Source organism: Zootoca vivipara, chromosome 12 (genome assembly GCF_963506605.1).
Source record: "Zootoca vivipara chromosome 12, rZooViv1.1, whole genome shotgun sequence".
In the NCBI taxonomy this organism is placed as follows: domain Eukaryota; kingdom Metazoa; phylum Chordata; class Lepidosauria; order Squamata; family Lacertidae; genus Zootoca; species Zootoca vivipara.
The window spans coordinates 30,319,411-30,607,768 of record NC_083287.1 but is presented as its reverse complement, the minus strand read 5'-3'; the positions used below and the strand labels follow the sequence as shown (position 1 = coordinate 30,607,768).

The 288,358-nt window shown below is 42.9% G+C and overlaps 7 protein-coding genes across 16 annotated transcripts; 4 read left to right on the top strand and 3 right to left on the bottom strand.

The window, feature by feature from the left end:
- Positions 1-37,375: 37,375 nt before the first annotated feature.
- TAC1 (tachykinin precursor 1) lies at positions 37,376-59,603 on the top strand. 2 transcript variants are annotated; one of them, XM_035129552.2, is made up of 6 exons: positions 37,376-37,490; positions 37,713-37,981; positions 46,152-46,248; positions 48,951-48,974; positions 53,088-53,141; positions 58,903-59,603. In XM_035129552.2, the coding sequence occupies exons 2-6, from the start codon at positions 37,859-37,861 to the stop codon at positions 58,950-58,952; spliced, it is 348 nt and encodes a 115-aa protein (XP_034985443.1). In that variant the 5' UTR covers positions 37,376-37,490; positions 37,713-37,858; the 3' UTR covers positions 58,953-59,603. The 2 variants fall into 2 exon arrangements, with proteins under 2 accessions (XP_034985443.1, XP_034985444.1); XM_035129553.2 differs by lacking the exon at positions 53,088-53,141.
- Positions 59,604-76,566: 16,963 nt separating this feature from the next.
- ASNS (asparagine synthetase (glutamine-hydrolyzing)) lies at positions 76,567-92,732 on the bottom strand. 2 transcript variants are annotated; one of them, XM_035129987.2, is made up of 12 exons: positions 92,567-92,732; positions 90,900-91,166; positions 89,583-89,820; positions 85,616-85,801; positions 84,870-84,971; positions 83,914-84,041; positions 81,930-82,056; positions 81,480-81,586; positions 79,712-79,812; positions 79,161-79,242; positions 78,302-78,457; positions 76,567-77,035 (listed from the first exon to the last, which is right to left on the bottom strand). In XM_035129987.2, exons 2-12 carry the CDS (start codon positions 91,146-91,148, stop codon positions 76,826-76,828), a joined length of 1,686 nt encoding a protein of 561 aa, XP_034985878.1. In that variant the 5' UTR covers positions 91,149-91,166; positions 92,567-92,732; the 3' UTR covers positions 76,567-76,825. The 2 variants fall into 2 exon arrangements, with proteins under 2 accessions (XP_034985878.1, XP_034985879.1); XM_035129988.2 differs by lacking the exon at positions 92,567-92,732 and adding an exon at positions 92,457-92,479.
- A 5,462-nt stretch (positions 92,733-98,194) lies between these two features.
- C1GALT1 (core 1 synthase, glycoprotein-N-acetylgalactosamine 3-beta-galactosyltransferase 1) lies at positions 98,195-115,443 on the top strand. Of its 2 annotated transcripts, none has more exons than XM_035129685.2 (4): positions 98,195-98,519; positions 101,041-101,281; positions 102,243-102,910; positions 103,465-115,443. In XM_035129685.2, the coding sequence occupies exons 2-4, from the start codon at positions 101,056-101,058 to the stop codon at positions 103,687-103,689; spliced, it is 1,119 nt and encodes a 372-aa protein (XP_034985576.1). In that variant the 5' UTR covers positions 98,195-98,519; positions 101,041-101,055; the 3' UTR covers positions 103,690-115,443. The 2 variants fall into 2 exon arrangements, with proteins under 2 accessions (XP_034985576.1, XP_034985575.1); XM_035129684.2 differs by having other exon boundaries at positions 101,038-101,281.
- COL28A1 (collagen type XXVIII alpha 1 chain) lies at positions 112,333-193,504 on the bottom strand. 2 transcript variants are annotated; one of them, XM_060280753.1, is made up of 36 exons: positions 193,291-193,504; positions 190,389-190,558; positions 187,341-187,897; positions 184,400-184,420; positions 181,389-181,445; positions 180,798-180,851; positions 180,537-180,578; positions 178,347-178,373; positions 177,537-177,581; positions 172,066-172,110; positions 166,918-166,971; positions 158,642-158,710; positions 158,456-158,524; positions 156,107-156,175; positions 152,799-152,867; positions 151,883-151,951; positions 150,866-150,934; positions 148,213-148,281; positions 147,688-147,759; positions 146,732-146,800; positions 145,564-145,635; positions 144,366-144,434; positions 143,397-143,465; positions 140,854-140,922; positions 139,301-139,369; positions 130,978-131,046; positions 129,001-129,069; positions 126,068-126,136; positions 123,463-123,543; positions 123,330-123,365; positions 121,213-121,249; positions 118,634-119,188; positions 115,995-116,155; positions 115,209-115,443; positions 113,460-113,636; positions 112,333-113,163 (listed from the first exon to the last, which is right to left on the bottom strand). In XM_060280753.1, the coding sequence occupies exons 2-35, from the start codon at positions 190,513-190,515 to the stop codon at positions 113,464-113,466; spliced, it is 3,486 nt and encodes a 1,161-aa protein (XP_060136736.1). In that variant the 5' UTR covers positions 190,516-190,558; positions 193,291-193,504; the 3' UTR covers positions 112,333-113,163; positions 113,460-113,463. The 2 variants fall into 2 exon arrangements, with proteins under 2 accessions (XP_060136736.1, XP_060136737.1); XM_060280754.1 differs by having other exon boundaries at positions 190,389-190,555.
- An 8,611-nt stretch (positions 193,505-202,115) lies between these two features.
- Positions 202,116-217,220, top strand: MIOS (meiosis regulator for oocyte development). Its single transcript, XM_035128923.2, has 11 exons — positions 202,116-202,260; positions 202,900-204,268; positions 206,359-206,457; positions 207,177-207,434; positions 208,727-208,896; positions 209,964-210,029; positions 210,626-210,784; positions 211,363-211,515; positions 212,094-212,298; positions 212,558-212,687; positions 214,477-217,220. Exons 2-11 carry the CDS (start codon positions 202,975-202,977, stop codon positions 214,571-214,573), a joined length of 2,631 nt encoding a protein of 876 aa, XP_034984814.1. The 5' UTR covers positions 202,116-202,260; positions 202,900-202,974; the 3' UTR covers positions 214,574-217,220.
- A 295-nt stretch (positions 217,221-217,515) lies between these two features.
- Positions 217,516-222,345, bottom strand: RPA3 (replication protein A3). The gene is made up of 4 exons (XM_035128931.2): positions 221,995-222,345; positions 219,726-219,800; positions 218,783-218,891; positions 217,516-218,078 (listed from the first exon to the last, which is right to left on the bottom strand). Exons 1-4 carry the CDS (start codon positions 222,091-222,093, stop codon positions 218,002-218,004), a joined length of 360 nt encoding a protein of 119 aa, XP_034984822.1. The 5' UTR covers positions 222,094-222,345; the 3' UTR covers positions 217,516-218,001.
- UMAD1 (UBAP1-MVB12-associated (UMA) domain containing 1) lies at positions 222,335-272,814 on the top strand. 6 transcript variants are annotated; one of them, XM_035128927.2, is made up of 5 exons: positions 222,348-222,459; positions 224,233-224,326; positions 226,053-226,151; positions 244,351-244,412; positions 260,066-272,814. In XM_035128927.2, exons 3-5 carry the CDS (start codon positions 226,070-226,072, stop codon positions 260,309-260,311), a joined length of 390 nt encoding a protein of 129 aa, XP_034984818.1. In that variant the 5' UTR covers positions 222,348-222,459; positions 224,233-224,326; positions 226,053-226,069; the 3' UTR covers positions 260,312-272,814. The 6 variants fall into 6 exon arrangements, with proteins under 6 accessions (XP_034984820.1, XP_034984818.1, XP_034984817.1 ...); XM_035128926.2 differs by having other exon boundaries at positions 222,422-222,480; XM_035128928.2 differs by lacking the exon at positions 222,348-222,459 and adding an exon at positions 222,640-222,695.
- The last annotated feature ends 15,544 nt before the right edge of the window (positions 272,815-288,358 follow it).

Genomic DNA, 288,358 nt, shown 5'->3' with positions numbered 1-288,358 from the left:
TGCCTAGCACAACAAACCCACTTCCCTTTTTTTAAAAAAATGGACTTTTTGCTGTTAGGAAAGTGGTAGGGAAATCTAGTGAAAAGTGTGGGGTGAACAAATGATTAATGGAAAGACATATAACCACCGTTGTTAAGTCTCAGGGCGGAATAACCATGCAATCAAGTCAAGATTAAATCTCAACCAGTGCTCATCATGGTATAACCTTCCTGGAAACTTGAATGAATGCTCAGCAAAGGCATCACATCATTTGACTTCTGTGTAAGCTTTGCACAAGTGACTCAGGATGAATGTTCACTCACACACATGCATGTTTCCTCTCACACACCTGCACATCCACATCGTCTTTCCTGCTCCTGTCCCCTGCACACCAGGGGGATGTGCAATTTCTTCACGTTTATCTCAGTTTTTAAAAATCTTAAATTCACATTTCCACACTGGTTTGCAATTTTTAAAAAAGAGAAAGCCGTTGTAAAAATTCATTAGCATTATAGGGTGAATTTCTCCCAATATACACATTTTGTATGCAGTTTTGTCTAGCATACGTATATATGTGATTGCAAAGCAACTTCCCCTAATGTAATGCATTTTTGTATGTTATTTCCCATAATATATGTATTTTTTATATGCACTTCCCCCTAGCACATGCATTTCAGAACATATTACTGGGTTAGAGAAATGCATGCATCCAATTCTCTTTTAAAGCCATCAACGTTGGTGGCCATAAGCCTACAGCTGAATCTTGAGTCTGAGGGACTTTGAATATTCACTTGTGTCAAACTCAGTTCTTGGAACAAAAAATAAAAAAAATTCCTTCCAGTAGCACCGTAGAGACCAACTAAGTTTGCCATAGGTATGAGCTTTTGTGTGCATGCACACCTCTGCAGATACACTGAAACAGAATCAGTTCTCGGAATCAGTCCTGTATTGTTGAGCGGTTTAGAGGCTGACTTTCAATTGTATACCTGCTTGAAGTGTTCTGGTTGCTTCCTCCTATCTTTCCCCCTCTCTGTTTATTAAATATTAACTCCTGGTTTGACAGTTAAATTGACTGTTAAATTACCCACCAATTATTTGCTTTGCCTCCTGACAGGGGACATAGGACTGTCAGCACCAGACACTATTTTTGTGGCCCTAATATTCCACTCCCATCCATCCCACTACTGTTTGAACCCAGAACTCATAGGTCTCTCTGTAAAAAGGGAAGGAAAGTGGGATTGTGTGTGTGTGTGTGTGTGTGTGTGTGTGTGCGTGCGTGTGTGCGTGCGTGCACGCACACACACACACACACACACAGCTGCCTCCCCTGCTACTGTTACTTGGTGCCTTAACTGTTGGAGTCACAAGTGTGACTCACAGAATCTCTCTCCTGCACAAAATAATGTAGGAGAAGTGGTCCTAAGTGGGCCATCAATTTGGGCGATATCAGCTTTTCAACATTGCGGTATATCATCAGCCAAACATTGCGGTCTAGCGATACACTGTGATATTGAAAAAACAAGCTACATTGGCATCAGCCTGCAATGCTAGGTGAAATTGCAGCAGCTCACACCACGGGAGCTGAGGCGGTTTCACCCAAGCGCCTAGCAGGCTGGGACAACGCAGCTTGTTTGTACAGCTCAGCTGGGGCGCGGGAGAGCTCCCCATCCCAGGCAGCGCTCTCCTTGCTTGGGTGGGAGCCAGTGCCAGGCTGGGGGGGGGGGGTGTCCTTTAAACGCACACTCCCCAGCCGAGCAGTTTAAAGATGCAAAGGGAGGAACAAGCTGTATCAGCACCTTGTCTATGCAGCTTTTTTCTCCCTCTGTGCAGTATGGGACGGAGGTTTCACTCAGCGATATATCACTGGTGAAACCGCCACTGCTCCCTCTGCTAGCAACGCTCGCTGGAGGAAGTCACTAGTTGAGAGACTCAGGAGCGGTGGTGGTTTCACCAGTGACAGATTGCTGAGTGAAGCCAACATGGCAGTGGCAATATATTGATGTATCACCCAGGCCATAAAGTACATATCTGAGAATGCCTCTACAGGAATCTACAGTTCTTGGTTCCTTTAAAAAATTACTCCTGTTCAGAACATTTACTTGTGCCATAGAGTACGGTAAATGGTGGTCATGTTCCCAGTAATAGTAAAAATAGTAATAATGAGGCATTGGCACAGCTTGTACCGCAAGGAGGTTAGAAGGAGTACACTTTGCTGTGACATATTTTCGGTTAGTGGTGGATTAGATAAGAGAAGTGGGCTTGGTTCTCACTATATGTTACATCTGTGATTTATTATTGAAGCTCATTCTTCAGAACTCTCAGATAAGGTCAGGTGTCACCTGGGATCTTGTCCTTCCTTAGCCCAGCTTCAATTCCCTGTACTCTGAATAGTGGACCTTTCCTATGATCTAATAATTAGGGCCACATTTCCTCACAGGCAATCTTCCAGAGGCCTCATGTTAGTGTGGGGGGTGCAAGGGGGCAGAGGCAAAACTGGATGGAACACTGGATGTGATTATCATTATTATTGTACACCATTCTACATTCCACAAATGTCAGAGGTTGCCGTACACCCCCACAAACACACACACATCCAAGCAAGCATTGTTGGAGTAAGTAGACTTGAGAAGGGGTTAATTTCCTTCAGGAGTGTAAATCAACCCATGGCATAGCTGCCAAGTTCTCCCTTTTTAAAAGGGAAATTCCTTTATGCTGAATAGGCTTCCTCGCGAGAAAAGGGAAAACTTGGCAGCTATGACCCATGGATGAGCTATTCACAGGAGCAAAGTGATCAAAGCCAGTTTGCTATGGTAATAGCCCAGTTCCCTGACTATATCTGTGATTAATGCATACCAGCTCTGTAGTCTTGTCTATTAGTCTGCCAGTCAGTCTTACTTGTCCAGTGTTATGAAAGAATTACTGAACTTATTAAGAGCAATAGGCATACTTTGTGCTTGTATACATCTGTATATATCTGTATCTGCAAAAGCCTACAAGCTGTATATATCTACATCCAGAATGGTTTTACTGAGCCTTATCTTCTGCAACAGTAAACTAGCCGAAACCTTCTCTACTTCTGTGTGGTGACTGGTACTGGGAGCAATTTTCACTGCATGGATATCTCACATGAGATTCCGAACAAGTTTGAGGCATTATCACAATTCAGGTGTCTTTGATGGTGTTTCCTGCTTGGCAGGGGGTTGGACTGGATGGCCCTTGTGGTCTCTTCCAACTCTATGATTCTATGATTCTAGGTACATAATCTAGCCAAGCCAAACCATGCAAGGGAGAGGAGGTGCAGAGCAGGGCTAGTGATGGGGGGTGGCCAGGGGAGTGTGCATGACTTAGGAAGAGTCTCAAGCACCCAATGGGAAGGACCTGAAGGTTGTATTTGATACCGGTGGTCAGTGTTGCTACTCCCCCACCCATTCTGGGCATCCTTGCTTCTACTCCCCCATGATTCACCCATGAAAATGGCAGGAAATAACTGTATGTCAGTAGAACACCACAAATTTAATCACTTTACTCCTGTACTTTTCTGGGTTAATAGGGTTGCAAAAAACATTCTTTTTCTGAGAGCAATTAGGATGGAAATGAGTGCTAAATTGACTACTTTTGTTATGTTGTAGTCCCCCCCCCCCATATTGTAAGCTGCCTGGAACATGGTTTGAACTGTGGAAAGGCAGCATATACAGATAAAGTTATGTATGTATGTATGTATACTTGCTCTATTTCTGGAAGTGGATTTTACGTTGTGTTAAAAGCTAAAAAATAATGCAGAAATGAACAATCAGGGGAACATATGAGAGCAGAATAAACTGCTATGTGAATGTAGCTTCTCAGGAATAGCTGGTGTGCTCTGTTGCTGTTTATTTCTGAATAAGATAAGAAAATAATGCCTATTTGTTGGTACTACAAAACAAATGAATTATAAAAATGGAATGTGCTGTCTGCTTACTTTTTATGTACAGTTTCCTTTGTCAGATAACACTTCCTCAATGTCTTCTGCCTTGGGGATTGTTTTATTCTCAGCCTTTTCTTGTTGAAGGGAATAACATAAGGGCTCCCAGCGATGTGTCAGCTACTAATAAAGCAATAACTTTAATCAGTCTGCTGGGGGACACAGTTTAATATCTTGTTTTCTAGCAAGAAATAAATTATTCTTGTACAATGTAATTCTATATATACACAGGATGTAGTCCTGAGCACACCAACAAGGGAATAAGCCCCATTGAACATAATGAAAATTCCTTCCTTCCATGTAGAATTAACATAATTTATTTCACTGACTCATTTGCATGGGGCAAGACAGGGGGTGGGATTCTACTTACTTCCAGGGGAAGGAACACATTTTGAGGGAAGGGACGTAAAACACACAGTGCTCCTCCTAGAACCTTACCCTACTACTGCTGGCTGCCATCTTTAATTTCCCATCAACACAGAGAAGTTGATGAAGCCTGGAAAGGGGATATGGGAAAGGGAGTAGACCAATGAGATTGCTTCCCCTCCCCTTTTCATTGTGTGATTCTTGAACACCTCAAGTGGGCTTGCGAGATGGTGAGTCAACCCAATAACCTAATGGAGATTGCAACATGGGTCTTCAAAATCTTAGATGGAGATGATAAACACTCTGATTTCAGAAAAGCCGCTGCATAAGTGGACAAAAATCTGTAGTTAGGGGGAAGAAACCTGCCTATATGTACAGAAATTTGCGATGCACAGCATTTGAAAGAGATCCACAACCTTTTGTCAGCTTGTAAATAGGCTAAACCACAGAGCCTAGGGCTTGCTGATCAGAAGGTCGGCGGTTCGAATCCCCACAACGGGGTGAGCTCCTGTTGCTCGGTCCCAGCTCCTGCCAACCTAGCAGTTTGAAAGCGTGTCAAAGTGCAAGTAGATAAATAGGTACCGCTCCAGCGGGAAGGTAAACGGCATTTCCGTGTGCTGCTCTGGTTCGCCAGAAGTGGCTTTGTCATGCTGCCCACATGACCCGGAAGCTATACGCCGGCTCCCTCGGCCAATAACGCGAGATGAGCGCCACAACCCCAGAGTCGGTCACGACTGGACCCTAATGGTCAGGGGTCCCTTTACCATAGCTGTCAAGTTTTCCCTTTTCTCACAAGGAAGCCTATTCAGCATAAGGGAATTTCCCTTAAAAAAGGGAGAACTTGGCAGCTATGCCCTTTACCTCTATCTCCATGGAACTGCAGCCTTTTAAAATGTGAAAACTATCCCTAAGTGGAAATTAACATAACTAAGTGACCTAAGAGCAATGTTTTTAATGGGGGGGGAGGAATCAGTGTCATTTGATATTTTCATTTCTTTGGTCATTAACATCCTGCACAAGGTGTCTTCTCCTAGAATGCATTTGGACAGTCTCCTCCATTAAACGTAATTCACTATTTTAAAGCTTCCACTGCTCAGCCTTTAAATGCCATTCATTAATGGGCAATAGCAGAGACAATAACATATTTGAGTCCATAACAACACAGCTTTTGGTATGGCAAAACCTACAGTGTTCCCTTAAGAACATTCTGCCCCCTACAACATTCTTTCCTACATCTAGGATAAAGTATGATGACATAAACTTCACGACTCCACTGTTGTTCCAGAGAAGCAAGTGAAATAAAACAGTAAAAAAGTTGTAAAGTGAATCATTTTATTAATCCTCCATGGTATTTTCTCTCCTCTGTTTATGAGACCAAGCACACAAGGTACTCACAAGGCAATCTGGAAGCTTTTAGTGAAATGACAGGGCATCTCCTCCCCAAACTTCAAGCCCCATTTTAGCCAGTGGCTAAATGGTAAGGTAGGGAGGGAAAGAGAAATTGTGTGGGGTTTTTTTGTCAGGGAAACAGCAACTAACATTTGGCCAGAGTACTGCTAAACCTAATAGAAAATAATAACTTGGTGAACTAGATCATCATTTCTTGTCCGTGGGCTGTAGTGACCAATTTTGAACAACAAAGAATCCTTGTTATCAGATGATTTTCTAAAGGGTTCTGTTCCCTGACATCCCTGTATGTTCTGAAAGTCTAGCTCTAGCAGAGATGGCAGAAGTGGAGTGCTTTTGAACATCTGCTTCTTGGTTTCAGACACATAAGAAAGCCCCAAACCAGGCACTTATTTATAGTTCGGAGGTTTGTTGAATATGTGACCTAGCAACATAGAGAAGGCTTTGTTCTTTAGTTAGTTAGTTAGTTAGTTAGGAAATGAAACATAGGGAGGATGCTATTCCAAGCAATGATTCCTATGCACTGGTGTAAAGTAAATAAACATACCGGTAGTTATATGGCTTTCAGGGGAGCAAGGGAATGAAAGGAAGGGAAAATGTTAAGAACAAGCTAGATAGCGTTAAATGAGACCACATCAAAACCAGGCCATTGAAATGATGGTAAAGGATCTGGAGACCTAATTCTAATAGTTTGAAGAGGCTGATTAAGAGTCAATATGATACCCATATTCAATTATCCAATGGGCTGTGACAGGTTGCCTCAAGACTGTCACTATATTTGGGAAGAATTCAAGCACATATTGGAAACTTAACCTTCCTTGCACTATTCAAGTGGATTAAAGTGCTCTGTTGCCCTAGTGTGACAAACCCACTTATTTTCATGGACTGTTTGCTGTTAGGAAAGTGACAGTAAAATGAACTGATAAGCATGGGATTAATGAGAAGATGTATAAACACCCCACAAACAAGTCAAGGTAACTGTCCATTGCTGAATAACCTCCCCACAAACAGAATGAATGTTCAGTGGAGACAGACATTGTCTAAACTCCACATAAGCTTCACACAAGCAAATTGGGATAAATGCTCAATAAACAAGTCATCTGGAGCACACATAGTTGATGGAGCAAATGTGCCTTGTGTTGTTCCAGAGGGAGCACCCAAACCATTGGGTTGAAATTATAAGAAAGGGGATATAACCTAAACATTAATAAGAACTTCTTGGTAGTAATTTATAATTCCAATAGAGTATATTTTAACCTAAAAAAGAAGAAGAAAGAACTTCTTGGTAGTACAAGCTGTTTGAGAGTGGGACAAGCTGTCACAGAAGCTGGTAGGCTCTCCATCATTAGAGGTCTTTAAGCAGAAGCTGGATCCTCAACTCGCATAGATATTGCAGTTTCAGGTTTTCTGCAGTGGAAGTGGGGTGGAATAGATGAACTCTGAGCTCCTTCCAACTCTGTGTTGATGAGGAATGACTAAGTTCAGGATGCAGCAAGCAATGTTAGGCACAGACATAAAAGCCAAAGAATTGAGTAGGGATAGAAGGCACTGGCCTAATAGAGAAATCCAAAGGAGAATGAATCTGAAAGTTTCCAGGAATAAGAGAACGAAAGGCAAGTAGTTTGATCTGGAGTAAAGCAGCTTCATCTGATACGTGAGTTTTTGTTAATGCAAGTAAAGAAAAAGGCTATGAATAAGGAGATTTGATAATAACAGGCCAATAGTTCATTAGACATGTCCCTGCAGAATTGTAAACTGTTCAGAAGGATTTCACAGCACCCATCTTCTGTTTGAGAATTAACAAACACACACAGGAGCATCAGGCAGACAGGTTGCAGAAGAAACATCAGCTATACCCCAATAGTTGATCACTGCATAGAAATTTCACTTCCATGCTTAATTCATAGCTGCCAAGTTATCCCTTTTTTAAAGGGATTTTCCCTTATGCTGAATAGGCTTCCTCGCGAGAAAAGGGAAAACTTGGCAGCTATGGCTTAATTTGCAGCTGTTGGATCAGAGTGCCTCAGTCTGATTAACTACTTCTCCTACTTCATATTTTTAGAAGCAATGCCTTGGAAGGCAGAAGCTTTATAACCAGCAAAAGCAAAGAAAAAGGACGGTGAACAAATTCCACTATTTGATTTGGAGGAAATTCCTTTCCAGTTTCACATCTGGCAATCAGGGATGGCCTGATCAGGAAAGCAAAGTTCACCCAGCAAAGCGAGGAAATGCTGAGATCACATTACCCCCAACTTACCTCTTCTGTTAATCTATTTGCATTTGTAAGGAGGGAAAGAAAAGAATCCCAACATCTCAGAGAATGAAATCAAGGCTCTCAAAAACTTTCTCAGAGATTTATCTCGCAGAAGTTTCTTGACCTCAAATAACCCACTTTCCCACTTAGGTTCGTGGGTGGATTATGAATTTTTTATCAGTGCCAGAGTGAAATATCACTGCATCTCTCGAATCCCTAGGTCTAGTCCTTGCCTTGTTCACTTCCTTTCTACTTGTTACATTAGTGGGACATCACTGGCTTCAACATACCTCCTCTGGATTTACTCTGATCCAAGCTAGATGGAGGCCATTTCCAGCCCTACAGCTTCTTGCGATTCTCACTCAGCATAGCCAATGCACCTTAGGAACAGAGAGTGATGAAATGATTAACCGGCATCATTTGCTCTGTTTGTATGTTTAAACACATTTCTTACATCTGCGGCCTCTCCGTGCAATTTAGACGCAGCCTATGCATATACAGCAGACTCGCCCACTTCAGACTCCCTGCTAAACACCTGTCAGATGCTGCGGCAGAAATGCAGCTGACAGGGCTGGGCCAGTGAGGGCAGCCTAGGGAATGGGGAGAAATTAGATTCAGACTGCATTGAAAGTTATGCAATTCGTGTTATTCGAAAGCATACACAAGCCAAAACACAACCAAACTTCAAAATTTGCACTTCTCCAAACTGTGCAGCGCAGATCTCCAGCCAAGTAATGTGTACAAAGATGCATATACTGTGGTAAAATATGCATAAATACAGAGCTTTTTGTGAATCTTTGTACTTTTCTCCATTTATTGTATTTATTTTTCCTGATTTGAACTATAAAATGGTGATTTTCTTGAGTCAAAATGAAAGTACCCCTAAACATTTTTTTTAGAAAAAAGGGCACTGTATAAATGTACATATAATAGTGAAAATAACGTACAAAACTGCATTGTTTTAGGGGGAAAGGCTCTGTGGAAATGTGTATAATAGGAAGAGGTTTGCTGGGGAATTTTCAAGAGGATTTTTTTCTGGGGGGGGGGATCACAAACTGATGTGGAAATTTGGAGAACTGTACCAAAGAGTGTAAAGACTGAGAGAAACCAAAATTGACAGATTTGGCCACCCCTTGTGTAGCTCATCTCTTCCCCCACTACACAACTGGAATTACATGAGTATAGATGCCTGTTTCAGGGTTACAGCCACAATGAGACTCCGTGTTCTCTACCGTAGTAGCCAAGAAACAAAGGGACTGTGATGGCTAACTTAGCTAGAATTTCTGTGCCAGGAGAGATTACCGATTTACAAAACAAATACATTTTCCAAATACGGAAATTCCAGGGATCCAGTCCCTGGAGTTGATGGCATTGGCTGAAGAAGCCTACTACATACAAATACACACCTACTTTTCCCCCACAGTGGGAGCTGGCCTGCCTTTGTTCTGTGTTTATTTCTCCTCCAGGCTTCCCACCCGGTGTGCTGACTGCCTCAAGCCCAGGCGAAGGAACCTGTGTGGATCCTACCTCTGCTTTTATTGGCCTGGTACTGGGGGATCTGGTTCACTACCAATCTCAGGGGTCCATGATCGAGGCTCAAAGTCAGGAACATGGCCCAGCTCCTCAGCCAATGGCTCTGTAGCTTCTGTGTTCTGGTCATTGCTGAACTCCAGGGTTATGGTGTTTCCTCACTTCCCCATAAGGCGGGTGTTTCAGAGTGTGAGGAACTTGGCTCCTCTGAGCAGAGGCATTTGAGCAATTTATTCGTTTGCCTGTTTTTACAAGTTTAGAAAAAGAATCCCAGGATTTTTCCTCCTGTGTGTTTTCGCCTAGCTTCCTCGTGGCCCATGATGCCAGCTGAAGTTGTCAGCACAATGTACCCAAACTGACGTGAAGGTAGCAGGTCGTTCTGCCACTTTTCCAAATCCTTCAGTTGGACATCAAATCTGGGGCATCAAATCTAGAGGCATTGCTATGTACTTGAAAGATCCAAGGTCTAGAGCCAGAGACACAGATTTTTATGTGCTAACTTATATGCACACAAATTTAGTGTCGGGCTTCAGGGAATCCGATCCCTCCCCCGGTGGCAGCCAGTAAGCAGACAAACAAGAGGAGTTCTCACCAAGTAATTTATTCTATAGATCACAGAGAGAGATGAAGGAATGCAGCATTCCTAAAATAATGGCGTTGCTCTAAATAAAGTCCAACCCCCTCCATCCCTCCTATTCTACAATACCTTTACGATGACTAATCTGAGCTACGATGACTAATCTGTTCTCCTACCCTTATTGCTCACTTGGTCCTAGGAGAGGGGGGGGGTCAGGAATGCTCTCAAAAGACACTGAATCTGTTGGCAAGGGGTTGGACGGGATGGCCCTTGTAGTCTCTTCCAACTCTATGATTCTATGAGTTGTCTCTCCCCTGGTGTTTCTTCTTCCTGCTGCTCCTCTCCTAATATTTCCCAGCTTCTCGCCTCTTCAGCCTCTGAACTATGACCTTCTGCAAACCACTGTTCTAAATCTGTACTGTCCTTATGTTCTCGGGAAGGTTCAGGAGAAGGGGGGGTGACCCCCACCATTCCTCCTCAGTCCAGCCCCTGACATTTAGAAATGATGACCAGGATTTGCATTTCACAGAAGGCAAGCCAACTTTCCTCCCCAACCCCCCCCAATAAACATTTCAATTCATTTTCACTCCAGTACAGATTACCCAAATCAGTTCAATTCATTTACCTAGCCAGAAACATTTCAGCTTCAGTAACCCCATCCATCCATCCATCCATCATCGCATCATCACCCACCCTAAATTTAATTAAAGTTGATTGAAAAATAACAAGGGTGCACACTGTGCTTGAATTTAACTAGTTCTAGTCCTCATCTCCCCCATTCAGACATTTGCATCAAGATGCAGAGGTTAGCCTTGGCATCCTTTTAAAAGGTGCTAATTGCCATCATCAGAGTTGCTGAAAAACACTTGTACAAAAAGAAATCAGAGTGTTGTCAGTTTGGAGAGATTAATGGAGATATATTTTCTGTTCACCGCAGCCATTACTATGGCAGCAATGCAGGCAAAGCACTCAAGAGATGCTTAGAGGTTTTCATGTAACAGCACAGATTTCTTTGCTTCTAGCAGCCTGGACACTTATTTTTGTGGCAGTTGTTCTGTAAGCAAAGAGAAGCAGCTTTCAGAGCCTTTTACCACCTGACCTCCAAGGAGCTCCCAACAAAACAAAACAAAAACAGAGATACTGTATATGTCCTAACACTACCTGTATGGAATCTTCCCACTGCAGGGGTGAGGAACTTTTTTCAGCCTGATGGACCACAAGCCAATGGAGGACAGGGCCAGAGGCAAAAGTCAATGGCATCAATAATGTTACCTTTCAACAATAGGCTGGTCTCGACACAAACCAACACACACTTCTCCGTCCAACATTCAAGTTAGCAAAAGGCATAATCAGAGTTCAAGGCAAATTCTAGGCAGGCAAAAACACTCAAGGAAGGTGCGAAGCAGAACTGATGAAGGATTTGGCCTGTGGAGTGTGCAACAAGCCAGGCAGAGATGCTTGGAAGGCATTTCATCCATGTATTAAAGGCAGTGAGCATAGTAAACAAACAAACAAACAAGCGTCTGATGGTTAGCATTGAGATTGGTTTATTTGTTGCTTCATTGGTCTGCAACTCCATGAATGAGGAGCAAAACTAATGCAGTCATACCTCGGTTTAAGTACACCTCGGTTTGAGTACTTTCAGTTTAAATACTCCGCGGACCCATCTGGAACGGATTAATCCACTTTCCATTACTTTCAATGGGAAAGTTCGCTTCCTGTTAAGTACGCTTCAGGTTAAGTATGGACTTCCAGAACCAATTACACTCATACTTCGGGTTAAGTACGCTTCAGGTTGAGTACTCCGTGGACCCATCTGGAACGGATTAATCCACTTTCCATTACTTTCAATGGGAAAGTTCCCTTCAGGTTAAGTACGCTTCAGTTTAAGTACTCCGCGGACCATCTGGAACGGATTAATCCACTTTCCATTACTTTCAATGGGAAAGTTCGCTTCAGGTTAAGTACGCTTCAGTTTAAGTACTCCGCGGACCATCTGGAACAGATTAATCCACTTTCCATTACTTTCAATGGGAAAGTTCGCTTCGGGGAAAGTTCGCTTCAGGTTAAGTACAGACTTCTGGAACCAATTGTATACTTAAACCGAGGTACCACTGTATGAAAGTCAAGAACCCTTGGCTCACAGCTTCCTGCACCCTGACAGTGGGGGCATCCCTACATAAAAAAGGTAAAGGTAAAAGACCCCTGGACAGTTAAGTCCAGCCAAAGTCGACTATGGGGTTGCGGCGCTCATCTCACTTTTAGGGCAAGGGAGCTGGCGCTCATCCACAGGCAGCTTTTCGGGTCATGTGGCCAGCATGACTAAACCGCTTCTGGAGCAACGGAACACCGTGATGGAAACCAGAGTGCACAGAAACGCCGTTAACCTTCTCGCCGCAGCCATATTTATCTACTTACACTGGCATGCTTTCGAACTGCTAGTTTGGCAGGAGCTGGGACAGAGCAACGGGAGTTCACCCCGTTGCAAAGATTCGAACTGCCAACCTTCCGATCACCAAGCCCAAAAGGCTCAGTGGTTTAGACCACAGCACCACCCGTGTCCCTACATCCCTGCATGCATCTCAGTGATGGAGGCATGGCCATGTGAGGAGTAACAAGTAACCAAAGAGTTAACTGTGTTCTGTATAGCACCTGACCACTGAGGAAGATATCATGTTACAGAATGTACCAGAAGTGTTTCTGTATGTTGCAGTTGGTTTCGTTTCTGCCTGGGAGACGGTCGCAAGATGTCTGCGCTCTCACCAGGTTGTTTGTTATTTTCTCTCTAGAATAAACTTAAGTAGTTATTAGAACACCTTGGACTCTGTGTGTTCTTAAGAGGCTTTTTATCCAACGGCTATACAAGCTTTCGCTGTGTGAGAAGAAGAAGAACTCTGCTGTGTGTGTTTTACTGCCAGCCCGGATCTACGGAAGCAGAGAAGCTCAGAGGAAGCGCGCCGGGCGATAATCAGTGGCTCCTAATTGAGTCATAAACAACTCAACGGAGCCCTATACCCGTCACAGGTTATGGGAGATAAGAGGTCCTGAACCTAATAAATCACCAAAGCAATAAAAGGTGATTGCAGCTGTAAAAGCCTTGGAGAAAGCCGGTGTAAAGAGCTAGCTGGGAGAAACCTGTTGTTTTGCAGTCGGCAATTAACAGATGCACTCGCTAGCAGAAAGACCCTGTACCAGAAGGCTGGGATCCGCAGTCTACCCGGAGGAGCAACGTGAGCTATTCTGAGTGAGTACACAGACACGGAGCCCGGGGGTGGACAAGATGGCGGAGCAGCTACAGGAGTCATTTGTCGTGCCGTTCCAGAGGTTGAATGGCGACAACTATGCAGAGTGGAGAGAAAGGGCCAGAATGTGGTTGCTGGGAAAGGATTTGTGGACTTGTGTGTTAAATCCTCCAACCCCTGTCGCTGATAATTCAGCAGCTGAAGCACAGAGGTTTGCAGCAGAAACCAGGAAAGACAATAAGGCTCTATGTGCAATTGCCATGAGCTGCGATGCTACGCAACTGCCCTATGTGCAAAATGCTGAAAATGCCAAGGAAGCCTGGGACAGTTTGGAAAGGGTCCATCAGAGAAAAACAGCTGGAGCTAAGCTGCATGCTATGAGGCATCTCTTTGAGTTGAGACTGAGACCAGGGCAACCCATTAAGGAGCACATTGCCAACGTGATTGATGCATTCCATAAGCTGCAGCGGCATGAGCTTGTGTTCAAAGAGAAGGAAAAAGTTTATATTTTGCTGTCTAGTTTGGGAAACGCCTATGAACATTTGTGTTTAACATTTGAGTCAATGCCTGAAGCTGAACTCACGATTGCTTACGTTTCTGGGCGTTTGGCGGATGAGGAACTGAGACGCCAGAAAGAATCGGCTGAGAAGGGGGGCCATGGGCGCAGAGAAGCCAGTGGGGGTGCAGTAAAAAGCACTGAGGAATCCACTGTGAGTGCGTGCGCAACAAGGCTTTGCTATCGGTGCCAGCAGCCTGGGCACGTAGCGAGATTCTGCCCAGCTCCGGAAGCAGCCAAGTCACTCAGCCAGGTGCCAGGCAACCCAGCGGACGTGGTCGTGGGACCAGCCAGCAGCGCCGAGGCAGAGGACGTGGGAAAACTCCAGATAAGCCTGTCAGCCGTCTTTCTGCTGCCTTAGCAACGATTCGAAACAAAGGACAGGACAGTTTCACTTTTATTATCGACTCAGGCAGCAGCCATCATCTTGTACCGCCTTCAGGACAGATCCTGAACTGCAGGCCACTTGAAGATGAAAAAAGCCTGCATCTTGCTGATGGTTCTTCTGGAACAATTAAAAGCAAGGGTGTTTTTTATATGCAATGCTTAGACACTAACCTTGATGTTTATGTTGTACCAGGCATGGAGAATGGTCTTTTAAGTGTGTCTTGCTTATTGCGTGAGGGTTTTGAAATAAGTTTTGCTAATGGTGTTTGCAAAATTGCCAGAGATGGGGCTGAGCTGGTAAGTGTTACTGTTGGGTCTGATGGTCTGTTTGTCCTAGATGGGAGGGGGCAAGCAGGTGGAAGTAACACTGGTGATGCTCAGGCTAAAAGTGCCAATACCCCAAAGGGCACAGAGGGCGCTATCCATAAGGATTGTATTCATGCTTGGCACAGAAGATATTGTCACATGTCTTTTCCTTATGTGAAAAAAGCCCCTGATTTAGTCAAAGGTTGCAGGTTCAAGCCATGTCAAAAACACCTGCAATGCCGCGCATGTGCAAAAGCGAAGACGAAGAGATGCTCTTATCCTTGGTCTGAGAGGAAGAGCACAAAGCCATTTCAGTTAGTGCATTTGGATATTTCTGGGCCTATGTCAACGTTAAGTTTAGGTGGTTCAAAATATGTTTTGTGTCTTCTGGATGATTTCAGCCATTTTTCCTGGGTCATAACACTGAAAGAGAAGGGGGAGGCTGCCAGAGTGATACAGGAGTGGGTAGCCGAGGTAGAACTACAGTTCTCCGTCACTGTCCAGTGTTTCCAGAGTGACAGGGCGGGAGAGTTTTTGAGTGCAGAACTACAAGGGTTTTTCCGCAGCAAGGGAATTAGGCACAGAAAAACTGCTCCTTTTAGTCCACAGGAGAATGGTTTAGCTGAAAGGAAATTTAGAACGCTGTCTGAACTGGTAGAGGCAACGTTGTTTGATGCAGGACTACCCCAGAAGTTTTGGGGGGAATGCTATAAATTTGTGAATTATTGTTCAAATCGCGCTTTTAATTCAGTTGTGGACAACACACCCTACTACATGTTGTATGGCAAAGTTCCGAAGGTGCACTATTTCAGAACTTTTGGGTGTGAGGCTTGGGTTTTAATTCCAAAGCAGAAGCGCAGAAAGGGTGGATCAAGATCCAGAAAAATGATCTTCTGTGGTTACGAACCAAATTCAAAGGCTTGGAGGTTTGTACCAGCAGAGGGGGACCAAACCCGCGTTCACATTAGCAGGAGTGCTACTTTCTGTGAACAAGAGGGCTGGAGACGCATTCATGCTAACCCCGAAGTTCTTCTTGACTGGTCTTCAGGTTTTGACCAGGAGGAGGAAACTCAGGTAGCTGATGCTGGAGTTCCAGGTGCTGCAGGACCAGATCCAGGTCAGGCAGCTGGTCCAAGTGGTGTAGCTCCTAGGGAAGTGAAGCAAGTAGTCAGAAGCGCACCGACTTCACCCCAGGTCAAGCCTGGGAAGTACAGCAAACGTGGTAGGTCACCCACTTCACCCAAAGCAAGCCCAGAGGGGGCTGCAAAGCGTAGTAGGTCTCTTGACAGTGCTGCTAGTCCGAGAGAGCCACAGTCAGAGACAAGCAGTTCGGATTTAGAGGGGGAAGATGTGGGACCAAGGCGTTCAAAACGCACCACGAAAGGTAAACCGCCTGAAAGGTTTTCAGCTGTCAGTGTATGGGCGAACCTAGCAGTGTGTGAGCCTGAAAGCTTTGAAGAGGTGCAACAGTTGTCAGTGGAGGAAGCTAGTAAGTGGAAAGTTGCAATGGAGAAAGAGTTGAACTCCATGCAATCTCTTGGTGTGTACAGTCTAACACAGTTGCCAGAAGGCAAGAAAGCAGTCAGTTGTAGGTGGGTCTACAGGCTGAAACCCACAGTGACTGGAGAGCCTCAGTACAAGGCTAGATTAGTGGCTAGAGGTTTTACTCAGAAGAAAGGAATCCACTACACAGATGTCTTTAGTCCGACTTCGAGAGCGGAATCTTTCAGGATGCTTTTAGCGACTGCAGCGCAGAGAGGCCTAGTGGTCAACCACTTTGATGTGGACACCGCTTATTTGAACTCTGACCTCCAGGAGGAGTTGTACATGTTGCCTCCTCCAGGGTTTGAGAGTGACGTGCCAGGTCAGGTGTGGAAGCTGCACAAGTCGATCTACGGTCTGAAGCAATCAGCTAAAAATTGGAATTCATGTCTTGATTCTGTTTTGAAGAGCCTAGGTTTCAGGAAGAGTCTAGCTGACAGTTGTCTGTATCTCAGAGGTGAAGGAGAACAGCAGGAACTGTTGCTTGTCTATGTTGATGACTTGATCTGCTTAGCAAAGAGCCAGATGCAAGTGCAGAAGTTTGCAAAAGAGCTAGGCAAGAGGTTCAAACTCAAGAATCTAGGTGCAGTGAATGTTTATCTAGGTGTGCAGATAGACAGAACTGAGGATGGAAGTTTCTTGCTCAGTCAGAAAGGCAAGATTGAACATTTGCTTGAGAAGTTCAGAATGTCTGACTGTAAAGGGGTCAGAACACCCATGGAGACAAACTTTGTGAAAGAGTCACAAGTGAAGGACAAAGTAGCGTTTGAGAGTCCTGAAGTGTTTCAGTCAGCGCTAGGGAGTCTGTTGTATTTGTCACAATGGAGCAGACCAGATATTGCTTTTGCAGTCAATTTGCTCAGTAGAGAAGCATCGAAACCTAGCGTGCATGCTTGGAATGGCATTAAGAGAGTGCTTAGGTATTTGCAGGAGACCAAAGAGTATTGTTTGGAGATGTCAGCACAAGGTGAGCCACAACTCACTTGTTTTGCAGATGCTGATTGGGCCAATCAGGAGGACAGGAAGTCAGTGACTGGTTTGGTAGTCAAGTTTGGAAATGCCCTGATTGGTTGGCGGTCGCGCAGGCAAAGCCTAATAGCAATGTCTTCCACGGAAGCCGAATTCTGTGCGTTGTCTGCGACATGCACTGAATTGGAGTACTACAGATGTTTGGTCCAGGAAATCTGGGGTGATTGTAGCCAGCCCATCACTGTTTGGGGCGACAATCAACCATCTTTGAGACTGGCGGAGTCTGGACAGTTCAAGGCCAGAACCAAACACTTAGACATCCGCTTCCGAAACGTATGTCAGAGCATACAGGTAGGCTTGGTAAAGTTGAGGTATTGTCCAAGCCAGGAGAACCTAGCAGATGGGTTCACAAAACCCTTGAGTTTCCAACGGCATGGGGAATTCTGTGAAGGGTTGGTTTTGGGGTAAGTTTGGATACCCGCTATCCCCAGTGTTCAGGTGAGAGGGGGTGTGAGGAGTAACAAGTAACCAAAGAGTTAACTGTGTTCTGTATAGCACCTGACCACTGAGGAAGATATCATGTTACAGAATGTACCAGAAGTGTTTCTGTATGTTGCAGTTGGTTTCGTTTCTGCCTGGGAGACGGTCGCAAGATGTCTGCGCTCTCACCAGGTTGTTTGTTATTTTCTCTCTAGAATAAACTTAAGTAGTTATTAGAACACCTTGGACTCTGTGTGTTCTTAAGAGGCTTTTTATCCAACGGCTATACAAGCTTTCGCTGTGTGAGAAGAAGAAGAACTCTGCTGTGTGTGTTTTACTGCCAGCCCGGATCTACGGAAGCAGAGAAGCTCAGAGGAAGCGCGCCGGGCGATAATCAGTGGCTCCTAATTGAGTCATAAACAACTCAACGGAGCCCTATACCCGTCACAGGCCATTGGGTCTCAGCCTTCCACACCTGAAAGGCATTTTATCTGAGATTATAGACTTGATTGTACTATCAGCCTCCAAAAGGTGAGTTCTTCATTCACAACTCCTAATGAGAGACACTCAGGGGACGTCCTTTGGAAAATGCAGGAGTCTGCTGGATCAGGCCAATGGCTCACCTAGTTTAGCATCCTGTTCTCACAGTGGCTAACCAGATGCCTGTGGGAAACCTGCAAGCAGGATCTGAGCGCAAGAATCCTCTGTCCACCTGAGGTTACCAGCAGCTGGTATTCAGAGACCAGACACATGGAAACGCTGTTTACCTTCCCACCGCGGCAGTACCTATTTATCTACTTGCACTGGTATGCATTCAAACTGCTAGGTTGGCACACCCCATAGTTGCCTCTGACTGGGCTTAACTGTCCAGGGGTCCTTTACCTTTATCTATATTCAGAGACATGATGCCTCTGACAGTGGAGGCAGAATATAGCCATCATGACAGCCATTGACAAGTTTGTCCTCCATAGATTTGTCTACAAGTTGCTGGCCATCACTGCCCCCGGGAGAGCAAGTTTTATAGCTTAACTGTGCTCTCTGAACACAGAGAAAGAAATGCTTTATCAGAAGCATTTCTTCCTCTTAGGAGGTGAATGTTTTCATCCATCCATCCCAGGTGGAAAAGAACCAAACCTAAACTCCCTCCCTCTCCCTCTCCCTCTCCCTCTCCCTCTCCCTCTCCCCCTCCCTCCCTCCCTCCCTCCCTCCCTCCCTCTCTCTCTCTCTCTCTCTCTTCATGTTTTATTCAATGATAGCAGTACCGAGTTTACATCTATTGCTGTGTGCTCTTCTCACAGGAAGCGAAGTGTATTCAAGAATGCTTCTGAGTTTCAATTCAGAGCTATATGGAATCTTGAATTCCAGTGTTATCAACAATTGCAGCATTACACCAATGGGGAAAAACTAGGCGTAATGAGGAGAACTGGCAGGTCAGGAACAGAACAAAAACATATTGCCTCATCTTTATAATAGTGTAACTCATAACACTAAGCAGCCACATCTACGAAACAAGCTGAGGGCTCTTTTTCTGACCTGTCATACTTAGTGAAACAAGCAGCTTTTTATACTTCTTAAAAGAATGCAGGATTAACATTGCAGTGATTCTGTAAATGGCTTCTGTGGCTTTTGTCTCCTTTTGCTGGGAGCACTTATTTTGGAAAGTGAACCCCGAAGCAGTAAAATGGAGGAGGAGAAAGTAGATACTAAGAAGTGGTTGAAAGTAATAGCAAGCATATACATAAGCAACCATATTTCCAAGCATTGCGTGGCTTGGAGTGTAGGCATTGTTTGGTCAACGAAAGGCACATACTGTATTTCCGTGTATAAGACGATATATTTTCCGTAGAAATAATTGGCAGAATCGTGGGTCATCTTATACACGGATAGCAGTGGGGGAACAGGCGATTGGTGGCAGCACTGAGGAGGAATGGTGGGAGCCCCCCCCCCCGCTCCTGATCAGGATCCTGAATCTTCCCAGGAGCAGGAGGACAGTATAGATTTGGAACAGTGGTTTGCAGAGGAACATAGTTCAGAAGACAGAAGTTTGGAAGAACTGGGTGGGGAACAGCTAGGAGAATATGCACTGGGAGAGAGTGAGTTAACAGACTCCCTTTCACTGGAAAGTGTCCATCTGCTCAGCCCAAGGTCAAGGAGAGCAGATAAGGTGGTTGCACAGAAAGCACAGTGGTTGCGAGTTCAGGTTGCAAGACTCGGAAGTGACTTGGGTGACTAGAGGGGAAGTGGGTGGAAACCTTAATTGGGAGCACCTTCATTCCTAGAAATGGATTCTTTGTTCTCTTGTTGTGACCATTAAAGCTCTAACTGGTAAGAGACTCCTTTCACTTTGTTCTGCTTATCTACGGCCAAATGGGGGGAGGAAGCCGAGTCCCAGAAGCCTGACATCTCCCCTCTTGGGACTTCTAACAACTGCTATTCAGAAGTCTTCTAGCCTTTGACCATGGAGGCAGAGTAAAAGCTAACATACATCATTATATCATGTTGCCAATTTCACCCATGCATGTATCCCTCAATTTATTCTCATGCTTTCTGCATACAAAGGTCCATCCCCAAGCTTCATCTATTCCTCACATAGGAAATACATTGAGAACACATGTCAGGTGAACCCTGTAGCATCTTCCTATCACCATTCTTTGATAATGCATGAGCAATTCCATAAGCATTTGGACTCGTCACATACTGGGATCACCATGTGACTGTGGACACCATCGAGCTTATTAAATCTCCTTGCCCTTGAGCTCTGAAGAATGACAGGAGGCAACCCTGTTTGAAGGCACAGGAAATCAATGTAAGTAGTTGACAATCAAATTTGTCGCAACTTCATTCGAATAATGGAGAGAAAGCAGAAAGTTACATTCATTGGCTTTCTCCCCTGGGGGAGGGGGATTAATCATGTACAGGGAAATGTGGAGGTGGAGCTATGCTGACTGGGTGAGAACGTAGCAGCGTCATCATTACTTTAAAAGTAAATACAGGAAATTAAACTGACTGATGAAAGGTAAGGGCATGAAAAAACGAAGCATTAGGAGAAGAGCAATTAAGGCATCATAAGAAAACAAATAGGGACTAAGAGGGAGGAGGCAGAGAGTAATGCATAAAGCAGATCTCTAGTTTCATTACATTCCTCAGAAGTATTTGTGACTGAGTAATAATAATAATAATAATAATAATAATAATAATAATAATAATAAACAACTTTTATTTGTATCCCACCCTCCCCGGCCGAGACCTGGCTCAGGGCGGCTAACATCAAATATAAACATTGATATGAAATCAAACAATAATTAAATCACATCTTAAAAACAAGTCAGGAGAAAATTAAAATCTGAATTAGATGGCTTTCCGCAGGATTTGGGTTGGGCACAGTAAATGCTCATCAGGCCCAACTGTGTACGCTCATCTTATATGGGCCTGTGAAAATGCTGGGAGGCCTCTATTGTACTAGTTCTTATACAAAAAGGGAAGGGGAGTCAGGCTGAGCCCTGACCATACCCTCCATAAATTATTTATTTATTGCATTTATTTCCCCCACGTTCTTTTTCAAGGAACACAAGGTGGCCTACTAAGTTATTGCTGCTAGTGCTATTTTTCCTAGAAAAAAGAGGTGCCGGAACTCACCACGACCATCTTCTCTTAGAATGGCAATGGCACCCACCTGAGAGGTACCGGAACAGAGTTCTGGCGAGTTTCAGCCCTAAAAAAAAAAAAGAAAAAAGCCCTGGTTCTTGCCCTCCTTGTTTAATTCCCACAACAGCCCTGTGAGGTAGATTAGCCTCACAGTGTCTGGCCCAAAGTCACCCAGTGAGCTTGATGGCTGAATGGGGATTATGAACCCTGGTCTCCCAGGTCCTAGTCCAACATTCTAACTTTTGACACCACAGTGGCTCTCAGTTGACAGTAGCATGGAATAAGTAGGGAAGATGAAGATGAAGAAGAAGAAGAAGAGGAGGAGGAGGAGGAGGAGGAGGAGGAGGAGGAGGAGGAGGAGTTTGGATTTGATATCCCGCTTTATCACTACCCTATGGAGCAGGCATCCCCAAACTTGGGCCCTCCAGATGTTTTGGACTACAATTCCCATCATCCCTGACCACTGGTCCTGTAAGCTGGGGATCATGGGAGTTGTAGGCCAAAACATCTGGAGGGCCGCAGTTTGGGGATGCCTGCTATGGAGTCTCAAAGTGGCTAACAATCTCCTTTTCCCTCCCTCCCCCACAACAAACACTCTGTGAGGTGAGTGGGGCTGAGAGACTTCAGAGAAGTGTGACTAGCCCAAGGTCACCCAGCAGCTTCATGTGGAGGAGCGGGGAAGTGAACCCGGTTCACCAAATTACGAGTTCACTGCTCTTAACCACTGCACCACACTGGGTGACCCAAAAATAGGACATTCCAGGATCCAAGAAGAAGCTGGGCTTGGCTTCTGTGTTCCAGCATGCCCCACTTAAAATGGGGCACTTGTGGAGTATGATATAACAAGTTGGCTGTGGTTCTGATTTTCATCAGAAAATCAGATTTTAACAGTATTAAAAATTTGTTTTCTTGTAGGTCAGTCCTTTGGATAGTTTATAATGATATAAGAAAATGGACAGCACCATGCAGAAATCAGTCGTGAAATCAGTAAATTCTTTCTGAAATAAGGAAGAAATAATGCTAACATTAACAAAACAGACCCATGCATATCTACTCAGATGGAAATCTAACTGAATTCAATGGTATTTATTCCCAATGGAGTGAAAATAAGATTATAGCCTAAGTAAAAGAAACAGCTGGTCATTTATAGGGAAAATTACCATATAGTTGGCTGACTAATATACTGTAGATAGCGGTGAATTTTTTTTTTTTATAGCCTAACAAAATTTAAGATAGGTTCAGGTAGGGATACATGAGGTCTCAGGATATGGTCTGATGGCACAGATGAGGCCACAGCCTTGCTAATGCTAAGCAGGTGTGGGTCTGGTCAGTGCTTGGAGGCCACAGGGTTGTTGCCTTTGGTTTTCATGATGGAAGAAAAGCAGGATGTGGGTTTTCGAAAATAAATAAGAAAGATTTATATGATCTGAAGAGAAACCAGAGTAATAATTAAGGGGTTTCTCAAAGCAAGTTATGCTAACAGCAGACCCATCAAAATCAATGAACTTAACTCCATTGATTTCAATAGGTTTGCTTGGTAAAAGGTAAAGGGTAAAGGGATCCCTGACCATTAGGTCCAGTCGTGACCGACTCTGGGGTTGCGGGAATTTTCCTAAAATAGGGCATTACTGACCGAGGGAGCCGGCGTACAGCTTCCGGGTCATGTGGCTAGCATGACAAAGCCGCTTCTGGAGAACTAGATCAGTGCACGGAAACACCGTTTACCTTCCCACTGTAGTGGTACCTATTTATCTACTTGCACTTTAACGTGCTTTCGAACTACTAGGTTGGCAGGAGCTGGGACCGAGCAACGGGAGCACATTCTGTCGCGGGGATGCGAACCACTGACCTTCTGATCGGGAAGCCCTAGGCTCAGTGGTTTAACCCACAGCACCACCTGCGTCCCTAGGTTTGCTTGGAGTAGGACTAAATAAATGAGCATCCCTTGGTTTGATCTCCCATCAGCCCCATCTCCTATCAACCAACAGCTGGGGAAGATGGGAGTTGTGGTCCTTCAATGTCTGGGTGTGTGTGCACAGGTTCCCTATCTCTGGAGCAGACAATGTTGAGCCAGGTGGACAAAAGGTTTGACGGTGTGGGGTAATTTCATATGTTCAAACCATATACACCTCCCAGAGTGCTTGAGCAAGAAGGAGATAAAAATGAAATTAGTAATATATTTCTCTTCTTCTGCACACATCCATTGAATTATTTCCTCTTCTTCAGTGGTAATATTTGTTTTAAATACATTTTTATTGGGGACAGTGTACAAAAAACCACTCAGATAACATACAGCTATCAGTGAAAACAGAAAAAGAAAATAATAAAAACAGATAGATCTGTATCATGATTGCTTCATTTCCCCCTTTTTTGACATTTCCATCTTTCTTCCTTAAATATTTTGCTGCCTATCTGATCAAGTGAAATCATTATTCAACTGTTATATTTAAAGAGGCGTTACCCAGCTAAAGTCATTCCAATCCATTGGAAGTTTTGTACTTTACAATTATTTCCTTTCTTCCAACCCATCTTGCCCTCCTTCCCTTTTACTTTACTGAATATGTTTTGTTGTCTTTAACTTTATAGTGTCAGATTCCACTGATGGTGCAGAGGGAAAGTTATTTGCTGGTCTCTAAGGCGCTGTGGGTTAAACCACAGAGTCTAGGGCTTGCCGATCAGAAGGTCGGCGGTTCGAATCCCTGCAACGGGGTGAGCTCCCGTTGTTTGGTCCCAGCTCCTACCCACCTAGCAGTTCGAAAGCACATCAAAGTGCAAGTAGATAAATAGGGACTGCTCCAGCGGGAAGGTAAACAGCGTTTCCATGCGCTGCTCTGGTTCGCCAGAAGCAGCTTTGTCATGCTGGCCACATTACCCAGAAGCTGTCTGCAGACAAATGCCGGCTCCCTCGGCCTATAGAGCGAGATGAGCGTTGCAACCCCAGAGTCGGACACGACTGGACCTGATGGTCAGGGGCCCCTTTACCTTTTTAAGGTGCTACTGGAAGGAATTTTTTTATTTTGTTTTGACTATAGCAGACCAACACGGCTACCTACCTGTAACTAACTTTATTGTTATTAATACTGTACATATGGAAGCTAATTGGATGAATAAAAGCTGACTCTTCTTTGAAGAAAACATTGTTTAGTACAAAAATATGTTTCAAAAGCTTTATTACAGAACTTTACTCCAAAACGACTTGAAACAAATAAAGTTACTTACAGGTAGATGCATAATATCTTACGCTGATCCCAGCACAGGTAAAAATATCTTAGATTATTGATATCTTACACCCAGAGCTAAAATAATCAAAGCTCTGTCTCTCTTCTTTGAAACAACCTCTGGTGAGGATTTTGATTTGTCTCTTCAGCAGTGGTTGAAAAGTAAACTTTTCAAAGCTACTGATCCAAGAAGGAAATGTTCCCTGCTCTGTGTTACATAAGACAACTCACCATTAGAGTAACTATATGGCATGGCAGTCAAAATAGTAAAGAACCCTTCTTATTTTTAGATCTGTTGCTCATTCTCCGTTCAAACACAACCTTCTTCAATGAGAATATTCACTGCCTGGAGCAGTTCCTGTATGAATGAATGAATGAATGAATGATGGTATCTTAACAGCATAACGGAATGCAGGATGATTCAGAAATTGGAACTCAGTGCAGTTTGATTCGAAATGATCCAAGAGCCACTGGAGGTGGGCGGGGGGAAGAATTCATCTTTTTAGCTAACCATCGCCTTGTTTCAAACACACATTCAAGATATTTTCAAATGTCAAAAGATTAATATTTCACAAAGAACTTAGTATTTATTATACCCACTTCATATTTCTAATAAATTGAGTGTTAAATGGTTTCCTAAGGTTAGGGTTGCCCTATTTTAGGAAAATTCCTGACATGTCCTGGTTTTCGAGTGTAAAACTGTCATCAGGGGGAAATTAGCCAAAACACAAGGGAAAATGTAAGGGAAAACCCGGATGTACGGCAACGTGATGGAAAAAGCAGTGTAAACAGCTCAAAAAACTGAATATCACTATTTTGGGATACTATTTCCCCAAAGCAGTGGACTATAGGAGCAGGTTATACTCTGAATAAATATTTCTGAATAGTCCTGGGTTCTTTTGATATGCTAGTCTGGTACGATTGTTTCCAATGCAAAAGTGGCAGGCAGGTACAGATATTTTTTTGAGCAACCACTTTTCCCCTGTAATTCCCCCACCCTCAAGACATCTTTCTTCTAGTCAAGTGCATTTCAAGGTGTGGGGATTGTGAAGTAAAAAGGAAGACATGGAGAGTGAAGTTATGGGTGGAGGAAGAGTTTATCAACTCCTTCTTACTACCTCTCTAGAAATAAGACAATCTGCTGCTTTAATTTATTGCTTTTTGGAGTGAACTGAGTTAAGTCTGTTGATGTCACATAGGAGAGAAAGGTAAGAACATAATAATGTAAGATCTCTGCTGGATCACGGAGAAAGCCCATCTAGCCCAGTATTCAGTTCCCAACAGTGGCCAGCCATTTCTTTATTTTTACATTTATATATCTCTTTTCCTCTAAGGAGATCAAAGTGACACACGTTTCTTCCCCTTCCTGTTTTACAACAACCTTGTAGGGTAGGGTAGGCTGAGAGACAGTGACTGGCCTCAAATCACTTGGTGAGCTTAATGACTGAGGAGGGATTTGAATCCTGGTGTTCCAGGTTCTAGTCCCACTCTGGCTCTCCTAGAAGCCATATACTTCTCGGAAACCTTGTTTGGGTTTAAGTGCAACTAGCATTAGTTGGACTGGAGTCACTCTGTATGTGGCAAAGATGAGCACTTTGAAGTGGAAACAGTATACAGTGGTACCTCTGGATAAGAACTTAATTCGTTCCGGAGGTCCATTCTTAACCTGAAACTGTTCTTAACATGAAGCACCACTTTAGCTAATGGGGCCTCCTGCTGCCGCCATGCCGTCGGAGCACAATTTCTGTTCTCATTCTGAAGCAAAGTTCTTAACCTGAGGTACTATTTCTGGGCTAGCGAAGTTTGTAACCTGAAGCATTTGTAACCCGAGGTACCACTGTACATTGCAAAGGAATAATAAAAAAATCGAAGCCGTTTTGTGTAAATATGAAGATTTTCTACAATAAATGCAATACATGGCGTGATTGAAAATGAGCAAAACAGTGCCATCCACTTTGCACTTAAACTTTGCACGATCTGCTTGAAACTTCTACTGTGAAACTCCTTAAAATCACACTGGAGCTATGCAAAGGAGGAGGTTGTTTCCATTATAAACTGAATGCCTGATACTGCATATGATGATTTGCCACTAAAAGCATAAGACTTCTAGGCGGCGTGTGATTTTCTGCCTAATGGTTCAAGATATATGCAATGGAAAGCATCTTTTGAAACCATGATTTGCCCAACATTGCATTGTTAAAACAAGTGATACTTGATTCAGATCCCTGTTGACTGTGTGTGGAATGATTCTAGGCGATGCAAAAACAAACTTGCCAGAAATATTCCCATCAATGCCCCCATATATATATATATATATATATATATATATATATATATATACATACATACAGAGTAGCTCGGAGGCACAAGGGCACACATTGTCATTTCACGTTGAACCACAAAGAAGATCAGATAGAATATTTGCACAAAAGCCATAGCCAAAGGAATACAGGCTAAAACTCACAATCATTCCTTGCTTTGAAAGCCTGGGAAGAGTTTGTGGTCATTACCAACCTTTTGCATTTCTCAAGTTTGAAAAATTAATTGATTCACCCACATGCTCTTATGGCAAGTTGGCAAAGCTGTGAATTATTTTTTCCCATAGTCAACAGTGTCAAGCTGTGAAGTTATTCATGTTGACATTACTCTTTTCTTTTTCAAAAAAAGAAAGAAAGAAAATGCCCTGGTAGAAGCCTGGCAGGTCAAACTTGAAAAAAGGTTGTCATAGATGCTGTGGAGAAGAGCCTTTTTAAATTCCAGCCTTCATCCATTGCACAGAATGATAGACAGGAAGCTCAGAAGGAAATTGCATCTTATGAACACCATTCTCATTCATTACAGTCAATGAAACTTTTGCCCCTGACTTTCCTCCATTTGGTTGAAAGCTTCTGTGTACACTTTGTGTACAACATTGCTTGTTGTGGACTGTATCCTCCTCTCGGCAGCCTCAAACCTAACTCCAGGCAGCATATTCATTTAAGGCAAATTAGCATCTAATACTGGGCAGGTGTTGACACCCTGGGGGCAAAAAGATGGTGCGTGAACCAGTCTTGAATTTGCAGGTGATGATTTCCTTGTATCCTGGATGACAGCACAGCAGCTTAGCATTTAACCGAGGCACCTTGAGAGAACGGAAAAGTAAAAGTTGTAGTAATAGCTGTATCCTCCAGAGTCCATTCTTCCTCAGGCTATAAAGAAGGAAGCTACATCTATTAGTGGTCTATTTAAGGGATGCTGTCTCCCATATGCATGCCACCACAGGTGGTGAAGCAAGGCATCTGCATGTTTGTGTTGCTTCCCTCAGCAAAGTCTGGCAGAGGAAACAGCTTTCTTATTTTGGTTCCTCAGGGTAAAAGCACAATCTGTAGGGGTTATGCCATGTATTGGGACCAGGGGAACTATATAATAAATTTGGTGTTGCTGTGGATATAGAGAAACCACACTGTGGTGTTTAAACAAGGAGGGAAATGGACACCAGTTCTGTAAAAGAATTAGCAGTTGCCATTTGTGGTCGTGCGTTACTTGTTAAAGATGCCACACTCCTAGATTCCATCTAAGGGAACTCCATTGCACTGCCCAGGGTGCCCCTGTCTTCTGAAGTTAAGTTAGGCAACTCCAAGGAATAGGGTCGTAAAGATCAGGGGGATGAGCCAAAGCGGGACACTTTTCAAACATTTCCAAAAGCATTAAAAGGGGCCTCTTTTTAAGAATTTATTATTATTATTATTATTATTATTTGAAAAGAATGTGAAGATGTTCACCTATCAAGAGTGAAGGCTTTATTTGCCTTCAGTGACACCAGCCCATACTGAAATATGATTGGTTGCACAATAGCTTTGTCACAGCAATCCATGATCCCTGATTGGCTAGCATCATCTATCTAGTGGACCACTGGCCTCTTGTCCTTGATAGTGTGATAGTGTAGTAAACTGGCAATGCAGCATTGGATGTTATTCCCTTCACTGCCTGAACCCTACTTGGCCGGGATTACTCATGTGGCTAATCAAGGAAGAAGAAAATGCAGTGATGAGAAGATAGGAAATGATGCCAAAACAATTGCGGAGATGGGAACAATGGGAGCAAACAGGATAGGGGAGCAGGGAATGTTTTTGCAAGTACAAGTACTGTATTGGGGAAAACGCTACATCAAAATAAGAGAACTTTTGGGGCACCACCTCAGTAGTTGCTCCCTCAATATGGAACCTGCTTCTCATAAAATTCCGTGAAGATCATTTATTACTAAGCACCCATAAACCAGCCAATGTGTGGTGGTTTTGCTCCACTTTTCCTGATTATATATATAGTCTAAGATATAGAGATATGGATTTTTAATTGGGCTGTGCTATTTTATCCTTAAAATCTGTGTCATTCTAATATGTCTAATGTTAAGCATTTAGGATTCTTAAGCAAGGGAAGTGTGTGTGTGTGTGTGTGTGTGTGTGTGTGTGTGTGTGTGTGTTTCTGTAAATGAATCATCCATGTTCAGGTATAGTATACCTCTGAAGAAGAGATCCTGGGAACAAAGAACTGCAACCTTCTTGCTACCTGCTGAATTGCATGGACTTTGATCTGACCTACCAATTCAATTGTTGGGTTATTATGACCAAATGGCTATGTTGAAAGTAATCACACCATAATCATACGTTCTAAAATTGCTCATTTTTTGCGGCACAGATGATGAAAGAAGACCATCTGCCACTATAAAAACCTATAAGCACGCACAATTATTTATTATCTGAGATGCAGGAAGGACTATTCTCTTCTAAGAAAAAGGTTTGGAAGGTGAATGATAAAAATGTTCTAGTTTTAATGAAGTAGAACAAGAGAAAAACAGGCTGCAATATATATCCTTGGTTTGTAGACCTAAATTCTAGGAATACCCTTTTTCTCCTTTGATGTGGTTTGACATGAAGTGTATAGATCATTTAGTATGCTTGTTTGGTGCATAAATTCCTCCGCTCATGAAAGGAATATCTCCTTCCCTTTAGCATCTAAATTATATATGAGGACATTGATAAAGGAAGATCTAATTCCTTCATTAAACAGTCAAGGCCATCCATAGCAGGGCTGGGGAAGCTGCAGCTTTCTAGATGTTGTTGAACTCCAATTCCCATCAGTCCCTGGTAGCATGGCCAATGGTCTGGGAGTGATAGGAGTTGTAGCGCAGCAACAACTGGGGGGGTGGGGGACACACAGACTCCTCATCTCTGATCTATATATATATAGTTCATTTGTATTAGCATTGACAATATACTCCATGAACACTCCCCCAGTGGAGAGTATATTTCAAAAGCCACACTTGTACCTAAAGCAGCAGAAGACAACATGGTAATGTCATTGTCTGACCTCCCAGCAGATGAGTCATTGGTGCTTACCTGGAGGGAGAAGGGCAGGGTTGAGATGGTGAGGAGGTGCAAACACACCAGCAGAGGCAGCAGATTAACTCCACTGGTGTATTTGCACTGCACCAACCACTCTACCACCTCGTCCCTCCCCATCTCAGTAAGCAGGAGGGACTCACCTGCCAGGAGAACAGGTAAGCACCTCCAGCCCACCACATTGTTTGCTACCAGCTTGAAGTTATTAGCTCATGAAGTTACATAGCTCCAGAAACCTCTCTCATTACTTTTGCCATTTTTCTGAACATTTTATTTTTTTGTTTGCAGATAGTTGCCTTTGTGATATTCTCTTGTGTCGATTGCAGAAGTCATTGTATCACCACCCTCTTCATTGTTTTATTGCTTATAGCACAGAGCAAGTCACCTTTTTTAAAAAAAAATTCTTCTAGGATGAGATTTTAGCTATATCACTGCAAGTCACAGTTTCATCACTGCAGCCAGAACACAACCATGGGATCAGAGCAAACCTCTCTTTTTTTGCAACAGGGAGACCTAATTGCTTCCTCCTGAATCCTTCAAAAGCACCATCAAGCCTTTCATCCATAACATCAAAATGAATTCTAGAAGATGCAAATTGGGGGGGGGGAATCACATGTACATTTCGCAATATTCTCTGATGTATATCATATATAGGCATGTGGGAAAGGGAGAATATTTCATCATTCATTTCAGTGGTCCAAAGAATACGAAGTCAGTTCCTAATGCATTGTCCTTCTCTGATGTACATTTCCCAGTCTGCTTGAAACTAGCGCAGAGCAAGCAGCTGGCATCTGTCGTTTTTCAAAAGCTGCTCTGTTGTCATCAGCAGGAAAGAACCAATCATTTAAATAAGCACATCAATGCAAATCTTTTCGATGTGATTGCTATTGTTTCTTGCAGGTATCAGATATTCTGTATCAAGCATGTCCATATCACTACACATGCTTAATAAGAAGAAAGATCCACTGTGTTTAGTGGGGATTCCTTCCAAGGATCATAGCGTTGCTTCAGTTAACAGAGTGCTGTGTATGAATCCAATGCATTTTTTGCTCAGAAGTGAGTTCATTGAGGTTCATTGAGGATTACTTCCAGGTACATAGGATTAGAGCTCTAAACTGGTGCTTTTACTTCTTGGGGGTGGGGTGGGGTGGCAATGATCAAATCTGAGAATCCTTGGATTGTTTTGAATGCATAACTGGTCCATCAAAGCCATTCTTGGGGTGTGGCTGCTGTCATAGAATCATAGAGTTGGAAGAGACCACAAGGGCCATCCAGTCTAACCCCCTGCCAAGCATGCTGTCGCATGCTGACAACTTCTATGAGCCACAGGTGAGCACTGAGTTAAGGGTGGGGACCAAAGGTGGACAAACTACCCCAGAAGGAGCATGATGTGTCCCCACCCACGGCATGATGTCTCCCCACCCCTCCCCTAACACCCCACACATTCCATGATATATTCTATGAATACTCATGGCTGGAAACCACAGACAAGGAGAGTGGTTTTCTGCTTGGGTCTTGCTTGCTCCCTTAGGCACCAAGTTGGCAAAGATTTGCTTAATGTGAATACTATTTTCTCTTACATGCTGTTTCTTTTTAAAAATGGTTAGCAGCTAGTGCCAAACTTTGAATTGCGTAGACTAGAGGAGAATATTCAACATACTGACAATGTGCCCACTGGGAAAGAGCCAAGGTTAAATGAGCACAATCATGCCTAAGTAACCTTGAATTTAATAAATCAGAGCAGCTCCAAGATCTGTTAAGGGATCTTAAGTTGTTATTCAAATGGAATGCCATAACTCACGTGGGACTGTCATCCTGGGGGAGGGGATGTAGATCACAAGCAACCTTCTCTGTCAGAACAAATGTTCACTTTACATTCACACACAAAATGAGATCCACCGTGCCAAAAAAAAAACCTGTTGTCCCTGAGAGTGAATTCACACCTGGACACATTCATTACTGTGTGAGGTGGCCATCACTGATTAAAAAAGGCAGAGGGAAAGGTTTTTTGCCCAGGTGGGGAAATATAAAGTACTACACTTGGGCAAGAAAAAATAAAAAATGAAAGGCACAAATACAGGATGGGTGACACCTTGCTTGAGAGCAGTACATATGAAAAGGATCTAGGAGTCTTGGTAGACCACAAACTTGACATGAGTGTGATGCAGCAGCTAAAAAAGCCAATGCAATTCTGGGCTGTACCAATAGGAGTATAGCATCTAGATCAAGGGAAGTAATAGTACCACTGTCTTCCGCTTGGGTAAGACCTCACCTGGAATACTGTGTCCAGTTCTGGGCACCACAGTTCAAGAAGGATACTGAAAAGCTGGAACGTGTCCAGAGGAGGGCAACCAAAATGGTCAAAGGCCTGGAAACGATGCCTTATGAGGAACGGCTTAGGGAGCTGGGTATGTTTAGCCTGGAGAAGAGAAGGTTAAGGGGTGATATGATAGCCATGTTCAAATATATAAAAGGATGTCATATAGAAGAGGGTGAAAGGTTGTTTTCTGCTGCTCCAGAGAAGCGGACACGGAGCAATGGATTCAAGCTACAAGAAAGAAGATTCCACCTAAACATTAGGAAGAACTTCCTGACAGTAAGAGCTGTTTGGCAGTAGAATTTGCTGCCAAGGAGTGTGGTGGAGTCTCCTTCTTTGGAGGTCTTTAAGCAGTGGCTTGACAGCCATCTGTCAGGAATGCTTTGATAGTGTCTCCTGCTTGGCAGGTGAAACTCGGAAAATTAGAATATCGTCGAGAAGTGCATTTATTTCAGTAATGCAACTTATTATTTTTTATTTTTATTTTTATTTTTACAAATGCTTTCTTTTGGAAACTCCACAGTAATAAAACAAATAGTTACAATAATACAAAAATAAGCATCGCTATTACATTTCATTAATTACATTCCATTTAGAATTGACCCGCCTAACGACAAATAATTCAATAGCAACAAATAAGGGCTTGACATATCTTGCTTTGCATGTCATGCATCTATCTCATATATTGGTTTCACCTTTTAAGTTCCGTTACTGAAATAAATGCTCTTTTCAATGATATTCTAATTTTCCGAGTTTCACCTGTATGTGAATGTGGGCATCAGCCTTGAGCTACATTTTACTTTATATGCTTTTCTTATTTTACATTTATTTAACATCAACAGTGTGCAATTGCTCTCTCTCCTCAAAATAAAAATAAAAATTATTTATTACTATTATTATTTATTACTTGTACACAGTGCTTTTTTCTGGGGGTTCCGGCACCTTTCCCCAACAAATGTTAAAAGTGTGGCATTTTTTATCTTAAAAAAAGCACTGCTTATACCCCACCCATCTGACTGGGTTGCCCTAGCCACTCTGGGCAGCTTCCAACACAGTATACACCAGACATTTGCTTGCAAAAAGGTCAGTGAGATATAGGGGTTGCGTCAGATTACAGTGGTACCTTGGTTTACAACCATAATCTGTTCTGGAGGTCCGTTTGTAAACCAAAACAGGCTGTAACCCAAGGTGCGCTTTCACCAATGGGGCCTCCCCAAAAAATTGTTCGTAATCCAAAAAAAGGGGGGGTTACAAACTGGGGCACACACTTCTGGGTTTGACGTGTTTGTAATCCAAAACTTATGCAAACCAAGATGTATGCAAACCAAGGTACCACTGTATGCTCTGCCTGAACTTTCAAAGGTATGATGCTTCTGACTGTCAGCTGCTGGGAATCCAAAATGGGGAGAGGGCCATTGCACTCATGTCTTATGAGTTTCCCTTGGGCACCTGGTTGGCCACTGTGAGAAGAGGATGCTGGACCTTGATGAACCTCCCATCTGATCCAACAGGGCTCTTTTTAAGTTCTTCTGTTACTTAGAGAAGACCCTGGTGGGGGGGAAAGGGACCTTCATGGAAGGAGGCTGGAGATGATTCAGGCATATTGTTATGCACAAATAAATGTTCATTAGCAGACTGGTTGTAATTTTCTATGATAAATCCAGCCACTGGGAACATGGCACAGGAGTGGCTTTTGAGATGCAAACCACAGGAATATAATATGTGAGGTTTTATAGACAAACAGGGCAAAACTGTTCCCGACTGAACCACTTTAGCTGGGGTTGGGGGTTGCATGACTGAACGCATATCTATTGTTGCACGGCACTCCAATCTCCGAGTGGGGTTCCAGATGCCTGCCGAGAGTTCATGATTCCTCTGGGAAATGAGGCATAGTGGAGACTGTGGTGTCTTTATAATATATGGTTTATTTCCACCTATATACAGCCTGAGCCTACAATGGATGGGCTCACAGCATCAACACCCCAAAAGGGCCTTGTTTCTCACATAGCTGCAACCTTGGATTCAAACAGAAATCAAACATTGCTCTCAAATATTGCTCTCCCTCTCTTTCTCCAGCTTGCTGCTTTCCTTGCTAGGTCATATCACTGCTCCTGTTAACTCCAAACTCTGGTTTTATCTGTTGAGGTAGCCCCCCCCCCCACATATTTGCTGTCTCACACTGAGCCCCTTAAACCCCCTTAATGTCTCATCACCCACCCAGGCTATCATCTGACAGTGAGAGCTGTTTGACAGTGGAAGTTGGGGACTCTCCTTCCTTTGAGGTTTTAAGCAGGGGTAGCATGGCCATCTGTCATCAATGCTTTAGCCGAGATTTCTGCATTGCAGGGGGTTGGACTAGATGACCCTTGGTGTTCCTTCCAACTCTATGATTCTATGAGCTCACCAGGAGGCTAGCCTGGCTATTCCAAGAGTTAGGAATTTTGATTAAATTCTAACACCTGCTGGACCCAGCGATTAGAGGGGTCTGGCACCCAGGTTAAGACCCCAAACTCATAGCTATATTTTAAAGCTCCCTGAGAAAGGACTCTAATATATATTTCTCCTGCGCAGAGAACCAGCAAACATCTCTAAAGCATGTGCAAAACTATTCAAGGATCAGAATAGGTGCTCCTGAATAGAGAGTGAGCAGGAACTTTCTGTCCAGAATATTATTTTTTCTTCCCACATGAGAGTAAAGATTTCTCCTAATTGGACTGTTTTGTTCAAATAATCCTCTCTTGCCACTAATCACACCCTGAGCCATTAAGTGGAAATTACTGTCAAGACAACATTCTTTCTAGCTTCAAAGAGAATAAAAAGGAATGGGGGAATCTACAGGTAAAGGCAAGTAGACTAGTTCAGTTTCCATCACGCCGGTACCACCTACCAGAAAACCTTTTGGATGAGTACCTGCTATCATATCTGGCTCATACGTTGAATCAAATGAGGGTTATTTTCTGTCCATCATCAATCAGCAGGGTAAAGACACAAAAGAATAAAATACATGGGTTATTTTTTATAAAACAACAACAACAACAAAGTACACAAAGCTAAAATCTTATGATTAGTTTTGTAAACTGGCCAAGAAAGTTCATCAAACTGAGAAGGACTGATCATTTCCTCTAATAGCAAACTCCAGTGGCTCAGTGCCTATCAGTCTGGAAGCATATGGTTCCCCTTGAAAATAAGGTCATTTTTTAGAGACATGTGTATAGCTCACCTGTAATCTTCCAGATATTGTTGGATTCTCATTATCCCTGACTATTGGTCAAGCTGACTGGGGCTGATGGGAGTTAATCTAAGCAGCTGTACTTCATTTTCATTTATTTCATTTCATTTATTAAATTCCTTCCTCTGAGGATCCCCGGGGGAGTTACAATATAAAAAGGGGGGGGGGAATACGTAACATAGTCACAAACAGAAGCAATAACCCCACAGCATTTCATTAGCAGTACCTAGGAATGGCAATGGCTGTTTTGTGTGAGCCACCCTCAAATATAGGGCTGCAATCTTAGGTCTTGGATTGCACTGTTACACAAGCAGAATTTAAAAGATATTGCCCACTGAATTCACATTTCTGGGTCAGCAGAAACAGAGGAAAGCCTTTCTCCTTCAGCCAATATTGTCTCTTTGCTCCTGAGGTAGCCATTATTTATTGCAGTAGAGGAACCTAACCTTGGATCCTGCCCTAGCACCAAGATCCTAACATGAGATCTTGAAATGACACTAGATGGATACATTCGGCAGCTCCACTCCCCTGGCTTCTAACCAAGTAGGTCAAAGTTTTCTACATTCCTCATAACCAATATAACATGAGTGAGAGCCGTTCATATCCTTCAAAGTTCAAAGCGCCAAAATATATGAAATCTAAGTACCCCAATGCAATTGGGTTGTGGGTGACCAGTAACGAGACCGGAGACAAGGTAGAGTTCCAAAAGGCAACCCTGGGCGTAGCACAGGAGCCTGTATTTATTGATAGCAACTTTGACAGCTAATGATTAACTCGTAATGTAACTTCCAACCAATGACAGGAGTGTAACCTCATGTAACCTCACTTCCTGCCAACACCCAAAATTTCGGCCATGAAGGAAGTGGTGAGCCTCACGTCCCCTTCAGCATGTACCTGTCACATGCCTGCTCTTTAAACATCCCCCTCCTTTCCATCTTGTGACTCCTGGTACTTTTCCAGAACCCTTCCTGTTTCCCATTGTTCTTCTCTTGACCCAGGTTCAACCCATCCTGGTCTTCTCCTGCCAGACCTGCACCAACCAGATCTAACCCGATCTTCCCAGATCCACCATGTCCCATCCAGTACAACTGACCTGAGTCTTTACCTCCTGACCTGTCACTTTGCTGGCCTGCCAGCACTGCGTTTTCTAAACTCTAGAGGATCGGCGGGTATGTCACGCCATTTTCTAAACTAACCCCACAGGTTGTACCTTGATGGAACTGGGCAGGAGACAGAGCAGACTTCCTTCTCATTGCAGTTCAAGTTCTGAAGCAGAGGTGGTGGGTTTTTTGAAATGGGCATTAGCAATCCTACCACCTAGCAAATTAATGTCCTTGCCCATCACTGTGGCATTTAGCAACTGAGCCTGGAAACAGTACATGATGGAGAGAGCAAGGAAAAAGTTTGCAAACCAGCAACCCAAGATTGATTTCTCTGCATCTGCATTATCAATGGCATAAGCATTTTGTGCAGCCAAGTCACACAGCTTGTGCAATCATTTGCAAATTTGATGTCTCTATCTATCTATCTATCTATCTATCTATCTATCTATCATCTATCTAGATCTATCTATCATCTCCTGATCTAGAGGTTTATTTAGGGCTCTGTAAAGAAGAAGTCGTCCTTCCACTCCTTGAAGCGAGGCCTTGAGGTCCCTCTTCTTCAAACCAAGCTGGGCCTGGCATACAAAAACATCTTCACAAAGTCACCCTGGATGAGTCACTAAGATCTGCTTTGATGATTCATTGGGGTCCTCCTGGGACAATGGCACAAGAGGCATCTCGGAGAGGCCTGGAAGGAGAGGGCTCCTTCCTACGTAGATACAAATCCCAGATTGCATCATCTGGAAAAACCACACGGAAGACAGCTCTCTGCATGCGGACTCTCAAGTAGGGGGCCACCCCCGAAAGAACGAAGTGTGTGAGCCCTGAGGTGACTGGATGCTGCTCCGTCTCCATCACGCCTTGGGGCGGCCTGTGCGGGTGGGGTCTTCTCATGTGACTCATATGATAAATACCAGGGAGCAATTAGGCTAAGGCAGAGGAAGCTCTCTGGCCCTCCCCACCGCCAGGAATATAAAGTGGAGAGGGTTGGCTTGGTGTGCATTCATCGAGCCCCACACTCAGGAAAGCAGCAGTCCTCTCACAGTAAGTGCCCTCTCCCTGCTTCAGCGTTGGCTCCTTGCCTTAGGCATCACTTGCATTCAGGTTCCTGCATCTCTCCGCAGCATCCAGCGGGAGGACCAGCCGCCTTTGCCTTCTATTCATCTCGTCTAGGCTGAGATGCGCTGGCAAGGAGGGGAAAGCCTGTATTCAATACACGCCCACCCCTCACTTTTCTCTCTGTCTGTCTCTGTCTCTTTGCTACAGCTTCTCAGAACTTTTCAGCAGCCGTAGGGCGAGAGGAAGGGACGGCGGTTCGGGCTTTTCCTCGACGGCATCCTCTCCACCTCCTGCCGTCCCCACCAAGGGTTCCTCGGGCTGCTCCTCGACGTGGAGGAAAGCGGGCGGCGGCGATGAAATTCCTGGCGGTTTTGACCGTGCTGTTCCTAGTCTCGGCTCAAGCCTTTGCGGAAGAGCTGGGAGACAACGAGGAGCTGAATTACTGGTCGGACTGGTCCGATGGCGACCAAAACAAGGTGAGCGAAAGATGCTTTTCTAGCCCCGACGGCTAAGTCCGATGGTGGCTTTTTTTTTTCGACGGTGGCGCACGGGCGGTGGGGCGTTCCTGGGATCGTGCTGGTTTTTGCTGTCGAGTTTGAATTGGTTCTAAAACCAGAGATCACGTCTGGGGAAAGTCCTGGACTTCACGGGTGCTCAGCGATTTTCTCCGGAGTGTGTGTGTTCATTAGACAGTGAGAGGAAGGCAAATCCAGAGGGTTGTGTGTTTTTTTTCCAAAACCCTCGTCTGTCCATGCAACTTGCCAACATGTTCCCCCCAGCAAAGGAATTCACAGCGTCGTCGGCGAAACTGCGGACGGTTCTGTGGATGCCCCGTTAAAGATTAGAAGCAAAGGAGACGGAGAGAGAAAGATTTTTTTTTCATCGCTAGCTATACTCAGAGCAGATCCCTTAAAAGTAACGGGCATGGCTCCTGTATGTACATTAATTTCTACGGATCTACTCTGAGGAGGGTTTAGCTGGACGCCACCCAGTGCACTTGCTTTTTATTTCTTCTTTCATATTAAGGCTACCGTCCTTTTCTTGCAAAACGGCCAAGCCCCGGGGCGTTATGCATCGGATAGCGCCGCAACACTGCAATCCGATGCACGGTTAATCTGAGAGTAAATCCTAGCCAAGAGGGTGGGAGTTTACTTCGGAGTTAAGCGTGTTTTAGATCCGGCTGGCTGCGCAGCCAGAGCTGAGAAAATGGAAAACTTTTCTTCGTTTCGGACACCGAAGATGCAGCATGTCTTATAAGAACTCTTATACCATCCATGGGGAACTTAACTTCTGAGCTGATTGCACTGGGAATCGGGGCGCAGGGGTCATTGGGAGTTTGATCCTTAAAAACTCCCATTTCTTCCCCTGCCAGACCCCACCAGAGATAATAGATATCAAAGTTGAAAGGCTACTTCTAGATTTGAACTTCCTTTCCCACGCCTCCCAAGACTGGTTACATTAGCTCATGGGGCAAAAGTGTCACACAGGTTCCAGGTAGGGGCGTCAGAGGGATAGAAACAGAGAAAAGTCAGCTCTAACGTGCCCCTGTCCTGTGGGATGACATTTCTGCCAAGCTCCACAGGTGCCCAATATCTTTACCTTCTAGAAAGACACATTTGCTCCAACAGCCTTTCCCAGCCAGATAGGTGGATCTTTGCCCTTAGCGTCTATTTTGCATTGCGTTACTTTTGTACTAAATGTATTGGTTCGTTGATTGGGCATTTGTGTTTCGCTGTTTTTTGCTGCTTTGATTGTGCATCACCTTGGGGCGATTGCTTGGAAGGCAAATAATAAATTATTATTGAGAATAATAACGACAGTTCTGCTGGGTAGTGCCTGAATATAGGGATAAGAATCTGTGGGTCTCCCACGTGTTACTCAGTTTGCTTATCTGCAAGCCACCTGCATGCCAAGAGGTTAGAGTGCATTCCCCATGTTCAGGATTGCCTGCAACAGCAGGATGTGGCAAAACACAATATCTAGACCAGGGTAGGCAGAGGTTGCTGGACTCCAAATCCCATCACCCCCAATCATTGGTTTTCTGGCTGGGGCTGATGGGAGTTGGAGTCCCAACAGGATCTGTAGGGCACCACATTGACTATTCCTGATCTAGACTATGCCGGTAGCATGATGCCCATAAAATGGAAAGATGCTTCAGAGCCCATGAAACGTGTGTCCTCCTGCAACAGTTCCTGGTCTTGCTTCCAACTTTGCACCAGAAAATTTGAAGCAGGAGGCTTCTGGGCAGACATTCATCCAAATTATTTAAAGACTCCAAGGTCCTTTCCATCCTGTCAGGTCAATTCCATCCATGCCCTGCTCTGTTTCAGTTTGGAGTGGTGGCAGTGGTGGTTTTCTCTGTCATTTCCCCCTTCTGGATACAACATCAGCCTTTGGGGCATCTTTAAGGGTGATGGGAGACAATGACAAGGATTCTTCTCTATCTGCATACTGTTGTTGTCGTTTAGTCGTGTCCGACTCTTCGTAACCCTATGGACCAGAGCACACCAGGCACTCCTGTCTTCCACTGCCTCCCGCAGTTTGGTCAAACTCATGTTCGTAGCTTCGAGAACACTGTCCAACCATCTCGTCCTCTGTCATCCCCTTCTCCTTGTGCCCTCAATCTTTCCTAACATCAGGGTCTTTTCCAGGGAGTCTTCTCTTCTCATGAGGTGGCCAAAGTATTGGAGCCTCAGCTTCAGGATCTGTCCTTCCAGTGAGCACTCAGGGCTAATTTCCTTAAGAATGGATAGGTTTGATCTTCTTGAAGTCCATGGGACTCTCAAGAGTCTCCTCCAGCACCATAATTCAAAAGCATAAATTCTTCGGCGATCAGCCTTCTTTATGGTCCAGCTCTCACTTCCATACATCACTACTGGGAAAACCATAGCTTTAACTATACGGACCTTTGTCAGCAAAGTGATGTCTCTGCTTTTTAAGATGCTGTCTAGGTTTGTCATTGCTTTTCTCCCAAGAAGCAGGCGCCTTTTAATTTTGTGACTGCTGTCACCATCTGCAGTGATCATGGAACCCAAGAAAGTCAAATCTCTCACTGCCTCCATTTCTGCATACTGATGGGTAGCTATTCACTAACACACAAACAACAGCAAAGTGCTCCTGAAATGTAATGCAAATCATAATGGGATGAGAAATAGGGAATGATTGCAAGTGGGAAGTGTACTGGGCACAGGATAAAAGAGGAAAATCTCAAGGGCAAGCTATATATTTCTTAATAAATACAATATGTAGGCTGAGCTGCAGGTATCAATTTCTCTGAACTATGTTGTTCTAACTATGTTGTTCTACCTATGTTTCATAAAACCATGTTGTTCTACCTATGTTTCATAGAACCATGTTGTTCTATGAAAACTTCCATAGCAATGGAATGTTCAAATCTTTATTGGCATGTATATACAGGATTCCAGTAGGGTTCGATACCATAAAATCACTCATCAAAAACCTGCATCTACCACTTAAATTAATGTTGGATAACATCCATGAATCCTCACTGTGTGTTGCAGAAACCTGGCTACTAACTCTATCTTATCCCCATTCTGAGTAAAGATAAGGAAGGCTACCTTACATTCGTCTGCATGCCACTCTCTACTAATAACCAACTGATTAATAAACTTAGATTGAATTGTCTGATATCAGGGGCAGTGCAAAATAACATGCGCAACTGATTCTATTCGTATCTGCCCACAGTAACAATGGATATAGGCAATAGGTGAATTGCAATGGGGTCTTAGGTTTGCTCTGCAGCACTGCTCTCCAAAGGCATGTTTCTTAAGCAAATAATGTGAGATCGTGTGAGAGTTTGTGGGTCTCAAGACTTCCTCTGCAGTTTGCTCAAATAATACAGTTTTAGAATGTGAAATTGGGTGCATCCAGGGTTCCTCACCCCTGCAAAATGCAAGAGGTGGGATCTGGACTGAACGCCAGTGTTTGCTTGCTGTTTGTTCTCCAATGGTTTAATTGAATCACTTTTACCTCCCTACAATGGGGGGGGGAGGGTTAGAAACCTAGTTCAGTTGGTAGAGCATGGGTTGTGGGTTCAAGCCCCACATTGGGCAAAAGATTCCTGCAACTAGATGACTCTCGTGGTCCCTTACAACTCTATGATTCTATGTGACTTTCCAGGCATTGTTGTACTACAACTCCCATCATCTCTGACCATTGGCCATGCTGGCTGGAGTTGGAGTCCAGCAACATCTGGAGAGCCACAGCTTCCTCACCCATGGAATAAGACCATCTTCTGCCAGTTGGTTAGGTTGCTTGGGTTTGACAGGGAAGATGGCACCAACATAGAATTTAGTGATGATGAATAGAATAGAATAGAATAGAATAGAATAGATCTTTATTGTCATTGTCCCCTTGCGGGAACAACGAAATGAGGAAATGCTGGGGATTCTGCTACACCTTGAGTAAATGCCTACTAATTTCAGGGCAGCAAAAGTACATCATTATGACATAGTCATCAAAAATAAAGATGACTAAAGATAAAGATCAAAGGTTGCTGGGGGGGGGAGTAAAAGGCCGTCTCCCAAAGATTTGGAGAGATGGAGCTCCTAGAGAAGCATAGCACCCACTTTCCATTTTCACAGGATCCTTAATCCTCAATTATCTTTTTCCTAAATTAGCCAACACACATTTAAATCTTATCATATTTGAAGTGAGCTTATACACCAAGTGATTGCTGAAACAACTACCACAGACCAGACACAACAGTTTTCATATCATACCCTACAAAACCTTTGGTATGGGGCTCAATAGAATCAGCTGATAGACATCAAGTGACTGTTGACTGGGGGATGAGAAATCAAGCAATGTGCATGTATGGATCCGGCTTCATCCTGAACAAAAGCCACCTGGGTTGATTCGAAATGGTTGGGCAGCACAATTGAGCAGAAATAGATTGTTGTTCAGTCTTGCTCTGAACCACTAACAACACCTTGTGATGTCTGAAGGCTTAAAGAAGATGCTTTAAGTTAATTTGAAGTAGTTCAGTAAGCAAGAGACATTCTACCTATTCCTTCGGTTCTCTCTCTCTCTCTCAACATCCACTTTTAAAAATTGGTGGATGATCAAAACTGAGTCACACATGGAATTTGATACTAGCTGCAACATTCAACTTTCTGAGAATCTTGAATTTTAATAAATTCTCGGTCTGCTCTGGTCTGTTTGTTTGTTTATATCCCACCATTTCTCCCAAAGGACTACAGTCTACACTGACAGACATGCAGGTTTTCAATATCTTTTATAACCTCAGCAGTTAGTGGGTGCCTAAGGGTTTGACACATTTCCAGTGGCTGGAGGAAGAAAGTCTTTGTTGTTGTGCAGATTCTCTTGCCCCTCTCCATAAAAGAATTAACAAGGACTGCCCCTACCACCAGGCAGAGTGAATTGGCTGCCTGAAAAGTGGGAAGCAGTGGCAATATGTTGGAAAACAGAGCTGCGCATCCCACACAGCTTGCCCGGTTGCCCCTCACCTGTCCTGCTGCTCTCAGGTGCTGTCCCATTGTCAGTGCTGAATAAGCTTCAGTCGCCAATATGTTTGCCTTTGGTGCATGGAAAGGGAGGGGATGCTGTTGTCTCATTTGCCTCTGGTAGCAAAACACCATGTGGATGAGTCCTGTGCTCACATTTCTGGTCAGCCAGCCATGCCATTTCCCCTCACTATTCCAATCCATTCCCTCCCATCTCCAACATTTGTTTGTTTTTCTGTTTGTTTCTCTCCCAAACCAGTCACCGTACCAAGATGCTAATACCCAATCCACTCTAGACTACTTTTGGAGTTTCCCATCATCCGAAAATCCTGGGGTGCCCCAGAGCCTGCTGTTGCCTCCCTGTTGTGCATGGGTGGTACTGTTTTGGCCACATGAACAGCAGCACTCTCCTCTGAACTTTGGGAATAAAGGGAGTCGTGCTAAAATAAGCAAATTGTTTTTAGTAAATTAAAAAATAGCGACATTGGGGTCATGGTGGCACAGAATGCTGTGTTGGTGTTGGTTTTATTTCTTTCTTTTTTAAAGTAAGTGTTTAATACATGCCTAACCACTGTGAATGAGCAGTAACGCAAATATAAATGCCGCGTGTGAGTCACAACTTAGTTCCAGCACTTGCTTTGAATTGATTGATTTGGGGAACATCTGGATTAATTATGAAGAAAGCTCCTCTGTGCAAGTCTAGAGTGCCTCTCCCCAAACACTGAGCAGCAATATATTTTGGTTTCAGGCTAGAAAACACACAACGTCCAGCACACTCCTACTTTTTAAAAACCAAAGAGCCGGTAGGGATGGTGTTGTGTATATTTGGTGTGCAGTGGTGAGCCTTGTTGCATGTGAGCGCACCTACCTAAATATAAAACAGTGGTGGCTTTTAAGTGTCCCGTGTGACAATGGATTGAGTTTAAATCCACATGACATGGGAATATGAAAGCTCCATTGCTTACCACACCCATTTAATTTCCCTTCCATGTCAACTCTCGCATACATAAGCACATTTGCACCTGCCACAAACAGTGCAAGAAAAGTTCAAAGGCACATGTAAGCTTCTCATGTAAAAGTTCCTTAAGAGAACTATTAGCACATCCCATAATGAATGCATCCCCATAGGGCCAAACCACATGTGACTCAGCTGATGTTCTAAAGCAAATTTTAAATGTGCTGCAAATTTAAAACAAAGCAACCTTGTGTGACGATGATGATAAGGATAATGATGCTAATAATTGGATATTTTCATGAGATTCTAAATTTAAATGAAACACTGGAGCACCGGAGGAAATTGCATCTTACACTTCCAAACACATACATTCCTCTGATCTAAATTGTCCATCCTTAGGCTTCCTGTTTCCGGTGTTGAGAAATGGCTGACTCCCACATGATCGGACCTCAGCCGTGCCAAATTCAGGGTTGATATGGGGGTAATTAGCCCTGGCAGACTCCCCAGGGTGGAGGAGGACTGTCTTGTAGACCCGCAGATTGTCTGAGATTGTCAGCTTGCATCAAGGTGCAAGCGGCAGGACACTGGGTCCCAGAGCACAACATGGTTGGCACTCTCCAAAGTCACTCTCGTAGCCAGAAATATCTGTTTGATAAAATAATTAGATTTGGACAATAAAGAGACATAGTCTGGACCGAAGAAGAATGAGAAAAAACCTGCAGAACTGCACAGTCCCTGGTGTTTAAGCTCGGACTTCAAAGAGATTCTCATCATGGTGTTTGGATTACGGAGGTGATTAGTACATTCTTTTTTTCCTCAATACCCACAATTGTTTTTCTATGCCAAGCCTCATTAAGAAACCTTTTTTTTTAAGTACAGATGGACTTCTATTTATAATTAAGTATTCAATTGTGCAGCTTTACTTATACTTGAAAGACTTGATAAAGATAAAAGAAGAAACAAGGTGGTGCTTGTTAATATGACGCAGCAAGGGGAAAAGAGAATTCTTCCCTTTTTCAAGGGAAGTGGGAAATACTTGCTAGATGACTTTATAATGATTTGAGACAACAATTTGGGATAAGATACAGTGCATCTGTTTGCAGAATTTCTTCACTATGAGCGAGAGAAAAGGCTAAATGGATGTCTAGCAACCTCCCTTCTAGGGCCCAGGGGGGGGATTATGTGGTCTCCAGGAAAGATGATCGATCACCAAATGACTTATATCTGTGGAATACAGTTCATTTACATTGCAATGCTGCAAACAGTATGCTCAACAGACAGGCTTGGACAACAGCCCGGATTGGAATAATTTAGCAATTTGGGAGTTGCTGCGTCATTAAACTTCAAACGATGGACTTGGACAACAGCCCAAATTGGAAGATTGGAATGAAGTCAGGAAAAGCTGAGCAGGCAAATAAACAGCTGAAAAAATATATATGCAAATAAAGCTGTATTCGATGGATGAAAGGATATATGATTTCTGACATGATTGAGAATCGCATAGCCAGGGACGGAGAACTTTAAAGCGTTAGGATCGGAATGTGGAAAATATGAGAACAACAAGAAGAGGGCAGGAACAAAGATATTGCAGATATACTTCAGAGATCGAGACTATGGGAAGCCTGAAAAAATTTATAATTAATAATTTGGATTGTAATTTGGTTGTTTTTTATTTTAGTTTATTGGTTTTAGTTGGATTATGATTATGATTTGTTGGATATGTTAATTGGCTGTTTTTATTGGAAAATCAATAAAAATGATTTACAGTAAATAAATAAATTGTCCATCCTTGTTCTTATGTTTACCTCTTCACGCCTGTTTCAAAATGCTAATCATGGATCTCCAGCATCAGGTGTAGTTTGCCCCTAGTTTTGGTATTTTCTGACTTTGTATTTCCACTGCCCCCTAGTGGCCTCCTTGTGACAGAACATAGGGTAACTTGATTCCAGATTGGATTTTGATTGGAGTTCTGTCTGGAATCTGTTTAGTTCATAATCTGGCCTTAGAGGAAACGACATTTTCCTTTGCGACAGGATCATCTCTCCCTGAAGACTTTGGGAAAAGGCAGACAACAAAAGTGAGGAAACTAAGGCACCATACTTAAATACCTCCAGACTGAGGGGCTTCTTTTTGTGTTCACCTAACATTGCGCTGTCAGTATCGCATGCCGAGTGCTCCACTAACGGTACAATATCTCTGTTTCAGGAGGAGCTGCCTTTACCCTTTGAGCACTTCCTTCAGAGAATTGCCCGGCGACCCAGACCTCAACAATTCTACGGCTTAATGGGCAAACGAGATTCTGGTGAGAACCCTTTTCCGATCTCACTCTTTCATGCAGCTCGCTTGATTTATATGCAAGACAATTTCAGCTAAAACTGTCGGCTGTTTTATCAAAATTGTTTAAACTTCCCTTTCTTTGGAATCAGTTTAAAACTAAAAGCCACCGCAACTAACATTTAGCAGTTGGACACAACGCATTTAGCAAAACACCAAAACATTTACATTCCCGCCCTGAAAATCCCCATGAAAATAACCCCCCCTGCTGCATGCCATCAAAGTATTTTCTAGTGCTGGGCTGAAGAATTTCACCCAGTCATTCTTCATCGTTTGGAAATATGGGGTTAATCTTGGAGGAGGGAGGAAACTCCAAATAGCATTGGGGTCTCTGCAGTAGCAGGACCACCTCACCTCCTCTACTGGCAGAAGCTGGTGAAGCAGACAGGGATGTCCAATGAAATCTAATTGCCTCTAAACCTAACCTAACCACCGAAACCTAACCGTTGCTGCACAAGTTGAGGGTTAGGGTTGCAGCCTCACTGTGCATAATATCAGGGCAGGTCATGGTGAGGAGCCTCAAACTCAGATGCTGAATGCAGCCCTCCAACTCTCTCAGGCCACACCCCTTCCCTGGGCCACACACCCACAAGCCACACCCCTCTCCTCAGGCCACACCCCCTCACCAGGGCACACCCCCTCACCAACCCTGCTTCCCATTCTTCTTGAGAGTTTTTGCGAGTCTTCGGAGAGAAAAACAATGACAAACCTAGACAGCATCTTAAAAAGCAGAGACATAACCTTGCCGACAAAGGTCCATATAGTTAAAGCTATGGTTTATCCAGTAGTGATGTATGGAAGTGAGAGCTGGACCATAAAGAAAGCTGATCGCCGAAGAATTGATGCTTTTGAATTATGGTGCTGGAGGAGACTCTTGAGAGTCCCATGGACTGCAAGAAGATCAAACCTCTCCATTCTGAAGGAAATCAGCCCCAAGTACTCACTGGAAGGACTGATCCTGAAGCTGAGGCTCCAATACTTTGGCCACCTCATGAGAATAGAAGACTCCCTGGAAAAGACCCTGATGTTGGGAAGATGGAGGGCCACAAGGAGAAGGGGACGACAGAGGACGAGATGGTTGGACAGTGTTCTCGAAGCTACCAACATGAGTCTGACCAAACTGCAGGAGGCAGTGGAAGACAGGAGTGCCTGGCGTGCTCTGGTCCATGGGGTCGCAAAGAGTCGGACACGACTAAATAACTAAACAACAACAAAATATGTCTGAGAATGCCTTTTGCTTGCCTGGATGGACAAAGAGGCCTACATACAAAGTATCTAACTGTATAAAAGTTAAATATGCATTTCTTCTTCTTCATTTTTTAAGAAACGAATTGTTATTGGTTTTTGAACAAGTACAAGAACCGTTAAACACTTTTCCAGCAGTACATCTAATGGTCTATGTTCTATCCATTGACTCTAGACAGAAACTTACACATTCAATAGTTCTAGTTACAGGTAGGTAGCCGTGTTGGTCTGAGTCGAAGCAAAATAAAAAAATTCCTTCAATATTTCGTGCATGCACACGAAAGCTCATACCAAAATATAAACTTAGTTGGTCTTTAAGGTGCTACTGAAGGAATTTTTTTATTTTACACATTCAATATTCAAACATATTACTTAACGCGACCTCTCCCCTGAGAATATTGAGCTGTTGGTATAACAAGGTTTTGATTTTGATCATTAGCATGGTTAAAGAAAGGGGCCCTCCTGTGTCTGGTGAGAAGCTCAGACACTGCTGTATCCCAGATATTATTTTCTCATATCTTCAGGGGTATTTCAGTCTGGTTCTTCCATTGTTCAGCTATCGCTAACCAATATAAATTTCTTCTTCCACCCACACATGTCTCTGTCCCCCTCCTCCACTTGCATGCAGCCTCTGGGGAAGGAAAGTTGGCCCTCAGGTAAAAAGATCTCTTCCCCACCCACCAATATATACACACACACACTAGTTGCAACAATACCAGTGAATCTGCTAAATTACACTGCATATAAAACCAGTAGTTAACAAAATCCATTTCATTTTATTGCTATATTTTGGATCCGGAACATCCCTCGCAGAGGGATTTAGTGGGGAAGATGGGGGGATGTATAAAGGCATGTTCCTTTTTTTAAAAGGAAGCTTGTGCAGGAAGCAATCCTGGTGTATTGTGCCTGTGTCCATGAATTATTCGGAAAATAATCAGTGCATTAAAAGGTAAAGGTAAAGGGACCCCTGACCATTAGGTCCAGTCGTGACCGACTCTGGGGTTGCGCGCTCATCTCGCATTATTGGCCGAGGGAGCCGGCGTATAGCTTCCAGGTCATGTGGCCAGCATGACAAAGCCGCTTCTGGCAAAGCAGAGCAGCACATGGAAACGCCGTTTACCTTCCCGCTGTAGCGGTTCCTATTTATCTACTTGCACTTTGACGTGCTTTCGAACTGCTAGGTTGGCAGGAGCTGGGACCAGGCAACGGGAGCTCACCCCGTCACAGGGATTCGAACCGCCGACCTTCTGATCAGCAAGCCCTAGGCTCAGTGGTTTAACCACAGCGCCACCTGGGTCCCCAATCAGTGCATTAACTGCAATGTAACACTACTGAGCTGGTGCTAAATGCTTTTGTTCTTTTCATAATAAAATGCCATCTCTACTACTTCAGCTAATTGTTTCTTCTTCTTTTATTGTTTTCTAGGATACAGCCCTCTCTCCCATAAAAGTAAGTTAATGCTGGTTTTGCTGGAAATAATGCTGATTCCCTCCCCTACAATAATTTCCTAATGTGCTGTTTCTGGCTGATTTCAATGCAACTGATATCCAGGACTGCAAGTTTACACCTGTTTCTTATTGCTTCCAAACCAGAAACAGGGAAATGCTGATGTACCTTCTGGGGCTTCACATGAACAAAAGCTGCCCTGTGGTTGTCTGTACTGAGGACTTCATGTAATTGCAAACAATATAATTCACGAATGATTTTTGCCAACTGGAGGGAACCAGGTGATCACTGTGTGGCTCCAATCTGACTCTAAAGTGAGAGTCAGCCCTTCTGAACACAGTAGCTCTTACTTCTAAGTAAACACACATAGGGTTGCTCTGAATTTCCATTGTGGCAACAGCTTGCTTACTCAGAAGTAAGTCAAAATGAGCCCAGTGGGGTTTACTCCCAAGTAAGAGGGGTGAGAGTCCAGCTTTGGTTCCCCTGAAGGCAACATGAATTCATACTAACTTTTGATTTCAATGGGGCTTAGCCATGACTATCTACAGTTGATAGGGGCACAAATGTGCCCCAGTGTGTCATTGGATCATGGCCACTTTGTGAAAGTAATAACAGTATCACTTAAAGTCAGGGCTGGTTATAGTAGGGCCACCATATGTCCAGAATTTCCCAGACATAGCCAGGATTCATCTGTCAAAAATGGCTTCTGTGCGGAATTTTCGAAAAGCAGCTAAAATACCAAGGAAAACCTGGGGGAAGGCAGCCCATATTGGAAGTGTTGATTTTTTTGGTGATTTCTATAAAAAAGTAAAAACTTCATTCGGAAATTTTGCACAACAAAAACAAGTGTTCGGATATTCAATTTTTGAAATCTGGCAACACTAGTTTATAGTTATGCACAAAGGTCATGCATAGGCCCTCCAGAGGCTGTTGGACTACAATTCCCAGCATCCTTGGCCACCAGCCAGGCTGGCTGGGGCTGATGGGACTTGGAGTCCATCAACATCTGGAGGGCTACATCACCCGTTCCCCCCCCCAGCTTAGCTGTGTAGGCATAGGCAAACTCGGCAGGCATAGGCAAACTCGGCCCTCCAGATGTTTTGGGACTGCAGCTCCCACCATCCCTAGCTAACAGGACCAAAACATCTGGAGGGCTGAGTTTGCCTGAGCTAGGGTGACCAGATGCAAAGAAAAGGGACTGCGCTCTAGCACCTTTAATAGTTATGTAGAAGAGGGAATTTTCCCAGATATGGTTTGCATGACAAGGTACACCTGCTGAAGCTCAGACTTCTACACACAACTATTTAAGGTTCAGGAGCCCTGCTCACTTATATACCTGACCACCCGACATACAGCATTACTGACATTATTTCTCCAGCACTCAGAAAGTTGTGGCTTTATCTCTGGGAACAGCAGCAAAACTTTAAATGTGCAAATCTACCCAGAGGTGAGAGTAAAACCAGGTCTCCTGACCTAGGCTCCTACAGTTGCTTTTTTCTTCTTCTTCTTAAATCAATTTGGTTTAAGGTGCAATCCTAAACAGACTTACCTAGTAAAAGTCCCATTGAACTCAGTGAGACTAGCTCCTGAGTAGGCTTGCATGGGATTGCATTGTGCTGCGAACTTCATAGCTCAAGGTCTCATTTTTTAGCATTTGCAGACACGTACACAAAACAGTACATTATTACTTCTGGAGGGTGAATGTCTTGTTCTCTGAACAGCTTGCAGCCATAAATGATTGTTACAATTGTTAATACATTAATGCAAACTGCACCAATAGTGATTTCGGGTCAAACAGTACAACCTTGCACATGTCTACTCAGAAGTAAGTCCCACTGTGGTCAATGGGACTTACTCCCCAGTAAGGGTTTATAATATTACAGCACTAAATCTAATTCCAGCACTAGCTTGAACGCGTCATTCGATTTAGGTTGTTCCATGCAATACATTATATATAAGCCAAGGCAACAAAAACTGCAGATTGCATTTTGTTAGAGAAAAAGCATATCAACAGAGAGACATATTTTCCCCAAAACTGTCCAAAGCTATACAAATCCAGATGCTTTGATTTCAATAAGACCAATGCTAAGTTTTTTTTTTAGGGAGGGAAGGGGAGTTGCATTTTGCCACAGATTAATAAGACTCCTAGCCATCTGGGCTGGTGGCTATATTAAATCACTAGGATCACCCATTTGAATGACAATTAAAACTCTTCCAGCCAAAACTCATCTAGCTGTGCTTAGTGGCTGCTTTCAAAATTATAGTATGCTGAAGAACACTGTCTTAGCTTGGGAGACAAATCTTTTATATACGCAGATGTCTGGCTTCTGAAAGCTTTGCCATTTGTTGTCTCGATCAATAGCTTTAACTAGACAAAACTCTCTCCAAAGGGGAATTTATAGCTGCCACTCGGTTTTGGGGAATTAAAGAATGGGGAAGTCTTTGGTCAAGTTAACCTATAGCGGCTCTCTCCTTTCTGTACGCAGTGGAGCCCAGATGAGCCTTTACAATGTATGTTTCCTTTGGGAGGAAAAAGAAATAGAGACTTTTGGTTAGTAGATGCCAGAGCTTTGATCTAATCCAGCATCATTCTTCTAAAGCTTAGAAAGGAAGAAGGGGGCAGTGGCATGAAAGAAACACAAAGGAAAAACAGATAATTTGAAAGAAGCAGAATGGACAGGAGAGGATGCAGGTGACATCAGGGAGAGTGCATGGAGGGGACAGTGAAAGATTCTGCCAGCATCTTCTACTCTGGGCTGGGAAAGTTGTCTGTGATGCACCTTGATTGCACATTTTTAGTAACTGGTCCTTTCTATAGCACTTCTCAGTGCACAGCCAGTGTAATGTACCTGCCTCCCTCCAGAAGTTACTTCACTGTGACCCTCAATATTCTTGCAAAATTGTCTTGCAGTTCAAGATAGTTTAGTCAGTAGAGCATGAGACTCTTGATCTTAGGGTTATGGGTTCGAGCCCAACGTTGAGCAAAAAGATTCCTGCATTGCAGGAGGTTGGACTGGATGGCTCTTGTGGCCCCTTCCAACTCGATAGATTCTATTATTGATCCTTGCAACAATTCAATAAGAACAGCTACAGTGAGGGTCACAATTTGCCCAAGGCCTTGCAGTAAGCTTTGCAGTAAGCCCACCTGGTACAAAGTCAAACTCAGTGTTCCGATCAATTGGTGTGACTCTCTAAAATTCTCTTTCCCTACACACACCAAAGGATGTTAGCCTCATCCTTTAAAAAGTATTTTTCCAAGGCAATATTTTCTTACAGAACTTAGTAAACTCTAAAATGTGTCATCACCCCCTATTTGAGCTCATTGGACTGGGACTCTTGGCTACAAAAACCAAGGAACTGTAACTGAAGCTAAGCCCCAAGAAACTTCAAGCTATTTTAAAAGAAAGAATTAAGCCAGGGTCCCCAAACTACGGCCCCCGGGCCGGATGCGGCCCAATTGGCCTCCCAATCCGGCCCGCGACGACCCCCGCCGCCTGCTGCCGCCGCCCGCTCTTACGGCGCGGCGGCGCAGCGGCGATCTTCAAAATCGGCAAAAACCGCCGAAAATCCTTTGTGCGCATGCGTATGGGCCTCTCCCAACCCAGAAGAGGTCATTTCCGATGCACTTCCAGGTCGGGGGAGGCCCATACGCATGCGCACAAGCGATTTTCGGCGATTTTTTCCCAACCGTGTGCGTGTGCGCATGCGCACGGGCACGCACTCCCCCGCCCTCTGGCCCGCTGCGCGGTCGGCGCGGCGGGCACCGGCCCGAAGCCCGGTAAGTCTGGGGACCCCTGAATTAAGCCATGATGCTTCCCAGCACATGTTCCATCATCAAAGACAGCTCAAGAGCAACTGTGGATTTCAACTGAGGTTGGTAGCCCAGTGACCACTATTTAACTGCTAATCCAAAACCATATTAAATGAATAAACATTGGTAATTATTTGAGCAGGACACAGAAGTAATAGTTGAGGGGTACTTCTGTCTTTTCTTACACTAAGATCATTTGCAGTTTGTTTCTACTGTGTATTCATCATGAACACGCATTGCCATAGAGAGAGAGAGAGAGAGATGTATTTCAAATGTACTTAAACACGCCCAAATATATTTTTCAGGACATAAAACAGATTCATTTGTTGGACTCATGGGCAAAAGATCTTTAGATTCTGGTATGTATAAACTACAGCGAAGCCTGCAAGCACCTACTCTTTAAATAGTAATAATAATAAGTATGTTCATAACATATCCATCTTCACATAGGAAGTTGCCTCCTGCCATCGGCTCATCTTGCATCCTGGTCCACTATCTGATGGCCAACAGGTCTCCAAGGCTTTTGACACGAGCCTTTCCCAGCCCTGCCTAGAGAGGCTGCAGGAAATCGAACCTGGAACCTGAGACTTTGTGCATGCCAAGCCTGAGTTCTGCCGTTGAGTTTCAGTGCCTCCCTCAATCAAACAGCACTTGGCTGAAGTAACAACCAGTTGCATATTTTTGGGTGGCAAAACTGCTTAGTGGAGGGATAAAGGCACCATGCCATATCTCTCCAGTCAAACCTATCTTCACATTAAGCTGTCATTCTGTTACTGCTACTTTAACAAGGCTTCATTTACCCACTGAAAATGTGATGTCTGTCCACGAGACATGTAATTACTGAATAACAGGGGAAAAAGAGACCGTGGTTGGTTTAAATGTGTTCTATAGACTATTGAAAGATTTTAAAGGAATACCCTCTGCTATTTTCTTAAGTGGAGTAGGAAACCAAACTGCCTAACATGTTTAGCAATTATTTAAGCTTGCATTGCAAACTATTTTTCTGAAATTCCAATTTGTTGGTTGCTTTATTTCCAACCCAGCAGCGTTGATCACTGCAATATTATGTCGGTACTCTGTTTAGTTTTACAAATTGCTATGAATCATGAGGAATTGAGTGCAGGGTTTATCTCTGGGTAGTAGCCATTAGATACTAAGGGACTTGCAAATACCAATTGACAGATTCAAGCTCGAGTTGAGATTCTGTTCCTATTGTGATCTGAAAATACAAGAAGTGCGAATAACCATGTTTTATTATTTCAGAATTGCTGTAATGTATAGAATAATTTACAGCTAGTTGCCTAAAGCGAGCATGAACAATAGATATTCATCACCACACTTGGAAACTGAAATATTCTAGCCTGGAAGATTAAGTTCTGATTTCAATCATCTCTGTATTCATTGTTCTTCTCTTCTACTCTGGTGTCACCCACAAAGCCTGAGTGGCCGAAGACAATGAAATATATAGATCTGATTGCAGAAATGAAAGAAGGACAGTGTCTTTCATTGCCTAGAGATATACACCGGAATTTTATGTACAAAAATACTCTGATTGCATTTTGGTGTGCTGCAGAAAAACAAAAACAAAAATGGGAAGTGGTTTCTTTTTAAAGAGACATTTCCCACACTTTAGTTCAATCAAATGTTGACACTAAAGTAGTACTGACATACCCTGTAATTTATTCACTTCAGAGCTGTCCTTTTAAATTCAGTGAGGCTGCTTCAAAGTGTCCGAGCAAGATTGTGACCTAGCTCCAAATTCTCTGTGCAACACCAGAGCTCCGGGATTAGTCACCTACTGGAAATTATGTAACAGTAACCTGAAATTAAGAGAGGCTTTCGAAGTCTCCTTTCTGAAAGGTATCGTATAGACATTAGAGATGGCACCAGGGTTCCAGGCAGATGGACAGCAAGTCATTGCCTCCCAGTTTCCCAACTGGGAATATATGGTTTCTATAAGCTACTGAGCATGCTCAATCCTTATTAGTTTTTTTGTGTGTGGAAAGGGTAGCCTCATTTTGTTTTGCTCTTTTTTTAAAAAAAAGGTTTTCTACATCTGCCTTCCTTGGGGTTCACACAAGTATGTTGATACCTCGCTTTCGCTTCTCCAGCATCCAGTCCTGCCGAGACTCAGCCACCTGAGTCTGCTGTTATACACTGTATAAACATTAGCAATCACATAATATCATTTTCTTTAGGTGTCTCTTCCTTTGTTAAATAAGCTCTCATTGAAAGGCTTTGCCTCTAGGAGAACTGAACCAAGTCTATGGGGACTAGGCCTGTTCCAGACCCTCCAAGTGTCCATATTTTCCAGGGACAGTCCCTGATTTAGAGAAGCCATCCCGGTTTCTAATTTGATCCCGGAATGTCCCGCTTTTCCTTAGCAACCCTATTTTCATTGAAGAAATGTTGGAGGGGAGTTATCTGACCCCTGAGCCACCTGAAGGCAGCCCTGTATAGGGAAGTTTTTCAAATGTTTAATGTTTTATTATGTTTTAAATATATGCTCTGAATGCTTGTGTGGAGCTACTTTAAACTGAGTTACTGTGTGGGTCCATTTCATGCAGCAATGTCTTCCCTGACTGTAAGTATCCAGGTTCTCAAACAGAGGTCATTTCTATGTGATCCTTTATAAATGGAGATGCATAGGACTGAACCTGGCAACTTTCGATGGTATGCAAGTCAACTACTCTATCAGTGAGCTATGATCCCATGAGCCTCTGAGCAGCATTAATCTGGACTGAGGTCTTGGCCCTATTGTTCAGCAAATCTGGTGACATTCTGCTGCTTCCTTATGCATTTAGGATTTCGGAACTTCTTTTTAGAGTAGATGACTGGTAGAATCCATCAAGCAGCCAGGCTGCTACCGAGTTCGGAACATTTCTTGTACAGGAAGGGGTTGTTCACAAGTCTTTGAGACGGTCAAAGTTCTGGAAGTGATTTTTGCTACTAATATGTGGTGCCCTTCCCTTTTCACAGGTAGCTAAGATAATTTTTCAGCCTCTCTTGTCTCCTCAGTCTAGCCCCTCTGAGGCACCAGGGGAATGTAGCTGGCCTCTGTCACACCGCCTCTTATGCCACCAGTTCTCCCAAGTCTTTCAGCCAGCCAGGCCGCCTAGGCTTTGTGAGTCAGAGGCACACTCCAGGCTTCAGGCCTGCCCTGAATATTGCCAGCTGACCCAACTGCATGGAGATTGTCAGCTGATGCCACCGGCAAATGACTTAACCTGCCACACTGAAAGATCAACTTCATAATGAGTATTATGCAGTACCTGTAGCAGTGCCAGTTCCGCCGATGAGAGCGGCCATATAAAGTATACAAAGCACTTCATTTGCTACACCCCCTCTAATTCCAACCTCTTAACATAATAAGTTTAAACTAGAGTCGTCTTTTACTACAACTACTTCCAGTTCTGTATTTCTAATCCGTCACAAGTGTGGATTAGAAAAGCCCCACTTGAAAAACCACTTTATCTCCAACTGTAAGAGCAAATGGGCGATTAAACTAAATCTTGACTCTACAGGCCCTGATGGAGCCCTGGTTCTTATCTTGCAGCAAATGTCGAAGGCAGGGAAATTCATGTTTAAGGAAAAGTGTGCCAGTGTGGACCTTTCGCTGCTTCCGTGGTTCGACTGGCATTCTAAAAACCCACCCCATAACAGTGAAATGCAAAGAGAAGGGGCAGAGAGAGCAGAGCAGTTACCTTCCACATTTAGCCTGTTGCATGCTGTTTTTTTCTCATTCTCCTTACTGGATGATGTGAATTTTCACAGCGGCTGATGATATGAAAAGCAGGCGTGAAGGGGTCTTAGCTTTTTCTTCCAACACATTAGGCAGCGCCAGTCGCCTCTGAAGCAGGGTGAGGCAGTCGCCTTGGGCAGCAAACCTGGGTGGGCGGCAGATCCACCTGTTGCCACCTCTGGTGCCCTCTCCTTCTCCACCACCGCCGCCTCCTCCTCTCATCCCAATGCTTCTCTCCCCTTTCCCCTTCCATTCCAATGCTGGTCTTCACTCCTCCCTCTCATCTCAACTGGCAGCAGAGGTGTCATTTTGTGGTTCACCTCAGGCGCCAAAATACCTTGGGCTGGCCCTGATCTAAGGGTATTGCAATGCTTCAGTATTTTTTGCTGTCAGAAATGAGTGGCATCTCATTTGACATCTAAGTTAACCAGTAAATGAGCAACTGTAGTCACAGATGAACAATTAGACACCCCACTTCATCCCAGCCCCAAACCAAAGCTGGCTACTGTGCCACAGGGCATTTCTTGAATAAATCATAGAGTTGGAAGAGACCACAAGGGCCATCCAGTCCAACCCCCTGCCAAGCAGGAAACACCATCAAAGCATTCCTGACATTTGGCTGTCAGTTATTATGTGTCTAAGGATGAGGAAGAAATTTGATTCTATTTGCAATTAAAGACAAACCTACCTAATTCACAAAAGGGCATATATTAGGAGAAAATCACATTTTTATGAGGACTATTTAAAAAATCACAAACAGATATGGAAATCTGGAGAACTGAAGTTAAGATTGGGGGGGTGAAAAATTGAAATTGAGAGATTTGCCCATCCCTAGTTAACTGCTTTTCTTTCTGCTGCTTTCCCTAGTCTCTCTTATCTTTCCTCCTCGACATCCTGCACCAACAGTTCTTCGAAGGACTTCCACTTTCTTTCCTCACCATTCTGAGCCCCTCTTCTTTGCAGAAGACCAGGGGTGAGGACCTTGTAGGACCCTCGAGATGCTGTTGGAATCCAACTCCCATCAGCCTGAGTCAGCATGGCCAACAGTCAGGGATCATGGGAGTTGGAGGCCGACAGCATCTGGGGGCCACAGTTGGTATAGTAACCATGACTGGTTTATAGGGAAATTAATGCACTGGCAAAGGCACACACTTCAGTTGGGATGCACAAACGCAACTTGAGACCTACAGAGGAGAGGTGGGAAATGCAAAGCACAGTACATGTCACACATTGAAACCAAAACTATACTGGAAGGAAGGACACTCTTGGCTGCAAAACACCTCATCCCAGCAGCCATGTGTGCAGCTTTTTTCCTGGTCTTGATCAACTGCCAGTGAGATTAAAAGTTAGCAAGAATCTGCACAGAAAATAAACATTTTCTGTCCTGACAAGCTAGGGAATGCGCAGGAACATTTAACCTGTGGGAACATTCATTTGATCCTCCCACAGCTGTAATCTGAAGTGGCTTAGCCCAGCAACGAGGCTACCTACTGGGCGTTTTATTTAGCAGCTTAGCAAGAGCAGCCCTCATCCTTAAAGATCTGTGCCAGTCCAAAAGTTATTGTAGCAAATGCTATCAGCACTACTGTGGAGGAAAGGGGTGAAAGGAGAGGCAGAAAGGTAATGCAAAAGCTTAGGACGCCACCATTTCCTCTGGTTTTACTTTTTTGGTACTTTGGGGCGCCATCTACAAAGGATGGGTCCCACCCAGCACTTGCTAAGCTGCTAAGACAACCCTGATTTCGACAGGAGTTGGCCTCCCCAAAGTTCCGTACACTCAAAGAACCACAGAGGTAGAAGGTCCTATAGTCTTAACTCCATACTCTGAATTGACAAGGCAGGATCTTGCGACTACAGCGTTCCTGACCAATGACCGCCTAGCCTCTGCTTCAATACCTCCACCAAAGGAGAGCCCACTGCCTTCTCTCGTCAAACAGGTTCTTCTTATGTTCCTTTGTTCTCTTCTCCAGGGTAAACATATGGCAGCTCTTTTAACTATTTCTCATAACTCTATCCTGGTCACCCTCCTCTGGATATACTCCAGTTTAACATAGGAAGCAGCCTCATACAGAGCCAGGCTATGGATCCATCAGTAATGTCCACACTGAGCAGCAGTGGCTTTGCCAGTCCTACCTGGAAGTTGCTAGGGACTGAACCGGGGACCTTCTGCATGCAAATCAGATGTTCTGCTATGGACCCACAGCCCTTCTCCATCCTTCAATGTCAATGGCTTCCTTAGCATGTGGTTCCCAAACCGGGCCATAGTGGAATAAGCTTATGCTTCTAGACTGATTTACCATGATTCATACGATGTCCAATAGCCAAACGGCATTCAAATTAACATGCCATGCTTTGTTGTCGTTTTGTTTCCCTCCCAGGATCTTCTGAATGGAATGCAGCACAGATGTACGAAAGGAGACGTAAATGAGACTTCCCGGTCTGTTATATGTTGAGATTTGTTCGTTTAAATGGCCAAGTTAGTGTAATATGGAAGAGCCATTGTAAGGAATTATTTATTTAAGACTGGTCTTTTTTTTTAACGTTGTAAATTTAATTTTTTAAAAAAAAGAAAACCCACACAATTATTTCCCCCCACCCCTTCCTATTGTGGCATTGATACATACAGTAAACTGGTTGCGAAAGATGGATTCTACTATGGCAACTCCGTACGGAATAAAGAAATCCGTGGTGTTCCACAACAAAGCACATTGTTTGATATGTTCTGTGAAAGAGATGTTCACCAAATGTTTAAGAAAAAGTAGTAAAGAAATAATAATAATAATAAACTTTTGTTAATTTATAGCAATTGTATCAGCTTCACTACCAACGCCAACTTGCTCTGGTGCCTAGTGCCTCAATTTGTGTTCATAGCCAAAGGGGGGGGGGAGAGAATGTGCTGTAATTTCTGTAGCTAAAATATATTTGTATCATTGCAGCATGTTGTTTTTTTGTTTGTTTGTTTGTTTCATGCACACACATATATTTTAAAAAGAGAGTGCTTTAAATGTGAATCTAGAAGTCTTCGTTTCATTATCTGGATTTTACAGCAGCTAACACTTTAAATAAAAGAAAAATCTACTCTGGAGATTTTGCAACTTGCAGGCAATGATGTAATTATTTCAAACAGAAAGGCACTGGATGTAAACACAGAGAGAGAGCGAGGGAGGAGAGCAGAGCGGGTGTGCAGGCAGGATGGAGATATACAAATTAGGTACTGTATTGGGTGTGTTTTCTACTTTCTCTTGACTCCAAGTCCAGGGTGGGGGAACCTAGAACCCTACAGAGGTTGTTGGACTCTATTTCCCATGATCCCTGGCCCATAGCTGCCAAGTTATCCCTTTTTTAAAGGGATTTTCCCTTATGCTGAATAGGCTTCCTCGCGAGAAAAGGGAAAACTTGGCAGCTATGCCCTGGCCATTGAATTTGCTTGCTGGCATAGGACTTGGAGTCCAAAAATATCTGGAGGACCACAGTTTCCACATCCCTGATCTAAGTAGCTAATCACTATCCTACACAGGTATACTCAGAAAGTTGATCCCATTGTTTTCAATGAGAGTTACTCCCAAGTCAGTGTGCATAGCTTATAATCTCCATAGCACACTCAATGGGTTCAAAAAGGGGCCTGAGAGTACACAGCTGGTGCCTATCAAATATGGGAGAAAATTGTGTTAGGTGTCAGGGACTGTGCTGAGGAGGGCTGAACTGAGAAGGAAGGGTAGGAGCAGCTAGAAGAAGAAACACTGGAAGAGAGAGGGTTAACAGATTCACAGTCTCTGGACAGCATTCCCGCCCCATCCCCAAGGACACAGAGAGCCCAACTGCTTAGACTTTTCTTTCGTTTGATCTGCTTATTTCAGGCTTCCTCAACCTCGGCCCCCCCAGATATTTTGAGACTACAATTCCCATCATCCCTGACCAGTGGTCCTGCTAGCTGGGGATCATGGGAGTTGTAGGCCAAAAACATCTGGAGGGCCGAGGTTGAGGAAGCCTGGCTTATTTACTGCCAGGGGGGGGGGGGAGGAAGCTGATTCCCTGAAGCCTGACATTAGGACACTGGTAGAGGTTGCCCCCAACAAGTCAATGGGCAGAGATTGCTGTTAATATGTTAATAATAGGGCTGGAACCAGATAGCTCAACAGGGCAGAGTCACAAGCTCTTCCCTCCAATGAATAAGAGTTGCTTCCCTCCAATGAATAAGAGTCCTTTTTATTAAACATTCATTGTGATGTTATTGGGGTGGTTCTACGCAATCGTATTTCCAATACCATTGACACTCGCACTTGTAAACATTTTGGGGCAGTTATACTGTTCGTTTGCCATAGATGTGTGTGTCCCATAGTTCCCTGCTGGAATCCTGTACCCTGGAATCCTGTAACTGCAAATATTCCTGAGGGAGAGGATCATCATCACAGGAAGCAACTCCTAGGGGCACAGGTCCATTCAGCCCCCCACCCCAATAAAATATTTGAGCCGCTCCACCCGAGTTGACAGGCATTGCTATTCAAATGGTATGCATGTGTCATGTCTTGTGACTGATTCTGTGAAACAGAGTTTACATGCCACTCCCCCCAAAAAGTATTTTATTCGGTTTGGCACTCCTGGTCATTATTCTACTTTCCTTCCACTATAGCCCAAGAAAGCCCTTCCAGATTGCAATAATGCAGTAAAACTGTGGAAGCATTGCAGAATAACTAAAGCAGAGCAATGTGTGGATGGTCCAGTATAAATCCACAACTCGTGCACTTGAATGGCAGCAATGATATGTTGCACAAAACACCCGCAAAAAACTCTGAACCCAACACCTGTCTTGGGGGGGGGGGCTTCAAATTGATTTTCCTCTAATACAGCGAGAGATGAGGGCAGCCGTAGCTTCTCCTGTTCATCAGCCCTGCTACTTGCTAGTTGAGCAGCATACCTGTAGAACAGGTGAAATCACTGAACAGGTTGAGAAGGGGGGTGGGTTACTGCATAGATGCCTGGGGAGGAAACTGACCAAAAGAGGGTGGGAGGGATATATTTCTGACAGAGTTTAACAAACAAACTTGCTGCTTTCTGTGGAGAGCACATACACTGGTGGAACATAGATCCACATTCCTTAACCTAGATTACCTCCAAGATTCAGCTGTGAAGTTTTGCTTTTAATAATATAGGGTTATTTTTGCACAAAGCAGGGGGTGGGGGTTGGAACTTCCATAGAGCTACGTGAGAGCTGAAGCAATTACCTGTCCTCTCAAACCAGTGAAGTGGAAAAATTTCAACGACTACAGAAAAAAAACACGAGTGGATGTTTAAAAGACATTTTAGCGCGTGTCCTTCATGGGTACAGAGATTTATTCACTAAGTGCATGCATAGCTTTGGACTATTATGAATACTTGTTTGTTTTATGTACCTCAATATAGATTCAAGGATGCTACAAATTTACAGGTGAAACTTCTTGTCATGATGGATTTTTAATGGAACATTCAGGAGCAAAGGTTGATTGTAGTTTGGGTAAGAATGTAGAGATGAGAGTGCATTTCAGCTTTACAAACAGCTATCACAAATTGTACATCCTGCAGTCTTTTGTCCTACTGATTATATTTCCCCCCGTACATATTCACCTATATGCATCCTGTGGTGTGTTTCTGCCAGTGCTTTTCTTCTTCTTCTAGAAAAAGGGGCATTGGAACTCAACATGAACGCCTCCTTTGTTCTCTTAGAATTGCAATGGCGCCCACTTGAGGGGGGCCAGAACTGGGTTCCTGTGAGTTAGGGCTGAAAAAAGCCTTGGTTTCTACCCTGCCTAGCCTGTCCCTTCAAGATCCCCTAGTTTCCTAAATCCTTCATCATATTTTAGCGGAGAGATCAAGTCTCCCCTTTAATACACAACCTGAGGGAAGTGTATCTGAAGAAGTGTGCATGCACACGAAAGCTCATACCTATGACAAACTTAGTTGGTCTCTAAGGTGCTACTGGAAGGATTTTTTATTTTTATTTTTTCAGAACAAATTTAGTTGGTCTATAAGACTCTACTGGACATTTAGTATTATTATTATTATTATTATTTCAACCTGAGGTAAGATCGTTGTCTAGCAGGGAAGCAGAACAATTTCTGTAGTATTTTATTACTTTGACAGGCCTCATCTTCCTGCTATTAACACCTAGATCACCTCTAACCCAGGCATCCCCAAACTGCGGCCCTCCAGATGTTTTGGCCTACAACTCCCATGATCCCTAGCTAACAGGACCAGTGGTCGGGGAAGATGGGAATTGTAGTCCAAAACATCTGGAGGGCCGAAGTTTGGGGGTGCCTGCTCTAACCCCTAGGCTAAGTGTAACTCCTGTGATTGGCTGCTCAGAGCCAACCATAGCTGCCAAGTCTCCTGTATTCCCCAGGAAATCCCCTTTTTTTTGTTTGTTTTTCCCCGGTTTATTCTGGCACGGCGGCCATTTTGGAACTGGGCGGAGCATGCTCAGAAGCGACTTTTGATGCTGCTCTGCCCAGTTCCAAAATGGCTGCAGTGCGACTTCTGGCATGGCGGCCATTTTGGAACTGGGCAAAGCAGCATCAAAAGTCACTTCTGAGCATGCTCCACCCAGTTCCAAAATGGTGGCAGCGCTACTTCCGGTCTGCTACTTCCGGCCGGTCCCTTATTTCTCCGACAGCAACTTGGCAGGTATGGAGCCAACCTGTAAAAAGCAACCAACTTTTTCTATCACCGTGTTCGGTGTTGTTTTGGTTTCTCGTCCCAGTTTTGTTAGCACAAGAGCATCCCTCCAGTCAGCAATTATGCAGTGACACTGGGGAGCCATTGCAGAACAGCTAATAAAGCAGAATGGTTTGTGTGTGAATGGTTTGTGTGTGAACGGTTAGTGTAACAAACCCGCTGCTACATGCACAATTATTTCGTCAGAGACGTGTTGCAGAATACAAACCACCGGTCTGAAGGGGCCCTTAGATTGTCATGTAACATGCACATGGAAGGAGCTCCCCAATTGTACTGTAGACGTTCCTGATCAATTATGCTCTTTGTTTCTCACCCGTATGACTTGCCCTGGCATTTCCTCCACATCGCGTTACCAGCTTAGATTGCTTTATGTTCGCTGCTTCTCCATGATTGTTTTGTTCTAAGGAATAAGGGATTTCATAAGGCCCCAGTTCAATGGAGGACTTTTAATTAAAGGTCATTTCTCAGCAGGCCTTTCTAAGCGGGTAAGAGTTTCATTCTTCCTTCTCCAATAACTCAGTTGCATAAGACAGGATTCCATTTGAGCCATTTATTGCCTTTTGTCTGTTCCCCATTTCTCTCACACACACAATCACACGCACACTTACATACATGCAAAACTCAACTATTGCTACCCAGCTGTTTCCACATTCTTTGCTGATAGGATATGATGTGATTGACACAGGCTGCCACTGTTCTCTTATACATTTTGAATATGGAGATCTGGGAATTAGTTTGCAAAGAATCCGAAACCATACTACACCATTATTTCACTGCATCTGGGTAGTTGCTACGGCTCATAGGGAAGGACCACAGCTCAATAGTAGAGCATCTATTAATTTTGCACAGCTTGAAACAGTTGGATACATAAAAACTGACTCCTCTTGGAATAAAACATTGTCCAGACCCGTGAATATTATTCCAAGCTTTACTAACCAGAACTTATTCAGAACAGGTACAAAACAATCAATGATACACCCAGAAAGTTATATAAAGCATATGCTTGTCCAAGCATAGGTTCTTCTTTTGAAATATCTAACGTAAGTATGACCAGAGCAAAAAGCAAAGCTCTATCTCTCCTATAGCTTGCATTCCAGCTTAAGGCTATGTGCTCCTGATGAGGTATAATAATCACATTCTTTGTTCTCTGTGACTTCCCGAGATAGACTAACAGGCAACTACATTCAAGATGAAGTTTTGTAACTGAATAACCTTCACATGATCTAAAGATAAGCACCATGTGAGAGCTAGCGGAGAACATCAACAGCTAATTATCACACTGTTAATTAATAACATGGAGATAGCTCGGTGAGACTTTTAATCTCAGGGTTGTGGGTTCGAGCCCCATGTTGAGCTAAAGATTCATGCATATCATGGGGGTTGTACAGTGGTACCTCGGGTTAAGAACTTAATTCGTTCTGGAGGAGGTCTGTTCTTAACCCGAAACTGTTCTTAACCTGAGGTACCACTTTAGCTAATGGGGCCTCCCGCTGCCACCGTGCCGCTGCCGCGAGATTTCTGTTCTCATCCTGAAGCAAAGTTCTTAACCCGAGGTACTATTTCTGGGTTAGCGGACTCTGCAACCTGAAGTGTCTGTAACCTGAAGTGTCTGTAACCCGAGGTACCACTGTAACTAGATGATCTTTGCGGTCTCTTCCAACTCTACAATTCTGTGATTCTATAATCAACCTGCTAAGAGCTCACAGAGCTTCAGTATGCGTCATTGGAATTTTCCAGTATCACTTCAGCAATATACATACAGGCATTCTCCATTTCAGTGTGCAATGGAACAATTATACATAACAGCATCTGCTTTGCATGCAGACAGCCCTAGGTTCAATCCCTAGCATCTCCAGGTAGGGCGGGGAGAGACTCATGCCTAAAACAGTGGAGAGACACTGGGCTCGTCCACACTTTTGTTTGGCTTGTATTTTTATTGCATTGCGTACTGATTAATTCCCCCAGGTCTGAGAGCTTTTCTCTTGCAACATGGCTACCCCTTGCATAAATGCAGACTTACCTGCAGAACTGTTAAGCAGAACGGTTAAGCATAAACTCTCTTCAGGTTTTCCACGCATCTGATAAGATCCGAACAGCAGTTAAAATGGGGTTTTTGCAAGGCACAGAACGACGAGAAAAGCTCTCCAACCCAGAGGAATACTATCCAAAAAATGTGTCAAGTGAAAGTATAGAGGAGTCCACTGTCGGTCAGTGTCAACATTATCAAACTAGAATCAATGGCCTGACTCAGTAAAAAGCAGCTTCCTATGTTTCATGTATTCATGCGAAACAAGTTTGCGTCTTGGAGTTGGCTCACTTGGTAGAGCATGAGACTCTTAATCTCATGGTCGTGGGTTCGAGACTCACACTTGTGGTCCCTTCCAACTCTACAATTCTATGATTTTACATTAGTTAGAACTCGGAACATGACATCATTTAAGCCATCCACCCCCACCCTCCCTCAACAGTACTTCCCCCCTACTTTTGAAGATCTTTCCATTCCACATTTTAGACTCTGTGCAATGAATGACTCAGTCAGCTTTCCTCTGAGATGTTGACATGCGCTTGAATGCTCACCAAACACATTCCTCACTCACCGTTCTCTCTCGCCCTTCTGTTAACATGGGTAACATCATGATGTCATTGTGCATGTGTGGCGAATTGAAAAAGTTTCACACCCTGCTGACATTACTTCTTCCACTATCATCTACAGAGACAGCACCATCTGTTAACTACTGGCAGGTAACCTTCACCTCCAGCTGTGTCAATTCACATCCCTGGGCACCTGCAAAATGAAGAAGGCAGCGGGGAGCTAAGTGACAAGGCATCGAAGGGGCTGTGTCCGGGAGAGGAGAGGGCTGAAGGAGTCAGGAGCCGAATTGTCAGGAATTAAATAGACAAATCATGCTCAAAAGCTTTGAGTCTTGTCACACCTTGCTCTGCCAACGCAGCACCTTTCAGTTGAGGCCAGGCAGGCCCTCTCCTTAATGAACTTCTACCGTCTACTGAGGAACTTTACCAAAAGAACAAAAACAAAACAAAACCCCACAGGCATTTTGATTGACATTTTTGTATTGTATCTTTTAAACCGCTTTGAGTCTAGCTAAGCATACATAAAGGTAAAGGGACCCCTGACCATTAGGTCCAGTCGTGACCGACTCTGGGGTTGCGGCACTCATCTCGTGTTATTGGCCAAGGGAGCCGGCGTACAGCTTCCAGGTCATGTGGCCAGCATGACAAAGCCGCTTCTGGAGAATCAGAGCAGCACACGGATAAATTGCTTAAATAAATAAATATAAATTACACTCTTCTGACATGTCGAATGCAGGTATACAAAGCTCTCTGTCCCCCACAAAATTGCAAAATTCGCCTTTCATGGTGTGCTTTGCAGCTTTTATTTTTCTACCTTATCAACTCTGTTTATTCAGAAAATGCAACCCCTGCACTGCTCTTGCATTTTGTAGCTTTGATTACGTTTCCTATTTTTGTTTGTCTGTACATGTGATTTCACATTTTAAAACAATAACAACACACAGAAACACTCCAAGTGTCCCTATTTTCCAGGGACATCCCTGATTTAGAGATGCCATCCCAGTTTCTGATTTGATCCCAGAATGTCCCCCTTTTCCTTAGGACAGTGGTAGGCAGCCCGTGGGCTGGATCCAGCCCAATCGCCTTATAAATCTGGCCCGCGGTCTGGGAATCGGTGTGTTTTTACATGAGTAAAATGTGTCCTTTTATTTAAAATGCATCTCTGGATTATTTGTGGGGCCTGCCTGGTGTTTTTATATGAGTAGAATGTGTGCTTTTATTTAAAATGCATCTCTGGGTTATTTGTGGGGCATAGGAATTCGTTCATTATTTTTTTCCAAAATATAGTCCGGCCCACCACATGGTCTGAGGGACAGTGGACTGGCCCATGGCTGAAAAAGGTTGCTGACCCCTACCTTAGGATGTCCCTATTTTCATTGGAGAAATGTTGGAGGGTATTGAGTTATCCGACTGAGGGTATTGAGTTATCCGACCGAAGGCAATCCTGTATAGGGAAGGGTTGTGGTTTTTTTAACGTTTTATTATCTTTTTATATATGTTGGAAGCTGCCCACAGTGGCTGGGGCAACCCAGTAAGATGTGTGGGGTATAAATAGTAAAATTATCATTATGGAAGGGGGCATCCCTATTTTCACTAGAGAAATGTTGGAGGGAATGCACACATGCAAAAAGAAAAATGCAATATTACCACTTCAATACATCTTTACATTGCCACATTTTACAAACACAGATTCTTTAAGCCTTTCGATGGAAAGGAGAAAAACCTCATTGGTACTCAAAGGACTTCCATTTCAGAAATAACATGGCTGCCACTTCTCCCAAAGAATCCTGGGAATTGTAGCTTACTAGCACTCTCAACAAACAAGTTTCTTCTGGGGAAAGTTCTTTAAATGTGCCTTAAATGCATAGTGTGTGTGCAGCTTCTTACCCCGCTTCTCCCTGCCCCTGCCTCCCCAAGAGAAGAAAAACCACCAGAACCATAAAGACTGAAGTTGCTTAAGGAGGTAGAGCAGAATAGCAAAAGTGCACTCTTGATAGATTCAGAAAGCCCCCCCCCCCGCCCTTTTTTTTTTGTCTCTCTTGTACTAATGCTGTCATTGTATGTGGAAAGCTTTTTGCTTCTTTCGAACAGCCAAGGCCATTTGAACAAAGAAAGGTGTTAACTGCCGGTTCTTGAAAATGTCCTGCCCTTCTACATTATTATAACTGTTAAGGACAGAACTGCCGTTTTCTCTCAAAAAGCTCCAAGGTTAATTTGTTGCATAAGCTAAAAAAACCTAACATTTAAACTAACAGGAACTTTTCACAGAACGAGGTAGACAAACAACACCACATGAGTGTAAGGGCAGGTATTTCATTAGGGTGAGGTACAAAGGGATGAGCTTTGCTGACAATCGCCGGGATGAACCCCAAAGTCTATAGCTGAGGCTGGTGGAAAACAAAACCCGGAACTAGTAATCTCCTAAACCTACTTTTTTCCATCTTATCTGCTGTACATCCTCTGCCATGGGAGTCTACAGGAATTTTTCCAGGGGTAAGTAAAGGGGCTTCAAATAAACGAGAATACATAACTGAAAGGTATTGGGAAGCTTTTAATGTTGGACATTTTACTATGTGCTGTAAGCCACCCAGAGTGACTGGGGAAATCCAGCCAGATGGATGGGGTATAAATAATAAATTATTATTATTATTATTATTATTATTATTATTATTATTATTATTATTATTAAGGTAAGAGCAGGCAAGTTTCTCTCAAAACAAAGGAGAATGGTGCCAACTTGAAGAGGTTAGAGAAATTCACAGAGGACAAGGCTATCAACAGCTACTGGCAATGAATGTTATGGCCTACCTCTACTGTATGCCTCCGAATAAAAAGAAATGGTCTAAACCACAGAGCCTCTTGGGCTTGCCGATCAGAAGGTTGGCAGTTCGAATCCCCGCAACGGGGTGAGCTCCCGTTGCTCTGTCCCAGCTCCTGTCTATCTAGCAGTTACAACAGTGCAAGTAGATAAATAGGTACCACTGTGACAGGAACGGTGTTCCCGTGCGCTCTGGTTTCCATCACGGTGTTCCGTTGCACCAGAAGTGGTTGGTTCATGCTGGCCACATCACCCGGAAAGCTGTCTGTGGACAAACGCCTGCTCCCTCGGCCTAAAAGCGAGATGAGCGCTGCAACCCCGTAGTCGCCTTTGACTGGACTTAAGCATCCAGGGTTCTTTTACCTTTTGCCTCTGAATACCAGCTGTTTGGAATCACAGGTGGGCAGACTGCTGTTGAGCTCATATCCTGCTTGAAGGCTTCTCATTTGGCATCTGGTTGTCCACTGTGAGAACAGGAGGCTGGGCCAGAGGGTCCATTGACCTGGTCCAGGAAGCTTTTCCTATGTGCTTACATTTTGCCTCGCATCTCAGGTTCCACAAATTCTAGAAACGTAATCTTTGTTTAAAAAAGGAAAGAAAGCTGGAAAACCGGGGGGGTTGTGGTTCATCAAATGAACCACACTCGGGACCCTGGACGCTCACATTGTCCTTCCTCCTCCTCTTTCAATAGATTGATTTCTCCCCATTACCCCAAATGTTGTTCAATGCTCTTTTCAGAACCTCCCTCCCACTTTACATTCCACACTCCAAGCAGCCTCTTCCAAAAAACAAACACCAACCCTGGTTCATGGTAAGCTGTGCCCTATTTTCCCCTGCCCCACATCTTGCTTTCTGAGAGCAGAATATCAAACAATCTCCCCTCCCCTCCCCTCCCTCCCTCCCTCCCTCCCTCCCTCCCTCCCTTCCTTCCTTCCTTCCTCCCTCCCTCCCTCCCTCCCTCCCTCCCTCCCTTCCTTCCTTCCTTCCCATGCTTCTTCATTTTCCTTTCTGGTTTTGCCTTTTTCAAGAATTCAAGGCAATGCAGAGCAGGGGGGAAAACCACAACAACTCAATATAGTAAAGTAATAAGACTAAGATCTCCCTAGTTTCCATTATCAGGGATTAATTATTTAAATTATTTTCAGCACTGAATAATGATGTAGAATGATAACACCAACTCATCACACTTTGCAAAATATCTCTGGCACAAGGCTTGCATAATAATTGCGCCCCCACAGTTAATTGAATAAGCTTTTCTTTTTCTGCTTGGTTTTTAAAAAAATATCCCATATTGCACATAGCATTTGTACAATACCTAAGATATTTTCCCCCTTTGTTAAAGCTGGAGCTATCATCTAACTCAGAGGCTAGCAAGATTTGGTTTGGTGTGGTTAAAAATATGAACAAAATCAGTTCTCTAAACCCCACATTTCATTTTTAAAAAAAGAAAAGCAAGGTATGATGGAACATATACTGCCACCTGCAGGTGAAAAGAAAAAAAATGTGTGCAATGGGGGGGCGGAGAGGAGAGGAAATGAAATGTTCTGTATGATTTGCAAAGGAGGATTTCTCAAGCTACAGTGTGCTAGAACAACGCACTTGGCACCTTCACAGTACCCAGAGACTGTGCCAAAACAATCCTCCCTCACTGGCCCAAGCAGTAAAGGTAAAGGGGTAAAGGGACCCCTGACCATTAGGTCCAGTCGTGACCGACTCTGGGGTTGCGGCGCTCATCTCGCGTTATTGGCCGTGGGAGCCAGTGTACAGCTTCCAGGTCATGTGGCCAGCATGACAAAGCTGCTTCTGGCGAACCAGAGCAGCACATGGAAACGCCGTTTACCTTCCCGCTGTAGCGGTACCTATTTATCTACTTGCACTTTGACGTGCTTTTGAACTGCTAGGTTGGCAGGAGCAGGGACGGAGCAACGGGAGCTCAACCTGTCGCGGGGATTCGAACTGCTGACCTTCTGATCGGCAAGCCCTAGGCTCAGTGGTTTAACCCACAGCGCCACCCGCATCCCAGCCCAAGCAGTAGACTAGACCAAATACTAGCAAGTTCAGAACAGACTACTGTAGACTTTTTTCCACACTTCCGGTTAATGGTAAAAGAGCACATTATGCAGTGAGGGGCAGGTGGGTTGATCAAGCAAATATTTTACAAATAAGCATGTATGCAACTCCAAAGGTTTGGGGCCCATGAAGTTTCTCCAGGATATGCTGTTGTCGATAGCACCCCACCCCTAACACACACACACTTTTTTGCACATGCTCCTAGGTTTGAAACTCTTTTTCCCTGAAATGATGTAACATTTGTTAGCAAGGCAAATAAATGGCAATGTAAGGTTACCAGATTTTTTTCAATGAATCCAGGGTCACTTTTCAACTTTAATAGATTTTGTATTGGGACTGATTTGTAAATCCGGGGACTGTCCCGGGGGACAGTAACCTTAAATTAAGAAGAAGAAGAAGAGTTTGGATTTGATATCCCGCTTTATCACTACCCGAAGGAGTCTCAAACCGGCTAACAATCTCCTTTCCCCTCCTCCCTTACCTTCCAAGTCCCGGATTGCAGAATCCGGGACCGGCAGCCGTGGGACACCGGAAGTTGCGTCAACGTAACTTCCGGTGTCGCTTTGCCCTTCTATGGGCACCAAAAATGGCTGCCGCTGGCTTCGAAAGTCGCTTGTACGCATGTCAGGAAGTGCGTCGACGCAACTTCCGGTGTCGCTCCGCCCATCTATGGGCACCAAAAATAGCCGCCGCCGACACCGGAAGTTGCGTCTATGCACTTCCGGACATGCGTAGATGCGACTTTTGAAGCCGGCAGGAGAAAATAACGGAGAAAAACAGGAGACGAAGTGATACGGGGGACCACCGGGGAAAGGTAAGTAAAATCAGGGTTTTCCCGGAGAAAACGGGGTACTTGGCAGCTATACCTCCTCCCCCACAACAGACACCCTGTGAGGTGGGTGGGGCTGAGAGACTTCAGAGAAGTGTGACTAGCCCAAGGTCACCCAGCAGCTGCATGCGGAGGAGCGGAGACGCGAACCCGGTTCCCCAGATTAGGAGTCTACTGCTCTTAACCACTACACCACACTGGCTCTCTAAATTAAGGAAGAACATTCTCTGAATCATCACACGGCTAGGGATAGCAGGAGAAATCCGACTTGAGTTTGCATTTAGAGGCAAAACTAATTCATTCCAAATCAATACCCAAATCGAAACACAGCCAAAATGCGCAAAAATGCATATACTAGGGTAAAGTGCGCATATAAATTCATATATTTGGGAAAAATAATATATATTAAAATGCATTGTATTAAGAGAAAATGTTTTGAAAAAAATTGTATTTATTAGGAGAAATCTGGAGAAAGACACTGATGAATTTTCATTAGGACGTCTTATTTTATCTTTAAATTCACCAACTGAAGCAGAAATGTGGAGAACTGACCTGAAAACTGGAAAAATGACAGAAACCAAAACTGACAGATTTGCCATACATGTTTCAATTTGCTGGAAGCCGCCCAGAGTGGGTGGGGCAAACCAGTCAGGTGGGCGGCATATAAATAATGAATTTACTTTTATTTTAATTATTACATACACAACTTTCAGTTTTAATTTGTATTTTCTGTTCGTATCAGTCTTATCTATTGATGGCAGCCTTGCAAAGACACTAGGCCTAAAGGAAGTTACGAGTACGAATGTATTAAATAAATGAAACTAGCCACTACTTTGACAGCAGACTTATACTGTCAATTACACAGCTGTGAACTTCTTGTGACCAAGGTTGTACAAACGCCACTCTTTAAATATTATCTGAAAGTTCTAGGGTGCCACCTTGTGGTTTCAAAATTGCTTTTAAATCAGGAAAAGACAGAATACTATCCAGAGAAAACCATCTTTTTTGTAAAAAAAAAAAAAAAAGAGGGTGGGGGGAAGCTCTTATTTTATTAATGAGAATTGAATTCAATTGTTTCTAGACATTTTTATAAAAAATATATGCTATGGTTTGTTTGCCAAAGCCGAAACAATGGGCCAATGCTGCCAAAACGTGCAAAGTTCAAATGTGATACAACACAGGCAGAACACGAAGGCACAGAAAAAAACCAAAGTCTTAATGTATTAACAGGAAATAAGGTAAACGCAAAGTACAGGCGATACAGGGTGGATCAGCAACGACGCAACAGACAGGTTGCCGGCGTTTAAGACCTGTTTCGCCCAATATTGGGCTTCTTCGGTGGTATCTTCTTCTTTCTGTTATTGTAATACATTCAAGTTAAGTTCGTTAGTATATAAACAAAATATCTGAATTGGTGTTTGGACAAACGAATTTGTACAAGCAATACTTACAGTGAAAGTACAGTTTCTTATTTAGGATTAGGCCACAGAGTTTTCTTGTTAATTTTTCAAATTCACTAACAACAAAAATAGAATACTGATTTCAGTTATACACATTATTAAGAACAGATATCTAAACCAAGCATATCGGAAATTAATGCTTAGACATTTTGTATTCTTTGTATTCTTAGTTAGAATGTGTTATTTTAATACATTCAAATTAAGTTCGTTAGTATATCTAAATCGGTGTTTGGACCAGCGAATTTGTACAAGCAATACTTACAGTGAAAGTACAGTTTCTTATTTAGGCTTAAGCCCCAGTGTTTTCTTGTTAATTTTTCAAATGCACTAACAACAAAAATAGGATACTGATTTCAGTTATACACATTATTAAGAACAGATATCTAAACCAAACATATCAGAAATTAATACTTACACATCTTGTATTCTTTATATTCTTAGTTAGAGTCGAATAAGGTGGCCTAAGCAAGATTGCTCTGTTTGAGTCACACATATATATACACAGGAAACTCCTTCCCGGGAGATAAGCAATTAGGGAGGGAGAGGCAGAATTCAAGTACTGAAAAGACTTACCGAGTTGGTGTATGATTAAATGAATACTGAAAGATCAAGCTCTGAATTGAGGCCATGCGGTTGTAACGTCTTAAGCATGAAAATCAATTTGGCTTCTTGTTGCCTGAGAATCTTTAAAATATCCTGTTTATGGTATTTTGTAAGGGTATACTGCCAGATGCCAAAAAACATGAAGTCGGAGTCACTATGCTTCTTTTGTATGAAGTGAGGTGTGAGGGGGGCTTCCTTGACTTGGTTACGGTAGCGCGATCTATGTTCCCCTATGCGAACCTTGAGGGGTCGCGTAGTGCTTCCTATGTACAGTTTATTACAGGGACACCGAATGCAGTATACGACGTTCTTAGAATTGCAGGTTCTCATCAAATTAATCTTAAAGGTGAACCGAGTGTGTTCACTCCTGATCTCCTTAACTGGCAAACTGTAAGGACATAAATTGCAGGAGCCGCACCTATAGTGGCCTTTGGTAATAATAGATGACGGTTCTAGGAAATCTGCTTTCACCGATTGCATAGGGTCCCTTTCTTTCTAAACCCCAAGAGCAGGGGATCTTTACAGCCAGGAATGTCTTCCACAATGTGCCAGTGTTTGTATATTATGTTTCTGATCTGATATGATAGGCTAGGGGAGTGAAATCCATCCCCATAACTAAACGGGAGGATTTTCTGTTGGTGTTGTCAGGTGGTGTTGCAAGTTATTGCTTTTGTACAATAATTGCCTATTATTATTGCCACCAGAATTTGGAAATCTGCAAAATAAAAAGCATTGTATTTTTTTGTACAATGGTTATTGCTAAGGGAAAACATAACCATCTGATTCAAACTGATAATAGAAATGGAAAGAGTTGTACTGCTTAAGAAACAAATCCCCCAGAGTTCATTGCAGCTTACTCCCTGTTAAGTAGGTATAGGATTGCAGCCTGATTCTTCAGGCGCTCCTGAAACAAAAGTTGTGAAGACCCTTTGGCCTTCTTGATGTTGCTGAGCAACCAGGTGTGCAGGCTTGGCCCCGCGACCGTGGGTGCCTGGGGCCATGGGTGCCATGTAAGGACGCGGGTGGTGCTGTGGTCTAAAACCACTGAGCCTCTTGGGCTTGCCGATTGGAAGGTCGGCAGTTTGAATCCCCCATGACAGAGTGAGCTCCCGTTGCTCGGTCCCAGCTCCTGCCACCTTAGCAGTTCAAAAGCACGCTAGTGCAAGTAGATAAATAGGTACCACTGTGGCAGAAAGGTAAACAGTGTTCCCATGAGTTCTGGTTTCCCGTTGCACCAGAAGCAGTTTAGTCATGCTGGCCACATGACCCGGAAAGCTGTCTGTGGACAAATGCCAGCTCCTTCGGCCTGAAAACAAGATGAGCACCGTAACCCCATAGTCACCTTTGACTGGACTTAACCGTCCAGGGGTCCTTTACCTTTTTTTTACCTTTGAAACGTGCATGGCCTTGACACTGAAATTTGTGGGTGCTCGGGCACCCGGCACCTATAACTCCAACTCCCATCATCTCTACGGTGGCAGCCGTTGGTTCCTACCGATGGAGGGCAACCATCAATGCCCAGTTCTCTCCACATCACCCCACCCAGCTCCATCCCCATCTTGGTGAGAAGTGTCAACATCAAGAGTGCTACTCACGCCAGTTGTTGAAATGGTATGGAAGGCAATGCAACCACAAGGTTGACCAGGAACTGCTGCAATGATTCCTTAAATCATAGCAGGTAGGGGTGCGGATGCTATCACAGTCATACAAGACACTGCTGGAAGCCACGCTTTTATGCAGAGGATCATGTTACATGTATAGCATCTAGATCAAGGGAAGTAATAGTACCACTGTATTCTGCTCTGGTCAGACCTCACCTGGAGTACTGTGTCCAGTTCTGGGCACCACAGTTCAAGGAGGATACTGACAAGCTGGAACGTGTCCAGAGGAGGACAACGAAAATGGTCAAAGGCCTGGAAACGATGCCTTATGAGGAACGGCTTAGGGAGCTGGGTATGTTTGGCCTGGAGAAGAGAAGGTTAAGGGGTGATATGATAGCCATGTTCAAATATATAAAAGGATGTCATATAGAGGAGGGAGAAAGGTTGTTTTCTGCTGCTCCAGAGAAGCGGACACGGAGCAATGGATTCAAACTACAAGTAAGAAGATTCCACCTAAACATTAGGAAGAACTTCCTGACAGTAAGAGCTGTTTGGCAGTGGAATTTGCTACCAAGGAGTGTGGTGGAGTCTCCTTCTTTCGAGGTCTATAGGCAGAGGCTTGACAGGCATATGTCAAGAATGCTTTGATGGTGTTCCCTGCTTGGCAGGGGGTTGGACTGGATGACCCTTGTGGTCTCTTCCAACTCTATGATTCTATAATTCTATCTTTCCAAGGGTTTAACAAGCATACAGAGATGTCAATGGCTTGGGACACACATGAACGAGACCTGAATATAAGCAAACCCCTCTTCCTTGCTTACCCTATACTTGGATCCAGGAAAACAAAACCAGCACCAAAATCACCATCAGGATGAGTCCACCCCTAAGCAGCCTCAGCCCAGTATACCTGAAGGGTTGTCTCCACCCCCATCGTTCAGCCCGGACACTGAAGTTCAGCTCCGAGGGCCTTCTGGGAGGTCCCTCACTGCAAAAGCTACAGGGAACAAGGCAGAGGGTCTTTTCGGTGGTGGCACCAGCCCTGTAAAGCACCCTCCCATCAAATGTCAAGGAAATAAACAACTATCTGAAGGCTGCCCTGTTTAGGGAAGTTTTTAATGTTTTAAATGATGTTTTATCATGGGGAAACCCAGCCAGATGGGCAGGGTATAAATAATAAATTAATATTATTATTTATTATATTTTGCTGCATGGGCCAGAGAAGAAAGTGATCCCCGCTCCCCGCCCCATCCAATTCCAAATCAAGGTACGTTAATACCCAATAACCATCAAGTTATTTCCTCCACAGAGGCAGAATAAATCCACAAGGGCCTCTTCCCAGGAAGTAAGAAAAGCAGAGTCGGTGAGCGGTCCCACAGGTTTTAATAATTACTTTGGAGTGTATTAGCTGTAAAATGCAGCTTAAGCAGAAACAGAAACTCTTGGGTTTTTTGCCGTCAATTAAATCAGTAGTACAGTCCCATTTTATCCCAATTTGCACATTGCTTTATTTTTTATTTTTAAAAAAAACTTTGGGTTTTTTGCTTTCTCTTTTAGGCTAAGGACAATTATAGGCTCAGAAGCCACCACCCGCAGAGCAACTTCAAAACAGGTTAGAAATGTCTATTCTTTCGTAGCCGATTTGTAATGTTTCAAAGTGCGAGCAGATGGATCTGTGGCCTTGATCCACTTCGGCATCCAGTAGTGAGGGAGCCAATCGGAGCGGCCTGGAAAATGCTTCTCGAAGATCTGGCGGTAGTAATAGCCTTCTTTTGTTTTAGGGGGGTTGAAGGGGAATTTCTCCGCCGCCTTCTCCAGCAGAAGATCATCAACCTATGGGCACAAAAGGGAAAGAAAATGGAAACCGTGAGAACTGCAAACATAAATCCCAGTTTTTGACTAGCTATCCAAGTTTATGACTCCACCTGCCCAAATCAGTCCATGTCTTCCTGGCAGATGTTACATATTTTGGAAAATCTGCTTGTTTTAAAATGCATTTGGACACCTCTGAAGGTATTGTAACTCAATTTTGCATGAGGGATTCCCGAGATCAAGGAGTAGGCTTTCGCCTACAGGTGAAACTCGGAAAATTAGAATATCGTCAAAAAGTGCATTTATTTCAGTAATGCAACTTAAAAGGTGAAACCAATATATGAGATAGATGCATGACATGCAAAGCAAGATATGTCAAGCCTTTATTTGTTGCTATTGTAATTATTTGTCGTTAGGCGTGTCAATTATAAATGGAATGTAATTAATGAAATGTAATAGCGATGTTTATTTTTGTATTATTGTAACTATTATATTCCTGCGTATAAGACTACTTTTTAACCCAGGGAAATCTTCTCAAAAGTCGGGGGTCGTCTTATACGCTGGGTCGTATTTCTTATACGGCAAGTATATCCCAAACTCTATATTTTAACTGGAAAAGTTGGGGGTCGTCTTATACGCCCAGTAGTCTTATACGCCGGAATATACGGGTATTTGTTTTATGACTGTGGAATTTCCAAAAGAAAGCATTTGTAAAAATTAAAAGAAAAATATTAAAACATCAGTCATTAAAAACTTCCCTAAACTTCCCTCAGATGTTTTCTAAACATCAGATAGTTGTCTATCTCTTTGACATCTGATGGGAGGGCGTTCCACAGGGCGGGTGCCACTTCCTTACTGTAAGTTTAAATTAAGTCTGCTGCAACTGGATTTCTTATGGACTCTGCCATTCCTGAATGTATTGGATTTGTGAACATTATGTTCAACTGCTTTCAGTAGCAGTAAAGCTCTGCTGGATGAACTACAATTGCCTCTGGTCTAATTTTTGGCCCCAGAACCACTAACCCAGCTTGGGAGAAGACCCTCTCCGGAGCCAAAAGAGGATGTCGCCTTCAGGCTCCAAAGAGGGTCTCCTCACGAGCTGGAGGCACAGCAGGCTGTTCCCCATTTATGCGGATTTCACTTATGCATGCATGGGGGCATAATGTAACCCCCACATAAATGAAGAGTCACCTGTATAAATATGTGAACTCACCTGAAAGACACACAAAAAAGCAACTTCTATAAGTTTCAGACTTGTAGAAGAATATAAAACATGTAACAGTGTACCTGAGCATCAATATAGTCTTGGAGGATTGAGAACCATGATTTCTTGATAGAAGTTAAGCCATCGCTGAAGGCTTCTTTTGGTCTCCAGAGTATTTCTTTAGGCAATAAGTTGGTATCTTCAAAGGCCTCTCTTAAAAGGTGCTTTTCAATTCCATTCTGTTAAGAGATACCACAAATATCAGCCACCAAAAGACTGGCATTAAAAAATAAAAAAGATTTAGACTAGAAACACAACCCGTTGTTTCAGAAGCAGCTCTGTTAGACCAGGGGTCCCCAAACTTACAGCAAACGCTATTTCTGGCACACAGTTATAGCAAACGCCATTTCTGGCACACTCCCGACCTGGAAAGCACCGGAAATAGCTTGTGCGCATGTGCAGAAGCCTCCTCCGACCAGGAAGTACACTGGAAATGACGCGTGCGCGTGCGCACAAGCTATTTCCGTCGCTTTTCCGGGTCAGAAGTCGGCAGCCGCGCTGCACCAGTAAGAGCGGGCAGCGGCAGCAGGTGGCGGGGGTCCCCGGGGCCGCATAAAAGAGCTTCGGGGGCCGTATGTGGCCCCCGGGCCGTAGTCTGGGGACCCCTGTGTTAGACAGTGCCAGACACAACACAGCATTTTAAGAATGAAGTTAGAGAGGTAAATGCCAAAGTCAATCATACGCTGGAATTCTAAATAGATCTCCCAGGTGAGACTCAACCTTTCATCAATGAGCCCACTGTTGATCATAGCCTAAGCCTGAACTTCTAAACATGCTTAATTAGGAAGGAGCCTGGTTGAATTTAATAGGGCTAACCTCTCAGTAAACCTGTCTGGGATTACAGTATAAATTTCCTAGTTGGGTTATATGTGCATAATTTACCTTTGGTGTTCTGAGTTCTGCTGGCAAAGACAGGTAATAAGCAGTAAACTGGTGGTCCAAAAATGGAACTCTCATTTCCAGACTGAAAAAGAGAAAACATCAATAGCTACTTATTAAACTTATAAGTAGATGTTTTTGTATGAAAATATATCAGAGACTTACAGTAATAACTAAGAAATCCTAAAGCCGTTTGTAGTCAGACACTTGCAGAGCTCTAAATGCAATATTTTTCCTTGTACGACATCAACACATTTCAAAAGCTTCTCACTGTGCTATGTTATAGACAGCGCCACCTACTGGACAACAGGTTCTCTCGTCCCTTTCTCATAAAACCCCCCAAACCACCATAGAAAATCAGTGTTAAAGAACTGGTTTCGATTTAACTTTAAATAGGGATCGTAGGGTTTTTTGGGTTCCTCCTGGAGACTCGTTGCAGATTACTGAAAAACTAAAAGGTACCCAAGTTTGATGCCTACCTTTAGAAGCAATGGCAATGTATTTTTACTTTTGCCCCATTGACACCGCAATATAGTGTTACAAAGCAGAATTACCCATGGGCAGCTGTTGTCCTGTCCGCACGGAGGACGTCAAAGAGGTAGAGTTCTCGGAGGAGCCTCTCGCTTTCCTCTGCAGCTTCTCCTGGGGTGGGTGCCTGCATCAAGGACACAGGAGAAAGATGACCTTCCTGGGCAAGTAACTTGGGCTAACACATGCAAACATAAATGGAGGACAGGACACAGGGCTGCAGCATCCATTTAAAACACAAAGAATCCTGGAAACTATAATTTACCCTGCACAGAGCTACAATTCCCAGCACCCTTAACAGACTACAGTCCCCAGAATTCTTTGGGGGAAAGTTACGTGCTTTAAATGGATGCTATGGATGTGACTTCGGTAGCACAGAAGTTGCCTTGTATGCAGAAGGCTCCAGATCCAATCCCTGGCATTTTCAGGCAGAGCTAGGAGAGAACCTGGCAGAGAGCTGGTGCCAGTCCGTGTACACCTGTGTTTTCCCAAACTTGGGTCTCCAGCTGTTTTTGGACTACAACTCCCGTCATCCCTAGCAGGGCCTTCTCTGCAGTGGCTCCCCGTCTGTGGAATGCTCTCCCCAGGGAAGTTCACCAGGCGCCTTCATTATACACCTTCAGGTGCCAGGCAAAAACGTTCCTTTTTAACCCGGCCTTTGGTTGATCTGATTTACATCCTATGCCCTTTTTAAAAAGGGGGGGGAAGGCTACTGGGTTGTTGTTTTTATTTTTATTATGTATTTTGTGGTTTTATATCTTGGTTTTATTCTGTGAACCTCCCTGAGACCCCCAGGTATAGGGCAGTATATAAATTCAACAAAAAAAATAAAAATGGGAATTGTAGTCCCCAAACTGCGGGAGACCCAAGTTTGGGAAACACTGGTATGGAGAATACCGGGCTTGACCAATGGGCTGATGTGGTATAAGGCAGCTTGCTATGTTCCTATGCTTCCTAGCACAGGAAAGAGGAAAAACGTCATTGGTGCTCAAAGGACTAATTCATCCATTTCAAGGAAGAACACGGCCGCCACTTCCCTGTGGTTCCATCTTGCTTCAGTAACAGCTGACCTGGAAATTTTGGTGATGTCTCCAATGATGGCTTTGCACTAGCAAGGAAGTGCTTCCGCTCTAAGCCCATCCTTCCCAAGCCACTGCAGCTCTCTGCACCACCAAAAAATGCTGTTCGGAGATGACAAAGTGACCCTCTAGAACAGGCATCCCCAAACTGCAGCCCTCCAGATGTTTTGACCTACAACTCCCATGATCCCTAGCTAAGAGGACCAGTGGTCAGGGATGATGGGAATTGCAGTCCCAAAACAGCTGGAGGGCCGAGTTTCGGGATGCCTGCTCTAGAACAGTATGGGGTGCAATGCGGCAGTAGGTATGGCTACTAGCTAACAAGGGCTGCCCTGCCAGCCATGAAGCAGAAGTGTTTTTCTGCTAGTGCAAATAGACCCCCGAACTTAATAATATTAGACAAGCCTGTTCTCACAGTGGTCAACCAGGCAAACTGGCAAGCAGGACACAAGAGCACTCTCCCCTCCTAGAATCATAGAATTGTAGAGTTAGAAGGGACCCTAAGAGTCATCTAGTCCAACCCCCTGCAATGCAGGAATCTCAGTTATAGCACCCTGCAGTTTTATTTGTATGTTGATGGTTGGGGGGGGGGGGTTGAGAGAAGCCCAGCATCCGGAAACATTTTTTTATTTCTCCAAACATGTTCTCTCTTACTGCGCTGTGTTTAGCCGCAGGCAAGAATGAGCATTGTTTGAGAAACATAACAAGCATTTACCTTATGGAAATAGATGTATCCTTGTGTCAACTCATCCGAGCCTTCTCCTGAGAAAATGACGGCGCTGTCCGTTTTCTCCCGGATGTATTTGGAGACCAGATACATGCCTAGTCATGGAGAGACCATTTCAAAAAACAATTGTGTTTGTTTTCCCAAACTATATCCTCAGGCTAAGCGGGCTTCCCCTAACATGCTGCTTAAGCAGTATTGTCTGAAGAAGTGAAAAACCAAAGGCGTTTCAGAGACAAAGACAGGCGTTTGTATCTTTATAAGCTTTACTTTATAAAAGCAATGGAAGGCCCATTCTGGCGGGGCGACATCAGGTGACTGACAGGTGGGAAACTCCATCCATGTGTCAAAATGGGCCTGTAAGGATGGAGGAGGGATATGCTTTGACAGCACCTTCCCCTCAGGGGAAGAAAAAGAAGTGGGGGGGGGGATATCTCTTACCCACTGAAGCTCGTACAGTTGTAATGTCGTAGGTTTCCAAGGAAAGTATAACGTCTTCTAGTACTTGAATCCCTTCTTCAGAATTAAAAATGACCTCGTGATGTTCACTCCCAATGTAAGCTGCTACCTGTTAATAAGGATTTATATTAAGTGAACTGCGAAGCGGCTCAACTGGGTTTCAAGGCCAAAGTTAAGCTGCACCTAGAATGAAGCGGAAGCTTATGGTTAGGCAAGGCAGCACAGTCGTACCTCGGAAGTTGAATGGAATCCATTCCGGAAGTCCGTTAGACTTCCAAAATGTTCAGAAACCAAGGCGTGGCTCCTGATTGGCTGCAGGAAGCTCCTGCAGCCAATCAGAAGCCACGGAAGCCACGTTGGATGTTCGGATTCCAAAGAACGTTCGCAAACTGGAGCACCCACTTCTGGGTTTGTGGCATTCTGGAGCCAAAACGTTCGATACGCAAGGCGTTTGACTTCCAAGGTACGACTGTACACCAATCTATTTATTTCTTTTTTTAAAAAAATCTACATCCCCCAAATAATCTCAAGATCAGGTCAAGAAAAGCTGAATTCTACTATTTTTCTTTTGCAAACCAACCTATTTAATTATGTACAATTTAATTTGCTTCTGGGGTAGAGCAATGAGCTATGCAAAGCGCTGGAGCAAAAAGAAAAGCCCTGTAGGATCCAACCAAAAGGCCTTTGTAGTCCAGCATCCCAGGGTGGCTAACAATATATTTCTGAGAAGCTCACAGGCAGGGCATTAAAGCCACCTTCCTGCGAATGTCATTCCGTGGTATACTGCTTCTGAAGATGGAGGTTTCATGTTTAATTGGCTAGCCTCCACAAATGTGTCTAATTCTCATTTTTAAAAAGACCATCACCGCATCTTGTGGCAGTGAGTTCCATCTGAATGTGTCCAGAGGAGGGCAACCAAAATGGTCAAAGGCCTGGAAACGATGCCTTATGAGGAACGGCTTAGGGAGCTGGGTATGTTTAGCCTGGAGAAGAGAAGGTTAAGGGGTGATACGATAGCCATGTTTAAATATATAAAAGGATGTCATATAGAAGAGGGTGAAAGGTTGTTTTCTGCTGCTCCAGAGAAGCGGACACGGAGCAATGGATTCAAGCTACAAGAAAGAAGATTCCACCTAAACATTAGGAAGAACTTCCTGACAGCAAGAGCTGTTCGACAGTGGAATTTGCTGCCAAGGAGTGTGGTGGAGTCTCCTTCTTTGGAGGTCTTTAAGCGGAGGCTTGATAGCCATCTGCCAGGAATGCTTTGATGGTGTTTCCTGCTTGGCAGAGGGTTGGACTGGATGGCCCTTGTGGTCTCTTCCAACTCTATGATTCTATGATTAAATTATGTATTGTGTGAAGAAGCTCTTTGTTTTGCTTTTCCTGAATCAAACCGTACGAAGGCATGAACAACTTAGGCTCAGGATACCTTAACAACCGCCTTACTCTCATATGTCCCAGGTCTATCACTGAGATCATCTGGGGCAGCACTGTTAGTGAATCACCCATAGATCAGAAGCAGAGCTCACATCAAAAAGGAATCATGCCTTCAGTGTAGCGGGCCACCTTAAGGTCTACAAACCTGCTCGTTTAAAAAAGTCTAGATTCTCAAGATGACATATCCTGTGCTCAGTATCAACTACCACACATTTTGGAAAGTTGTTTGTTTGCCGTGCGTTTAGACACACTTCCAAACATATTGTAACCAACATTTCAATTTGGATCCTGAGATAAAGGAGCATGTTTTCACCTGTGTTTGAGTACAACCGCACACCATTTTGAATCACAATGGCAGACTGAGCCTTTCAAAACTGTGCTGGTTTTAACCACGGGTTTCAAAACTGCACTAATTTATTGGTTTCTTTGATCGGTGCCAGGTATGAGGTTGCTGGTTCTCTACAGAGTGTGATCACAACATACAGGTGAATGTGGAGCATGTGCCTTTTGAACTAAAACAGGACTATACCTTTCTGGCGGCCAGCAGGTCAGGAGCATCTTCCATGCCAATTGCAAAGGTTTGTAACGGGTAGCGAGTGTTTCCTTCTTTCATCAATTTGATTAGCATTGAAGCAACCAAGCTAGAATCCAGGCCGCCTGTCAAAACACCATTAGCAGTTATGCTTAACCAGGAACGTGTAGCTGACATACAAAATGCCCTTGTGAGAAGAGAATATGGACATGCGAATTTTAGGTGGACCACACCAGCAGCAAAGTGTGTCAGTTTGCATTTCTCAGTGCAGAAAGTATTGATCTGATGTGTAGAGATCTTTCCTATTCTACTTAATTCAAGAGGGTTCTGGAAGCTTCTCTGTGGGAAGGAAACAAGCAGAAGGTTCGTGATCTTTAGGTTATTACACTCATACTTCGGGTTAAGTACGCTTCAGGTTGAGTACTCTGCGGACCCGTCTGGAACGGATTAATCCACTTTCCATTACTTTCAATGGGAAAGTTTGCTTCAGGTTAAGTACACTTCAGGTTAAGTAGAGACTTCCGGAACCAATTGTGTACTTAAACAGAGATACCACTGAGGTACATAGTATGCGTAGTGTTAAGGTTTAGTCGTATTATAAGCTATTGTAAGTTTAAGTTAAGTCTGCTGCAACTGGATTTCTTATGTACAGTGCCAATCCTGAATGTATCGGATTTGTGACCATTATTGCTCATTTGCCTTCAGTAGCAGTAAAGCTCTGCTGGATGAAAAACAATTGCCTCTGGTCTATTTTTGGGGAATTCTGCATCGTGTTTAAGTTTTTACTCTGCTAACTATACGTCGCAGTTCTCCTCTGGATCAATATTGAGTAGAATTTCATGGGTGGGGGGGGGGACCATACACCTACAGTAAGAGGACCACACACACTACAAACAGGTTGTGGCTGTATTAGTGAAAGGCAATGGTAATTATGAAAGGCACTATTTTTTTACCTGACAAGAGACAACCAATTCTTCTGTGAGCCATCAAACGTTTTCTGACAGCATTTTCAAACAAAAGCCGAATGTTGCTTTTAACTGTTTCAACATCAAAACCTATCGGGGGGGGGGGGAGAGATTAATTTATTAATACTCCACCTTTTATCCAAGAAGCTTGTGGTGGCATGTAAGTATTCCTCACCCTCTGTTTTTAATTTTCTTACAAGGTAGGTTAAGATGAAAGACAGTCAGTCATTGGCCCAAGGCGAGCTTTCATGGCTGAGCAGGGATTTGAACTCTGGGCTCCCCGATCCTGGACCAAGACCTTATCCATGACACCATGCAGGCTCTCCATACCAGTGATGTGGCACTCAAGAAGTTGCTGGGCTCCAACTCCTATCAGCCTCAGACGTGGCCAAGGGTCAAGGATTACAAGACTTGTAGTCCAACAACATTTGGAGGGTGATGTGTTTCCAAGCCACAGTTCCCTGGGTTTGCACGTCACAGGAACTATGGCTTGTTGAAAGCAGAAGCTTCCAAGCATTTGAACCAGAACTCTACCCACACATTGGCTTTTTGAAATCAGACCGTTTAGACAGAACATAAAGTTGTCCATCAGAAACACATAATTTAATCAAGGTCTGATAATCCGGTATATTCCCCAACAGCAATGTACGAAGCCTCAAGACATCATGTCCCAAGAACAGTAAATTTACACCTTTACTAAGGGAGGAAGAAGACAATTTTAGATTTGCTGTTACCTGAGGGGAGATTTTGTACGGCGCTGTAGGCAGCATGCAGAGGTTCATCTTTAGGGCTGTGAAACTTCACCACTTCCACCGATGCAACTTTGCCATTTGGCTTTAAATCCAACACTTCATAGTGTCCTGGAGGGAAAGGGTCCACTCTGGGATCAAGGGACATGCTGTGCTTCAAGTTGATAAGGCCTAAATATGTAAAACAAGGCATTGTGGGGCACAGGGGGAGAGAAGGCAGAAGAGGTGTTAGCTTTTGCCCATGTAAAATATGCACTGTCAAAGCATCAGAAATTTTCAGAACAGTAACAACTACAGCACTATAAGAAACATAGCAAATCTAATCCTGGGCTAGCACAAGGTTAGGAAAAAGATATATAGGGAGACAGTAGCTTTCAACCTTTGCAAATAGAGGAGCCACTTACAAAACCAAACGGCAACACACCCACACCCCTATCTATATCTAATCTATATCTATATCTAATCTATATCTATCTAATATAACATAACATGAGAGTGTGCGTGATTATGGGAATTGTAATCTAAAACATCTGGAGGGCACCAGGGTTTATTACACATATACCCCTTTCTACTCTTTCGACATGGCCAGATGCAGATTACTTATATCTACAGTGGTACCTCGGTTTAAGTACACAATTGGTTCCGGAAGTCTGTACTTAACCTGAAGCGTACTTAACCTGAAGCGAACTTTCCCATTGAAAGTAATGGAAAGTGGATTAATCCGTTCCAGACGGGTCCGCGGAGTACTTAAACTGTAAGTACTCAAACCGAAGCGTACTTAAACCGAGGTATGACTGTATTCTAACCAGCTGTATAGAAAAGGAAAGTAGCTGCAGTTTCAAAACTTATCAAGTAACTCAGCGGCACTGTCGTTCTAAGGATGACTCTGGCGCCTTGCCACTAAAATGTCAACTTACAACGGGAAAACGTGCAAAGCAAAAGGAGGGCACACAAATTTGTCGTTTTTGTTTGTCTATCAATAAAGGAGACGAGTATACATATCAGCACGGTGACTCTAGTAAATGCAAATGTCTTTCTCTCTTGCCTGACCTCGAATCTAAACAAACCCTGCACACATCCGACCTGCTGAGAGCCCTGCTGGGGAAAGCCCATGCCTGAGGCACTATCACTGCCAGGAAGTGAATCAGCACTCATTAGTCAAGGCTTCAGTGTTGCTAGGTTCCAACTCCCATCATTCCGACCACTGGCCATGCTGGCTGGGAGCTGATGGGGTTCAACAGCATCTTCCCCACCCCCAGTTTAGGAGTTAGAGCCCCTCACTGCACCTTTGTACACAGTACCCTCTGAACTCACCATCTTTGCAGAGAAACAAAACCCAGTGACACACAAGCTGAAATTAGGGTTGCCAGACTCAATAGAGGACAGGACTTCTGTGCCTTTAATTGCCCTGCTCTCTTTTGAGTCTGGAAACCTTAAAGAGAAACCAGCAGACTCTTTGTTTAATTTCCAAGCAGAGGGTCTGCTGATTTCGCTTTAAGGTTTCGAGACTCAAAAGAGATCAGGGCAATGAAAGGCACAGAAGTCCTGTCCTCTATTGAGTCTGGCAACCCTAGCTGAAATGCATCAGTCCCTCAGTATACTAGATACCTCTGTCTCATGTTCTATTTTTTTAAAAAAAAAACATACCTCCACTTTCTTCATGTGACCTGAACCAGAAGGAGTTACTTCCCCAAATATTTGTGGTTCAGCCCTCGCCTAGATGGTGCCAATTCAAGTCGGCATGGCTTCCCTTTCGTCTTTGTTGTTTTCATACTCTGATCAACTGGAGCTCCACAAGAGGCACACAGCTCCCTTTGTCACAACAATAGTTCCGTGCAATGCAGGGCTCAGGGGTATTTACAATGGCCCAGCCTCCGCTCATTGTGTTTCCTCTGGTTGCTTGCTGGCAACAAGAGGCACCTTGTTATCCATATGAGACAGGGGGGTGATTCCCCAAGAGTCCCCAGTAACACCCCCCCCTCTCCTTCCATTGCCCTGGTTTTGAGGACAACCTCCTCAACAGGCACCGCTTGCTCAAGAAGAGCTGCTCTCTGCTTTTCCTGCTTTAGAATAGCTCACCCTTGTGCTTCAGATTTTCTCTTTCTCCCTTCAGCTCTGATGCAGATACCCCTGCTGCTTCTCAGCAAGGAAATGCAACACATAATAAATAATAATAATAATAATAATAATAATAATTTATTATTTCCCCAGCCACTCTGGGAGGCGCCCAACCGAACATTAAAAACTTCCCTAAACAGGGCTGTCTTCAGATGTCTTCTAAAAGTAAAATAGTTGCTTATTTCCTTGACATCTGCTGGGAGGGCGTTCCACAGGGCGGGTGCTACTACCGAGAAGGCCCTCTGCCTGGTTCCCTGTAACTTTGCTTCTCGCGGTGAGAGAGCTGCCAGAAGACCCTCAGAGCTGGACCTCATTGTCCGGGCTGAACAATGGGGGTGGAGACGCTCCTTCAGGTATACAGGACCGAGGCCGTTTAGGGCTTTAAAGGTCAGTACCAACACTTTGAATTGTGCTCGGAAACGTACTGGGAGCCAATGCAGATCTCTCAGGACCAGTGTTATATGGTCTCAGCGGCCCCTCCCAGTCAACAGTCTAGCTGCTACATTGTGGATTAATTGCAGTTTCCGAGTCACCTTCAAAGGTAGCCCCACGTAGAGTGCATTGCAGTAGTCCAAGCAGGAGATAACTAGAGCATGCACCACTCTGTCGAGACAATCTGCAGGCAGGTAGGGTCTCAGCCTGCATACCAGATGGAGCTGGTAGATAGCTGCCCTGGACACAGAATTAACCTGCGCCTCCATGGACAGCTGTGAGTCCAAAATGACTCCCCTCTCTAAACATTCTAACTCCCCTCTCTAAATTGGCCCTGCCATGCAGCCTCCCTCCTCAAGGAATTCCTCCTGCCTCTACTGCCCCTTCAGTTTAAGCAGACAATTGCTGGGCCAGCTTGACAACTGCCCGAGCAAACTATCTCTTATTGTTTTAACAAACTGCATACTAACAAATCTTGCTTGTTCACAATAAACTGTACACTCTTTGATGCCATAAAATGAACATATATATTTTCCTTTTATTAGTAGTAGAAGCTCAATTCAGTTTGCTACAGGTATAACGCTCAAGCACAGAGAGATCTCTATAGAACCAGGGTAGGGAAAGTTTTGGCCTTTCAGATGTTGCTGAACTACAGGTCCCATCTGCCTCAGCAAGTGTGGCCAAAGGCCAGGGATGATGAAAGCTGTAGTTCAGCAACATCTGGAGGGCCAAAGGTTCCCCACACCTGCTGCAGATTATAGCAAAACTTAACTCCATCCTCTGCGGTGTGTGTGCATGGATACTCTGTGTGCTAGGCTAGTACAGGCAAGAGGAGGCTTCTGAGTAACTCCTTATCTCTGTCTAGACGTATCCCTGAGTCAATAAGTGAAGCATGTAGGTGTGGTGCTGGACAGAGAGATGGGTCTTCCATTATTTATACTGCTTAGTGTGAAAATGCATACACACCATAAAGAATTTGAGGAACTGGGGCAGAGGGAGACAGAGAGCGAAAACTGGTCTGGAAGCCATTACACCCATCTTAAACTTGATCACATCCTATATATTTCTATCGTGGGATAAAACAACAAACAAACAAACAGAGAAAGCTAAGGTGCGCACCAAAACAAGGCACCAAATAATTACTGCAAGTACTTTCAAAAACACACTGATTTTCTGGGATGGGTTTGCCTTCTGCTGAAAGCTGTCACAAATTTGGTTACAGCAAGGTGCCAAGTAGACACTCTCTACTTCATTCAGGGCAAACATACTTTCATAAAAGTGAGATGAAGCAACATCTTTCAGAAAGAGAAGAGATTAAACAATTAGGTCTATTGTGGCGGGATCAAGAAATATCTGTACCACATGAAGGCAATTTCAAAAGAGATTCAGAGTTTGAGGTTACCTTTGGCCTCGGAGCAGACACCCAGGAATCCATCATCTGTTAGGACCTTGAACAACGGTCTCACCCCGTATGTATCTCTTCCCAGAAACACTTTTCTATTTGCTGTGTCAAGCAAAATGAATGCAAACACACCATCTAGCAGGGAGGCTGTTTGCTCTATTCCTCCCTTGTTGTAAAGATGAAGGATTACTTCTCCATCAACCAAGGTCTGGTAATCAAATTCAAACTTCTTTTGCAGCTACAAAAGAGAAAGAAATGAGTATTTTTAAGAATGAAACCAATTCATATTGTCAGGCACACATGAAAGGAAGGCATCTTTACATCCTAAAAAGGCAATAATTATACATTAACGTTCAAATGCCGTAGATTAGTTTTGTCAGTAAGTGCCGGAAAGATGTACAGTTGTCTCTTCAGCATGCAATTTCACCATCTGAATGATTCAAAAAGTAAAGTAGGGGCTGCTGTCTCAGGATACCCAATCTCATGAATTAAGCTCGGGATAAAGTTCTTTCCCCTCATCCTACACCTTTCACGACAAAATGCTTTGAATATGCTCAGAGAAGTGTACTTTTGAGGCTTAAAAAGGAGGAATCCTATCAAATATTTTTACTGAGCATTTTAAACATGGAGCAGCCAAAGCAAAAATATTTTGTTGCACAAACTTATATTTTTATTTATTATTATATCTGTATGCCACCTTGCTTCCAAGAACCTCAAAACAGCAAATATGGTTCTTCTGCCCCCTACCATTCCATTTTGCCCTCATAATAACCCAGTTACTGAAAGACAATAACTGGCCCAAGGTAACTACTGAGCTTCATGACTAAGTGGGGATTTAAACTCTGGTCTCCCAGGTCCAAGTGCAACACCCTAACTGCTGCATCACATGAATGATGCTTCTGTACTAACACTTTAAAGGTAAAGGTAAAGGGACCCCTGACCATTAGGTCCAGTCATGACCGACTCTGGGGTTGTGGCGCTCATTATTGACAAAGCCGCTTCTGGCAAACCAGAGCAGCGCACGGAAACGCCGTTTACCTTCCCGCTTGGAGCGGTACCTATTTATCTACTTGTGCTTTGCACTAACGCTTTACAGTTACTTAAAATGGCCACCCCAAATTCCCAAACAGAGGGGGGGGGGTTTGTTTGTAAACAATTTTTATTTACATGCTGCATTTTGGGTGGTCCTTCCAAAGCAGCTTACAAAAACTCATTATAACAACAAAGAAATGTTTTGAACATGCAAAGCTAGCTCTAAAGAGATCATTGAAGCAAGCATAGCTTATAACCAGTGTTGAGATGGTTGTTGTCGTTTACCTTTTTGAAGTTATAGATTTCTCCATTGTAACACAGCCACAAGTAAGGGAATTTCTTCACCCGTATGGGTTGCATTCCATAGAGCTGGTCAACAATCGCAAGACGGTGGAAGCCGAAACAGCAGTTGGTGAATCCATTGACGTTCTCAAACCGAAATGCATCTGGACCTCTGTGGGCTATTTTCATAGCACAAAGACATTGAGCGGAGAGGCATTCATCACTTCCAAAAAGGGCCCAAATGCCACACATGGTGGTATCTGCTCAAGGCTGTTGGGAAAAAGTAGCAAAGTTCCTGAGTTCGGTTGCAGCCAATGATCTCCAGAGCAAGGTGGGTGGCACAATGTTCTGCCCAATGGCTGCCCTGCCTTCTGGACAAGCTTCCAGGTGCTTTGTGCCAGTGACGGGAAGCACCAGAGGCAAGAGACGCAGAACAATAAATGTCCTTCATCCAGGAAAGCAAGATTCATGGACACTTGCCAGCTAGGCCAATAGAAAACACTTGGAGGGTCTGAAAGTATTACACAACTATTCACACTGTCCAAAGTTTTACTCTTCAGACAATGAAGGGTGATAGCCAGCATTTAACCATACTCAGAATAGACCCACGCAAAGTATGACTAGCACTAGGTATATCACTTTGTAACTCCAGTCTGGGAGTATGTTCCACTGAAGTCAATGGGACTGACTACTGGGGCAGTTTGTAAGTTTTACTCAGAGCCGGCCCACTGAAATTAATGAACGTGACTAACTTAGGTCCATTGCTTTCAACTCTGAATAAAGCTTAGTTGAATACCACCCACACTGTGTTTATAGGATTGCACTGTTAAATGGAATATCACACATCATCTTAAATAAATAATAATAATTATGCTAAGGACTTGGTCGGCAGTGAATGACAAGATTTGGAATACATCTTAATTTTTGAAGACAAAAAAAGATAAGAGAACATCCCTAGGACAGACTTCTACACTCTTATTCTTTATACTCTTTCCCCAAACTACCGAGAAAAGATTCTACTGTAGTCATTTTGCAGTTCAGCACATATTACTCATAGAAGTTGAGAAAGGGCTCTTCCTGGTGTTGTTTGACTACAACTCCCATCAGCCTTGGCCACCCAGGGATGATTACAGCTGTCCTCCAACAACATATGGAGGACCAGGTTAGTTATAACTCTCTCTAACATAATCGGGGGGGGGCACTCCTTTTTCTTTTTGCCTGCCTGGCAACATACCCAAGTACCTGTAAGAACTGCATGACAACCAGACATTCAACAGATGCAGCTAACTAAATAGTCCCAAATGTTGCAACCTTTTCTGTCAAGTTGCTTGGTTGTCCTTTTCTGAACCTTGCCAACTCCGCAAGGGAGCAGAAGAGACCACAGACCGCACAAATAATTGCAAACGTGCTCAGATCGGTATAACGGCATTATGACACGCCCCACAAACGAGTTTTCTGACGACCCCTAAGCATAGAACCTGCCTCCTTCTCCTCCCTCCCCCCCTCAATAATAGCTACCACACACTCCGTCTGAATGCTGGATCTCGCCCTGCCACGCACCTGTTCGAGGCACCTGAGCTCTTTTTGCAGAAAGTGTGCCGGGGGCGGGCGCGTGGGGTGGGATACCAGATACAAGCCGGACATCAAGAAAGTATAGCCTCGCTCGTTACCTTTCGGTGATCCTGCACCGGGAAATGAAATGACACCTCCGCAGCAGGCCAGAAGAGATTGCAACCACCGGCCAGCTCCGCCGCTGAACCTCGTGCTGCCCGCTTAGGACTTAAACGGGAAGGAGGCAAGCGGAAGCCGCCCGCTGCCTGCGCCGGCCTCGTGTAACACGGAGGCGGATTTCATCAGCCCCGCGCTACGCCCCGCCTCCTGCTTGGGCTTCCCGGTCCCGCTGGGCGGAGGCGATTCAGATCAGTCTGGGCGGGTTGGCTAGCGGCGTGTCAACGGGGTGGCCTCCCGCTATTATTATTACCTGTAGCTTTTTCGTCCCGCTCTTTTCACGAGGCTGTGAAACCACCCAGTTTTGCCACCCCGCACAACAACCCTGAGAGGTTGGCAGTGCCGGATTTGCGTATAAGCTAAACAAGCTATAGCTTAGGGCCCCACTCTCTTTGCCCCCCCAAAAAAAAAAATTGTAAAGAAAAAAACCCTGGATGTACATTTCCAAAATATAAGATAAAATACAAATGAAATGAAACCTACATATTGTACAGCAACAGTGTTTTGTGTTGTGTAGGCTCCTGTGATGTAAGTAATGGGCCCTGCCTGCTAGCCTGCTCCCTAAAATATCACTGGTTTGCTCATTTCTGTATATAGGGTGCCTACATTCTTCTTAACTGTATTTCAGTTCAAAAATTACTTTGATAAAATACATATTTTGTTATGTGCAAATGGCTTTAGGTCCATAAATTACAATAGAGCATATATTCAACACAAAAAAACAGTGACAATTTGTTGTTGACAAAGGACAGCTGGACATATAAAGGGCCCCATTACCTTCAGTAGCTTAGGGCCTCATCAAACCTAAATCTGGCCCTGGAGGTTGGTCAGGGAGAGAAAGTCATGGATACTGATTTCTTGCCGCTATTTCCATCCCACATCAACCCTGCAAGGCAGGGAGTGGGATAGAAAGATAATAACTGGTGTTTTATTCAATGTTTACAGTTATTGATCCTCCCACCTTTGGGGATCCAAATCCTTCCACTGTTTTAAAAATGGGAAAAAGCAATGCTGACATATTAAGACGTCACCAGGCTCCTTCCCCCAGGGCACCTGGTGGTTAAATGGGTAGGCAGCTGGAGCAGGGTGGAATTGGCTTTGCCTGTAATTCTCTTTCTCCGAATCCTTCTCAAAGAGCAGCTGGTGGTAGGTGGCCCTATGTTCCACACACACACACAGTGGAAACCAGCTCAAGTATTCTTCCTAATCTGCCTCTCACTGCCATAAGGCACCCCAGCTGGCTTCACTGGCTAAGTAGTGGGTTTGAACCTGGATCTTAATTTAGGCCAACACACCTGCTTGCTATGTACATAAATAACTTCATGGCTGTGATTATTATTGAAATGTTTTGTTTATAGCAGGCATCTCCAAACTTCGGCCCTGCAGATGTTTTGGACTACAATTCCCGTCATCCCTGACCACTGGTCCTCTTAGGTAGGGATCATGGGAGTTGTAGGCCAAAACATCTGGAGGGCCGCAGTTTGGGGATGCCTGGTTTATAGCACTGTACACATTCACACAACACCCCCCCCCCGCAAATTCAATCTCTCCCATTTCAATTCCTGCCAAGCTCCAAGATCTGCTGATAAGTCTCCAATCACAGTTCCATTTTAGCAACACATAGCCAATAGTCATTAACTCATCCATCCTAAGCTATTACTATCTTACAGAAGCACTTGCAGTAAGTTACTTTTGTATTGTATGTGGCTACTTACTGCCAATCAATTTTACTGAATGACCCTACATTCTAGTATTTTGAGAGAAATGAATTTACATATGCTGCCCATACAAACCATAGGGAGTCATCACAAAATACAGAGCAAAAGTAAAAGTTCAGCAGAACTCTTCATCAAACTAGATTTTATAGACAGGAAGCAGGGTGAGAGTCAGGGGAGGTGCGCAGAATGTAGCCATAAGATTTACACATCTACTCTAGGCGTCCTGTTTATTGAGCATTTATCCCAGTTTGTTTGCAGGAAGGTTATACGGTACACCATTCTGCCAAACAGTGCACTTCCCCATCAATTTCCTTACCTCAAAAGTCCTTTCTACAAATCCACTTTAATTGTTCAACCTGAATTTGAAACCTTTAGGCCAGGGACGAAAGAAGCAGTACCCTTTTTTGTCACAAGGTAGAGCTGTTGCTTTGACATCCAAATCAACTCAGCTTCAGCTGAATGAAAAATACTGTAGTAAGCTACCGTATTGTGGGAACCGTTATAAAAATGACCTGTATTTGGCAATATCCTTCAATAAGAAGCTTGCCACAATTAGGTCAGTTTTTCCAAGCAGTTTTGAATCTGAGAACCAAGCTACATGTTACATTTACTAGCACATACTCAGACGCCACATTACAGTATATTTGGCATAATTATAGAGTATTTACAAGTACCCAATATTAAGACACAATAAATGGGCATATTTCTTCTTAGTGTCTTACAGGTGTGTACTGAAATAGATGAGACATAGGTTTTAGCTAAGCAAAATGATACCTACGGATTAATTCAACAGGTTGGCATTTTCTGAAAATGTGTTTATCATGGAGTATCTGCTTCAAACATTGAGATAGTATTAAAACCTTTGCTGTGCATATTCAACACAATTTTTCATTCCAAGCCAGAGCCTGACTCAGCTTTCACATCCATTTTCAAAGGGGAAAGAAAAGGAAATGAGTGTTACTGAAATTCAGTCCTGTTGAATTCAATGGGATTTATTTTTCAGTACACAGGGCATACACTCCAGCTACACTGCATAACTCTCCCTCGGAGAAGGCATGCCCTAGAATGGTGCAGAGGAATAGTATCAAAGGAGCATTGCTAAACGATACTGGAAAAGGTAAAAGATCTGAAATAGTATACCAAGATACTCAGGAGCAGCCTATATGTTACTGGAGTCCAGTTCAAGATGTTAGCGTATAAAGCCCTGAACAACTTGGGACTTAGATATCTGATGGAGTGTTTCTCTCCGCATCAGCCAGCCTGGACCCTGAAAACAACCAAAGGCAGGCCGGTGGGGGGGTGGGGCTTGCAGTGCTGTTGGCAAATGCCCATTTATCACACAGCCTTTTGATATACTATAGTCACCACAAAGCAATTATACTATGTCCATTTCAAAAAGCATCTTTTAAAGTCAAAACACTAGTCCATTTAGCTCAGTATTGCAGCCCATCCTGAAAATGCTGGGGATTGAGCATGTTGTAAATGCTGACGATGAATATCTTGAAAGGACAGATGGCAGGCACATGGAGTATGTTAGCTGGATAAGCATATGCAATCCTATGTAAGACACTGAGCATATTTGGAAGAAGCAACTCTGCAGGAAACCTTTAGGCACACACACACACAGAGGTCCTAACATGCACACTTGCAAAGATGAATAAGTGTTTCATGAACTATAATTTCAATCAAGTCTTTCATTCAAGCCTTTATCTTTCACAAATATATTGTTGTGAGTTGAACTCATGCTGAGTTGAACTCCAGGAAGGGCTACCAGGATATTAGACCTTGCTCTACAGCACAGGCTGATTCCTAACAATGATTCTTCCTCATTTGCCAGAAAAAAACAAACAGGATCTAGATTAAGTAATAAAAAAGCTGTTTTTAAAGTGGCACCAGAGGTTAATAAAACAGATGAAGTCAAAAACACTGCTAAGTACACTTCTGTTTTACCATAAGCTTGCAATTACTTCCTGCTATGCACATAAACAGAATTTCAAGGTTAACTGGACTATTCAAGTTTTCCATATACTTTTATCCTCATCACATTGAAGTAAGTTTCGCATGACCCTGCTCTGCCTGCAGTGTGTCCATTTAAAAACAAATGTAGCAGTGGAGGAGTGTGTGTGATGTATCCTCACACCTGACATTGTGGGTGAGTGTACCAAGATTGCAATCACCACTACATGCAATGTGGAAAAGGCATGGACAACCTAATCAAGGAGTTTTCAAACATCCTTGTGGACAACAGGATCTAGAACCAATTTAGACTGAAAGCAACATGTTGATAAGGATAAATTATTCCAGATGAATAAAAACTACATTTGTGTGCTACAAACAGGTTAGTGTGTACACAGCTTTTATCTAATTGTAATACCATTGACATCACTTATCTTAAATCAGCTGTGACATTCTTGCCTAGGAACATTTCCTTTTGAAACATTTTGTGTGTGCTAACTGAGTAATTACGCAAAAATTGGTTGGTTGGTTTTGCATATGACTTGATGGCTATCAGGTTTAGATGAACCTAGACATTTTTGGTGTGGGCTCCATAAAGCCTATATTGGGGGGGGGGGGACGACGACGACTGTGTGTTTAATAATATCTGGGTATCCTGCCACTTATTTCACTGACACAATGAGAGATAGAATAAATGCATAGTGGCCAGTCTCAAAGGAGTGTGTTGGTGGTTGTAGTTGAGTTCACTGTATCCAGACATCAGACTGTTAAGGGCCATTTTAAAATGCACAGGTGAAAACATCACACATGACAGATATAACTGTTGTCTTCCTCCATGGGCGTAGCCAGGATTTTTGTTAGTGGGGGCAGGACTTGGGGGGGGGAGGACTTTTGTTTGGAGAGCAGAACTTATGTGATTGGTCAGTTAGTTAAGTATTTCTATTGTTTTACTTGATCTGCCCCCGCGTTGACTACACCCATGTCTTTCTCCCTAACTGTGTAGACCTCTCTCTCTCTCTCTCTCTCTCTCTCTTTCTTTTAATCATCCTAAGCATCACTTTGGTACATGCATTTAGTACGACGTGGTGCGTCTGCATGCAAAACTGTTTGGAAAACTGACATGAGTGCCCATGTCCCTGGGAGGTTCATGCATTGTACAAGCATAGCTGTTTCTGGCTGCTACAGGAAAAAGCAACTTGAATCCAAGCCTGAAGAGGTAATGCAACTTCTGTTTTATGGAAGCTCACGCTGTGCTGATCTGTATTGGGCCCCAAGTTTTAACAGGGTCCATGGGCGTAGTCAGGATTTTTGATTTGGGGGGGGGGGCGCAGAACCTCAGATTTGTACTGATTTTGATTGACTTTTGGGGGGGGGAGCTGCCTCCCCTTGGCTTTGCCCTTGACAGGGCCACATTGGACCCCAGGCTTGAATTTCCTCACACCTGCTCTGCCAAATTAATCTTATAATCTATGTTCTACCTTTTGCAACAGCCCTATAAAACACACAGGGAGTGTGCCTTACACCCAGGGCAAAGAGCAAAAAGCACTTGAGCATGCTTATTGTTCCCCAAAGCAAGCTGGCTTTGCGATGAAATGGCGGGCCGAGGCGAATAGATTGCCTAGTAAGAACTTTTATTATTTGTTTGGTTGTTTAGTCAGAGGGCGCGACTCCCTTAAGCGACAACTCCTCGGGCTGCAGCTGAGTCACGAGGAAATGAAGCCCTCGGGGATTAAAGGGTACTGTATTTATTCCACCCCAGAAGCTGACAGTTATCCATCCCCGGAAAACGGCCCTGAAGAGAGAAAGCAACTGCCGGCGCCGGCGCTGCTCCTCCTCCCTCAGCTCTGTCACCAGGTGGGCGGGAAGCAAGGCCGGCCAGGCGCCGCCCCATCGCAGGGCCGCGGGCCGGGCTGGTTGGCTCCGTCCTCGGGCCTCAGGAGGCAGCTGGCTGCGGGGCGGGCCGGCCTAGGCCCTCCTCCTCCTCCTCCCTCAGGTCGGGCGGCCCGAGGGTAGCAGGATGGGCGTCGAGTAGGCGCCGGCCTGCTCAGAGGAGCCCTCGCGCGATGGCCGTGACAGGGCCTCGCTCCCGAGCGCCGCTTCCGCCTGGAAGCCTCTCGTGGCTCCGGGGCGCCTAAGAGGAGGACGACGAGGAGGAGGAGGCGCCTTCTTCCACCGTCCCGCGCCGCTCACCTCGGATGTCCTGACTGAGGCCCGGGGCAAGGTGAGGGGAGCGTGGCCAAGGGGAAGAGGGGGATGTGGGCTCGCCCCGGAGGAGGCGGGGAGAGCGGCGTGGCGAACACCCAAGTCGGGGTCACAAGTGTCGTGTGGAAACCATGTCGCGGGTGGGAGATAACGGCCTGGTTCGACGGCGACGAAGCCTCCCAAGGAGCCTTTAGGGAGAGGTGTCAACTCGCCTTTTAGCCGGGGCCACAGGTTTTTTGGGTTAGGGGGGGGGAGACCTCAGGTTTGTATTGATTTTTACTGTTTATTGGTGGGAGGCCCCCTTAGCTGCGCCCATGGGCAGAAGCTCAGAGTCCCCACTAAGCGAAAATCGGCTCCCCCCCCCAACGCAGCTGGGCTCGCTTACTACATCTGATAGTAGCGATCGATCCACACCGTCGCCATTGGAGGAGAGCGGGGCCGGGGCGGCTTTTCTGGGTTGCATCCGCGGGCTCCCAGCTCCGTACAGTACTTGGAAGCGGAGGAGTGCATATAAGTGCTGGGAGGGAGCGATATAAATAATTTTATTTCATGGAATTTATATACACACCGCTTGATTGGGGTTTAAACAAAACAAAACAACTTCCAAGCGACCTGTGGAAAAAATAAAGCAATTTAAAAATTAGGAGAATTGGTAACCATAGCTTAAAACCTTCAAAAACAGTGGGAAGCCACAGATAAAACACACATGGACTTTCTGAATTTCCGGGTAAGCCTGTCTAAACAAACATGTTTTTAGAAGGCGCCGAAAGGAGGACGGCAAAGGCGCCTGCCTGGTTATCATCACTAGGCAGGGAGTTCCAAAGTGTAGGTGCTGCTGCCCTAGGCCTAAAACATGCGAGTCCTTACAAGTGCGGAGCAGGGATCATGTGGCACCTGCAACAGTGCCAGTTCCGCAGATCAAAGCAGTTCAGTGGGCATCTATGGGGGTAAGGCGATCTTATAGGTTAACTACGGTACCTCTATACCAGCCTACTGCTTGAGCTTGCTGGAAGGACTGAAAGCTGAGTATTTCACAAGAGGAAGTGGGGAGGCAGCTTGGCAGGGTTGTAAAGGCCAGCTCACCAGTGACAGGCACGGGCCTTGATAACACTAGATAACACTAGGAAACAGGCTGTCAGAAACGGGAAGTTTCTTAAGTCTGCTGTGTTGAGATGCTGTCCCGAGGGAGTCATTTTGTGAACATTTAAAAAGGCAAATCTGTCATGAGCTGCAACATGGGAGCAAATCCCATTTAAAGCAGCGGACATGGTACTTCCGCTTGCAAAGGATAGATCTGTTTGGCTGCAGTCTGAGGTACGTTTACCTGAGAGTAAGCCCCATTGGATGCAGGGAGACTTAATTTCGCTTAAACATGCATTGGATTCTCTCATTAGATGGTTTCATGCCTCTCTGCTGCTGTTGGTGCATAAGCCTGAAAGACAAAAAAGGGATGGGTTTTTTTAAAACCACCTGTGGTCCTACAGGAAGGTGGTTTTAAAATGTAATGTTTAAACTTTCCTGTAGTATTTTTGTATCACGTCACCTATGAAATGTATTCTTTTCTATAGCAGTTCTAGTCCTCCAGCACCCATCTTTTTCTTGTGGAGTTTAAAATATTAGGGAATGCTTTTTTTCATATGTTAACCACTTTTCCCAGTATGGGAATATGTGGGAAGGAGGGAGCCTTGTAACTTGCACCAACTCTGAGAAAACGTGTTCCAGTTCTTTGCTGTTGCTGCTCCCAGGATAGGAGTGGGATCAAAAGGGTATAAACACTGGTGTATATAAAAAAGAAAGAAAAGTGACATAGTATTGGTGAAACTGACAAAACCACCTTCCTTTGTCAAGTTTCACTGCAGAACTGGAAAGGTGTATGTAAAGGAAATTACATGGTGGCAGGCTAGGAGATTAAGGTTAGGCTGAAAGGTAATGAGTGACTGACCCAGTGAGCTTCATGACTTGAGTGGAGATTTAAACCCTGGTCTCCTAGATCCAACACTCTAACCACTACACCATACTGGTGCTCACACTATTCTCCCAGCATGTACACTTTGAATTTGTGCTGTTAGAAGATGAAACACTTCAGAATCCAAGAAATCTGAAGACTGACCAGTAATATTGGTCAACAACTTACACTGAAAAAAATATTTTTCAGTGTAAGTTGTTGACCAATATTACTTGTCAGTCTTCAGATTTCTTGGATGCCTTTTGTTACACTGCCCCAATTTTAAATTAAGTTCACAAATGGAAATTTTTAAACATGAAATTATGGATGTGGCCATTGTTGCTTATTACTTTATTCTTATACTTTCTTATGAAATGGCCAAGTTTTATATTTTACTATGTTTAGAAAAACAAAATATTTTTATACTAGTTCAAAACACAGTAAATAATTAAGTATGAGGCATCTTCAAAATGAGGTATAATCACAAACTAATTGCATGGAAAGAAAAAGTATGTTCATATGGTCAGTGTTTTTCTGCATTTTTATCTATGTTCTCAAGCATAACATAATTAGTGTTCTTTCTCTCCCACAGCAGAAATCTCTTCAGGAAATGGCATCTCCTAAATCCTTAATGCATTTTTTGACCTTTACATTTGGATCAGCAATTGGATTTTTCTTATGTTACTTGCTATTTAGTCTAGTGTTGGAAGAACAAGTTAAAGTTGAGCCTCATCTCGTTTACAACAACCCTCATGTCCATCATTCAGATGGTGATGATGAAAGCCATCAGCTGAAAGGACAAATGAATTTCAATGCAGATGCTGGTCAACATAAAGGTATATTTATGCAGCTGCACAGAGCATTACAGTTCAGTTTTCTTTACAATATATAACCTTGTACTTCCCTTGAAAATGGATTGTACACATATCCCATGTTATAAGTATTCAAAATAAATAATTCATGTATCTTTCTAGGATACAGGCTTAAGTTTTTTCCTAAATTGTTTTGTAACATTAAAATGTTCTGAGTCCGCAATTAAATGCCAAGAGCAACCAAATGCCTTAAGAAGCCAGCAGCTCATTATCACATCTACTTTGAAGTGAGTTACATTGCATTAAATGTGGCTTATTCTCATGGAAGTGCATATATGATTGTGTTTAAGTTTGTAAAGCTGAAAACTTGTTGCTGGTGGCTCTGCCCCCCCCTAAAAAAAACCCCCATAGTGCTGATATCTAGGAATCTGATAATTTCTCCATCTTCCCAACTGTCACTCAGATATTGATATTGTAAAAGCACCTGAGAAATTGAAATACTTTTCTTATCCTGTTTAAAGGGGATGGAGAATATCTTAACATAATTTAGCATTTAAAAGAAAGTGGATGTCATGATAAACTTTAACTGAGGTGATGTTCATTTACAGTGTAGACAAGGATAGTTCAAAGCTTTCAGCATACTTTTACAAATATTTATTCTGTTAGCCTTGCTCAGTATCGCCCCTCCCGCAACATTCCAAGTTTGTAGAATCTTGCACCTTTAAGAGTGCTGGAGCAGCTGTCCCATTATTGTGGCTGCCAGAGCTAATGGCAAAACCGTGTATTCTTTAGAAGTATACACCTTTCTGATGTGCCAACTTAGGTATTGTATCTGTCAATTAGGTCAACATACTTTGTTTTTTGAGGGCGTAGCTCTAAAAAGTGGCATGTAAGTACTTGGAAGTGCATAAATAAATATGTGGTGTTCTACTTGTGTGAAAATTCTAACATACTAATGGTATTTTCCAATTTTGCTTCCTCACAGATGAAAATAAAAATATTGCTGAAGAACTGTACCAGAAAGTAAGAATACTTTGTTGGGTGATGACTGGACCTCAAAATCTGGAAACGAAAGCCAAACATGTCAAAGCTACTTGGGCCCAGCATTGCAACAGAGTGCTATTTATGAGCTCTGAGGAAAACAAAGACTTCCCAACCGTGGGATTAAAAACCAAAGAAGGCAGGGATCAGTTGTATTGGAAAACCATCAAAGCTTTCCAGTATGTACACGATCACCATCTTGATGAAGCGGACTGGTTCATGAAGGCAGATGATGACACGTATGTTGCACTGGACAACTTGAGGTGGCTTCTTTCAAAACACAGTCCTGAAAAACCAATTTATTTTGGAAGGAAGTTTAAGCCTTTTGTGAAACAGGGCTACATGAGCGGAGGTGCAGGTTATGTGCTCAGCAAAGAAGCTCTGAAGAGATTTGTGGATGCTTTTAAGACCAACAAATGTACTCATAGCTCTTCCATTGAAGACTTGGCATTAGGCAAATGCATGGAAGGTATTAATGTAGAAGCTGGAGATTCCAGGGATACAACTGGCAAAGAAACTTTCCATCCATTTGTGCCAGAGCACCACTTAATTAAGGGATACCTACCCAAAACCTTTTGGTACTGGAATTATAACTACTACCCTCCCGTAGAGGTAAGATTTTTGCAGTGATTGGAGCTATTATGATATCTCTTCACAGTCTAAATAGGCCACTAGAAAATACCTTTTAACTTTCTCCATATATAGCTGCCATATACTGTCACTTGTTTGCCCATCCAATTGAGAATTGTATTCTGATTTATTGATTTCCAAATTCTTACATCTGCTAATAGCTCTTTAAACACACACACACACACACACACACACACACACACACACACACACACACATGTATCTGAGCCTTTCTATATTGAATTTCTTTTTTCTAACACTTAAGCTTTATGGGTATCTTGCCAAATAAAATTGGGCAGGTGGGGAGAAGAAAGCATTTTTCTTATGTCCCCAAAGTGATTCTGCTATAGTTTGGTACTCTTATGACCAACTCTGAAACAGTGAATTTCAAAAAAATGCTTTTACGCAGCAAAAAACACACACCCTGAGCAGATTGTTAAGTGACAAACCATAGTTCATATTTACACTTAAAATATATTTAAAACATTTATTTCTTTATCTTGCCTGTTCATCATGCTTTTTCTCTTTCATGGCAGGGTCCTGGCTGCTGCTCTGACCTGGCAGTTTCTTTTCATTATGTTGATGCCACCACTATGTATCAGCTGGAATATTTGTTTTATCATCTCCGTCCTTATGGGTACCAGTTCAGATACAATCCTGATGCTCCTAAGGATCAAGGAAAACAAAATTTAAGTGATGCAGCAAAGGGTGATATAAAAGCCAAAGCTGAAATGGAAAAGCCTTTGAAATCCTCTAAATAAAATGTTTGGTACTGCACTGAAGGCGCCTTATGGAATGCTGAACTATCACATTTAGCTTACAGTAGAGCTAGATGGATTTCTTAAATAATTATAAGTGTTCCTTCATGTGGCTGCAGCCAGCAGATTCTTTTCTAATCATGCTGGTAGCAAGGTCGTTTCACATGCCATGAGGACTGCAAGGTCAAGTCTATAAAGCTTTGTAGTGAGGAATGAAATGTCTTTAATCTTGATTTAGTAATGTATGCACACAAATCTTATATTGAAAGAAATATCTGTTTTTCACACTGACACACAATATGCAGTATTTTAGTCGTTTTTATCATGAAACAATGCTTTGTGTCAATTCTTGGACACCTTCAATTAATTACATTAGATACTGTTGCATTCTTTGCTAAAGGATTCAAATGTGGAGTATTTAAACAGAAGCTTATCCTGACAAACTTAGCTGTCAAGAAATAAGCCTCCTGCTTAGATGCCAAAGTTTAACATTTAGATCTAATTTTTGAAATGTTGGATTTTAGTTTCATACATTGGAAGGAAGTCAGAGTGTTTGGGATGTGGCAGAAGGTTAGGTAGAAACTTGAATGAGAATCTTGAGTTCTGTAGTATTATAATGGGCACAGTTTCACTAGATAAATTTAAAGCATATCTAAATATGTTTATCGTGCTTCATCCAGAAAGTTGATTACTATAGGAACTACTATGATAGTACTATAGGAAGCAGCAAGCTGTGCATAGCTCCATTCTGGTTTAATGCTATTGATTCCTTTTCTTTCTTTCTTTTTTAGAATTCTTTGTTTATAGAGCTGGACTTGCAACATAATGTGATATTATGTTGCCTGTCTAGAATGTTAAGTGTTAGTTTCCATTTAGGGTTAGATGGCTGTTATTGTTCAGTTCAACTTTAATAGTATATTCCTGTTTCTTGTGTTACATCCTTTTGGTTAGTCTAAAACATGATTTCCTCTGTGTGTTTCAGATGGTTGTGCTATTGTGTTAGACTCTTTTAAAACATAGATCTTTATCCACACATGAAGGAGCTGTGTACTTTGTGCTAAACTTAACAGTAGTGCAGTTTTCCTGTAGCCATCATGCTCTCACACTCTAGATATTGTGTACTGAAACATCCTGGTTTCCCCCCTCCCCAACTTCAAATTTAGACTTTTCTCACTCTATAGTCCTGCAAAAGTGATCTACCAAGGCTTGTTTTATGTTTGCCTTAAATTCATCATATTGATGATAACAGTGAGATTTTGTACTTGATGGTGTTTGCTGGTTATAAATCATCACCAAGTTTCCTGAACTCATTACTATGTGCTTTTTAATTGAAATGGGGCACTGGAGAATTACCACTGTCTTATAAGATTGTTTACTTCGAGGTTTCCGTATGCAGAACCCCTCTGCCCCTCTCCATTGTTTAGGCATGGGATAATAGTATTGTTCTGTTGCCACTGTTGCTCTTAATGAATGCTCCGTACAATCTTAACGTTTCTTCTTAACCTAAGGAGGGTTTACCTCACATGAAAATAACAGAGTAGATTTTTTAAATTTATGCTATAGAGCTGTCTGGAGAAGTTTTGAAAACTGGAATTTCCAGAATGTTGCAGATCTTGGCTTTTAGACGTGCTGCTTCTCTGTTACATCCATCACGAGGGGAAAGTGCAAAAAATAATAGGCATGCCAAATTCTCAGAGCATCTCTGGTGGCAGATGCATTGCTGAGACAAATGTTAAACTATTGCTCAGTAGTAGAATAAATTTTTGCTTATGTGATATATAACATCGTTTTAGTCTCCAGCTTGTTTATACCCGTCTCTTTTTCTCATTTCGACTTTAGTGGCATTCATCTGTCTGCCCTGTGTCACATGGCAATCTACCTCAAAGTATTTTCCAAGCACCTGGTATAAATTGCCACTGCTTTAGTGAAGTGTGTGGCCAATCTTCGGATGGGGAAGTGAACTATTCTAAGTCATTTTGCATTTAAACACCAGAATGTTAATTATTAGACCTTTTCTATTCATGAGTTTAGGTACCGTAGTTGAATGGCTATCAGTTTGGCAGCAAAAGGGTACTGATTTCTGCATACTTGAGGGACTCTCTAGGTATACAGAAGCTAAAATAAAAAATAAAAATTACTCTCCTCAAGGTGCATGGAATATTGATGTCAGTTGAGTGAACCAGATAAAGCAAACCAGATATGGGGGTGGGAATAGAAGGAATTGACCTTCTCGGGCCCCTGACAGCTTACAGGAAGTATGATGGTATATATTGCATTGGATTAAAAAACCTCTTCTCTGCATGTTTTAGAAATAAAGGAAAATATATATGTACATGCATTCTGGTTTGGAACCTGAGCCTTCTAGCATATAGGAACATAGAAAACACAGAAATCAGCCTTAGAGCCAGACTGCTTGTCCATCTAGCCCTTTATTGTCTCCTCGAACCAGCAGAAACTCCAGGATCTCAGGCAGAGGTCTTTACCATCACTTTCCACCTGATTCTTTTAAGCAGCCAAAGGCCTTGGAGGAGAGGACTTTCCCCTTGCTTTCCCCTTTGAGATAGAAGGCTCCTGTTCTGGGCTGGTTGGAGCCCTGAACAGGAGCAGTTATTTTTCGTGTGCTGGGAAACACAACAGCATTTCCTTGCAGGTGGCACTTGTATGCTTAATATATTTTTTTCATCTGGGGTGAGCTTGACAATTATTTGTATTGACATGGCAGCTCCTGCATTCCAAGGAGACAATATGCTGGCTCTTGGGAATTCAATAGATCAGTAACTCAGCTGGTCCATTGAGTCCAGACTTCCCTAATTTGTTGCCACAACTTACTGAGTTATTGTGAATGCTTAGTTGTGTATATTGTTTAAATACACATGGGATGAGACTTTTAAATCCTAGAATACACCCAAACTAAAACACCTTAATTTTAAAATATTGAAACTTTTTTGTTTATAGAAATAACACCAGAACAAATAGTCAATTCATGAAGAATATCAATATTTTTACTACTCAAACCTGGCATTTCGCTTTCCCCTTGTTTACTTCTATCTGAACTCTTTTATCAATGCCTCCATTCTCTATCTTCTCTTTCCCTCCCCCATACACTCTTTCAGTGCTTCTAACTCTCCCCTCAACTTGTCATTTTCAAAATCTGTCAGTTGGAATCCACCCAAATGTCCCGTCACATGCCCTTGCTGTTAATCATTCTCCCTCTTCTGTTACAGCCCCCTTCCCAACAATTGTCTGAATTTGATGTTCCATGACAACAGAAAAGAATATAAATCATGGTTTAAATAGTACTACTGAATTTCACAGGTCTGTATTCCATTTGCAGAGCTCATTTGTAACACCCCTTTCCTGGATCAAATTGAAACTTCAGAGTTAATAGAGCCAATATGTACAATGCCCACTGAACTGTCACAGGTGTCATGTTGATAGTTCCTTTTAAGGAATCTGATTTGAAGAACCACAACTGGTAATTCAGAGTCTCAGCCTCCTTCAGTTTATCTGTTTCTTCAGAAACAAGAATGAGGCCCACATTTAATCTAGGCATACATTTCTAAGAAGGATGTTTCTTGTAGAGTCATAGAATAATTATTCAAAGTTCCAGCAAGGTTAGCAGTTCCTTGCCCTCCTGCAGTGACAAATGCATATTCACCTGTATCCCCAAGTTTAATATATGAATACAATGGTCCGTTTGCATCCACAGTCAGTTGAATTTATTTTCTGATCCCTGCATCTTGGCAGGTTCTAGACATTAAAGCAAGATAGAGTTCTTGTTCCCAACTTACCAAGGTTTCACATTTCTTTTTCCTTTTGGTTGAGGTGAAGTCACCAAAGTTTTATGTTGTATTCACAGATGTTTCTCCAGGGCTTAAGCCCGTCTGTTATGTTAGATTTAGAGTATTCAGTAGCCTTTTTCTGATTCCCAACAGCCAAGTCACTTTTCTACAGACTCAAATCCAAATCATAGTTCTCTCAAGTGAAGTGTGTTGGACAGTCATTTGTATTGGCATGATGACTCATGATGTTGTAAGGGCCCCCATACAATTTCTGCAAACGCTTGCAGAAATGAATATGCACCTACTGCCTCAACAGAAGCAATCTTAATATGGTCTGCTACAGAATCACACCTTAAGTTTTACTTCCTCCCTATGTCTAGTCTTGCTGCTAACTCAGCAGTGGTGGAAAGGGTATTCCATACTACATTAGCACAAGCTTCAGCAAATTCAGGGTACTTTATTTCACTATTCCTTGGCAGGTGAATTCTCGCTTGGAACCCTCTCAAGATGGACTTCTGCAACTGTTCATGCTCTTTTGGTTCCAAATCACCAGTACTGCAAGCCACTTGCCCTGGTATACCATAAGGAGCGTGAACAGAGTGCAGGTCTCAACCGAACTCTTCTGCCTCCTACTTACAACTTGTACCCAGGCCACTTAACACCATGAGTTGGCTCTTGGAGAGTGCTGTCTCTAAGCTGAAATGCTGTGGCTCCTGAACCCTCTTTGTCACGGCTACCTGGGTGGTTCTGTGTATGCACTCCACAATCTCACATTTTCCACAATCTCACATTCTCTGACTTCTCTTGTAATAATCTTCAATTCATTCTTCTTTCTACGTCCCTGAGCTTCAATCCATGTTTCCTCTGGGCCTTTTTCTCCCTCTACTCCAATTCTTGGCTCTCTGTTTCATTTCCAGACAGGACACCTCAAGCTCAGGCGCCATTTTTAAAACCTCTATGGAATCAGGATTCATCCCTGCATCTTTGTTACCTCCATTGGAATTTGGTGCTTTCTTATAAGGCATTATCTAGCCTCTACTACCTCTCCAGACCAAAATAACACTTGACTGCATTGCTCTGGGTCTTCTCTTAAAGTTCTGAGTCACCAAAATTCTGGGGTATTCAGGACTTCACCAGTTTTATCCCATGATTTCCAAATTCCATGAATTTGGATGCTACCACTTTGCTGCCAAGTTGGGACATCTTGGGGTCCTATAGAAGGCACCTGGGCATCATTAGGCTTGTTTTGTCAGCTGGTTCACTCAGTCTAGACTTTCCTTTTTCTCAGAACAACCTGCTACCTGCATGGATCAGCCAAAGATGTGGGATGACACTTTGATCCTAGAATCATCAAAGCCAGAACACTTAGATGAATTTAAGAACATTGGCTGTATTTATAGAAAATAGTACTGGAACATATGTCAAATGATAAAGAAGAACAAATTGTTTTACTATACTAACCTGGCATACCTGACCTCTCTTTACAGCTGTCATAACTCATTTACCCATGCCTTTATTCTCTCTCCCTTCAACTGTTCTTGCTCTGATTCCAGTTTTTCATCACACACCCTTGCTGTCCATCATTATTCTACTGACTTTTCTGTTCCACAGTGGATCTTCAGGATCTTAGGCAGTTTCACATTGTTTGCTGAAGCACAGCAGCAGAAGTCCTTGGTAGGGGGAGTGGGGGTCTTCCTCATCCCTTTCCTTTCCCCCACAACATCCAAAAATCACTACAAGGCTCCTGCTTCATGATGTTTAGAGGTCCCAACAGGAATGGCCCTTTTGGGGGGCCTGGGGATGCACCACAGCATTTTACTGCAGGTCCCCCTTGTACATCTAAAGTTATTTCAGTTGGGGTCTGTCCATCATTTGTAATGGCACAGCAACATAGGGAGCAATCTTTGCTTTTTACATTAGTGCTTGTTTTATTTGCTGATTTTTAAAGTAAAGGCTTGGATCGATTTCCACCAGTTATCTCCACATGTTACATAACACATCATTCTAGAACAGGCACCCCCAAACATCGGCCCTCCAGATGTTTTGGACTACAATTCCCATCATCCCTGACCACTGGTCCTGTTAGCTAGGGATCATGGGAGTTGTAGGCCAAAACATCTGGAGGGCCACAGTTTGGGGATGCCTGTTCTAGATTCCCCCCCCCCAAAAAAAAACCTCAGGAACAGCAGCTGTAGCTAGAAGTCTGAGTGTGCACTGTTATTTAGTCTGAGCGAGCCACCGTTATTTAGTACTGGGAGTGCAATGGCTACCACTGAGCCAGCTAAACATTTATTTGCTTTTTGACCAGGAGTGCCTTTAGCAGGAGAAGGCACAGGTTACCTTCTGGGAAGCAGCTTATTACATTGGGGTTCAAATTTTCTTCCACCTTTTCCTTTGAACTATTTTTTCTCTCTATGTTGTATGTTCAGTGTAGAGAAGCGGAATAGCACCCAGCTGCCATATTCTGAAGGTTGACTCCTCCTCGTTCATCGCATCCCTGATCTTGGTTCTAAAAGGTGGAAACCGTAGTATATTAAATGTCTAGTATTCTTAATTACAAAAGCATGTTTGCATCTAAAGGCACAAGAGATCCCTTTAGGTATTGGTGTACACTCTTGTGGATTGGCATAAAATAATGGCTAGCTGAGTTGGCCACGTCCACATCATAGACTTAAGGCATGGCTTCTTCCAAAGAACTGTGGTGACTGTATTTTGTTACAGGTGCTGGGAATTGTAGCTAAGGGGCAAACAACAGATCTCAGGATTCTTTGGGGGAAGCCGTAACTATTAAAGTGCTACAAATGTAGTTCCAGCGTATAGTGTGGATATGAACATTGCTGAACTGAACTTCAGTTTTGATCCGCATTGCTTTTGTATTCTTTTGTGTTATACAAAATGTGCTTGTCTTGTTCAGCTTGTGAAAAAACATTTTGCAAATTGTTGCCTAATGAGATTATTTTAATCACTTTTCGTTAAATTCACTTAACCGTTTTTAAAGCATATTTTAAAGGAGTATTCAAATTACTTTGTCAGAGTGATGAGATTGCTTCTGTACATATTACAATTCTAACTGCTTTGTGTTTCCATTTAACTATAATAACAAAGGTTAGGATTGTGAGACTTCTATCTGTGGAGAAAGTATAAGCTGGTCCCATCCTTGATCTCGATGTATATTGTAAAATGATACCATACTCGGATTGTAAAACTTTTTTGTGTGTGTTTCGTGTATTAACAATGTATATTGTGTACAACAAACTGTACAAATCTTACTAGAAACACATCTGAAAAGATAAACTTAACTGCTGAGCAGTGTATTGAGTTTTTAAGTGACAGGCTAAGGGTTTTTTCACAGCAAATGGTGACTGACTGGTTTGTTCATGTGATAAATATAAATCACCGTTTTTAAATATCATCTTTGAAGTGCCTTTCTCCATTTTTTAGCAATTAATTTAAATGAAGTGCACAAATAAAAATAACTTATGTCAATTAAAAAAGAACTTCCTTGTGGCTTTCAGTGGTATATGTTGTGAATTCCATTATAGTGTTCTGAGCAATGGATCAAGAGATACAAAGTGTTTGAGTTGTATCTGAGTTTTAATTAAGTAGACACCTATTTAAATTGACCCATACGAGTCATGAGTGTAACTAATACTAGTTAAAATCCCTTTATACGGATGGATACTGTGTTTATGATGCTTCTTCCTGGAAAGATGGATCATATAAAGAGAACCAAAGAGCTGCCAGATCTTTGGCTCATCTAGCTCAACTTTATTCTGATGCAGCAGCTGACATGTTTACTTTAATATTGTCATCTGATATATTTATTTTAAACTCTCTTTAACATTGTATTTTAAAATTGCTGTAGCCCACCCTGGATGTTGTGGTGAAGGGTGGATAAGAAATTGAACTAAGCTTTATAACGTCCCACTTATTTCTACCTCAAATCAAGAGAGCCCCCTTATCCTGTGTTTTTAGCCACTTTCTTCAATGGAGTTTCAGAACAATCTGTGTGCCAATAGGTTAATGCTGTGCCTGAATTAAAGTTTACTTACATTGTAGTGCTGTAGATTTATTACTTTTTAAAATTTAAACTAGAAATCACCAGAAAGAGCCTGACTCAGTGTCAGAGTGAACTAATAAAACCATGGCCAAGATTCAGGTGGGGGTGTGGTAGCTATTTTATTTATTCACTGGAAGGCCTCTATGTGATGATACCTGATGGCTCTGCTGTTTATGAAGGGCAAGGGCAAAACCTAATTGCAGTATGATAAAGAAAACAAGGCAAAACCTTGTGTGCTGAATGATGATAATTAAGCACATTCATGACATTTGCCAGTTACACCCGGCTTAGGCTTATGTAAAGAATTAGTATAAATAGGAGGCACTGCAAAGGACAGGCATGTACATTAATTCTAATCCACTAAAGTGGTCCATGAGCAAGCTTCTACTGTGGGGGTGGAAATGGCTAACCTCTGGTTCTCTAACCTTCGGCCCTCCAGATGTTTTGGACTACAATTCCCATCTTCCCCGACCACTGGTCCTGTTAGCTAGGGATCATGGGAGTTGTAGGCCAAAACATCTGGAGGGCTGCAGTTTGGGGATGCCTGGACTACAGTGTCTCCTCATCCTGGACTACAGGTCAGCACTGTAGCTCAGTAACTAGCTAGAGGACCCCAAGTTAACTACCACTGCTGTGTATCAAACCACTTTCTGAATGAGGAACCATAACATAAATGAAACATGCTGCGGACATCCCTAAAGGAGGTGATTGAATGATCCATGGTTTAGTGTTCAATATGTAGACAATTACACAAATGCATAACTGCAGCATTTCCACGTAAGGAGAGCGGACACACACACCCTCTTGTTCATATAATCAGTTTAATCATTACACATCAATTTTAGCTTGTACAGTACTTTTGCGTAGTGGCAAGGTCCAAAAAATACACTTATGTACATCTTTCAGTGCTTTTTCTCTGTTAAAATTCCCCTATAAATTGATTCTACTCTTTACTGCACTCATTTGTACAAGAGCCCTGAGAAATAAAAATGTGTGGATCGAGCTTTAACAAAAAATCCCAAAATTAGCAACCCTGATCTGGCCATAAGCCATTTTTGTTACTCATCTGAGCTTAACTGGAGTAACTTGGTGGCTCTTGTTGTGATGAGGATACATATGGAGCGCCACCGGTTCTGTGTGTCGAGCTGCCCACCACTACAACGGGATCTTGGCTACTGTAGACATATAAAGGGAAACAAAGCAAATGCCCTGTCTTTTGATGATCCTTGGCTGCTAAATGTAGGCGTTCCCATTCAAAGGCACTTTTTCCACTTGTTGATTTACCAGTTTCAGGTATCCTCCATTGTTCTGCTCTTCATTTCCAAATAACAAAAGGTCATGCTCTACTAAAGCTAAACATTAAAATCCTTGTTATCTTTCTTGTTAAAAGTTCCTGAAACGCTGCCATGGGCAGTACTAGAGCTAAAACACAAACACAGAAGTATTAAGATGCTTTTTGGCAAGTGAAGCTATCAATTACGAAGATAATATGTTCTATAAAATCCGTTGAATGCATTGTAAAAAGCAGCAGGCGTGGTACAAAACTAGTTAACACAGCATTTGGAACACTCTAGTATTCTTATACAAACTCCAGGAATATTTCACTTTGTTTTCTTCTCAAAGCTCAAGTTCGCTCTGTAAAAGAACACAAAAACAACATTCATACCTGAAATACGTCAACAGAACCTTTCCACTTCTGTAATAAGAGTATTCTGCTCTTAACTAGTTCAGCTCTAAATATTAACTCCTTCCTGCTCCAACTTCCAACGAGCAGCCTTAAAGTTTTTAAAGAAAAGGCAGGCAATAGATATTTATAAATAATTGCAAAGTCACAGAAGAGTCAGCATGATCTCTTGTGCATATAAGATTCGCATCTGACTGTTACAAGGAAAACACTCTTCAGCAGAGGTCTTGCTATTAACATGACGTACCCGCTCAGTCCCGAACGCAGGTTTCCCGGCAATCCTGTTCCGTCTCAAACCTATTTAGGTTACCGTTGCAGCCTCCATACCAAAAGCGAGCACAAGAATTTACATCCTTGGCATAATACCACATCATTGTATAGTCTCGGCAGTCTCCGGTTTTCATTGGTTCAAAACACCTGTCATCTGGAAACAAAATGGGTTGGGTTTTGCTTGTGTGTTTTTTTTCATCTACTGAAACCTCAAATTCTACAGAAACATAAAATCTTGGGCCTTGTCTTCCCCTGCTATGGTGCTGTGAATAGGTGCACCTGAGGTATTTGGTAATGGGAGGGTGTATGTGTAGACAACAGCCACTCCCCTCTTTTCTACAACCAAGGCAAACCTAGCTTACTCCTGTGTTTGCCGGTTCTGCTAGTTTTGCTACAGAGCTGGGTTGTACACAGCACTAACTCTGGTTTGTGGGTGTGGCTCTCTATTGTCCTTCTTCCCCAACCCTAGAAGAAGTAATGTTGTAGTACCATAGTTTTCTTTTTACGTTCTGTGTGGAAGCCCTTCAAGTTTGTCCACGTTCCATTCAAATACAGAGGTTTATTTCATTCTATTATTACCACTCTTGCACACAAATAACTTGGGACGTCAATGGCATTTACTCCCAGGCTGGGATTGGACATACAAAACTCTCTGTCTACCCTGTTTATCCGAAAATAAGACGTAGCCAAAAAATAAGCCGTAGCAGGATTTTTAAGCATTCAAGGAATATAAGCCATACCCCGAAAAGACATAGTGATAGGTGCAGCAGCAATGCCAGCCATGGCAGGGGGGGGGGGAAGGAAAAAAATAAGACATCCCCTGAAAATAAGCCATAGTGTTGTTTTTTTAGGAAAAATAAATATAAGACGGTGTCTTATTTTCAGAGAAACACAGTAGTTAATGTGCCCCTCTTGTGGCTGCTATGTCCACAAACACACTGATGACATGCTAAAGACTGTAACCTGTGCTTTATTCTGTCTTTGCCTGCTTCAGGCAATGAAGTGATCTATGAAAAGAGGAATAAAATCTTTCCCCTTAACTGGTGACTTTGTTCTGTTGCCATGTGATATCCTTTAATTTCGCTGCCTCTAACTTCAACTTTGTGGGGAGGTGGCCTATACAGTCATACCTTGGAAGTCGAATGGAATCCGTTCCGGAAGTCTGTTCGACTTCCAAAACATTCAGAAACCAAAGCGCGGCTTTTGATTGGCTGCAGGAAGCTCCTGCAGCCAATCGGAAGCCCCATCGGCCGTTCGGGTTCCAAAAATAGTTCGCAAGCCGCAACACTCACTTCCGGGTTTATGGCGTTCAGGAGCCAAAACGTCTGAGAACTAAGCTGTTTGAAAACCAAGGTACGACTGTATAAGCAAACTCAAGACTCATAAAGGCCCATAAAGTCTGTACATAACTCAGTTGGTAGACCATGAGACTCTTACTCTCAGGCCTGTGGGTTCAAGCCCTACGGTATATTGGGTGAAAGATTCCTGCATTGCAGGGGGTTGTACTAGATCAGGCATCCCCAAACTGCAGCCCTCCAGATGTTTTGGCCTACAACTCCCATGATCCCTAGCTAAGAGGACCAGTGGTCAGGTATGATGGGAATTGTAGTCCAAAACATCTGGAGGGCCGAAGTTTGGCTATGTCTGTACTAGATGCTGCTCATAGTACCTTCCAACTACTATGATTCCATCCCTTAACCCTTCCATTAGAAGAATCCCTTCACACCTTTTGTATGAGGCTGCAGAACAGCTGACAGAGGTTGCACATCTCTAGTTACATTAGATACACGAGTTATATCTGGCTTGGGAGTTCTGAATTCGAAAAACTCTTGTGCCTCATGAACAGAAGGGGCGGCTGGTCGCCTGTGACTATCAGGAAGTTGCTTAGGAGGAGCTGTAGTAACATAGCGGTCCCATTCAGAATGTGACACGCCTTTCTCACTAGGAACCCCTGGCGATAGCTATAGAAAAGGAAATAAAGAATTAAATGTCAGTGGCAAATAGGAATAGGGGGGGAATTCTATTCAGTTCACATCTCAAATCTGTCAAACTCACACTTTCTGAAACAATATGAAAGTTTAAAACACAGCCATCATTCATCTGTTTTTTCAGTGCAGTTCTCCAACCAACCAAAGTTTATGAAAATGAATGTGTATGGCAAAAATGAATGTATTAATGAAAATAACACATAAAGATGCATTGTATTAATGTGTAAAAATTGTATGCAAAAATGTGTTTGTTAGGGAAAATTTGCTCTTGAATGCTGAAGAATTTTCAGGAGGATTTTTTAAATACAAACTCCTGCAGAAATTTGGCGAACTGAATATATGATTGGAAAAATGACAAAACTTTCCAGCCTTCATGGTAAAACTAGGTGAACTTAAATACCAAGGCCAAGAATTGAAACCTGGGGGACTCCTACATGCAAAAATAAATAAATAAAAAACATGCTTTGCCACTCAGCTATAGCCCTTCCTATATACAGTAAGCACAAGTCTTTAGGAATACTTACAAAATCAGTAACATCCGGCTCATGTGTCTCAACTAAAGAAAACTGACCAGTATGCTTCGTTCTTGTCTCAAGCCCTGGAGAAAGGACTGAGCTGAGCACTTTGGTGATGTAGGGACTGAAATCATTCTCACAAATTTGTTTGAAGATCTTATTCTCGAGAGCTGAAAGGGTTTGAAAAGGTCAATGCTGTTAGATGGAAATACCCATACACCAGGAATGAGACCAAGCTGATCAGGGCAGTCTCGAGCAGGTCGGGCGCCCTGGCGCTGAGGCGCAGAGATCGCTCTGGTGCCTCCGCCCTCGCAGTGCGCAGCATGGCTTCCACGCGGCTTCGCCGCACAGTGTCCCGCGCTACCAGGACTCTACCTACAGCCAGCCCTGAAGCTGATGGTGAAAGGCCCATTTGTTTTAACCAGGGGCCCTCCAGAGGTTGTTGGACTCCCAGCAGCCCCATCTGGCATGGCCAGTGGTCAGGGATCATGTGAATTATATGAATGAATCTATTATTTCGGTCATAGACCAGTTCCAGCTCACATACAAAATCAGGGAAGTTATGAAACACAATAGGGATACATTTAAATTGGCAGTTCGGTATAACAGGGACAGTACAGATATAACGGCAGTTAAAATATATAAATTAGATCTCACTAAAATATAACCTGAAGTTGTCATTTAAAACTTACGGGGAACCAGACAGAGGGCCTTCTCGGTAGTGGCACCCAGGCCCGGTGCGTCCATTTAGGCGGACTAGGCCATTGCCTAGGGTACGGAAATGGAGGGGGCGCTGCCGAGCCTGCCCCACAAAAGCCCCGCCGCGCCACCGCCGCCCTCCCAAGGCGCGTGCTCGCGCTCCTCCCGCCTATGGAGGGGACGCCGAGATCTCCTCAGCGGCGGCGGTAGTGGCGGCAAGCGCCCGCAGCCGGAGCCTTCAGCTATGGGCGCTGCCGCCGTCGCCCACTCGCTCGCTCGCCGAGGAGCCCCCAGCGTCCCCTCCACAGGCGGGAGGAGCGCGAGCCAAAAGGAGTGCTCAGCGCCCTCCCTCCCACGGAGGGGATGCTGTGAGCTCCCCAGTGGCTGCAGTGAGCAAGCGGTGGCAGCACCCGCAGCTGAAGCCTTCAGCTATGGGCGCCACTGCTGCCGCCGCTGCTTGGTCGCTGCAGCCGCCGCCGCTGAGGAGCTCAAAGCATCCCCTCCACAGGCGGGAGGGCGCCGAGCTCACCTCTTGGCCTGCGCTCCTCCTGCCCATGTAGGGGACGCAGGGGCATCAGCGGTGTGCGTGCGTGCGTCATGATGCATGCGCGCCTGGGGGGCGGGGCGCCAGAAGGTGTTTTGCTTAGGGCGCAAAAAGCCCTAGCACCGCGCCTGGTGGCACCCGCCCTGTGGAACGCCCTCCCAGCAGATGTCAAGGCAATAAGCAACTATGTTACTTTTAGAAGACAACTGAAGGCAGCCCTGTTTAGGGAAGTTTTTAATCTTTCATGCTGTACTGTTTTTAATATTCGGTTGGAAGCTGCCCAGAGTGGCTGGGGAAACCCAGTCAGATGGGCGGGGTATAAATAATAAATTATTATTATTATTATTATTATTATTATTATTATTATTATTATTCATGATGATATGACAGCTTGTTCCCTAAGTTTTATGGCAATCACATAGAATTTGGCCCATGGGAATTGTAGTCCCAACACCATCTTGGAGGGCCACAGGTTCCTCACCCCTGCTTTAAATTGAAGTCCACTCCACTGTATGATGTGTACGTGTTGTGGGAGGGTTAAGATTGTTTATTTTTTTAAGCAAAGAGAGTGAAGGTTATGGTTATTAAACTGTCTTGTGGGAAGGACTGCAGGAGTAAGGAGGAGCCTCCCCCCCGGGAGAAGACCACCTCCAGGTGGACTCTTCACCTCCATCCCTCCTGGGCCATTCTACTACCATCCTTTGGGAAGACTACTGAGGACATTCTCCATGTCGACATTGTTCATCGTTGGGTTCTTTCTACAGTGGAACCTTGCTTCTCAAATGGCTTAGTTGACAAACAAATCGGCTTCCGAAAGCCAAAAACCCAGAAGTAAGTGTTCTGGTTTCCGAACGTTTTTTGGAAGGCGAACTTCCAACATGGCTTCTGCTTGGTTTTCGAATGGTTCCGGGAGTCGAACGGACTCCCAGAACAGATTATTAAGTTCGACAACCAAGGTTCCACTGTAATGTGATTTAATGCTACCTGTGAGCCACCTTGGAAGGAAGAGCACCCTAGCAGGCAGGATAAGAATCTAAGCTTTATAAAGTTAAGCAACATCAGGAAGCGATATCAGGGGGAAATGCTTCCATAGCTATATAGGTATACACTAAAAAAAAAAAGGCATTGGTGCTCTTCCTTATTATACTTTATCATCATGCAAAAGCTCCCGCTGCTATCTATATCAGGCATCCCCAAACTTCGGCCCTCCAGATGTTTTGAACTACAATTCCTATCTTCCCGCACCACTGGTCCTGTTAGCTAGGGATCATGGGAGTTGTAGGCCAAAACATCTGGAGGGCCGCAGTTTGGGGATGCCTGATCTATAGCAACTAAAATTTATAATACCAATATGCATTACTAATATTCCAGCAAATAACATTCCAGAGAGGTTGCTCCCTCTTACCTTGCAGGGTCATGAAATCATCTATCTGGTAGACGTGCTCTGGGTCCGGGTCAGAAGCGATGAGGTCCAGATCTTTCCGGAAATTTTCAAAATTGGGATCGCTCTTCTGAACCACCCCAATGACAAAGATTTCAATGTTCAGAGCATGGGCGTTCTTCACAACAACCTCCAGCGAATTCTGATCTCGGCGATCTGCTTGCCCATCCGTTATCACAATAGCCACCTTCCTCACCCCTGGCCGGGCGGCCTGGAACACATCAATGGCGTTGCTGAGAGCTGTGGCGGTGAATGTGCCTTCCCCCAGGTACTGCATGGCATCGACGGCACTTTTCAAGCTGTCCTTGTTGGGGAACTGCTGCAAAGTGGACACCAGCTCGACTTTGTGGCTGAAGTTGATGATGCCGACCCGAGCCGTAGCTTGGTTGACGGTGACGGCGTCAATCACCGTTTTCACAAACCGTTTGATCCGGTCAAAGTTCTCGGGCCCGACGCTTTCCGAACTGTCAATCACAAACACGAGCTCCAGAGGGTTTTCTTTGCACTTAACACCGCAGCCTGTTAGAAAGGGGATGAGATGGGGTTAGAATTAAGTCAGCTATCTGATATGTAGATTTTAAATAATTCCCCAAGAGTTGCAGACTGGGGTCCAAAAAATAAATAAATGCTCTGATGTGCACACAAGGTGCTTCCTCTGTCTGTGTGCATGAGAAAGGCTTCCCTACATTCCCTTCTAACAGCAACTTCAGATACATCTTGGAATAAGTGTGTGCATCCTGTTGAAAATTAGGAAAACATCTCACTTTCAGGCCAAGGGAGTCAGCATTTGTCCACAGACAGCTTTTTGGATCATGTGGCCAGCTTGACTCAACCGCTTCTGGCACAACGGGATACCGTGACGGAAACCAGAGCGCACGGAAATGCCGTTTACCTTCCCGCCGCAGTGGTACCTATTTATCTACTTGCACTGCCGTGCTTTCGAACTGCTAGGTTGGCAGGAGCTGGGGCAGAGCAACGGGAGCTCACTCCGTCGTGGCGATTCGAACCGCTGACTTTCTGATCGAGATAGTAACCCTGGCCTGTTTTAGGAAGGCGTCTCCACTGACCATGCTAGCAAAAACGAACCTTATCCGTGCCACTTTTCTCCGATGTAAGATCTGGAGACCTGCTATCTAAAATAGACATGCTTGCTCCCTTAACACATGTGTCACATATTATGGGAAAGGGCCCAGTTGGACCCCCAGCATCGCCAGGTAGGGCTAGGAGAGACTCCTTGCCTGAAATCCTGGAGAGCCACTGCCAGTCAGTGCAGATAGTACTGAGCTAGATGGAGCAGTGGTCTTCCTCTGTATAAGGCTGCTTCATTGGTTCTATCACACTTCTCATGGTGGGGAGAACCACCCAGAGCACCACAAGTCCCATAAAGCAGGGGTGGCCAACTTCCAAGAGACTGTGATCTACTCACAGAGTTAAAAACTGGCAGTGATCTACCCCCTTTTGGGGGGTTCAGGTCAAAGTTGTTGAGGTGTTTTCAGGCTGGAAATCCCTGTTTTTTTGGGTTCACATAAAAGTTGTTGAGCTTCTTTAGGAAGGAGGAAAGCGACATTGAGCTTTTTTTTAGGAAGGAAAGCCCTGGTTTTGGTGGTTCAGGTCATTTTAGGGGTACAGGACAAAGGTGTTGAGTTTTTTTAAGGGGAGACAAAGTTTTTTAGCTTCTTGGGGGGGGGGGAGCCACTGATCTACCGGTGATCTATCACAGACGTCCAGTGATCTACTGGTAGATCATGATCTACCTGTTGGACATGCCTGCCATAAAGCCATTCTAATTTCTGTCTCTCTTACCCAATAAATTCTAAAAGCTCCTAGATCTCTGTCCCAGTTTATTAGCAATAATGCTTTCTGAAAGGCAACAACATCGGTTGCATAGCAAATGTCCCACTGCAGAGTGTACATAAAACACATTAACATAAAAGGCCCGTTTACACACATTATATAAGTAATAATAATATGCTGGATCCAAAATGCCCTTCTGCATACAGGAAGAACTTCCTGCTCATGCACTAGAATATTGTGTCAAAATAGCGGAACTGTTTAAATGATGTTGTTCTGCTTGTTGTTCAAGGTATGAGAATTCTGCTTGCAGGTATGAGAATTGCTCTAGAATTTGCCTATTACAGCCTAGTTCTCGAACGTTTTGGCTCCCGAATGATCGAAACCCGGAAGTGACTGTTCCGGTTTTCGAACGTTCTTTTGGAAGCCGAACGTCCAACGGGGCTTCCGCGACTTCCAATTGCCTGCAGGATCTTCTTGCAGCCAATCAGAAGCCACACTTTGGTTTTCGAACGCTTTGGAAGTTGAATGGATTGCTGGAACAGATTCCATTCAACTTCCAACATGCGACTGTATAACACTGCAGAGACATAGACCAGTACTTGCAAAACAGCACGCAGCTATTTTCCTTTCACTCATGGTTCTTTAGACCCCACCCAATAAATGTACACACTTCCAAGGTCAATTCTGAATTCTTTCAGAGAAAGCAACTAATATGATTAAATGGTTTCATTCCTTCAGGTAGATCTTACCACATATCTCCATTATGAGTTTGATTACGTCTTCTTTCTGAAAGAGAGGAGCCAGTTCAGTTGTGATTTAAGATTTGGAAATCAGTTATGCATCATTGCCTAATTGTCCCCCCCCCCTCTTTTTCCAATGGAAAATTGAATGCTTGCTTTGCATAGTGTTTTTAAACACTAAAACATATTATTGTTACAGTGATATTCAGATGGTTCTCTGAACATGTCTAAAAGGGGGGAAAGAATCATGTCTACTTGCATGGGAGTGGAAATTGCCAAAATTCACTCAATTATCTCATCTCCAGAATGGAAATTAGTGCAGCAAATGCAATCCGTGTTTTCTGCTGTTTTCACAACAGTCCGCAAACAATATTTAATTGAGAATGTGTATCATCTATAGAACAAAAAACACCTTGGTGCCTATCACCAATTGAAGCTTCGTTACTCAAACCGCTTGGTAAAAAGGGAAAGTGGCCTACATATAGAGATTTATTGAGAGATCAAGAAGGAAAATGGAAATTAAAAGAGTATGACAAAATTAGAGAACATTTTCAGAGTTGGTTACATTATAGACAATTAAATGAGCTGTATAAGGAGGATAATAAAAAAAGGTTTTAGCTATACAATCTCTAGATTCCAAAAGGAGGTTATAGAAGAAGACGTGAAGCTATTGAATATAGCACTCTGCTAGAATGGGAAACGAAAGATGAGGAAGTCAAATCAGTCATGATCAAATGGGTGCAAGATATAGGATATAACATACAATTCGAGGACTGGGAAAAATTGTAGAGGGTAGATTTGAAATTCACAGATTGTTCTCTATTGAAGGAAAATTATCTGAAAATGATGTATAGATGGTATATTACACCAGTGAAAATGGCAAAGATGTACAAAACTGGGTCAAATACATGTTGGAAATGTAAAGAAAAAGAAGGTACTTTATATCATATGTGGTGGGAATGTAGAGAAGTCAAAAAGTTTTGGGAGATGATATATAATGAATTGGGGGGGGGGGGGAAATGTTCAAAATTACATTCGTAAAAAAACCAGAAGCATTTTTGTTAGGGATCTTAGGACAAGACCTGCCAAGGAAAACAAAGAACTTATTCATGTATGCTACAACAGCGGCAAGAGTCTTGTTAGCACAAAGATGAATGAGGAAGAATGAGGAAATACCAAGGAAAAGAACAATGGCAAGAAAGACTGGTGAACTATGTGGAGCTGGCAAAGTTAACATACAAATTGCGGGAGAAGGACAATCGTGATTTCAAGGAAGAATGGGAACTTTTTACAAATTATTTAAAAAGGCAACAAAAGGATTTGGACTCCTTGGCAGGTTTTGAGTAAACATCCACAAATTTATTAGTAGAACAGATGATAGATAAGGTATGGACAATTTTACAACACCCTGAGAACAATATGTATAAACAAACCAGAGAGGGGAGCTGAGGGAAGTCCTTGGAGGGTGGGAGAGGGAGGGATGGGAGGGAATAAAGGGGGGGATGTAATTGGGTATATTGATTGATAAATTGTTTTGTTAAATTTGTTTCAATAAAAATACTTTTTTTTAAAAAGAGAGAATGTGTATCATCTGTGTATCGTCCACCTCCTCCCCCTGCCATTTGTATTTTGTGTTCTTTGCATTGAAATTAATGGTATGGAATAATCCAACAGTACGTAATTGGTTGCATAAAATTCTGTCTACCACGGCAAGACAAACAACATGGTTTCCCTCAAAAGCTGAAATGTAGCAGATTAGAAACAGCGCTGCGTACATGGCTCAGAACAGGTTGGAACACATTTTCCAACAAAATACGTAGTTAAATGATACTTAATCTGTGACAGAAATGTCATTTTTATTTGACGCAACACAAAATATAGAAAAAGCCCTGCTGGATCTGGCCAGTGGCCCATCTGGTCCAGCATATTGTCCTCACATCGGCCAACTAGAAGCTTATAGTAAGTCCACAAGCAGGACCTGGAAAAGACTGATTCATTCCTAGCTGTAATCCAACAACATCTGGTGAGCCACTAATTCCCCATCTCAGATCATGAAGAGTGCCAAGTTGCGGCTTTTACCAACCGTCACATTTTTATGATAAAACACCACATCAGGATATACTTACAGTAAGACCAGGTTCGCCTTTGACTCCTGAAAATCCCTGAAAGGTTGTATAATGATATAAATTATTAAGTGCCCTATCTTCTGTCGTGAAAGAATAAATAAAGTAGTTGTGGTTGTTGTTTTTAAAGTCTTACCCTTGGTCCTGCAGGTCCAGGTTCTCCAATCTCTCCTTTGTTACCTCTCTTTCCCTGGTCTCCTTTCTCTCCAGAATCCCCCTAATAATAAGATACAACATGGCTACTGCTTTGCATAGGTAAATAACCGGGGGGGAAATCTTAGAATCATAGAATCATAGAGTTGGAAGAGACCACAAGGGCCATCCAGTCCAACCCCCTGCCAAGCAGGAAACACCATCAAAGCATTCTTGACATATGCCTGTCAAGCCTCTGCTTAAAGACCTCCAAAGAAGGAGACTCCACCACACTCCTTGGTAGCAAATTCCACTGCCGAACAGCTCTTACTGTCAGGAAGTTCTTCCTAATGTTTAGGAGTTAGGTGGAATCTTCTTTCTTGAAGTTTGAATCCATTGCTCCGTTTCCGCTTCTCTGGAGCAGCAGAAAACAATCTTTCTCCCTCCTCCATATGACAGCCTTTCATATATTTGAACATGGCTATCATATCACCCCTTAACCTTCTCTTCTCCAGGCTAAACATACCCAGCTCCCTAAGCCGTTCCTCATAAGGAATCGTTTCCAGGCCTTTGACCATTTTGGTTGCCCTCTTCTGGACACGTTCCAGCTTGTCAGTATCCTTCTTGAACTGTGGTGCCCAGAACTGGACACAGTACTCCAGGTGAGGTCTGACCAGAGCAGAATACAGTGGTACTATTACTTCCCTAGATCTAGATGCTATACTCCTATTGATGCAGCCCAGAACTGCATTGGCTTTTTTAGCTGCTGCATCACACTGCTGACTCATGTCAAGTTTGTGGTCTACCAGGACTCCTAGATCCTTTTCACATGTACTGCTCTCAAGCCAGGTGTCACCCATCCTGTATTTGTGCCTTTCATTTCTTTTGCCCAAGTGTAGTACCTTACATTTCTCCTTGTTAAAATACATCTTGTTTGCTTTGGCCCAGTTGTCTAATCTGTTAAGGTCATTTTGAAGTGTGATCCTGTCCTCTGGGGTATTAGCCACCGCTCCCAATTTGGTGTCGTCTGCAAACTTGCTCAGGATGCCCTCAGTCTTCATATTGTTTGTTTGTTTCCTTCTTTATTAAGTTTCTACCTTCCTCCCAAAGGAGCCCAAATTGTTTCTGAAATGTAGGTGGGTTCCCATGAGGCAAGGCACAGTGATAGCAGCAAGAACCTTTGTTGAACTACATAACTGGGAAACAGGGGCAAAGCAACTGCTTATATACATTCCTGAAAGCCTGGGCCGCTCCCACTCCCAACGTGATTGGCTGTCTAAACTTCTCAGCTGTGAATCACAACTCAGAGTTCAAGGGCCAATCCTGAAATGTTCTGTTGTTAGACATCATGTATCGAATCAGAACACAGACCACTGAAGACATAACAGTTTCCGTGCTTATGATTCAGTTTGGTTGTGCGAACAAAGCTGTTGAGTTATGTGAGGCGGAAGGAACCTCCGCCCGCAGCCAGCCATCAGGGATAGCAGCCACTGATAGCTTTCTCATTCATGAACTTGCCCAGTCCTCTTTGAAAGACATCCAAGCAGTGCCCCGTCGGCTGGAGCCACAGTTTCACCCTCCCAACACCAGGATTGCTGCAGCTTCCCCGCACGGGCGTCTTACCCATAGAGGCTCGTGGCGCAGGGCACCAGGGCGCCAAATTCTGGAGGGCGCCAGGGCAGAGGTGGAGGCTGGACACGGCGTCTCCTGGCATCAGCTCACCGCCCTCGCCCAGCTCCACTGAGAGCCTCCGTCTGTTGTGGTGGCCACCGTGGCACGAAGCGGCCAGCTGAGCTGGGAGGCACCGTGTCCAGCCTCTGCCTCTTCCACGCTAGAGGAGCTGCCCTCCAGCCGCTGCCCGCCTCCTCCAGCCCCGCCGGCAGCACCGTCCTTCCAAAAAAAAGGTCGACAACTCTGGGAAAGGGGGGGGCTGGAGGGAGCTTTGCACTATGGCGCCGGATATGCTTAAGACGGCCCTGCTACCCCAGACAGGGTTGAGGAGCGCCAGGGCAGCAAGAGCTCAGGCTTGTGCAAACACATGGATGGGAGTAGCTGCAGAGCGCTGGCCTTGCTGGTGCTCTTCCCCAGACCTCTCTAGATAAGCTGCAGCGATAATGGAGTTGGGACGGCAGCTTCACAGCTCCACCACAGGCTGCTGATGGAGATCAGGGGAAGGGGAAGGTCCCAGGTGGGAGCTGGGAGGGCTCACTCTTCTGTGTGTGGTATAAGGGTTAAGTTTTAATTTTGATAGAGTCAGGGGTGCCAACTTGAACAAAATATTGGGGGGGGTGGCTGTCCAGGTAAGCCTCACCCTGCATAATTGGTCACATGATACAAGACACAGACACCGTTTGAATGGTAATGTCCATCAACTTGAGGGGGGGCAGCCGCCTTAAATATTTTATTGGGGGGTCCAAAGGAACCTCGGCTCCTATGGATAGAGGGCTTTGCAATTTCCCTTTCCTCTTTTTTTCCTTCTTTCTCCTTTTCTTTATTCTTGGTTCCCCCCACCCTTTCTGAATTCGTTAGATTTTTATTGTATTTTATGTTGAAAACTTTTTTAAAAAACTGATTTTTTTTAAAAAGAGATAGATGGGCAACCCTCTTACCTTAGACCCGGGTAGTCCAACCCCCACGGAGCCTTTTTGTCCTGGTAAGCCTTGAACACCCCGATCTCCCTAAAAACAACATAAGAGATGTGCTTAGAAATAGCCTTTATAAAAAAAGGCCGTAACATTTAGCAGCCGCAGGCAAAGTACTGTTCCCTCGGTTATTTAGGCCGTTTTCTGTTTGAATGCAGAACTGTCTGCAAGAATTGCATTTGGCTATACTGTACCCATATGGACATTTATTAAACATGCAGGAAACAAGCATGCAAGAAAACCACTGACAGATGTTTAGCCAGCCGTCTTATCCCTTTGAGCAGAGCAGCTTTCCTGTCACTTCCATATGGAACAGTTATGTTAAATGTGGCCCAATAGCATCCCCAGGGCTCAGCTGCTCAGCTTAAGCGGCCACCAATATTTCTCAGCCACAGGGTTTACTTACATGACACAGAGACCTAATACACAGATGCTCCTCTTGTGAGACAGCTTCGCATGACGGGAAACAGTTTTCGACTCTATGGCTCTAAGCCAGTGGTTTCCAAACCTGAGCGGGCGCTGGAGGTGTCAGTGACTATCAGGCTTTGAAAATCTGGCATCGCTGTATCAAGTTTATCAATTTGGTTGACTCAAGCTACATTGGATTTTGAATAAACGTGCAACTAATTGGTACTGCTTTTAATGCTGCTGTGTAATCACTTTTCTTAGTGCGTCGCCGTTCAACCACTATTCTGAATAATGCTCTTTTAGAGGGTACGGGGCACCAGGCATGAGTTTATGGAGCCAAGGGAACAGTGGCACCCAAAAAAGATTCGGAACCACTGCTCTTAGCCGTCCAAACCACAAGCTTTACATACGCAAGAAGTGTCACATTCCTGACATCTCCATGGCCATATAAGGAGTGATGGCACTTTTGTAGGTGACAACGCACTTGCTTTCTAAAATTTGAATTGCCCCAGAGGAGTCCCTCCCGGACTCTCCATTCATTCAACATTGGGGAATCTCCTCCAGGCCACACCCTCTCCCCAGGCCACGCCCCTCACAAGCCGTGTTCTGCACCCTCATTGAGGTTCACGTAAATGGGAAAGTGTTTTTTAAAATGCATTGCTCTAAGACAGATTCTTGTGGGAAGGATCCAGCTCAACATTTGTTTTTGTTTTTTTGACAAAGTAATAATCATAAATAAATAAGAATAAAAATGTGCACTCTACCATTCCATTGTAACTATCCAGCCTCCCAAAATTTCAACACCTCTTGCGATGGTTTGACCCATTTCCATTTTAACAGTACAAATTCTACAAGCACCTTCCATATCTCCTTGAAATCATTTCTCCTGCATATTCCCCATCTTACCTTAATGGCACATGTCAATGTATCATTAAGAGCTATATTCCCACACCTCTTTAGACCATTCTGCTTCCCCCTTCCACTTCCCTAGCTATCATAATTCGTGCAGCTGTCAATAAATCTGTGAGCAAGTCCTTCATAGCCTGCGAACCTGCCACCCCATCATAAATTGCTAATAATGGCACCTCTTCACTTTGGTCAGCTTTAACCCAGTGATTTCTGTTATCTCCCAGCTCAACATTTTCCCAGATATTTATAGCTTTGGTATATAATAATATAATAATAACTTATTATTTATACCCCACCCATCTGGCTGGGTTTCCCCAGCCACTCTGGGCGGCTTCCAACAAAATATTAAAATACAATGGTCTGTTAAACATTAAAAGCTTCCCTAAACAGGGCTGCCTTCAGATGTCTTCTAAAAGTCTGGTAGATGTTTTTCTCTTTGACATCCGGTGGGAGGGCATTCCACAGGGCGGGTGCCACTACCAAGAAGGCCCTCTGCCTGGTTCCTTGTAACTAGGCTTCTCGCAGCGAGGAGACTGCCAGAAGGCCCTCGGCGCTGGACCTCAGTGTCCGAGCAGAACGATGGGGGTGGAGACGCTCCTTCAGGTATACTGGACCGAGGTCATTTAGGGCAGTGTTTCCCAACCAGTGTGCCTCCAGATGTTTTGGGACTACAACTCCCATCATTCCTGACCACTGGTCTTGCTAGCTAGGGATGATGGGAGTTGTAGTCCGAAAACATCTGGAGGCACACTGGTTGGGAAACACTGATTTAAAGGTCAGCTTTAAAGGTCAGCACCAACACTTTGAATTGTGCTCGGAAACGTACTGGGAGCCAATGTAGATTTTTCAAGACCGGTGTTATGTGGTTTCGGCGGCCGCTCCCAGTCACCAGCCTAGCTGCCGCATTCTGGATTAGTTGTAGTTTCCAGGTCACCTTCAAAGGTAGCCCCACATAGAGCGCATTGCAGTAGTCCAAGCGGGAGATAACTAGAGCATGCACCACTCTGGCGAGACAGTCTGCAGGCAGGTAGGGTCTCAGCCTGCGTACTAGACGGAGCTGATAGACAGCTTCCCTGGACACAGAATATAAGTAATTGGCTAATCTGGATGACAGCACATGTATATCTTTCTCTCTCTCTCCCTCTGCGTGTGAAGTCATCAGGTTCTAAAGGCCAAAACTGAAATTCTAGTTTAAGAGATATGTCACTGCTAGGTCACCCTGACACAACATAGTGGCCTTTTAATCTGTTAGAGCAAATAGTATTGACTCAGTTTTTTCACTTCCATGGAATGGGAAAGTCCAGGGTATGTTACATCCATAGTTCATCAGTTCTTCCAGAATAAATTTTTGTCCTTAACCAGGGCAGAGTTTTAAAGGCCTGATCTTTTCACTCCAATAGGGCTGGAACTCAGTTAAGAAACCACTGTCTGTCAACCAAGTGGACATTTAAATTTTAGGTTTTGGGGGTTTCTTTCCCCTCTTAAGCAGCATCATAAATAGTTCCATGAAACAACTGTGTAATGAAGACAGGGCAGGGGGAGTCATTTGCAAAAAGAAATTATGTCAGCAACTACATTCTTACCTTAGTTCCTTGTATACTATCTCCAGGAGGACCCTGGGGACCTGGCAGACCTTTTTGTCCAATAACACCCTAATTTTAAAAAAGGAAAGAAAGGAAATAATATTGGCTCAGATTAAGAGGGGGGAGTAGTTTAAGACAACTCCAGGAAGAAGTCAGAATTGTATATCACCATGTAAAGTTTTGTACCCATCTCTACCTTTTCCAAATGCTGGAAACTATATATGATCCTTTGTAACTGCTTGGGGGGCACTTAAGTGCTTTCCTATACTTGTCTACTCAGAAACAGGGATGGGCAAATTGACCGAGTTCAGTTTCTTACAGCTTCTCCTTATTTCGCATCTTAATTTCAGTTCTTCAGCAATTGGCTTTTTTCTTTTTTTAAAAAAGAAAGAAATCCTCGTGAAAACCCATCGGCATCTTAGTGCAATTTCTCCTAATCAATGAAATCTCACATGTAGTTTTGACTAATGTGTACACTTTTGCAAAGTAATTCCCACTAACATAATTCATTTGTAACTCATTTTCATGAATAGATGCCTCTTTATGCATGCCATCCAGTGATGTCTGCATTCTTGCATGCATTGATTGGTTGGAAAGCTGCATTGAAAAATTCAGAGAAGTGCGAATTTCAAAGGATAGCCATGTTTCGGTTCACGTATTGGTTCAAAAAGTGTGGATTAAATGGTTTCCTATTAAAATGCAAACATATTCAATTTGCAACTCAGAAATAAGTTCTCTTGAGGTCACTCCAGGTAATTCAAAGGCTGGAGTAAGAGGTCGGCAGAGTAAGGGCAGCCATGGAACTGTTTAGGGCAGGCATCCCCAGACTTCGGCCCTCCAGGTGTTTTGGACTACAATTCCCATCTTCCCCAACCACTGGTCCTGTTAGCTATGGATCATGCGAGTTGTAGGCCAAAACATCTGGAGGGCCGCAGTTTGGGGATGCCTGGTTTAGGGTATAAGGAAACTGGTATCACAATCCCACCTATTACCCCTTCTCTCTGCCCTTGGTCACGTTCAACAGCCAGCCGAATTAAATGACAAAGATGTCTAGACTATACCATTTCAGGCTTTGGATACACATTTGAAAAACAAAACAACTCCCCGCACACAGAAAGAAGACAGGCTGAGCTCTTCACCCTGACATGCTGATTCTCTGTGTGCAAGCGCTTATCCTTTGCTCCATAAGGTAAGCAAATGTACATTCACAGCAGTCACCTGAAGACTCAGGCTAAAGAGAGCCGGATGGCTGGAGCGAACCAGTCAGTCCCCGTTATGGAGAGCCGTAGGATCAGTAGCATTCTTCTGCAACTAACACCCCCCCCCCAACAAAAGCAACACTGCATTCCTTTGCTGGGCGCACTGCATCTAACAATTCGGCCACAAAATGCAACGTTATAGGAAAAAAGTAAGTGCTTCTTTTGCAAGGCATTCACAAACCTGTTAAGGTTAAAACAGGCAAAGAAGAAGAAGAAGCTAATAATAATAATAATAATAATAATAATAATAATAATAATAATAATAATTTATTATTTATACCCCGCCCATCTGGCCGGGTTCCCCCAGCCACTCTGGGCGGCTTCCAACAAAACAGAAATTCTAAAATACAGAAATCCATCAAACATTAAAATACAGAAATCCATTAATAATAATAATTTATTAAATAATTTAAAGCTACTAATTTAAATTACTTTAATAAATAATTTAAAGCTACTAAGATATTGAATGTAAGTTGGCTCCAGAGCATTCCAAGAAAGGTGGCTATCAGGTTTAATTTAAATATATAAGGGGCAGGAACTTCTAGCTCAGGGGAAGGGAACTTGTGGTACCTACAGATGTTGTTGGACTCCAACTCCCATCAGCCCCAGGTAGTGCAGACAGTGGTCAGGGAAGATGGGAATTGTAGTCAAACAATATCTGGAGGGCCACACTGCATATTCCCAATCCCTCTGCTAGACTGTGCAGATTCTTGCTAACCTTGGGCCCAGGTATTCCTATTCCTCTTTGACCAGGAGGCCCCGGGGATCCTCTTGCTCCTGGTTCTCCCTAAAGTAAAGAAAGACAAAAAGGAAGAGGTTCAACACAAGTGTTACATCCACAGAATTTTATGAATGAGCCTGCTTGTTTTCAAAACAAATCATAGCGGAAGATGTTCCAACTCAAAAGCCGGCAAGCACTCCTCATAGATATCAATAGCTAAAGGCTACATTACACGTTACATGTGCTATTTATTTACGTGCATTCTCAGGGCAGCCCATAGAATAAAAATGCACAATACAGTAAAATGTAAAAAAAAAAAAAAAAAACCACCACCATGAAAGCAATCCCTAATTAAGGCTTTTTATTTATTTATTTTTAAAGAATATTTAAACGCACACCCAAACCAAAAAGCAGAGAATTAAAGCCACAGAGCCAGGGGAATATTAGGAGCTACAACAAAATTCAAAAAGGTCTTGGAAAATAAGAGAGATTTAAAAGCTGGTGGCAAAAAGGGCATTAAAGTTAGGTACATGTGGCCCTGCTTGGGAAGAGCATTCTGCAGTTGGGACACACAGCCACTGAGATGCCCCTTTCATAAACAGCCGCATGCTGCACCTCATTTGGCTTGGGCACCCAGAGAAAGCGTTGGGATAAAGATATCAGGGATGGAGGAGGTTATCCTTGCCCAACTCCAAGGATCATTGGCCTGGGGCAACTCAAAGGCAGACTTTTTTTTACTGGTGCCACCGGTGTTGCAAAACACAATGTCTGTATTGACATTGGGCTGCCTTTGGAATATTGCACTTGATCTCTCAACCTGCTTTTAATTGCTATGGGTTTTTTAAAAAATGGGGTTGTTTTACAGTCTGTTTAATTATGATGTCCCCCCCCTTTTCTTTTAATGCTTGTGTAACCTGGGAGTACAGAGTTCACCGGGTGACCTTGAACCAGTCACCAACACTTAACCTAACCTACCTCACAGGCAGGTCCAGATTTAGGTTTGATAAGGCCCTAAGCTACAGGAGATAATAGGCCCTTTATATGTCCAGCTGTCCTTTGTCAACAACAAATTGTCACTGTTTCTTTGTGTCGAATATATGCTATATGGTAATTTATGGACCTACACAACACAAAACACTGTTGCAGTATGTAGGTTTTAGTTTATTTCTTTTTATCTTATATTTTGGAAATTTACATCCAGTTCTTTTCCTTTTCATTTTTTTTTTGGGCCCCCCCCAAGAGAGTGGGGCCATAAGCTATAGCTTGTTTAGCTTATACATAAATCCAGCACTGCTCACAGAGTTGTTGGGAGGATAACGTAGAGAGAAGGAGAGCCATGGATGCTAAATTGAGATCTTTGGAACAAAGGTGGGAAATAAGCAAAACATGGGTGAAGAGGAGGGCTTTTTTTCTGGTGGACTCCATTGCCATTATAAGAGAACAAGGGAGGCGTTCACGGTGAGTTTCGGCACCTCTTTTTCTAAAAAACCAGCACGGGGGAAGATGTTTTTATAAATAAATAAGAGACGGTCTCCATGTTCTCTCCCCCCACCCCCCCGCCAGAGAGGGAGGCAATTCAGAGCAGGTAAATATTGAGGCATGTAGGGAGAGGTCACCTAACTCGTTCTTCATGAAGTTCTCTCTCACTCTCTGAATGATGGGGGAAGCTGCCGGAACTGTTATTTGGAGCAACCTTCTTCTCCCGCAGAGTTTCTAACCAGCCCAGCACTTAAAGGTTTAACAATTCAAACACATCATGGAGAAATGTCTAACAAAGCTACCGGAGATTTAAATAATAGGACAGCTGTCGACAGATTGCTGAGAGCAACTTGATCTTGGTGAAATCCCTAAAGGACAAAGGTCTGTTTGACAATCTGCGTACAACTGTGGTTTGTTTAGGGGGAGGAGACGTCTGTAATATTAGAGAGGGGGTAGCTGAACCTTCAAACTAGTTAATCGAGAAGCTTTCAGGGCTGGAATGCTGCGACTTCAACGCTTAAATCTGAGAAGCCTGTTTTTCTGGTTTGTGGATCAGACTGTGAAAAGATCGTGAAGATTAGAGCTGCTGCAGTACTTAAAAAAAATTTTTTTTTTACTTGGGAATAAGTCCTATTAAACTCAGAGGAATTGACCGTGGATCACACATGTGTAGGCTTGCATGGTTGATCCTGAATGCTAAAGATGGGGCCAAACTACATGTTATAGATCTGTAACTGGAAAACGTCTGAAAGCAGTTGTGACGTGTTCCCATTTGGAATGGGGGGCGGGCGGGCTTCAGTGTAGGGACATGAAGTGTCAAATCCCTTTTTTCATGGTGGCATTGTTCCATCCCCATCCCCTGAGCAGTTATTACCGGTATTTGCACATAGAGAGGAACATTGATTCCATGTGCTACCAGCAGGTGGTGCCAAAGGACGGGTCAATTTCTGTATGGGCCTTTTGGTATTTGTGGATGAGTTGAATTTGTAAAACCCCCTCCCTGGCCTTTCTGATTTAGTCACCTAAAACAGGGGTGGCCAACTCCCAAGAGACTGCAATCTAATCACAGAGTTAAAAACTGGCAGTGATCTACCTCCTTTTGGGGGGTTCAGGTCAAAGTTTTTTTTAAGAAGGAGGAAGGCCCATTTTGGGGGGTTTGGGTCAAAGTTGTTGAGTTTTATCAGGGAGGAGGTAAAATGTTGAGCTTTTTTTTAGGGGAGCCACAGTTGTTCAGCTTCTTTGGGGGGAGCCAGTGATCTACCACAGACGTCCAGTGATCTACTGGTAGATCACAATCTACCTGTTGGACATGCCTGACCTAAAACATTGTGATTTAACTGGATTGCAGGCTACTCAGGAAACCCAGCCAGATGGGCGGGGTATAAATATTATTATTATTATTATTATTATTATTATTATTATTATTATTATGCCCCTCTGAACTCACTCATTTAATTTCAAGTAAACCTGAATAGGACCAAGCTGCTTTAACTTTAATTCACAGGACTACGGCAGGCAAATGTTTCTCCTCTAAACCGTTTCAAAGACAGGCTGTTCAAAACATTTTCTGTAAATACTTAGATACAGTTTAGACATGTTGCTAAACCAGCACTCCCTGCTGGATCAGGCCAAAGAGCTATCTAGTCCAGCATTATGTTCTCATGCTGGCCAAGCAGATAACCTGTAAGCAAGACCTGAGTGCGATAGCCTGTGCCGGCTGGGGCTTCTGGGAGTTTTGAGCTAAACCACAGTTTAGAGCGGAGATGTGGACTCTATGGTCCTCCAGATGTTGTTTGGCTCCAACTCCCATCAGCCCCAGCCAACATGACCAAGGGTCAGGGATGATGGGATGTGTAGTTCAACAACATCTGCATGGTCAAAGGCGGGGATTCCATGACCTTCCAGATCACAGAATCGGATTAACCCTAAGGGTAATCTAGTCCAATCCCCTGTAATGCAAGAATCCTGTCCTGGATGGGCTCAAACCACCAACCTTTTGGTTGGAGCCAGGCACACTGACCCATTGCGCCACAGGAGGACTATTGCTTAACTGCAGCTCCCATCATTCCTGACCATTGACCATGATGACTAAGGATAACGAGAGCTGGAGACCTACATCATCTGAAGGACCACAGACTTAGAGCTACATGAATGGGCCTATTCTCCTCCCAGGCTCACATACCCCTCTTTTCTCCCCTCTGTGTCCAAGGGCAGGGGGGACGAGGAACCAGAAGCTTTCTTTCCATTTTTTAATGAACAATGCCTTCTGGAGTCATCTGAACCAGTGGCTGTGGTTTAGCACTATGGTTAGTTTCAACAAGACAGCTTCATAGCCCATAATTTGAAGTGGACTTGTTTTGGAGCTAATCATTGTTATTATGTGATACAGAGGTACCTCGGGTTATGCACCTGATTCGTTCCGGGGTGCGGTTTGTAACCCAAAAAGTACGTAACCCGAACAAGCACGAAAGCGCGCTTCTGCGCATGTGCGAACTGCACAGAATACTTCTGTGCATGCACAGACCGCGCACACCGCTTCTGCACATGCGCAGACCGCGCACAGGGCGAAAAATACTTCTGGGTTTGCGGAGTACGCAACCTGAAAGTATGTAACCTGAAGCAAACGTAGTCCGAGGTATGGCTGTACGTAGTCTAAAATTAGTGTAAAATCAAACATTAAACAGTTTGCATATATATTATATAGACAGGGGTGTGTGTCTTATTTTTTTGCTCCTCTCGATTAACTCCGTGACCTCCCATGCATTTATTACAAATTGTTCCACTACAGTACTGTGAAACACATGCAGCGTAAATTCATGGAATGATATGGGTTGGAAACAACTCCATATGAGGGAAGTATTATGTATATCTGTTGAAATGGATCCAAAGATATACAAAGAATTGCCATGCTGGGCTTTTCGCTTTGTTTTTGTTTGTTTTTGAACCGCAGGAATTTTTCTGCATACTTATTTTTTTCTTAATTAAAAAGGGCGAGGGAGGAAGAAAATGCAGTCAGCTGAAATTGAACTAACGGGCAGTTACCGTGTGTGAGATCAATTAAGACGCCTGGGGCAAGGAACAGACACTCAGCTCTTTACTGGAATTAAGCCTATGTTTGATAGGCCAGGATCTTAACATGATACACTTCCTGCAGCTGGCTCTACCTAGCCCCCAGAGACCACTGTTGGTGGGTTCCCCCCAAAAAAAGCTTTGGCTCTGTTCTTCAGTAAAAATGCTAGGATAGGCTATTCCCACTGTTGTGGTATCAAGGCTGTGGCTTTACGATTTGCATGCCTTTTATATACATATCCAGTTGTGATTACAGCCTGCTCCTTTGCCCTTCATGTCTATCCTATACACAACAAGAAGGTTACGCCTATGGTGTTCCCGCATCCCACAGGCGGTTTTGAGTGAATCGGGCCTCTGTTTCACCAAATTCCTCCTTTCTGCTGCGTGCATATACGAGCCATCTCTCAAGCCCAAAGAACAGAGCTCCAATTGAGATTGAGGGAACATTCTTATGGAGTGATACTTAGTGGAATTCCAACTTGTATGTAAATGTGTTTATAGGGGGCTCTTTGGTTAAACAAAGCTGTTCGCTTTTTTTAAATTAAAAAATAGAGGAAATCAGAGCAGTACAGAAGAAGGATCGGAGGGAAAAACCAAGTCCTATTGATCGCTGTGTGTGTGTGTGTGTGTGTGTGTGTGTGTGTGTTTTCGATACCTCAATAATACGAAAAATAAATGACAATGAAAGTGGCGACCGAACCTCTGTGAGAAGGAAAACAATAGCCGGAACAATTTCTATACCACATTTCCATATACAGTGGTACCTCGGTTTATGAACACAATTGGTTCCGGAAGTCTGTTCATAAACTGAAGCGTTCATAAACTGAAGCGAACTTTTCCATTGAAAGTAATGGAAAGTGGATTAATCCGTTCCAGAGTACTTAAACTGAAGCGTTCATAAACTGAAGCGAACTTTCCCATTGAAAGTAATGGAAAGTGGATTAATCCGTTCCAGACGGGTCCGCGGAGTACTTAAACTGAAGCGTTCATAAACTGAAGCATGGGTGTAATTGGTTCCGGAAGTCTGTTCATAAACTGAAGCGTTCATAAACCGAAGCGAACTTTCCCATTGAAAGTAATGGAAAATGAATTAATCCGTTCCAGATGGGTCCACGGTGTTCATAAACCGAAAATTCATAAACCGAGGTGTTCATAAACCGAGGTTCCACTGTATTATCTCAGTAACCAGTAATGAAGGTGGACCTGGGACGATTCGGGGCAGATAAAAGAAGCACTTCCTCGTGGAACTCCTTCCCACAGGAGGCAGTAATGGCCACCAACTTGGAGGGCTTTCAAAGAAGATTATGCAGAGTCATGGAGGACAAGGCCACCAATGGCTACTAACCACAATGGCTGTGTCCCACTTCCACTGGCAGAGGCAATGTGGCTGTCAGGGACTGGACAGAGGAGGAATGGTGGAGACCGCCTCCCCAGCCTGACCCTTCCAGAGAAGAGAAAGACGGTATACATTTAGACAGTATATATTTACAACAGGGGTTCGTGGGAGGTCACAGCTCAGAGGCAGATGAGGGGGAAAGTTGGGAAGTAATGGGAGAGGGAGAAGCAGAGTGGGAGCAGCTGGCTGACACGTTATCACTAGAAAGCATTCCAGACCCCCCTGTTCTCCCAGAACCCAGCAAGCATTGAAAGTAGGAGAGCAAAGGGCTTGGAGACAAATGGCCCTAAGCGGCCACCATAAGGTAGGTGGTGCTTTTGACGATTGAGGAGAGAAGGGGGGTGGAGATTACTTGGAGCAATGCCGTTACTCCAAGAGACAGCTTTTCTAAGCCTCTCTCTGTGACTATTGAATAAAAGACATTGGTAAGAACTCTCCTTGTTTATCTATTCCTGGCAACCTACTGGGGGGGATCGGATTCCCTGACGCCCGACAATGGCTCTGAGTACAAATTGCGAGAAATCATAGTTGGGGAGGATGCTGTTGTGCTTAGGTTCTGCTTGTGGGCTTCGTGCATCAATGGCTACCAGTATACTGTGTCAGCCCCTGGACTGGGGTAAAAGGTATTATTTGCACTACTGCACTAAAGCCAATATGTGAGATTGTTTTCCGCCACACAAACTGTTCCTTCTTACAGGTGCAGGGATCCATAATAGCTGCGGCTTCAAGGATTTGTCTGAAATAATAAGGCCACTGAAGTACAGGTTGCGTCTCTTATTTAATGAACATGTGGATTATTGTTTTTTCACCTTCTTGGGTACAAATATTCAGGGGTCTCGATAAGGAACTGGCCCATGGAGTCAAAATGTTCCCCAAACATGGTCTAGAGCAGTGATGGCCAAACCTGGCTCTCCAGCTGTTTGGGACTACAATTCCCATCATCCCTGACCACTGGTCCTGTTATCTAGGGATGGTGGGAGTTGTAGTCCCAAAACATCCGGAGGGCCAAGTTTGGCCATCACTGGTCTAGAGCAGGCATCCCCAAACTTCGGCCCTCCAGATGTTTTGGACTACAATTCCCATCTTCCCTGACCACTGGTCCTGCTAGCTAGGGATCATGGGAGTTGTAGGCCAAAACATCTGGAGGGCCGCAGTTTGGGGATGCCTGGTCTAGAGGGTTACCACGAGGAAGTGGGATGAGGAGGAGCAGGAAGGGGGAATGGTGAGCAGAACAAACAGAGAGGCACAATTCCTAGTATACAGAAATGCACACTGCATTCCTCAGAAGCAACAAGAAGCAGACCTTTTGCTGCATCTAATTTTTAATAGCTCTAATTCTGCAAATGGAATGGTTTTATAAGAATGCTCATATGACAACATGGAATGTAGGAAGCTCTCTCCCTCTCCCTCTCTCCTATTTACTAGGATAATACCAAACTGGTTTGCCATTGCCAGAATATGCTCCAAAGTAGTGATTTATCTGTTTGTTTTGACAAATTCCTGTGCTGTTTCGTTCACATGGGGACAGAAGTGTTTAGCAGCCCACCAAGGAGCTCACGACATACTGAAATGTGCATTTTATTTTATGGATCAGCTGTGACAGGTTTTGATTTCCCTATGTAAATTGGGCAGCAGAAGGCAACAGCAGATTTTTACATTGTTAAAGCAGAGGACTGATTGAAAGCGGTCTGATTTAGACAAGCACACACAAATATTTCACACAGTTTCTATAGACTTGTCAAACTTTAAAGTAGTGTTTAAAGAGCCATTTATTTGGGGCCAATTTTCCTTAATTTCAGCTTTTCTTTAAACACCCATAGGTGAGAGGATAGCTTTTTTTGTTTTGCTGATTTCTCTATTTTTAAAAGAAAACATGGCCTATGCTTTTAAAACACTTGCTGTACTGCTGCTAGTTTTAAATTGCTGATTTCTGAGAGTTGGTATGGATTTTTATTTTTATTTTATTTTTTGGAAATGCAAGCTAGTCACATTGGGTGGGCCATTACCCCAAATGGCAGCTTGACATCGTGCCAGAGGTCTAACTTCTGTTAACACTTAAAGGGCTACGTCAAGATGGATTCTGTCAACTTTATAAAAGTTATGTTATTGATCAAGAAGAAACTGTGATTTGTGTTCATTTCTGAGGAAATATAAGAATATAAAAAGAGCCTGCTGGATCAGGCCAGGGACCCATCTAGTCCAGCATCCTGTTCTCACAGAGGCCAACCAGATGCCTGTGGGGAAACCAGCAAGCAGGATCTGAGCACAAGAGCATTCTCTTCAATATGGAGGGAAACAGTGCATAGAATTTGTTTTACCTGCTTTTAATGACAGAGTTATCTATTAAAATTATACGTGTTACTTTAGCATGAGTACCTTTTGGCCAGGGTCCCCTGCTCCTTTAAGACCTCTTGGTCCCTGAAGGCCAGGCATTCCCTGAGGTCCCTAGGATAACATCAGAAAAAATACAGGCTGGTTAGTCTCACAGAACCGAAGGATGTACAAATAATGGGATGTGGGCCTCAATCTAGAAGCTTTTATTTTTTCATTAAAAACAAAAACATGCACTTTTTATTTTAATCTGTTGTTAAAATTGTATCCTACCTTTCCATCAGGGTGGCAAAACCATATTATAACAAATGCAATTAATAAAACAAAACAGCAAAAATAGAAAACGAACAGCATAAAAACAAGTACAGTGGTACCTCTACTTACGAATTTAATGTGTTCCGAACGCACATTTGTAAGTCGAAAAAATGTGTAAGTCGGATCCCATAGGAATGCATTGGGAGAAAAAATTCGTAAGTCGAAGCAACCCTATCTAAAAATTCGTAAGTAAAAAAAATCCTATCTAAACCGCATCCAAGATGGCGGACGGAACTCCATTTGTAAGTAGAAACATTTGTAAGTAGAGGTACCACTGTAAAACACCAGTAAGAACTAATCAAAACATAAAACCAATTTCAATACATAAGATAAGAGAGGAAGAAAATGCCAAAAGCTGGGGGCAGCATATCCCCAGTGGTGGGCTAAGTGGCAGAAACATACCCGTGTATTCTGGCGTATAAAACAACTGGGCATATAAGACGAGCCCCAACTTTTCCAGTTAAAATATAAAGTTTGGGATATACTCGCCGTATAAGAAATACGACCCGGTATATAAGACGACCCCCGACTTTTGAGAAGATTTTCCTGGGTTAAAAAGTAGTCTTATACGCAGGAATATACAATAAATAAACCAGCTTCAGATTGTGTCAAGGGCAGAGAAGAGCGCTTGCCTTGAAAGGGGGAGAGACTGGAAAAGTAACAATGTCCCCACAAAAACAGACTGGTTAGCAAAAATGATTGAATATTTACAGGGAGACTAAGAGGAAACACTATACACAAAGTTAACAAGGAATGGATGATATTTAAAGAATATCTCAAAAACTACGGTATATGGATAAGGTGGATCTCCCGACACACATAGAATGAATCTAAAAAGCAGAAAAAACACATAGTAAAATTCGTTTAGAAAAATAACTAGAAAAATAGAGCAAACAAAAATGAAATGCAAATGGATTAATAAATTGCAAAATAGCACAATGAGAACAGTTGGAAGTCAAACACTGATGGGTTTATGTTGGGTGGGTATGTAGGTAATGTATGTTTTGCAGATATGTATGGTATGGTATGGTATCGTATGTATGTATTGTATCGTACCACATTGTTTATGTATAATAAAGGAAACATTATTTTGAAAAGAAAAGAAAGGGGGAGAGACTCTTCTGGCCGCTATGAACATACAAGGCACGCTGGAGCTCTGAAGGCACTTCAGACCCCCAAGGAGGCAAGGTGTGATGCTTCAGGACACTGAGGACAGTGTACTATTCTTACCTTTTACCTTTTACCTCTTACCTATCACAAATTAGAGGTGAAATTATACTTACTGGTGCACCCGGAAAGCCATCCCCCTTTGCTCCAGGAAGTCCTGGTGGCCCCGGTAAGCCTGGAGAACCCTGAAGACAAATAATCAACGTCAATATAAATTATCTGAACATCATGTTATTAACTCTTAACGTTGCCAGACTTTGATGTTGGCATGTGAGAAGGCAAAACTGGCAGCCTGCCATGTCACAGAATATTATAATATTATAATATTCTAATAATATGCCCGGGACAGAGAAGCTTCACCTTCCTGTTGTACTTCTGGTTGAAAAGGACTCGGGGAGGGAGGAGGAAGCTGTTACTCATCGGGCAGAATACTACCAGGGAAAGTGTTCACGATCTGGACATTGACAGCTAATCTTGACATTGACAGCTAATGGCCTCGGTCCAGTATACCTGAAGGAGCGTCTCCACCCCCATCGTTCTGCCCGGACACTGAGGTCCAATACCGAGGGCCTTCTGGCGGTTCCCTCGTTGCAAGAAGCCAAGTTGCAGGGAACCAGGCAGAGGGCCTTCTAGGTAGTGGCGCCCGCCCTGTGGAATGCCCTCCCATCAGATGTCAAGGCAATAAGTAACTATTTTACTTTTAGAAGACAACTGAAGGCGGCCCTGTTTAGGGAGGCTTTTAATGTTTAATAGATTATTTTATTTCATTTTTCAGTTGGAAGCCGCCCAGAGTGGCTGGGGAAACCCAGCCAGATGGGCGGGGTATAAATAATAAATTATTATTATTTGCAAGTTGGAGAACTGGCGATACTTGAGAACTGGCTTGCACCAAAAAGCCACAAAGAACCGCATGTGAAATTCAGAAGTGGTATATGATATAGTAGTGCAAGGGAAGCTCCTCTTCCAAGAAGATGGGAGGAGCAGAAGTCATGCTGGACATGTCTGAGTCTTCAGGGTGTGCCTAAAGGATTCCTCTGGTTTGTTGCCAGTGTTTTAAAATATCAAGTAGTTTCCCCATTAATTATTTCAATAACGAAAGAAAACAGGGGCAAGGGGTCTTGTCTCTATTTTGACTTCCAAATTCCTGCACTGGGAAGAGTTGCCAAACAGATGTTCTAACTTTGTGAACAACCAAAAAAGGATAACAATACCCTTCTCTTATGAACTGAGGATTTTGTCCCACATATTCCTCCTGATTTTAGAAGGCGTAAGAATTGCTGCATCTTCATTTCACAATATCCTAAATCTGACATCCAGACCATCGAAAGGCTTACATCAATTAATGGACTGTGGCATTTCAGACTGAGGCTGTTTGAATGCTGTGGTTGCTGACCTTGAGCCAGACATCTTGGAGAGTGAAGTCAAGTGGGCCTTAGAAAGCACTGCTAATAACAAAACCAGCGGAAGTGATGATATTCCAGCTAAACTATTTAAAATTTTAAAAGATGCTGTTAAAAGGTGCTGTTAAGGTGCTACACTCAATATACCAGCAAGTTGGAAAACTCAGCAGTGGCCAGAGGATTGGAGAAGATCAGTCTACACCCCAATCCCAAAGAAGGGCAGTGCCAAAGAATGCTTCAACTACCGCACAATTGCGCTCATTTCACATGCTAGCAAGGTTATGCTTAAAATTCTACAAGGCAGGCTTAAGCAGTATGTGGACCGAGAACTCCCAGAAGTGCAAGCTGGATTTCGAAGGGGCAGAGGAACCAGAGGCCAAATTGCAAACATGTGCTGGATTATGGAGAAAGAACGGAATTCCGGAATGGATTCTGTTCGACTCCCGAGGTACGACCGTATTGGGTAATCAAAATATTTTACAATGAATTGCAACAAAGACTCAGATGGCAGCTTCCTATTATAAATCCATTGCACCTGGTTGGATATGACTTCAGATTACTGCTGACATCGTAACATTTGATTACTCAATAAAGAGGGCCACTTAAGCTTGATGTCACTTACTATTATTTCATCACTTACCATTCACCCGAAGGCCCCAGGACGGGTTACAACAATTTAAAAAACAAAATTAAAAACTATTCAAAAATGTACAAGTACAAAAAGTGTTATTGCAACAAATAAGGTGGGTCCTGAAAACACACATTCCAGGTGTCAAAAGCCAGGATAAAGAGATGCATCTTCAGTATTTGCCAAACCCTGTATAATGAAGTGGCCAGATGCACCTCTGTAGGGAGGGAGCACCATAACTTAGAGGCTGCTACAAAGAATGCCCTCTTCTGGGTCACCACAACCCCAAACTCCTGAGGGTAGCGGAACTACCAAAAAGGCCCCCCTCTACCAATCTTAACACTTGAGAAGGTCTGTAGGCAGAGGAGGGGGTTGACATTTGGGGCCTGAGTCATTTAGGGCTTTAAACACTAATGTGAGTACCTGGAATTGGGCTCAAAACAGAGGTGAGATGTGATCTAAAAGGAACCCCAGACAGTAATTTGAGGATTAGGGCCCTAGCATATCTTTAACCAGCCCTGATCCTGCCCAACAAGCCGAAAAACACCCAAGTTAGTATTTCATTCTACTTCTTTGCATGTGGTCATATTGAATCAGCTTGCCAATATTTTGTTTTATTAAAACTGCACACCTGAGGTCCCATGATTGAATTTCCAGGGTTTCCATCGCTCCCGGGAGGTCCTGCATATCCTTGCTCCCCCTAAACATACACACAAAAGAACACGTCTTTATTAAAGGACCACACAATTTTGGAGGAAAGTACCAGGATCACGTCGCTTTTATTTATTTATTTATTTATTTATTTATTTATTTATTTATTTATTTATTTGACAAACGGTTGCTTCTGAAATTATGCGCTTGGAGATGTTCTTTCTACAAATCACACCTATGAGAAAAAGTAGGAAGGGTTTATTTAACATGGTACCAAACAGGAAAGAAACTGAAAGTAACAAGGGCCAGTCTCTTAAGACTTACAGCTATTTTGGATCCCATCTACTACACACAGTCAGGACTGACACAATACATTTTGCTAGAAGTGAAGGTTAGAAGGTATCTCTCTCTCCCCCCCCCCAATAACTTAAGAGCTGCAAGGCAGGCCATGTGGTACACAGAGGTCTGTCCTCCAACAGAAGGGCACAGCTGGGTAGGCTCCTTCCACTGCCCTCTCCCACACCCATTAGCATCCATTGCCTGAGTCTACCATCCCGCTCTGCCAAATGGTAGAGCTGGCCCTGCATACTATCTGTAAGGAAGGACCATAGCTACTGAGATATACAGGAAAGGCTGGGGAAGGTCTCCTATCTGAAATCCTACAGAGCTGCTACCAGTTAGGGTTGACAATATTGAGCTACACAGGCCAGTGGTGTGACTTGGCATAAGATTCCTGTGTTTCGCAGAGCACTCTTCCTGTGCAAGCCCAATGAGCATGAAAGGAGATTTCAGAATACGTGTTAGATCTACACCTAATTCTTCCTGCAGCAATCAGACCATACAAATTTATGCTGTAAACTGCTCTGAGATCTAAGGATGAAGGGTGGTATACAGCAAACAACAACAACAACAACAACAACAACAACAACAACAACAACACATCATTCACCTTGGGGCCAGGAAGCCCACGAATGGAAGGTCCAGGGCTACCGACTGAACCTTTGATTCCAGATTCACCCTGAAGAAGAAATACATAATCAATGCATGTCTATATTATCAGCAATATATTCACACAACGACAAGGAGTCCTAATGTACTGGCTTTCAAGAGGAACCCAAAACATTTTGCCTAGCTGCAAAATGATGATTTGATATCCAGTAAAAGGACAGATCCTGAAGCTGAGGCTCCAATACTTTGGCCACCTCATGAGAAGAGAAGACTCCCTGGAAAAGACCCTGATGTTGGGAAAGTTTGAGGGCACTAGGAGAAGGGGACGACAGAGGACGAGATGGTTGGACAGTGTTCTCGAAGCTATGAACATGAGTTTGACCAAACTGCGGGAGGCAGTGCAAGACAGGAGTGCCTGGCGTGCTATGGTCCATGGGGTCACGAAGAGTCGGACACGACTAAACGACTAAACAACAACAACAATTGGTTCCTGAATTCATTAGAAAGGACTTCAAGGATCATCTCAGTTTTCTGAACTAAGGTTTTGGAGCCACAACAATTGCTCTTCATCTTGATCATAGTGTTTTTCCAGGATTGCTACAATCTAGCTACTATTCTATCATTTTGCTTCCTTTCTGCTAATTTTAATTTCAGCGGGAGGCGTCTTTGGTGACGTAGCCTGTGCTCTCCCTTTGGTGCTAGTGATCGTGGAGAAGTTAGGTTCCTTGTCTTCATTTGGAAATCAGCTAAGACCAGGGACCTCTCTGCCCATGCTGTCTGTCCCTTGTTCATTCCAATCAGCTGCATGGTCCAGGGATGGGGAGTCTCAGGTCTGAGTGCTGAATGCAGGCCCTCAGACCTCTCTATCTGATCCTCAGGACTCTGCCCAAGGCCACACCCCTTCTGCCAAGGCCACACCCTTCACTGGCTCTGACTTGCATCCTCCCTGAGTATTTCTGTCTGGTTATAATGTGTACATGACCTGTGGCCCTAGGACGTTCTTCTAGAAGGGGATGCAGCCCTTGAGCTGGAAAGTCTTTCCCACCTGTGGCCGAGATAGTTGAGCACTAGCTTCTGCCACATGGACTATAGTAGTCAGGTGCCTTATATGAATTGTATTTGATGCACCGCACACAGGTAGGCTCTTAGCAGACAGAACCCACACAGAGAGAAGCAACACAGAAATGAAAGTAACACACCTTTGGTCCCGGATCACCTGGCAAACCTCTTTGACCATCATTTCCTTTTGCTCCTCTTTGTCCCTCTTCACCCTAATTAATAAAATAAAATAAAATACTGTACTGTAGTACAAAGCTATTTCCATCCAACATATATTTATGGTTTTTTTTTTTAGAATATCTAAAATGAAAATTGATAATTGATGAGCCCTGAAGTGGTTATCTATCAATTCTATCCGTGAATTCTTTTTTTAAATTATTTTTTAGGGCAGGTCTGCAAAATGGGGGTGGGGAAGTTCCCATAGGCCAATACAGTTTCCTTTGGGTTTTCATATGGAATCTGTCATTCTGTTTCTGGACAACTGCAAGTGTTTCTGAGCTGTGACCACACAATTGTCACATACTGATGAGTGTCGGTGGTCCCAGAGAAGAGCAAAGGGACGGAAGGAGCTCCAGAAGCAACAGACCACGAGGTCAAACTTCAACATTAGTGCCTTTGCCCAGTATTTCATTAAAAGAGTCTCTAGGAGGAGAAAGCAGCCTAATTTTTCAGCTGGACGACATTAATTTCAATGAAAACTCTGGTGTTAACTTTCAGAATACACTATTAATATTTCATTATCTTGCAATTTTATTCTTTCTGTTTTTAGTACAGATAGGGTGAACCTACAATCAGCAGATTGCCACAATCAGCCCTTTGGAACTTTCTTCTTTATTAGGACCACTTACTTTTAAGGATAAGGCAGGTGCTGTGATGTTTTTATTATTATTAAAAAGAAAAAAACTTTCAGAAGGATGTACACACTTGGAAGTTCTTGTAGTTTTAGCTAGAGCCCCTTGCTGACATGAATTGTGTGTAGAACAAATGCAGGTGGGAATGCAGAGGGATATCATAGCGGTGGAAGCATCTGCCTGTGGACTTCACAAGTTCAATTCCCCATCCGTACAGGTGCATAAATGCATCTCTACACAGTTGGGAAGACTTGCAGCCCACAAGATCTCTATCCAGTTTTGTTTTCATAAGCAATATTGAAAACAATTGAACTATGGAATATTAGTGATTAAAAGGCATCAGTCCTACAACGTCCTTCACTGAGAGGGAGAGGGAGAGGGAGAGGGAGGGAGGGGGGGAGAGAGGGGGGATTTTACTTCACTTTCACACTTCTAAAACACATTTATTCAATCTTACCTTTGGACCCACCTCACCCTTTCCAGGAATTCCCTCTGGACCTCTTGGGCCAGGTAATCCTTGTTCCCCCTAACAAAAATAAGAAGAGGGTATTAATTTTCACACAGCATTTATTTGCTTTATTGATTTATGCTCCATCCTTTAGTAAACTGCATTTCCAGTGCAGCTTAAATACTTCCTATAAATACAATAAAATACAAAGGACAAACACAACAATCTGAAACAGGAAAATCTCAGCGGCACAAGACATCTGGCGGACAGCCATAGTTCAGTGGTAGAGCACCTGTTCTGTAGATATAGATGGTCCCAGACACAATCCCAGGCATCTCTAGGTAGGGTTGGAAGCAGCTGAGAGCCAGTGAGGTGTAGTGGATAGTGTCAGACTAGAACAGGCATAGGCAACCTTGGCTCTCCAGATGTTTTGGAACTACAACTCCCATGATCCCTAGCTAACAGGGCCAGTGGTCAGGGATCATGGGAGTTGTAGTTCCAAAACATCTGGAGAGCCAAGGTTGCCTATGCCTGGACTAGAATCTGAAAGACCTGGGTTCAAATCCCCACTAGGCTATGAAGCTCACTGGGTGACCTTGGGCCAGTCACCATCTTCTTTCAGTCTAATGTAACTCACAGGGTTCTTGTGAGGATTAAATGAGGAGGAGAATCGTGTATACCACCTTGAGTTCCGTGGAGAAAAAGATATAGATGCAGTAAGTAAATAAATACATAGTATACAGCCTCTCTCTCTTTTTTAAAAAAAACCAGGAAACAGTTTAAAATACGGGGGTTTCCCGCGAAAACGGGAGACTAGGCAGCTGTGGCAGGGGCCACAAATAAGATTTCACAGGTCGAAAGCCAAAAACGCAGGTCTTTGTGCTGAGGAATGGTTTGTCAAGGGTGAGTACACTGTAAACCAAACTTGGACCTTTTGGAATGGCTAACAAACTAAATGGTGTTACCTTTTTCCCAGATGCTCCTGATAGACCTGGCTTCCCACTTTCTCCTGGAAATCCTGGTCTTCCCGGTTCTCCCTTTGAAAGGAGGTTAAAGAAACCAATTCAAGTCGGAACACACAATTGGATCAATTGGGGAGGGATGCTTTATCCTTTTTATTCTAGAATGTGGCCTAGTGGGCCCAGCATAGGGTGTTTGAATATCTGTTCCTTATCTTAACTTCCCTTGATAATGCCAACAATCGGTGAGGCACTGATGCTTTATGGACCACTACTTCTGTGCATTTTGTCAAAAATACCACTGCTATTAATAGTTGAGCTATTAGCAATTGGTGCAACTGGAATATATGTTGTAATCTGGTACCTATACAGTACCAGAGTTCCAAAAGTATCACAAGAAGCAGCCATCAGTGTTACAAAGCTAAACTATCAGGGAGCAAGGCACACCTCTGAAAGGAAGCTCTGGAACTCAATTTCCTTTAAAAAGACAGTATCAAAACATTTAGATACAAGTGTTCAAAACAGGCTCACTTTAGGTCCAGGCTGTCCAATTCCTGTTGCTCCAACTTCTCCTTTTGCTCCAGACGCACCCTCTTGCCCCTTAAAACAACAAAAATATTTATATTGAGCACAATAAGTAACATTTTCTCCTAATTTGCTATTAATGTAGGGTGTGTGTGTGTGCAGGGGCGTCGCAATGGGGGGGCAGTCCGCCCCGGGTTCCACTCGGGGGGGGCACTTGGCACCCCCACCCCCGCAACTCCCAAGCCGAGCCTCCAGCCTCCCGGTAGAAAGTCCGCACCAAGTGGACTTTTTACCAGGAGGCTGGAGGCTCGGTTTCGGAGTCGCGGGGGTGAGGGCGCCAAGTGGCACCCCCCCCGCCACGGACTGGAGTTGCCGGGGGGCGGTGATACCCCGCTACGTAACACGCATGCGCAGCGGGATGCTGCACATGTGCCGTTAGGTGGCGGGGTATCACCACCCCCCGCGCCTCCAAAGCCGCGCGCCTCCAGCTACAAACTCCAGGTAGAAAGCCCTCTCAGCGTTATGTAGCGATGCATGCGTCGTTGTGTAGCGACGCCGCGCCCCCCGGGTGCATGGCAATTTGCCTCGCTACGCCCCTGTGTGTGTGTGTGTGTACTCATTCAACACCCTTTCCTTCAACAGGTTCTCAGAGCACCTAACAAAAAATTAAACTTACAATAAGCATGAAGGGGGAAAAGCACGATGAAAGCAGTCAACAGAATTAAAAACCAAACCCCAAGGGAGAGACTGAAGGCAAAATGGTGCCAAGCTCCTCTGGGGAGAGCATTCCACAGTCTTGGTGCTACCACTGAGTAGGCCCCTTTGGCTATACCCATCCGCTGAAGGGGGTCACCTGAAGAACAGCCTCTGTTGAAGATCTTAAGAGTGCAAGCAGACAACTGAGTCCAGATAGCATGAGCACACTACACTGGTCCTTTTTCACCTTCACTGACTTCCCATACATTTCGACATCCCAATCAAAGTGCTGGTTTTGGCCTGCCCTGCACCCTTTGGAATCCAAATACTGTACCTGAAGGCAGTGGTTCCCAGAAACTGAACTCATTATGGCAGAGACAGGTCAGAACAGAAACCGCTTTCAAAAATGACGGCAGCAATTAGAAATACCCCCAAACAAAGTTGCAAAAAGGAATGGAAGTATGTTGAGGACTTTTTGAAGAGAGAAGGGATAAATGTAGATTTGGTGATTTGTTTAGATTGAAAGATATAAAGGGAAAATTGGAGAATATGTGTAAATAGCAGTTTAGATAAAGCGCGATAAAACAAATTAATTAAAGGAAAGCGGTATTCAAACAACAGGAAGCAATTTTCTTTTTTTCTCTTTTTTTCCTCTTCTTTTTCCCCCTTTCCCTTTCCCTTTCTTTTTATAAGCCTATTACATATATATTGATATATTATTTAATATATGTTGATATATTATTTGAAATATTTTCTAGAATATTATTTGGTATATTATTTGATATATTCGATATAATTTTCTTTATAACATTACTTCTTGTTATTTTTTTGTTGCCTGTCAATTTTGATATTCCTTTTTGGTTATATTTTCCTGAATGTTTTTTTTTTGTATTTTCTGTATTTTTGAATTTTTTTAATTAAAAAAAAGAACAGAAACCGCTGCCTTAATGCATCCCTAGCTGCAGCGATCGTTCCATCTCTAAAACACGGCATTGTGCTCTTTGAGGCAAGAAACCTCCTCCAATACAACAGAGGGGGAGCTTTAAGTGCTGGTCAGAATGTGGTCATGTACACGTCTTTGAGATCACCCACTGATATTGTGGATATTTCCCACAAAGATCAAGGGTGGAATGTGGCTCAAAAGAGAGAGAGAACTGTGTTTTCTTTCCATTGCTCCCATCAAGTAACATCCTTCAAGAAATGTTTTATCTTTGACCAGGAAGTTGGTCCGATGAGTATCTGTGCACACACATCCCAGCTCTTGATTTTCAGTCAGTCATGGAAATGCAGATGTAGAAGCAGAACACAGAAATTGTAATTTTCTACTAGTAAAGGTAAAGGGACCCCTGACCATTAGGTCCAGTCATGACCGACTCTGGGGTTGCGGCGCTCATCTTGCTCTTCCAGGTCATCTTGCTCTTCCAGGTCATGTGGCCAGCATGACAAAGCCGCTTCTGGTGAACCAGAGCAGTGCACAGAAATGCCGTTTACCTTTCCGCTGGAGTGGTACCTATTTATCTACTTGCACTTTGACGTGCTTTCAAACTGCTAGGTGGGCAGGAGCTGGGACCGAGCAACGGGAGCTCACCCCGTTGCGGGGATTCAAACCACCTACCTTCTAATCGGCAAGCCCTAGGCTCTGTGGTTTAACCCACAGCGCCACCCGCATCCCATAGTTAAAAGTAGGTTTTGGCAAATGTGTCCTCTTTTTTGCTCTTCAAAATATGGCAAACCAGAAGCTAATCCATTATGATGGTTTAGGTGGATAAGAATGGGCTTATCAAAACAGATATGGTTTAAAACCTATACTTTACTAAGATTGATGTCAAGTCCTCGTAAGGGCCAAATAAACACAATGAGGCAGCCACGTGTATAGTATCTTTGTGTAGCAATGGACAAATCTGAAACTGAATCTGACTTTTCCCTCATCGTACAATACATTTATTCCAAGTTCAATGCGTACCTTTGGTCCAGGCAGACCAGTGCCTCGTGACCCTTTCACCCCAGGCACACCTTTTGGACCCTGAATGCCCTAAAGGGATAAAAGTACGAAGTTAATCAGAAATCGGGTTCTCTATTCATTGAAAGCACGTGTTGTGGTAGGGTTAACAGGACATCCCCTGGGGTTGCTGGGCAGATTAGCTTAAATGGCCACAGGGTGATTGGACAGTTTGTTGCTGTCCAATCATTAAAAATGATTGGACAGCATTAAAAATTATATTAAATTTCCGAGGGATGTCAGATCTGTCCCAGGGCGGGGGACAGATGGATGAACCAATGCCTAAGCAACCACTCACATTTGGTTGTATTTTAAATAAAGTTGTGGACAAAATAATGTCAAAAACCTTAAACTTAAATTGATGTGTGATGTGTGAATTATTGGGGGGATGTCCTGTGACCTCGACACGCAACTGCCCTTCCTTAGGCACTGGAGATCCTGGAAATAAAGCCAAGGGGAGTGACCTTACAAGCTTTAGTCACAAGGAAAGGTAGGTCACAAAAGCATGTTGTGATTTTTTATGCACACCCACAGGCATGCAGGGTAACTTGTAAGTTCAACACAACCTTAAGACTTTCCTTATTTCCCCCCTATTAAAAATTCTATTAAATTCTAGCCTCTCTTTTCTCATATTTTGCATCATAAACCTGGAAGAACAGGTTGACAGGTATATATAGATATATATCCCTCAATGAGACCAAACCTAGATTCACAAAATGTTTAGGGGCATGCATACCCCTGCGTATCCCAGAAAAAAAGCACTGTTCACACATGACTTGTATGATTATGCTAAAAGCATAATCCAAACATAGAAGTGAATCAGGACTGGGCAATGACGTCCAAAGGGCTCAGTAAATCTGTCTTGGCTATGGTTGCATAATGCCCTCATCCTCAACAGGAATCCACAATTCCTGCTCAGTTTTGTCCATAAGCCAACCAAATACCTGGTCAAAAGTAGGCAGTCCCCTGATGTACATTTACCTGCTTTCCTTGGATGCCAGTTCCAGGTGGTCCCATAATGCCCTGTGGTCCGTCCATCCCCCGTTCACCCTGCATGAAAATACGTCTCTCATATAAGTTCTTGCTTTAGTCAAGGCATTCTTCATCATCTTCATCACCATACTATTTTTAAGTTTATAATGCCTTTCCCACATTCTTGCACATTGGCTCACAAGCTATTCAAGAGGAACATCTGCCCGGGGGAGGAAAGATCATGGGATAGAGAACATTTGAGGAACTAATGAGACCAAGTCAGGACGAAATGATATGAAAAAATGTGGTCATGACATCCTGGGGCGCATTTGGATGTCACAATAAATCATGTTGTGAACAAACCTAGCCTCCCACCAGTCTCAAGCACTTCCACTTCCTTGCTTATTCCTCTAGCGTGCCTACAAGTTAAGGAACTTCTGCTTCCGCGTAGCTTGTCGTGTCAACCAAATCTGACAGACCATGGTAAATATCAGCTATGGTTTTATTGAATCAAGCCGACTCCCAATTGTGATTTAAGAAGCCACCTGACTTCAAACAAACCACGGTGATTAAACCCATGCAGTTCACTATACTGTGGCTAATCAAAAATCATCAGCGGATGCTTTCAGCTTCCTCCCTGCAGCCATGCCAGAAAAGAAGTTGGGAGGGGGACTGTCTGGAGGGTAGGGGGGAAGTTAGGGTCATTTCCATCACAACAAACCACAGCCTACCATTATACCTGAGCACAGACATTATCTAGGCATTAATTAATTTAATCACGTTCATTACATTTTTTCCTGCATTATTTACAATGAATTTCTTCTTTGTCCTTCAGACTCCTAGGGCACCATCTTCATATAAGCTTTCATTCTACTGTTTCAGCACCGGAGCAGACAATTTATACCCACTGTTCCACACATTGTACCTTATCTCCTTTGATGGAGGGCCCTGGTGTTCCAACAGGTCCCGCTGGCCCTTCAGAACCTTTGTCACCCTGAAAATACATGACGTTAGCATTGAATTAAACTTGTGTGTGTGTGTGTGTGTGTGTGTGCATTCCTTCAGGACTGCCGCAAATGCACACATGTAAATCAGATTAGAATCAAATATGGCCAGGCATCAACTACTTCACAGCAAGATTCAGTTCTTTAACCCCTAGATTATTTATATACAGGCAACGACTGATTTATGCGTATCCTCTCTAGTAGCTAAATGTCCGCTAGTAGCTAAATAAAACAGGCACAGCAATATTGAAGTAGTAGGATGCATACAGCAATATTAAAGTGGGGTGAGCATTTTGTTTCAGTCTAGACACTGTAAAAGTTGCAGGCAACTTTTCAGTTAGAGTACGTGGAATGCAATATTTGATATTTGCATACCGGAGGGAAAAATATTGTAGAAAAACAAATGAGTTCTCTCAAGCCACAGGAGGTTGTGACTCTTCCGGTACATATCTGCTAGGACAGGATATATGTGGGAACAGGACATTAAAAACTGCTTTTATTTCCACAGTTAATCACTTTTGTATTTTTAAACTTGTATGTTAATGAATAGGTTGTTTAATTTTCCAAAAACTGCTAATGGTCCATGAAGATGCAAGTCTCCACAGAGATTTAGTCCAGCATTCTTTGATGTTAGACTTTCCCACAGCCCCGTCTTTAGCATATGCGCCGCTGGGGTGCAAAGATCCGCCCAGTGCCCCCAAATTTAGTTTAGCTGCCAAATTAACTTTTATTATGCTTATGTCAGACACCACGCTTGCGCCTTATCTCTTGTTGTGAATGACAAGCACCGTCGTTGTGAGTGACAAGCGTGGCGCATCTTTGGTAAATGAGTGCACAAAGTCCTTTAGTGAAACAGTAGGTATACATTTCGGTAATACATAGGTATATATGCATTTTGTTTTTCTAGCTTGACCAAAATTATTTATTATTTCATAACAGGTAGACAGTTAAGAGCTTAGGCGGCTTCAGCGGCGGGAGCCTGGTGCCTCCCAGAATTTGGCGCCCTGGTGCCCCGCACCCCTTACACCCCTGGGTAAAAACGGCCCTGCTTTCCCAACATACAACTGCAAATGGTATCATCTTTTAGGGTGAGGAATGAGTGGCATGAAGTTGCTGAGAAACAAGGTCCGCTTTGAGAGTAGGAGGACAGCTGGGGATGCTAAGGACAGCTGGGTTCCTGCTGGTGTCATTGAAGCTACAAAAGGAAGCCACTTCAGACAGGAAATCACAATCTAAACACTACACACAGAGAGCTCATGGTGCCATATTGGGGTCCCAGAGACATTGTGTGGGCATTAAAACAATGGATGCCAGCCACAGCCACGCAGGCTCCAAAGGAGTGCTGAGAGGACCACTGACCTCAGATGGCTTACCTTCCAAGTCCCGGACTGCAGAATCTGGGACTGGCAGCCGTGTGACACCGGAAGTTGCGTCGACGTAACTTCCGGTGTCGCTTTGCCCTTCTATGGGCACAAAAAATGGCCGCCGCCGGCTTCAAAAGTCGCTTCTACGCATGACCGGAAGTGCGTCGACGCAACTTCCGGTGTCGCTCCGCCCATCTATGGGCACCAAAAATGGCCGACGAAGACACCGTAAGTTGTGTCTACGCAGTTCCGGACATGCGTAGATGCGACTTTTGAAGCCGGCGGCGGCCATTTTTGGTGCCCATAGAAGGGCAAATCAGGGGAAAAAATGGCCGCCGGCAGGAGAAAATAACGGAGAAAAACGGGAGATGAGGTGATACGGGGGACCACCGGGAAAAGGTAAGTAAAAACGGGGGGTTTCCCGGGGAACACGGGGTACTTGGCAGCTATGCTCAGATGGCTGCAGGTGGATTCTGGATTGGCTGGAGATTCAGCAGTGGGCCATCCTGAGGATCTGGGATGTTGGCCATGTTATCAACCCATGAAATTGGATCCATACACCCAATGCCATTTTTCTAGAAAAGGAGGTGCCAGATTCTGGTTCTCTTAGAATGGCAATGGCGCTCACCTGAAAGGTACCGGAACCGAGTTCTGGCAAGTTCCAACTGATCAAAAGCTCTGCATATACCACAGACACACAAATCCTTTTGTGCAATAAATCAAAGAGTATTTGATTTATCGGTTTGCTTCTGACATTTTTATCCCACTTTGCTACGGAAAAAATAGAACCAAGGCTTTGTTGTAGGCCTTTTCTCGATCATATTTCATAATGACTGGAGGAATATTATTGGGCTAGGTCAAACAATTCCCTTTTCTGAATAAACTTGGAGCAGGGATTGGTGCTTTGGGATGCAGGCCTAGTACATTTAATTAATGGTTCATAACAATCGCTAGGCTGTTAATACTAATTGGCCTGAGGGAGGAGAATGCTAACTGCCTGTGAAGAAGTCACGCAGGCCTGGTGTTTGGCAACATAAATCTAGGGAATAGGAATCACCACAGACCCAACAAGGCAGCAACAGAAGAAACTGAAGGATTGGGGGGAAAACATTTGTCACCACTGTTTACCCCCATCACCTCCAATAGCTACAACCACTGAGTGTTTTGAGAGGCAGGATCTGTCGATAACATCTGGCTGATGAGGTCTACAAGACCCAAGGAAAGCCCTGTTTAAGGAAGGATTAAGAGAAAACAGTAGTGGTTTTTTAAAAAAAGAATTTAGTTATTTTAGGATGTTTTAACTGTTGTCAGATTTTCACTGTGAAGGTTGTTTGTTAACAACACAGAGTTGGCCAGAGATATTGATGGGTACTGAGGCATTCTCACACATAATCCTGAATAAAAAAGATAAACTTCACTCCCACCCTCCTTAAATGGTAACCCTGGGATAAAGTGAGGAAATACTAACATATTTTTTATTTTTAAAAAATTCTGAATTTATCTTTATTGTTTAAAACTTATAAAACAAACACATTTCATACAAACATACATCACACCTACAAACATAAATTCAACATCACAATGACAAATAACATATAACAAATATAAAAGCAAATTGTTCTGTAACTTTCGAACTTATAATCTATTAACCAAATTTTAAAAATGACTTCCAATTAAACTTGCTGTATTTTGTCTATTATTAAGATATGAAATACTAACATATTTTAGACAAAGGAAGGGAATGTGGTGGCAAGAAGATATTGAAGAAACAAATGCACGCCTAGTGATTCACTCAAAGAAGTGGAGGGGGAGGTAATAAATTGAGTGAACTGGAAATTCTCATTTTTTTTGACTGAAACATTTACCTTCTGTCCTGGAACTCCTTCTCCTGGGGGACCCCTTTCGCCTTGCACGCCCTCGGGACCACGTGGACCCTGGAGTTGAACGGACAAGTGGTTTTTAGAGGCTGAAATGCAAAGCCCTATGGGTCTCTGAACTACACCTGGATCCCACAGTGCATGAAAAAGCTTCCCCTCCAGTTTCTTCAATGGTACAAAATGCATCGCAGGGATATGAGGTGTGAACTGTATTTCCACATCGGGGCTTAACTGGATGCTATTAGCAAATCACATTTGCCTTTTTAACAACTAAGCAGGGATGGGCTCCTCTGTCAGTTTCAGTGTCTTGTTTGTCCAACCTTAAGTTCGGTTCACATTTCCATATCAGTTCGTGGATTTTGCTTTAAGTAGTCCTCATGTAGCCCCCAACATTTTAGCATACTCATAACATACATGTTTTTCTATGTCATTTTTGCCAAACACACACTTTTCTGCTACCCAGTTTCCTCTAATATAATGCATTTTTGCATGTGGCTTTGACCAACAGCCAACCTAGCAGTTCGAAAGCACGTCAAAGTGCAAGTAGATAAATAGGAAGGTAAACGGCGTTTCCGTGCGCTGCTCTGGTTTCACCAGAAGCGGCTTAGTCATGCTGGCCACATGACTCAGAAAAAGTGTCTGCGGACAAACGTCGGCTCCCTCGGCCAGTAAAGCGAGATGAGTGCCACAACCCCAGAGTCATTTGCGACTGGACTTAACTGTCAGGGGTCCTTTAGCTTTACCTTTTGACCAATATATGCATCTATATGCACACTTCACCCTAGGCATTTTTGTATACAGTCATACCTTGGGTTAAGTACGCTTCAGGTTGAGTACTTTCAGTACTTTCAGATTAAGTACTCCGCGGACCCGGAAGTGTTTACTTCCGGGTTCCGCTGCACGCACATGCGCAAAAACACTCTATCGGCACTTCGAACACATGCACTATCGCCGTACTTTTCAGGGTGTGAATGGCACCCCGGAACCCATTAAGTACTTAACCCGAGGTACTACTGTAAATGTTAATTTTTTTCATCTACAATACTGTCTTATTTATTTTATAGTACAGTGCATTGATTATTGCCTTCATTTTATGGATCAATGGTCTCGTTAGACAGTAAAATTCATGTTAAATTGCTGTTTTAGGGGGCGTTTTTCATCGTCTGGATTAATCCACTTTCCATTACTTTCAATGGGAAAGTACGCTTCAGGTTAAGTACGGACTTCTGGAACCAATTAAGTATTTAACCTGAGGTACCACTGTCCATTCCTTGGCTTGGGAGCTGCACTGCAAAATTTGGAGAGGTGCAAATTGTGAAGGAGGGCTGTGTTTCAGTTCGTGTATTGTTTTGAAAAGTAATAATAATAATAATAATAATAATAATAATAATAATAATAATAATACCATGTCCATCTGACCGGGTTGCCCCAAATTAGGTAGGTTCATCTTTCAATGTGAACAAAATTGACTGTCTTCCCCAACCCAACACCATGTAAAGTTAGGTCTCCATGCTTAAGAGACTAGAGGAAGCTACTCTGCAAAACTTCATGTATGCACTAAATCCCCTGCATGCATGCTGGAGACTTGGGTTGGGATCAAGCATGTGCACTCCATTAAAGCTGCTAAAGCTATAGTTTCAAGTATGCAGCCATCAGAAGACAAGGTGGGGGAAATAAGGCCCCTTAACAAAAGAAACAACCTTGAAAAGCAGACTAACTTAAGACCCCTTGGTTTTCAATAAGTCTGCTCTAAGCATGATGAAGCCTTGAGCTAACCCCCTTGCCATTTTCTTCTGGCAAAAAAACAGCACTGAATACAGCAAGAATACAAGGGGTGAAAAAATAAAAAAATGTTCTATAATCAGGGATGCTTTGGGCAAATTATATGATCCTAAGGAATACACATTGCCTCTATTGAAATGCATGGGACAGTCTTGCAGACGGTAGAATTCCACATCAGAGCTCCAGTGGCCATGTCAAATGGGTGGATTTAATATACCAAACTAGAAAGTTCTGCACAAGTCCCCTTGAAATGACTCCATTCAATTGAATGGGACTTATACAGGGGAGGTGCCCAATACATTGTGCCACTTGTGTCCAGCTAAAATGCAGAAATTCTTTAACAGTATGAATGTTGTTTTAAATTCTCAGCCTCATTTTGATCCCTTGCACAACTTCCTTTTGCAGGGAGCAGAAAACCTATGGTTTACTTTTGTTTTTGTTCATTACTCTCCGTAATGAATCAATACACGTTGCCACTGCATTTGAATCAGGTGCACCCAAAAATTCCAACAGCGTAGAAAAAAAAATTCTGAAAAACTTGACCCTTTTACTCACTGTTAAGCCTGGCTCGCCAATCCCAATAGGTCCTGGAAGCCCGATTCTTCCTTCCTGACCTCTGTCACCCTTGTAAAATTAAAGGATAAGAATTTAAAGGAAAGTGTTGCTCTTCTGAATGCAACACAATCCAATAACCATTGATGTTTCCATGAGCGTATTACCAATGTTGATCTTATACATTACCTTAGGTCCTGGATATCCAATTCCTTGGGCTCCAGCAGGGCCATAAGGACCAGCTGGGCCTGGCTCCCCCTTTAAAAGAAGCAGAAATAAACAAATGGGTAGTCTGTAGAGTGGCAAACAATGTGAATAAGAAATTCCATTGAATGAATTTGTGATCCATAGTACCCAGGCTCAGAACCGTGTTGATTTACAATCCCAAGTACAAGTATCGAGCAAAATGGCTTCTAGGAATTGCTGCGTTTCCCCAAGCTCTATTGCTGCCCTGCATTTCAGCTCTGGCTCATAAGTTAGCCTTGTGTGACTCCACTGAACACAGTAAATAGCAGGTGTTCTGACACACTAACATATTCCCATACCAGGAAATAGTCCCTTTCTGACTGGGTTGTTTTTAAACATATGTTTCTCTTGTTGGATCTTTCGCTCTTCATGTGGCAGTGAACGAGCACAGAGAATCTTTTTCAGTGCTTTTACTTTAGCTAGAAGTTAAAATAACAAGGCAAAGAAACTGGATTTCCTGTGGTTTGGGTACAGTTCAGCAGCACTGAGCAGATGAGATAATCTGAAGCAATATGGGCTTTCCATCTTCAGACAGCATAATTGAATTTATAAATGGGTGTGTGTCAAATTCATGAAAATGCCAGCTTATCTACAAGAAAGTAAGGACTCCAAACTTACAGATCCAGTCCCGTTTATTTCTGTGGGGAAGATTTAAGCATGTGCTGAATTGTCTAAGTGAAATCAATGGAATTTAAGGTGCAATCCTATACACAGTCCCCTGAGAGTAAGTCCCATTGAACCTCATGGATTTTACTTCTAAAGCAACATGTACCTCGGAATGGATTAAATTAGTCCCACTGTGTTCAGCAGAATTTACTCACTACACCAAGGCTACAATGCCACACCTGCTTTACTTGGAAGCAGGAATGTAATGAGGCAGCAATTTCTGTCCTATTCTGTGTTTGCTGCAATCAGTACTGTTTCCATTCCGCTACAGCTCGCCTTCCACTAAAACCTTCCATCTCTCTACATGCCCTGGCCAAAACTAACAGTTAGCTATGGAATTAATGACATCATTAACGACACCATTAATTTCAAAGCATTTTACTGGAAGGCAAATGTCAAAACCAATGCAGAAAACAATGCAGCTGCTTACGCGACGTTTGCAAACTAAAACAATAATAAACAATAAAAGTGAATACTGCTCGTATTCATTGGCATGGTTTCTGTTCCTGACCTCTATGAATTGTAGTCATTTCCACTCCCATTTCCAAGGAAGTCTCTGGCATCCCTACTTGGGAGTAAGCACCACTTAGCTCTTTCCTTACCAGGGCTTCTGTGGTAACAGCAGCACAGGTGGTGGCCTGTTGGCATAATAAGGCACCCCCCAAATCCTGAAGCCCTCAGCCAGTGGAAATAAAGTATAGGATTACACCCTTAAACTATTGACTTTCAAATTAGAAGACACACCCTTAAGTTTCCATTGATTTGTTCTTTCTTAGACTAAAATCTCTTAGGAAGAAATATGAGGTTTTGAGAAGTCTGCTACACACAGATGCTTTGGCGGTGAAAAAGTTAATACTTTTTCGATGTTAATTATCAACAAGGAATCTCTTTTTTCCCAACAGCAGGAAAAGGAAGAAAAGCCAAGAACAACACGAGAGCTAATCCATGTCTGCTTTCTAATGATCTTGGCAGAGTTTCTACCATGAATACTATACAATGACAGGATTCATGCAAGGAAGCCCTATGAGGACATCAGAACCAGCATTTCTAAAAAAGAAGACCTTGTATCTAGATTTTTGTCATCTGGTCAAATATATTCCATTCCAACAGCATCTGGTTTTGTCCCCCAGGCAAATTAACTCTTAATTGCACAAGGATCTTTCATGTCCAGATGCATCCGTAACGATATCAAGATCATAAAGAAAGAAACCCCAAACCTCCCTTTCTGGGTATCTAGGGCAGGCATCCCTGATAGCAAGCAAGCATCAGCCAGCCAAGTGCATGTCAAACAAGGCTTAATAAGGTCTTTCTCCTCTCCACTCCTTAAGAACAATAGGTTTCACCCCCAAAATGGAACCTGCAACAAAATGTACACTCCTGTTTAGAGTTCCAGCCAATCAGACATGCCCTTTTCTTGGAAACTCCATTCCATCTCTCCACTGATTTCTTCCCCACCCTCTACCAGCAAACAGTCGGCATGCATTCTGCGGCCACCAGACATGTTCGGTCCTCAGGTGGGTTGCTTTTGGTGTGCTCCTGGCTAGGCTTTACCCTAAAGACATTTTGTACGTTTCAAATCTTGGGGTTCATTGAAGCCTACTGATTACTCTGTCTGGATCTGTTGACTACAGAAAAACCCACACTCAAGAGAATTTGGTTCATTATTAGTACACAGAGTAAGATGGGGTTTAATTTTTAACATCTCTCGTTTACTTTTCTTGCGCATGCAGAATCATTACCTTTTTTTAGCAGCAGAACTATAAAGCATGGCTTACATGCTCGTTTTGGTTTTTGAGGACATCCTCCAGCAACCACCTAACTCAATGATCTGTAATATTGACAGTAGGCCTCTTTCGGTGGAAAGATTCGGAAAGCCAACATCTGAAATCTCTCAACCTGACCCAGTGTTTTCACTTTGTGCTGGAATTGGCAGTTTTCTTACAAGGCTGGCTTTCTGCTTTCCAAATATCCCTGCTTCCAAGAGCTTGTACAATAAAAGAAATAATCCAGAATATTTAGCACAACGGAACATTTCCTAATTTAAAACACTTGTTTATCCCAGCATTATCCGGAGGTGTACGTCCAAGCATGTATGCCTAAGTGGAATGAAAAAGGCTACCCATGAAGATCATATAATCGTTTGGATTTTCTTCTTCTTGGCTGTGTAAGATGCACTTTATTAGTCCCTTTCAAGTAACTCCTGGATTGTTTCCAGATTTTCAGCAGCTGCTAATATAATTAACATATATGCACCCATGACATTTTCTGGCATTAAGCTGAAGCCCTAAGGCTGCAATGCCTTTTGTGGGTGGAGTAGGGTGAAGACTGGGGTTTTTCTTTTGTAAGCCATTTAAAAAGAAATATATCCCATTTTATCTGTGTGAGGGAAGGGGCTACATCTGGGAACTTCTGTGATCCTTCCCTCCCGCACAAAACAAGAATGCTGAGAATCACAAAGTTTCCATTGTGCCGCAGAATGGTCAGGTGTCGGGACAAGGATGTGAACCAAACAGGCAAGGTCAAAGCCAGTGCAAGCAGATTAGACTCTGGGGGAACCAGAGGCCACGGCATAGTCAGGGATGAGTTCAGAGCAGCCACTTCTGGCAATACCCAAACCAGAGAAAAACACTATTAAAAGGAGTATAGATTGGCATCCTAAAGCTAATGTATATTGACAGATGCAAATTTAAAAAGCAATACATATTTATTTACAAAAAGTATTTGTATACCCCAATTTCATTTTTTTAAAAAAATATCAAAGCAGTTTATAATAATTAGGAATACACCTTAAAATCACACAAATTTTGAAATGACAGACAACTAGCTAACTATTCCAGAAAACATTTGTTTTAGTTGTCTGAGAAAGCCTGCTGGCATAGAAAAGTTTTAAGCAAATGTTTAAAAGTTAGTATGGCATGTCCAACAGGTAGATCATGATCTACCAGTAGATCACTGGATGTCTGTGGTAGATCACCAGTAGATCAGTGGCTCCCCCCAAAGAAGCTAAAAAACTTTGACTCCCCTAAAAAAAGCTCAACATATTTGCCCTGCACCCCTAAAAACAGGGCTTTCCTCCCTAAAAAAGCTCAACAACTTTGACCTGAACCACCAAAAACAGGGTTTTCCTTCCAAAAAAAAAGCTCAGCATTGCTTTCCTCCTCCCTAAAGAAGCTCAACAACTTTGACCTGAACCCCCAAAAAGGGGTAGATCACTGCCAGTTTTTAACCCTGTGAGTAGATTGCAGTCTCTTGGAAGCTGGCCACCCTGATATAGAAGATGCCTGTTGAATCTATGTTTCAAGTGCACCAGCTCCAGGTTGGCACAGCAGAGAGCTCCAGATTGGGTCCATAACTGGCAGGTGGCCCAGTTAATTCTTACCCATCCCATCCCTCTCCTACCTAACTCCATGTTTCAGGGGGTTTACTCTGGCTGCTGCAGGTAAAGATGTCACCAATGGTAGCTTCTGCATCTGCTCACCTGTGCTTCCCCCTCCCTACCTCAAGGCCAGACCTGCAGAGCCAAGCAAAGGGACACTTCTGCTACATCTTTACCCCCCACTGCTGCAATGGGTTAACAGTTAGACTAGCCCTGCCCAAAAATCTGAATTAATTTCACTGCTTCGCAGGATGTATTTTTAGCACAAAATCGAAATTTCCTAGAATATGACTCAGAGGGAACATCCACGGCTATCAATATTGGCTTGTTTCACGAAAATGGAATTCTCTTTCCCTCCTGACAACCTACAAAACTAAACAAATGCCTTCATCAAGTGCTTAAGGAGACCCACAGAAAATTTTGGCAGTGGCAATCCTAAATGCATGCCACATTGGTGTCCCAGTTGGAAAGCCATCAGTAGCTCATCCATTAATTTTGTCAGAAACCTCTTCCACAGCAGTTGAATTGCTCCACTGGGATTGTCCTGAGAACAGACTTATTATTTATACACTTGGGAAAAGTAACTGTCCACCATATAAATAACTGCAAGACTTTGAATTCATTCATAAGTGTATGGAAACTTTTTTTTTAAGGGGGGCACTGAATGATCTTTCTGTAAAGATAACAGACTTTGGAGAGGTTGCTAAGTATCTGTCTGCCATAGTACTCACATGAAAAAAGGCACTGACCTTTACAAGCTGAATGGGTATTTATTGAGCTGTAAACAGCCATTCATTTTACCGGGCAAAACTCTTACTTGGGCAAGTTCTCTTACTAGCTGAAGCTCATTTGTCTGAGAACCAAAGGGTGCAGAGATGCAAACTACACTTTAAAACCCGCTAATTAAAAAATGGATGGCTTCTGTATCGTTGTATACAGTTTTCAGTCCGGAAGATAAATAATGCAGTTGTTTAATAAAGGAGTTGTAAATAATGACTTGCCAAAGCTTTGCTAAGGATGGGAATGTTTCAGATCCAAATGTACTTTGCAAACACAGAAAGCAAGAGATCTCTCGGGATTTGTCTGCTGAAAATGCATTTATTCATAAAAGCTTTTTTCTATATCTCCCTTCAGCCCATAAAACAACAATGTAACCTAAGAGCTGGTTATTGGCAATACTACTCTTTTTAATCAAGTGTTTTAAAGATAAAAAAATATATACTGTTTCAAGGTAGTGCTTCCACAACAAGGGAGTTACAGTCTCTCTATATTATTGTTGCTGATGGAGAACATTGACCCATTCTTAAATGGGATTAAGCAGGAAGCAAGTGACATTACAGCTTTTTACATGGTGAAGTCAACACAAGTTTCCAGTGATTGGAGATGATTCTGAATGCTCCAACATGTGTAAAGATGACGACAAACCATGCGCTTAAAAAATGTAGTGAATGTAATCAGTGTCGGATTTACATATACGGTAAGCTAAACAAGCTATAGCTTAGGGCCCCACTCTCTAGGGGGCCCCAAAAATTTTTAAAGGAAAACAACCTGGATGTACATTTCCTAAATATAAGATAGAAAAACCAAATAAAACCTACATACAGCAACAGTGTTTTGTGTTGTGTAGGCTCCTATGATGTAAGTAATGGGCCCCGCCTGCTAGCCTGCTCCCTAAAATATCACTGGTTTGCTCATTTCTATATATAGGGTACCATATAGCATATATTCAACAGAAAAAACAGTGACAAATTATTGTTGACAAAGGACAGCTGGACATATAAAGGGCCCCATTACCTTCAGTAGCTTAGGGCCTCATCAAACCTAAATCCGGCCCTGAATGTAATCAGAACAGCTTTGATAATTCCCAAAATTTTAGATAAACCTACCAAACAAAAAACAAAAAACTCCAACTGCTTAAAAATGTATATAAAACCTACACAGAGAAACTGGCCCTGAGTTACAGTCATTCGCATTTGGTACACGCAGTCAATTGATCTCCCTTCTCTGTGATACAATATCCCAGAAATGCCTTTTTGATCCCCACTTTGTTCTCCAAGGGTGGCTTCTAAATAAGATTCAAAAATGCTAAACACACCTTTAAATCACATGGTTGGGATTCTTGGGATTCTCTTTCAACTAACTGCAGCTGTGGCATCCCCCAACCTGGACCAGGATCACAGCACAGGGAGGGGTTTATCCACTAGTGCCAATAACGGTTTTATTTGAAATACAGTTAGCAGTTTCAGAGGGGAGAATTTTGTTGGGGCAGTGGCAGGGAAAACGGCATTTTCTCCCTGACCTCCCCACCCCCAACCCTAATGGTTGGTTCTAAGGCAGCTCAGGCTTTTCATTGGAGGCTATTTGCAAAACATGCATGGTAACTGCATTCACACAATTAACAGCATGTCTAACTTGCTCTGTATGTACAAAATTCAAATAAATGTGTCAGATCCAAGAAACAAGTTTTTAAAAAACACACACACACAGTTAATCTCCACTTCTCCCCCTTCTCATTAAGGTAACTAGTACTACTGTCACAATAGAGCATGTTGAATTTTTCAACTTTCAAATTTCAAAAACAAGCAATGCTGAAAAGCTGTAACTTGACTTGGGGATTCAGAAGATATTCGGGTTAAATTTAGCTTTGCTTGGTATATAACTATATAAAGATAAATGCTTTTATATATTTTTTTATGCAACTTCCAATAATTTTAAATTTTTTCCTATTCATTAAAAAGGTGGGGGGAAAATGAAACAGGGTAATGTTGCATGCTTAGTAAGGTATGTTTGATGCAGAGAAACCAAAAAAAATATTGCATTACCTGACGTTTTCAGAAAATTAAAATTCTTTGGTTTTTCCGAGACCAAGTTTATGTGCTTTTGAATCAAATGTAGATTTGCCAAGCTAAATGTTGTCCCGTCACAAAAAATAGCAGGTTTGAATTCATCACATTGAAAAGCATATTTTTAAGACCCTCTCAATGAAGACGTTTGCAAAAATTAAATTTCACGCCCTAAAATGATACCCGCTGCTGGCGCAATGAGTGAGAGATGGGTTGTTGGTGTGTCACAGCATCACAGACGATTGGCCAATGAGATGCACGGGCAATTGGTGATGCTGAATCTACCTTGGGTGGGGCTACTCCAAGGCATCAGCTAGAGCCCAAGGGCTAAGGCTAGTCACACCCAGGTTGTGGGTGTGGCCCTCCAGAATCGCTTGTGCCAGGATGGCCCCCTAATCCCCAAGCAAATCCCTTCTGGTCCCCCATCCAGGAGGCTGGAGAGGGAGGCAAGGGCCAGCAGTTGGGCAGCCCTATAGCAGGCTCTTTGCCCTATGCTATGCCAATACCTATTATGACTGCAACCAGACCACGTGGTCTCTGCTCCCCAAAACTCACATCAAATCAATATTATATTCAAAATACATTCTGTTTCAGAAAAGCTGAGATAGCACAGTAGCGATCAGTACGAAAGACAGCAAACAAAGAACGAGAAAATTCAAGGCAAGGAAAAAGCCTGTGTGAGGCCAAGATTCCAGCATCTTTTACTGTCCCAAATACTTTCCACATTTAGCAGTTCCTCTGTATCTTCAAATGTTCTGGTTGCCTCAGAAACAAGGCCAGGATGTTTCACATAATGAACGCCCACATGCAATGTAATAGAGGCTGCATTCATGAAAACTCCCGCATCTTGACAGTCAAGTGCAAAATAGTATTGTTAACACTAGTCCTGGCATTTATAAATATTTAGCTATTCAATGTTCAAAGAGACCCAAGTAGCACAAAAAATATATTGATACATGCTGGTGTGCCAATGATTGGCAATTATGGGGCGTGCGGAAAACACACAGTTGTATCTAGGGGATGGCAGAATGTGTCACTTTTAACAAACCCAAGTCCTCATGAGAATTCATCAGCATTCCTAATATACGCATCTTTGCATTCAAGTTTGCCTAATATATGTATTTTTCCAGAGCAGTTTTCCCTTATATGATACATTTTTTGTGCACTTTGCTTGGTGAGAGAACTGCACGGCAAACTTCAGAGAAGTGCAAATTTCAAAAAATGCCTCTGTTTCAAGTCACACACATATCAGATGCACCTAAAACTGTTACAGCCTGTATTCCCGCTCTCCAACATTTTGTTGCCGGTCCCACTTGCGAAATGATATATCTTACCTTATTTCCTTGAATGCCTTTCGGACCAGGCTCACCTGGAGGGCCACTGATTCCCTTTAGAAAGGTAAAGAAATGAGAATTTTGACATTTACCAATAAGCAGGTTATGCATAACCTCAGGCACAGTCTCAGTAATAAACACAAACCTATATGTGTGTGTGTTTGTGGATCCTTGCAATAAGAGAAAATTCACAACTGTGTATATTCCTTTTCATTGTAAAACTTTTTTATTCCCTTGCTCTTAGTTCAGTGGAACTTTCCAACTGACTCTGACCTTCTTCTTTGGTGATCACTCATAGTCACGTAAGATTGTCTTTCATGAATACGGTCTTAACAGTGAGTCCGTAAGTGACTGTGGAAGCCAATCCTGGATCCACACGTCCTTCCACAGTGGGGACATGGGTTTCAGGGTGATCACGGTGAAGGTTTGCCAAACGTGCCTTCCTTTTACCTCGTTTCTTCCAGTGTGGTGTAGTGGTTAAGAGCGGTAGACTTGTAATCTGGGGAACCGGGTTCACTTCCCCGCTCCTCCACATGCAGCTGCTGGGTGACCTTGGGCTAGTCACACTTCTCTGAAGTCTCTCAGCCCCACCCACCTCACAGAGTGTTTGTTGTGGGGGAGGAAGGGAAAGAAGAATGTTAGCCGCTTTGAGACGCCTTCGGGTAGTGATAAAGCAGGATGTCAAATCCAAACTCTTCTTCTTCTTCTTCTTCTTCTTCTTCTTCTTCTTCTTCTTCTTCTTCTTCCTCCTCCTCCTTTCGGCCAGTCTCCAAGTGGAGTGCTCACAGGCCAGGGGTCTACACACTGATAGTACCTTTCAATACAGTCACCCAATCTCCCTATTACATTCGAGATGAAATGAATATAATATAAAACAGGGGGAAATAAAATAAAATGAGAATAAGAATAGCATCCAGAGCCAATTAACCCCAGGAGTTCAATATGAATTTGAAGGAATTGCTGGAATCTGGCTAAAATCCATTCAGCTTCTTGGTATATCTAATAAATAATAATAATAATAATAATAATAATAATAATAATAATAATAATAATAATAATTTATTATTTATAGCCCGCCCATCTGGCTGGGTTTCCCCAGCCACTCTGGGCGGCTTACAACAGAAAAATGAAATAAAATAATCTATTAAACATTAAAAGCCTCCCTAAACAGGGCTGCCTTCAGATGTCTTCTAAAAATCTGGTAGCTGTTTTTTCCTTTGACATCTGATGGGAGGGCGTTCCACAGGGCGGGCGCCACCACCGAGAAGGCTCTCTGCCTGGTTCCCTGCAACTTGGCTTCTCGCAATGAGGGAACCGCCAGAAGGCCCTCAGTACTGGACCTCAGTGTCCGGACAGAACGATGGGGGTGGAGACGCTCCTTCAGGTATCTTCTTGTCATATTCACATTCTGGAGGATTTCAAGTGAGTAGGAGCCAATAACATGTGATCAGTTAAGAAGTTAGAGCAAAACATGTGTGTGTGTGTGTGTGTGTGTGTGTGTGAGAGAGAGAGAGAGAGAGAGAGAGAGAGAGAGAGAGCTTTCTCCTCTATCTCTAGGCACATGAGCTTGCACACTCAAAGATTTCAGTGTTTACAGAAGAAAATTGTGTACATTGTCAGAAATGTTCTTGTCCTGTGGGCAAGGAGAGAATCAGATTCTGGGGTGCAATATCAAGTTTGTGGGAGGAGACTTCTCATGGCTTGACATCAACAAGTGCAGTCTCAGAATGAGCTGCTGCCGTGCAAATGTCCGGGAAGACATTTCCAGGAAGAATATAGGGTGTTCAGACATTACATTCAGCAAGTGTACAATTGGGGTATACAGTAGTTGACCTGTACAGATCCACTAAAGTACACAAGTCTTGCTAGGATTCTGTAATTTCAATTTCAGTAGCATTTCAGGGATATAGCTATGCAACAGTGCTATAAGAAGAACTCATCAAACTTTCAGGGAAATCCCTGCTTAAGTCTTGCCTGACGTTATCATCGGTGCTGTTCAGTAGCAGTATGGTTTTCTACCATGGGAACTCCTCTGAATCACAACAAAGCATTTATGGAGAAATACTAGACATTTTTCTACTGGAACAAAAGCTGAAGAATTGGCAAGGGAGGGGGTTCAGCAGTTCCACTGAGAAGGCAAAAATGTTCTCACAGTTCTACTTTAAGCTCAGCACTGTAGCTGCACAGAACAGGACACTGTGACAAGGAAGAGATTGATAGCAGGCTCCCCTTGAGAATGACAGCTTTTAAAAATAATCACACTGAAGGAAAGCTGTACATTTCAAGAACAGAACAGCACAAAGCTCTCCATTGCTTGAGTTATACAAAGGATAATGCTGAGCCATATAAGAATATAAGAGCCCTACTGGGTCGGAATAAACGCCCAGCATCTGGTTTCTTAGCAACAGCCAATCAAGTGCCTCCAGGAAGCCCACAAGCAGGGTGTGAAGGCAATAGCCCTCTCCTGCTGTTTCCCGTATCTGGTATTCAGATATATATCTTCAGTTTTATCTATTTTTATTGCTTGCATTTATATCCCATCCATCACTTTGTTGATTCCATGGTACACGGTGCCAATGGGTTATATCTCACCAAGTGTTACTCAGAATAAACCCATTGTAATCAATAGACTTAAGGTAGCCATCCATTAATTTCAGTGTGTCTGCTCTGTCTTAGTCAAATTTAAACCAATTTAAAAAGCTACTAACAGTGTTTGTGGGGCAGAAACACACAGGGAGAATTTATACTCAAACACAATGTAGAACAGCAGCCAACAGCCATTAACAAGACCTTCCCCCACAAAAGTACAGCAACAATACCCAAAATCATTCTGGTAGCATTACAGCAGCAGATATAGCCAACAGAATTTCTCCCACCAGTTTTCACTAAAAACCTAAATGCTTTTAATTTCTAAAATTAAATGCTTTTAATTGTCACTGAAAGATGGACATAGATGGCATCAACCATATTCCAGAAGGGAGGGAGCCCCATGGTGCTGTCCTGGAAATGATCATATCTTGAATCATCACACAATGTGCCTCACTCCATGGAACAATATGCCTTTTTTGGCACAGCTACAGATTCATAGAAGAACACTATGACATTGGATTTTTTAATTGTTACTCTCCTTCCCCCCAAACTCTACTTTTCCAGCTGTAGAAGCCATGCTGATTTTTCTTCAGCATGACTTGTTCTTCTCATATTTACTTATTATTGCAGGAGAGGGGGTTAATTTTAATAATTGCTTCCAGGAAATTTGGTTAGGCTGTCAGGTCTGTAATCTCCTGGCTCTGCTCCACCTACCTTTTATAAATTGGTGTTTATCTACCTTTTATAAATTGGTGTTTATCTGCCTATCTTACAGTCTTCTGGTAAGGAGGCCCACTGCGGCGCTAAGTTGCATACAGTATTTTTATTAGCTAATCAATCATTTTGGTTTCGAGTTTTCAAAGAGCTCTTGGGCATAAGCCAGCTGGCCCTGGTGACTTACTAATTTTTAATTGTCCAATAGCTTCATCCCCTTGACATTTCTATTCGAGTTAGATCTGAGACAGGGCAGGGAATGCCGGCATGCAACAACTGCTGCATACACAGACAAGACAGTGAGGTGATAAACGTGCAGAGTCTGCATCTCTTCAGGCTTTGGAGAGGCAGGAACTCACATAAAGGGCCATTCAGTCATGTATCTTGAAATGTAGGGCCGGCTCTACCATTCAGCAGAATGTAGTGGCAGGTGACGCTGGGCAGGCAGTGGTGGTGAACTGTTGTAGCGCAGATCTGTGTGTACAGTGATGTGTGTGTGTGTGATGTTGGAAGACAGAGTTGGGTATGCTTCCCTCAGGTGTGGTGGAAGATGCTGTTCCATCACAAGTGTTGAATAAAGGCTTGACTGCTATGAATCCAGTCATATTTTGCACATGGAACAGGAGAAGGTGCCACCTACCGTGTTTCTCATATTTTAAGGCATCCCCCAAAAATAAGCCATGACAGGATTTCAAAGGGTTGGTTAAAAATAAGACATCCCCCGAAAATAAGCACTATCGCAAAGCCCCGACCGAGCGAGAGGCGAAGCCGCGGGACCCAGCAGGAGCTCCCTGCCTGCTTCCCCGAGCCGTAGCGCATCGGGGGACAGAGCCGAAGATCGGCGGGCGCTCCTTGCTGGGCTTGACAAGCCCGGGAAACAGCGCCCACCGATCTTCGGCCCTGTGCTGTGTGACAGGCGGGGGTGGGGGGGGAAGCGGAGATCGTTCTCCGCTCTCCCCCCACCCCCGCCTGTCACCGAAGATTGGCAGGCGCTCCTTGCTGGGCTTGACAAGCCCGGCAAACAGCACCCGCCGATCTTCGGCCCTGTGCTGTGTGACGGGCGGGGGTGGGGGGGAAGCGGAAATCGTTCTCCGCTCTCCCCCCACCCCCGCCTGTCACCGAAGATCGGCGGGCGCTCCTTGCTGGGCTTGACAAGCCCGGCAAACAGCGCCCGCCGATCTTCGGCCCTGTGCTGTGTGACGGGCGGGGGTGGGGGGAAGCGGAGATCGTTCTCCGCTCTCCCCCCACCCCCGCCTGTCACCGAAGATCGGCGGGCGCTCCTTGCTGGGCTTGACAAGCCCGGCAAACAGCGCCCGCCGATCTTCGGACCTGTGCTGTGTGACAGGCGGGGGTGGGGGTGAAGCGGAGATCGTTCTCCGCGCTCCGCCCACCCCCGCCTGTCACCGAAGATCGGCGGGCGCTGTTTGCTGGGCTTGACAAGCCCAGCAAACAGCGCCCGCGTGCACTTTATTAAAAAATAAGACATCCCTTGAAAATAAGCCATGTCGTGTTTTTTTGAGGAAAAAATTAATATAAGACATGTCTTATAATATGAGAAACACGGTAGTTCTGCTGAAGTATAGCCCGGGCACAGATTTACCACCTCTAGCCAAAGTAATCTACACATCACAAGCCCAATATCCCCTGGAGTCAGGGGCGTAGGAAGATAGGGGTGGTGTGCCCCGAGCGACGCGATCCCAGGGGCGCCATCGCCGCTGCCCGCCCCGCCCCCAAAACGCGCGCCACGTCACTGGTGGCGAAGCATGAAGCTCTGCCGCTGCCTGGAGTTGAATAATGCAAACGAATAATAATCTTCACATAGAATTAGGTTGTAAACAAACTTACCTGAGGTCCTCTCGGTCCCTTTGGGCCAAAAGGGCCTTCTAGCCCCTGTTTAAATAAAACAAAAATTAGAAATATTAATTGCAAGTTCTGATTCAGCCAAGGCTCACTAAAACACTTCTCAGCTCTCTCCCTGCAGCTATGGTTGCTATTATCTGCACATATCGGTGTAAGGCAGATTTGCCCAAATTTCCCCTTTACTGGTTGCTCCTCCATGTTCTGTCCATTTCAGATCTCTGACCTGAAACTAGGGTTTGTCAATGGGCTACCACAGCCTTGGCCAACCTAGTCATCTCCAGATGGTTTGCACTACAATTCCTCTCTGCCCCAGGGATGGATAGGAGTTGCAGTCCAAACCATCTGGTGGCCACTAAGTTGGCAAAGGCTGGTCTAGTAGATCTATGCTGGGAAATATTCAGCACCATGTAGCATACTGCCCTCAAAATATAAGCAGCTTTAGCTGAATGTGCAAAGGGGAAAACAGGGCCATGGTAGCAAATCCCAAACCCATTCCCTATATAGTTGCACACGCTCAGGTTCTCAAAATGTAGCTGGTGAGGCTGCTCCTTTTTGGTTTTGGTTTTTTGCAGGGTTCCTCATCTCATGTACAAAGCCTGTACAACATTGTACATGGCAAAGGCTGTGAAATGACCTACAAGAGCAATTCTGCTCCTCCCCATCTCCATTGTACCCCTGTTTGTTGTCATCAGAGCAGGGCAAGTAATCCTGGGGATTGTTACCTTCTAAGAAGGGAAGGAAGGGGGAAACAAAGACTGCTCAGCACCCTTAGGAAGTTAAAAAATCTCAGAGTTTCTGGGAGGAAGCCATGACGGCTTAAAACAGATCAATCGCAAAATATATTTTGAACAGACATCAATATAAGGTTCTCTCTCTCTCTAGGTTGCTATGCAGACCATGCAAGATCATTTTCGTTCTCCTGGCAATAATGCCTTGGGTTTGGGAATGGAGTTTCTGAAAATGAGGAAGTGTATCTGGATGGCTGGAATATCAGTCTGCAGCAGAGAAGAGGAAAGGAAGCAGGGCTCTTCCAAGAAGCAACCTCCATCTACAAAGTGTCACCTGGCAGCAGTCATTCCATCAGCCTGCCCCAGGGGGATGGAAGGGGAGCAGGACCCGCCACCCACCCTGCTGAGAGACCAGCAGCTTTTGGCTCCTGTTTTTCTCCAGCTGTTTCCATTTGATCTGGTCATTAGAGGGGGGAAAACTCTGAATGGTAGCCAATTAAATCCCACCCATAGCAGACTCATTGAAATGAATGAACCTGAGTTTGTCATGCCCATTAACCTCAATGGGTCTACTTTGTGTATGGCTAATGACTAACAAGTTATAAAGTCAATCATTCATATCTAATAACTGATGCTGGAGTTTGCTATTTCTTCTTCTTCCTCTCAATCCCCTTTTCTTTCATGTCACATCTTTTCAATGGAAAGTCCGATTACAGGGATCATCTTATTGCTCAGCTACTCAGGGAGCCTTCTTCGACGGAAAAGGAGGATAAAAATGCTCCAGACAAGTACATGTTTTCTTCCATCCTAAAATCAATCATTTTCTTGGCTAAAGGAGGAACTCTGTGGTCAAAATAGGTGCTCTTCTCTCTTGGGAGTATCACTCTTGTCCTTCACTTTAGCCCCAGCTGCTTGCTATCACAAGTGGCCCCCTTTGAACTTGTGAGCAGTTGGGAGGGAGGAGTGGGCTCTGGCATCAAGGAAGCAAAACCAGCAATGGAAATAATGACAGTTAAGCTTGTCCTCTGCAGACTTGTGAACATGAGCCACATCCAACCTGAATTCAAACAGCCAGCAGTTATTTGCATTTTCAGCTAATATAAAAGCTGTACCCTCCGCTGACTGCCCTTTAGGGAAACCCAGAATTCTGGGCAGTGGGAAACACCAGTAAACACTGATGAATACTATGCAATAAATCTCTTTTCTTTTCTTTTCTTTTTTACATTTTGTTGGGACACCCAACAGTACAAACAATTACACTGCTGTGCTGATCTTTCCAGATCATAAATGTGCTCCAGAATATTAGTGCTGTGTGTCCCAATCTTTTGCTCTGTGCTTCTGCTGTGTGTTCTCCATGTCTGCTCATTTTCCACTGGCATGATTGCTGCCTCTTATTCTTCCTTCTTTCTTATTAAAAAAAACCCTCTTCATTCGTTTCTGGCAATGCCGCTTCATCTCCTCTTGTAAGTGGGAATCCTGTGGGTGATGAGAACTTTGGCCTGTTCAGAAGTTTCTGCAAGTGCTTAATCCATTATGGCCTTTTAATCTTTTACAGATGTTCAATGCCTTCTCCTTCCTTGCCCTCAGTAAAAACAACAACTCAAATGCTTACATTTCTACAATCTCGACATATGGTCTTTATGTCCATTCCCCCCCCCTTCCATTTTAACTGCCAGCTGCTAACTAATTTTCTTTTAACTTCACACATACGTACATTTCACATGCTCCATTACAACTTCTTTACCCATGTAAACTGCCACTGCTGTAAGGAGCTATAAGAACTAAGAAAATTGCAGTTCACATGGATTCCTTCTTAGCAAATTAAAATATTTAAACACTGTTTTCTCTCTCGTCAGGGATGAGGAACCCGTGGCCTTCCAGATGCTGTTGGACTAGAACTCCCATCATCCCGGCAGATTGGCTATGCTGGTTGGAGGCTCACAGAAGAGCAGCAACATCTGGAAAGCCACAATTCATTCTCAATTCAGGCTGAATTTGGATTGTTTTATATTTATACTGGATGTACTGATTTTTGGGTTCCCCAATTCCAGCTCCTTGTTGTGACCGATAAGTGAAGTAGTGACTTGGACATTAAGCTGGAGGTTACAGCAGCCTCCAGATGTTTTGGCCTACAACTCCCATGATCCCTAACCACAAGGACCAGTGGTCGAGGAAGATGGAAACTGTAGTCCAAAACATCTAGAGGGCCGAAGTTTGGGGGTGCCTGGGCTACAGTGTCACTGGCTTAGAAGCTCGACCAGGTTCCTGGCTCCAGGCCTGATGCTAGTGACTGGTGAAGCACTGAACCAGAGGCTACGGGCCTGATCAAACAAACCCCATGACACCAGGACCACCAGGGTTCCGGTTTCCGCCTGCAGGAATGGCGGACCTGTTTTCCATCTCTCTGACCTTCGTGAGGAATTTGGCGGTTGCTAGGGGAGTAAATGGCAACCCCCTACCCTCTCCGGGGGTTACGGAGAGGGGCCGCTGGCCCGCGATGCCCCCAGACCCACTCCGACTGTTTTTGGAGTGGGGGGAGCTTGGGCTGAGCACTTACGAGGGCCAGGACTCCCGGACGCTAATCTGCATGGCGGGGATTTCCATGGTTAAAGAAGATAATTAGGCTTAAATCTATGGACATACTTCAGAAGGAGGGGAAGAAGCGCTGTTTACTGCTGAGAAATTTATGCTGCTGAGGGAGAGGAGTCAAAGATTGTACTGCATCTGGAAGAAGGATTGATGGGGACGGAGCGATAAGGGAAGTGAGTTTTTATTTTATTTTCCTTCATATTGTTGCCTCGTACCTTCCCGGACGCGATGTCCTGGCTTGTTTGGAGTGAAAGAGAAGCAAAAGACTGTGTGAGTTGAACTTTATAACTGTTGTCACTGAGCATATTTTTTAAAGATGTGGAGTTGCCGATGAGAAAAGCCCCCCCCTAGTCGGACGGAAGGAGTTCTGGACGCGCTCGGAGGATTTATGAGCTGTGACGCACTTTAAATTGGAGCAGCGACCTGAAGCTAAGTTCAGCTATAGGGCAAGGAGATCCATTAATTTACCAAGAGTTTATGGTTTGATGTTTGGGTCTCCTGCCTGAAAAAGCTGTAAATTCTATAATGATCGTAAATCTTCATGGCTATGAGAGAAAACGAAAGTGATTTGAGCTTTTTAAGATGGCGCTGCTTCGGGCTGCTTCGACGCAACAGGGAGCTCCATTAAGAAGATTTATGGGGAGGCTGGACTGATTAACTCACACAGGAGAAAGAACATCTGTGAAACTTTGTTTGATATTTATCTCAGCGGCTGGGAAACAATCGGATGAAAGTGGAAAACATCTATGTGACTGTAAGGGGAAGATCTGGATTATTATGAACTTGGAGGACGATTTGAACTTTAGAAAAAAGACGGCAGTGGACAGTTGCGAGGAATTCCCAATTTCTTGAAGCATGGGAACCCAAATAAAAAATTCTTTAGATGATTTGGCATAACATTCGGTTTGATTGATATATATATGTGTATAATTTGAAATATTGATTGTGATATAATTGGTTTTAATTGGAAAATTAATAAAAATATTTTTTTAAAAAAAAGACACCAGGACCACCAAATGTTTCTTCTCCTGGACCTGAGAAACTGAGCACCTTCCTCACAACTTCAATGGTGTAGGTGGGAGCACTCCAAGGAGGAGGTCCCTAGTTCTCCGAAAGGAGGCAGAGTATCTGTTTAAGAAATTTATATACCTCATGTTTCTTCCAAAAAGAAAACGCCTACTAAATTTAAAACATAGGGTGGTGTTCAATTCTTTTTTACTCAGAGGACACTCACTGAAAATAACAGACCTGACTGCACTATATATTTAAAGCACTGTGATACCACTTCAACAGTCATGGCTTCCTCCAAAGCATCATGAAATCTGTAGTTTGTTAAGGATGCTGAGAGTTGTTAAAGGGTAAAGGTAAAGGGACCCCTGACCATTAGGTCCAGTCACGGACGACTCTGGGGTTGCAGCGCTCATCTCGCTTTACTGGCCGAGGGAGCCGGTGTACAGCTTCCGGGTCATGTGGCTTGTTGACTTGAGTCCATGGGAGACCACTAATGGTGCTTTCCTCAAGTGGTTTAGTGATCCTTTTGGCGCATATAGAGTAAAGTGGTCCTTAAAGGTATAGGAGTTTAAGAAAGGTGGACTGGAAACGGTGACTAAAAAGGCCCCAGTTCACTTCCTGTCTGAGTTGGAGCAAGTTGCTCACCAGGAGCTCTCTGTGGTGCTGCAACAACCAACCTGCTTCGCTTCCTTGCGCCCCTTGGGCTCCTCCATGGGGCCAGAACATGACACTCTTCTATTTATGTATGTTTGCTAAGCAGCTTTATTTTATAGGCCACTTCAAATCTAGAGTGGTATGGAAATTCTCAATCAGCCCAAGGAAAGCCTGTTCAGGCAGCAGAATCTCAAAGCAACCCATAGAGGTCTGAAACAGTGTGACTATTGCCACGGTGTTCCCAGAGAATCAAACTGCTCCCTTTTGACCTACTGGATCCATTTCTCTTGATGAAACCCTTTCAAGGTAACAATTAACTAACCTTCCACCAACACCGGTAGGTTCAAAGAGAACAGTTATAATTGCCTTTTGCCATTTTAAGAAAAACACACTTTGCATTTTCACACAACGTTCTGAACAGAATTTTGACGCAGCTTGTATGTATGCATATGGCAAGTTGTTTACGGTACTTACTCTGTCTCCCTTTAGTCCTGGTGTTCCGCATTCCCCTCGCTCACCCTGCAAAAAATACATATATTATTGGCATGATTTCATGGTGATGCTTCATACAAATTATTTGTTTTTTGTAGAGGAAGTTGAAGTGTCACATTCTCTGGTTATTCTGACAATCTAGATCAGGGGTGGGAACCTGTGGCCCTCGCAATGCTTCTAGACTACAAGTCCCATCACCCCAGACCACTGACTATGCTGTAGTTCAGCAATGCCTGGAGGACCAAAGGTTTGCTGCCACTGATCTAAATTATCATGTTGAAAGCACTTAAGCAGAAGAAATACACATCAAAATCACCATAAGCCTGGAAAGCATAGGAGCATCTCTTTTATGTCCCTCAAAACTTCAATCTGCCTGCCCTGTGTTGATAGGGTCATTTTGCAGCTTAGTTGTATATGGCTGGAGTCAGGGGTTTCCTGCTACTGTTCTGTTCTTGTTAGAGAGAGAGAGAATTAAGTTGTTCTCAAGTTTCCTGACCGGTGTGTCCTCTAAGCCTTCTATCCTACTAGTCCTTACCAGCCTCTTTCAGTCCAGAGCAGGATCCTAAAGAACACAATACTACTACTCTGAAGAAGCTTACAGTGCAAAAGACTCTAGCTTGTGAAACTTTATGGAGTGTATTCCTATCTCTTCCTTCTTTCATCTGGTTCTATTAATATTATTCTTTTACAACTCATCCCCTATATTTTTAATGCATTGTGTTTGTAGACATCTAATTATAAACTGCTTAATATGGCAATACTATATAAACAAACATTTGTGAATCATCTCACCTTGTCTCCCTTATAACCAGCACCTCCCTATTAGAAGAACAAAATAAAGTTATTTTAACATGACTAATACAATATCAAGAATATGATAAACAAATATGCTATTTAATCAGCACAGGGGGCAGAGCAATAACCTGGTTGGAGAAAGAATGAAATGCCATACTTTGAAGAGAGAGAGAGAGAGAGAGAGAGAGAGAGAGAGAGAGAGAGAGAGAGAGAATAGCATGCTTCTGATCTTCATACAGAGCTCTCTCCATTCATTTAATTGGAGGAAGTCAATATTCATGTGCAAAGAAATGAATTAACAAATTGGCTCCCTTCATTAAAATGCAGAGAGAAAGGAAGTGTTCATCAGCGCTTCCAGATGCAAGACAGGCTGCTGTTTCTATAGGATAGTGGGGCAATGATTATGCACCACATACATAAGCATTCTTCCAAAGATTTCAAAATCCATCAACTCTTGGAGACGCCGTTTGAAGTCCCACCGTTTCAATACCACTGGCAGCTTGATTTATTTACACTGCGATTGTAGACTGAGTGGTTCAAAATTGGGAAAGGAGTACGACAAGGTTGTATATTGTCTCCCTGCTTATTTAACTTATATGCAGAATTCATCATGCGAAAGGCTGGACTAGATGAATCCCAAGCCGGAATTAAGATTGCCGGAAGAAATATCAACAACCTCAGATATGCAGATGACACAACCTTGATGGCAGAAAGTGAGGAGGAATTAAAGAACCTTTTAATGAGGGTGAAAGAGGAGAGCGCAGAATATGGTCTGAAGCTCAACATCAAAAAAACCAAGATCATGGCCACTGGTCCCATCACCTCCTGGCAAATAGAAGGGGAAGAAATGGAGGCAGTGAGAGATTTTACCTTCTTGGGCTCCTTGATCACTGCAGATGGTGACAGCAGTCATGAAATTAAAAGACGCCTGCTTCTTGGGAGAAAAGCAATGACAAACCTAGACAGCATCTTAAAAAGCAGAGACATCACCTTGCCGACAAAGGTCCGTATAGTTAAAGCTATGGTTTTCCCAGTAGTGATGTATGGAAGTGAGAGCTGGACCATAAAGAAGGCTGATCGCCGAAGAATTGATGCTTTTGAATTGTGGTGCTGGAGGAGACTCTTGAGAGTCCCATGGACTGCAAGAAGATCAAACCTATCCATTCTTAAGGAAATCAGCCCTGAGTGCTCCCTGGAAGGACAGATCGTGAAGCTGAGGCTCCAATACTTTGGCCACCTCATGAGAAGAGAAGAATCCTTGGAAAAGACCCTGATGTTGGGAAAGATTGAGGGCACTAGGAGAAGGGGACGGCAGAGGACGAGATGGTTGGACAGTGTTCTCAAAGCTACGAACATGAGTTTGACCAAACTGCGGGAGGCAGTGCAAGACAGGAGTGCCTGGCGTGCTATGGTCCATGGGGTCACGAAGAGTCGGACACGACTAAACGACTAAACAACAACAACAACAAAATATCCTCGCCATTACATTTGCTACCTACCGCTCTCCCAAGCAGGTCAAGGCAGTTAACACGGTTCTCCCAAAGCTGTGAAGTAGGTATGGTTAGATGGCCAAAGATTGCCCAGTGAATGTCATGGTTGAGTGGGGGTTTGAATCTGAGTCTCTCCAGTAATCTTCTGGCACTCTAACCAGTGAGGCAGGTTCATTTGGGCAAATGAAACACTGCCCCACCAATTTCAGTCTGCCTTTAGCCAGCCCCATCCGCCTGTCTTCTTAGGACTTAGGTAGTACCAGTACTTAAGGAAGAACTACCTATCAGCTTCCCCCTCCCCCTTAGTCTCCTCATTCCCCTTATAGAACTCAGCAGTGAGGAAGACAAAACTGTCATTAGTTGGCTCTTCCCACCATTAGCTCTGTTTCCAACCTACTGTTGGGCTCCCTGCCTTCTGTCCTACCAGCTGTGGTTAGACACAACTCCACCTTGATCTTTCTTAGCCTAGGGCAGCGCAGCTAAGTCTTGCATAGGCTGCTGTGACATCTGAGATGATAAGTTAAAGGCAGCAAAAGGAGCTACGATGATGGCTCTGCTTGCAAAGTCCCACTGTGACAAAAGAGCATATCAAAAGAAACAGGACAGTCAGAGAGGAGACAGATTAAAGAACAGGGCTTGACAGAAAGCAGAAACACACTTCACATTGAATTACTGGCAATAGCAATAATTCACGCACCTCTGCACCTTTTTCTCCAGGCTCTCCTTTCTCAGCCTCACCCTGGGGGAAAAGGTAGAAACCAGTGAAAATACTTGGAAATATTATTTCCTTTTATACTACATTTACACCCAACTTTGACCATAGTCTTATTAAAAAATATAACAGTCAAGACCAGGAAATTTCTTTCAACTGGAACTTGCCGAAACTCAGTTCCAGCACCTCTCAGGCGGGTCCCATTGCCATTGTAAGAGAACAAGGGAGGCGTTCGTGGTGATTTACCTTTTCTCCTTTAGTTCCTCGATCACCTTTATCCCCTCTGCCACCATGACCACCCTTGAGGGGACAAGGAGAGAGAAATATCATTAATAGAGTATATGCCCTCTTTGTTTTGAGAGCACATAGAGTTGCATAAAGTTTGCACATCCCAATTTCTGTGAATAGATGCAATTTTAGAAATCATTACTGGAACTGAAATGCTATGCATGGCTCCAAAGCAGGGAAGAGTGTGACCAGGTGACCTGTGTCCATGCTCAGACAGCTGTCTGGGTCCTAAATGTTGATGGATAACTACAATATCCCTGCTTTCTCTCCCTTCTTACAGTTCTTTATCTTTAAACCACATTTGGACTGGACAGTCTGTCAAACAGAGAACTCCTTAAAATAGAGGGCTGTACCCTGTAAAGCAGAACACATGGTCAGCCTAACTAAACCTGGTGCTTTTTATACTTTGTTCTTGAGTGAACAATTCCTCCCTCTTTTCTTTCAGGCACACTTAAACATATTATATTCTCCTTTAAGCTTTTGTGTGTGATAGTTTGCTCTTATAAGCAGGAAATCTGAAGCTTCCAACTGCCCATCACATATACTCACAGGTGGTCCTGGAGGTCCTCGGTCTCCCTTCTCGCATTCACAGCTCTTTTGCTCACACTACAGGTTCAACAGAAACAGCAATGTTAGAATTTCACCTTTCCAACTATGAACGTAATTGTCCCAAATTGTCCCAGGATACTAGTGGTTCATTAGTCTGGTGAAAACCTGATACTATCCCCCAGTCCGCTCCTCTTACCTGTGGGGAAGAGTTGCGGTGGACCACATGACCACCCACTCTCCTCCAGGGGCAGAGGCATTGTTCCGCGTTGCCCGGAGGATCCCGGCCGTGTCATCATCCAGCCGGCCAATCGGCTGGCTGGGGGGCGTGGCTGGGACCATTTAAACAGAGGCGCAAGCCAAGGGGCTTCCTCGTTGCTCGCGTCCTCAATCAGAAATGGAGAACTGGAGTTAAGTCTCATCTCCAATGTAATACTGGACTTTGGGGGATACCATAATCAGGAAGAAGTTCTTACTGGACCCCAGGAGAAGGGAAGTGTCTTGTCTATTATATTATGTAGAGCTCTTGTGCCTGCACAAAGTCAGGTTCAGCACAAGGCCATACAGAAAGTGCCCGCCCTTCTCCTTAGCCTGGAACTTAAGATGAAGAGTGTGATCTCCAACTTGTCCTCACTCTTGGCTTCAGAGCCACTTGGGAACAGTGAAAAGTCTTGCTTCTTCTGAGTGCCTCTGAAGCCAGGTGTGGCATCTAAGTTGAACCCTGGTCCTTATAGGAACACACACAAGGTAAGTGGTGATCACCCACAAAGACTGGCTATATGAGGCCCACAAAATTGTGTTGGGTATGGGTACAGCTATGGGTATCACAGTGTCCATGCGCCAGGCAGTTCAATGCAATTACAATTTCTCAGAGACTGACTAGATGTCATGGCAACACAACCCATGTGCCACATTGTAGGTAGTGCAGTCTACCTACAAGTCTGGGGGCAAGTTAAAGCCCAAGGAGGGCTAGACAGGAGACATTTATTTGATGTGATCTTCTCTCAATATACTCCCCCGCCGCCGCCGCCGCCGCCGCCGCCATTTTCAGATGACTATCAAAACCCCATTGGGAGAAAACTGGCTGAGAAGAATTTAAGATGCATACCACACTACTGCCCACCTTATCGAGCAAGCCCCGCCCCTTCTCACACTCGATAGGAAATTGGTAGATCACCTGGCTCCATGGCTCATCTCTCAACATGCAAAACTCAGGCGCTGGCAAAACGCACATGTGCTTTTATCATCTTGCCTCTTGCCTGGTTACACAGAAGTGCTTCCCCTATGGGAAGTTTTGTCGCATCCAAAGTGGCCTTAAATCCCCAATGGAATGGAATCTTTTCTATTCCCTTCCCTTGCAACTTCCCTTTCGTGTCTCTGTTGGCCTCTTGCTTCTGAGAACAAGTCACTCCGATTCCCACCCCTGCATCCGCTCCTCTGGTCCCACAGGCCCAGGCAGCCACCTTGAAAAGGAGGAGTGCTCCTGACCTTTAGTCCTTGCACAGCTGCTTGGGCCTCTCAGAGAGAAAAAACACTTCCATGCTGTTTCTGTTTGATCCGTTCCTCTTAAAGAGATAAAAGCTGCACACACACCCCATACATTTAAAGAACATTTTTCTCTCCCTCCACCCGCAAGGAATCCTGGGAAATGTGGGTGGTATTCAAACGGAGGCCACAGTCACACCATGCATTTAAAGCACTAGGAGTCATGGCTTCCCCCCAAAGAATTATGGGAGCTGTAGAGTGCTTTAATAATCAATTCCTCTTCACAGCAAACTCTTGGAGTTGGAGCTCTGGGAGGGGAATAGATACTCCCTAGCAACTCTCAGCACCCTGAACAAACTACAACTCCCATAATCCTTTGGGGGAAGCCATGACAGTTTAAAGTGGTATCATAGCACTTTAAATATATGGTGTGGATGCAGGCTATATTTTACTCACAGCAGACCCATCGAAGTTAATTAACATGTCTAAGTTAGGTCCCTTCATTTCAGTAAATTCTACGTAAAGCTTATTTTGTTAAGGGTGCTGGGAACTGTTGCTCTGTGAGAGGTAAAAACTACAGTTCCCAGGATTCTATGTGGGGTGCATGGAAAGTGCTTTAAATATATGGTGTATGCACAGCAAAAGATAACTTGGGGGGAGGGGAATTCCATGTTTATGCCGATGTGTGGATGATCCTCCAAGTCCTTTCCAATACTACAGTTCTATGATTCTATGATCTCAACTGCATTGCTTGACTGCAGCTTGCTCTTCCAACAATTCACTTGTCCCAGTATGCAAGGAGGAGAAACACACAAAGTAAAAATGGAAATGGTGCAAATGATGGACTAAGGTAGAGGTCTTTAAACTGTGGCCGCCAACCTGGTGCCCAGAAATCTCCATGTAGTTGCAACTGGAACCACACCAGTAGCAAAATGCACCTGGCACCTGGCTAATTTCCAACAACGCATGTGCCATTCAGTGGAATGGCAATATTGGGTTGTGTTGGTTGGAAAGAGCACCAGTTGGTGGTGATGGTAGCGATGGCATGTATTTGACGGGTGGGGCCAGCTGGATCGTGGAGGAATCACATGATTGTGTACATGTGCATCCCTTTTTCTTATGAGGACGTTGTTGTTGTTTTGCAGGGAAATGTTATCTGAGAATCAGCATATATTTCCCCATGAAAAGTGGGACCTGCAACAAAATGTTGCAGTGTGCAGTGCTGCTGATCAGGAGTCCAGACACTCCACTTCATTCCTCTTCCCACCCAGTTTTCTCCACTCCCCAAAATAATCTAACATGTCATGGTCGCAGAGCATGTTCAAGTCACTGGTCTGTTTTTTGTGTGTGTCCCCTCATCCCTCCATTCTAAAGCTTCCCCCATAAAGATCTCTTTTGTTGTACTTCAGCAAAGCTTCCCCCCCCCATGCCTGTTTTGACAACAAAGGCAACGACACTCACAGCTTGAACAGTGGAAATGGAAAGGATGATGGACAGGCCATTGCATACTCAAAAGCTGATCAACTTACCCGCTCATCAAATAGAGTTGCCTGGAAGATAAAATATATATTAGCATGACATGCCATTTCAACTCGGATTAGCCTGCTTAACAACACTGTTTATTTCAGGCATTTATGAATCGCTTTTCAGGTGAATCTCACAAAGTTGCTTACATATTGGAAGAATAAGCATTACTAAAACAATATCATAAAACAGTAAAGTCAAGGTGTAGCAGGAAAAACACTTCTGGAAATCCCAAAGTAAATGTGATATGATACGAGTCGTTAGCTCTATTTACCCAAACTTTGTGGTGAGTATGAATATGTTAAATGGAACAGCATGGCTCAAATCCAGCTGACTATTAGAAGATCAGAACAAATCCCATCACTTATTCCTTTCCATAATATGTTTTCTTCTAATGAGCCACTAGGAGCTCATTTCCTTATTTGTCATGTATATATTCACAACTTCTGCATCCAGTTCTCCCCTGAGAGCTTCGGTCTTCTACAATGTCTAATAATTCTTGCCGTCTGACCTTATCACGTCCTGTTGTTCTTCTGTGTTTCTATTTGACAGCAAACTGCTAATCTTTCTCATTATGCCATTGTATAATTAAGGGGCATAGCTCAGTAGTAGTGCATTTGCCTTGCATGTAAAGAGTTCTGGATTCAGTGCCCAGTATCTCCAGAAAAGAACGTAACAAGAGTCTGCTGGATCACACACCAATGGCCCAGCTAACCCAACAACCTCACACTGGCCAGCCTATGGGAAGCCCACAAGCATGGCCCGAGTATTCTCCTCTCCTTCTGTTTCCAGTCATAAGGCTCCAGTCACCTGTCACCTGAGCCACAGGCCACTGCTGGCCATGGGGAAAGACCTCCATCGGATCTGCTATGGCAAACCAGCTCCATCAGGCCTCCTCTGCCTGCAGCTACCATCTGCAGGGAGCCATTCCAGCAGTGGGAGAGAGAGCTGGGAAGCAGAACTCAAGTGCATCAGCTCTGCTGTGACAGGCCAGCTCCATCAGGCCTCCTCTACCCTAACGGTCAACCTGGGGGCAGCCATTCTATCAGACGGGGTGGGGGGGAGTTAGGAAGCGGGGCTCATCTCATCACCATCAGGCACCTCCTGCCCCTGAACTGTGCCAGCTGGTCATTATGGAAACAGCTGTTTAGAAATTGGTGCCAGAGTTGGGATTTGGGTTTTCCTCTTCCCTCCCTGTTCCCTTTCCCTTGTGTGTCATTTCAATTTTTAAGACTGTAAGCCTGTGGGTAGGGACCGCCATGTTTTGATTGCATGTAAGCTGCTCTGGGAGCATTTTTGGCTGAAGAATGGGGTACAAATGTTCTAAATAAATGAATAAATAAGAGCTGACCAACATAAGCCCTCTTTTCACCCGTGAATGTTCCCAATGAAATGTGCTGCCCCATTCATATGTTAAAGTTAGCACTTTAAGAGTGATGTATGATCTGAATGGGCACAAGGCTGGAATGCTACTGTTTCAAGCCACTGCGCATCACAGGAGCTGGGCAGGAATGGAGAGCTTACATGGCTAAAGTCATTCTTTGTGACCTCTTGGGCAGTCACCATATTGATTGATTGACTGTTTGATTTTTAGTTACAGGTAGGTAGCCGTGTTGGTATCTGACGAAGTGTGCATGCACACGAAAGCTCATACCCAAATAAAAACTTAGTTGGTCTTTAAGGTGCTACTGAAGGAATTTTTTTTATTTTGTTTGATTTTTATTTATCAAAATTTATATACCACTGGATTGGTTTTTTTGTAAAAAAAACAACAACAAACCCTCTAAGCTGTTTAGAGGGGGATGAGAATAAAATATTGAAAATACCAATAAAAACAGTTAAAAACAAGCATTTAACAATATCCAAAAGATGATTTTAAATCAACGGTAGCTGCATGAAACTTCTGCATGTTTGGGTAGGCTTGACTAAACATCAATGTTTTGAGCAGGTGTTGAAAAGAATACAGTGGAAGCAGGCCCGGCTCTAGGGGTAGTCTCGGCAGTGTGGGGCGCCAGGGTGCCAGGCCGGCAGGAGGGTGCTGCACGGCGAAGCCGCGCGGAAGCCATGCTGCGCACTGCGCACTGCGCACGCCGGACGCCGGAGCGATCTCCGCGCCACGGCGCCAGGGTGCCCAACCGGCTTGAGACGGCCCTGAGTGGAAGAGCTAGCCAGATGACAACACGCAGTGTTGATGCTGCCATGCTAAAACATTGGTTCCTTACAGGTCCTTATTTCTTAATTATTCATTTATTTGCAGCCTTTGTACGCCACTTCATAACATTAACTTCTCTGGGTGGCTTACAATCAATGAGTAAGAAAAACAATTTTGATATGAAGAAGCCACCCAACCCAGAGTAGCTAGGGCAACCCAGTCAGATGGGTGGAGTACAAATTAAATTATTATTATTAGGCATGAAACCATACAATCAAAATAAGCAAAAAATGAAATCATTGCACTCTCAAAGTTAAAGAAAACTGCCTCAGATTTAAAAACTGAGAGGCCCAGGCCACATCAGGTTTTTTAAAAAGGCGTAGGTGAACAGAAAGGTTTTAATCTGGCACCAAAAAGATCACCAGGCAATATTCCCTGGAATGGCTGTTCCATAACTGGGATGCCACTACTGAAAAGGCCCTGTCGTTGGTGGCTACTACTGCTGCGGGATAACTCAGTTGGTAGAGTGTGAGACTCTTAATTTCAGGGCTGTGGGTTCAATCCCCCTGTTGGGCAAACAGATTCCTGTATTGGACTAGATGAGCCTTGTGTTGTTCCCTTCCAACTCTACGAGTCTACGAAACTATAAGAAGAAGAGGAAGAGGAAGAGGAAGAGGAAGAGGAAGAGGAAGAGGAAGAGGAAGAGGAAGAGGAAGAAGAAGAAGAAGAAGAAGAAGAAGAAGAAGAAGAAGAAGAAGAAGAAGAAGAAGAAGCCTTTAAAAGATATTACTTACCAACTGGTCCCGTATTTTGTCTGATAGGTTGGGATCGCTGAGGATGAGCACAGGCTTCCCAGGCGAATCGCCAGATATCAAACGCAGTTTGGCTTGATTGGCAACCTTAGAAAGGCCAATGGTGATGAACGATATTCCAAGGGCCCGGGCAGCTTCAGATATGCCCTGCACATCAGGAGACTTTGGGTGGTCGATCCCATCCGTCATCAACAAAGCCACTTTGACACCTATTTTACGGCCTTCTGTTTTGAACAACTGGGTAGCGTTGGAAATAGCATAGTAGGAATACGTGCCGTGCCCGATAAAGGTCATCGCAGCAACTTCCTGCTTAAAGGTCTGCAAGTTTCTCCATTCGGCAAAAGGGTGGTCGATTTTGACCGAACTGCTGAACTGCATGATTGCCAGCCTGAAGTCATACCTGCGGACCCTGGTGGGCTTCATGAGGAAAAGCTTGTCGCTTAAGGTGGTGATGAACTCCTTCTGCTTATCAAACAGGACATCTTTTGCGCTTTCGGAACTGTCCAGGACAAAGATGATATCGATGAAGCAGACGGAAGCTGCAGAGGGCAAGATGGGGCAGAAGTCATTCAAAAACAGGGAACAAAACCGCAGTGGGGAAAAACAACAACATGGGGTGTTTTCAAACAGAAAGGGAAGAGGTAAGGGGAATTCCAATCCAGTTCTAGGTTCTTCTCATTAGGTGGTGGAACAAGCAGGCGTCAGTGGTGGTTCTGCTTGTGGGTTTCCTATAGGCATCTGATTGGCCACTGTGAGAACAGGATGCTGGACCAGATGGGCAGTTCCTATGTTCTCAATTCACATGATAATAAAGCCATAATAGTATTGCTGAAGTATATTCATTCACTAGGGATTGGAAGTGTTGATTTAACATAGGGCTGCAGTCCTTTAATATAGGCATGGGAAAACTGCTGCTGTCTAAATGTTCTCTTATTAGTTCGTGGCTCCATGTACATAGCGTATGTTTTCTGATTGTGAATTAAGAAACAATTCAACTGTGTTATATAAATATTGTTAGTATACTCTTAGCCTGCGTGTTGCTTTCTGTTTATCAGATTGTTCTGTTTTGCAACACAGGGGATTTTATTTTTTTATTTTTTTTGCAAGACGTCTGAATGTTGTCGGACTACAGCCTCCATCACCCCTGACCATTGTTCCATGCTGGCTGGAGCTGTTGGGAGCTGGAGTCCAACAACATCTGCAGGGCCATTGGTTTCTCACATCTGCTTTAATATGACATACATTTCATATAATCAGGACAGCCTGCATATTGCTGAAGGCAACCTTTTGTGTAGTGTATCTATTTATATTACAATGGCTTCTTCTGCTCCGTATTATTACTATTATTATTAATAAATTTAATTTATTAATGGGCTCAGGGCGGCTAACACCGGATATAAAACAGCTGACTAAATTACAACATAAGAACAAAATTAAATAAACATTAAAATTAAAATGCAGCCTCATACGGAAGGGAAAGGGAAAAGGAAAATGGAGGAGGGGATAAGGTTGGCTCCAGGCCAAAAGCCAGGTGGAACAACTCTCTCTTACAGGCCCTGCGGAAAGAAATCAGGTCCCGCAGGGCCCTGGTCTCAGGAGACAGAGTGTTCCACCAGGTCGGAGCCAATGTTGAGAAGGCCCTGGTTCTAAAGAAAACCCTAAGACGTTTGCCTGTTATGTGTGTATTATAGGGAAAATAAAAGCAACAACTAGAAATGAGTCAATTGCCTGAGCTGGGTGGGGCTGCCCTGCCTTGAAGGAGCAGGCATGCAGTTTGAATCTAGGGCTGTCCCGGAAAGCCAGGAGTTTGTGCATTGGTGACTGCAAAACTGGATACCTGCAATGTACTCTATATGGAGCTTCCCTTGTGCTTGATCTAGAAGCTGCAGTTAGTACAGAATGCTGCAGCATAATTGCTGACAGGAGTGAGAGCCTTTCAGCATATAACACCGCTGCTCAGAGGTCTGCACTGTTTGCCCATTTGCTACTCAAGGTGTCACAATTAATATACTGTATATAGCAGGGGTTCCCAAACTAAGGCCTGGGGGCCAGATGCGGCCCAATTGCCTTCTCAATCTGGCCCGCTCCCAGTCCGGGAATCAGCATGTTTTTACATGAGTAGAATGTGTCCTTTTATTTAAAATGCATCTCTGGGTTATTTGTGGGGCATATGAATTCATTCATTATTATTTTTTTCAAAATATAGTCCGGCCCCCCACAAGGTCTGACGGACAGTGGACCGGCCCCCAGCTGAAAAAGTTTGCTGACCCCTGGTATATAGCCCTTAACAACTTGGGTCCACCTGATCCTAAATATGCCTTCTAGACCACTTTGATCTGCAGAACTGACACTATTGTAGGTACCACATAATACTAGCTGTGCAGTTGTAAGAAATCAAGCTTTTAATGTAGGAGCACACTTAGGAACTCCCTGCCAATTGACACCAGACAGATGGTTTCATTATACCCTTTTCGGCATCTGCTTAAAACATTTTTGTTTCAGCAAGCCAATCCAAACATGTGGAAGTCGCATGTGCTTTATCTCTTTTTAGCTACTGTTGGTTAGAATTGTCTCTTGAAAGTTTTTAAATACCCGATTTCAACTGGGATTTTTTTCAATAAATTTTTCATAGTGCTAATGTTTCATTTTCCATTATTGTAAACTGCTTAGAGGTTTCCTTGCAACAAGCTATTTTGTTTATTTAATAAGGAAATAAATATTCCAATCTATTCTGAAATTGTGGGTGTGCAATATGTGTTTTCCAGTAGCACATTCCACCTGAAAGAAAGTCTGTTGAGTTGTTTTTTTTTTAATGTGAAAGAAAATGTGCCTTTTAGAATAGAATAATTATGTCCCTTGTAGTCTGGTCTTAATGGAAAACATGCTGTTCCCATAGAACTCAGGACTTGTTACCAAAACGATACAAAATCTCCATATATTAATAATTTGCCATTTTCCCTTGGAGATTATTCCATTGCGCTTGGAAACATTTCATGCAGCCTATAGCAAATTCTAAGAAAATGACTTTACCCTGAAGGTTCGCTTTTCCTGTTAGAGAACTTGGCTTTTGTCCCCTTCTTCTGTTTTGTCCATACACTACACAGTTTGTAGCAACAGCCAAAGCCAAAAGGCAAAAGACAGAATGTTTTTTCCACATAGCGACGGAGATTCAAAAATCAAAGGATCACTTACTGCTCCTGCTAATAAAAACAAAAAGGCTGTTAACGTCTCGTGCATATTAATAATAAATCTGTAACTTCTTAACACACATTTACTCAATGAATATAATGCAAACTTGCCACAGACCAGAGCCAGCACCTGATAAAAAATATTGGGGGAAGAACAGAAAGGGCGTAGTATATTTCTGGGTGGGCGAGAAAGACAAAAAACAGTAGCATATGTTAGTGGCAGAGACAGAATGGCCATCTGTCAGGGATTCTTAAGCTGTGATTCCTGCATTGCAGGGGGTTGGACTAGATGACCCTTGGGGGTCGCTTCCAACTCTACAATATTATTATTCAATGAGTTCAGAAATGGGGGGCAAGGGGAGCGAGCTCCTTGTTTGGGGACATTTGCCTCCCCCCCGGTGCCGCCAATTTCCCATGTTTAAAAATTAAAATAAAATTACTTCCCATTTTTTAAAATTAAAACTATGCTTAAGTTATGATGATTATCATATCTTTTAAAGCAATGTTCCTTCCATTGTTCTGCCTTTTTGCTTTTGTTTGCTTAATTTTATTTATTAATGGCCTTAAAACGATTTATTTTAAGCTCTTATTCTGCAAGCTGCCTTGTGTATACAGTCCTACCTCGGGAGTCGAACAGAATCCGTTCCCGAAGTCCATTCGACTTCTGAAACATTCAACTTCCAAAGAGCGGCTTCTGATTGGCTGCAGGAAGCTCCTGCAGCCAATTGGAAGCCGCAGAAGCCCAGAGGCACAGCTAGGTGGGTGCGGTGGGTGTGGCATGCCCTGGGTGCCATTGGGGCACCACATGGCACGCCCCATCCCAGCCCTTATGGGCCCCTATGGGCCCCAGGTGCCCGAGACGCTTCCTCCGCCACTGCAGAAGCCCCGTCAGATGTTCGGCTTCCAAAGGAACGTCTGAAAACTGGAACACTCGGGAGGAAATTGTGGGGAAATGTTCTAAACCAGGGGTTGCCAACCTGGCTCCCTACCGCCCCCTAGTGGGCGTTTCAGGATTCTAGGTGGGCAGTAGGGGGGTTCTACGGCACAAGCTGAATCCTCCTTCCATCGAGCACTGGTGGGCGGTAAGGAAATTTTACCACCAAGAAAGATGCATTAGTGGGCGGTAGGTATAAAAAGGTTGACTACCCCTGTTCTAAACAGACAGACAGACAGACAGACAGACAGACAGACAGCTAGTTTATGAATTAGATACATATTTTCCAGAAAGCATGATAAACGTTTCCCTTGGGGAAAGGGCCATAGCTCAGGGACAGAGCATCTGCTTTGCATACAGAAGGTCCCAGGTTCAATCCCATGGCATCTCCTGCTAGGGCTGAGAGATATCCCTGACTGAAGCCCCGGAGAGCGGCTGCCAGTCAGAGTAACCAATACTGAACTAGATAGGCCATTGGTCTGACTTGGTTTACATCGGCTTCCTATGTTCCTGTTGTCCAAAGCTATATCATTCTTTTCACTTTTTTGAAATATTCTCAGGTATACTGTACTTGGCATTCTCCTAAGACTTACAATAAAACAAGCTGCCCCGTGGTATAATAAAATAATAATAATAATAATAATTTTATTATTCACCCCGTCCATCTGGCTGGGCCTCCCCAGCCACTCTGGGCGGCTTCCAACAGAAAAATGAAATAAAATCATTGATTAAACATTAAAAGCCTCCCTAAACAGAGCTGCCTTCAGATGTCTTCTAAAAATCTGGTAGCTGTTTTTCTCTTTGACATCTGATGGGAAGGCGTTCCACAGGGCGGGCGCCACTACCGAGCTATTATACATGATGGAATTAATTGATGCAGAGAAACCACTTTAAATAGCAGGAATTAGCACTGTCATCCTTTGCACACACTTCCCTAGAAGCAAGTCCCATTGAAGTGAATGGGGCCTACTTCTGAGTAGGCATGCATGAGATCGTGCCGCAGGTTACATTTTGAGATATGTGCAAAGTTCAAACTTTCCATTCTGTGTAGAAAACCTTTTGAGCCCACCTCAGCCCTTTATTACAGTGCTGCTCATTTGGGTGCCTGATGTACTGTAAGTGTGCCTCAAAATTTCATTTTAACACACAGGCATGTCCATAATAATTCATAGGCATTGATTTAAATTTATGTAAACCCATATTTCAGAAAGAAAACTATTTGGCAACAAAAAGCCACTACTAAGTTATCCGCTATTATAGCATTATCCTTAACATGGTCCATGGGATGTTGTTTGGCATACGCATATTTGGTTAGATTTACAAGATAGATGAGCAGCTTGATTTAACACATTTGTACTGTGACTTACAGCCAAATCCTATGTATGTCTACTCAGAAGTAAATCCAGCTAAATTCAGTAGAACTTAAACTCATGTAATTGTGCATTAGACCTTACAATGCAATCCTATATATATCAACACAGAAGTTAATCCCACTGAGTTTATCCTAGTAAAAAAAAACACCTCTAGCTTTAGATGCAACTTACAAGAATCTATTAGAGAAATGCATTTACGATATCGCTAATATGAAACATTTAAACAATATGCTTCTCTTTCCAATTCCAAACTCTCCTTACAGAATATTGTTTAACATCACCCAGTACTTTGATCTAATTAATTCATTCTCTCCCCCCAAAAAAGATACAATACAATGTCATTTAATAATATGACAATAATTATTATGCCATTTTGTTTCAAGCCCCATTTGGATTTTTTGCTAAGAGAAACAATTTCTAAAATATTGGTATCTTACCTTATAGAACACCAAATCAGCAAGCTTGGGAATAAATAGTCTGTAAACAAATATGAACTAGAAAATGCATTCCTAGGGTCGCTGGGTTTTTTGTTTTGTTTTTAAATACTTTTAAGCACAGCTGTCCTTAAATAAATAATTAGTCCTAATGCAAATCAAGGAACCCTGCATCTGGATTTTTCACGATCCTTTATTCATGTTTTATTAGTCCAAGTTGAATGCAGAGTGGTTAGGCATGCAGCCAAGGTCTAGCAATCTGGGTGGGAGCATAAACAACTTTAAAGGAACAGCCATTCAGAGAGTTTGCTACAGAGTTGGTTGCTGTTTGCTAAATGAAAGCGGTACTTCTTACAAACAACTTCTACTGGCATTTGTGCCTGTCCCTGCCATGCTCATTTTTCAACAATGCTTCCTGTACGAGATAATACAGCAACCATCATACTATGTGTGCATTACAGTGAATGGCCAAAATTTGGGGAAGGTTATAGATGAGCTTTGAAAACATCTGGAAACTGATACATCTGTTTCTTCACCACACACACAACAGTGCATGCTAGCAGTTACCTTTATGTCACAGGTGGGGAAGCTTTTCAGTGCCATGGGCCAGGTCATTATCAGGAATGGGCTGCTACTTGTCAATCACCTGATGTCGCAATGGCTGGGAACTGGCGTGCACTGCCAAAAACGGGACAGGATTTAACCCCCACTCATCAGCTGCTGGTGTCTGGTTGTGTGTGCCAATACCAAATTGAAAGCCACACCCCTGTCCATCAGCTGATATCACCTGCCTATGGGTGTGATATCAGCTAATTGACCTATAGACCAAACTAGAACCCCTGGCAGATGGGTGCAAGTGGGCGGAGCTATTTTGTGTGCTTAGAAGTGGGGCATGTCCACCTGCACACTTGTGCAGATTCAGACTGCTCGTAAGGTGCTTTGGTGGGCTTCCTAGCCACTCATATACACATTACCTTACCTGTGTATCCGTGAATATCATGACCTACCAGGGTACTTTTTCTCTAGCCTCTCCCTTGGTTTTGGTGCATTCTTCAACAGTTGGTTCAACAATTAGAACGGAAGAATTCCGCTCCCATGAATTATTTCAAATACCAAAAAGATACGGAGTTCACAGTGCTTCCAAAAACATATCTTCTTCTTCTTACTTCAACATTTTTCACTTCAACAGTATAAATTAGGGAGTTATTTTATAGCTGCTATTTGGGGGGGGGGTCCAAGGTCCTTGGCCATCTACTGTGAATCATCCAGGGATCTACGGTTGGAACCAGATCTGCCCATCCTTGCTATGGACTACATGTTTGTAAAGATCTGTACTCACAATCAAGGGAAATCAGGGTCCCGAAGCAGTGGGGAGAGAGCTCTACATACATAGAGCTGTACATAGTCAATCAGCTGGACACATGGAGGTTGTTTGCGGGGGCAGCACCCTACATTGCCCTCCATGCATTCAGTCTAAGGTGTGAAACAGGCTGCATAGTGTCCTGCAAAGGTTAGGGGACAACACCTATCCAACAACCATTTGCAGTTATCAACACATTCTGTTACCACACCAAATATTACTAAAGATTTCTTTCCAAAGGTGGTCCAGCTGCAGAAAAGAATAAGCAAATAATCTTCTGGCACCTTAAAGACTAACACATTGATAATGGTGGTACTGTAACAACAACAACAACAACAATTTATTATTTATACCCCGCCCATCTGGCTAGGTTTCCCCAGCCACTCTGGGCAGCTTCCAGAAGGATATTAAAATTCAATAATCTATTAAACATTAAAAGCTTCCCTAAACAGGGCTGCCTTCAGATGTCTTCTAAAAGTCTGGTTCTGTAGTTGTTTTTCTCTTTGACATCTGGTGGGAGGGTGTTCCACAGGGCGGGTGCCACTACCGGGAAGGCCCTCTGCCTGGTTCCCTGTAACTTGGCTTCTCGCAGTGAGGGAACCGCCAGAAGGCCCTCTGCACTGGACCTCAGTATCCGGGCAGAATGATGGGGGTGGAGATGCTCCTTCAGGTATACTGGACCGAGGCCGTTTAGGACTTTAAAGGTCAGCACTTTGAATTGTGCTCAGAAACGTACTGGGAGCCAATGTAGATCTTTCAATACTGGTGTTATGTGGTCTCGGCGGCCGCTCCCAGTCACCAGTCTAGCTGCCGCATTCTGAATTAGCTGTAGTTTCCCGGTCACCTTCAAAGGTAGCCCCACATAGAGCACATTGCAATAGTCCAGGCGAGAGATAACTAGAGCATGCACCACTCTGGCGAGAGAGTCCGTGGGCAGGTAGAGCCTCAGCCTGCGTACCAGATGGAGCTGATAAACAGCTGCCCTGGACACAGAATTGACCTGCACCTCCATGGACAGCTCCCAGGCTGCGCACCTAGTCCTTCAGGGGCACAGTTACCCCATTCAGGACCAGGGAGTCCTCCACACCTGCCCGCCTCCTGTCCCCCACAAACAGTACTTCTGTATTGTCAGGATTCAAGCTTAATCTGTTAGACTGAGCACCAAAGCACCTTATGAGCAGTCTGAATCTGCACAAGTGTGCAGGTGGGCATGCCCCACTTGTAAGCACAACCTCAATCTGGTAGAAGTTCTCATGGATTACAGTCCACTTTATCAGATTTGTTATGCCTCTGTGTGACAAGCACAATAAGTACTAGAGAGGTGGCACAGCCTGAGTACATTTAGTCAGAAGCTTCAGTGCCCAATAGGATTAACTTCCTATTCAATAGGTTCACTATTGCAGCCTAAGACTGCAGTCATAACCCTACTTACTCGGGAGAAAGTCCCACTGAATTTTGAGTAGACATAATTAGGATTGCAGTCTTTGTCTGTCTCCCATTCCAGGCTGGGACCCCCAGAGATGCTCTGGCTAGGTGTGTGGAAAGGTGCAGGCCCAGCAGCAAATGATCAGGACCAGGGACAGCTCATTGTGAAGCTGGATTCAGGAGAGCAGCCAGATACTGTAACAAGTTCACAGAGTGGAGTGTTGCTTATTTGTGCTGTTTGGAGCCAACTGATGGCAAGCAGTCTTAGAGCAAGTTGGCCAATTCTCTACCAGGTCAAGTTCAAGGTTTTGGTACTAACATTTATGACCATAAATAGCTCAGGGGCAGCTTGAGAAAACACCTTATCTCTGATATGTCCAGTAGGCCTCTGCATTCTGCAAGAGAGTTTCTCCTCCCAATTCCTAAAATATAAGAAGTCCACTCCACAGCAACATGGAGCAAAGCTCTCCGTGTGGAACAGGATTCCTGTTCAAATATGACAGACATCCACTATTTGTACTTTCCCCAAACAACAGAACACACTTTTGTTTCAACAAGTGTTTCCAACTGGATGAAAATGACTCTGGCTTGCATGTTATCTTGTTTTGGTTGTACAGTCATACCTCGGGTTGAGTATGCTGCGGGTTGCATACTTTTGGCTTGCATACTCGGCGGACCTGGAAGTGTTTACTTCCGGGTTCCGCGGCACGCACTTGCGCAGAAGCGTTCTGCGCGCTTCACACATGCGCAGAAGTGCTCTATTGGTGCTTCGTGCATGTGCTAAAGTGCTGTTTGGGCTGCGTACTTTTCTGGGTGCGAACGGCACCCCGAAATGGATTGAGTACGCAACCCGAAGTACCACTGTAAACTGATCTTCTTTGGTACTGTTTTTGAAACTTTTTTAAAGTTGTTTTTTAATTGTGTTTGTAAATTGTCTTCACACACTTGTAGAAAGCAATTCATAAAATGATCATTATCATTCTGGTCATCATCCTAGCCTCCCTGGAGAAAGCTGGCATTCTGCTACGCAGCCATGTGCTTCAGTGGACTGGAATGCACATAGTGGTTCTCCTGGGCTGTTGGTGGTTCTGGGGATGAGTCTTCAAAGACCTCAGGAGCAGGGGATGAAGGCTCCAGTCACTATTCTCCACTCACTATTGTAAATGTAAATGTACTGTAACTTCTTTTCTTTGAGATCAACATGTATCTACGTTTCTCTAAAGCCACAGAAGGCGATGCAACCTTCCACCAATTTGACTTCACCCCAAAAGGCGCACTCTTCCATTGTCTCCCGAGACAGATGGATGACAACAACTTTGTTTCTTTGAGATCAACATGGCAACTGTTGCCTCTGAATACCTTACAAAGAAAATAAATACTCATTAGTGTAAAGTCCAGGAAGCTCGCTTACGAGCTTCAGCATTTCCCAAACCAAGTAATTTGAGCAGACTAACATATGCTGCTGTAAGGGTATGAATTATTTCAAGCTACACAGGAAATCTAATCAGAAATGAACCAGTTTGCCTATATGGTTGGACCAAATATTGTGTCACTATGTTTATTAATTCAGAATTAACTGAATTAAATTTCTTGTCAAGTTTATCATATAGTTCTTTATTTGGGTCATTAGCAGTTTATTATTAGCATTCATATCTTTTATAGCATTCATGAAAGTCACCTGACAGGTCCATTGAATCTTTGCCAGCCTTGCTTGGGCTCTTGGGAGCTGGAATCTAATAACATTTGGAAAACCACAGGTTAGCCACCCCTGGTCTATAGGAAAGTTAGTAGTTTTTTTTCTCATTTGGTAGTTGTTATGTAACAACTTCAGGCTGGTCTCCAGACTGTCTGGCAAATATTGCTTCCATTAGCCTCTTTTCATGGATATGTTCTTGGAAACCTGGCAGACCCTGAATGTGTGGGAATGTTGGGAAAAGGTTGATGTGGAGACTGGCTGGATGCTGCCTCACAGCTTCCAAAACGTTTTCCTCGTATGGTTCACTTTCCCTGAAAACCTAAAAAGAGAGGTTAAACAAATCCACCAACATGCATGTATCTTGGCCTGTTATTTTCTAAACTGGGAATAATTTAGGATCAAATTAGGGATCTACTATCACATACTGTACACAGAAATCAAGGATTAACTACTCCCTATTAACTACTTTCATTGTGAGATAACTGTATATCTAAAGAGTAGGTAAAGGGTAAAGGGACCCCTGACCATTAGGTCCAGTCGTGACCGGCTCTGGGGTTGCGCGCTCATCTTGCATTATTGGCTGAGGGAGCCGGTGTACAGCTTCCAGGTCATGTGGCCAGCATGACAAAGCCGCTTCTGGCAAACCAGAGCAGCACATGGAAACGCCGTTTACCTTCCCACTGTAGCGGTTCCTATTTATCTACTTGCATTTTGACGTGCTTTCGAACTGCTAGGTTGGCAGGAGCTGGGACCAAGCAACGGGAGCTCACCCCGTCGCAGGGATTCGAACCGCCGACCTTCTGATCAGCAAGCCCTAGGCTCAGTGGTTTAACCACAGCGCCACCTGGGTCCCTATATCTAAAGAGTAAATAATAGATTAAAATAGATGGCATTGTACTCTGTGGTTGTTGGATTGCAATTAGAGGGAAGCAGCTATTCTAGATGTATATTTTCATATTTTATATACGGTAGTTGTTCTTTTAAAAAATGCAATTGTTTTCAACTGTTTCCTTAATAAAATGTAAATTGTAAAATGTAAATTGTTACACACACACACCAATTTATATAACTGTTTTACATATGTAAATATGAATAAATAGGTACCACTTCAGTGGGAAGGTACACAGTGTTTCCATGCGCCTCTGTGTGCCAGAAGTGGTTTAGTCATGCTGACAACATGACCCGGAAAGCTGTCTGTGAACAAACGCCGGCTCCCTCAGCCTGAAGCAAGATGAGCACCGCACACCATTGTTGCCTTTGACTGGACTTAACCGTCCAGGGGTCCTTTACCTTTTTTTACCTTTTCATATGTAATTCTGTTGTGAATCACTTTGAGAACATTAATTTGAGATTCAGAATTCAGAAATTCAGAAATGAATGAATAAAAACTATAATTTTCAGCAAACAGGAAAAAGCTTCAGCTGTAGTCCAACAAAGTTTTTGCTTTTGACAAGCTGAACAGATACAAAATGCCTGTGTGGTATTTAGTTTCAATCTGGGCCCAATTTGTTGCCTGTTCACAAAACCGAACAAGGTTCCCAGGAGTACCCAACAGGGTGCCCTCCAGATGTTGCTGGATGACAACTCCTATAATCCATGACCATTGAGCATGCTGGCTGCGGAAGATGGGTTTGGGGAGTCTAGCAACATCTGGAGGACACCATGTTGGCGCCCCCCATCCAAAATTGTTTCCATTGCCAGAGTCAACTATTTGCAAAGTGTATTTCCCGCACAACTGCTAGCCCCTCAAAGATCTGTGATGAAGCAACAGAGAGTTACTCTATTTGTAGCTTTCAGGCAGACTTGAGTCCCAGTATTTTATTGTATCTTTAATCATTAAGCAGTTGGTATTTCACACTAAATAAACTGACATGAAGTGTGTCGACAGTTTTGTTAATATCCATTGCCTGTTCGACAGCACTGAATGTGGGGCTCAGTCTTCTTAGTCCTTAGTTTTGGGGGAAAAACAAAACCAAGATGATTTGAGCTCCACCTTGTGGGTCTCAATAGCACATCATTTGATTCCTGTTAAATAGCTGTTTCTGTAACCTTTACAAGTCTAATGAATGTTGTAATCTTTTTACTTTTTTGTCTGTAAACTGCTCAAGGTAGGATGACCAGATTAGTAAAGAGGCACAGTCAGGTGCATTTTTAATAGTTGTATAGAAGAGGGAATTTCAGAAAGCATAACTTGCATGGCCTGCTAGGGTTGCCAGACTCAACAGAGGACAGGACTTCTGTGCTTTTAATTGCCCTGCTCTCTTTTGAGTCTGGAAACCTTAAAGAGAAACCAGCAGACCCTTTGCTTGGAAATTAAACAAAGGGTCTGCTGGCTTCTCTTTAAGGTTTCCAGACTCAAAAGAGAGCAGGGCAATTAAAGGCACAGAAGTCCTGTCCTCTATTGAGTCTGGCAGCCCTAATTTCAGCTTGTGTGTCACTGGGTTCTGTTTCTCTGCAAAGATGGTGAGTTCAGAAGGTACCGTGTACAAAGGTGCAGTGAGGGGCTCTAACTCCTGAGCTGGGGCGGTGGGGAAGATGCTGTTGAACCCCATCAGCCCCCAGCCAGCATGGCCAGTGGTCGGAATGATGGGAGTTGGAACCTAGCAACACTGAAGCCTTGACTAATGAGTGCTGATTCACTTCCTGGCAGTGATAGGAAGTCCTGTCCTCTATTGAGTCTGGCAACCCTATGGCCTGCTGAAACTGTGTTTTCAACACAACTATAAAAGTGCAGGTGACCTATCCTCTTTTTCATCTGGCAACCCTATTCAAAGGGTTTATTATTGTAAGGAATAGGATTTGTGGCTTCAGCAAATTCTGGCTGATTTACAGAGCAATCCTATATGTGTCTACGTGTGAGGGGACGGGGACCCTTGTGAATTCAATCCAGTTTCCCACCAGGTAAGTGGGAAGAGCATTGTACCCTTAAAAGTGGCGTGAAGGAAGATCTTTCAGATTTCTTTCCTTCCTCACTGCACCTGTATAGCAGTGCTATGTTGGTGCTGATGTAGCAACTGGTTCTTCCAAAAATATTGTCTGCTACCCTGTTTCTCCGAAAATAAGACGTAGCCATAAAATAAGCCATAGCAGGATTTTAAGTATTCAAGGAATATAAGCCATACCCTGAAAATAAGCCATAGTGTGTGTTTTTTTTTTTGAGGAAAAATAAATATAAGACGGTGTCTTATTTTTGGAGAAACACTGTACTGTCTACCAGAACAACACAGTGATGTCACATATATACGGTAGTTCAACTGGTGGAGGCTGAGACATTCCTCCACATGTGGTGGGAACCCTCAGGTACAACCTGAAAAAAGAGACAAGGCATGTACTTTTGTAAACCAAGAAAATATTTAATAAACTCCCAGAGCCTGAGACCCCCTCAATCTCAGGGTGGTGGGCTCGAGCCTTCCACTTGCAAAGGGGGAGCTTTGAAAGCAGGGCCAGATTTAGGTTTGATGAGGCCCTAAGTTCCTGAAGGTATTGGGGCCCTTTATATGTCCAGCTGTCCTTTGCCAACAACAAATTGCCACTGTTTTTTGTGTTGAATATACAGGTGAAACTCGTGAAATTAGAATATCGTCGAAAAGTGCATTAATTTCAGTAACCCAACTTAAAAGGTGAAACCAATATATGAGATAGATGCATGACATGCAAAGCAAGATATGTCAAGCCTTCATTTGTTGTAATTGCAATTATTTGTCGTTAGGCGGGTCAATTATGAATGGAATGGAATTAATGAAATGCAATAGCAATGTTTATTTTTTGTATTATTGTAACTATTTGTTTTATTACTGTGGAATTTCCAAAAGAAAGCATTTGTAAAAATTAAAATAAAAATAAAAAATAATAAGTTGCATTACTGAAATAAATGCACTTTTCGACGATATTCTAATTTTCCAATTTTCACCTGTATGCTATATGGTAATTTATGGACCTAATACGTATCTAAAGCCATTTGCACATAACAAAATAGCACAAAACACTGTTGCTGTATGTTGGTTTTATTTCATTTCATTTTTTATCTTATATTTTGGAAATGTACATCCAGGGTTTTTTTTCCTTATATTTTTTGGGGGGGGCTAAGAAAGTGGGGCCCTAAGCTATAGCTTGTTCAGCTTATACATAAATCCAGCACTGTTTGTAATGTTCAGGCGGGCTGGCAGGCAGTTTAGCTTCCTGGGATTCCCGTGAAGCCGAAGTCTGCGCAACCTCCTTGCCACGTAAGAGGAGCCGCTTAGCAGCCGCTCTGCGCTTGAAGAAGCGAAACCCAGGAAAGCCACGCCCATCTATTCTACATAAAATCCTCCTCCGACTCGCCCCTACCGCACCGGATGTATTCCCCGCTCGCACCGGAAACGGAAGTCTCCCTGAAGACGGAAGTGGAAACTGCGACTATTTCTCCCCCCCCCCCCCAATATCTTTTACCTTTACTGGATCGCTTCATTTTGACAACGCTACTCCGGGACCCCAAGAGCGGAGGGGGTGCAGGGTGAGTCCCTCCCGCTAGACAGCTCCGGTTTGAGCGGCGGTGGCGGCCTCGGTCTCTCCTTCCTGTTGAGCCGCAGGGGCGGCAGTGCTCCGCATCCTGCAGAATTGGGGTGGGGTCTTTGGGGACGGGGCGGCCTCTGCGCGCCTTCCCGGTGCTGTGCCCTTTTGAGTTCGAGGCGGGTACGACACGCCCATTCGCGCTTCAGACGACGGGTGTGGATGCGGGGCGGGTGTGCAAACTGCGTACTGTATTGAGAATCACGGGTTGTGCAGGATGTATCGACCGTGCGTGCAAACGATCCCAAAGTAAAACTTTTTTTTTTAATTAAACCTAAAACCAGGGTAAAACTGCAGGAAGCACAAAGCCTGGAAAATTTAAGTGGGTTATATAGTGCAATCTTAACCTTATGTCTCTTCAGAAGCTGGTCTCACTGAATTCATTGGGGCTTTGTGGCAAGTGGGGTTGGGGTTGGGGTTGGAGTCTTAGTCTCCCGTTGCATGATTACCCCCGAAAGAGTTTGGGAACGAGAAATTTGAATGTTATTGAAAGATTCTCATTTAGATCTGGAAGACATTCAGTGTCTTGTCATGCTATAATATTCTGTTTTCTTCTTCTTTTTTGGAAAAAAAAACCCACCAGTGTCCATATGAACGAACACAGTTCTAGTCTTCCAACAACACTTTAAACTACTTACATCAATTTGCAGCAGCAGACATGAGTGGCTCCAAACCTGATATTCTGTGGGCCCCACACCACGTTGATAGATTTGTTGTCTGTGACTCAGAGCTCAGCCTCTACCACATTGAATCTGCTGTCAGTTCTGAACTCAAAGCAGGATCACTGCGTTTATCTGAAGAAACTACAGCTACCCTTTTGTCCATTAATTCAGACACTCCGTATCTGAAATGTGTGGCTTGGTATCCTAAATATGATCCTGAATGTCTCCTGGCAGTTGGGCAGGCCAATGGCCGAGTTGTCCTTACCAGCCTTGGCCAAGATCATAACTCAAAATCCAAGGATCTGATAGGAAAGGAATTTGTTCCAAAGCATGCTCGGCAGTGTAACACTCTGGCATGGAATCCACTGGACAGCAATTGGCTTGCTGCAGGTCTAGATAAACATCGGGCTGATTTTTCAGTACTAATCTGGGACATAAGTAGTAAATACACTCCAGAAACTCCAGTTGCTGAGAAAGTAAGGCTTCCATCTGGAGACACTGAAGCAGGACTTGTTGTGACAAAACCACTTTATGAATTAGGCCAGAACGATGCTTGCCTCTCTCTCTGTTGGCTTCCACGGGATCAGAAACTTCTTTTAGCTGGAATGCACCGAAACTTGGCTATCTTTGACCTCAGGAATACAAGCCAAAAGATGTTTGTGAATACGAAGGCTGTTCAGGGCGTAACGGTTGACCCCTACTTCCATGATCGTGTGGCTTCCTTCTATGAAGGTCAGGTTGCTATATGGGACCTTAGAAAATTTGAAAAGCCTGTATTGACCCTGACTGAACAACCAAAACCTCTAACTAAAGTAGCATGGTGTCCAACGAGAACTGGATTGCTAGCTACTTTGACTAGGGATAGTAACATAATCAAGCTCTACGATATGCAGCACACTCCTACACCTATTGGGGATGAAACTGAGCCTACAATCATTGAAAGAAGTGTGCAGCCCTGTGAACACTATATTGCTTCCTTTGCATGGCATCCCACTAATCAAAATCGAATGGTGGTTGTGACTCCAAACAGGACTATGTCTGACTTCACTGTGTTTGAAAGGATCTCTCTGGCATGGAGCCCCATTACCTCTTTAATGTGGGCATGTGGGAGGCACTTGTATGAGTGCACAGAAGATGGGAAGGCTAATTCTTTGGAAAAAGACATAGCCACTAAAATGCGTCTTAGAGCTTTGTCCAGGTATGGCCTTGACACGGAACAGGTCTGGAGAAACCACATGCTAGCGGGAAACGAAGACCCACAACTGAAGTCACTTTGGTACACTCTGCACTATATCCTTTTAAAAACTCTTGTATGCAGGAAGGAGTCTTAGTATAGAGGGCAGACTGCATTGTTAGGCAATGCTTTTGTCCTGGTGACAGATGAATGAGATATTCTCTTCTTAGCATTGTTTTGATGTACTTATTTCTGCTGCTTGGGAAGACTGCAGGTGGGGTGGGCCAAAGCTTCAGCTAGGCAAAAAAGAGCCAGACAACTGCAAAGATGTCCATTGGTTGTAGGACAGCAGGTGAATGAAATAAGCAGCAACAGAAACTTGAGAGTTCAGGCATATTGGCAGGAGCAGAATAGGTATTGATGATCCACTGGTGTCCAAAAAGACAGTGGTAGTAGGAAGAAAAGCTAGAGGAGGAAGCCCTTTAAGGGCTCCAAAACCCACAGGTGTAGATGAACTGGAGAAAAAGGCCTTCAGGAGCACATGGAGCAGGGTGGGATCAGGGTGATGTACCATTTTCCAGTTCCTTTAAACCAGACCAGTTCTGCTGACATGATGCAGATTTAATCAGTAGTATAGTCTGTGCATTACATAGGACAGGGGTTCCCAACAAAATTTTCTCGAGGACCCCTCATCGAACCGCTATTGTGACAAGGACCCCCATTAATTCCTAATCCTAAAATTAAAAAGTGGTTTTATTTATTTTTCAGCTGTTTTCCTCTTTTCTTTATCCTTCTTGGGGGGGCGTTGGTGTGGTGGTGGCTGTGGTGGCGGCGGTGTGATGGCCGTCTGGGGGTCGGGGGGTTTCCCTCTGGAGGGGGGGAGGTTTCTACCCTTTCACCTGGGTTGAGGGTGGTGGTGGGGCCCTCTCTTCCCTGTCGTCCCCTCTTCTTTTCTCCTCCTCTGGGGGTGGCTGTATTTGTGGTGGTAGCAGCGCCAGCAGGTTCAGTGCGGCCTTTGTTCTTCGGGTCCCCACGAGGCTCCCCGTGTGACACGCAGGAGCTGCGGGATTGGGGGCCTTCGCTTGGGGGGGCTCCTTCCCTCTCTTGGGCAGCTAGGGGTGATGGTGACTGCAGTCACGAGGCAGGCCCCCCAGGATCGTTGCATGGTGGGAGGTCTCGGGCCACGGAGCTCCGCTCGGCCGTCGGCTGGGCGCCCTCGGCTTCGGCCCGGCGGGCCTGCAGGGGGGCCTCAGCGGCTCTTCGCTTGCTCTGCTGGACGTTTCCGACGCCCACGCGGTCGCCGCGGGGTCCATGGCCTGGAAGGTGGTTTCGGGCCTCTAGGCCCAGGGGTTCCGCCGAGTCTCCGGCCGGGCGCACTCAGCCTCGGTCCGGTGGGGTCGCCGGGGGGCCTTCAGCGGCTCCCCGGTTGATCCACCGGGCTCGCTTGGCGCCCGCGCACCGGCGGGGGCAGTTCCGCCGGTTCCGGCGGGCCAGAGGCTTGGCATCTAATAGCATCTTGAGGACCCCTCTGGCATAGCTCGTGGACCCCTGGGGGTCCCCGGACCACCTGTTGGGAACCACTGACATAGGACATGTGGCTGATTTTTCGTTAAAAGGCTACTCCTATTAATCCAAAAATGTGTTATTCTGTTGAAGTTTGTTTATTGTCTTAGGCTATGACAACCAGCAGAAAAGAATTTATATGTTCAACAGAACATCAATAGTTACAAAAAAAATCCAAACACCAGAACAAACTCGTATAAACTGCCCCAGACCATATCTTGCATTATTTTTTAAACCATTAGAAGAAATAGGTTTTGCCGTCCCCCTCCCCCATTCAACCAAACCGTTAGATAATAGGCCTTGCAAAAACTTTAATTAATTTACTTTATGCCTGAAAAGCAAAGTCACCACTGACCTTCAACCCAAAACTCATTACTGGCAGTGCTCAGGCCACGTGATAGGGCACAAATACCAGCTGTTGAAGGGTGGAAATGGTCATAAATTCCACTGGGATAGCACAACCTCTTTCTTTGCGGACCTTAAGCAGCTTTTGGGATCCAAGCTGTAGTTCGTTTCTTCAAGAACTGAGGAGGGCCAAACCCAGTGGGGTATAGGAATTTCCTAGCCACCAAATGCATCATCATCATCTTTGGCGCATCTCATTTTAATGTTAATTTGCCAAGTTTCCTATACTTGAAAATACTTATGAAGCAGTATACTGAGGATATGGATCAGAAATGCACAGGAAACAAAGGATCTTTAGTTTACGCAGGCATCAAATCTATCGTGAAATCCTCTATGGGTAAGTGCATTTTGTCTGATTTCTTACTTAATTTTTAAACTTTATTTTAATGAGTGACTTTGGCCAGCTATTCTGTCCCAGCCGAACCTACTTAACAAGGTTTATGTGAGTGGGAAATTTAATGGCCCGATGCACACCACCTTGAGATTCTTCAGAGAAGGGTGGAATGTAAACACGTCTGATAACAAAAATGAAACCTTCCTGATGTCCTTTGAAGTCATGCCTTTTCTGGGTGTGTTTTCTTTACCACTTTTCTGGTTCACATGACATTCTGCATGACTCCCTAGTACCCCAAGGCAACTTAATCTGTTTGTACACAGATTTCTAAAAATAGATAAATCCTTTCTCCCCAAATGATTGATTTTTGTCAGGTTTTGACAAACTCTGCAAGAAATAGCCGAAGAGCTTACTTAATTAACAGTAACTGTGATGCCTTTATCATAAACACAGTGGTACCTCTGGTTGCGGACGGGATCTGTTCTGGAGCTCCGGTGGGATCCCGAGGTTTCCGCAACTGTAGGGACCGCTTCTGCGCACCCATGCGCGGCAAAAACCCGGAAATATACCTCCAGGTTTGCCACTTACGTATCCCGAAGTTTACGTAACTGGAGGGATACGAAAGCGGAGGTACAACTGTATTGGTTTTAGCTTTACATGTTCCTGAGTCTAAGTTTCTATTTATCTTTCTATGCAAATAACTCAAAACAATTGCTCCTTAGGAACAACAGAGAGCCTCAGGCACAGCAGGAGTGGATCAGACAGGCAGGCTGACATTATTCAGTATCTGAGTGAGGAGAGGTCACTGGCTTTGCAGCTTTGTGGATGGATAAAGAAGGGCACAGATGTGGATGTGGAACCCTTTTTATCCTCTTTGGAACAGGAAGGAGACTGGGAGCGAGCTGCTGCTGTAGCTCTATTCAACTTGGACATTCGAAGAGCAATACAGATATTGAACAAAGGAGCGTCTTCTGGAAAAGGTACCTGCTGTGATTTGGTATCACTTTGGCAGAGTAAGCTTTTTCTTTAATAATAGCCTGCTTATCAGTGAAAATAGATTTCATATTCTCTTCCGCTTCACATAGGATTGGATCAGGAAAGTGCTCTTCAAGATGCAGCTGGTGTCTTCTGTTTGTGAGAAAAACAAACCATGAGAAAAACAAACCAAATCTGCATGTTTTCCACTTGCAGAAACAGGAGACATGAATGGAACCCACTGATTATAGCACTGTGCAAGTGTTTGTAGCTAGTGGCTGTTTTCTATCTGTTCATGGATTTTTGCATCCAACACAGTATATATGGGGGGGGGCATCCCTGATTGGATCCCATACCCAATTGCATTAGTAACAGGAAAGGATATACAGTGGTGCCTCGCAATAATCATCTAGCAATAATTTCGTCTTGCGAAGCGCGGGTTGCCGCAGCAAAAACAAACAAAAAAACCGCCGAAAAACTTCGTCTTGTGAAGCGCAGCCATTGAAAACTTCATCTTGCAAGTCACCAAAAACATCGCAAGATGCTTTCGTCTTGCGAGTTTTTCATTGCGCGAGGCATTCGTCTTGCGAGGTACCACTGTACATCACAATTCTACTGTACCACTTCATTGCCATGGATGAAGAGGCTGAAGGAGCAGTGGTACTAACCCCCACCCCCCCAACCTATTTCTTCATCTAATGCTGCACTATGTCCTGGAATCAGCCATTCTGAATGGTGGATCAAACTAAACAGTTCTGCATGAACAGAATGTGGTGTATGAAGTAGTTCATGTCAATCCAGTCGTACCTTGGTTCTCGAATGGCTTGGCTCCTGAACAAATCGGCTCCCAAACGCTGCAAACCTGGAAGTGTTCCGGTTTGCAAATGTTTTTTGGAAGCTAAACGTCTGATGCGGCTTCTGCTTGAGTGCAGGAAGCTCCTGCAGCCAATTGGAAGCCGTGCCTTAGTTTTTGAATGGTTTTGGGAGTCGAATGGACTCCCGGAATGGATTAAGTTCAAGAACCAAGGTACCATTGTAGTGTTACTTTTCCCAGTATTGGGAAGTCAAGTTCTTCTCATAATCAAGAAATTGTACCAGCATCTTTTGTTCTGCCTTTCAGAGCGAGTTCTGTTTCAGGGTCAGTGGCAGTTGTTTTTGTTGAACACCTTGATTGCTGAGTTTGGGGGTACAGAGCCCTCTGTCATCCCAAACAAAAGATTTTAACTGTTTTTTTCAAAATGTCCTTCAGATGGCTTGAAATGTTTGCTATTGTGCGGTCTTTATTTTTGCTGTGCAGGTGATCTAAACCTCAACGTGGTGGCCATGGCGTTATCAGGCTATACTGATGAAAAGAACTCCTTGTGGAGGGAAATGTGCAGCACCCTAAGGTTACAGCTCAACAACCCTTATCTGTGTGCCATGTTTGCTTTCCTAACAAGTGAATCAGGTTCTTTTGATGGGGTTTTGGTAAGCTATTTTTGTTAGCTAATCTCCGTTGACTAAATACACACAGGCACAAATATTCAGATGCAAAACTGAGAACGTGATCTGGTTCTTTGTGTTTGAAAATTTGGCCCTGGGCTGCTTAGGACTTCAGTCTACAGCAGCTTTCATAAAACAATCCACTGTGAAAATGTTATTGAAAAGGAAATAATGAACTCAGGTTTACAAGCATTGGTCATCATCTAAGAGGTGGAACATAACCCTAAATACTGTAATGTATGTTTACATTGCAATGTAGCCGAAACAAATTCCAAGTATGTTGGAAAATGTATTTGGCCAATAATAAATTATTCTTAATTAATTTCCCCAGATGGATTCCACTTCTCAACTTTGAGGTGGGATCCCAGCTTCACTTGCTTGACAAAAATACATTAAAGGTCCCATTCTGAAGATTAAGGGCAGGGATTTAGAATCTGTGGTCCTCCAGATGTTGCTGCACTCCTGACTCCCATCCGTCCCAGCTAGTGGGGCCAGAGGTGAGCTGAGACAGGAATGGGATGGGAGTCCAGAACTTCTAGAACAGGCATCCCCAAACTTGGCCCACCAGATGTTTTGGGACTACAGTCCCCATCATCCCTGACCACTGGTCCTGTTAGTTAGGAATGATGGGAGTTGTAGTCCCAAAACATCTGGAGGGCCGAGTTTGGGGATGCCTAACCTAGAAGGTCACAGCTTCCCCAGTCCCATGTAAACCTTTTCCTTAGATATAGCAAAGAGATAGGATTTTGTTCAGCAGAGGTGGAGCCTGCTCCCCCCCGCCGCCGCCATTGATGGTACACTGCTTCTGAAACGCCCCCAGATTTGGGAAGAGGTGCTTTGAAACCAAACTGAGAAGTTGAAATGTATCTTGCACTTGGCAAGCAACTAGAAAAAAGAACAGTTTTCTCAAAATGACTAAGGCTGTTTTTATTAATTTGTCATCTTATACAACTGTAAATATAGAATTGTCATAAAACTTAACACCAGCCGTTTTCAGGAGACAATGGCTGGTTTTTTCCAGGCTAACACTAATGTGTTTTGTATATTTTCAGTATGAAAGTAATGTAGCTGTACGAGACAGAGTGGCATTTGCTTGTAAATTCCTAACTGATGCTCAGGTGAGATGATCAGATCTGCCATCATTTTCTTCCCTTACTCTGTTCTTTTTAGATAACATATAAACTGTTGAATGAATAATCACACACTCTTGCGTGCTATTCTCTGGGTGTTGGGAAAAATTTTTTGTCATCCAAAAGAATTTGATAGCCATCCTGAAGTATAATAGCCATTTGAAATAAATGTCAAATCTAATAGAGTCTTGTTGTATCTTAAAGACCAAAGGTTTATTATGGCATAAGCTTTGGAGGACTTGTCTGATGATCTCTGTAGAGTCTTGTAAAGCATTTGCATGTGGCAAGTATGAACTGCTTCTGGGCAGCTTTGAATTCATGATTCTTTTCGGCCACTGCATTTGTTATGTATCCTTTCGGAAATATTTTGAAATTGAGTACACATTGAAGAGGGATATTATTTATTGCTTTTATCGCTAAACCTAGAAGATTAGATATTATAATCAGAATCTTAATGCTGCAGTAAGCCCAGCCCAACCACACCCCGTGTGTGTGTGTGTGTGTGTGTGTGTGTGCGCGTGCAGGTGTGTGTGTGTAATTCAGGGTATGAACAAAACACTGACCAATCTTCTTATTTTTAATAGCTGAATAGATTCATTGACAAACTGACAAATGAAATGAAGGAATCTGGGAACCTTGAAGGAATTCTTCTGACAGGACTCACAAAAGATGGAGTGGATTTGATGGAAAGCTATGTTGATAGAACAGGAGATGTTCAAACAGCGAGTTATTGTATGCTGCAGGTTTGTATTTTTTTACATTAAAAAAATCTCTGATTTATAGAATTCATGTTAATACTATACAACTCTCATTATATTTTTGTGTAATGTGCATAATTTAATATTTAATAAATCAAAAATTAATAAACAATACCCTGCATTGTTGTTTTTGTTCACTATTATTGTATGTATTTTTTGTTTTTATATTATCAACCACCCTGTGATCTTCAGATGAAGAACGGTATAGAATTTTAATTAATAATAATAATTCATTGTTGTGCTACCCAAATGTTAGCCACTGGGAAGCAATTCTGATAGGATATTGTGGGGCAATTCATGACTTAGTTCTTGGTAGTGTGGCAGCAGCAGGGGTGGGATAAGCGAAGCGACTGCAACCTTTAGTACATGCACTTTCATGCTTGTTGGTTCACAGAAAGCCAGTTTGGATTGGGGTTATTTGCAAGCTAGGCAAATACATTATTATTATTATTAAATGGGTAAAACAACATTTCTTAAGCTAGTGTTAAAAATATTGTAATGATGGTTTCAGACCATCTTTGGGGAGACCTTTGAAACAGTCTCCTCTGTGCCTACCTTTTTAGGGTTCTCCATCCGATGTGCTTAAAGATGAGAGGGTTCAGTATTGGATTGAGAACTACCGGAATCTATTGGATGCATGGCGGTTTTGGCATAAGCGAGCAGAATTTGACATTCATCGGAGCAAGCTGGATCCCAGTTCAAAACCTTTAGCCCAGGTAAATGTGCTTCTAATTTTCCTGGCTATGTAATGAGTAAATTAAGCCAATAGTCATAAAGCAGCTGCTGTCATTTGACAAAGAACAGGAAGATCCAGTTGTTTGTATGGTGCTTGTCCGAGTCACTACTGACGGGGATTGTTTTTGTTTGGTACTACGTTATGTATTTTTGTGTTTTTATATTGTAAACATCCCTGTGCTCCTTGGATGAAGGGTGGTATAGAAATTTAATAAATAGAATAAATGCCAAACCTTTACTCTAAACAGAAAGTCCACCCAATATTGGCATATTTATTTTTATGTTTTTCAAAATCAAAATCTCTTCCCCTTATCACCCATGTCCTTTTTTTCCCTTTCCTGAACTTACAAGCTTTTAATTTTTTTAAAAAAATTTTGCTTCTGAATTTGTAAGCCCTGTTTAGCTATTATGGCCCATTGATAACCCTATCACCCCAATGGGTGGGTATGAAGGGGTGCAGCTTGAAAAACCTATAGGATAGCAATATATCTATTAGTTGCTTAATAATAAATAAAAGTAAATCTAATCACCCTTGTATCCCCTTTTTTATATTTGCAAGGTGTTTGTAAGTTGCAATTTTTGCGGAAAGTCAATCTCGTACAGCTGCTCAACCATCCCTCATCAGGGCCGAGGATTCAGTCAGTATGGTGTAAGTGGCTCCCCGACCAAATCCAAAGTCACAAGTTGTCCTGGTTGCCGCAAGCCTCTTCCTCGCTGTGCACTTTGTCTCATAAATATGGGCACTCCAGTTTCCAGCTGTCCAGGTATGGCTCCTTCCTATTTGTTGAACTTAATTGAATACAACCCTGTCTCCGTTAGTTTTAAACAGACATCCCCAAACTTTGGTCCTCCAGATGTTTTGGCCTACAACTCCCATGATCCCTAGCTAACTGGACCAGTGGTCGTGGGGGGATAGGAATTGTAGTCCAAAACATCTGGAGGGCCAAAGTTTGGGGATTCCTGGTTTTAAACCTGTTCTCATTACCATAGAAATTAATTCAGACTACATTTTCTTATTCATAGGAGGATCAAAGTCAGATGAAAAGGTGGATCTTAGCAAGGACAAGAAATTGGCCCAATTCAACAACTGGTTTTCCTGGTGCCACAACTGTAGGCATGGTGGTCATGCTGGACACATGCTTAGCTGGTTCAGGTAAGTTAACAAAAAATAACGTGTTGCTTAAGCCATGAATTCTTCCTGGCCCCATCCCACCTGTTTAGAGCTTCTGCTTACAGTCATCCCTTGGGTTGCGAACGTTGCAGGTTGCGCTCTGCGCCGAACCCGGAAGTACCGGAACGGGTTATTTTCTGGTTTCGGCGCTCAAACATCAAATCGCGCCACGCGCGTGTGCAGACGCAGCGCTGCAGGTTGCAAACGTGCCTCCTGCACGGGTCATGTTCACAGCCCGAGGTATGACTGTATATGGATTTGTAGACTTGCACATACCACCAGATAATACCACTAATTCTGCTACAATAGCACCAAGAATTTAAGACAGAGCCCTAGAAATAAGGTTACCCAGCAAATGAAAGCATACACATAAATTTGATACCTTTGATGAAAGTCTGTTCACATTTCCTCAAAATATACAAGAATTAAGGGGCTTCTCTTTTTTTAATTACAAAACTAACACCATCTTGAACATTAACCGAACATGGTAGCACATAATGTAGAATGATTCATAAGACAAATATAGTGTATTTGAAGACTAAGGGAACACAGGGCTTTCTGCTGTTCTCATGTGTGGTGTTCAAGAGTGGTTGAATGTGGAATGTTTGCCTGGATTGCAGCCAACATGGCATGATCAGAGTTCTGCTTGCACAATGGAACTTCCACTTCCCTGCCTTCCCCCTGCAGTTCCCCTACTACCCTCCAAATTTTCTCTGGAAGGTCCCCCAACCGCCCAGTGCAGATGTCAAAGGCATAGAGGGAGGTTAAGTTCCATTGTGCAAGTGGAACTTATTGTAGTTCTGCTTTTGGACTGACTACTGCTCGAAGTCTAAAGACCTACAATAGGCATGCTCAAGGATTTTTGTGCCCCCTTGGTGGGATTTCCCATCCCCCCCTTCTGAACAGCAGATCTCCATTGGAACTAGTTCCATATGCTGCCTTGAAAAACATGCCTTCCTAGTAGCTCATGCAGTTGGCATGAGTGAATTCATTACACATGTGGAGGCTAAATTGCTTTTTTGCACTTCTACAACTTTGGGGCATTTTTTATTTCTCAGGGTCTTACAAGTATTTTATCTCTGTCTTCCTGTAGCCTACATGCCCTCAGATAAAGCTGTTCATTATTATCACAGTAAATGTCAGCTGACACGTGGTAGAGGATATTTGAGGCATATGGTTTTCTCTGTATTCACCACAAAGCAGTTATATTACCTTTTAAAGCTATCACCCTTTGTTCTAGAAGCTCTTTCAGCACATTAGCTGTAGCCCAGAGCTCTATATAGATGCACTTTTGAAAGATTCTATGGGGAATGAACATAATGTTCCAAGTGCAGTCAATTGATGTTTCCAGGCAGTGCATTTAGGCTCAAATGGGTGGTGGGATGTTACATACATTATTCTGTGGTAGCTTATCTTGCATTACATTCCAAGCTGCATTCCTCCACTTCCAACTTTTAGATCTTTAGCATCAAATCAATTTTACTTTTGGAGCATGAACACACTGCTTTCAATTTATTGTTTAAAATAAGAATTGGAGGGAGATATTTCAGAGAAACTTCTAAAATGTAGCTTGTGGAGTGGATTATAGACATTAGCAGCTCTGGGTGATTATTATTTTTAACAATGTTAAGCATTTATGTCTTCTGTAATCTCTAACCAATACCAAAGTGATTTATTCTTTTTTAATGAGAAAAATAGACATTAAATGTGCTGTTTTTAAAAATAAAAAGGCTGCTTTGCAGTGTTATGATGCTACTTCTTTCTTGTCTAGGGACCACACTGAATGTCCTGTTTCTGCCTGTTCCTGCAAATGTATGCAGCTGGATACAACGGGGAATCTTGTCCCTGCAGAGATGATCCAGCCATGAAACATTAGAGCTTAAATAAGGTCCTTCACATGAGAGGCTTTCTCAAATAGGTGTCCCTCATAGCCCAAACACATACCTCTGAACGTGTTACTATTGACTTGCCTGTAATAGAAAAATAAATCATCCTATCACATCTGCAATTTGATGTGGTTGATTTTGATGTGTTTTGCATTGCCAGATACTGCCAGACTCGACTCTTCAAATCTGGCGTGTGGACTTTGTTCAGTGGGTTGTGAAGCAGTTCATTTCAGAGGCATTTATAGGTTTCATTGAAATTCAAAGCAACCTTCAGGAAGACTTTCAGTATTACACTGTCCAGACCTTGAGGCTTCCATCTGAGATGAAGTGGCATCATTTGCTGTGCTTTGGTAACTCCATGAACCTTCAAAACACTCTTGAAAACTCTTCTTGGAAAGACAGTCATGCTGGATATCCAGATGTTTCCACCAGCATTTTTTCTAGCTTAGATTTTAAAGTGTTTATGCTCCCATCTATAACTTAGCTCACACTGCATTGCTTTTCTGTAACACTCCTAAGACAATCTTTGCATGAGTTGAGCTGCTTTGGTTTGGATGAGTAAATAGTATCTCAATGCCAGTGTAACACACTTTGTGGGGCATCCCAAAATAATGTAGTTATTGTTTAAAAGCTTCAGATTAATACCGGACTGTAGCAATGTAAGTTCAATGATGTGAAAGACCTAACCTTTGAAAAAAATGACAGCTTACCTGTATTCCCGAAACATACTATAGTGTGAATTGCATACATCCAAATTTTGCTTTGGGTCAAGAGCAGACACCCCCAAACTGCGGCCCTCCAGATGTTTTGGTCTACAACTCCCATGATCCCTAGCTAAGAGGACCAGTGGTCAGGGATGATGGGTATTGTAGTCCAAAACATCTGGAGGGCCGAAGTTTGAGGATGCCTGGTCAAGAGGATATTCAGGATATTCATTTGCAGCAGAAAACCACGAGCATATAATACACAATCAAGAACAGCCTGAGACATTAGTTAAAAGTTCACTTACAAAATGTGGATGACATAGAATATCACCTGCCTACTTGTGGCAATGGCTGCTTGTATCAGAAGAAGAGTTTGGATTTGATATCCCGCTTTATCACTACCCTAAGGAGTCTCAAAGCCGCTAACAATCTCCTTTTCCTTCCTCCCCCACAACAAACACACTGAGGTGAGTGAGGCTGGGAGACTTCGGAGAAGTGTGACTAGCCCAAGGTCACCCAGCAGCTGCATGTGGAGGAGCGGAGACACGAACCCAGTTCACTAGATTACGAGTCTTAACCACTACACCACACTGGCTGTCGGATGTTGATGAGCAAATAAATTTCACCCCTCCCAAAAAAACTCCCCATCAACCTGGTTTAAACCTATGTCAAAATAAAAAAGGAGCTTATCGATTTTGATAGTGGATAGTATATAATATACTTCAATAGGGTAAAATATAGAAAGGGAACATTGCCATGAAATGAATATAGAAGATAGCAATACACTGGCATAGAACACTAGTGCAGGTGTAGGGAACTTTAGATTTTGCTGAACTACAACTCGCAATATCAGTGGCCATGTATACTGGGGTTGATAGGAGAGCCAAAGATTCCTCACACCTACTGTAGTGCATGTTACATTTTATTTTACATTTTTTTCTACTGTTAATTAGCAACATGCCAAATAAGCTGCATTCAAACTTTCACTAGTCAACTAGAAAATTGAAATTCCTTTGTGCACATTTTCAATGCAATGTAATAATTGTTTGGCCTATATTATAGCTGCCTAATTGACAATCTTCTGTTGGCTTGGATGCAAAGAATCCAAGCCAAGCTTTCCTGCCTACTTTCTCACTGCATCATGAAGGGCAATGTGGTGGAGTGGGTAGGTCAAAAACTGGCCACAGATGCAAGTGGGAGAGAAGTTCTACTTGCATGCAAGGCCACTTTGGATCCAAGCTTCCCGTCTTTGTACAAAGATACGATGTTAAAAGGGGAGGGGGGAAACAAATGCTTAATGGAAGCAGAAATATTTATTTCTATGTACACCATTTTGTTAATTGTTGCATTGCCTTAGTCAAAGACTACTTCCTGTCAGAATTGCATTTTTACTATTGATCAATATTTGAGATGCATATCACAATATCTAAGTTCCTGTATTTTTGTAGTTGCTTCAATACATTTCCAGAATATCTAGAATTAATTTTAAGCCATTAAGAGTAACTTATAGACTTTATTTTTGTGCCCTTATATTCAAAGTATTAAAAGAGCTCTGATGTTAATATGGTGTTTCCTTCCCTTCTGTAAATACTGAATATGTAAATAGGAACTGCTATTAATATGTTACCCAGTTGTCTTAACAGTATTTTTGTAAAAAGAAAGCAGCTGTATTTGCTGACTTTGAGAGGGCACAAAGTCTTGTGTACATGAAAGTTCTGTATGAACATCTTAACACTCAGTGCTCAATGATGCAGGGGCTGTACTGCATAGATTGTTCTGACTCAAAGTCCGTTCTTGGGCATTTCGGCTTGTGTATGTATTTCTGTAGACAGAGGAGTTTTAACCACTTCTGTTAATACAGTTGCTTCTCCTTTTGACATTGTAAAATAAAAGCTTAATGTAACTTCCCATTTTGATTAAGCTGAATGTTTCATGACCTTCATACAGTTGATGCTGCAATAGTCCAGGTAGATACTAGTACCAGGTTTTGTAGTATTGTGTTCTGATTTCAGCACTGGGCAGTATTGGGTGTTAAAAGTAAACAGGGAAGCTCCAACATTCAAAGTGTTTACCTTTATAGTAAATCTACATTGAAAAATTAGGCTTTGTTTTATGGTGCCTCCCCCCCCCCCCTAAAAAAAACCCCAGAGGTCCTGCTTTACAAAAGTATTCCAACTGCCTTGTAAAGAACAGATATTTGGTATGAATCATTCTTCAGACAAGAAGAACTACATAAATGGTGTTTATTGTTGAACTGCTATAATATGCTGGTTGGTAAGGCTACTAAAGCTCCAAATAAGTCTTAGAATAAAAGCAAACACGTTTTACTTTAGATGTCATCAATATTGTGATAGTTTGCATTTTATATAATACACTGATTTCTCTGATACTTTTCATGTACAAAAGATCACCTAAAACGATAGTAAAAGAATAAGCACTGTGTTATGTATTTACCTAAGAAGGTTAAAATGCTTATCCTATTGAGAAATACTGTATCTCACTAGACACAGGTTCTTTGTCCTCAGGATAGCATCGCCATTTAGGACACAAATGCATGAACCTCTAGATTATGTACTATATTGCTGGCATAGCAGACAGTCCCAAGTACACTTTAAGCAAGATTATTTCATACCAAGATTCTTGAACAGTTCTGTTCAGTAAGCATCAGCAAATTGTCCACTCTTAAATTGTAACAAAAAGTACCAATCATGCATTAGTACTAAAAGGGTAGTAGTCAGGAAATTCATGGATAATTTTCAAAGCTTCATTATATAGTGCTAAATCTGAAAGAGACAAGAAGGTAACATTAAAAAACATTAGCGCAGGGGAACTATCCTATTTATACAATACTACCTAAGAGACAACACTAACTATAATGTGCATCTCATTCTTAAAGAAACATATACTCAATTCCAAAGTCAGGACAGGTAAAAATATTTCAAGGGGTTGCTTTAACCAGTATCTTGCCTGAGTGTGAACAGGGATTAATTTGACAGAAATCCAATTGACGAAAGCTCAGATTTGGAAGTGTATCCACAACAGCTCTCCCTCTGTAAGAGCGATAACTATATTGGATAGAAGAGGCCATATAACAGATTTAGTACATCAACAACAGAATTATCCTATTTGGCTAGATATATACAGAGTTCAGTGTTTTGAACAGACAGGAATGACAACTTGATCTGTGACTGAAGTCATCGCAAGTGAATCCTTCCCACCAATATTTTTTTGTAACTGCAGTGCTTGCATTTGGCAAACAAAATATTCAAAATGAAATATCCACATGGGATTTTAATTTCTGACAATATATTTTGTGCATCTACTTCTTTAGGAATCATGCTAAACATAACTTCCATGGGGGAAAATAGGCAAGAACTGACCGTTATTGAAAGAAACTTGTTAATCAAGAGTGCCAGAAGCTAATTAAAAAGTATTGAAACCATTGAAAAACTGCAATTTGTAATGAGGAAGGAAATAATTCACTTACCAAATGCATTTTTATCTTCTCTGAACTGGGTGTATGATGCGCACATGATGTTTACTTGATTTGTAACTCTTCCTGCTACTTCAATGACCCCAGAGATCTCTTCTTCAAGCTACAATAGCAGATGAACAAGTAAATGTCTTTATTAAGAATTTTACCAACAATCAGTTTTACATCTCCCCCACCCACCACATTTCTGGGAGTTCACTTTATGCTCCAACATAGCACTTAGGAAATGAAATTACAACTCACAGAACTTGGCTCTCTAGTTTACATTAACACCTTACCATAAAACACCTTTAAGAATTACTTAAGAATGCTCAAGAAAGTGAAGTTCATTCCAAGTAAAGGCGAGGGTTATCTATTCTCTCAAACATCCACCTAGCTTAACTACATCACATATTTCGGGAACCTGTGACAAACATAATAAAGCTATTTTTAGCCATCTCACCCCTTGCTTTTTCCTGTAAGACCATTTGCAGTTGTTAACAGTCAACAGGTTTACCACACCTACCAGTGAATCACCCATTCCCACCACCCTTCTGAGTAATACCCCTCCCCACCCTCTCATTATATATAAGGGTGTGGTGACTTCTGTTTCAGTGTATCTGAAGAAGTGTGCATGCACACAAAAGCTCATACAAATGACAAAAGTTGGTCTAAGGCAGTGTTTCCCAACCTTGTGCCTCCAGCTGTTTTTGGACTACAACTCCCATCATCCCTAGCTAGCAAGACCAGTAGTCAGGAATGATGGGAATTGTAGTCCGAAAACATCTGGAGGCACAAGGTTGGGAAACACTGGTCTAAGGTGCTACTGGAAGGATTTTTTTTAAAAAAAATTGTTTCGACTACAGCAGACCAACACTGCTACCTACCTACAACTAGAACCAGCAAAAATTGTTAAGTGTAAGTATTATGAAATCTTCCAAAAGACTGACATACTTACAGGTGTGTCCAGTTCCACGGTTGCATTTTTTCCTTCTCCATCAGATAGGAAGAAAAATTTCCCAGATGGATGAATCTAAATAAAATTTCAAAACACTCATTTTCAAGGCACTTTTAACCTTACACAATCTTACCTACTTTTATATACAAGGGTGTGTTCACACAACCACAAGAAGCAAAACCATGTCATTTTGTTATTAACTTGAAAAAGATTCAACAGATTATAAAATATAGCAGACTGCTGCACCTGTCTATCAATGCCATGTCAGTCTTTTGTTGGAAATACTGAAACACTCAGGTAATACTCCATCTATATATGGGCATAACTGCATGCTTTAAAATCATACATGGCAGTCTGTAGAAATGCAAGTCACGTTCCAGGAAGGAATGTTGACAAAAAGGCAACATCTCATTTAATAAGGGTGCAGTAGAGAGATTTCCCACAATTAAATTGCTCTACTAAAATGAATTGCATATCCGTAACGGAGTCCCATGGGAGCTACATCTGCAATAACTATATTAAGAGGGAGAAAATAATCAAAGAATGGGATGGAGTGAAGGAATACATGAAAAAATATTGTTCCGGAATTGAAATAATAATGTGTAAAACGGACAGGGGTAAGTAAGGAAAGAATAACAGAATTAACTGGACAATTACTAAATTGAAATAACACAACAAGATGGAAGAAGTAAAACTTTGAGATCACTCATGGGTGAGGGGTAGTTTGTGGGAATTTATAGTATTACTAGCTGGTCCTGCCACGCGTTGAGTCCCCCTTCAGACACCCCTCACCTTCAGAGTCCCCGTTTTACACGTGTTCTGTTTACGCAGGCGCATCCCTGTGACTCCCCCCACCCTGTGGTGATCCATGACGTATCCCGCCCCCTCTTCCCCCCAACCCCGGTTCATCCCTGTGACTGGTCCCACCATGTCCTGACCTATCCCGTCCTCTCCTCCCCCCAACCCCCACCCAGGCGAGTCAGTACCTCCATTCAGCCTAGTCTGTAAAGGCTTCGGCCTAGTATGTAAACAGGAGCCAAGGTGCTGTTGAGAGGGGAGATTTTATAGGTGCAGTACGAGTGTAGCGGCTGCTAGTGGGCGCTGGTTTACAACCTGGCTCTTTTCCCAGAATGCATTTTCGTCAGAGTGGTGTGTTTTGAAACACGGGGTTTTAGGGGTTTTACCAGGCACAGGTGTGACATCTGTCTTTGAAAACGGTATGGGGTTGGTCTCATATTCGCATGTGGCATTGTGTCAAAATTTGAACGCAATCAGTCAAGCGGTTTTGGTGAAACATGGATACTAATAGACATGGCCAGTTTACATTTTTATATAGATTTAGAATATAAATTTTCTAACCGCATTCATATATAGTAAAGAGAAGTTTAGAGTAATTATCCACATTTTTATTTCAATAGAGGCAATTTATATAATAGACCTATGTTAGAAAATGAACTCGATGTTTGTATTTTTGAATTTAAAGTTTGTATTATGTGTTTTTTTTTGTTTTTTCTGGTTTTGAAATAAACAAATAAATAAATAAATATGGCCACATCAAGCAAGTCTAAAAACCAAACAGGTTCAAGGGAATATATACAAAATAAGGGTATATATGTCCACTCTCCTCCTGTTGCTTCGTCTTTTATACTTTTTGGGGGGATGGGGGTTGTAACTGCCTTGAGGTTTGCTTTTATCCAAAGCAGGGTACCGCTATACTGTAATGAACATTTGCTAGATATCTTATGAATATCTATACCGCCCCTCCTGTGTATATTTAATGTGTTCCCACTTTAAACAGTTGAAATCACTAGCAGGAATACATTAACACTTGTAAAGTACATAACACGAACTTTGGATACTATGTATTTATAATAGATTACATTACAGTAAAAGATGCAGGAACAAAATTTTAGAAATGGAACTCATGGAGGGAGGGAGGCCAGAAGCTTCGAGAGAACCTCTTTCTTTTTTGTTGGAATTGTTGTTTGTTGTGTATAATCAAAAATCACCATGTAAAACTAATAATATATATAATATTTAATGTGTTCATACTGCAAACCAAACGAGATAAATGTTTTGTTTTTAAATAAAGGATGAGATACAAATAAGGCTCTGCTTCAGCTGTCTCACAAACGGCAGCATTAAAGTGCAGGCGAGTGTTTGTCTGGAGCTAAGCGAGGGATATCATGGGTATTACGAATGCACCAACCCAAGGGAAATCCCCTGGCGGACGAAGAGGAGTAAAAGGGCCACCCCGCATCACTTTTACCTTTTCCAGGCGCCCCACGAAACAAACGGGCTTCCCAATGTACTGCGCCAACTGATTGGTGGCTACGCGAACCCGGGGTCCTTGCAGCACGTCCGCCATTTCGGAACGGGGAATCTGAACCAGGCCCGCCTCCCTCCCCACTCTGCCTTTATTCAGGCTACATTGGCGGGAAACTTCTACTTCCGTTCGCCGCGCGGGTCACCACGGCAACGGGCGAAGCGCGCAGAGCTCGACGGTCCCTGTGAAAACGTTCCAATGCGCTCGCAGAACGTTTCATACGCAGGCGCCCTCTACGTCATTTCCATGTAGCGGAGCGCGTGTTAGGAGTATTTGCGCATGCGCGCGCCAGCTAACTGGACTGTTTTTTTCCTCGGCCGGCCGACGAGGTTACTTCAGTTCATTCGCCGGGAGGTGTCCCTCGTGAACCCGGAAGCGGAGGTTGTTGTGGAAAAGAGGCTGCCGGAGGTGCGTATTCAGGACAGGCAGGTAGGGTCGGTTGTCAGAGGCCTCGTTCGTGGCGAAAACAGGAAGTCGAGGGCGAGGGTTATTTCGTCCTTCGTTTGTGGCGCGCAGGGGCAGTCTTCGAATAACGCCGGCGGTGCTGTTTTTTGCGCTTCGACGGTTATATCCGTTAACGTTCGGAATGTCAGTGCGGGTTCGGACATGCGCGTCGCCAGTTGTGGAGGGGTGTTGTGGAGCTGGTACGTCAGCTGCTGTCGTCTGGTGGGCGGAGCTACCCGAGCCAACAAATTCGCTTCACTTCTTTCTCCACCTTATGGGGCAGAGCTCTTCTGAGTCCTCCTTCAGGTGGGGCTGGTGGGTCGTCCCACCCGTAGATACCGGTAGTGGCGCAGAGCCACGGGATGACGTTGAATTTTGACAGCCTACTTATCTGGTCCTTTGCGTATAAATTAACGTCTGAACTGGTGACTCATAGAATAGAGTGGTGGCAAGAAGAAAACAAGGGTTGGCATCCCATTCAGAGATTAGTAGTTTGTGGTTTAGTTGATTGATTAATTCATTAAATTCAAATATGTCAAAACAAGCAGGAAATGGAGTCTCTCTGTTTCTAGGTTATTCATTCATTTAGGCAAGGGTGGAAATGCTTATCGTAAGATGGCACATGCTATCTGTGGTTTTTGTAAGTTCTTGTCTAAAAAAATGTTTGGTTGCTTTCCAAAGCTGCTACTTGTTAATTTTAATTGGTTAATATAACCTGCAAAGCAACTAAAACGTTGCATCCCAAGAAACGTGTATCTTGAGGGGAAATGCAGCAGAAGTAGGTTTTGGTGACAACTATGAGTTCTGCCTTGAAACATTACATTGTTTATGTGAGTAGATCACTGTGAGTTATGAGATTGGTCAGGTTCAGTCAGGTATCGGAGGTGGTCATACATTATTGCATCTGGTTAGCCCATGTAAATGAACTGTTCACGTGGAGAAACTACTTCTGTGAAAAATTATTTGTCCTCAAAATGCCCATTACCTGGCTAAGACATTTGTATTTGCCATAGAAAGAGCCAATTTTTGTAAATCTTCAGTGCTGTTTGGCAAATAAAAATTGCTTGTAGCCAAAGGCAAATATACCTGTGTCCCTTTGTGTAGTGTTGAAGGAAACTTTGCTAACTAGATAAGGAAGACACTTCTACCAAAGTTAGAGGAATTATTGGTTTCAGTAAGCAGCCTTCAAGATTCAAAGACCTTCATGTGCATAAGTTCACTATTCCTTAAAAGAGCCCCACAAGTTAGGTTCAGTATTACTGTGCCTATATATGTGTGTATGAGCTGTATCCAATATTACCCCTACTCAGGGTAGACCCTTGGAGAAGACAATCAAGACTGAGCATCCCCACCCCCATACTTTCATCCAAGTCATTTATAAAGATGTTGAACAACAACGGGCGCAGGACAGACATGTAGACTGTTAATTATTTTCAGTGTTATTTTAAAAAGGGCAGAAGCTAGAGTATTGCCATTGGGCATTGGAACACACCTAGACCTATAACAAAAAGCTTTGTGATCTAAATATTGCAGTTTATGAGTTTTGGTAGGACTTTTAGTGTGCTTTAGCGCAGGTTTGTAGAAGTCTAGTTGCCTGGTTTATCAAAATAAAAGTGTGAACTCTTTCTTTCATTCTTAAGTATACCGGTAATCTAAATTTTGTGATTGCAGATGAAGTTTTGAAATCCTGATACTAGCATGTGAGCTTTTGGAACTCTTTGTTTTCCTCCCCTTTAGCCTAGTGTATAAAGGAAGGGCATCTTCAAGAAGAGTACTTCCTAGTCAAGCATTTGGAAGGAAGTCAATGCTTGGAGCTGCTGAAAGTGAAAAGGCAAGTACTGCAGGATTTAGGAAGAGAGAAAGACAGATCTGCACAAAGGATTGGGAACTGATAGGAAGTGAAATGTCATGGGGCAGTTTCTGACTCCCTCATTCCATCAGCTCAAGGATTTCTGTTTGTGCAACATCCTCCCATCAGATGTTAAAGAGATAAATAACTACAGTGGTACCTCTACTTACGAATTTAATGCGTTCCGAACGCACATTTGTAAGTCGAAATTTTTTTTAAGTCGAATCCCATAGGAATGCATTGGGAGAAAAAATTTGTAAGTCAAAGCAACCCTATCTAAAAATTCATAAGGAGAAAAAATCCTATCTAAACTGCATCCAAGATGGCGGGTGGAGCTCCATTCGTAAGTAGAAACATTTGTAAGTAGAGTTATTCGTAAGTAGAGGTACCACTGTACCTGACATTTAGAAGACATCTGAAGGCAGCCCTGTTCAGGGAAGTTTTTAATGTGTTAAATTTTAATGTAATTTAAATTTTTGTTGGAAGCCACCCAGAGTGGCTGGGGAAACCCAGCAAATGGGTGGGGTACAAATAAATTATTATTATTATTATTATTTCCCCATGTGCTCTGCCCATGCACCCTCTCAAAATCTGCTCTGGAGGGTTGTGAGAACCCACTGAACAGATTTTGGTGGCACACGGGATGAAGGGGGTGGGGAAGCTGCATTGTGCAAGTGGAAATCCTTGCAGTGATGGGAGGCGTACTTACCGCTACATGGAATGAAAGCCATTAGGTTAAGGATCAACTTACTTATAAAAGAACTAGAGTGTAACATATGGAGGAAAGGCTTTGGCTTGATATGAACCACCCTGGACCCTGCAATCATCAACTGAGGTGGTTCTTTATAAGCCTCCACCACAAGAGGTCCAGAGGGCGGCAACATGAGAACAGACCTTTTCTGTGGTGGCTCCCCCACTTATGGAATGGCCTCTGTGGGGGGGGGAGCTATTGTTTTGTTTCTTACTATGCTGCTTTTGTGTCTTTATATTGTAAAACACCCTCAGGTCCTTGGATGAAGGGTGGTACAGAAATTTAATTAATAATAATAAAGTGGGATAGATTTTAAATAAACAAATAATTAGAACAGGTCATTTCATGACTTAACCTAGTTTAGAATATGCCATCCTGTTACATCCGGGGTTGCCAACCTTTTTTGAGATGTTGCTGAGGGCCCCAGCCACAAAATGCCTGCCATGGGGTGGGTGGCATAACACAAAAAGAGAAGAGCACAGTCATTGCTTGCTTCCATACCCCACCCCACAGACAACCTTAGGTTTAGCATGGAAAGTCAGCTATGCCCTGCTGGTCCTGACTGTGGGCAATCACACAGTATTGATTTCTCTGTAACACACACAGTTATTTTGCTTGACAGTAAAAATGCTCTTCACATAATCAGATGGTGTGTTGATCAAAATATTTTTATGGCGGAAAATATTATATTATCTTGTAACTTTTTCCAGTGCTTGGGTTATTTTTTCCAGGTATCAGAGGCTGAGACTCAACCAACACTGCTTGGGTGTTCAGAAACTCATATTTCTTCAACTGAGCAATAATGAACAACTGACTTGTATCTCTCTGGTGTTCTCTGCTCCTGCAAGATTCTCCCTCTAATCTTAGAACTTGATGTTAATGTTTATTTTGATAATGCCAGAATTGTGTAAGTTTTTTTAGCATCACTTGACCCATTTCTCACCTTTTTGTTTCTAGACTTGTATTTGAAAAAGATGTTCAACTTCTTCCGAAAAAACCAAGATACCAAGAAGGTATTGGTGACAGAAAAAGAAGCAGATGGATTTGTTTTTCTCGGTAAGTGATTCTAAGATTGTATAAAAAATCATATATTTTGAACATAATTTTCTGGGTATTTCACAGGTTGTTACCATTTTCTTTTTAAAGTACATTCAGTTCACTAATAAGTTTCAAAGAAGTTCATCTTGAACCATGCAGGAATCCCACCCCCCCACCCCAAGTGGTCATGTATGAACTGAAAACATAAACTGTAGACTTGGCATAGATGTTGTTTCTCTTAGACCCTTTGCATCACTTTTGGCGCCACCCTCCCTGCTCACAAGTGACAAAGAGCTTAGTCATAGGTCTATTTCCTGTGGTTGTAATAGTTAAAAAATTTAAATGTTTTTAAGGGTAAGGTACAATTGCTGGTTTTAAAATATTCACTTTTTAAGGTGGATGCATTTATTTTCTATTTCTATTTCATCTTTCTCCCAGGCTGGGATTCACAGTGGCTTACAACATTTAAAAATACCATTATAAAATGCAAACAAACTAGCTTAAAAACAATAGTTAATATTCATCGAAACACATTTAGAACCAGCATTAATATACAGTTTGCTGTGGCACTTAAAGCACACGGCTTTCCCCAAAGGATTTTGGGAAATGTGGTTTGCTAAGGGTATTGGGTATCATAGCTCTGGGAGGGGTAAACTAGCGTTTTCAAGATTCTTCAGGGGAAACCATGTGCTTTAAATGCATGGGGTGGGTGTGACCTTTATTCTGAGGCAGCATTCAGTGTGTGACCTAGTTATGTTAGCAGCCTCCTTCAGCTTGGTGCCTTCCAGATATTTTGGTCTTCCGCTCCCATCATCCTCGACCATTGGCCGTTCTGGCTGGTGCTGATGGGAATTGGAGTCCAAAACACCTGGAGGGCATCTGGTTAGGGGGAGGATGTGTAATCCCAGTAATGTTGACTCCTTAAGAGTGTGACATAAGATTCTTGCAGAGCCTCTGTTTGCATAGGGGGATTACTGTGATGAGACTATTGTCTTTCTGTGGCGTTCTTCAGCTTGCTTGATCCTATTTTGAGGCCTAAATATAGTGTGCGTGGGGAAATGTACACCGAGTTCGATAAAGATTTTGTGACATAGAAATGACTAATCAATAGCCCTGAATGACAACTGAGTCATGGACACAGGAGAACCAGGAGCAATTGGGAACCGATGCAGGATAGTGAGTCTTTCCATTCCTGAGTGGATAACAGCTCCTCTGTTGTTTCTGCCTCTTAGTTTGTGCATTACATTATCTCTCTGGGGGAATGACAGCCTTCTTCATAAATATCCTAGATGTGAGACTTGTCAACTAGTAACTTAAGAAGTTCTACAAATACTTTCCCACGAGGGTTTGTGCACTGCGTCATGCATGCCCCAAATTCTCTGTGGATTTTTTGTTCTTGAGAGCGTGCGAGTGGAATTTATTCCAATCATTTGCCTGGGGGAATTAAGTAGTAATATTTCTTGCTGCATGTTGTTTTTCAGTAGGAGTTGCTTAGTACCAGAGCATGTGTGCTCAAGGGTATATGCTCATGTGTACCCTGCTGGGTGGTGTGCAGAATAGTTTATGGTCTTGGAGAAGAAACTTTTCAGGAAAACAGTATTGCTTCCCATATAGTTAAATGAAATTAAGTACATGAAACGCTCACTGTTTTTTCATTGGTTGCCTGCGTTCAACTTTACTTGCTGAACATTTGTAATAGTATTTTGAACGTACTGAGCTTTCTGATTCAATGAAACAAGATTGACTTGAGCCCATCTTTCTCTCCTTTTGTTTTCCTGAGAAGTGTCCCAAATGTAATACTTAATTCCATATTAACTGGCAGAATCAGGGCTCATCTTGGTGACACTATTTATTTATTTCCAATATCTATATGCCACCTAATGACAAAAGTCCTTTGGGTGGTTTACAAGTGAGAATTAAAAACACAAAATACAAAAAAAAGAGAGTCACAACTGAAATTTCCCGTATTGATGGCTACGGCCTGGGCTGGCCGAATAATAAAACAGATTGAGACCATTGTCTCGGGTGATGGGTACAGAGGGGCTGCCCCTGTCCTGGGACACCCACCCACACCCACACACCTCATTATTGTACATTCGGTGAGACAAAGATCTCTGCTGCCACTGCCTTTACTTCCTCCTTACTTGCCTTACTTTGCTTAGAGAAATGGGTGAGAGGGCACTTCTTCAGAGCCAGGCATTCTTGGTGAGGGGTCCAGCACAATGCCTGCACTCCTGTCATGGTTTGCCATGGCAGCTTTTTAAACTAAGAATTTTAAAAACACTTTTATGGAAGTTGGAAGTGCATTCTCCTGGCCAACTCACGCAAAATGCATGGCAGTGAAGAAGGACCCTCTTCAGCCCTTTCTTAGGTGAGAGTTGAAGGCTGTGGCAGAGAGCCTCCATTAAGTTTCCTGGCATAGTCATATTAATATGAAGCAACTGTGTGTAAAAAATGCTGTTTCCTTGGATAACTAGTGCAAGAAGGAATAACCACTATCCTATATAAGTGTATTATCATTGTGTTCCTTCTTCTAAAATTGCTTGCCATAGTTCCATAAAACTTTTACTATGCTATATTATTGGCACCATATCAAGATCATATGTATATTCAGGAGAGATGTGCCCTCCTGGCATCAACAAGCTTCATTATTATTACTTTTAGCTGCTTTTATTATATGTTTCTAAATCACCTTGATGCACGTAGGAAGTGATTCAAAAATGAATAAATAACAATACAGTGGTGCCTCGCTTAACGAATGCCCTGCTTAACGAAATTTCCGCTTAACGAAAGGATTTTTCGAGTGGAGCTTGCCTCGCTAGATAAATGCGTTTTACGAAAAATTCGTCTAGCGAATCGCGGTTTCCCATAGGAATGCATTGAAATTCAATTAATGTGTTCCTATGGGCAAAAAAAAATTCAATGCATTCCTATGGGATTCGCTAGACGAATTTATCGCTATAAGAAAAGACCCGTGGAACGAATTAATTGCGTCCAGCGCGGCACCACTGTATTAATAATTACCGGTAGTAATAATAATCATTCTGTCCATCCTGCAAAGTACTCAGAGCAGCATACATAAATTTGCTCCCTACTTAGATTTTATTTGCATAACAACCCTGTATGGCAGGTGAAGAAGGTAAGGCTAAGACTGGACCAAGGTCACCCATTGAGCTTTGGGACTAAGAAGGAATTTGAACCTGGGTCTCCCTGTTCATACTCTCAACATAATAACAGCTACCCCACATAGGAAACTGCTGCTGCTGTTTTGTGTATGAAATACATGCAATGGCTCTGCCCTGACTGTCCTGTTCCATTTGGAATGGTTTCATGTGTTTTATCATTGTAATGGTTTTGTTTGTTTTTATAGTTCTATGTTTTATTGTTGTAACCAGCCCTGAAACTTTATGTTGGAGAGTTGTTAGGAAATGCTGGACTTAAAGGATTGCTGTGTAAAGATGTAAATAAACTGGGGTCAAGTATGTTGTCCTCAAAGTCTTAGTAAGCAGTATAGAACATATGGGGTTAGAATGGCTTTTAGAGATGGTTGTGGCTTTTTAAGAATGAAATTGCAGGAATTATGTAAACAAGCGGTAGCCAAGGGGGTATCGTTTGCTAGGTGTTGAAAACTACGACTCCCACCATCCCTGAGCATTGGCCAAGTTGACTGAGGTTGATGGGAATTGTAGTCCACAACAATTGGAGGGCACTACCGTATGTTGATTGCCTCTGGTGTATACTGCTTTATTTATTGGTAATCCTTATTGATTTGTGTTTCTAGCGACCTTGCCTTCATTCCTTGTAGCATTTCAAATGCTGTTCAACAGGTTTCTGCTCAGTATCTATTTGTTGCAAAAGTGCTTGTGGGGGGGGGGAGATTTTTAATACTGTATATACTCAAGTATAAGCCTACTTTTTCAGCACAAAAAATGTACTGGAAAAGCCACCCTTGGCTTATACTCGAGCGAGGTGGGCAACGGCGGAGAAAGGCACAGGACCGGGGGTTCGGATAAGCGCTGCACTGCGACTCTCTGAACCCCCAACCTATGCCTGCTCTGTGTGAGGCAGCGGGGAGGGAGAAGTGGCGAGGAAGGGATACTTCCTCGCTGCTTCTCCCCCCCACCCCAACGCCAACAGCTGGGAAAGGCATAGGGCGGTATTTATTTTTATTTTTGAAAATTACCAGTAGCTGTTGCATTTCCCACCCTCGGCTTATACTCCAGTCAATAAGTTTTCCCAGTTTTTTGAGGTAAAATTAGGTGCCTTGGCTTATATTCAGTATATATGGTAAGCATCCCACCTTAATCAACTGCTCTATGCAAAAGTCGATTGGGGCTTTTTGTCTCCCGATTGTCACTTCCTTATAATAACAGCTATATTTTGAAGTGCAAGTTTCTTTGGCTATCTTGCCCTTGCCTGTTCTGTGAATAACAGGGTTAAATGCTCCATGTGTCTGATTACTGTAGTTTGAGTTCACTGGGCAAGGAAGATGAGGGAGACCTGAAAAACAACCCTCTCCAGTGTCACTGATTTCTAGTCGCATAAGGAGATAATTGCTACCCCTTCATTCAGTGTGGAGTCAAACTAATCCTCTTGGGTTCTGGTTTTACACAAAAACAAAGTGCAGTATTGCTTTTACATCATTAGGTGGCATCTTGCTTCATGCACTTCTCAAGTAAATTGAATACAGCATTAATTGCCAAGCTAGCTCTTTCTCCTACTATGGTGTGTGTTGTTTTTTGTTTTTTGTTTAAAGAATCTGTATGTCTGAAGTGTAATATAAAACATAAATGGAATGATGTTTTCAGCCAGAGTGCAAATTTGAAATAATGGGACCAAAACCCCTAGAGCTGACTAGTACAGTCTGAAGGGTCACACGAGAGCCCCAAAACACAAAGGAGTGAATTTGCATATTTTTACAAGAGGAAAATAACTGAATGCAACAACATGAGTAACTATCAGCTTCATGCTTTATTAATACTATAAAAGAAGCAGAGAGAGTTGGCTAACTTAAGAGTACAGTTGAGTTTTGGTTGAATGAGCTCAATCAACATCTCCTATGCAGATTAACAGAATTAGGTTACCAAACAATGGACCTTCATAATGCTTTGTAGTATAAGCAGGTGTGTTTCTTAAGAGTAGAATATGCTAAGTACGGCTTTCTCTGGACTTTGTACATTACCATATCTGAATGTTGGCATCGCCATTCAGAAGCACAATTGCCTGTCCCCTGGCTGTTTCGTCCATGGGTCCAGCTTATCATATAGTTTACAATTCTGTAAATACAGTGGGTGCGGCCTTTATGAAAGAACATCTGGCACATTTGGTTGATAATGTTGTTGTAGTCATTTGCAAGGTGTTCCTATTTTGATTGTAGAGAACACGAAGGTTTTTAAGTTGCTGATGGTACAGAAATCCAGTTGTGCTTGTAAACCTGCACCACTGTTTGATCCAACAAACACAGTTACAGGTGCTTAAAGTGTGTTTTGATGGGCTAACGCAAAACTTAGTAATAGGACTCCAAATAACAGCAACTACCAATGTTGAAGACTTCCTGAATTAGCATTGTAAGCATTTCTTTTCTAGTGTACAGTAACTTCAAGAGTTATGACCTTGGCCCAAATACTGCATTGTCAGGTACAGAATTGGGTTCTAACCATCTGCAGTCCCAAGTCACTAGTTTGTTCTTGTTCAGGCTTGCACAGTGTTGGTGTTTGACCTGTACAGTTCAGTTTTTTTCGCAGAGCGAAAGACTACTGGCCGTAGACGGCTTCAGGATTTCTGAAGGGCAAGTATATATTGGGAAGGATCCAAGAATGCTAAAGCTGATGTTGAAAACCACTTTGTGGGAAAACTCCAAAAAGAAAAATCCTTTGTTTATGGACTGTGTGCTAGCAAACGACTGTCTGCCTACCTCATTACTCCTATAGATAACAAAACATAAATAGTGTATCGGGAATACTTCCCATATTGAGGATTTTATTTACTATTCCCTCAAATCATGAATACAATCATAAGGTTGGAAAGATCAGTATACTGTATAGTGCATCTGACTGAAGGCTGAGCACTTTCATCTAGGATTCTAGATTGTTTTTTGGTTTATCACATGATGTTCTATGGATTTGGCTTGTGATCACAGCATTAATCTGACTGGAACACTTTACTGCCAACTCTTTTAGGACATCAGGTTCACCAAGAGAAGAATGTTGGATGTGGATTTTTTTGGGGGGGAGACCCTCCCTTCAATAATATTTGGCCTTTGGAATTGGTTGGTGGTTATCTAGTTCCCGAGGAAGCAAGCATATAAAGCTTTCCTAGATTCCTGTTTTACTTGTGGACAGAAGTCTTGATGAACAGTTCTCAAGTTAAAGCTGATTCAAAGGGCAGGCGAGGAAAGAAAGCAACCATTTCGTTTGCAGGCCTCCAAATTTGTTGCACATTTCTTTTTAATAATAATAATAATGTTTTTCTCTTTGACATCTGATGGGAGGGCGTTCCACAGGGTGGGCACCACCACCGAGAAGGCCCTCTGCCTGGTTCCCTGCAACTTGGCTTCTTGCAACGAGGGAACCGCCAGAAGGTCCTCAGTACTGGACCTCAGTGTCCGGGCAGAACGATGGGGGTGGAGACACTCCTTCAGGTATACTGGACTGAGGCCAGTTACCGGTATATATTTATTTATACCCCACCTTTTTCCCTGATGGGACTCGGAGGCTTATAGAGAAAAACAAGAATTGCTAAAAACACAGAAGAAACAATAATTTAAAAAGAATTAAAATTTAAAAACCCAAGGGCCTTCACCTCAGTAGTTTGGTGTAATTTGCTCTATTTATATATTTTTCAGAAAAACAAAAACCTGCAAGTGAATTGTGATGTGCTTTAAATACAAGTTTTAAGAAATATATTCCAAAAATACCTGTTTTACGCGCCACCCTACATCTGGTATTTAAAGGCCAATTTGATCTCTCAGTGCTGGGCTCAAAGTCACAACTGAGAAGACCCTTTCACCACTTCTGATGGTGATGAGACAAGGAACAACAGTTCAGAAGATACCGTCATAGATCAGTGGCCAGGCAGGATCGTAGAAGAGACATCAAGCGACTTAGTCCTAAGGCATTTATGGCTTTAGAAGTAATAACCAACATTTTCACTGAGCTCAAAAGCAAAATGGGAGCCAGTGCAGATGGAATATCAGCAGAGTCTTCTGATTAAAAAAATTCTGGCTATTGCATGTTGGAATAATTGGTGTTTCCAAACGCTTTTCAACAGAAGTCTTCTATATTTAATCCTGTACATGTGTTGGTTATGTAAATAATTTGCTTGGGAGCAGGGCAGTTGGATCTCTTTATAGGGCAAAATAATATTAGACACAAATGTTTGTTCATTGAAATAGGCTGCCATGAAATACAAAGGAAGGGGAAACATTGTGTGAAAGGTTAAGTTAAAACACAAGCGCTGCATAATTAGAAAAGAACAGTAAAGGTACAATTTGTTTTGTACAGTAATTGTCTGTAAATTTCTGACGATGGGGAAACAGCACAGTATAGTTCAACAAAACGCAGGAGGTATTTTTGCATCTTATACTGAAGCAATGCATGAGACAATATATATTATATTGGAGGCAACCCAGCAGGCTCCATGACGCCTACGAAAATCTTCATTGCTTCCCTGGGGCAGGAGCCCCAAACTCTGAGTTTGTTTTAAAAAGCTCTAGCCATCCCAGAATGAAAGTTCTGTTTGTGTTCAATGGAGAAGCTTGGGCTTTGGTTTAGGGTTGGCATTTCTTGTGTCTTCAACAGCTGTATGGTAGACAGACATTCAACAGGTCCAGCCTTTTCTAGCATGGAAATACAATTATGTGAAAAGCTTCACCATGACTGGACTGTCTTCACTTTGTGATATGCCATAGTGGCCATTTTGTGACTAGCACCCACAGCACTCTTAAGATTTGAAATATGCCCACTGGTCCAAAAGGGTTGGTGACTTCTGTATTAGATGTTGGCATGTCTGCCATTTACTAGTTCCTCTGAAGTTGGTTTGCTTTTGCTTTGTTTAAAGCTTCATATCAGTCCTTGAAATGAAGAGACTGGTAATATGAGTTGAAATAACCACACATGTATACCTCATTTCTCCACCCAAAATGGCTTTCAATAAGTTTTTGTTTAGTTCTGGTAAGTACTCACAAAAGAGTTCAGGGCTTGGTGAAAAAGAAAATGGAGCAATGGCCATGTGAAGACATCAGAACTGCTATGTACTGTTTCCATGAGCCGCATTCATGTATCATTGACGTCTTATGTTTGTTTAGGCCAGGATCCAAGTAAATACCACCCATGCTCCTCATATGCAAGGGCACTTTGGACTTTTAATTTATTTATTTTTGAACAGCGGGTTCTTGGTGCTACAAAAGCAGTTTATGACTGTTGATGGGGATCTGCCACTCGAGAAGTAAAAATTAAAAGGCCACTGGGTAAGCACAAGTCCTTGGGCTGTTTATGGATTTCAGCCATTTGTTGATTTATATTTATACTTAACTATTTTAAGTGCTGGTTTCACATGTGGTTCTAGTGCGTACGAAGTGCTCACCAAATAGAAAAACTTGCATGTGAAGGGGGAGCCACAAGTGGAAATTCCTACACGGATAGGCCAGCTCATGCAACAATGGGAGGGTGGATTGCATGTGTGATGTCCAGGTTTGTAGGCACTGAGCTTCATAGATTTTTCTTCACATTGTAAGTTCTGTATGTGTAGAGAAAGGGCATGCAAGTCTCTTCTTGCTTCATCATGCATATGACCTACATGCTAAGACCTTATGTGACATGGACTCGCATCTCTGCTGACTGCTTCAACTGAAAGTCTAAAGGGCTTTGTTAAGAATTTCTCAATGTTTTGGTGTATATCTCAATTCAGCAACATTATTGAACTGTGGTCAGTTAGAGTTCCCAGCACTTGCGAACCACTGTGGTCTCTATGCAAATAGCTGGATCTGCAGGGTGTGAACTGATTATTTATTTATTATTTCTTATATTTGTCTACCACCCTTCATCCGCAGATCTCAGGGCGGTTCACAGCATAGAAATACAATATAAACTATCTCCCATTTCTTTCCATCCACCCCTCCCTTTGAGTGTAGAAGCCTGAACTCCACCTGAATGGAAAACGCAGCATTCCAAATTCTGGTTGGCTTTCAAGATCATAGCAAACAAGCCACATTTGCTTCCCAATTCTGGTTTGCTTTTTTCTCGCTGGTGCATCTGACAGCCAAATGATTCGTTTTTCTTTGCTGAAATTTGTCAAGATAGCGCCATGACATCAAGCATGATTCTTAGTCTCTTGCCAACGCCGTGCCTTCCGGATGTTGTTGGAGGGCCCCACATTGGCTACCCCAGCTGTAAACAAAAGGTCCCTCTGCTGATGGAAGCTCTCTGATTCAGTAGAGGCTTCTGTTGGTGCAACTGGAATGGGGATAATTTTCAGCCATTCGTCCTCCTGCATCAATTCCCAAGCTGTTTGGAATGCCCCCCAGCCCTCTAGTGCAGATTTGGAAGGTAGATTGCCAAAACCCGCCTCTCTCCCAGTTTCAGTGCTGGAAGCCTCTACTGGATCAAAGTGCAGGGATACAACAAGGACAGAACCCAAAACTAAGTACTTGCAAACCTCAAACTTAACCTAAAATTCTTAGGGGTTTAACTTTTTTTTTACCTCTTTGAAATTACAGAACCCTGGAAAGAATTGGTTAGTAATCTGTGCTTTGCCATACATAATGCCTGGGATCCAAAGAAGGGCACCCCCAGTTCTGTATCACCAGGGGGGCTTTGGGCATTTTCTGAGACAGTGCCTCAGCCCACGCCATGGGGCAAACCACTTCTGAAACTCAAGGGCTATTCTAAAAAGCCATTTCTGATATAGCATGGCAGTCAGCTCTTCAAAGAGAAAAAAAGTTTGCAAAATTATACTGGTCCCGTCTGAGCCCTCCGGCGCGCCTAATGTAGCTCTTTGAATAACAGCCAATGTGTCTGGCAAGGGGACTGCCATTGTTGCTGAGCATGATTAAGAGCTAAAGAAGTGATGATAAAGGGAGGCTGAAGTAGATAAGCAATGTGGGAACCCCCCCCCCAAAGGCCCATAGCAGAAAAAAGCAATACTTTAACATTGGTTTGTTAATGTTTGTCTCCTTCTACCACTCCACCCCAATGGGTCTTCGTAGTGCTGTGCACGACACCGTCTCTGTCTGCTAAGTACTTCTGGAATGCACAAAATTGAGATTGTGATCTGGTATAGGGGCAGGATTTTCTCTCCTCCGTAAGGTAAAAGGTAGGTGACCTTGAACAACCCACCGCTGCGGATTAAGAACACTCAAATGGATCACTGAATAAGTATTTCATAAGTGAAGAGGGAGACAGAACACTGATCTCATTTGTTTTTGGGGGGTAGGGGGAGTTTTAGGGCAGCAGGGAAGGAAACTCCCCCCCATAATGGTTATTGATGATAATATTAATAATTTTATTATTTATAAGCTGCCCATCTGACCGGATTGCCCCAGCCACTCTGGGCAGCTGAGAACAAAATATTAAAAACACAATTACACATCAACAATTAAAAACAATGATACAATGAGGAACTATCTTGCTCTCAACTATGTAACAATAATCTTGAACTATGCAGTAGATTTCCTTCTGTTTTTTCCGCTCCACCCTCACTAGTAATGTAAACATATTCTGGATAGCCTCACGGGTTTCACAGATCCACAGCAAAGCTTGTGTTGTCCTGACCTGGGCTTCCTCTGCCTTCCCAAATGTGCCCTGAACAAAAACTACAAGTATCTCTGGAGTCTTGTGATATCCGTGAGCATAAAAAATGCAGTGCGTTCAGTGCAAGACTGCCAATGAAATGTCAGAAACCAGATAAATTTACCGGCATAGAATATATGTCCACAGTTCAAAGGTGAACCAGTATAGGAATATAGGAAGCTGCTTTATATGCAGGCCATTGGACAAACTAGCTGACTGGCAGCAGTAGACAAGGATATCGCCCAGCTCTACCTGAAGATGCAGGGAATTGAACATGGGAATTTATGCATGCAAAGCAGATGCTCCACCACCGAGCTACATTCCCTCCCTTTTGCCAGCCCAAGCAGTCTTTCGACTTATCCCTTCCTGCCCTTGAAATAATTCTATTTATGTGGTCACAAATGTGTACATGATCACAAATGCCACACCTCCACCTGCACAAATGTCCAGAAAAGGTGGTTCTAATCCAGCCTCCAAACTAAGGCCCGGGGGCTGGATGCGGCCCAATCACCTTTTAAATCTGGCCCGCGGATGGTCCGGGAATCAGAATGTTTTTACATGAGTAGAATGTGTCCTTTTATTTAAAATGCATCTCTGGGTTATTTGTGGGGCATAGGAATTCGTTCATATATTTTTTCAAAATATAGTCCGGCCCCCCACAAGGTCTGAGGGACAGTGGACCGGCCCCCTGCTGAAAAAGTTTGCTGACCCCTGTTCTTATCAGATGATTACAGTGGGTGTGGGTATCTTTTCTTTTAAGGATAATCCCTTGATGACTTATGATTGAATTGCACTATAGTAGTCAGCAGGATTGTTGTTGTTGTTGTTTAGTCGTTTAGTCGTGTCCGACTCTTCGTGACCCCATGGACCATAGCACGCCAGGCACTCCTGTCTTCCACTGCCTCCCGCAGTTTGGTCAAACTCATGTTCGTAGCTTCGAGAACACTGTCCAACCATCTTGTCCTCTGTCGTCCCCTTCTCCTAGTGCCCTCAATCTTTCCCAACATCAGGGTCTTTTCCAAGGATTCTTCTCTTCTCATGAGGTGGCCAAAGTATTGGAGCCTCAGCTTCACGATCTGTCCTTCCAGGGAGCACTCAGGGCTGATTTCCTTAAGAATGGATAGGTTTGATCTTCTTGCAGTCCATGGGACTCTCAAGTGTCTCCTCCAGCACCATAATTCAAAAGCATCAATTCTTAGGCGATCAGCCTTCTTTATGGTCCAGCTCTCACTTCCATACATCACTACTGGGAAAACCATAGCTTTAACTATACGGACCTTTGTCGGCAAGGTGATGTCTCTGCTTTTTAAGATGCTGTCTAGGTTTGTCATTGCTTTTCTCCCAAGAAGCAGGCGTCTTTTAATTTCGTGACTGCTGTCACCATCTGCAGTGATCGTGGAACCCAAGAAAGTAATATCTCTCACTGCCTCCATTTCTTCCCCTTCTATTTGCCAGGAGGTGATGGGACCAGTGGCCATGATCTTGGTTTTTTTGATGTTGAGCTTCAGACCATATTTTGCGCTCTCCTCTTTCACCCTCATTAAAAGGTTCTTTAATTCCTCCTCGCTTTCTGCCATCAAGGTTGTGTCATCTGCATATCTGAGGTTGTTGATATTTCTTCCAGCAATCTTAATTCCGGTTTGGGATTCATCTAGTCCAGCCTTTCGCATGATGAATTCTGCATATAAGTTAAATAAGCAGGGAGACAATATACAACCTTGTCATACTCCTTTCCCAATTTTGAACCAATCAGTTGTTCCATATCCAGTTCTAACTGTAGCTTCTTGTCCCACATAGAGATTTCTCAGGAGACAGATGAGGTGATCAGGCACTCCCATTTCTTTAAGAACTTGTCATAGTTTGCTGTGGTCGACACAGTCAAAGGCTTTTGCATAGTCAATGAAGCAGAAGTAGACGTTTTTCTGGAACTCTCTAGCTTTCTCCATAATCCAGCGCATGTTTGCTATTTGGTCTCTGGTTCCTCTGCCCTTTCGAAAACCAGCTTGCACTTCTGGGAGTTCTCGGTCCACATACTGCCTAAGCCTGCCTTGTAGAATTTTAAGCATAACCTTGCTAGCGTGTGAAATGAGCGCAATTGTGCGGTAGTCAGCAGGATTACATACGGGTAAATTATTTAAAGTTGGGGGGTTTTGCCTGTTGCGTTTCGGGAAAGACAAATCTTGTGGTGTGCATCTAGTCTGTGTCTTGACTTAAACCGGTGAAGAGTATTTTCTGCTTGAAGTTAGAATGATTCTGCCTGTCTAACACATCTGGCAAATTATCACAAACTGTTGCTCTCTGCATGAATGTGGCTTTGCATGCAGAGGGGGAAAACTGAAGGCTGAAGATCAACAAAGCATAACCCCATACCCCCCCCCGACCCCCTGTATATTGAGGATCCTCTTTTAAAATATCAATGGCTTTGAAAAGTTGAAAGTAGTGTAGCTTTGCTTTTCCTGTGGAACCTATCGGCAGAGAACAATTTACAGTCGGTGCCATTCTTCACAGCTGAATGGAGAATACTGTAGGTGCTTGTTCAGTGAAATGGAGCAGCTGCACCCGGTTTGGCCTGTCTCACATTAACATTTTGCTTTTTAATCAAGATCTTCACAGTCCTCTGCTACAGTTTTTCAGGACAGACGTGGTCAGTAGCGAGGCAGCTGCAGCATAATTCAACATGTACATGAAAGCAAAATTAAAATAATAATAATAATAATAATAATAATAATAATAATAATAATAATATAGAACTTCTGAGAAGTGAAGTAGTCCCTTAACGTTGCCCAACCTTAATGTTGCTAAACCAAATTCAGATGGCAGAATGAAAACCTTGTTTGTTTTCAAAAAAAGGGTGCTGCTAAGTATTCTCTGCTACAGAATGGAGGTTTTTTGAAGCTCAAACAGAACTTGAAAGGATAGATATGTAGATCAGAATATATTGGTTTGAAGTCTTATGGCAAAATAATTGATGCCTATGCAATAGCATAGAAAGATCTGAGAAAGACACACTTTTCTCAATTTTCTCAATTTGTTTATGTATTGCTAGACTTCAGGACAGTGGGTTCCCAAAGTGGGCATTAAGGGGGGGGCAGTGGGATTACCTAGGGGAGGCGCTAAGAGGCAGGCAGGTGCAAACACTATCAAATTTTGTAAAGCTAGTATCACTGGATCAAGTATCAATTTTGTTGTATTAAACTAAATAAATGTGCAATCAGTCATTTATGTTTTGAATTTTACTGTGTTACTGTCTTCCTTAGTGGGTTGTGCAAACCGTGATTCTAGGGGACACTAGAGATGAGATTATGGAATTTAGGGGGCAGTGGCTCGAAAAAGTTTGGGAACCACTGCTTCAGAAAACCTGCTTCTTTCTGGTGCTCAGAATTCTTTACAACTGGGGTTGCAGAAACCCATATGAATTCTCAAGCTGTGGGCCAGGAATGGCTTTCAGGTGGGCCTCGGTCTGCCCCCCAGCCACACTGTTGCCTTTCAACTATCAGCAGCAGCAGCTCCCCACATGCACCTGCAAGAGCAGGAGTTGGTTAAAGAGAGCAAGGTTGTAGTATGGAAAGTTGCCAGGCAAGGAAGGAAAGAGGGGAGAGAGATAACAGGAAGGAAGGAGGTGAAAGGGACCGATAGGAAAGGGGAAGTGCCGGGTGCAGCGCTTTTTGATGCCCCGCTTTACACACACACAAAGGCACACTTGCACCCCAGTTCCTCCCCACTTCCCATTAGGGATGGAAGCTTACACAAGTTCTCCTGATCTCTAAAGTCCAGAACAAGTCTTATAACTGTATGATGCAAAGCGGGTGCTTTCATACCAGAAGAAGGCACAGCCCTGCAGGTGCTTCCCCCGCAGGAAACAACTACGTAACCGGGCTGTCGCCACTCAGTACATGGGTTTGAAGGGCATTAACAAGCCTGTACTTGACAGTTTTTCCTCAAGCCCCATGGTCTTTGTATCTGCAATTTGTTTGGACTTGGGACTCTTAATGTTTTCCAGAATTCAGTAATGAAATAATAATATTATAATAATAATAATAATAATAATAATAATAATAATAATAAATTTTTATTTATACCCCGCCCTCCCCAGTCAAAAACCGGGCTCAGGGCGGCTGACACCAACAGAACCACAATAAAACATAAAAACAATTAATTAAAATACAGATTAAAATACAGTATTAAAATTTAAAGTGCAGCCTCATTTCAAGTAGGCCATAAGTGGCTGACACCAACAGAACCACAATAAACCATAAAAACAATTAGTTAAAATACAGATTAAAATACAGTATTAAAATTTAAAGTGCAGCCTCATTTCAAGTAGGCCATAAATCCAAGCCATGAGGGAGAAAAACACAGGGGTCAGGCTGAGTCTAACCCAAAGGCCAGGCGGAACAGCTCTGTCTTGCAGGCCCTGCGGAAAGATGACAAATCCCGCAGGGCCCTGGTCTCCTGGGAAAGAGCGTTCCACCAGGTTGGGGCCAGTACTGAAAAGGCCCTGGCTCTAGTAGAGGCCAATCTAGCCATCTTATGACTCGGGATCTCCAGAATATTATTGTTTGTGGACCTTAAGGTCCTCCGCGGGGCATACCAGGAGAGGCGGTCCCGTAGGTACGAGGGTCCCAAGTCGCATAGGGCTTTAAAGGTCAAAACCAGCACCTTAAACCTGATCCTGTACTCCACCGGGAGCCAGTGCAGCTGGTAAAGCACTGGATGAATGTGATCCCGCGGCCGGGACCCTGTAAGGAGCCTCGCCGCGGCATTCTGCACCCGCTGGAGTTTCTGGGTCAGCTTTAAGGGCAACCCTGCGTAGAGCGAGTTACAATAGTCAAGCCTGGAGGTGATCGTCGCATGGATCACTGTGGCCAGATCGGGGCGAGAGAGGTAAGGGACCAACTGAAATTAAGGGTGCACAGTACTATGGAATAATAACTTGACAAATATCAGAAAGCATGTATAAACTGACAGTTTAGCTTCTCTCTCGTATTTTATGTGTGCGCAGGAGGAGGCTGGCATCTTTCTAAGCTTAGCTTTCATCAGGCTAAAAATAAAAACTATTGTTTTACATGACAAGCTGCCCTCCAAAATTGTTCTTTGCAAATGAACACTTTTGCATGAGGAACAGTTTCTTTTGACTCTCAGATTTGGAACACAATGTTTTTGACTCCAGTGTCTCCTCTTCTTGCCCAGGGCCTTAACTCCACATTCTTTGTATATGCACAACTGTTGGACTGCCTTGGGCTGCCATCATGCTGCCTGTTCCACATGTTCATTTTTTTTGTCGGTGGTGCCAGGTGCAAACTCAGCTTTAAAAACGTACTTAGATTGGTTGCCACCACAATCTGAAATATTTAAAATGCTTTTACCTTCACTTCCATCTGTTCTTAACCCATAGCTCTATATCAGTGGATAGGACTTTCAGGGCTTTTTGAATTGAACTGGAAGATCAATGTTATTTTATTTTTGTTTTCTTTTGATCCATTTGAGGATATGGGTCCATTAGCAAAAATGTCATTTGTCCTTTTTAATGGAACGCATTGGACCAATGTGTCTGTGCTCTTCCCACCTACTGAAACATGGAATTCTAATAAGAAACATGCCCTGGTTTGATTCCGCTGAGCTCCAGACTTCAGTTTGGGGAGAGACTGTTGACTAGATTTCTAGATGGAGGGTTCCTTGGGAGTTTTGATGCCAAAATAACATTTTGTGTGGCACAGAGCAAATGGCTAGATTTTGAAACAACTAGATAATATTGTATTTTTCTGTTATTTTACGAGGCTTCCCTGTTTTCCACATAAAGCCTGGAGTGCTCTCCCAAGCATATGTTGCAGAACAACATAATAGCTTAGGGGCAGGCGAGGAAGGAGAGAAAAAGGCCTGAACCTGCTGGTACTAAGCATTCTGACTATGTTAAGCTTCATGCAAATCTTGAATTTTAATATTTTGCTAAATCTGCCCTGTACACATAACAATACAGCTCCAAGTCTGGAGAAGACTTCTGGAAACCATCTAGTTAAGCAATGTCTGGTTGGCTAGTTGGATGGATGCTTGATTGGAGTAGAAGGCAGGGGACAAAACTAAAACTTCTCCTTTCCAGTAATTTCAGTAGAAGAGGCTGTGGGTGGGTGGTTATCCCTAATCATGAGATGTCAGGGGGTCAGTCTGTGGGCAGTCATTAGACAAATGGTCGCAACATTTTTGAGCTTTTGGTTTCCCTGTGGCCACCTCTGGTGGGCTTTTACGTCTTTGCACCTACTCCTTTCCTTTAATTGGCTTGCCTTGCTTCCAAAGAAGCTCAGAAGTGGCCAATAGAATAGCCTGCATTCGCTGCCCTTGTCAGGAAAACAAATGTTTCTGTTGCCCTTCAGGAGGCTCATGGTGACACAGTTTTTCAGAACACCCTGTTTAGTACAGTCTCCTGCAGATGTTCATCTGGCTTGCTTTTATCACACCAAAAGCAACTTTTGTCAGAATCAAAGATAGAATGTGTGCTAGCCCTCTGTTCCACTTGAAGCTACAAGGATGGTGTCATCTTAACCGCATTGTGTGTCCTCAAGTATATGTCCAACAGATAAGGCCATCATCACAATGAGCTTGGGCTTCATGTTTCCAGTGTCCCAAGAGGTGTGACTTCTGTATTAACAAGCATTCAACCCTACATTTTTTTCAGGCAGCATGAGAAGGTTGAAAGTAACGATAACTGCATTCAAAAACAGTTGCTGCTGGTTATCGTTGTAGTTTCTCTTCTAGCTTTGTGTGGGTCCTAATTTTAGAAGTTGTGAAGGATATCTAGTTTGGCAGCATAGCAAGATCACAAACGAAACAGTACAAATGAGATTTCACAGTAGGAAGGAAATAGGAACCCATTCAGAGGTCTCAGTCAGCCACAACTGTGCTACCTTTACTAATAATTACGTAAACTTGGTTCAGATAGGAGACCAGAAAATTTCAAAATGCTTGATCTCTCCTTTTCAGTGAATTTCTCAGTGCATCAGAAGTATCTTCATTATAATGCAAAGCATTTTGGATGTTAAATTTTGCAAACATGACAGCTCCACTGAAATGCAGTGTGACATGATGTGCCCTTTTGTTGAATAATACCTTTTGTTTTTTATAAACAAGTTTGTATTTTATAACCAATTTTGAAAATGTTTCCAATAAGAGAGGGAAGTAGTTTGTGATGAAGAAACTATTTACCCCCAATAGGAGTACCATTTCACGTAATAAGAAAGTTTGCTGAAGCACATGGAACATGTCTCATTTTTTCAGCTGTTTCTTGAACCACCTCCCTGCCTGTTAATTTCAGTGTTAGATGTCTTGATTTGGGCTGGGTTTTGGTGGAGAAGCAATTTGCAAACTTTTACATTGTAAGCGATGTTGCAATCATGAAAGGGACCAATAACACAAATCTCTTGCATTGTGTCTTCTAGGCAATACAGTGAATGAAGAAAGCAATGAGTCTTCAGGACCTGAGGGTGACCAGACTACACAGGTCAGAAATCCCTCTTTTAACTCTGTCTGATAAAAGGATATGGTTGGTGTTAGCCGGAGTTACTAAACATCAGCTGTGGTTTTCTGTATTTAGATAAGATTTCAAAAACTTAAATTTTTTTCTCAAGCACTGTAAGGCAGAGGAGGGAGGCTTTTTCTATGAGCAGCAAAAGCATCTGGCACAAGTTGCAAATCTGGCCACACCATAGCTTGCTTCCAAGTCTCCCGTATTCCCTGGGAAACCCCCGTTTTTCCAGCCATTTCCCACTGGCAGCCCAGATTTAAAAAAAAACCGTAAATCCCCCGGATTCTTACTAGTCCGGGGAGGCACCTTCTGCGCATGTTTGGAGTCTCTGGAATGTGCAGAACCAATTTCTGGCGCTGCGGCCATTTTGGAAATGGGCAGAGCATGCGTAGAAGCAACTTCCGGTGCCACTCTGCCCAGTTCCAAAATGGCCACAGCGCGACTTCTGGTGCTGCGCCGCGCCGATCCCGGATTTTTCAATCTGGGAGTTGGCACCTACAGGCCACACTCAGGATGGAGCCCAACCATAGTTCTGTCAATATTGTGGAGTGAGGCAGGACTTTATTATGAAGGGAGGAGGTTCCTATGTTTCTGTAGTCCAGCCCACGTCATGACTTGACATCATCGCTTTCTGTTAGGCGGATGAAGTTACATGGTATATACCCCCCCTACTTCATCTTGCCAGCCTTCTTCCCTCACTTACAGTGATCTATTAAACATTTACTGCTGATGAGAAACATAGCCTTACCAGGCTCAAACATAAAAACCTTTTCGAAGATTTAAAGTACACAAAGCATTGAAAATTAATGTGTAAAAGAATAAATGCTACAACTGCTATATGCAAGCCAGTATACTATTAGGAGAAGGGGACGACAGAGGACGAGATGGCTGGACAGTGTTCTTGAAGCTACAAACATGAGTTTGACCAAACTGCGGGAGGCAGTGGACGACAGGAGTGCCTGGCGTGCTATGGTCCATGGGGTCACGAAGAGTCGGACACGACTAAACGACTAAACAACACAACAATACTATTACTTGTTTAAATTTTTAGATAATTGCTTTATTTAAATACTTAATGTTGTAGCCAATGTTAGTCCTACTCTGAGTAGATTCACTGAGCACAACTTACTTAGTCATCCAATGGGCATGACATACTTCATTCAGTTTAGTAGGTTTACTCTGGGTATACTTAGTTGGAGACAACCCTTTTAAATTAGCATTTATAGATCTTCCGGTTGGTCGCGTCGCCATCGAGGTTGGAGGTCCGTTCAGCGGAGCGGACCTCGGCACTTTGAAGGAAGGGAATGCCGCTCCAGCGAAGCGGATTCCCTTTAAAAACCCCGAGTCGAGAGTCTTGGGGCAGGTTCGTCTGGCGGGCGTCAAAAGCGGGCTCTCCCCCCCCCCCGGAAAGGCTCTGTTTTGAGCCCCCGAGAGTGGCGGGATCGGAGCTGCGACGCGACAGACAAAGACCGCTAACTTCAAAGCGCAACGCTGCGAAACCGCGAGGCACAGCGACCAATTCTCCCAAGATTTTGGATCAAAACTGTAAGTTTGGACTTTGATTTGGATTTAAATTTGGACAATTGGCGAAGGGATGAGACTTAAAAAACGGGAGTCAGTCTCTACCCATTGATGAGCTGGAGGCAGTGCTTTAGCCCGAAGCCAGAGAAAAGGATACAGAGTTTCAAAATCCCCAAGGAAAAACTATAACTTCCCCACCTAAGGCAGGGCTAAGGGGGGAAGAGTGGAACAATATTGACCCTGCAAAAGCAATTGAAATACGTGGGAGAAACCCCTTCTCAACCCGGGACTCGGCACCCCAGGAGATTCAGCGAAGTTTTTATGAAAGGAAAGGTTGACAGCTGTCAACAATAAAGTTAAAACGGTTTGCGATGAAAAAAGAAGAGATCAATTGATTGGATTTTAAGAACTGTGAAAATTATTTTTCAGCCATGTTGGATTTTTTTTTTTTTTTGGAGTGGGACTTTTGAGTCTCCATTGCTCCTTGTCTTCTAATCTCCCTGCTGCCCTTGAGTGAGAAAGAATGTCAACATCCGGAACATCTGTTTTCCAGAGGACAGTGTTAAAATTGCTTGGAAACCTTATAGATGGGCAACAACAGCTTAGAGCTCAGCTAAGAGACGTCAGAGAACAGTGTCAGGAACTGAATAAAACTTTGCAGAATGAGATTAACAATGGAAAATTAATTCCTGAAGACAGAAGGCAAGAATACACAGAAGAAGAAGGAAATGCCCAACAAGGAGAAGAGAAGGACCAGGACTTCATGGATAGTTCTGATCCTCTGGAATGGGAAAAACAAGAACTGGAATTGATTTCATGGGAAATGTGGGGAAATGTGAATAGGCAAGGAAAAGAGTGTGGGAAAATGGAGGGACAGAGGGAGGGGAAGGCAGGTGCATGGGTGGTAAAATGGGAAAGAATGGGAGTGGGATCAAAAAAAATTTGAATTAAAAGTAAGGCAGGAAAAAATGGATATGGATTTTGGTTTATATTAAGGAATATGAATTTGGATTATAATTTGGAATTGCTGTATTAAAATGGGGGAAAGGGTCTGGGGTGGAGGAGGTGGTAGTAAATAATTAAGGATAGAAGAAAATATATGAATTAGGAAGGATTAAATTTAGGAAAATTTCTTGGGGGAAGACTAGGCTAGGGAGAAAAAATATGAGGTTGATTTAAAAAAATGTTTATTTGAAGGTTATAAGTTGAAATCAGGGCATATGAATTGTTTGTTTAGATAAATAGCTTGGGGGCCTGCTCTCCCTTTCTCCCCCGCTGTTCCGGGGCCTCTTGGTGGCAGAGAGAGGTTCTGGGGGCGGGAGGGGGGGGAGTGATAAACCAAGCTATAAAAGGAAACATCTTTAACTGCTCGTCACCCACGGGCCTACTCGTGGCAGGGGGGGCACTGTGGGTTGGAGGGGTGGGAGAAGATGGATTTTATGTTAATTGAAATAAGAGGTAATGTGAAATGATAATGATATGCTGTATGAATTTAGGTTTAAAGACTATGAGCTGAATTGCTACAATGAAATTGCAATGATTGAGTAGGAGAAGATATGAAAATCAATGGGGAAAGACGAGGGGAAGTCACAAAAACAATGTTAACTAAAAGAGGATGAATATGTTTTGTTTTATTTTGTAAAATCAATAAAAATTATATTAAAAAATAAATAAATTAGCATTTATATGAGAATGTGTGTTCACGGGAGAGACACAAATATGCACAAGTAGTGATTTGATGATTTTATTAGATGATTTTATTAGATGATTAGAAAATGATTAGATTTTCTGGTGTCAAGACAGTTTCACTGGCCAAACCCGTAAGTCATTTTGCAGGATAGTGGAGCATACCATTGGATTATTTAGAGGTGGTTCTTTCTTTGCTTCCTAACTGTTGCTAATCTACTTTTATGGACATATGATGTCCATTGCTTGTAATCAATATATCCCTATAATAGATCTGGTTCAGTAAAAAGTTATGTTATTCAGATTTGTAGTGCTAATTAATATAACTAATGAGTTCAGAAAAAGGAACTGTGTGTGTTGCAAACACTTTCCTTTTTAGTTCATTGCAGTAGCACTCACTGCCAAAGAGGCAAGCTGCTAGTGACTTTGAAAATGGCTTGTTTCTTCATTACTAATTGCTGTAGTAAAAATATGAAAGAAAATTGTGGTTGCACATATTGGGTGGTATCCAGTGTTAGTTCCATTTATAATAAACCCATTGAAATCCATAGATTTAAGTTACTTAAGTCATTGGTGTGGCTGTTTTTTCTTCTCAGTGGGTCTGCTCTGAATATGACCTAGTGGTATATCTCCTTTAATTCCCATTCATATCTGTAAACATAATACAGTATATATCTTCATTTGTATTGTGGCCTCTATGTTGTCTCTTTTGGCTAAGTATAATGACATAGTCAACCCTAGAGTCGGACACGACTGGACCTGATGGTCAGGGGCCCCTTTACCTTTACCTTAATGACATAGTCAATGAAAAATATTAGAATATAAAGATACAGGTGACATACATTTATAAATACATTTATATATACATTTATAGCACAGATGAAACACTACTGTAGCAGCTATGCTATGGTATAGTGAAATTTGTCTCCAGGTAGCAGATTTTGGTCACACATAGAACCTACTTTGCTTCTGAAACTCACTCCAGATAGGTTTTTTTGACACCTGCTCTGATGTCTTTTAACAGTTTTTAAAAATGATTCGTGTTTAATATATGCTGAGACGTGTTCTATGTTTATATTTACCATTGTAATTGTTTCAGGTTGGAGGCAACCCATGGTTAAAGCAACTTAAAACTAAAACAACTTGCATAATGGCATGACTTCATTGGATAGAACCCTGTGTCTTTAAATTTCTTATTTTGTTGATTTAATAATATAAGCTATCCCCAGAGTAGAAATACTCGTGGATGGGAGATGAATGGTTTAAATAAACAAACAAGTCATCTATATACTAAAACTGATTCAAATCTTCCCATGCTTTTGTAACCAAAACCTCATTATAGATACTTAAGAGAGATATAGGAAATTTATAGCAGAAATTACCTATTGCTGGGAGAGGGGGAAACAGCCCCATAATGATTTGGTGGCACAGGCTGTTGGCCAGACCTAGACCTGCATAGCTTCAGCATTGTGATGGCCTCCTGTGCTTTAAGACCATATCCTGGGACATACGGTATGTGTGTGTGTTTTGTAAAAAGGACCATCTCATTGTTTGGCTAGGTCACTTCCTGTTGCACCCTGAAAAACTATTTGTAAATGTCCCCAGAGATGGAAGAAAGAAAGAGCTGCCCATAGACATCCATGGAGAATTTAATTGGACATGAGTTTATACAACCCCCCCGTCCATACCCCCGTCCAAAAAAAAAATGAAGTGGGGAAACCCAAATGGAGCAAAAAACTCATCAGTTCAGAAAGAACTGAGCATGCCCATTGGGCATGAAATGCCTAATGACTGTTGCCAGGGAAACCTTGGGGGAGGTGATTTAAAGGGAATCTGGAATTACAAACAGTGAGTGATGTACACTGCAACATTTTGTTGCAGTTCCCTCTGAAAAATAAATAAAAAACAAAATAAATAATTACCTACATAAAATGTACCCAAATGAAGTGTTCCAAAAATATGGCAAACTGTGTTGTCCATCACGCTTCAGAAAGTTTTTACAAAAGATTAATTGCTTGCATAAGGTTCGCTGAGCAATAAGGAGTCCTTATTTTAGACCTAGTTTGCACAGTAGGGAGGAATTAGAGAACATGGACAGAATAGGTACCTAGGGAGAAAGTGATAAAGAAATGTTTGACATCACATTTCTAAGAAAAGAATGGTACTGAAAATATACCAAAGATAATGGCCTTAATTTTTAGTAAAGCACCATTAGGTAGTACGGTAAGAAAAGAAAATAAGAGGAAAAAACTGTGAAATAGTTTTCAAATTAAGATGGAGTCAGAAAGGCTGTTCATTTCTGAAAGTTGTCTTGGGAAATGCCAATGTGATCACAATACTGTGTACTCAGACAAATTAAACAAACCAGGAAAAATAGAAGGAATAAATATTTCATTGCTGAAGAGAAGAATTCAGGAGCCTCATTGGTATTAGAAGCATGGAAGAATGATTCTGTGTATAAAATACGTTTTCAAGCTTAGTAAAAATGAGGAAGACAAACTCCTCAAGTGAATTATAGGTGATGGGGGGTAGCAGGAACTACAGGAAAAAAGCTGATCTGTCTGTGAACCCCATCACAGGACTGCTGTTACCCATACTCCTGCTGCTGTTTTTTTTACCACTGTACCTACTTAAATGGCACAAGGAGTGACAGCTGTTGCCACCTTGTTGCCTGTTACCAATTTATTTTTTATTTGGTGAGCTTAGGGGGAAATATTGAAATATGAAATGCAGCAATGAATGAGGGAGGTCTAGTTGATCACTGCAGTCCTTTCTGAAAACAACTTTTGGTATATCATTTGCCCTCTTTGCTAGTGCTTTTGAGATTATTGCCAGGGAAGTGAATTGATAAAAAATATAAAACTGGGACTGGTCATGCACATCACTTTTTCATGTTTGAATATGGTAGATCCCTGAGTTTGTTCTCAAGGGACCAAAAGAATTAGATTATGCCTGAAGACTGTGTGTACTCTTCATTGTGCAATCACACTACGTATATACTGAAACTGCTTTGGGTAGCATTTTCCCAATCCTAAGAATCCTGATTGTCTGTGTGGCTTGCTTTGAAGATGCTTCAAGCCTTATAGTAGAGGCAGAATGGTAGGATTCCAGGAGCAAGTAATTGACTGCTTTCATGCTTTGGCTCTGCAGCATGTTTCTGAACTACAGTACAGCTTTCATCAGCCCCAACAAACATGGCCAATGTCCAGGGATGATGGGTGTTGTAGTTCAGCAATATCTGGAGGACCAAAGATTCCCTACACCTGCCTTACAAGGACAGGAAAAAAAATGTTAGGAAAATTTGCAAGGAGAAAAATGCAAAATGGTGCCACGAAGCAGTAATTTTAACATGCATTGCCTCACAGAAATCCCAGGAAGATGTAATTGGTGTTCACATAGAAATATTTTAAGATCAAACTATCTGTTTTTGTCAACTTAAAACATTTATTGATACCACTTTCATTGTTTATTTCTATCTTTTTATGGGTTCCTGTTAGAGATGTAATGTCATGGAGGGGAAAAACAATTTTTTTACAGCTCTCCCCCATTTTTATGTTTTCTAAGTCTTCACATCTCTAGTTGCTGTGTATAGGCAAGCTTCTATACAGGCTGAATAAAATAAAACAACTAGATCACTTTTTCTAGAAAGTTTGCAGACATTGATTGGTGTTTAAACCTTTATTTCCATGCCCGTGCATTACAAAGAACAAACTGTAAAGTTGATAAATGTTTGTGTTCTAAGCTATGCATTGAAATGGAGGCAGAAATGCTTGTGTGGTTATGAATAAACAAGAAGGGCATAGCTGCTAGTGAGTCATATTTCATGTATTTGCATGTCAAGAAGTAGAAAACATTGCACAAGGATATGCAGCAAACACTTTAGACTTTCCCCCCTAATAATAAATATATGAAGGTTTGCTTCATATGTAGGAATCTATCCTACATAATCACAATTGTATTAAATATATTGTGTATCCCCGAGAAATGTTCTCTTTTTGTATATGCCTTCCTTGATCACAAGTGCTTCAAATTCTGCCTTGGACTTCAACTCTGTTCTACTGCTTATAGGCAGTGCTGACATTTATGAGCACTGAAACCTTGGTCACAGTAATTTTCCTGGGTTTAGGGGCATCCATGGTGATGGTATTGCTCATCTAAAAGGGGTGACAGTGGACAAGGTCTTCTGAGTTGTAATTTCCAGTAATGGAGCAAAGTTGACTTTTCAGTAATTTGCAGCTGAAAGCAGTTTGCTGAACCAGAAGACTTCCTAGAGGAGAGTGGCAGGAAGGTTAAACAAGAAACTATGCAATTCTACAATTAGCTGACTGTCAGAGTTGTATGGCTTATTAGAGACGATGGCCTTTGTCATTTGGATCCATTCTCCTTTCTTAACAAAAAAAAAATTAAATTATATTGCAAAAAAGGCTCAGGTTAAAAAAGGAAAACATTCCTGTCTGCAGAGGCAATATACATAGTTTATTTCCTTTTAACATTAGCCTCTTTTGAAATTAACCTTTGAAGACGATGGGAGAGGACTGAGAAATCCATCTGTTCTCCTAATGCTGATCTTTGCTCTTAAATCATACGACTGTCAGCTTTTTATGATCACTAATATGGTTATTGTAGGTTGACAAATGTACTGCATTAGGGTGCTTGTATGCCAAGGTGGTTTTTAGGACTGGGAGACTCAAGTTCCAAGCCCCAGTCAGTCATCAGGTTTGCTGGGTTGCCTTGGGGATTATAGTTTAACTTTGTTTCCCATATTTGCTGTAAAGATTGTCAATGACTTTGTGCATGAAAAACTACCATAGGAATTTTCATTAACAATAATTTATGTTGATGATTTTCCAAATGCTACTTGACTGAATTGTTTGGCCTTGAATCCCTGGCTGATACTCTTGACTCCCCACCCCCTCCTGCTTCATTTACTGCTCACCTATGTGCAGTCCTCATGGTCTTGCCATTTCCTCCTTTTGTTCTTTGCTGTCATAGTCCTTGTCTAAATGTCTATTGGTTGCTCGAATCTTATTTTCAAAATACAGAGTTCTGCCCTTAAGAATGAATACTGAGTTGTAGTGCAGAGTCCAAAGCTATCATTTCACCTATCCCCCTTTAATTCTCTCTTTGACTCATTAAGGAAATTAAGAGAATAATTGTTGCTTTGTTTTGTTTTGCAGCAACCAACAGCATAGAATGTAATACCTGTAACAATAAATAAAACATCATCTGATTCTGACAGATGGCATGATCATGAATTAGGACTTATAATGCTTATCAAACATCTGTGTTTGAGTGCCCTGGGGAATAGACTGGTGCAAGAAACAAAGAAGGTAGTTGTAGAAATAACTGCTGTGGTTTGTATTTGTCTACTGTCACCTTGTAACTTATGCTTGCTTCTTTGACATTGCATTTTGCACTGATGGCCAGATGTGCTTTTCTTCAACAGATGCCAAATGTATTGGTGCTTCCTGTTTGTTATATATAAAAAAGCATCCAAATATTGTTTTGTGAAGCTGATCACAAATTCACATATTTGCTCTCCAACCTTATTTTTCATTGCACTAAAAAATTTACACTTTAGTGTAAAGTGCACCTGTAAATTTTGCATTATCTTCTACTTGTAGAAAGAGCTCAGCCCATTACAAATCCTGCTGAACTCCCTCTGTGGTTTCAACAATTGCCCATGCACTTTGAAGCTAACTTCACAGTTGTACCTAAGTCCTGCAAATTTGCTTTTAAAATATTGAAAGCTGAGATTCTGAAGATGTTGGATTCTGTGATCAGTACCAGACTTTGGTGTGTCTGTGTTGTGGCACGGCGCAGAAGAATTACATACATGCATGTATATGTCCTGCATACTAAGCTCTTCAGAAAGATGCACTTCAGGCTAGTCAAGGCGAACAGAGGAGAATGGAAAGCCTTCTGCATCTTTGAACTGGATGATTGGCTCATGAGGTCAAGCAGAGCTGAAAGGAATCTTGGCAACAGCTGTATGTAGTACAGCAATGTTAAAAGATCCAGAGAGTGCAGAAAAAGTTGCTATCATTTATAATCAATCCCTGATGCTTGCTCTTTTGCCCTTTCTCGTAATAATTAAGCTGATGCAAAGGAATTATTGAGCATGCACTCTTCCTCCAGCACTTTGTATTTCTATCATCACAATGTCTTTCCATTTTTGCAACAGCCCTTGCAAATATTTGGTACGTAACAGGATGATAGCTTCAGCTTCAGTTTGATTTTTCCAGTTCCTAAATAGGAGCAGAAGTCATGCCAAAGCTGAATGAGCTGTTCTTTGCCACAATTCAGAGACTCCTGTTCACAAATTGCTACTGAAGAGGATCCTATTTATATAAAAATGCAGGAAGTCTCTACCTGAACCCTATAAAAGAGATTAGAAGGGCAATTCAGAGTTGTACAATAGAAGTAGATGAGTTCTGATATATGCTTTTGTCGAGATAACTTTGAGAGAGGTTTCATGGCCCCCAAAGTATGTTGTTTAGCGTCATGTTCCTATAAGCTTCATTTTGCAAACCCTGTTAAGACATTTGTGCAAAATTTAAAACTTAGGAACAGCCAAAAACCAGCACCTTTTCATAGTAGTGGCTTCTCGCCTCAGCTGTTTAATGAGTTTTTCTGAAGAATACTCATGCATTTAGCCCCAAATTTCTCAGGCAATTTAGTATTTGCAGCCTTTGTGTCTGATTTGAGAAAATAAAGGAAAACTACTACAGGCCAATGCAGAATTTCTCCCTCAGCCTGGCATTGATGTCCCTCTATACTCTATAGGAACACCTTGTACATCCCCACAGGATGCTGACTGTACTTCATAATTCCCAAAAGAACAGCCATTCTCATGATTCATCTCAATACAAATTAAATCTTCTCAAGGACATCCACATTTTATTTTTAACTCTTCCTTCTCTTCTTTCAAAAAGGAACAGCTATAAAAATTGTTCCTCCTTGTTAGTCAGTAAGGTGCAGGTCTGTGGTAGAATATGAGGTAAAGTGGTCATCTTTATCCACCCAGAAGTAGGACAAGCCTATCAATGACTGCAAGTGGTTCAGTGGCTACCTCTGGGTTCAACAATAGGATAAGGCTATTGTAGGCTTCCAAGGACAATCTGGTTGGCTGCCGTGGAAACAAGATGCTATACTTAACCCAAGTAGATCCATGCATGCTGCTAACCTTGTTCACATTAACCTCATACATTCACTGGATGTGTGGGGAGGTGTGGGAGCAAGATCATTCTAGCAAGCTCTGAAATCTCTCTGTGATTTCAGCTGAAGATGTGTGTGTGACTTTGTTTGTGCATAATGGTACACCAAACTATGGCTTGCCATGATTGAGCAAGCGTGCCAGAGCTGATTTGGCTTCCTCTCCTGGTTTGCTTGGATAGAAAGAAACCATAAGCATTCGTTTGCATGTGGCACTAAATCAGTGCTCTGGTTCATTGACTGTCAGGAAACAAGGGAGGTACCAACATGCTTGCTCATTGTAAGCCATCATGCAGCTTATTGTGACATGTGAACCAGACCAGGGGATGTTAGATGATCAGAGATTTGTACTGGGGACTATTGAGCCAGGGCCAGGATTGTGTGTGTTCAGGCACAGTGCATTATTATCCCCCATGATTGACTGACATTAGGAGACTTCCAGATTGGCTAGGGAGAGATACTCCTTCTGTCAGCAAAGTTATATTTCCTAGCTGCTGATCAAGGTCTGCCTTCAGCTCTTGAAACTGATTGCAGGAATCATGAGTTTGGGGAACATTCATGGCAGTCTAGTTCAGAGTACAGTCACCCCACTGCACCAGCCCTGCTGGACTATATTGGTTGTGTGTGTGTGTGTGTGTGAACAAATTCCTATGCCCCACAAATAACCCAGAGATGCATTTTAAATAAAAGCATACATTCTACTCATGTAAAAACATGCTGATTCCTGGACCGTCCATGAGCCGAATTTAGAAGGCGATTGGGCCGGATCCGGGCCTTAGTTTGCCTACCCATGATCTAAACCCTCTGCTGTAGCTGCTTTGTTCTGCTGACTGCCCTTTCCGAATATAATTTGCTACAACTCAGAAATAATGGAGTCTCGGCTGATGTGTCCTGCGTTATTAACATTTGCCACTGAAGTTCTGTCTGCAAGCACAAACTTTCCATTGTAGGATATTGTACTATTGCTCATCTCTTTGAATTGTGAACATACAGCATTTAGATAATGGGTGCTGAGAGAACATTGCTGAACAAGAAAAGCACCTGTTTTTGTAAATAAATGTTTACCATCAGCTGTCATTGCGGCCTATGGTCCCTGAATTTCTAATGTAAAATGTTAAAGACACTCTTCAAAATTATTTGAATTGACAGCCCACTTTACTGTGGACTGTCATGATGGTATACCTGACAGCATTTTGTGTAGCCAACTGCTGAAGAATATGTTTTGAATGCCCCACACTTCGCAATGGGACAAGCTGAGTAAAGGTGAATGTTAAGCAGAATCAGCATGTAGAATATCAAATCCTCCAAACTGCTGCTGTAAATTATGTGCTGGAAAGAGGCAAGCATGGAAGCATAAGCCATTTTTATAACCTTCACTTTGTGCAGCACAAGTTTGTTGTAATATGCGTGTTGGAACCAGCTTGGCAAGTTAACAGGATTGATAAGGTGCTGTCCCATGCTTCCATACTTAGTACTGTTAGAGTTGGCATAACATCTTGGGATTGACATATACCGCCCTTGCTCTTGTCACCAATGTTGTTTGTCCAAAGCTAGGCATGGAAAAGCTTAGTTAATTGCTATGGTTGAGAAGTAAAGGTTAACCTAACCTGATAAGATCTTATATACAAAACAGTACCTTTTTAGTCAGCTTAGTACTGATGTGTAAGCGCCACATTTTGTTTAAAAAGAAATCTGGTTGTAAACTATCCAGTTATAACTCATTTTGTGCATGGTTTTTTTTAATGTCTGTAATTCAGTAGCCCTGTGGCAAACTTCATTGGCCAGGATTTGGAAGCCTGCTCCAAGTGCTTTGCTGTTCTTGTTTCTTTTTTTTTAACCATTGGTAGAGTTCATTGTAGATTGCAGTTTACTTGGATCTTTATGGAGTATTTGGAGGAGTAGGGTTTTCAGCAGGACTTTTTTCCAGCTAGAACTCACCGGAACTGAGTTCTGGCACCTCCCAGGTGGGCGCCATTGCCATTATAAGAGAACAAAGGAGGCGTTCATGGTGAGTTCTGGAACCTCTTTTTCTAGAAAGATAGCACTAGCTTTCTGACAGCTGCAATGGGTGCAGAACTCTCCAGAAAGGCCCAAGATTCCTGGATATCTCTAGGATGGGGATGGGGAACCTCAGGCTGGGAGCAAAATGTGGCTTCCTGGACACTCATATCAGGCCCTTGGGACTTTTCCTGCTTGACAACCCTCTTTGAATAGTTTTGCCTGGCTGGCATGTGTGCTTGAACTGTCATAATGTCTTTTGCTTACCTGGATGGCAGAGGGAGGGGTGTGTGCGCTTGCGCCAGAAACCTCTGGCTTTTTCGTGCAAAAATACAAATGACATTAATTGCTCCACCCATTTTTGCCTTTGGCCCAACCCAACGCCAGCATGGAGTCCCCTAAGGTTATCCACACCTTTTTTTCAGACTTGTTAACTTCTTTGAGAGTTAAGTACACGAAACAGTGTACTAGATAGTAGTCTAAATGATACATGCATCCAGTTTTGTCCCTTTATTCACAGAAGGCTCCCTGATCTGGCAGAGACTTCCCTGAGGGGAAAGAGGGGAAAGAATTTTTGCTTGTTCCCCTCTTCCTTCTGTAGTCCCCTCTTGTTTCCACCACGCCACAGTCTGCTACTGACAGGTGGGGTGGGGAGGGCTTCAGGAAAGAGGGAGAACTTGTGGAAATCACACACCCCTTTCTACTCACAGAAACATCTGCTGGTTCAAAGAGCCTTCTATCTTTGGAGGAACATGATTGGATACAACCCATGGTTTTAAATCTCATTGGGGCAGTTAATTCAGCTTCTTTGTCCTACATAAGAATCCACACGTTTACTATGTAATATGCATTAAAAATAATCTTTTTAATGAAATTGTATACCTAAAATCCTTTAACCATTTATATGGAACTTCCTATACAAAATTTGATTTAGAATATATTTGGTTGTGCATTCATAACTGTTCAAATTTGAATAGAATAATGTAATCTGAAGAGTGATAAACTTAAAGGATCAAATAAAAGTAGCATTAGCTTCACAAAGTCTCCATATCTCTTTTTTATTTGTTTATTTGTTGTTTATTTATCATTTGAAGCTGTGTTAAATTTTCAACTACAGAACTTCTGAAATTTGTATTGCTCATCTCTTCAGAGCCATTTTTCTGCTTTATGGTTTTATTTCAAGGCATGGCTTCTGCAGGTTACTCTCATGGGGAAAACATAGCATAATATGGGAAGAAGATATACCGTATTTGGTGATCTTCTTTTGATTGCACATGACAGCTCATGTGCTTATTAAGAGATGCGAGAAAGCAATATGCTTCTTCCTAGAATGTGCAAGGTTTGCACAGACTGAAGCGGAAACAGTTAATTAGAGCCAAATGATGTTTGAAAACCAAGGAAGCAAGTCAGTGGGTTTTGTGACCCCCCCCCTTTCCAGTGATCTTTGCTTCTTGATGGATTATAAAGCAAACTCTTGCAAGGGAAAAAAGAAGTTCACACAACTGGGTTGCTGCTGTTGCCTTACCATTTCCTCATATTGCAGCAATGAAGTTGAGAGAACGAAGAGGGATTTGTTACTAAAAAGGAGAGAGGCACTTTTCCTTTAAGAGGATGATTTAAAAAGATGTCAGAAAAGGACCAAATTCAAAAACAAAACAGAAGGAAATTGAGGTATGGAAGAATGGATTGAGAAGATGCACATAGAAGCAGGTGTTTTCACCTTCTTAAGCTTAGCTTGCATTTTCTTCTGCTTGTGTGTTTGAGATGTAGGAGCACAGAGCCTTAACTTGGTAACAGTAGAATTTTCTGATACGTTCATTTCCTGCTTTTTTTTTTTTAAGTTGTGTTTCTCAAACGCCATGGCTTTCAGAGATATTAGCTGCGGTTCTTGCATACATGGCCCACAAGACTGAAATGTTAATCCTTGTTTAGCCAAATGAACTAGGTGTGGAACCCAACATCAGAAGAGGGGAAGCAGGGTGCCTGTAAAAGCAAGATGGAATGAAACAATACATTGCAAATTGTCATAATTAGGGTGTTCAGCCATTTAAAAACAAGAGCTTAACCTGTCTTTTGTCTGCTAAAGATTCAGAACAGTGTTTTTGTAAATCATTCATTACTGCTTGCAGCGCTGCTGTATAAAAGAATAACTTCTATTGTTGTCAGCATGGCATTTGTTCCAAATCCATTTCATTCCACTTGTAAGGAAGAGGAATGAATGGGACAGGACAACGTATGAAGTTACCTTCCTTTCTCCAGCTTTTTTCCAAATGAGTGCAGTTGACTTTAAACATATTTTCCCTCACATGCTATATTAATATGGGTCTTTATTTGAAGTCCTGCATTTGTGCAACAATTAAGCTGCAAGCAGGTGTTCCCTGGGGTGTAGTTTTAGCAAACAAAACAAGACTCTAGGGATTTTAATTCTCTTTTATGCCGTTAAACAAGGACATCATGCCTGACAGCATGTTTTCTCTTACAGGGGAAAGTAGACCGGTGCTCTGATCCAGCATGCACAGTTGCTCTTATTGTTCGGGGAAAACTACTAACAACAGAGGCCTTGTGACCTTTCCTCCTTCAGGCCACTTCCCCCTGCTTATTAATCACAATAGCAATAAATGCACTGTCTGGGGAAAGCATCAGATTATCCAGCTGCAAAATGTTATTGTTTTTTGCTCTTGAAGAACGCAGTATTCCATGTGACCAGAGGACAATCTTGCGTGTAGGCAACGTACACCAAAGAGAAACAAACATACACATTTATAGTCTAGTAAGCTGCTTGTGTGGAAAGGCCCCTGTAATCTGATTTAAGAGTTGCTGATACAGGATTGAGTCATGTAAATGAATACTGGAACCTCTAGAATAACTCTTGTCTCTTTAGATCACTATCTGGTTAAAGTAATGGCTTTGTGCAGTTCCGTTTTTAAAGAGAGATTCTCATTTAACAGCAGTGCTGAAGTAGACACTGTGTTACCATCCTCGCACACAAATGTTCCCTGTCTCCCAGAGCACGAAATTCACAGGAGGCACTTCGTTTGTCACCTGCGATTACTGCTTCAGCTTCGCTTGGGGCCACATCATGGCATGAATTGACTGTTTCAATTTTATTCAAGCCAGTTCACAACGACGGCGCGCAGGAAGGCCACTGTGAACAAGTGCATCGTTCATAATATCTATTTTCTCTCTTTCTCTCTCTTCTGTTTCCTTAGACAAATTCAGAGAATCAACCAAAGTTGACTGATGTGGGGACAGAGAAAAATCAGAACATGGAAAGCCAATCTTCTATGTTGGAACTTCTCAGTGATGTACCTTTCACGCTAGCGCCACATGTCCTGGCAGCGCAAGACGCATGCAACGACTTCCCCAGACCATTGTTCTCTTATGATGTCAATGACAACCTAACAAGATTTTGGTACGATTTCACACTTGAAAATTCTGTGCTGTGCGAATCGTAGTTGTTGAATCACTCAATTTAAGCATGTACCTTGATCACTTGATGTAAAATACAGAGGCGTCATGTGCTACGTAACTCAACTACTTTGTGACACAATCTGAGTGATTGTCTGGTTAAGCATTGACATTTTCCATCCTCTGTGATATCCCTTATAGAGTTTGAAAGTACCTGTGCCAAACCTGGCAATTCCGTTACAATCTACAACTTGAACTCCTCCAGCAGAGTTTTCTTATAATTCCAGATAAGCTACCCAGGTGTTGACATTAGTTCAGGGTTTGCCTTTTCAAAGGGAGACACTGCATATTACAAGAGCACTTTGATTTAATAAACGGGTAAGAAGTACATGATAGTGAATAAACTGGCTCCTTTTGGGAGAACAGTATTTAAGTTCTCTAACGTTAGGCACAACTTTGTAGAAATGTTGAACAGTGCCAGATTCTATTTTGCCCCTTTTATGAAATAACAGAATTGTCTGCATCCACAGCTCAGAATGGGCCGCTGGTGTAGTTTTTGGGGTTTTCATACTATATTTCCTTGGGACTCAGCAGTTTTTCATTTGCTGTTTGTTTTCATCAGCACATATGTTTCTGGTTTATATCTTGATCAGCTTTTCCATTGCAAACCTCTGTACCCACTAGAGAGTGAAATCTAGGTATGTGTTTATGCACACACACATGCACACACACACACACACACACAAGTTTACCACTGATCCTATAATTTATATGGGTCAAATGTAAAATTGATGGGTTGAAGTATTGGAAAAGATCAAATAGTTACATGTTTAACTTAATGAGGTATTCTCTGTGCTCACTATTGTGTGCAAGGTTCATTTGTTTTCTTTTTACCAGGGATTGAGTGGAAGAGGATACATTTGTCCTGTGCCAAAAGCAAGTATTTCAGAAGGAATGTGCAACATGGTTATTTAAAAACATGATACACATTTTTAAAATTAATATTCTGTGACTGCCTTCCCCAACCTAGTACCACCCAGGTGGTTTTGACTATGATTCCTATCAGCCCTGACTTTCAGCCATGCTGTCTGGAGCTTATCAGGCTGGGGAAAGCTCCTCTGTGGGTTGAATCTTCTAGATTACATTAGAGACACTTAACTCCCATCAAAATCACTGGGATGCTAGTCATGCCTTAGGTTCTATTGATTTTAGGGGAACGTATTCTGGATCCACTGCTTTGCTTTTGTGTTTCACTAACAAATGTTGAATGTTTCCTTAGTGTCTATGTGCTTTTTTCCTGAGAAAACTATGTTATAAAGTTTGACAGGTCTAGGTGTGCCGTATATTTGTATGTGTGCAATAAAAGCTAATTAAATGTGATATTCCTTTTGAAACTGGAAAATAGTGTCCTTGCATGTTCAGTTCTGTAGCCGTGTTTAGTCAGATGTCACAGAAGGGACCCGACATTGTTTTTAATGAATTAGAGATTTATTTAATGGTAAATGAGAGATGACTTTCTATTAATTAACTTGAGTGATAGCTTGGAAAATCTAATTTGCACTAAATTCTGTATGATGTTGCATGCATATCAGCAGAAGTACTAGATTGTGATCATATTCTAGGATATGAATAATTATTTCTAGAGGAAGGAATAAACAGTTTAAATGAGGCTGTTAGAATTTATGTCTCTTGCGAATTTGATGGCAAGAGGGTCTCAATCCCTGATCATCTAGGTTGTATGTTGTACTGTTCGATTTTGTTCTTTATTTGACATTAGCCATTATATTTTGACTAGTCCAAAAGCAATATTGCCACTACTGTTGTCCCGTTTTACTCTGTTAAAAACTACTTTGCAGTATAATCTAAAATATATTTAAAATCAGATGTAACGTACAGTACAAAACATAAGCTAATATTTCAAAATGTTTCGCATTAAATAAAAGGCAGGCAGCAGGACATACTTTTATATTTGGCATTTCTTTTTTATTGTATGATTATTTTATGATTTCTGTAATAATTTACATCAAAATAAGTTTCACAGTATATATTTTTATCGGGGCTTCTATAGAAACAATGAAAGTCAATATTTTGATTGTCATTTTTTATTGTGTTGCTTGTTGTGAGCTACACTGGAGTGTATTTCTTCGTTGGGGCAGGTGTTAATAAAATGAAATAAATCTATACTATTAAACTGTCCTTGCAGCAGATCTTTATTGGGTTAATGAGTCCCAATTATTAAGAATTAAGTACTGAGTGTTGTACATATTGGAGGTGTTCTGTAGCAGAGTGACAAGTGGGAGGGGCTTTTGGGCAGTTATTCAGCAACTGACAATTCCTCTGCTATGTAAATCATTTCTACATTTACATTTGTTTAGAGGAGCCTGTGAGATTGGTAAATCTCAGCTAAATGACAGTTTGGTGAGTACACTCGTACCTTGGTTGTCAAATGCCTTGGTACCCGTACGTTTCGGTTCCCGCACGATTGAAACCTGATTTCTGGTTTTTGAACGGTTTTTTGGGTGCCGAGCGTTCAATGGGACTTCTGCTATTGTTTCACATTTCGGAAGTCGAACAGACTTCTGGAACGTATTCTGTTCGAACCAAGGTACAACTGTCTTTTATTTGATTTTTGCAATAGGTGATACCCTTGCTCTGACGTAAACATTACAAATCACTTATTTCCCTTGAAAAAGAATCTTCGTACAGATTTTTGGAAAGGATTTTAAAACATAATCCTAACACAAGAAATAAGCTATTTATAGCTCAAGATAAACCCATGAAATGGTCAATTATGATTTTCCAAACAAACCACAATCTGCAGAAAGGATTGTTTATAGCTTAGTGATAATGGTTTGTTTCAACAAAACAAACCATGGTGCCTAGTTTGGGCACAGCACTAAACCAAGGATCTCAGTTTGCATTGTCTGCATGTTAACAGAGAGGAACAAAGCAAGCATGATAGGCATATTAACTATGGTTTACCTTGATGTGCAAATAAGGATATATCTATTTGATAGACTACAGAGTGTTTGATGGTCAGTCTGTTGGCAACACAGAAGCCAATGGAATCTTATAAGTGAAGGAGATGGAAATCAGTCTGAATGTTTACATGAGAAATGGAACATGGAGCATGCAGTTTCAAGCTACATCATTCTCTTGTGTGGCTTCCACTGATTTCAGTTGAGCTTTCTTAGGAGATTTCTTAGTGTAGTGTGTGTTTAAATTAGTGACTACAGAAAAGGTAAAGGGACCATATAATTCAGGTATAAAGTACTCTATGAATAACTGCAAAGAAAGCATCTAAGAAAGCTTCAAAGAACCATAATAAAGAGCAGGAAACATCCATGAAGGTAAAATGTGTATCTCAGAAAACATTCTTTGGCAATATCTCATGTCTGATCATTCTTTTATGTGTTTATCTGCATGCATCTGAGGGCTAAAACTGGTTTTGTCCCTAGGGATCTGTCACTGTGAGTAGAAGGGTTTAGGGGAGGAAGTATGGGATGGCAATGGAGAGAAATGTTCAATCACAAGTTGGCAAAAATGGAAATAATTACATTTACCAGGCTATAAATGAGTCTTCAAAAGGCTCTGCGTCTTGAAAGAACTGGTAAAATCCTTGACAGGTCTGCACTTGATTAAAAATTATGGGGATGCTTAACACGTCTTTGTTCTTAGGACCAAATACTCAAGGTAGAGAATATATCGTGATCTTGACGCAGTTGGAAAGAGTTTCATTTCACCTGAGATCTGAAAATTCCTGTATAAAACACATGTGTGTTCAAATTCTTTGTACTCTTCCATGCAGTGCTTTTATTGTGAATTAAAAGATGGTTCAAATCTTTCCTTGAGTGTATCTGACTTTTCGGTGGAACTTTTCAAAATAATCACTAAACTTCAGAAATGGGTAGACACAATACAGATTGTAGCAAGGTCATTTTTTCCAAGGGCTTGGAAGCCCAACCTCTTGAGATCCTAGATCAAGAGATTCCGGGAACTGGGAGCTTCTGGCACTAAACTTCCACTGAACTATGGCTCACCCCAAGGTCATGTGCAAAGCATGATTTTATATGCATGCAGTTGTTTTGACCCATTTTCTGTTAAAACCTAAAACATTTTATAAAAGTAAAGTCTATAAAAAGTATTTTTAAAAAAGGGTATGTGATGACATAATAACCTTTTCTTTTGTGGAAGGGGGTCTTTTGGATTATCTCACCTCTGTTACTGTTTGTTTCCAACACAATATGGTTGTAACCCAATACCCAGCTCTTGTTACCAGTGAGGCTGGGTTAAATTACACTTCATCCTACAGAAACGGAGCCTATAGCTATGACAGCAAACAAACTGGCTGCCCTGAGAGTAGAATTGGTTTGGCAACATGCATAAGCATGCACAGGCATAAAAGACTAGTTATACCAATGTCACTGCCACTCTGATGGCCTAATGTCATAGAACAAGGGTGAGGAACCTCAAGCCTGGAAGCCAAATCCAGACTTCTCTATCTGGTCCATAGGACTCTCGCCAAGCCATGCACTCTTTGGCCTTGCTCTGTGTCCTCCTTGAGTGCGGTTGCCTGACACCTGAACAATGATAATGCCTCTTTCTTACCTACACTGAGAGCTGTGGGTGTATAGAAACCTCTGGTCTTTGCTTAGCTAAAATGTAGCTCCTTTCTGTTGCTGCACCTGCCTCTGGCTACACCTTTTGCTTGTGGTCACAGCCACTACTGGCAGAAGGCCTCTGGAAGGTTGTCCTTGAGGAAATGCAGCCCTCTGGCTGAAAAGGGTTTCCCATCCCTGTCACAGAGTGTTACTTGAGTGAGTTGGCCTCTCTAGGTTCCACCATTAACGCTCTTCAATTCCACTCAGTATTGCCTCCTAGAGCAGTTGGGTGCAAATGTGGCTGCTATGGTGGTGGCGATTATTACCCACAACTGTAATTGAGCCATGCCAAGACACGTTCCGATGCAGATACGCTATCCTAGGTTAGCGTGATAGAGTATATAGCAACAGAATTGTGTTTGCATAAGTGCTGCAGTGCTTTGTCTCCATTCTGTAAACAGTGTTAACTGGGTATCTTGGAACTGTAATGAAAACCACTTGAAGGTGCCCAGGAGTATAAGAGCAATTTCTGTGTTGAGCCAGTACTGACTGAAGTGTCTGGAAGCAGACTTGTAAGAGAGCTCTTATATGTTTCTAGATGACTATAGGAAACTCCCAGAAGAATGGGAAAATTCTAGTTTCTGACCAGTTCATACATAGCAAACCATGAGTGAATCAGAAGTTGTCCCCCCAAAAAATACACACCAGGGCTTGTTTCTCCAAAGCTCATGCCTTTGAAACTTGGTGAGCCTATGGGGTGAGGTCGTTTGGATCTAAAGCTACCTGTAGTGATCTTGCCATGTCCATTTGGTATTAAAAAGGCCCTGGCCACCAAACTCTCATAGTCATATTGTGACAATTCACTTCATGCTGCTGGGCCAGGAGTTGTACCGCCTGTTTTATCTGCTTATTTGCCAGCAATGCTTCTCATAGGATTGCTCTGCTGTTCCATAAAACTAAAGAAATGATTAATGATTCTCTGAAAACCGAGAAAGCAAGCTGTTCAAAACATTTTGCAGGCTTTTCAACCAAGCCATTGGGTCATCTCCTTGGATAGATTTGGAGACTTTCCGGCTTCCCTACTCTAGAGATAAAACAGTTTTTGACAGCCCTGCATTCCAGGCCTATTATGACTTGAATGAATTAAGAACAATAGATTTCAGTTGTAACTCACTTCCAAGTATTTATGCTTAGATGTGCAGCCTCGGGCTGCAACATTCCCCCTACAAGTTAACTTTCTCATTATTACTAAAAACAAATAAAATTCCATAACACTTTGTTGTAGATGTATCTAGCAAATGAATGCTGTGACTAATTGGCATGGTTCAGCCATAACAGGAAACTAGTTCCCATTCTGAGAACAAGCCTTGGGATTCTGTGCTTCCTTCTCTTGTGCGTCAGAGAAGATTAGGCACTGCCACTTTAAAGAAGTCATAGCTCCCTGTAATGTGCAAATAACTGTGGTTTGTTTAAACCAAAAATTGGGACTGTGACCCTCCAGTTGTTGGACTTGTTGTTGTTTATTCGTTTAGTCGTGCCCGACTCTTCGTGACCCCATGGACCATAGCATGCCAGGCTATTGTTGGACTACAACTCCCATAATTCTTGACCATTGTCCGGGAATCCCACATTGGGAGGGCATGGTGTTGTTGATAGGGTGTAGAGGGCATGGGTAGGCAAACTAAGGCCCGGGGGCTGGATCCAGCCCAATTGCCTTTTAAATCCGGCTCGCAGACGGTCCGGGAATCAGTGTGTTTTTACATGAGTAGAATGTGTGTTTTTATTTAAAATGCATCTCTGGGTAATTGGTGGGGCATAGGAATTCATTCATTTTCCCCCTTTCAAAATATAGTCCACCCCCCCACACACAAGGTCTGAGGGACAGTGGACCGGCCCCTGCTGAAAAAGTTTGCTGACCCCTGGTGTGTAGGGGGTTGGACCAGTACCTCAGAGACTAGGGTTCAAATCCCCACTCATCCATGAAGCTCACTTGGGCCCATCACTACCCAGCATGAGGATACAACATGGAGGAGGAGTGGTGGGTTAGAAATGTAATATAATCATGAAATACGGTTGTCCCCAATCTCTTGAACACAAAAGAGTAGAGAGTGAGAGAATCTGAGGCTCATTGCAGCTTTCTCATGTAGCAGGAAACCACAGTTTTCCATCCGGTTTCAATGTCTCCCATTACTTCTGAACTTAATGAAGCATCCTATAGTGTAATCCATATTTGCACTGTTAATTTAAGGAATTCTCTCATAGTAAGATACTGTTTGCCCTTCTAAATAATATACTGAAGCAGATGGACGGCTAGGTTTTCTATTCCCAGGATTTATGATGGCCACTTAAATGGTGGGCTTAGTTTTAAAGAAAAGAAAGATTACGCATAGCACAAAAGAAAATGGCTGTGAAGGTTTCAGTCAGGTGAAGATTTAATTTCAATAAGAGCTAAAAGGCCTGGTATTCACAGCTTATTACAGCATCTGGAGATGTGGGCGGTAGCTAAGAGAGACAGGCTCAGATATCATCCTAGATGTAGGCAGCAGCTGCAGTACAGATGAAAAAGAGGACTTGGTTCAGCCACCAATTCTGTTTAGTTTTATTTGTTGCAGAGATAAAATAAATGCTTGAGATCAAAGATCCCATTTAGAAGCCTGTCTTCCTAAGTCACTCACCACATACACACAACTCATAGGACATTAAAAAGCTATTTACATGCAAACAGCAAAAACATGTGGGAAAAAAATCTCACCAGGGAACATTTGTGGATTTCTTTAATAATAGTTTTCCTGTAAAGTATTCCATGCATTTGAACTTTAAAAAGATGCCAGAAGGGTGTAACATCAAATCTGTCTTTGCTGAAAGCTCTGTCCTTTCCTCCCTAGTTGTCCCCCAACCAGATTCAAGAAATACCAGTAAATAAACGGAAGGACGGAGAAGTTAAAAGTAGGATGAGCAAGAGTGTGAGGGAATTCTACTTTTAAGAAGTGTGCAGCTCAAAGAAGGCAGGGTTTTTTCCCTTACAATTGCCCCACACCAAATCATAGCAATTTGGCCGCCTGCTTCATACAGGAAGTCGTTTATTGTAATGATAGTCTGGTGCAGCAACGATAATTCCTCTTTCCCAAAGATCTGTGAGATGGATTTGACATTATCCGTTCATTCCTTCCATCCATCCTACTACTTGTTACGGATAGTCTGTTTCTAAAGCTTCGTATGGAAGCCTTTTGTTAAACACTGCCGCAATTCTTGGCTCGGTTACCTTATATTTTTTTATCTCCTTAGTCATTTTTAGAAAATAATAAGCTCCCATTCTTTTTTGTTGTTGGTTTTTAATCTTGATTAAATTGTGTAGCTCAGTACTTTCCAACAGAGCTGTATTGCAGATATAAAATATGCCATCAGAAGAAAGAAAAATGCTGGATTTTTAATGCACCATGAATTTGCAGAAGAATTTGTGTATCTGTTGCCAAAATCTGATGTCAGATACAGCCATATAATTAGGCCTAAAATCTTGACAACTGTATTTAAACCTCCTGAAAGTTAAGACTGTCCTGCTGCTCACCAAGTTAATTTAGTATTATAATATTTAACTGGGAATAGTGCCTGACTTTGCTTTTATGCATATGATTACAAGCTTTGCAACAATGATATTAGAAAATATTTTCCCAAGCACCAGAAGATCGAACAGAAAATAAAGCAAGCAGAACGACAGTCTTGCTCAGAGGTTAAAAAGGGAATATTTAAATATATTGCAATCATCTATATTTTAATGTGAGATGAATATATTGTACTCTTGAAATCCTGTTTTTCCATTTGAAGTACAGATGCTGAATACGTTTTATACAGCACAATCAATACAACGTTATTAGAGCTGAGATTGTTCTATTAAAAAACCTCTACAAAATTAAGATGAGGCTGAATTTTAAATCCTTTTGTACCTTCACATATTTGATTAAAATATTCCATTAACTGAGCAAAGGCAGTCAGTTAATGGAATACTGTATAGTAAGAGGTGTTTTTGCTTTTTTATTATTTCCTTGGATATTCCATCTCACTATTTTCCTTTGATTAGATATGAGTTCCTACAGAACACCTTTTGACTCCACATTATTTTTACTTGCATTTCACATGTAAGGGGCATCTATTTGTGACTTGCAGCCTATGTCCTTACACGTCATGCAGTACAAAGAGACTTACTCTCTAGTAGGTATGGTGCCTGGCGTGCTCTGGTCCATGGGGTCACGAAGAGGTGGACACGACTAAACGACTAAACAACAACAACAAGGTATGGTTAGGATTGAACCCTTAACGTTACTGTAGCTTTACTGGCTGGACTTAGAAGTTCTAGAATAAACAGAACCTTGAGTTTCATTTCAGCCTGGATTCATCCCTGAGTGCTGTTCATACACTGTGACACAAATCCTGAAGTTACAAAATAACTGTAATGACGCTGAACCCCCAAGTAGCCGAGGCTGCCCTATGGTGCCCTTTACCTTTCATTATTGTATTTATGTAATTAACACATCATACAAATGAGCCACTGGCAGAATCCACCCTGTACTTTGCTTTGCACATTTTAAGAGTTGACTGGAATAAGGAGAACAGATTTGTTGTGGCATCCAGTGGCGTCTCCTCTGTTGATGGAAGGCATCCATCAATGAAATGAGGGAATGCTGCTATTGACAATTTCTCCTCCTGTGACCTCCCCCAAATCTGCTCCAAAGGACCCCCAAAAATCGGGGGCAGTTTTAGGCAGGAACGAGTGGATGTGACAGGTAGAGGGAATTGCCTCCTTTTCCACCCCACAAATGGATGTCTTACGAACTCTCTTCTGACAGCATTGGACAACACCCTCAGTGCCTAAATTTTGCTTTGGTAAGTTTATTTTGATTTGTTATACTAAATTATTGTTCTTGGGGATATCCTTGGAGCACCCTTTCCCTATGCTTCAGTGTTGGTAGTTCATTGGCAGAAGCTTCGAAAGTGGCCTTTGGCAGGGGTGGCTAGCCTGTAGTCTTCCAGATGTTGCTGAACTCCAGCTTCTGTCAGCTCCAGCTAGCATGCCCAATGGTTAGGGATGATGGGGCTTTCAATTCAGTAATATCTGGAGAGCCACAGGTTAGCCACTGCTAGTTTACAGGAGGTTCTGTGCATCTACTATTTCATTCTCATTCATCTAATTCACTCAGATCCTGTACAATGTTTTGTTCCTTTATTTCCCAAGCAAAGTCGTGATCCTTACTGTATCTTGGTCAAGAGACTGAGATGAGCTGCTCTGCTGTGACATAATTTCTGAGCTATCTCTTGGTTTGTTTTCAAAGGCAAGGGGGAAAAGAAGGTGGGAAACAGGAAAGTTGGGAATGGAGGGGGTGGGAACAGAAGAAAGGTAAGAGATGGAGGTTTGGACCAACCCAAAGTCTGCTTCCAAGACTACTGATCTAAAGCAGGTTGTTAGGCTGGGTTACATTTTGGTGCCTGTTAACCCACTAATTATTCCTGCTGGACCAAACTTGCCAGTAAAATGGCAAGGTATGAAACCAGGGGATGGAATGTTGTGTGGGATCTGTTCCCTTGGGCTTCCACTGACGGAACAGGCTTGCCTGCCCTGCCCAGATCTCCAGCAGCAACAAGAAAGGCACCATTCAAACAGGTGAGTGCTCTCACAATGCCCTTGGGAACATGTGTTCTCTGAGGTTCAGTAAAACGTTTGTGTCCGGCATTCAAAGACATCATAAAAGAATGGTAGTATTTTAGGTGTAGAATGCCCTGTGGCCTTCTTGGTATATTTAAATGATTGCTAAAGAACAGAGGGGTTTTTATTCAGCCAAAGATAGATGAATTAATGGTTAACAGCCCAACTTGAAACATTGAAAGTGGTGGAACTGTCTTTGATTATTATCACATTTTTTACAGGGGGGTATTTTATCATTATTACTACCCTGTGAGATAAGTCTAAGTCAAGGGTGGGAAATCTCCATGCTTCCTGAGACGTTGTTGGACTTCAACTCCCATCAGCCCCAGTTACCATGGGCCAGTGGTCAGAAAAGATGGGAAATGTAGTCCCTGGAGTGTACCAACTTCCCATTCCAAGGGCTAAGGCACAGGGTCTGATTGAAGCTTTGTGGCAAAATTCGAACCTGGGTCTCTCTGGTAACCACCATACCACACTCTGGGTAGATCCACACTATATATTTACAGCTCATCTGGTGCACAATTAAAGCACCCGACTTCCCCCAAAGAATCCCAGGAACTGTGGTTTCTTAAAGGCGTTGGAAATTGTACCACCGTGAGAGGGAAATTGCAGAATCCTTTCTTTTTAAATGTTTCTTGGGTGTACTTTAAATATATGGTGCAGATCTGCCCTAGCCCGCAAGGTTTATTCTGGCAGCCTTTGGAAGAAAGTCGCTTCTTGCAATACAAAACCTGCAGGTAGAATGCAAAGTGCTTTGGACAGTATTTCGAGGAACATTCTGACCTCCAGGCTCTATTTTCCAGTCTCAGCTTCTGACCTGCAGTACCTTTTCTGGGATAATAAGACTGGCCCACCTCACATGGTTGCTGTAACGATCATAGAACGAGGTATATGAAATTCTGTGGACACTTGAAATGCACTTTATAAATCCTAAGGTTGCCAAGGCCAAGGGAGAAGTGTTTTTGCTCCTCACAGCACACTGCTCCTTCTGAACTTTGATTCACAACAGAGGTTCTTGAACTGTCATCCACAGAAAGGCTGTGGAACAGTTAAGCATATCTGTACTTGGACCTCTGTTTAGTTTATTATTTTATTTTTATATCCTGACAAGAAAGATCAGTTTTGCAGAACTTGGCTCCCAAAATCACCACATCCATCGCATGAGAAAGCAAATGCTAAGGTTATTAAAATTTGAATTAGTTTCTATAGATTTTTTAATAGAAGAAGAAGAAGAAGAAGAAGAAGAAGAAGAAGAAGAAGAAGAAGAAGAAGAAGAAGAAGAAGAAGACCCCACCCCCAAACAATGTTCAAATGATCCACCAAAAAAAGACAAATTTGAGAACCACTAATGTATAGCATTTTTACCTTACCCAAGGTATTCAGAGAGCCATACTTGATTCCCTTCCCATTCCCCCCCCTTTTTGTGTTACCTAGGCAGACGTGCCCCAGTCCTTGTCTAAAACTGTAGACGTATGTGAGTTTCATAGGCAGATCAAACTGTTTCTGCGTTTTCCTTTGTCCTCTGCTGCTTGGATACCACAAGTGCTGTTTGTACAGCAATTTTAAGTGTGTCACACCTTTGTTAATGAAAGTGTGTCTGTTCTCCCTTGTTCTGCGTCAGGTGGACCAGAGCTTAGGTTCCAGCCCTCTGCAGAGAGTTTTTCTGACATCTGATTTAAAGGAATGTGTAAATTGCCTCATGTGGTTAAGTCAGTAGGTAATCTATTTTATTGTACCTAGTTAATGCCTAATTCCAAACTGTAAAGGCAAAATGTGTTTGAGGGAGAGAAATACTATAAAAGGAAATAGAACTTTAGAACCTTCTAGGCTTTAGTGTGCCAGCTAATGCATCCATCCACCTTGAGTGATTTTCCTGGCTGTTATGTGTCCTTGAACTGAAATAACACTTATTGCCTGCCTTAAAGGAGGATGGGTAGCTAGATACCATTGTCCTTTGCATGGCGGGAATGTAACCTACTGTGCACAGATAAGAGTCACAACTGTTGCTCCGCCCAGTTTTGCTTCTGGGCCCACCCACTGTTTTGCATATGTCCCCGCCCACCACTGGCTTGCAGCACCCATAAGGCAATGTGGCCATGCAGCTGAAAAACGGTATCAATACCCCCATTTTTAAAAAAATATAAATCATAGGTGCAGCAATTATAGTTTCCGGATCCAAATGTTCGTTCATTTCAAATCTCTCAAAAACACTTTAAGAACCTAAATTACAGTTCCACAGCATTATCCCTGTTCAGAGTGCTTAAATAGCAGAGTGCTCTGCTATTGTTTCAACACCAGAGAAAAGGTACACTGGATTCAGAAGACTGGGTGGCAGGATTTTACATTGTAGGACCATGGATTCTACATGTGTAGAACTGTTTCCCGTGATTAAAGTGTTTAAATTAACATTTCCAGTCAAAAATAATTTATTTTAACTGCCGTTCCCTGGAATTTCTGACTTTTAAAGTGGGCGGTATTGATTATGCATCATTGCAACAAAGAACACTGAGCTCATTGAAGTGCATCAAAAAAGGAGAATGCTTTATATAATGGTCAAGGATCTTGTTCCAAGCAAGAGACATAACTCATTTCAAGGCCAGTGTCTGCTGCTCTTTAAATACCATGACTAAGGCCAATGAACATCATGTAAATAACAGCACCACTGCAAACTGGATCAAGTATTTGCCCTATTTGACCACCATCAAGTACTTTTTTAAGATTTAAGGGTGTTTTGTTCTGTTTTTACAAAGTAGCCCTCAAAGAAGGGCATTCGAATTTTCAGCAGCTGTGTCATGACATAATATTGGCTTGCATCTTCCATTATTTTAAGATTTGTGTGGAAGAACATACAAGAAGCAGAGGGTCAAAACATGGAAATCATCCAAGGACTGTAGGCAAGCAAAGGGGAAGCGACATGATAGAAGTGTATAGCACCATGCATACTGTGGAGGAAAGTAAGTTTTCCTCCTTTTCTCATAATATTAGAAATTGGGGTCATCCAATGAAGCTGAGCGTTGGAAAATTCAGGGCAGACAATACAACTTCTTCACACTTTGCATAGTTGAACTTCAGTCTGCTACCACAAGATGTAGTAATGGCCAACCTGGATGGTTTGGTTTTTTAAATCATTTTTATTAATATTCCAATGAAAACAGTCAATTAACATATCCATAATCATAACCCAATTAAAAACAATAAATTAAAAACAAACCAAATTACAGTCTTAATTATTAATTTTTCCAGGCTTCCAATAGTCTGGGCCTCTTGAAGTATATCTCCAATATCTTCGTTCCTGCCTTCTTCTGTTGTTCTCATATTTTCCACATTCCGATCTTATCACTTTAAAGTTCTCCATCCCTGGCTATGTGATTCTAAATCATGTCAGAAATCATATATCCTTTCATCCATCAAATACAGCTTTATTTGTAAATATGTATTTTTCCAACTGTCTATTTGCCAGCGCAGCTTTTCCTGACTTCATTCCAATCTTCCAATCCAGGCTGCTGTCCATGTCTATCGTTTAGAGTTTAATGACACAGCGACTCCCATGTTGTTAACTTATTCCAATACAGGCTGTTGTCCAAGCCTGTCGTTTGAAAAATTGTTAGGCATACTATTTGCAATATTGCAATGTAAATGAAATGTATTCCACAGTTATAAGTCATTTGGCGATCAATCAGCTTTTGGAGACCACACAATCCCCTCTTCTGGGCCCTAGAAGGGGGGCTACTATACATCCATTTAGCCTTCTCTCTCACTCATAATAAAGAAATTCTGCAAACAGATGCACTGTATGTTATCCCAAATTATTTTCTCAAGTCGCTACAAAGTCAGCCAGCAAGCATCTCCCACTTCCCTTGAAAAAGGGAGGAACTCTCATATTTTCTGTGCTGCGTTATATTAACAAGCGCCATCTTGTTTCTTCTTTTATCTTTATCAAGTCTTTCAAGTCTAAGTAAAGCTGCGCAATTGAATACTTAATTATAAATAGAAGTCCGTCTGTACTTTTTTTAAAAAAAATAGGTTTCTTAATGAGGCTTGGGGTAGAAAAACAATTGTAGGTATTGAGAAGAGAAAAAGAACGTACCAATCACCTCTGTAATCCAAACAAATAATCTCTTTTAAGTCTGACCTTAAACACCAGGGACTGTGCAGTTCTGCAGGTTTTTTCTCAGTCTTCTTCGGTCCAGACTATGTCTGTTTGTTGTCCAAATCTAATTATTTTATCAAACAGATATTTCCAGCTATGAGAGTGGCTTCGGAGAGTGCCAGCCGTGTCGTGCTCTGGGACCCAGCGTCCTGCCACTTGCACCTTGATGCAAGCTGGCAATCTCGGACAATCTGCGGGTCTACGAGACAGTCCTCCCCCACCCTGGGGAGTCTGCCAGGGCTAATTGCCCCCATATCAGCCCTAAATTACCGGCACAGCTGAGGTCTGATCATATGGGTGTCAGCCATTTCTCACTGCCGGAAACAGGAAGTCCAACCTGGATGGTTTTAAAAGGCAAATTCATGGAGGATTCGACTATGAGCAGCTGTAAATCATGATGGCTGAATTGCAGTATGCTTCTGTGCATCAGTTCCTGGAGATACGAGTGGGAGAGTACTGTTTGCTTAATGTCCTGCTTGTGGCCTTTTTTTATTAGGCATCTGGTTTGCCGCTGTGAAGACTGAATACTGTATTAGATAGACCTCTGGCACAGCTCTTGTTATGATCATATCTGATGCATAATATGTTCCCCTTATGTACTCTATGCAGCTGCACTATTATGCTTGGGCAGCCAGAAATTTCTTCTTAGGACAGGGATAGCCATGGTGGTGTCCTTCAGATGTTGGGAGCTACAACTCCTCCATCCTTGACTATTAGCCATGCAGACTGGGGCTTCTGGGAGTTGTAGTCCCAAACACTTAGAGAGCAACATGTTGTCTCTAGGGCTGACAAAATGGGAAGGGCTACCAGTCTTGACCCTTCAGTTCCTTGAAGAACATGCTTCTAACATAAGCTACTGTTCAGTAGCAAATGACACTTTATTATAGTGGGGTACAGTACGTACGATTAAAATGTGACTGCAATTTTTAAAATCTATAAATAGACAATAAAGAACTTGCAAACATGCATAACTTGAAAACTCCAGTTGGCAGATGTGTACTATCCATATGTGATTGTACAAAGGGTGCTCAAATAACAGTTGCAGGTTAATTATCATTGGCCTGCAGGAATTTATTAAATTAAACATATTCAAGGAAGATGGGTTTTTGGCAATGGCTAACAGCCAGTAGCTAAATTTCATGTTGGCAATATAAATTCACCTTTAAATATTCCTTATGTATTTGCCAATCCATTGTAGTGTTAATCCATGTAATGTAATCAATCAAACACTTTAAATTCTGATTCCCGATTACACTAGGCCTTGGTCCAAATGATTTTGCAAGGAACTGATGTGCTTCAGTGTGTTGCACAATGAGAGAAGTGACAGGGGTCTATTAGCTGAGATCACAACGAGGAAGTGATTTGGAAGGAAGATTCCATAATGGCTTTTCCTACAAAGGATGCAGTTGAAAGAAGTGCCAAGATTCCTTAACCTGGTTCACTACCTCAGAACAAGTCTCCTCAGTGTAGTTCTAATATCTCCCCACCAAATTTAGCTGCAAGAGCCTCACTTCGAAGGCTCTAGAGAAGGTGAAGCAAACTCTGAGGGGATGGCATATATTAATTTTATGTAGAGATAGACAAATCTACTTGTTAAGATCAACTGATTCGTTCCCCCTGGGTCTGGAAGAGCAAATACTACTGAGAAGTGGCAATCTAATCCTGTTAGTACTGTTCTATTTTAGGAGGATCTCTGATGTATCCCGGGAACTTTGCAGTCTACTAGGCTCTTTATATAATTCTGTTTTATTAGAGCAACAGAAGTGAAACAGTTCACTTACTCCCTGAGTGCTTGTACTTCTACTCTAAAAATAAATATATATATTTTTTGCTGTTTCTGTTCAAGTAGCCTTGTAATTCAGATGAATCCTGTTTGAGCTTTTATTGTGAGTTGGGTGGTTTGTTTTATATGCATGCATGAGAGGCAGGGTCTCCCCAGGGTCCTCTGCTATAGTCAGAACACTCTTAAGTGTGATTTTAATTTGCATGTCTACATATCCTGCATCCACAGGAAAATGCAAACACAACTCAGTGGCGGTTTCAGCATCTGGCTAGCTGATATCACAAGAAGCATTAGGGCTTGGTTACAGCGGTGAGGGTATTGGCGGCAAGCCTCTTGGCTCGGGTGGCGGTACCGTTAGGCATTGGAATATGGAGTTGTCTGGTGTGTTTGAGGACTGGTTGTAGCCATCATCCAACCCTCCTCTTATAGGGGTATCCCCTTAAGGCAGGGGTGTCAAACTCAAATTCATCGGGGGCCGCACCAACAGTTTGGTCACCCTCAAGGGGCCGGTTGTATCTGTAGGACTATGTGTCCACTCTTTATTATCATAAATTATTGTCACTGCATTCAATTATTACTGTTTTTTGTAATAATGTAAGTAATAACTAGCTCTGAAAGCAGAAACATAGTCAGAATAATGGCAAGTAGATATTCAAATGTACAATTATTGTACAATTTATTGAAAAATGATTTTTGGTAACTGCACTGGGTGGTGGAGGCTCGCTAGGGTTTCATGCAGGACCTTTGCAGAACTACTAGTACCTGGAGATGCTGGGGTCCTTCTGCATGCAGGACAGATGTTCTGCCAGTGAGCCACCACCCTTCACCAAAGGGACTGGCTGAGGTTGACTCACTGGAGCTGCTCTCCTGGTTCCAGGGTTTAAGGGCCAGAAGTATAAAGCAGCACCCTATGTTTCTGAGGAGAGGGAGGGAGGGGAGGGAGGAAGGGAGGAAGGAAGAAAAGAGGGAGCAGGAGGGAAAGAGGAAGGAAAGAGGGGAGAGAAAGAAGAGTAGGAAAGAAGGAAGGGAATAAAGAAGGAAAGAAAAAGAAAGAGGGAGAGAAGACAGAAAGGGTGAAAGAAGGAAGGAAGTAGAGGGAAAGAAAGAATAAGAATGAGGGAGAGGAAGAAATATGGGAAGGACGGAAGGAAGAAAGGAAGGAAGGAAGGAAGGAAGGAAGGAAGGAAGGAAGGAAGAAAGAAAGAAAGAAAGAAAGAAAGAAAGAAAGAAAGAAAGAAAGAAAGAAAAGAGGGAGCAGGAGGGAGAGAGGAAGGAAAGAGGTGAGAGAAAGAAGAGTAGGAAAGAAGGAATAAAGAAGGAAAGAAAAAGAAAGAGGGAGAGAAGACAGAGATAAAGAAGGAAGGAAGGAGTGGGAAAGAAAGAATAAGAACGAGAGAGAGGAAGAAAGAAAGGGAAGGGGGGGTCGCCGCCTTGATTCAGCGCCAGAAAAGAGCGCGAAGGGACCCAGGGGCAAAAAGCGCTGCTGGGTGCTTTGTCTGTGCTTCAGCAGCAGCAGCAGCCGTTTCCAGGCGACGAGCCATGGCAGGAGGACGAGGATTCAAAGTGCTACAGAGCACTGCTGCGTCGCAGAGGCTCGAGACTCTCCGTGCGGCGCTGCCGGGCGCTGACCCGGCAAGCTGCCTCCTCCTCCTCCTGCTGTGGCTCGGGGCGCTCCACGCAGCGCTGCTCCGGCCGCCTTTCTACCACCCCCCCGGCCCCAGCTGTTTGTCGGCGCTTTGTCGGCGCGGCGCTTCAGCAGCAAGGTCCCGCTGCTGGGTCCCGCTGGCTGGGGCGCTCGGCGGGCCACATGACGAGGTCTGGCGGGCCGGATTTGGCCCGCGGGCCTTGTGTTTGACACCCGTGCCTTAAGGGATCTGGCAGTCGTGGATCCCGTCCGATGCCTTGCTGGGGGCTAGGACCATGGCACGACCCCCGGTGACACCAGGGGGAGCTTTCAGTTGTATTTGCATCAACAGGCTCCTCCCTCGGGGTGTTAACCTTATATGACTCCCCGCTGAGCGGGGTGGAGTCATGCTTGCTAGGGTGTCCAATGCCTAAGCCAATACCTCTCTCTTGCTCTAACCAATAAAGTTGTGGCCTTATTTTACCCATTAACTCAAATCCATGTGTCACTGTGTTCTTTATTTCTCGGGGGGCGGGTCCTCGAATCGCAATGAGCCCTGCGTCTCTATTGCCAACTTCACAATAATAATGGCGGGGATCGTATACCAAGTTTGCAGAGCCTGGTTGTTAGGACAAGTTGTGAAGCTTTCTGACTATACACACAGAGAAAGGAATCATTTCTGATTCATACCCTATTTACTCCTAAGTAAGCGTGAGCTTGCAGACATCAGTCAAGGTGGCTTCAATTATATATAACTGTGTCACTTTGCAGCAATTGCATGTGAATAGATCTGCATGCCTGTTGTCTTTGTCCATGGAGTTTTCTTGGCAGGGATACTGGAGTGGCTTGCCAGTTCCTTCTCCAGGTGGATCACGTTTAGTCAAAACTCTCCACTATGACCTGTCCATCTTGGGTGGCCCTGCATGGCATAGCACATAGTTTCTCTGAGTTATTCAAGCCCCTTCGCCACGACAAGGCATTGATCTATGAAGGGGTGAGAGCTGGACCATAAAGAAGGCTGATCGCCGAAGAATTGATGCTTTTGAATTATGGTGCTGTGAATTATGGTGCTGGAGGAGACTCTTGAGAGTCCCATGGACTGCAAGAAGATCAAACCTATCCATTCTGAAGGAAATCAGCCCTGAGTGCTCACTGGAAGGACAGATCCTGAAGCTGAGGCTCCAATACTTTGGCCACCTCATGAGAAGAGAAGACTCCCTGGAAAAGACCCTGATGTTGGGAAAGATTGAGGGCACAAGGAGATGGGGACGACAGAGGACGAGATGGTTGGACAGTGTTCTCGAAGCTACGAACATGAGTTTGACCAAACTGCAGGAGGCAGTGCAAGACAGGAGTGCCTGCCGTGCTATGGTCCATGGGGTCACGAAGAGTCGGACACGACTAAACGACTACACAACAACAACAGATCTGCATGTACTTCCTCTACACAGGAATGCAAATAACTGAGAGCCTGAGGGTGTCAGCATGTTGCAGGGGTAGCCAATGTGGTGATCTCCCGATTATACTGAACCACAGCTCCCCTCCTCCCTGACCTGTGGCTATGCTGTCTTGGGCTGTTGGAAGTCGAATGCTACCATTAAGTATGTGAAACGGCTCGGCAGGGCAAGGTGGTAGTAGTGGGTGAAAAAAACCATTCATGTTTCAGTTTGTAATCTTTCCAGAAAAGAAAAGTGGAAGAGCAGTTTGCGAGAGGAGTATATTATATATTTTCTCGTCTTCTTTGTGAGTTGCTGCGTTAAATGCGTTAAATGCACACAGTTGCTTCTGCCATTGAAAGCCCCATGGTGTGAACATTATAAGCATCTTCCTTCATGGGAGTGTTTGTACATTACCCATGCCACTTTTTTTTAAAAAAAAGAAATCAAGAACCTGTTTTCTGCACAGCTTTTACAAATAAAATGAAATGTTGAGTGCAACAACGTCTGAAGAAAAGAAAGATGCCCTTTTCTCACAGTTATTTCTATATGCACAGGTGTGTAGAGTGGTTATGAAAAGGAAGTGGGTGGTTTGATGACAAGTGCAATACAACAGCCTGTTCCGTATTTTGAATTCCCTTATGTAGTTTTTTTTGTATGTTTAAATGCTGCTGAATTTCAGTCTGATGTCATTTTGACTCTCCCCTATGATATTTGAAAATGTTACCAAGTAACAGAAGCTGTTATGCACAAGAGTGACGCTCTCGACATCCGTGGGGTTAGCAACAAAAGAACCTCTTACGGTGTAAATAGGCTGGAGAAGGTCAGCTGTATGTTGTTTCTCATGGAGACAGGTACTTTCAGCCAAACGGGAGCTAGTGAGATATAAGCTTCATCCGCTGGAAGTCTTGGAAACCAGCATAGATCTATTGTCAAGCGAAAATCACCATGGGGAAAGGTTCTCAAATGTTTGGAAGGGTGGTTTTCTTTTTGTGTGTCAAAGGGAAAAAGTGATAAGAGGGTGGCAATACTAAGCAAGTTGTGGAGAAGATCAATAGAAGGTCACCCAAATAATTCCCAATAACTTGGGATCATACAATGAAATCAATTGGCAAGAGATATAAGACAGGCAAAGAACTTTAAATTGGGCATAATTAATTTATGGAATCCACGGCCACAAGATGTGGTGAAGGCCATTCTCTTAAAGTAGGATTAGGCCAGTGTTTTTGGACCCCCCCAGATATTGTCCCGTCATCCTTGACCACTGACTAAGATGGCTAGGGATTATGGCATTTGTAGTCCAACCACTTCTGGAGATTCTGAACTGTGGATTCATAGAGGAAAACTGTTCTATCAGTGGTTGCCAGTCACAATGCAACCACTAGTTTCAGCAACAGCAAACAGAACAGGGGTATTCCCTTCTAATGAGCTTTCCAGAGGCATATGAAGAACAAGCCATTATGAAGAACAAGCCATTGGTTTAGATAGACCGCTAAGTTTTCTCCAGCGTGGCTTCTCTTATGTTTTCATGCATGCATGAGGCACACACGTGGGGGCACCATTGTGTTTAAAGAACTAGTTATTTCTCTTTGAGGGTCACCTTCAGATTCCACTTTTATGACCTAGTGAGCTCTTAGTCCCCACTTGGACTCGGCAAGGTATACTGTTGCTGCTGCTGATATTCCTAAAAGAGAGACTGCCAGAAAAAGGTAACAGTAGTTTAAGAAAAATATTATTGGAACATGGATAACACCCTCCAAAACACTGGCCATATCAGGTAATTGCCTTGATCAAATGCTGAGGATCACAGTCTGGCCATGAAGAAGAAGTCTATTCTAAAGAGTACTTCAGCCAAGGGGTAGGGGCTTTCCCATTGTTCAGGGAATATCTGTGAGAATAAACAATGTGGGATGCAGGAGTAGCTAACTTTATTTAGTTAGCCTCCAGAGCAGGCATGTCAAACATGCGGCCCTCCAGATGTTTTGGCCTACAACTCCCATGATCCCTAGCTAGCAGGACCAGTGGTTGGGGAAGATGGGAATTGTAGTCCAAAACATCTGGAGGGCCGCAAGTTTGACATGCCTGCTCCAGAGGCTGTACGCCAGTGGTGTTGGGTGCAATGTTCTCCACTTTTGCATGCTACTGTATTAGCAAAGAGGCAAAATGGCTAGATTGCTATATAGCAACCTAAGCAGCTTGTCTTGTTTGTTAATAGGATTTACAAGTGGAAAATGCACAGGATGGCTGTAGGACTCGTTAATAGCAATGAAAACTAGATAAGTTCAATGCAGGCATTGTGAAAAAGTAACTGGCTAGGAATAAACAAGCAAACTGGGTAACATGTTAATGACTTTCCTGTAAAATTTCTATTGACAGGTGTTTGTCATAGTGAGATTCTGTTTCTCACAATAAATATTGTGGAAATAGAGAGCTGATGCATCAGCTGAAGACAAGATGAAGATCTCACCAGAATTAAACTTGCATACTTTCAGCAAAAGCTTTGAACTCTGGAATAACTCTCACATTTATTCTTAAAAGAAATTGTCTTCTAACCTTCCTCTAAACACACGTATAAGAAAGATGAAAGAACGCCCCAACCCACAACTTTTTGATAGCTGCCTCCATATTAATCAGCTCCCACACATCATGCCACTGCTCATTATAGCTCAGAAGATTTCCAAATGACTAATCACTCCACCATCATTTTAAAAGATGGGACAAGTTAAAAAAGCTTTGTTCTGCTGTGATTCTATGATATAAGTAATCATATTTGCAATTAGAGCCAAATAAGTAATCTTACTGCTGACATCCTGATCTTCTCACAAGCAGAAAATAGCACCCTTAGGAAGGTGCATGCAGTCCTTTTTGCAAATCTGTCTCCCTTCCCTTTTCTGCATAAAAGAAAATGACAGCCTCTGTTTGTTTTTCATTTTGGAAATTCCTTGTCCTACCACAGCTTCCTTTGTCAGATCTCTTATGCTTTACCTTTGGCAACTTCTGAATTTCCAAAGCCAGGCAGAATGTTTGTGTTCCATTCTGAGCGTTGTGTGTTCCTAATATTTAAGTTTATTAAATATTATATAGCTTTATACATATAGCTTTATGTGGAGGGTTTTATGGGGCTAGTGGGGAGCTAGTGTTAAAGCTCAACCCTATACATGTTTACTTCAAGCTACACCCCGCTGTGTTCAATGGAGTTTGCTCCCATGTAAGGATTGCAGCCTGTGTCACATACTGAAATCCAAATTTTAACATACTGAAGCCGACCCCTTCATCACCACCTGCAAAATTCAGGTAGGTAGCCATGTTGGTCTGAAGAAATGTGCATGCACACGAAAGCTTATACCAGAACAAACTTAGTTGGTCTGAAGGTGCTACTGGACAATTTTTTATTTTTATTTCACATGCAAAATGTTATTGATAGATGAAGATGCAACATGGATCATTCTTACTTATAGTGTTAGTTAGGCACCTCTTGACTGACCCATCATATACATGCTGGTACCCATAGTGACTTTCCGCTTGGACAACAGTGTGTTTTCTTTCGCTATTGGTTCCTCTTCCTGCCTTATCTTCGTTCCTTCTGCAGTGTGTCATGGGTCTTCACTAGTTATTATTTAATAATTGTATTTTATTCATAATAGTTATGCACTGGCTTTCCTCTTACAAGTTCCAGGCAACAACATAACACACAGTAAAACTAGAAATCACAAAACTCTAGGAGCATAGGAAGCTGCCTTATAATGAGTGAGACCATTGTATTCAGGAATGACTAGCAGTGGATCGCCAGCATTTCAGGCAGAGTTCTCTTCTAGCCCTGATTGAAAATGCTAGGGATTGAACCTGCAACGTTCTGCATGCAAACCACAATGGCAGATCAGGAGGCAGAGACAGGTTTTGTTTTATTTACCGTAAGCAGCAATAAAATATCAAAAGCAGAGCAAGGAAGACTAGTTGGTAAAGGCAAGCTTTTAAAAGCCTATTTAAACAAAACAAAACAAAGTTTAAACACTAATTGAAGGGCAATAAATGCCTTGGAATCATCAGCCTTGCCACAACTTTGTAAAATAAGTAATTATTCCTTTTTTCTTTTCTTTTTTACAGATGCGGAAATATACCTGAAAGACAGTTCTGTGGACAAGGCTGCTCAGTGGGCCTTGGATTAAAAGACACTGGTCTTCTGTGTCTAAGCCTAGTACTTTATCTATGAAACAATACATTTTTTTTTTACATATTGGTCTTGTTGTTGTTGGAGATGATACGGGGACATAACCTTTGCAAACACAACTCACGTTACGCAACGAGAGATCAGATATATCACTCACACTCTTTATATCCTTGCCCGTTGCACTGGGTGGCCAGATACTGAACAAGAACACAAGTCACTGAAGGAGAAACATTTGAGGGAAAGCAGCACGTATCATATAAACAACTTACCTTAAGGGTAGGATTAATTATATAACAGAGATCCATTACATTCTGTTGATGCAATTATAAACTATTATAGCTAATTAGTGATTATACTAAATCTGTAAAGAGGAATGTATGCAACACACAGTCAACAGTCATTATCAGTTCCGCTTCTATACCACCTGTCATTTAGAATTTTTAGCGATTTAGAGTATTCCTAAAGTGGTTTGCAAGCTATGCTGTGAAAGCCTTGGATTTTTGGCTCCTTATAAAGGTGGAATGATCAGAAATGGGGATCATGTAGGATTTTCTTACCCCACTCCAATGAAATAAAAATACTAATTAAATGTTAAATGAAATGAACTTTCTATTTTCCTCTCCTCACACACTTACTTGCAGTTGCCAACAAGTAAACTTCCTGCCTGTATTTAACAGTGTTTCAGATCAATGGGTTCCGCCCCCCCCCATCAAAGGATCTCAGCTAAGCTATGACTTTTTAGATTGAGCTATATGCTACAGTGTTGTTATTACCACCAAGAATGCAGTGCTTTTTGGTGTGCTTAAACATACTGATGCCGATGGCATCTTTGTAGGATAAGGCTTCTAAATTTCTGGTGTACACGCAGGATACATATCATACCAGTTTCATCTGCTGCTTTTTCCTGATATTTTCCTAAGATCCTTCAATTCTAATAATGTTTTGTATATTTTTGACAACAGCCCTTTCATCTGCACTTTCAAATCAATTCCACTATTCACATTTGATTAGTTCTCTATCAGAGATAATCTGGCTTCCGAACAAAATTAACAACCCAAATGGAAGGGGTTAAAACCGTGCATTTTACCAGTTGGTTCCACAAGAGGGAAGATTGCTGTGCACACTTAACCCAGGAGTAAGTCGTCCCATTGAACACAGTGGGCCTACTTCTGAATAAACATGCAGTGGATTGCACTGTTAAGTCTGCGATAAAATATTGGTTTCTTTCCAAACCATTCATATCTCAGTAATGAAATCTGATTCTTCTACCCTTAAATGTTGATTCAGAGTTCCTAAATTTTTGCAGTTCACCATGATTTATTCTAATGTCTTCTGGCTTATAGCTAAACGTTTGAAAGTTAAGAGTTAACATAAAGAGAAGAAGCATTTCTCTAGAGGTAAAGCAGCAGGTAGAAATAGGGTTGCCAGAAAAAATACAAATGAAAGACGTTTTGTTGTGTCCGAAATAAGAAATACCACAATGTTCTATGGAAGTGTGAATTGTGAAGATAAGGGAACATTCATTCATTTCATGAGACTGTGGTTTTCTAGAATAATGGACAACCTTTACACAAAGAATGCCATGGTACCCTAGCATCTGATAAAGGAGGCTATGAAAGCTCTTGCAACCATTAAGCAGTTTGTCCCTATGTCACAGTGTGCCCTGTGCCTATGTCACCTTCAGATTTTCTACCAATACAGAACTTGTTCTCCAGGGGTCCTGCCAAGAGACCCCCACCATTAGCAGTACAGTAGTTGTGAAAAGCAATATAGCTGTGGCAATATAACCAGCTGCTGATCAGTAAGAAGTTGGTGGGGGAAGTTAGTCCTTATTTCAGCTAATGCAATTGGGTGGGGCTTGGGCCAGGGAAGAGAAGTACGATCAGAAGTCCAGAAACTCAGCTGAAAGGTAAGGCACTTGAGCATCTAAAATTTAGACAGAAAGCTCCTCTTCCTGAGAATCCATCTGCTCTTGTTTCATAAGCCCTTGAGCATGCCTCGTTTTACATGGGATTGTTGTTATTTAGTTGTTTAGTTTAGAAGCTACGAACATGAGTTTGACCTCTTCGTGACCCCATGGACCCTCTGTCGTCCCTTTCTCCTTGCACCCTCCATCTTTCCCAACATCAGGGTCTTTTCCAGGGAGTCTTCTCTCCTCGTGAGGTGGCCAAAGTATTGGAGCCTCAGCTTCAGGATTTGTCCTTAGAATGAGCACTCAGGGCTGATTTTCTTAATAATGGATACCATAGGTTTGATCTTCTTGCAGTCCATGGGACTCTCAGGAGTCTCCTCCAGCACCATAATTCAAAAGCATCAATTCTTCGACGATCAGCCTTCTTTATGGTCCAGCTCTCACTTCCATACATCATTACTGGGAAAACCATAGCTTTAACTATACGGACCTTTGTCGGCAAGGTGATGTCTCTGCTTTTTAAGATGTTGTCTAGGTTTGTCATTGCTTTTCTCCCAAGAAGCAGGCGTCTTTTAATTTCGTGATTGCTCTCACCATCTGCAGTGATCATGGAACCCAAGAAAGTAATATCTCTCACTGCCTCCATTTCTTCCCCTTCTATTTGCCAGGAGGTGATGGGACCAGTGGCCATGATCTTAGTTTGATGTTGAGCTTCAGACCATATTTTGTGCTCTCCTCTTTCACCCTCATTAAAAGGTTCTTTAATTCCTCCTCACTTTCTGCCATCAAGGTTGTGTCGTCAGCATATCTGAGGTTGTTGATATTTCTTCCGGCAATCTTAATTCTGGCTTGGGATTCATCCAGTCCAGCCTTTTGCATGATGAATTCTGCATATACTGTAAGTTAAATAACCAGGGAGACTCCTTTCCCAATTTTGAACCAATTAGTTATTCCATGTCCAGTTCTAACTGTAGCTTCTTGTCCCACATAGAGATTTCTCAGGAGACAGATGAGATGATCAGGCACTCCCATTGCTTTAAGAACTTGCCAGACACAGTCAAATGCTTTTGCGTAGTCAATGAAGCAGAAGTATATGCTTTTCTGGAACTCTCTAGCTTTCTTCATAATCCAGCGCATGTTTGCAATTTGGTCTCTGGTTCCTCTGCCTCTTCGAAATCCAGCCTTTTCCTAACTTATAGGGCACAGTCACAGCAAAAGGGTGGACTGACAGCTAGCTCCCTATTGGCCAGATGAGCAGATGAAGTGGTTAAGATCTTTCTTAAACGGGTAAAAAAAGAATAAATATAAATCTGTACCTGCAACATGAGGGAATTGCATGATTGAATGGGCCTCCAGATAAAATCTCTCAACAAAGGGCCCTTAGGTGGGACCCTCCTACATCAGTAGATCCTACCCTAAGGTGAGTGAGCCTTTGTGGGGTTACCTAGCAGCAGCAGTGCTCTGGTCATGCTAGGGGACTAGGAGAGCAATATAAATATTTCACAGTGTACCCAGCATAGTGCTCCTGTAGGGCATCATTAAAAGGCATACCTGATGCTGATCAGAGTGCTTGTGTGTTGGGGCATGAATTCAAGGGGACCCTGGGACAAGCGTCTGTGTAATGTCAGAGCTCTGGCAGCTATCTGATGATGGGAAAGGACTGCAGCCCAGTGACACGGCAGATGCCTTGCATGCAAAAGGTCCCGGGTTCTATCTCCAGCTTCTCCATATAGGACTGAGAAAGACTCCTCTCCGAAACTGCAGAGAACCACTGCCAGTCTGTGTTTTCATTGCTGAGCTAGATTACTCAATACGGGGCAGCTTCCTACATGCTGCCGTGCAAAGTTTTTACAAATAGGCAGTGCTTTTTTCTGGGGGTACACAGGGTATGCACACCCCTAAACGTTTTGTGAATCTAAGTTTGGCCTCATTGAGTGGCAGTTTTTTAATATGAGTAGGGAAATGAGAGTACCCCTAAACATTTTTTATAGAAAAAAAGCACTGCATGTAGGTATATTAAACATTTTTTAAAAACCTGGGTTATCTGATGAATTGGCTGTACCTTCTTAGACAAAACTTTTTAAAAACGTTTTTGCAACTATGTTTAGAATGAAGATCCAATCTTTAATAAATATCCTATAGTGAGAGTCTGTGTGAGTTGGGTGATTGGCTTCTGTGCAGCCAAGTTAGGCAAACTGGGATATACTTAGCAAGAAAGATCAGTCCGTTTAATTCTCTGGCTATTATGCGGCACAGTATTCTAGCTTAAACGTTGGATCCAGCTAATTTCTACTTGGGAGTAGATCGATTGAAATTAACATGCCTAAATGAGTCACGTCCATTAATTTAAATGGGTCAACTCAGACTATGATAAGTGTTGGATACAGTACTAAACATCTGGACTGCTCCAATTTTAAGCATCAGTGATGGGCTGATATAAATAAAGAGAAATTGTGTTCATGACTGAGGCATCTCCTGTACTCGGGTCAAGTATGTGCCCCTCTTAAGATCACGCTGCCTGGGATTGGCACTGTTATCTGCTTGCAATCTGCCAGTTCCGAATGAAAGCGGATGCAAATCAAAGAGAGAGAGAAAGCAAAGCCCAAACAGGTATCGGAGCAATCCATTGTCACGTGTTCCTGGAAATATCAGCTTGGTCTTTGGACAGAGGGCCACCCATCCCAAAAGGATAACTTCCACTTTCCCACCTCGGACTCACACCCCC

Bases quoted from the DNA above. Each gene is read 5' to 3' on its own strand.
- COL28A1 (XM_060280753.1), bottom strand. From the start codon at position 190,515: ATGTGGAAAAAACATTCTGTCTTTTGCCTTTTGGCTTTGGCTGTTGCT. The intron at 145,636-146,731 runs GTAAGATTGAAT...TTTATTAATTAG, and splicing joins AGGGTGAGGTGGGTCCAAAG to GGTGAAGAGGGACAAAGAGG. The intron at 123,366-123,462 runs GTAAGACTTTAA...ACAACCTTTCAG, and splicing joins CTGGACCTGCAGGACCAAGG to GGATTTTCAGGAGTCAAAGG.
- MIOS (XM_035128923.2), top strand. From the start codon at position 202,975: ATGAGTGGCTCCAAACCTGATATTCTGTGGGCCCCACACCACGTTGAT. The intron at 210,030-210,625 runs GTGAGATGATCA...TATTTTTAATAG, and splicing joins AATTCCTAACTGATGCTCAG to CTGAATAGATTCATTGACAA. The intron at 212,299-212,557 runs GTATGGCTCCTT...TCTTATTCATAG, and splicing joins TCCAGTTTCCAGCTGTCCAG to GAGGATCAAAGTCAGATGAA.
- TAC1 (XM_035129552.2), top strand. From the start codon at position 37,859: ATGAAATTCCTGGCGGTTTTGACCGTGCTGTTCCTAGTCTCGGCTCAA. The intron at 48,975-53,087 runs GTAAGTTAATGC...TATATTTTTCAG, and splicing joins CAGCCCTCTCTCCCATAAAA to GACATAAAACAGATTCATTT. The intron at 53,142-58,902 runs GTATGTATAAAC...TTTCCCTCCCAG, and splicing joins CAAAAGATCTTTAGATTCTG to GATCTTCTGAATGGAATGCA.
- C1GALT1 (XM_035129685.2), top strand. From the start codon at position 101,056: ATGGCATCTCCTAAATCCTTAATGCATTTTTTGACCTTTACATTTGGA. The intron at 101,282-102,242 runs GTATATTTATGC...GCTTCCTCACAG, and splicing joins AGATGCTGGTCAACATAAAG to ATGAAAATAAAAATATTGCT. The intron at 102,911-103,464 runs GTAAGATTTTTG...CTTTCATGGCAG, and splicing joins ACTACTACCCTCCCGTAGAG to GGTCCTGGCTGCTGCTCTGA.
- UMAD1 (XM_035128929.2), top strand. From the start codon at position 226,070: ATGTTCAACTTCTTCCGAAAAAACCAAGATACCAAGAAGGTATTGGTG. The intron at 226,152-244,350 runs GTAAGTGATTCT...TGTGTCTTCTAG, and splicing joins AGATGGATTTGTTTTTCTCG to GCAATACAGTGAATGAAGAA. The intron at 244,413-260,065 runs GTCAGAAATCCC...CTGTTTCCTTAG, and splicing joins AGGGTGACCAGACTACACAG to ACAAATTCAGAGAATCAACC.
- RPA3 (XM_035128931.2), bottom strand. From the start codon at position 222,093: ATGGCGGACGTGCTGCAAGGACCCCGGGTTCGCGTAGCCACCAATCAG. The intron at 219,801-221,994 runs GTAAAAGTGATG...AATTTTATTTAG, and splicing joins TCGTGGGGCGCCTGGAAAAG to ATTCATCCATCTGGGAAATT. The intron at 218,892-219,725 runs GTAAGTATGTCA...CTGCTATTGTAG, and splicing joins CCGTGGAACTGGACACACCT to CTTGAAGAAGAGATCTCTGG.
- ASNS (XM_035129987.2), bottom strand. From the start codon at position 91,148: ATGTGTGGCATTTGGGCCCTTTTTGGAAGTGATGAATGCCTCTCCGCT. The intron at 84,972-85,615 runs GTAACAGCAAAT...CCCCCCCGATAG, and splicing joins CGTACAAAATCTCCCCTCAG to GTTTTGATGTTGAAACAGTT. The intron at 84,042-84,869 runs GTAAAAAAATAG...GTGTTTTGACAG, and splicing joins AATTGGTTGTCTCTTGTCAG to GCGGCCTGGATTCTAGCTTG.